The 224,899-nt window shown below is 42.5% G+C and overlaps 26 protein-coding genes across 54 annotated transcripts; 14 read left to right on the top strand and 12 right to left on the bottom strand.

Moving 5' to 3' along the window:
- The first annotated feature begins 2,102 nt into the window (after window positions 1-2,102).
- On the top strand, window positions 2,103-6,939 carry nptx2b (neuronal pentraxin IIb). 2 transcript variants are annotated; one of them, XM_034559037.1, is made up of 5 exons: window positions 2,103-2,540; window positions 3,916-4,135; window positions 4,598-4,842; window positions 4,937-5,116; window positions 6,709-6,939. In XM_034559037.1, the coding sequence occupies exons 1-5, from the start codon at window positions 2,103-2,105 to the stop codon at window positions 6,937-6,939; spliced, it is 1,314 nt and encodes a 437-aa protein (XP_034414928.1). The 2 variants fall into 2 exon arrangements, with proteins under 2 accessions (XP_034414928.1, XP_034414929.1); XM_034559038.1 differs by having other exon boundaries at window positions 3,922-4,135.
- A 4,082-nt stretch (window positions 6,940-11,021) lies between these two features.
- tmem130 (transmembrane protein 130) lies at window positions 11,022-13,970 on the bottom strand. Its single transcript, XM_034559292.1, is given in 8 exon segments — window positions 11,022-11,183; window positions 11,528-11,634; window positions 12,333-12,343; window positions 13,255-13,339; window positions 13,424-13,459; window positions 13,462-13,559; window positions 13,641-13,812; window positions 13,946-13,970. Coding segments are annotated over 8 exon segments (696 nt in total).
- Window positions 13,971-15,459: 1,489 nt separating this feature from the next.
- Window positions 15,460-37,596, top strand: baiap2l1a (BAR/IMD domain containing adaptor protein 2 like 1a). Of its 2 annotated transcripts, none has more exons than XM_034559061.1 (14): window positions 15,460-15,728; window positions 17,170-17,245; window positions 17,459-17,545; window positions 26,408-26,469; window positions 27,395-27,466; window positions 27,698-27,832; window positions 30,572-30,724; window positions 30,812-30,955; window positions 31,542-31,665; window positions 32,033-32,246; window positions 34,397-34,456; window positions 34,536-34,686; window positions 36,592-36,632; window positions 36,766-37,596. In XM_034559061.1, the coding sequence occupies exons 1-14, from the start codon at window positions 15,675-15,677 to the stop codon at window positions 36,836-36,838; spliced, it is 1,446 nt and encodes a 481-aa protein (XP_034414952.1). In that variant the 5' UTR covers window positions 15,460-15,674; the 3' UTR covers window positions 36,839-37,596. The 2 variants fall into 2 exon arrangements, with proteins under 2 accessions (XP_034414952.1, XP_034414953.1); XM_034559062.1 differs by having other exon boundaries at window positions 34,539-34,686.
- A 1,288-nt stretch (window positions 37,597-38,884) lies between these two features.
- tecpr1a (tectonin beta-propeller repeat containing 1a) lies at window positions 38,885-51,202 on the top strand. Its single transcript, XM_034558358.1, has 24 exons — window positions 38,885-39,032; window positions 40,546-40,785; window positions 41,376-41,558; window positions 41,645-41,767; window positions 41,864-41,983; window positions 42,322-42,496; window positions 42,593-42,693; window positions 42,819-42,920; window positions 43,084-43,232; window positions 43,917-44,524; window positions 44,846-44,991; window positions 45,106-45,261; window positions 45,538-45,687; window positions 45,930-46,087; window positions 46,205-46,435; window positions 46,909-47,005; window positions 47,301-47,380; window positions 47,508-47,564; window positions 47,767-47,941; window positions 48,141-48,276; window positions 48,451-48,543; window positions 48,640-48,746; window positions 49,181-49,300; window positions 49,567-51,202. Exons 2-24 carry the CDS (start codon window positions 40,561-40,563, stop codon window positions 49,699-49,701), a joined length of 3,627 nt encoding a protein of 1,208 aa, XP_034414249.1. The 5' UTR covers window positions 38,885-39,032; window positions 40,546-40,560; the 3' UTR covers window positions 49,702-51,202.
- On the bottom strand, window positions 51,172-53,434 carry bhlha15 (basic helix-loop-helix family, member a15). Its single transcript, XM_034558359.1, has 2 exons — window positions 53,243-53,434; window positions 51,172-52,519 (listed from the first exon to the last, which is right to left on the bottom strand). Exon 2 carries the CDS (start codon window positions 52,475-52,477, stop codon window positions 51,920-51,922), a length of 558 nt encoding a protein of 185 aa, XP_034414250.1. The 5' UTR covers window positions 52,478-52,519; window positions 53,243-53,434; the 3' UTR covers window positions 51,172-51,919.
- A 2,236-nt stretch (window positions 53,435-55,670) lies between these two features.
- LOC117748698 lies at window positions 55,671-59,785 on the bottom strand. 4 transcript variants are annotated; one of them, XM_034558706.1, is made up of 5 exons: window positions 59,423-59,785; window positions 59,177-59,276; window positions 57,372-58,047; window positions 57,157-57,226; window positions 55,671-56,439 (listed from the first exon to the last, which is right to left on the bottom strand). In XM_034558706.1, the coding sequence occupies exons 1-5, from the start codon at window positions 59,427-59,429 to the stop codon at window positions 56,273-56,275; spliced, it is 1,020 nt and encodes a 339-aa protein (XP_034414597.1). In that variant the 5' UTR covers window positions 59,430-59,785; the 3' UTR covers window positions 55,671-56,272. The 4 variants fall into 4 exon arrangements, with proteins under 4 accessions (XP_034414597.1, XP_034414595.1, XP_034414596.1 ...); XM_034558704.1 differs by having other exon boundaries at window positions 57,121-57,226; XM_034558705.1 differs by lacking the exon at window positions 57,157-57,226.
- Window positions 59,786-69,401: 9,616 nt separating this feature from the next.
- Window positions 69,402-70,979, top strand: LOC117749010 (parvalbumin, thymic-like). The gene is made up of 4 exons (XM_034559193.1): window positions 69,402-69,462; window positions 69,607-69,739; window positions 69,920-70,029; window positions 70,951-70,979. The coding sequence occupies exons 1-4, from the start codon at window positions 69,402-69,404 to the stop codon at window positions 70,977-70,979; spliced, it is 333 nt and encodes a 110-aa protein (XP_034415084.1).
- Window positions 70,980-75,133: 4,154 nt separating this feature from the next.
- On the top strand, window positions 75,134-76,225 carry pvalb3 (parvalbumin 3). The gene is made up of 4 exons (XM_034559194.1): window positions 75,134-75,194; window positions 75,544-75,676; window positions 75,971-76,080; window positions 76,200-76,225. The coding sequence occupies exons 1-4, from the start codon at window positions 75,134-75,136 to the stop codon at window positions 76,223-76,225; spliced, it is 330 nt and encodes a 109-aa protein (XP_034415085.1).
- Window positions 76,226-78,127: 1,902 nt separating this feature from the next.
- Window positions 78,128-81,194, top strand: pvalb9 (parvalbumin 9). Its single transcript, XM_034558555.1, has 5 exons — window positions 78,128-78,139; window positions 78,891-78,958; window positions 79,820-79,952; window positions 80,201-80,310; window positions 81,169-81,194. Exons 2-5 carry the CDS (start codon window positions 78,898-78,900, stop codon window positions 81,192-81,194), a joined length of 330 nt encoding a protein of 109 aa, XP_034414446.1. The 5' UTR covers window positions 78,128-78,139; window positions 78,891-78,897.
- Window positions 81,195-82,140: 946 nt separating this feature from the next.
- Window positions 82,141-90,381, top strand: ccz1 (CCZ1 homolog, vacuolar protein trafficking and biogenesis associated). 2 transcript variants are annotated; one of them, XM_034559119.1, is made up of 17 exons: window positions 82,141-82,331; window positions 83,322-83,399; window positions 83,503-83,599; window positions 83,721-83,818; window positions 84,177-84,270; window positions 84,408-84,488; window positions 84,578-84,625; window positions 84,799-84,882; window positions 85,872-86,047; window positions 86,536-86,617; window positions 86,969-87,030; window positions 87,682-87,793; window positions 88,073-88,106; window positions 88,283-88,400; window positions 89,115-89,273; window positions 89,883-90,010; window positions 90,135-90,381. In XM_034559119.1, exons 2-17 carry the CDS (start codon window positions 83,386-83,388, stop codon window positions 90,188-90,190), a joined length of 1,443 nt encoding a protein of 480 aa, XP_034415010.1. In that variant the 5' UTR covers window positions 82,141-82,331; window positions 83,322-83,385; the 3' UTR covers window positions 90,191-90,381. The 2 variants fall into 2 exon arrangements, with proteins under 2 accessions (XP_034415010.1, XP_034415011.1); XM_034559120.1 differs by lacking the exon at window positions 82,141-82,331 and adding an exon at window positions 82,349-82,575.
- Window positions 90,382-91,089: 708 nt separating this feature from the next.
- On the top strand, window positions 91,090-97,140 carry dlgap5 (discs, large (Drosophila) homolog-associated protein 5). Its single transcript, XM_034558160.1, has 19 exons — window positions 91,090-91,305; window positions 92,083-92,330; window positions 92,424-92,611; window positions 92,776-92,859; window positions 92,968-93,007; window positions 93,102-93,194; window positions 93,322-93,408; window positions 93,508-93,582; window positions 93,716-93,753; window positions 93,865-94,112; window positions 94,258-94,398; window positions 94,525-94,613; window positions 94,731-94,891; window positions 94,990-95,097; window positions 95,203-95,452; window positions 95,586-96,145; window positions 96,263-96,392; window positions 96,637-96,680; window positions 96,885-97,140. Exons 2-19 carry the CDS (start codon window positions 92,093-92,095, stop codon window positions 96,990-96,992), a joined length of 2,682 nt encoding a protein of 893 aa, XP_034414051.1. The 5' UTR covers window positions 91,090-91,305; window positions 92,083-92,092; the 3' UTR covers window positions 96,993-97,140.
- rsph10b (radial spoke head 10 homolog B) lies at window positions 97,098-102,744 on the bottom strand. Of its 5 annotated transcripts, none has more exons than XM_034558176.1 (19): window positions 102,541-102,657; window positions 102,389-102,464; window positions 102,075-102,143; window positions 101,744-101,917; window positions 101,587-101,672; window positions 101,387-101,507; window positions 101,094-101,270; window positions 100,815-100,920; window positions 100,646-100,737; window positions 100,348-100,537; window positions 100,112-100,220; window positions 99,680-99,759; window positions 99,298-99,440; window positions 98,944-99,048; window positions 98,700-98,813; window positions 98,415-98,489; window positions 98,095-98,185; window positions 97,727-97,938; window positions 97,098-97,259 (listed from the first exon to the last, which is right to left on the bottom strand). In XM_034558176.1, exons 1-19 carry the CDS (start codon window positions 102,585-102,587, stop codon window positions 97,128-97,130), a joined length of 2,199 nt encoding a protein of 732 aa, XP_034414067.1. In that variant the 5' UTR covers window positions 102,588-102,657; the 3' UTR covers window positions 97,098-97,127. The 5 variants fall into 5 exon arrangements, with proteins under 5 accessions (XP_034414067.1, XP_034414068.1, XP_034414070.1 ...); XM_034558177.1 differs by having other exon boundaries at window positions 97,100-97,259; window positions 98,415-98,474; XM_034558179.1 differs by having other exon boundaries at window positions 97,139-97,263; window positions 98,415-98,474; window positions 102,541-102,744.
- On the bottom strand, window positions 102,675-109,247 carry pms2 (PMS1 homolog 2, mismatch repair system component). Of its 14 annotated transcripts, none has more exons than XM_034558175.1 (16): window positions 109,137-109,247; window positions 108,266-108,327; window positions 107,853-107,992; window positions 107,566-107,652; window positions 107,376-107,478; window positions 107,106-107,289; window positions 106,297-106,464; window positions 105,936-106,033; window positions 105,736-105,835; window positions 105,507-105,591; window positions 105,271-105,423; window positions 104,337-105,153; window positions 104,084-104,251; window positions 103,894-103,994; window positions 103,597-103,766; window positions 102,675-103,262 (listed from the first exon to the last, which is right to left on the bottom strand). In XM_034558175.1, the coding sequence occupies exons 2-16, from the start codon at window positions 108,277-108,279 to the stop codon at window positions 103,119-103,121; spliced, it is 2,532 nt and encodes an 843-aa protein (XP_034414066.1). In that variant the 5' UTR covers window positions 108,280-108,327; window positions 109,137-109,247; the 3' UTR covers window positions 102,675-103,118. The 14 variants fall into 14 exon arrangements, 13 of the variants coding, with proteins under 13 accessions (XP_034414066.1, XP_034414058.1, XP_034414063.1 ...); XM_034558167.1 differs by having other exon boundaries at window positions 107,853-107,995; XM_034558172.1 differs by having other exon boundaries at window positions 108,266-108,357; window positions 109,137-109,234.
- eif2ak1 (eukaryotic translation initiation factor 2-alpha kinase 1) lies at window positions 108,935-117,122 on the top strand. 3 transcript variants are annotated; one of them, XM_034558181.1, is made up of 16 exons: window positions 108,935-108,974; window positions 109,139-109,312; window positions 110,546-110,713; window positions 110,844-110,980; window positions 111,160-111,203; window positions 111,307-111,406; window positions 111,521-111,601; window positions 111,685-111,778; window positions 111,921-111,969; window positions 112,299-112,680; window positions 112,836-112,944; window positions 113,063-113,169; window positions 115,801-115,915; window positions 116,018-116,100; window positions 116,270-116,503; window positions 116,812-117,122. In XM_034558181.1, exons 2-16 carry the CDS (start codon window positions 109,141-109,143, stop codon window positions 116,908-116,910), a joined length of 1,974 nt encoding a protein of 657 aa, XP_034414072.1. In that variant the 5' UTR covers window positions 108,935-108,974; window positions 109,139-109,140; the 3' UTR covers window positions 116,911-117,122. The 3 variants fall into 3 exon arrangements, with proteins under 3 accessions (XP_034414072.1, XP_034414073.1, XP_034414074.1); XM_034558182.1 differs by lacking the exon at window positions 108,935-108,974 and having other exon boundaries at window positions 109,121-109,312; window positions 116,021-116,100; XM_034558183.1 differs by lacking the exons at window positions 108,935-108,974; window positions 109,139-109,312 and adding an exon at window positions 110,047-110,321.
- On the bottom strand, window positions 113,139-115,805 carry LOC117748434 (ankyrin repeat domain-containing protein 61-like). Of its 3 annotated transcripts, XM_034558186.1 has the most exons (6): window positions 115,155-115,805; window positions 114,760-114,887; window positions 114,455-114,623; window positions 113,998-114,195; window positions 113,250-113,868; window positions 113,139-113,219 (listed from the first exon to the last, which is right to left on the bottom strand). In XM_034558186.1, exons 1-5 carry the CDS (start codon window positions 115,332-115,334, stop codon window positions 113,296-113,298), a joined length of 1,248 nt encoding a protein of 415 aa, XP_034414077.1. In that variant the 5' UTR covers window positions 115,335-115,805; the 3' UTR covers window positions 113,139-113,219; window positions 113,250-113,295. The 3 variants fall into 3 exon arrangements, with proteins under 3 accessions (XP_034414077.1, XP_034414078.1, XP_034414076.1); XM_034558187.1 differs by having other exon boundaries at window positions 113,163-113,868; window positions 114,760-114,854; XM_034558185.1 differs by having other exon boundaries at window positions 113,163-113,868.
- Window positions 117,123-117,632: 510 nt separating the features above from the next.
- usp42 (ubiquitin specific peptidase 42) lies at window positions 117,633-127,856 on the top strand. Of its 2 annotated transcripts, none has more exons than XM_034558158.1 (18): window positions 117,633-117,747; window positions 118,909-119,158; window positions 119,788-119,994; window positions 120,133-120,243; window positions 120,454-120,553; window positions 121,055-121,122; window positions 121,220-121,290; window positions 121,799-121,881; window positions 122,045-122,156; window positions 122,242-122,382; window positions 123,172-123,272; window positions 123,378-123,549; window positions 123,684-124,355; window positions 124,473-124,555; window positions 124,737-125,858; window positions 126,071-126,372; window positions 126,482-126,547; window positions 126,696-127,856. In XM_034558158.1, exons 2-17 carry the CDS (start codon window positions 118,918-118,920, stop codon window positions 126,541-126,543), a joined length of 3,648 nt encoding a protein of 1,215 aa, XP_034414049.1. In that variant the 5' UTR covers window positions 117,633-117,747; window positions 118,909-118,917; the 3' UTR covers window positions 126,544-126,547; window positions 126,696-127,856. The 2 variants fall into 2 exon arrangements, with proteins under 2 accessions (XP_034414049.1, XP_034414050.1); XM_034558159.1 differs by having other exon boundaries at window positions 126,074-126,372.
- Window positions 127,857-128,265: 409 nt separating this feature from the next.
- LOC117748435 (cytohesin-3) lies at window positions 128,266-154,597 on the bottom strand. Its single transcript, XM_034558188.1, has 13 exons — window positions 154,275-154,597; window positions 143,220-143,302; window positions 142,794-142,858; window positions 141,922-141,988; window positions 141,648-141,766; window positions 139,759-139,839; window positions 139,550-139,662; window positions 137,521-137,669; window positions 137,286-137,397; window positions 133,350-133,426; window positions 131,604-131,675; window positions 131,327-131,481; window positions 128,266-129,691 (listed from the first exon to the last, which is right to left on the bottom strand). The coding sequence occupies exons 1-13, from the start codon at window positions 154,291-154,293 to the stop codon at window positions 129,619-129,621; spliced, it is 1,185 nt and encodes a 394-aa protein (XP_034414079.1). The 5' UTR covers window positions 154,294-154,597; the 3' UTR covers window positions 128,266-129,618.
- A 6,719-nt stretch (window positions 154,598-161,316) lies between these two features.
- LOC117748690 (ras-related C3 botulinum toxin substrate 1-like) lies at window positions 161,317-165,930 on the top strand. The gene is made up of 6 exons (XM_034558686.1): window positions 161,317-161,666; window positions 162,356-162,427; window positions 162,580-162,697; window positions 163,222-163,284; window positions 163,852-164,011; window positions 164,450-165,930. Exons 1-6 carry the CDS (start codon window positions 161,632-161,634, stop codon window positions 164,578-164,580), a joined length of 579 nt encoding a protein of 192 aa, XP_034414577.1. The 5' UTR covers window positions 161,317-161,631; the 3' UTR covers window positions 164,581-165,930.
- Window positions 165,931-167,714: 1,784 nt separating this feature from the next.
- On the bottom strand, window positions 167,715-169,936 carry crym (crystallin, mu). Its single transcript, XM_034558983.1, has 8 exons — window positions 169,760-169,936; window positions 169,521-169,671; window positions 169,322-169,384; window positions 169,122-169,223; window positions 168,593-168,776; window positions 168,372-168,493; window positions 168,168-168,252; window positions 167,715-168,075 (listed from the first exon to the last, which is right to left on the bottom strand). The coding sequence occupies exons 1-8, from the start codon at window positions 169,924-169,926 to the stop codon at window positions 168,002-168,004; spliced, it is 948 nt and encodes a 315-aa protein (XP_034414874.1). The 5' UTR covers window positions 169,927-169,936; the 3' UTR covers window positions 167,715-168,001.
- A 1,096-nt stretch (window positions 169,937-171,032) lies between these two features.
- snu13b (SNU13 homolog, small nuclear ribonucleoprotein b (U4/U6.U5)) lies at window positions 171,033-172,593 on the bottom strand. The gene is made up of 3 exons (XM_034558936.1): window positions 172,386-172,593; window positions 172,079-172,199; window positions 171,033-171,516 (listed from the first exon to the last, which is right to left on the bottom strand). Exons 1-3 carry the CDS (start codon window positions 172,386-172,388, stop codon window positions 171,254-171,256), a joined length of 387 nt encoding a protein of 128 aa, XP_034414827.1. The 5' UTR covers window positions 172,389-172,593; the 3' UTR covers window positions 171,033-171,253.
- A 523-nt stretch (window positions 172,594-173,116) lies between these two features.
- LOC117748835 (cytochrome b-c1 complex subunit 2, mitochondrial) lies at window positions 173,117-178,715 on the top strand. The gene is made up of 14 exons (XM_034558935.1): window positions 173,117-173,250; window positions 174,013-174,099; window positions 174,358-174,507; window positions 174,601-174,665; window positions 174,752-174,808; window positions 175,073-175,197; window positions 176,203-176,300; window positions 176,391-176,448; window positions 176,541-176,636; window positions 176,728-176,927; window positions 177,041-177,121; window positions 177,227-177,303; window positions 178,085-178,238; window positions 178,377-178,715. The coding sequence occupies exons 1-14, from the start codon at window positions 173,218-173,220 to the stop codon at window positions 178,458-178,460; spliced, it is 1,365 nt and encodes a 454-aa protein (XP_034414826.1). The 5' UTR covers window positions 173,117-173,217; the 3' UTR covers window positions 178,461-178,715.
- A 487-nt stretch (window positions 178,716-179,202) lies between these two features.
- LOC117748699 (uncharacterized protein C16orf52 homolog B-like) lies at window positions 179,203-186,238 on the top strand. Its single transcript, XM_034558708.1, has 3 exons — window positions 179,203-180,004; window positions 183,832-184,044; window positions 184,927-186,238. The coding sequence occupies exons 1-3, from the start codon at window positions 179,899-179,901 to the stop codon at window positions 185,109-185,111; spliced, it is 504 nt and encodes a 167-aa protein (XP_034414599.1). The 5' UTR covers window positions 179,203-179,898; the 3' UTR covers window positions 185,112-186,238.
- Window positions 186,239-188,122: 1,884 nt separating this feature from the next.
- On the bottom strand, window positions 188,123-193,006 carry tmem235b (transmembrane protein 235b). Its single transcript, XM_034559293.1, has 5 exons — window positions 192,984-193,006; window positions 192,749-192,927; window positions 192,557-192,637; window positions 192,287-192,424; window positions 188,123-188,334 (listed from the first exon to the last, which is right to left on the bottom strand). Exons 1-5 carry the CDS (start codon window positions 193,004-193,006, stop codon window positions 188,123-188,125), a joined length of 633 nt encoding a protein of 210 aa, XP_034415184.1.
- Window positions 193,007-193,626: 620 nt separating this feature from the next.
- On the bottom strand, window positions 193,627-196,580 carry birc5a (baculoviral IAP repeat containing 5a). Its single transcript, XM_034558636.1, has 4 exons — window positions 196,398-196,580; window positions 195,300-195,409; window positions 194,048-194,165; window positions 193,627-193,862 (listed from the first exon to the last, which is right to left on the bottom strand). Exons 1-4 carry the CDS (start codon window positions 196,503-196,505, stop codon window positions 193,770-193,772), a joined length of 429 nt encoding a protein of 142 aa, XP_034414527.1. The 5' UTR covers window positions 196,506-196,580; the 3' UTR covers window positions 193,627-193,769.
- Window positions 196,581-196,871: 291 nt separating this feature from the next.
- On the top strand, window positions 196,872-200,805 carry faap100 (FA core complex associated protein 100). Its single transcript, XM_034559441.1, has 8 exons — window positions 196,872-197,261; window positions 197,357-197,475; window positions 197,602-198,497; window positions 198,636-198,780; window positions 198,862-199,774; window positions 199,859-199,981; window positions 200,303-200,389; window positions 200,472-200,805. The coding sequence occupies exons 1-8, from the start codon at window positions 197,106-197,108 to the stop codon at window positions 200,601-200,603; spliced, it is 2,571 nt and encodes an 856-aa protein (XP_034415332.1). The 5' UTR covers window positions 196,872-197,105; the 3' UTR covers window positions 200,604-200,805.
- Window positions 200,806-202,073: 1,268 nt separating this feature from the next.
- Window positions 202,074-211,273, bottom strand: fscn2b (fascin actin-bundling protein 2b, retinal). The gene is made up of 6 exons (XM_034558843.1): window positions 210,863-211,273; window positions 209,967-210,684; window positions 203,939-204,095; window positions 203,334-203,455; window positions 203,050-203,217; window positions 202,074-202,894 (listed from the first exon to the last, which is right to left on the bottom strand). The coding sequence occupies exons 1-6, from the start codon at window positions 210,953-210,955 to the stop codon at window positions 202,689-202,691; spliced, it is 1,464 nt and encodes a 487-aa protein (XP_034414734.1). The 5' UTR covers window positions 210,956-211,273; the 3' UTR covers window positions 202,074-202,688.
- Between the last annotated feature and the right edge of the window lie 13,626 nt (window positions 211,274-224,899).

Genomic DNA, 224,899 nt, shown 5'->3' on the forward strand with positions numbered 1-224,899 from the left:
TATTTGTCTTTGTCACCTGGTAAGCAGAAAAAAGGTGTGATGTCATTCTGCGTATAACCGAGGGAGAGTCTTCCACTGATGATCGTAATTGGTTTGCAGGCTTTGCAAAAGGAAGTAGAGCAAACTGAAGGTGTTGATGGTCAATCATCGCTGCCAGAACCAGGACATTCCATTCTTCTTTCTTTCTGTCTTTTGTGTGCTCATTCGTTCATTCATTCTTTCTTTAAATCACCCTAAATTGTGGTAAAAAACTCTCTATATGCAAACATCTCTTTCTCTCTCTCTCTCTCTCTCTCTCTCTCTCTCTCTCTCTCTCTCTCTATATATATATATATATATATATATATATATATATATATATAACATGTATGTACAATTGTGTGGTAATTGTGGTGTTGTACAACCTCAACAACTTTTTATGTAATCACTTGAATGACTGTGTTTTTATTGACGTCTTCATCTGATCGTTAATTCAGAGCAAATAAGAAGCCCTATGCGGCCGAGTTCTTCGCTGTTTTGAAACACCAAAACTTGAACAATGTGCAATCAGGGAATAAAACCAAACCTGAATGAAACTGCCTGATTTGGAGCATGGTTGGACGCCATGTTAAAAGCACAGTGGCACGTCTTCCAGTCTTTATTGACCTTTCACAGCCAGGTAACTGTTGCTAATTGTTTACCACCACATTCTGTTTCTTCACTCACCTGAATTAATAAGGATTTGTCATGTTTTTGACAGCTGGAAAGCTTTGTCCTCAAATGGTCTCGAAGCCCCTGAATCGTAATGCATAATGTACTATAGAATAGGTATTTGATTGCTGTGCTTACTGTTCTATATTGTATGAGAGTAAATATGACTTTGGTGATCTCATCCAATGATTGTGCTCTGTATTTATTGTTAATTTATGAACCAGACATTGCACTTCAGTCTCGGTGTATATTGTTAAAATTCTCATTCTTGCTAACAATCAACTAGATTAAGCAAAACCAAATGTATAGGTCTTATTGTATATCTTAATGGGGCTTAATGGGGGTTTGTAATCCATATTATCTGCAGTACTTTATTGTGGTTTAAACTCACATGCAGTCGTTCACGCCTCCTCTCGGCTGTGCATTCACACCTTTTTACTGACTAGCCGATTGTTTGATTAATCCAGAAATCTGTCAATGTTAAAGCTACAAACAATTAATATGTCAAGATATTTATGCTGGGCATTTTCTTTAGTTAATTGATTCATTGATTTATTTTCTATAGCAGAGGGGTTGACTCCCCCTCATAGCCACTTTCCTCACACGTGTTTTTCTTTAAAAGTGGCATGCATCACAGTGATATAAATAAAATGTGTCTCATACATCCCTAATATAGTTTATCCCCCATTAACAAATATAGACATATTGAGACAGTATTGATTTATCTTTAATAGTTTTAAAGTTGTAAATATAACAATTTCCATTCAGTTGCATTTTTTTCCACATAAACTAAACCATCATTCAATGTTGAATTAAACATCTGCAGCAATCAACTAAGGAGGGAACCAGAGAGCATCAGAATAAACAGAAGTGGGAGCAGATATGGGGACATGAAATGATACAACAACAACAACAACTCATCACGTCTTTCAACCCTGTTTGACTGTTGTGAGACAACAGCTCCTCGCAGCCTCCATTGCTTGATGAACATTCAATATAGATAAATGATTAAACGTTTTACCCAGCTGCTTGGTGACGTCAACCTACTACAACCAATCCAGAAGCTGCTCAGGACACCTTTTTGGTTTGTTGGTAATCCTCTTTCGTAAGAGGAGCTGTCCGATCAGCGCCGCACCGTGCGCTCTGTTTGCGCCAGGATTAGTTCCTTAGGAACTTTAAGTGGCCGCGACTTACAGACGCAGAGTCACCCATGATCGGATTTTCTGTTCGGGATTTTCTCCATTTTGCTGCTCGGGCATGGCGCTACTTTGTAGAACTAGTTATACGTGATGTTCAGGTGGACCCGATCAATTGTACGCACTAAAACTACAAAGGGGGTTTAGGGGTTAAGTGTTTAGGGTTTAGTGTTTGGCTTTTCCCTTTGATTTTCCTTCACGCTTAAAGCCGCCGGTATGTTGTCACTCTTGTGCGCACTGTTATGCGTTAGTGCGCGTGTCAGCGGTCAACTCAGCGGCCGGGAGGACGATGGAAAGCGATACATCTGCCGGGCTGTACCCCTCAGCGGCGATTCAAGTTGCCCTGTGACTTTGTTACCAGAGCTGAATGCCGGGAGCCAGGAAGAGGAGCTCAGGAATACCGTCATGCAGCTACGAGAGACAATTTTACAGCAGAAAGAAACAATTTCCAAACAGATAGGCACCATCAATGAGCTAACCACCAAGCTGTCCCTCTGCGCCTCAGCCACCGACGATAGGAAGTACGGCAAAGAGGGTTCCTGGGGCAAAGAAAAGCAAAATACAATGGGGGATGTTCCCAGAGATCCAAATGACACAATAGACAGTCTTGGAAAAACCATGCAAGGGCTCAAGGACCGACTGGAGAATTTGGAGGTAAGTCGGAACCAATTACGCAAGGCTACCCTCTGTGCCAAAGCCATGCGTAAAGGAACAGTTTGACTCTTGGAGCGCGCATTTATTGGATTACCACACTTTGTGGATTCCCTGAATCATTAAGGTGATCAAACAGAAGTTTCTGTGAGAAATACGTTGTCTAGATTGCCTGTTTTGAATTTCCTAAAATTGTGCGTGGCCTATTATACTACTACACTTGTCAGACTTACTGCAGTGCTTTAAAAAGAATGAACGCTATTTACCTCACAGTCTTAAAATGGCAACGTGTTATTGCCACTTGTGAGTTTTTACATAACAGTACAAATAAGCTCCTCTAATGACAGGATTGGAAAACTGACCAAAAACGTATACTGCCCTTAACCTGGTGAAGCCTGACACACAAATAATATTCAGAAAATTCGGATTTTTGGGGATATTGAAATGTTTATTAGACCTTTAGTCCAAAAATAAAATAAAATAAAAATGTTTGTATTTACATATATGACAGATTCTTTGTATCATATTTAATACATCAGGCATATTGATCAATTATTAATCACAATAATGTTTATTTTAGAAACAATTAAGAATAATGTTCATTGCTTTTGGAACATTTCTGTTGGTTTGGTTCGTATTTCTTCCCAAACAGAAGCTTTTTTACAACCTTTTTATTTCGCATTGTGGTTTATGTCCTTGTTCAGGCAAAGATGGACTTTACATCAAGAATCGAGCTGATGACATTTTCAACAGTGTTCCTTTTGCCATCTAAAAGTAAATAACAAACAAATGATTGTTTACTCTGAATTTCTTTTTTTAATTAGTCAATATAACAAAAGATTATGAGAGCCAAGGATGTTTTATTATCTATAAAGAACATATATTTCAACTCAATATATCTTATTATGACATTTCTACCTTTAATTAGTATAATTTAATGATCAAAACCATGTATTTGACATTGTGATATGGCATAACCCAGATTGCATAATGAAATCCGATGGCATAATTTCCGTGAATTATTTCTTTATATACCTGCTGTATCATATTTGATACCTATAAAATAAGGAACGATACATTAAGTAATCGAAAATCCACCAGATAGCAGAACACATGTATACGATTGTATGCAACAGGTCTCTCAGGAAAGTATTGCTCACATTAATGACGTAGAGGTCTCTGAAAGTCATGTAGCAAATATGATACAAATGGCGCTACAGGGTTAAACTATATTTGCAGGCTTGTCAACCAGTGATACAGAAGAATGGACTGATGGAGCAATGCAGTAACATCACTTGTTGTGGCGGGGGGGGGGTCTAACTGTCATTGATCAGCGTGTGCACTTCCTGCTCATGTTGACCTGTCCGTCCTTCCTCAGCAACAGCATCTGCGAGCCAACATATCCGGCGCCTCGTTCCCCAGTGAGCTGCGCGACCTGCTGCAGCGCCGGCTCAGGGAGCTGCAGAAGCAGCTCTTGAAGAAAGTCAGCAGCCTGGAGGAGGAGAAGAGCATACTGTCCAACGCCACAGCCGCCTACCGGCTGAAGACAGAGAGCACGCTCAGCGCCCTGGTGGACAGGATCAGTGAGCTGGAGAAAGGTAAGGGAAAACACTACTCATCATAACTGTACTGATAAAGTCAAGATTAAATATAGTTATGAGATGATCGGGTAGGTAAGGTGTACAATGTAGAGAGGATGAGTCAATGCGAAAATGGTACATGATGCGACACAGAAGGAAACATAAGAGTGTATAAAGAATGCTACCTATTGTACATCTACGACACTAATGGAGAGGAGGCAGAGGAAGGCACTCAGGGGAATACAAGAGCTGAAAGGGTCTGATGAATCAGAGACAAAAATTTACATTTTTATATATAAAAGGGCCTCTTTTTGAGGTTTTATGTCACGACAATCTGCTTATTAAACATAATGGGAAGTGATGCTTTTTCCAGGTTTCCATCCCAAGGCAGCAATTAACAGGTTGAAAAAAACAACTCATGGGACGCTTCACAACTCCACCTTCCTCCCCTATTCTCTCTCTCTCCATGTGTCATTCCAGGGGGAGGAGACTTCAAGTCCCCAGAGCTCTTTAAGCTGTCCCTTCCCCAGCGGACCAACTACCTGTACGGCCGCATCACCAAGAGCCTGCCAGAGATGTACGCTTTCACACTCTGCATGTGGATCAAGTCCAGCGCCAGTCCTGGCATAGGCACGCCTTTCTCTTACGGTGTACCGGAGCAAGCGAATGAGATTGTGCTGATCGAATGGGGCAATAACCCAATAGAGCTGCTCATCAATGACAAGGCGAGTAGTTTCTCATTTCCAGAAATCGTCTAAACCTTTATGGTTATATGATAAACTAAACCACGGCTAAGTACATTGTACTCCGAACCATTAGGTTGCCCAGTTGCCGTTGGAGGTACGTGATGGAAGGTGGCACCACATCTGCATCTCCTGGACCACACGGGACGGCCAATGGGACGCTTACCAAGATGGAGGGAAGCTGGGCACTGGCGACAACCTGGCAGCCTGGCACCCCATCAAACCCGGGGGGGTCATCATCCTTGGACAGGAGCAGGTGAGCAAGTGCAGTCGGACCCCATGAGTCTGACGCACGGCCGCATCTGTAGACTCACTCATCACTGTCGCTCCCTTGTTCTGATCAACGAAAGCAGAAGAGAACACGAACAATATAACATCAACTGGTGCAGCATTTTCCCCATTTTCACAAGTCAAACACTTCCAAGTGCAATGTCAAGCAGTTCTGCTAATAGCAATGCTATTTATGGAGCACCTTTGTACACCTGAAGCAGCAGTAATAAGCCGGTGGCAGGTTGTCATGACAAAACACAATATAGCGTTACTGTCACTGCCCACAAAGGCTGAGGTCTCCTTCTGGACCGATCTGTTCATTATTAAAAAATGTCATATTGAGATCCATCCGTCAGTTAAGTTTAGTGGAAATCTAATCAATTTGAGGACGGTTCTTATCAGAGGACATCTTTAAACTATAGGACTCAAAACAAAATGTGAAAGGCAGCAAATTCCATTTAATGTTGTTGATTTTTACATTTAGAAAGTCATTTATTTATTTAAATGAAATAAATAGGATTTTAGCCAGGCTCTTGGAAAAATAATGTTGTTCCACCACTTTGGTTCCCTTTGGAACAACTATTGGATGGATTACCAAGACATTTCTTACAGATATTTGTGTTCTCCAGAGGATGAACTCTTAACATAGACTGATTTAAAAAGAAAGTAATTTAGCACAAACAAAGAGCTAAATTAGAAGGCAACACAGTTGCTAAAATGATGTTATGAAGGGTAATTCAGTGAATACACAGTGGAATAATGAATTAATAGGGTGTACTGCAGTATTCAGTACTGTGTGGAATGGGATCACAGACCAGACAGACCGTTATGTGAACTACGGTGTGCCCTTTTCACAGCAGCCCTTTTGACATGTCAGCAGGGTAAACACAGGTGTAATTAATAACATTAATTATGGGCCCATTCTATGAAATGAGTCACAGTCATAACAGTTTCAAGTTTCAAGGTTATATTTGCCATTTTTGCCTAGACCAACAGTTCAGACACATTGTGCAGGGCTCTCAGAGTCAACAGTTTAGAAATAACACTAATAATAAGTACTAAAAATACAAAATATAGAAGAAAACACTATACACAAGGTGGTAGTATGTACAAGAACAAGAACAAGAAAGGTGCTAATATGTACAGTTTGGGATACAGTTTTAAATTACAGACAGTTTTAAATTATATGGTTTTAAGTAATAATATGTCACATATTGTGTAGTGTTGGGTTATTAAACATATAACGGTGAGCCGGCACGCAGAATCCATCGGCCCTGGCCCACCTAAATGTAACAGGGCCATAATAAGGTTATTAATTACACTGCTGTTTACCCTGCAGTGACATGTCAAATCTCAAGTAAAATCGTGGCAGATATTAACACACATTTTGCACCATTATAAACATTTGCATCATTGAACAGGACGAAGAATAAAACACTGATTGACCCTGAAAGTTGAATGACTAGTCCACACATAGTCCCACTGACTACTTTCTCAGCCTCAGTAAGATGAATGCCTTTGATTACATTATAGTTGATGCGTTTGCCATTTACATCCTGCTGTTTATGTCCCTCACAGGACGTGGTGGGCGGGCGCTTTGATGCTGGACAGGCCTTCGTGGGTGAGCTGAGTCAGGTGAACATTTGGGACCGTGTTCTGAAGCCGGTCGAGATCCAGTCCATGGCAAACTGCAGCGCTTACATCCCCGGAAATGTGATCTCCTGGCTAGCAACCAACGTTGAGGTTTTTGGGAGGGGAGCGTTCAAGCGGCCCTTGGAGATGTGTCAGGAGCGACTGCCGAATGCTTAAAACTCATCTGTCCGCCTCTCTTTAGATTAGCTGCTGTTTACATCCATTCAGCTTCTTTTTTTTTTTTAATCATCTGCTCTTGCTGAGAGGCAGTTTGTGGACTTTACTTTACACATTGATGTGTAGCAATGTTGCTCTGCTTCAGAGAGATATTTTGCGTGATCCAGGCGAGAGGTCATGTGGAGGGTTAACCCCATCGTTGACTGGTGGCCATTTCACATCAAGTTGCAATCAGAGAACTAAATCTATCGACATTTCTTTCTTTCCCGTGACGAAGGTACTTCAATCCTGCAATACACCCACCACCATGGTAAAAGGTCACCTCAGGCATCGGTGCTAAGACAGACATCCTCATCCCCACACACTCGCCCACACACCCCTCCCTCCTCACTCAAAAGCTTTGAAGTAATGAAAATCCACTCTAGTCCGGCACAGACGCACGCATGTTTTGCTACTACTACAAATACACAGACATTTTGCCGTTGACATGTGCGTGCAGTGGAAGTGAGAAAAGATTAAAGGTCTGTCTAGTGTTATGTCTATTGCTTAACTATTGCTTGAATAAGCTTAGAGCCAACATCAATCCCACCTCCGATCCTGACACCGTCAGTCCTTTTTAAGGAGAATGTAACTGGAAAAGTACAATGTGGCTCTTTATCCGTACAAGTGGGTAGTTGGAGCAGGTTTGCAATAGATTTAGTTGGATAACTTTGCATACATGAGTGATACCAGTGATACTTGTGAGTTTATCACCGTGCTTTTCTTTACTTGCCTTTTTCCATTTACAAACTTGTTTCAAATGGTGAATTGTGTTTGAAATATATTCATAGCTTCGACGTTGTGATATAACTTCAGTTCATGATTTTTTTATCATTGTTGCAGTGGATTGTCTAATCAAGCATTCAACAGAAAAAATGTAACGTATTAGATCAAAACTCTGTGAAATGTATTTTGAATGTGTAGTGTAATTGTAACTGTTTTTAGCACATGTATAAGGCGTTGCCCATATTTTCTTGTGGCCTTCTAATGGAGACCTAAGTGCCATTAAATGTGTTATGTGTTGAAAATGATTTGCTTTGCCAATAATAAAAATGTGGAAAATAAAGAAAATTCCTACTGCAAATTGAATTGATAAATGTCGGTTTTGTTTTATCTGTCAGCCATTACAGTGCACTTCCTGTTATCCATTTGACATATTAGTCATGGCAGAGCCACACCAGTTTAAAATCGTTGTGCCTCTTGGTAGCAGTAGCTATTGGTCAAGCTAGTAAGGCGACAAAGAATTGGCATGAGCTAGTAATCACTCAGGCTGAGCAGGATCTTGAGGCTCAGATGGTCTGGGTCAAGAACACAACAGGTGTCCTGGGTGGCATTAGCAATACTTAACAGATGAGAAAGGTTGAAAGGTCAGAGATGGTGTCACATACACACTTCCTCAGACAAAGCAGCTCTTTCCAACCACGCACTGCTTTGAAAACTATGGGAGGACTAAAACTGCACATGTATTTTGAAGGCCACAAAGTATAAGCTTCAATAAAATCCAGACTAATTAAATACTATTTCAGCTCTTTAAATGCTCAACCTGAGCAAAACAGAACAATTAGTGAGATAAAATGTGCAAAAAAAAAGAAAAGGTTTTATATGTGCTGGTCAAATGCACCTCTGTGATAAATAGTGTAAAGAAATTGTGACATTGGCCTGATTAAAAAAACAAAAAAGCATGACACTGTACGTGTCTGTGGAGACGAGGATCGGGTTTTGTTGTTGCATGCTTTACAATATGATCTTTGGTGATTAATTTGTTAAAATTCCCGGAGGACCTTCGTGTGGTCTGAAGACTCATTTTATGCCATTTGAATTGTAATGCTGTATTGAAAGGCACTTTTATGTTCCTCTCTTCACAACATCCCATTTTTCCGATGACAGAGGCTGAAAGGAAACAAAGCAATTACATAAAAGTCTATCCACCTATGTGGAATACATTCAATAATGGAGATGGGAAAAGAAGACATCCAAGGTCTGTCTGTGTCTGTTCATCCTTTATTAGCCTGTGTTTTATGTCTGATTTTACAACCTGAGATAAATGGATAGGAGCAATGTTGATTGGTCAGTTGTTGGATTATTTGTATCGTGCCAAAACATTTTAAGTTATGGAAAAATTATGAGAAACAAAGAGGCGTTATTAAGTAAATTACCTTGTACTATACACAAAAAAACTACCATGACAACCAGTGGAAAAGGTTTGACAAAAACAATTTATTTGACAACGATAGAAATAATGAAATGGAAAAGACAACCACAAGTTTACTCTATTAGCACCACCTAAACTGCACTAATCAATATGTCTATATTAACAATGTAGCCTTTGATCTGCTGAATGTGTAATTAGGCACCTGTTGGCTCACATGCTCTTCACGTCAGTTTATGGTTTTAAGCTTCAAATATTCCACTTAACTTTGGCTATTTGTTTGAAATCTGGGTCAAACATTTCTAATGAGAGAGCACTCAAATATGATCCTACCACATCGAAGGCTATTTTAATATTAACAACTACCCAGCAGCGATAGATGATGTAGCATATATTTGTTAGTTTCATTCTTTGTGAATAAAATGTTCTCACATGACACAGCTGTTCGTTAAATGTTCTTCTTCAGCGGTGTTTCAGCTCAAGGTCGATGGAAGTGAGGTATTCATCTTAGCACCGGCAGCTTCCCACAGCGCAACTGACAGCTGCCATTCATCAGGAGACTCACAATTAATGATGTTGTGACAACCCTACCAGAGGACGAGCAATCAATAAACACCAGCATGGGATGACTGACGTCAGTGCAGTTGGAAAGATTCAAGGATTTTATTCAACTCTTTCTCTTCTGACATGCTGAAGTTTTCTTATTCAATAATTAGCATGTTTTACAAGTTATGTTATGTTTCACTAAGTAGCTTGTGAAACATATGTAACATATGTATGCTATGTTTATAGCCATAAGGCTCAATCTTTGAATCTTTGAAAAAGTGTTGTGGTAAAGGGTCAACCTCTGGATATAATGTCATGAAATGTGCTTTTCTTCTAGCGCCACAAGCAGGTAAAACATATTATATTTCCAGTGAATTATCTTTATCTACTAATTGGATTGACACAAGCTGCTAGTATGACTGAACACTCTTACATTGTGTCTCAGATCCAGAGCATTTATTGCTAATGTTTTGTATATAGTAGGTTACATGTTCCTCAAGGCAGACAGTATGCATACTGAATACCTGCTATTTGTGAGTGGGCTGTTAATTCATACTATTCTCCCACAATGCAATGCACAATGGAAATGGAGGAAACAAATGTATATGAATTGTGGCTGAAACAGCTTCAACTTATTAAATAAGTATTAAGAATTGAAATAATCAATTACGCTTTCTTTTTTTGAAGTTCTTACGGCCGTACCTTGCAGTCGTTATGGGTTTGATTGGCATCTTTGTATCGCTTGCATCATCATTAGTATTAAATGGTGCAGTACGTTGATACTTATGTACGTTATATACTGTGACAAATCAAGTAGTGCATAGTGTAAATGTTAAAAAAATTAAAAGATGGCAGAGATCTGCTAATGCCAAATTGTATATTCAATATTTTATTTTGTAATAATTCGCACTGTGGAAAAAAATTTAATCTAAAAAAGGAAACATGTCTCCGGAAAGCAAAGCATCAATACATCAATGTGAGGAGGGAAAAACATAATGATATATTCACAGCATGATTCATCAAGCATTCATTGTTTAAACATGACCTGCAATTGCGCAATTAATTTATTATGAGTTAATTTGAATGTCAGCCAAAGGTCTGCGGCTCATTAATTGATCACCCTTTATAATACAGAATGTGCTTACAGAACATTTATGACTCAACAATTCACTAACACAGCTTAGCGCATAGTCTTAAACACATATAGGCCCTGCTTATGCAACTGTAATTAATAAAATGTGGTGTGCACAAATCATATTTAGTTAAATACATCTATAGCATAATCCAAGATGAGAATTGTCCCGTGTTGCCATAAATGTGCATGTTCTTCTGTCTCCATGAGCACAGACTAAAGGGAGCAGTGTGATGCTTGAGACCAGTATTGTGGCCCATACTGCAGGAGGAGTGGCTCCTTCTCTCCCCTCTCCACGTTGGAGAAGTTAAAAACAATTGCGCTTTGACCCTCAGAGTCTTGGTTCTTCAGGAATATAGCGTTGCGTGAAGTAGCAATCTGCAAAAAAAAATCAAATATGCCAAAACAAAAGTTGTAAAACATATGTCTGTTTCAAGGTATTAGATTAAACAGAGACATTCCTTGGAGTTGCTTTGCCACACACATGTATGAGTGAGCACAGATAGCCTCCTTGTGGTCAGAAACTGCAATCACTGAGGGTTTGGACTCTATTCATCAGAGTTAATGAAGACAAACACACACGCAGGGTTATTTACCCCTCAACATGATGAAGAATTGTTTGGCTGAAACCTAACCCAGCTGGGTAATAACGAGTTCTATTGAAATATAAAAGAATACTTTCCACAATGTTAATTGTCTTTGTGAGATGTTGCGTTCTGCACCTGAGATCTGTCGCGCTGACGAGGGCGGCAGGCGATGACCACGATGAAGGAGAAGGTGGCAACAAGAATGGCAGCACATGACAGGATGAAGATCAAGTGGGTTTTATCTGCAGTTCAAACAGAAGAAGAACAAAACTTTTAGAATCAAAGTCAGTGTGAAACAACACTTACACAATGTTTTAAGTTGATGGAGTTGCATTTGAAACTATAAAAATCAAGAAGTCTATATACAATGTTCATTCTGATATCAGAATGTTAATATAACGCGTAATTTTGTTACGCTGTTTTACATACAAGGTAATAAAGTGCAGAATATTTGTGAAGTACAGTTTGTCATGTACACATATTATATTGAAGGAGTATTCATGTTAAAGTCTCATCACAACAGCAGCAAATCAGTTGAACACAGCGGACACGTGCCGCTGTGCTCAACTGAAAAGGATTAAATTATGAATTATTTAGTACCTTTTAAAAACAATTAACATCATGCACGCACACAAATCCAATTGATGAATCATTGTGTCACTGATTTTGATTCATTCAAACTGCATCAACGGGGTGAGATCAGAGAGCTGCGCACATTATGACCTTAAAGTTGGTAATGGATTTATGTTTAGGTCAAAGTGTAAACAAATTAATACATTTATATAATAACAAAGATACTTAAAGATTATGAAAAATGGTATGGGTTTATTTGAAGATAATACGAATTTACAAATAAAATAACCCAGTTCACCAATCACCTGCTCAGTTGACAAGGGACACGGATGCATGAATAATTCCAATAAATGAAATAAATACATACAGATATTTGTACTGTAGGACGTTATGAATTAAAACAAATATACCAACTGGTTTATATCCTCTTCTCTCTGTTTTTGATTTATCATCAAAAACCTTTCGCAAGGTTCTCTCCATACAGGCTGATACTCAGAGTCAAATAGACGTTCCCATGTTAACAGTGACAGCTTGTTCTTATTCATATGAATGATGTCACTGTCAGACATTTCTCTTCTATCCTTGACAGTGTTAAATGTGGTCACTTCAAAGTGAAAGTACTGCATCATAGTTTGCAGAAGAGGAGTTGAAGTGTCCAGTCTCCAAGCTCACAGCATGACATCACGAGAGTTGAGTTTACAACATGAGAGCGGTTGAGGGGTCGCTACGGTTCAATGTCCGTCATGTGAGAGTGTAAATACGTGTTGGGGGAGGATGGATCGACAACTTCACAAATGCAGTTTCAGTAGAGTCAAGTGGATGAATGAGAAAAAAACATTACATAAAGTAGAGGCTCTGCCTTGTTGTGTAACTTTATGAAGATGCACTTTTGGCATTAACTAATAGATTGTGGAATTGTGTCATAACCCTGAATGGTCAAACTGTTTCCGAAGCCTATACACCCATATGGGAGGACTAAAGACACACACACACACACACACACACACACACACACACACACGGACACACACACACACACACACACACACACACACACACACACACATAGAGGAGAGAGGTGTCGTTGTATTTTACCTGCATTGGTCAAGCATATCAAAATAAAATAAAAATGGTAAGGGTAAACAGACAGGGTGATATGATATTCTTTTCCGTACTGATAATTATCATTGTAACTTGCATTCATCATATTGCATTAAAGATGTCACATGTCGACGGATAGCTCTAATTGCAATAAACATGAAATAAAAAATTAAAGAAACGCAGCTTACCTTCCATCAACATGAAAAGCCAAATTAGTGTCCTGAGACACCTTGAAATCTGAGGGCCCCTTCAGTTCGATGTTTTTAATGGCATCTACAAATTAATTTCAGTTATCATCTGATCGTTAAAGTTGATATTTTGTAAACCGCACATGAACTAAAACATAAAACTACAAACCGAGGACTTGGACATCCGTGGAGTGATTGGAGGTGAATATTTGGTCACATTCACTCCGACTTTCAGCCGCAGTGTGTAGTTCCCTGACTCAGCGTAATGATAGCGAACAACTGGCTCGGTCCCTTGGATCACCTGTCTGCATCAAACAAAGTAGTAAAAGAAAAAGAAAAGCATCCCACCTTTTTTTTATATTTCAAATATTAAAAAGTCCTCGTACCCGTTGCCTAAGTCCCACGTATAGGTGAACTTTGCCGTGCTGAAATTATTTTGGGGATCAAAGAGTTCAAACATGGTCTCAGTGGGAACATCTGAAGCCAGTTCCCCTGTGTCCCTCACATAGGTGGCATTTCCCTCCATCTGGTAGAAAACCAACTTCCCAGCAATGTTTTCTGTAACAAAACAAAAAAAGAAAGAAGAACACTCTTAGTTATGAAACCACAATGCCTGTAAGAAATTAGAATTGTGGGATGGCCTGCCCAAATCTGTCAAAGGTTGTGAGGTCTCTGCCACGCTCAGGCCGACCAGAGGAAGGAGCATCAAGATCCATGCAACATTTTCTCTGCAGGCATATATACATCCCACAGTTTAAAAAGAGATCAACCAATTAAAATGTGCTACATGTGAGGGATGTTAGATGTTACCTGTCTATAACTGCTGGTCCGCAGGAGGACCTCAAGTAGAAGTAAAGTCGATCCTGGATGCAGAGTGGCTGGACATGGGCGAGCAGAGGGGAATGTGGCTCCTCCTGACTGCCTGTGAGATTCAGAGCATGCCGTGAAGCTGTAAAGGCTTGAAATTGTCCCCATGCGTTTCAATCATGTGGCTCTGGAGCAACAATCAGCTTGACAGTGTGAAGGAGGCTCTGGCAGGGTCACATTTCTGTGAGAGATGTGGGGCATCTTTCTAAGACGTGGCCGTTTGAACAATAGTTTCATAAGGACAGTGGAGTATTGATATCCACATGGTGGCGCTAACAACTAAAGGTCCTCATAGTGACTGGGGACTGTTATTTAATGATGTCTAGATGAAATATGTATAATAGAAATACATTAACATGTCTTGTTGGCCTATATTCAGATTTAATTTGTAAAAGTCAGCATAATCTCCCTTTTTTTCTCTCTTATATATAACGAAAATAAAAGAATTGTATGTATACAATCATTCAAAATACACATAATAGATACAACTGATAGGTGACATTAAATGATTAGTTTTGTCCCCAAAGGACACATGTCTATACATTTGATTAATTGCATGTGAGCACTGCACTTATTGTTCACTCTTGTATGTAATATAAACAATACTTTACAATGAGAAGTGGGTTGTGTACCTTTACACCAATTATGATTTGTGTTGCCTTTAAGTCTCATCAAAAGCAGTCTGGTGATAATTCACTGATATTCAATTGATTGATTGGGGTATGTCAGTCATATTTTACAGTAAATGTCTTGTGACATGATACATCTTAATATCTCATCAGGTATTTTCAGAAGGAAACTGTATCCCACAGTAATAATATTACTACTTCCCACAGTTAGGGACTTTATAGATTTAATATGATAATGTCCAATGCTCTTTGAGTAAACAACTTAAAAGCAGTTTATGATGTTATTTAATCTGGTTCCATTTCGACTGTTCTTGCATCATTGATAATCCCATGGGAATAGGGGCAATTCTTCATGAGTAACTGCTTACATATCCCTGCTATGAATGTGTTGTAATGGAGTATTTCTGTATTGAAGCATCGCTGCTTTTATTTATAATATTACAATAAAGGATCTGACTTCCACCACTACATAGAGTATCCGACTGTACAGTACAGCGCCCCCCTTAGGCCAACTGGAGCATTGCATGTTGGCACCAGAACACAGTGACAAATGGAGTCACACCTTAAACATATTTTTACAACAGACATCCGGAGTCATACCTTTTTGGATTTCACCACGGGACAACTTCAATTCGTATACGTGTACCGTGACGTCACGGGGCACCTCCCTCGCGCCCCGCCCTCACGAGCCCTAAACTCACGGGGGAAGTCTGTCCGTGTCTCAGTCAGTGCGTCAGTCAGTGTGTCCTCCACCGGCCGCCGAGCGTCTCTCTGTCCACACGCGTGCAGCGAGGCTGCAGACAGGCAGCGGGACCAGCTGTGGGATTGATTATTCTGAGAGAACACCTGGATTACCAAACACCATCTGTATTTGTCTTATTTCTATACTTTTTCCGACTTTCTGGGCTTTAGAAACAAGCTGCCATGATGTCTCGGGCTCCAGATGATGTGAGCAAGCTGACTGAAAGTACATACAAGGTAAGTCTTTTGGGAAATAATTATATAACAATCGATAATGGATGGATAATATCTATTTATCTATTTTGTATTAGTTGGTTTATAATTAATTGTTGTTGCATTTTAACCCTGACTATAAGTCACGTATATAATAACAACACTATACATGCGTTAGAGACAGGTATAGTGTGAGCTTGTATTTTATTGGGACCGTTTTCTTCCCATTACCACCTCCCATTCTGTTGGAATCATCTGAAGCTCCCAGTTTACCTTTTTTCTATCTTATAACAGCTTGTAATGTCCAGCAACAAGAAGAAAAGTCAATATTGTGTTATCCAGCAATGCATGAAACACAGCAAACCAGCATGCAGTCATAGCCCACCTGTCTGTCTGACATGTGATGAGTGAGACACTCTCTCATCAATCAACCTGCTCTCGCTTGTCAATGGACATTAAGTGATTTGATCAAAAGTCCTTTAATCACGGGATTCATCTTGATTAGTCGGTTTAGCATAATCCAATCAAGTAAGCAGGTGAGAGTGTGACTGGGTGTGACTGGGTGTGACTGGGTGTGAGGTGCTGCTTTTTTTAAATGACCAAATGTCTTCAAAATCCAAACGAAGAAAGTTTTAACTCACGGTTAAAATGTTATTTTATGATTTGGGTTGAAGTTTAAATGTAATAGTATAATTATTGATTTATATATGAATATGTATTGCCCTGGCTGGATTAGCAATACAGAGTGTGTGTTTTGTCTGCGTGTGTGTGAGAGAGAAACCGAGAGCGAGAGCGAGAGAGAGAGAGAGAGAGAGAGAGAGAAAGAGAAAGAGAAAAGAAAGCAAGGAACCTGTTTCCCCTTTTCCCTCTCCTCCTCTGCTCGTTTTGTTTTTCTTCATGTAAAGTCATACCTACACTTCATTGTTCTATTGAGGGCGTGCCAGGGGAATAGAGACAGGGAGGTGAACAGCTCTTGATTGTTGAGGCATTTCAATGAGAGAGAGCGAGAGACGGGGGGCGGGGGGCGGAGGGGGGGGGGGGGGGGGGGGGGGGGGGGTGGGGGGGGGGGGTGTTGGGAGGGGAGAGTGATGAGGTTCATATACTGCAAATAGCTGACACTTTGTGTGGGACTTCGCTCTTAGAAGGGAGTTGTAAAGCATGTGTCAGGGGTCAAGTTAAAGATTGAAGGTTTTATTGTTCTGACATGGTAATATTAATAGAGCAACAGCGCAAACACTTGCTCTTGTTTTCATGTGTTTCTTTTCTCCTCCCACTCCCACAAAAATAGCCTCACGAAAAGTATTATTCTTGGCAGGTCTTTTAAAAAGAATATTAATAATTAGAGATGTTTGTGAGTAAGTGAATGAGAACATGAGTTATCAAACTGTGCGAAACTGTTTCTAGATCAGGAATAAAAGAGTTGTTTTTCTCTACAACCCCTCAATCTCTGCTCCTTTCCCCCCAGAATGTGATGGAGCAGTTCAACCCGGGCCTGAGGAATCTGGTCAACCTCGGGAAGAACTATGAGAAATCTGTCACAGGTAAACACAGCTTTCGCCCTCGAAATAGGATGCCACGTGATGACCTATAGGTCTCAATGCGAACTTTGAATTTGACCTCTGTGTACCTCAGTGTCAGCCGTATCTCTATGAATCAAAGAGTTTGGTTTGAGTAAAGTTTCACTCGAACACAAAATGGTCCAGCAGGTTTCTCAGCCGGTAACTAGATGATGTTTGTCTGTGTCTCCCATGCAGCGATGACTCTAGCTGGGAAGGCCTATTTTGATGCAGTCTCAAAGGTCGGAGAGACTGCTATCGTGTCTCCAGTCTCCAGAGAGCTTGGTGAGTCTAATGCAAGTCCAGTTTAAATCCACCTACAGTGAGTGGAATCTCAAGGGGGTCTGCCTGATATCCATATGCAAATGACTCTGTGGTGAAGCTGAAAAAGATAGTGATTCATCACGTTGTTTTTATCTTGAAAGATTTTGACATTTTGGAAAGCGTACGTATCCACTTTTTTACCGAGAGTTAGATGTGAAGAACGACGCCACTCTCATGTCGGTACGGTAAATATAAAGCTACAGCTAGCAGCCGGTCATCTTAGCTTAGCATCAATGGAACAGGGGGAAACCGCTCGCCTGAATCTCTTTGAATGTAACAAAATCCGCATACGGATGTGTGGTAATAAGGGAGGTTTAGAGGCGCTGGTCGGCACATTTTGTGACAGAGTCTGGCTTACTCCAGACATTATGCTAAGCTAAGCTAACTGACCGTAGCTCATATGTATTGTACAAACACAAGAGTGGTTTCAATCATCTCATCTTGGCAAGAAAGCGTATTTGTCAAAAAGTTGAACTGATTCCTTAAAGTCACCATGAAATGAAGAAAGTGACTTTTCACATCACCACCATATGCCATATTTTGCCTGCATTCAAGTCAATTATGCAAACATCTGGAAATAACATTGAAGGAACCCTTGTGGCACAGTAGCATTAGCATTTCATTACAGTCTGCTCTCACGCTAGCTCTGAGTGCTTCCTCGGTCTGTTCTCTGAAGCAGCCAAAAAGCCTGTACAGGTTGTTTTTCATCCACCATGAGACTCATCTCTAATTATTCTATTAGCGCTCAAATTATAAAATACTTTATCCAGGGGTTGTAAATTGGTGCTATTACGATTAAGTATTTATGTAGTAATATGCTGTATCACTCCTTAATGCAGGTGCTAATATATTGGACATGCAGAGAATCAGAGTAGGGCATTGAAAATTGATAAATAATGCTTCGTCATTCAGCTCGGGGTCTTTTAAAGAAAAATTGTCACCCCAGTGAATATTATGTATTGACTAAGTTTCTCTTTTTTTAGATGGCATTTGCATTGCTTCCAGTCATAAATAAAATTGTATGAAATGTCAGACTAGGTGAGGTGATTTTCAAAGAGACAAGATGAGGTTCGTGTGCCACGTTTGGTGAAAATGTAAAGGAATAAGGAAGTTCGAGAAACAAAGCAGCATAGCTGAACATTGGCGCAGTATCAGTGTCTGTAAATGAAACCGTGATGAAGAATACGTTCCATAATGCTAAAGTGACAGACCGGACACCCCAGAGTATAAGATACGATAAGATAACATAAAATAATCCTTTATTAGTCCCGCAGGGAACATTTACAGGATTATCACCTCTTGTCAGTCAGAAAGATTAGATTTGCAATTAGTGACATTAAAAAGAGCTTTCTTATTAACCATTAGTATACCAACAGGCCTCTTGGTACCAATTAGCAAAAGCATCGCCACACTCTGCAGTCAGGCAATAATTGTCAGGCCGCACCTGTTAACAATGCTTAATTAAAAAGTATATTCATGCTCCAAGGTTTGCCGTTGACATTTAGACTGCTTGCCAAAAACAACAAGGTGGAACAATTTCACAAATGCGATGCTAGATGCTCTGCCATCTTTACTTTTGAACATGTGGAAAGTTTTCAACTTTAACATTGATTGCAGCATTTGCACATGTGCATCTCCAGCATATTTGAGGAGAAGAATAACACTTTAAAAACAGACAAAACTGATAAAACGGGTTTATTTATAGTGAGGAACATTATTTAGCCACATTTATAAGTATCATTTAGTAGTAGTAGTATGGCTTTGAGTAAAAAGGTGCTTGAAAGTCTTGAACCCTCAGCTCGGCCTGGAATGGATGACGCTGAGGCGGTGGGGATTCTCTCACACATTGCAGCGAGCAGAGCAGCAAATACGCTGAACAAACAGAAAGACAAGAGGAGACTGTCTTCCCACCCCTGATCCTCCTCAACCCCTGTTCCCCCATCTGTCTCACCAAAACCCCAACGCCAGTCTTTACAGTCTATCTGTGGAGGCCAGGGGAGACTTATGCTGCATGAAAAGAGACAAACATCTACTTTTAAAAAGAATCATGTGCTGTATGTATAAATACAAAAGACACGAGACAGAGTTAAACAATGATAGATGTGTTAAAATGTACAGACTTCAAGAGAGGACAGCTCTTTCTTTACCTTCAGTCCTCGTAAATACTTCTACAGGATTTACGATTGTTTATAAGTGAATCTTTAATCATTCACTCTCTAACATCTCTGACAGCAGCATGCTTGATTTAGTCATAAAAGTCCAATAATGGAGCATCATTTATTTTAAACTGCACCACTGTCAACAATGAAAGAGCAAATACATTACTGTGTTGTTAAATCTCCACTGCAGACACCTGTAAGGCTTTTTTTTCTTTCTCTCAAGTGATCTCAGAGTTCAGTTTTGTTTCCCTCCAAATCCAGGCCAATAGTTTTGTTCGTTTGAAAAAAAGATTTGAACCTGAAAATTCAAGTTTTGATCTTGAACATTGAAAAATTCGTAGGCCAACAAAACTATTGGCTCCATACCTCTGTGAATAGTGTGATGTAAAAACAAGTTGCGGCACTGTGGTTGGCAGGCATTTGCAGAAAGTTAACTGAGGCTTTTACTTCATACCAAAGCTGCTGATTCTCTCCTTCAACTTTATGCTACAATGGAGGTGAAAGTGGACAAGTAAAGTAGTCACAACTGGCTGAAGACAATGAGTGAAAACCTATAACCTGTGCTGTTTGAGCTCCTTATGTATGACTTTAAAAACCCAATAGCACACTTCCTTTTAAAATAGTTACTTTATTAGAATTGCTTTATTATCCAAAAGTAAAACCAGGAAAGGGAAACCCTTAGATGAGATGTTCTCCCATGTCCATACTTCAAATAACCATCTTCCCTGCTCTTCCATCTCTGATTCTTTCATGGGCTGCTAACCCTACCAATTACCCCAAACATTTAAGAATTTTAAAGTAAGTAAGTACCTTTATTACCATGTTAAGAAATAATAACTATTGGTGGCTAATGTTAGGTAACTTATATTGCTGTGTAATGGTGGCTAAAATGTTGGATAAAATATAAATAAATAATGGGTACCATTTAGCATTGGACATACATTTGTTTTCTCCTAAGTAAAAGGAAGTAAACAGACAAATTCAATGTGCTATCAGTTCTTGAGGCCCCAGTTGCCACTGTTTGGCAAAGGTCATTTTAAAACTAGTTTCATATGTAAAATTATACATGATTATCGCTTGGCATCAGTAAATAGATTTTGTTGTTGTTGTCATTCATACATATATAATAATAATACAATGCCATGGCGGCTGGTTTGCCATATTTAAAAGCCATAGTTTTCAGTGGGTGTACAATTAGAAACTTCCTGTGCATGAGGCCATTCCACTCTGAAAAGCAGCAGGTATTCAGGGACTGAAAATGTTACAGGAGAAAGAATAGCAACATCCCCACCCCTTCCACCGTTTCTTCGTTTGTTGAGCCTCAGTCGAAATAGTTTTTTGAAATATTGAAGTAAGTACCCTGTCAGCATGAGAAAAATGGTAATGTCAGCCAAAGCAATTTTTTCTCCCCAGAGAACGAGGATTTAGAGCGGGGGGTAAAGCGCTGAGTGTTTCCTACCGATAGCTTCTGTAACAGGTTTTGGCTTTTGAGAGGAGCTATTTATTCTGTGGGGAGGTTGATTGTATAGATAAAAAGAGATTGGGACATTTCAAACATCTGGCTTAGAGCTATTTCATGGGACCGTTTTTGCTCTCTAGACACAACAAACAGTTTTGCCAGCATCATCAGTACATGATGGGCAATTTATCTTGTTTTAACATCACCAGAAACATCAGGGAACCCTAAATTGTTCCTAAAAGTCAGCGAAGGTACATGTCCCTTCATTTTTCTCCCTGAGTTATAGTTTGCAACATCTTGAGCAGACTCATTCGTCCTAGCTCCAAAAAACCTAACAGAGTTAGTCTAAGAACCTCTAATGCTTTCTTCCTGGCAGGAGCGGGTTCACTTCCGAATAATGCAGTTTGTATGTTAAATGTGCTTTTCTTCTAATTAATGAGATGCATAATTTCTGTGCATTTTGAACCAAATTGAATTCTCATTATCTCAGATGATGTCAGTCAAATTTTTACTCTTGAACAGCGGCAGGACAGCCGCGTCCTCCTAATTCCCTTCTTTATGCCAAGATAACGGTCTCTTGGCTCCAGCCGCAGAGGCCTACTTAGTATACAGACTTCAAAGTGGTATCGATCTTCTCATCTAACACTTGGCAGGAAAGTGAGGAAGTGAGTATTTCCCCAAAATGTTGAACTATTACTTTAAAACCTTTTTAAAAAGTGGTATCTGCTCTCCTGCTCATGATAGAAGTATGGGCAGCTGCTTAGGACAATTAGCTGGACCATATGGCATAAATGTATCTGTGCCACCAAAATATCCAGGTCAGTCACACAGACAGATGGTTTCCCCAAAACTGACTGTTGAAAACAAATGAAGGAGGGTGGAGGTTGTTTTGAAAGTCCACTCATGTTTCAGTAAGTTATGACTCCTCTCGTCACACTCTACAGGTCCCTAAGGATCCCAGATTGTAAGCACCCTCCCTCTGCATATTAAAATAAAGGGACTGGGAGTTTCCTCCAAGGGACCTCTAAAGAGAACGGAGACTCACTTACCGCTCAACAAACTATGATGGCGGAGCATCTAAAATCCAGTCACGCATTACTCCTTTCAAAAAAAATATCCCATGAGTCCCTGCTTCGCTTGCTTGGCACCTGAAGTCGTTTATCGGCTATTATAGATTTTGACCAGTATTTAGAGAAAATCACTGTCCATAAAACTTTATTCTTCGCATAAAGAACTTTCAACACATATTTGCCATTTTTAAAGTTATGAGGTTTGCCTTCAGCTTGTTGTACTATACTAAGTAAAGAGAGATTTATATTGATGCTCAAGGCTGCAGTTAGTTTTATGAGAGTGGGTTTCTTCAGGAGAGGGTTGACTCTTGCCTCCTTCAGAGAGTTAGGGAAGCCAGTTGAGAGGGAGGTGTTAATAAGATGGGTGAGAAAGGGAAGAAGGTCCGGAGCAATGGACTGGAGAATGTGAGACGGGATGGGGTCAAGGGGGCAGGTGGTTGGGCGGGCAGAGGTTACCAAGGTAAGAACTTGATTGGGAGACAGGGGGATAAAAGAGGAAAACGAAGGGGAAGAAGATGAAGTTACTGGAGGTGTAGTTATTGAAGATGGATTAGTAAATGAGGAGCGTATGTCATCTATCTTTTTTGTAAAGTAGTCAGAAGGGTGGAGGGAGGAGGGGGACAAGGGGGGTCAAGGAGGTTGGACAAATAGAGAAGAGTTTTTTGGGCTTAGAAAAAGAGGATTCGATTCTGGATTGGTAGAACAAGCTTTTGGCTGCAGAGACAGAGGCGGAGAAGGAGAGAAGAGATTGATAGGCGAGCAGGTGTTTGGATTTTCGCCATTTCCTTTCCGATGCTCGCATAGCGGCTCTCTCGGCACGCACCGAGTCGGACAACCACGGAGCCAGAGAGGATTTGCGGACCTTTCGAGTCGTAAGTAGACATCCTGAAATGCAGGAGATGCTCCGATCATTTAAAAAAACTAGGTGATTATTTGAAAAATAATTAGCCGATTATTCGATAATAATTGACAGATTAATCGTTAGTAATGGAATACGGTTGTGTAAGCAATGTCTAAGTAATGCAGCCTTTAGTTTGCATGTTGTTGACTAAACGTCCCACCTCAAGGTCCATTAATAAGCCTCTCCTGAGCTTTTGATCATATTACATGATCTTCATCAGCAGAGAGGGTTTGCCCAGTTTGTAGATACGTTCACATTTTTCTTTCCATGTTGGATTCAAAGTTGAGTTTTAGTTCATTGTCAAACTTGAAAACAGCATTTTACAAAACTATCACATCAGCTGATCTGAAGCTTTCAACATGATCGACCTTATGCAGTGTTTATTGGTTGTGGGTGGTTGTTTATACAGCGAATCCAGAGTCCAGCGTTTAACCACTGTCACATTCCCACTGGTTTCCACTACAGTGAATTCAACACTTAACAAAGTGACATCATGATGATAACAGGAAGGGAATAGCTCATCATGGGCAACCTCCGATAAGTGCCTCCCCACCTGCACCTGGAATGTGTGCAATTGAAATACCATTTGATCCTGAGTCATAAAGGAGGTGGCTGCATATTTTCCACGCACACACACGCACACACACACACGCGCGCGCGCACACAGACCACAATCACACACCGCAGATCTGCACGGACAAGCCCAGTGATGCATCTTGTGATAAAGTCGTTGCACAAGACCATGACCAATATAGGCGCTACCTAGTTCGGCACTAACTCAGACATTGCATGCACTCGGATAGAGGAAGAAACTCAAGGAAGGGAAAGATTTCCATAGAGTGGCGAAATAAAGGCGAGGTTGAGAAAAGGAGCCACCGGGTCAGCTACCAGTGTTTGCCCCGCCAACGTCATCTCGTGTTGTACAGCTTGATTATCTAACACCACATAGTCAGGAGTTGGCACCGGGCACTCCCCGGACATAAATGGCATCACCGGTTGAGAATGTCGAAATCTCTGCATCCCATCTACAGTCTTGTACAACAGGCATTCGATAGAGGTTGAAAAGATTCCATACAAATTGTATGTTACCTGCACCAGTGTTTAAATGACTAACTTAGCAAAATAAATGTCTTTTATTCATAGTTTTTAAAGCTTTTTTCAGTCTTCACTTTTACCTGCGGTTGACAGCACATCCGGATTATGAATGTTTTAACCCTAATGTTTATCTTCATGTCAGACAGGCTTAAAGCTCTGACTGCCAAACTACATGATTCAAAGTCATTTTTTGTTGTTGTAAGATACAGTATCTGAATCAGTATACACTGGCATGACACATTTGAGTAATAAAACAAGTGGAGGAGAGTCAGGCGTGTTCATAACTCAGTAAGCAATAAGTAATATCTGTGAATAGAGGATATTCTAGTTTTCCACAAGGATCTCTTATCAACCATTTACGCGTAAAAAAACATGTGCACATTGTGCAAATCGTCGACGCGAGATTAGATTGTCTTGGTACTTAAAATAGCCTGGAACAGATATGAGATTAGATAACATTAGAAAAAGCTTGAATCGCAGTTCAGCCCAGTAGATGCTAAAAACTTTGTGTAGCCAGGTACCTCTTTTAATTTTTTATTCACACTTTAGCTAGAAATAATTTTACACCTCAAATCTCACACTTTAATTCCACGGAGAGAAAGCAACCATCAGTTTTCTTACTTCTTCACAACATTGTACTTGTGCTCACTCTCGTATGACAGATTCACGATTCACCGTACACCTTGTTAAACCCAAAGGTGAAACCTGCAGGTGTACAACAACCTCTTTGAACCCCCTCCCGGCCTTTCTCAGCCTCCCCCTTCCACCTCTCGCAGTCCGTTGTTAGGTACAAACAGCCCCTGAGCCCGGCGCCACCCCTCCCTGTGGAAGCACAAAGGCAGCATTTACCAGTACATTCTGGTGACCTTCAGAGGGCAATGTTGTTTTAGCTGGACGCTGCCTGATCACGGGAGTACAGCTCTGTAGCCGTGGGTCATTACGTTTGTTTGCCCCGAGTGGAGTCGTGCAGGGAGGAATGTCAGGTGTTGGGTCCAATGTGTGTTTAGGTAGAGTGTGCCGACATGGGCAGCTTCTAAAGATTTTTACCTCAAAATCACAAAGTGAACCTGACACCTGTGCCTTCTTTACATTTTTCTGAAGGTGTTAAAAACCCTTTGCAGGTTGACCTTTCTCCTAGTGGTGACGCTATCACATATCTGGATATGTGATAGCGTCACCACTAGAAGAAAAATGATGATATTCATTTTGCAGGTTTCACCAGAAACGCGGTGTCCTATAGTAAACCTTGAGTCTAGATTTCACCCCATTGTGATAGAGGTAGCACTATAAACTGCTTAGCTACGATTGTCCACTTCTGTTTACAGTATTGACCCACTCCCATTGTCTTGTGTCATATGCCGCTCTATCTATGCTGTAGCCTGTCTGTGAATGGAGACTGTTCTGTATCTGACCGCACAATACCAGAACGCTTCATAGAGATTACTTATTGACAGCTGTTCAAATATTGAAAGGAGATAAGTCATCTGTAAAATGTGAGCTGAAAAGATGTACGGAAGGCCTGGTGAAAAAAGGCGTTGTTGGTTTATTATGCAAAGTATTCAGAAATGACATTTTCTCCTGAATCTGCATCGTGTTATGTATTCTTGTTTGTGTGTGGTGGATGTGTATGTGTGGTGTCTGGTTTACAAACGCTTGCTGTCACCTGCCTTCCTTCAAGGAATACTTATTGTTGAAACATGCACTTTCTTGCCGGGAGTAAGATGAGAGTATTGATACCCTCATTGATACTCATGTCTGTACAGTAAATATGAGGCTACCATCAACAGCCAGTTAGCTCAGTTTAGCACAAAGACTGGAAACAGGAGGCAACAGCTAGCCTGGCTCCGTCTCCACGAAACAAAACAACGCACCAGGCGACACCCCTTAAGCTCTCTAATTAACACATTAGCGCATATATAAAATGTGCAAATGTAACAAACCACATTGTGGTTTAACAATGAGTTATGTGTCGCTTTCTGCAGCAGTATCACTCACAACAAGAAAGCAAAAAAAAAACATTTCCCAAAACTCCTCTTGTCCCTGGTCAGAATACAAAAACATTGGGACCATACATTCAATGAGTTTCTCTTTCTTTGTATTGATATCTGATACTAAACAAATGTCCTGACGTATTTCTAGGTGTGGTTCTGATGGAGATCTCAGAGGCCCACAGGAAGGTCTACAATGAACTGGAAGAGAACGTGAGTAGCCTTAAAAAATAGTCCCCAACAAATGCACAGATTACTAATGTTTCAGTGGCATTTTGTAAAAAAATAGAAAGACTAACAGATTTTCATGGGATTTCATGGGATTTGTTGACAGTACGAAAAACGTAGAATGTGGCCAGCTCGGATTTTGAATGGAAAGCTCACCGCTCTTGTGCTTAGTCTGTCAACATAATGGATCCAAGACGAAGCCTTTCTTGTGCTGCAATTCTGTCATTTAAACAATTCTGTGCATTGGCAAGTCACCTGTTGAGCCTTTTAAGTCACCAAGTGTCTTTTTCCGAGGAGTACCCTGTGGCCACCAACACACAGCTTATCTTCACATAACAGACACAGATCTGCCATTTGATACACCTTTCTGGCCACCTAACCTCTTTAACCTTTTGTGCTCATTCTTAACCTTTTAGAGAGTTCTAATTGGTTCTAAGAGAGTTTGCCGTGAGTGGAAAACCCAACAGAATCCTTCCTGACTCGGGGTGAAATGACACAAATACCTGCTAGTGACAAGAAGTGAAAAGTTTGATTACGGCGACAACTGAAACACAACATTCAACACATTGTTGTCTGATTCCCTTTGGAAATAAGCACATGCTCTTACGTAGAAAAGCAAATGGTGTGCTGTGTGAAGGGCTCCCGTCTCTGCCCGTGTCAACCCTGGACTGATTGTTATATATCTGCGAGATGGCAAAGTTGTAAATCTTTAACCATAACAAGCTGATTAGACATCCCTGATGGTTGGAAACTAATCCTCTCAGAAACCCATTATCCTGCATTCCACCAGGTCACTCCCCTCTTATCGTCGCGTCTCCATTGAGCTGAACTGTACATTGAGTTTAGAACAGCGTGCATGGGGCATGAAGTGTGTCGCAAGTGTGTTGAGGTGTACGTTCTCTCTCTGCAGTTCAAGACGTTCCACAGGGAGATTATTATTGAGCTGGAGAAGAAGACAGACATGGATGTGAAATACATGAATGTAAGTGTAATCATATATACGTACGTGGCTTTTACCATCGCTATAGGATTCATAATGCAAACACATTTCATGAACACAGAGCTTAGATTTACCAATAAGACTTTCAAGGTTCTGTGAAGGTTCTGTGAATCGCAAGATTATTTTAGCTTCTTGGTTTCTGAGGAACATTTGTGTGATGAAAAGTGCAACCTGCTCACTTGTCTCATCTCTCTTTTGTCAAACGTCCTGTAGGCCACTTTCAAGCGCTACCAGTCGGAGCACAAGCTGAAGCAGGACTCCCTGGACCGCTCTCAGACAGACCTGAAGAAGCTCAGGAGGAAAAGCCAGGGAAAGCACTCATCCAAGTATGAGATCAGAGAGAACGAGGTGAGAGTGAAACCAAACCCAACGCCCCAACTTTTTTTCCTTCCCTTCAAAACAAAGCATGTCTGATACTTTGTGTGCCGTTGCATGCTCACGCTCTGATGCCCGAGAAAAGAATATGACACGTGTAGAATTCATGTGACGGGGTGGAGAGATGTGGCCGAGATAGTTGTCATCATAATCGCATACCAGTGCGAAGGAGAAAGTAGGAGGTGTGGGACTTTGTGGGACTGAAATTGCAGATTTTTGCTTTCCCGTTATACTTTAATTTCACGTCATTGATGACAGACATTGATACCGATACCTCTTAAAAAGCTTTTTTTTTCTGGATAGGACAAGGGAATAGGACCATCAAAGGTGCCACCACGCCTATAGCTGTTTGCAGATTCTCTGTTTCTGCACGCAGCAGAATGAGACCATTATGTCTCGCCACACTGCGTTCAAATATAGAAAACATTATGTTTTGATTGAAGGCCTACACAAATTTGCACAAACGCATGCATGAATGCTCACATGTATGCAGACACACAGTTCCAGACCACGCTGAGATCCACATTGTATTGGAGGCAGCAAGTTGGGATAATCGTTACCAAATGGTTCATTCCTTGAAACCAAAAATGTAGTTTGTCCTAAAATGCAACTGGATAGTTATATCATCCAACGACATGTTTTGTATGCCAAACAGAGCTGATGGGGCTCCAAGAGAAACTTTAGAGGCTCAATCAGTTTAGTATTTACACTTCTCTGCCCATGGAGGATTTGATTGAAGCTGAAGAGCAACACCCAAAACAGGTTCCTAACTAGCTAGTTAGCAAAAGCTAGCATGCTGACACACTAAACTAAGATGGCGATCGTGGTTACATTATACCGGGTTTTCATCAGCTCACATGTGATTGTAAGCATATTAGCATTCTGGCTTTAGAATTTAGCTCATAACAAACATAACATTTTTGTCTCAGTGGATGCTGACCTTTACATGACAAACATAATGGACCATAATTACACAACATACAATATGTTTAAATTCTCCAGAAAACAACTGTCATTCTAACCCATCAATAGGTAGAATTGTACCTTTAGCGGTGTACAATGCACAAGAAATGCAAAGTAAATATTTGCAAGCAGACAAACAGTCTGCAGTGTGGAATAATATAGTCTTTTGCATAACACAAAAACAAGTGTCGCTGCCAAGTGACGAGAAGCACACACACGCTTGGCCTTGAAGGTTTCGTCAGTGTTGACATCACCATTGCTCGAGTAGGTCTGTTGTGTGGTGTGCAGTGACCCTGAGTATATTGTGTATGCTTTCAAATGATTGGTGCACATTATCGGGTGTTTACCTCCTGCTGTCCGCTACCAACAAGCAATCTTAACACCTCAGACAGCAATTTGCTTTGTAAATCAATGCGGGGAGATGAAGTCGAGACAGCTAAGCCAGAGCAATAATTCCTGTCTGCCTCGTGTTTTAATTTATTGACTAGTTTCGTGTCCTCACTTTGATGATGGATGGTGTGTGGGCCGGGTTTGCTTCGACAGAATTGCTGAACAAAACTTTTGATTGAAAAATCAAGAAGTGATTGCAGATTGTGAACGTGCTGTGTCTTTCTTCCTCTGCTGTTAACATCAGAATCAGTCTCCTGTTGGTCTTTGCATGGCAAGTTTTAAAAGATACTCATACAGTAAGTCGTCCTATCTGGGATGCCTTCTCTCTCAGAAGTGTCTTTTTTCCCATTATCTGATTAAAGATGACACTACAAAGAAGACAAGGATCCTCCAAGCTTTCTTATAATCTGGTGGAGCCGGATGATGCCGCGTGGAGAGAGAAAGAGACCAGACAGTAGAGGAGGGTCTTTGACAGAGCCCTTAGAGACAGGCAACTTTAACCGTCACCATGACAACCTGGGAAAATGGGAGAGATACTGTAAAGGGAGTGGGTGTAGAATAAAATAGTGGGTTAAGAAGTAATTGTAAAGGACTTATATGTCTTTTATGAGGTCCAGTCGCATATCTGCACTGTGTTACTGGCAGAATCGTTCTCTGTGAGGAAGGTGTGTCTTTCAGCACAGTTTGAGCTAAGCACACAAGCATTAAGTTGCGACCACAGAGTTCACTTTTACTTAAGTATTTAAAGCAACACATTAACAATCCTAACCGCTTCCCTATGGGGGTTCACAGCTGTAGACTCTGGCCACTGAAAGATGGACATGTAGTAAAAAAAAAAAAGACTATATTAAAAAATATTTTCACGAAATTAATTGTAAATAAATTAAATACAAAAAAAGGAAATCAAAAACAAAATACATGGAAATTATGGGAAAAGAAAAGAAAAGATAAGATTTTTCTAATACATTTATTACTTTTATTTCCTTATAGTTTCTATTCATTTTCTTTTTGCATATTTTCTTTTTAATGACTCTTCCACTGTATTTAAAATTATATTCTTTATTTTTTTCTTTGTGTTTTCTTTTATCATTTACTTATTTGTGTGTTTCTATTTTTTCAATTCTATTTAGTTATTTTATTGTTATTATTTATTTTTTTCTATCTAACTGACGGGCCATTCTGCCTTCTTGTCAGACTGATGAAGCACTGAGAGAAACACCTTGCTCGGGTTTATTGTTTTGTTTATTGTCTTTGTGGTCACTCATACAAAATAGTAAACTACAATCTCTCACTTATTATATTGCTCACTTGAAACCTAACGTGTTATTAAACGTTGCTGTCCTATGCCCCTGTCTGCAGTATGTGGAGACCATTTCATCGCGCCAGATGGACATGCAGAAGTTTATCGCTCATGGCTGCAGAGAGGCCTTACTAGAAGAAAAGAGACGCTTCTGCTTCCTGGTGGACAAACATTGCATGTTCTCCTATCAAATTAGCAACTTCCATGAGAAAGTAAGCATAGACAGAGAGGGAATTCTACATAGTCAGACCCCTACATTAATGGACGGTTTGACATCTTTCTCTCTCTGGTGTTTCCAGGCCAAAGAGATGCTGGCTGTGCAGCTCCCCAGCTGGCAGGAAAAGTGCAGTGACATCATCGATGTGCCGGACACGGTGACCACCATGATAGAGGAGTTGTCCCCGACTCCACCGCAAATGCCTCTGTTTGAACATTACAACAGCGTGAGTATTATGGTCCTGTTTGGAATCGTGCTGAAATGGCATCAAAATGGCTACATTTCGTAACATCATATTATGAGCTGTATTCTCTTATCATGTGTTGCTTTTCATCCCTATCTTTAACACTCATCTTACTGTAAGATGCTTCAGATAAAAGCTGTGGAGTAAAATCATTCCAAATATTACATATGAATAAACCGTGTCGACAAGACTTGCCCGGAAGTGTTTTTTATCTTGTGTTGTTGCTTGTATTTTATCTTGCAAAGGTGCTGATATCTGTTGTATCCGATTGAGTCTGTTGTGTGTACAGTGGTTGGTTATCATTATCTGCCTATCAGCCGTGGGAAATCCTGCACATGCTCTTGATGCTCTTGTAAAGTCCCCTGATTGTTGTTTTGTGTGGATATTTATTGCCGCGTACGAGGGACACATTCAGTTTCAATACCGTACTGGCTGTTTAAAAATCCTTGCCTTGACACAGACTTTGCCTTGATCATTCAGGGGAAATACTTGTTATAATTTCATTATGGCTGTCTCCTATTTTGTCACATTTTGCATCTGCTAACTATATTCGTCTTCATCTACTCAGAACAACGTGGAGTCAGGGGTGCCTCCTCCAGCACCGCAACTGAAGGCCCAGATCAGTCCGCTAGCCAACATGTTCAACCCAGAGCCCAGGATTCCTTTCAGCCCCCCGTCAGACCACAACTCAGGTACTGATGGCTTCTCCGAAACACAAATATAAATATGCCTGTCCCTCACAAGTGACTGTGGCATCTCTCAGTCCTATTGTTATCAACCAGTCACGTGACATTGGTTTCCTCCTTTGAAGTTTTGTCAAACTCAGAGCAATGTTTTTGGGGAATGCACTCATGGTGGAGAGATGGATGAGTAAATGAATACAACCTATCTGTGTGGTAAACGGAAGCTTAGCTTAGTTTAGCTTAGCAAAGAGACTTGAAACAATTGGCCTCTATCTAAAGAGGTAACAACATCCTTTCTCAAAATGTCAAACTACTGCTTAAATGTAACATTGCTTTTAATTAATAACTGATATGATCCATCTTGAATCTCCTCCAGACCAGGGCAGTCTTGGAGAGGTCAGCCTGTCCCGGTCTACATCCCAGTCGTCCGGTCTCAATGTGGGCAGGAAGCCCAGAGTTAGGACCATCTTTCCCCACAAGGCAGGCAACAACCACACACTCCTCAGCTTCGACGAAGGCGACACCATCACCCTGCTCATCCAAGAGGAGAAGGACGGATGGTTGTACGGAGAGCTGGAGAAGACACAGCAGTATGTTTTCCACTAGTTTCATATTCAGGCATTTCTTACCATATAGCTGATACCAGAATGATAATGTGTGGAGCCAGACCTTTCTTTAGTGCTGACATAGAGCTGTGGAGATAGGTCTGGCTAGGCGAGACTAGAGATGTGTGCATGGCTAAATGACTCCTCGGCTCACGTTCTGGAAATATGAAAGATTTCACGTTTGTTTTGGTGGTCCTTTGTCTCAAGCTGCTCATTTGAGTTTGCCCATTTTTTCATCCATCTCAGTGTCTGCGTTTTTAAAGTCTCATGATTCCATGTTTTTCTTATTGTCAACAAACCCCATGAAAACAGCATATCGATGGCCAAAGTGCAAAACCTCCTATCTGCATAATGATCCAGGAAAAAAGGGGGGGATGTGCACTGTGTGTTTTCTTTGTATTCTTTTTTTTATTTATTATTATGTATTATGTACAAATAGCATTCTGCAGGAAAACAACAAGTTTTGTTTGAGTGCATTCTTCAGATAGGAGGTTTTGCTCTTCGGCCATCGATATACTCTATGGATGATCCTAATCAATAGTATTGCCCGTCTAGCCAAATGGCTGATACAGTTTATTCCTCTGTGCGAGAGACCACCATTGTTGTCCAAGATGACTCTTCATTACCATTAACACACACACTGTCGTTTATTTTGCTTTGATCCCACATACGCTGCTGTAAATACCATAAATACTCCATAATTCACCAAATGTGTAATAATCTGCCAGACAATCTGGGGAAGTCTGAAAGTACTGAAGTACTGTGACACAGACTACAACATTGTTGGTTTTGCTCTTTCCACGCGACTTGTTGTTGATAACAAAAATAATCAAATGATGAAGATGTCATCCTTTAATCTTAAATAGGATACAGGGCTTTTAAATCTTACATAACTTAAAATTAACGCAATCCGGAAATGTGGAATAGGAACTTTTAGTGAGAAATTCCTCCCAAACCTTTGGCACACCCACACAAGGAAATGTACTCATCAGCAGCACTGACGCACATTTTTCACATAACTTGAGTTAGCAGCACTTTGCTTGCTTTGTGTTAATATTTAGTTGTGCTAATACATCAATGCTTAGGTACACAGAGTATGTCAGGTATGTACCACAGGTATGTACCACAGTCGCTCTCTCTCACTCTCTTGCCCTTCCCAACAATAACGCCACACACACACGCACACATTGAACATCCGGGTGCAGAAACACACACATAGAGGCATCTGGTCGTGTATATTTTCCGAAATTATTTTCCATTTTTCCCTAATTTTCCCTCACCCTGGCACATGATGATGAGTGAAGGAAATGAATATGTCAAGCTAAAAAAAAAGCAATTAAGATGAAAATCGCCCCTCTGAGCAGCGGCTTCGACTCCATCTCACCTCCAGAAAGTGAAATGTTCTTCCCTGTGTCTCATTCTCCAATGCAAACACATACGTCGCCTGTTAGTTTTGTGTGTCTCGTTTACTCAAATCAGAAGCTTGGAAAATGTGTTTGTACAAGAAGAAATGCTTGTAAATATGTAGCACAAATCCATCGAGTAGCCTGTGTAATTACAGTCATCTTCAACTGCTCGCTAGATCAATTAGGACTCATAACACAGGCGAGTGGATTACATGGTGCTCCAAGAGCTTGTGACGACTATTTGAAACTAATTAACAAAAGCTTTATCTACGGCCTGTGTCTGTCTGTTTGTTGTAAAGAAGCCTTTGGAATTAAAGTGGATTTAATGCAGCCAGTGGTGGTTTGCAAAGACAAGGACATGTTGGGATAAATCACATGACATTCTGTCTCTTAGCAACAAATCCAGTGCATTGGTCTGTCTTTGCAATAAGCCATATTTTTCTCCCAACGAGACTTGGAGACAGCTTTCTGGGTCTTAGTGAACAAAAACTGTCTGCCTGACAAAGATTATATGTACATCTCATTCAAGTGTGTTGTCTGTAGCAACTAATCTGCTGTAAGTACACAGAATGGTGAAAGTCAATACCTCTCCCCCGTCTTATATTACACGGATTCCAGGAAGATAACAGTTAATGGATATCTAAGTAATCATTGAAGAATAGAGATTTTATATGACTGTTTAATTACAACTGTTTTATGACATTATGGTGTGTTTGTCTCCGTTGTTAGACGGGGCTGGTTTCCCTCATCTTACTGCAGACCTCATACCGAACCTGTGATATCCAACAGGTAAGAAAACATTCCGACATGGGGGGGAAGAGAATCAATGATTTGTTTTACAGCTGAACCTTTATGTCATGTGTGTTAGCAGCAATCTTAGCACGCCGGTGCGGAGTCCGAGTGTGGCCAGTCTTCAGGAGCAGGATGAGGAGGAGTCTGTGTTGCTGCCGCCAGCAGACTACAGCGACAGCACCCTTTCTAGCCCAGCGGCCCCTTCAATGCCCTCGCCACAGAATAAGGTCAATACCAGCACCTCAATAAGCATCTATTAACCACATGTCACCTGTTTGTGTGGATGTGATTAACTAGACATTATGTATTCCTTTAATCCACCATTCATCACTCTTACAAATGAGAATGGTAGTTGGTTTTAATCACGTGGAAGCTATAAGATGCAGAGGAGAGGAGAATATTGGATTTGGATTGGATTTATGTTCCCCAGGTGGCCTGAATATTACTTGAAATGAATGCTCATGTTGGTGCGTATCTGCTGGATTTGTAAATAGGCAAGTCCAACTGTTAGTCTGACTAATCGTGTCTTATCAACATCTCCTTGCTGCATAGTAAATGCCTCCACACCCTTAAGAGGGAGCACACTAAGATACACGCCTCAATTCCTATCACCAGTTCAAGGAAACATGTTATATTTATCGAGACAACTATTTCCCCAAAGGATGTGTGAGCCTTAAAGCTATTATGTATCCTCAAGTAACTGTATCGAGACATAAAAGACAAGTGCGAAACAGACAGGAGAGATGCTCCCAGACAGGTTTTGTTGAGGAATGGAGATGTTAGAGGAGAAGGAGAGTTACAAGGACAAGAGGGTATAGACAACTCATGTTTGTGCCTACACTGTGTCTGCTGATGGAGAATGAACTAGTAGCTGTCCAGCCAGCAGACAAGCCCAAGCACACTTCTTTCTCCTTCATCATCACCTTCCTCGCTGCTCTGACTGTACGCAATGTCCTTTGTATCTGCTGCCTCAGGCTTTTACTGTGAAATAAACCACAGTGAGGGATGGACCTTTCCAATAGAGATCACAGTGCTTTTTTATTTTTCCTTTGCTCATCTCATCCTCTAATGATTTAACATTTTGTAAAAACATAGCCCAGCATTTATAAGGCCACATACAAAAAAAAAAGAATCACAAAACGTGTGCAGAGGGCTGAAGGCTGGCTGCGCTCTTTAGGTTTGTTGTTGGGACTGTGGGTGAAAGGTGGACCTTAACAGAAAAAAAGAAAAAAAAACTCAAGTTGAAATGTGAATATGTTTGTCATATATTCCTCAATAATGAATATAAGAGGGGTTTTTTTAAGGCAGTGAGCAACCACGACAAGAGGGAGGTGCTTCCTGATAAATTTAGGAAATACAAGTCTAAATTGCTGAGGCAGCGTGTTCAGATGTCGTCTGCTCCCCAATGGAAGAGCAGGGTAATGCATGTTTCTTTCTGCAATTAGTAATGAATGCAATGCAACCATTCTTATAAGCTTCACAGACGTAAATGATAAAGATTTGCATCTGAAAAATAAAATAAAATCCATTAAGTTTACGACATTCAAGTTACCTCTCTTTATCAGCCCTCGTCATGCACAGTTAATGACGAATGATACAGAGTTACTTACCTGTTCTTATCTGTTCTAAAAATGAAAACAACATCGGACACTAATTAACAAACTGCTGTAGCTCCTCTATTAACGTAACGTTAAAAGCAAATATGCGCTGTAGTAGCCTCACAAAGGTCAGGGACAATGTTTATGTTCTTAATCGACCCCGCGCTCACTTGGCTCTGTGGAGGTTGAAATGATTATCATTGTCCTCGGGTGAGAGAAAAAGAGGAGTGTGTCGCTCGCCATGCAGCCTTTCTAGATTGTCGAGATTCCAAACTTGGTGAGGTCTGAAGTTAACATGTAGTTTAAGTACATGTCAAAGCTCCTCTGCACGGATCGTCATGGTTTGAGGTGGGGGGGCCCAACTGTTGATGAGAAATGTTAAGAAACCAGTCTGACAACACTGACTTTCTTCATAGCTAGAGGGAGGGTGTGGATATGTGGTGACTGTGGTGGTGCACGTTGAATGTTGTGTGTTATTCCTCTTCGTCCACTAGATCTTGAAGGGTCTTTTCTTCTGTGTTTCTTTGCCAACAGGTTTCTTTAGTCAATGGGAACGCACCGGCTTCCTTTCTAGGGTGAGTGACCTAACACAACTAATCAAAACTCACAGGTGTTGGCAATTAATCTTCGGTCCATGACCACATCGTGATGAATTTGAAGCCGTCATATCAGCGTGATGATTGTTTTCCCACATTTCTTTTCCTGCAGAGGAGGGAATCCATTTGCCACAATCAAGCTAAGACCGACAGTCACCAATGACAGATCAGCACCAAACGTCTAACACATAAGATGAGGATGTTCACCGCTGTCATGCCTTCAGGGGGAATCATTGCGACATTGGACCCCCTGCGACACACTTAATATTACCCCAACCCGTCATCTCACCAGCCTGCATGCTTGTCTCTCTCAGTCTGCTCTATTAAAGGAATCCATTGTTTCTTGGCACACGTGTGTTTGACTGTGCCAGCGTGTGTTTTACATGAGACACGACAGGGAAATATTGCAATCAACACATGAAGAAGCCGGAATTCAAATATTTTTGTAACGCAAATATTTTGCTTTCAACTAAGAATTCACCCCAAAAAGAAAATGTTCACTAAGTAAGCAATCAAGATCCTGCACAGGAATGGCAGGATCCACCACACATGATAACAACCTACTGCAGTGTATAGATCGGTAATTACTGAATGTAAATACTTTGAATTGGACCAAGATAAAGCTATTGGGGCTCATTGTGCATCTGATGGTCCCACAAATACCAATGGAGTTTCTACTGACATGCTAACAAGGAGATGAAACCTGAAAAGAGATGCTTAGACAGCGTCATAAGGGCTGCAGTCAAAGCAGTGTTTTCATAGAGAATGAAGAGATCCAGATGGACTTGATGCTGACAAGAAAGACCAGCATCCAGGCGGTCTGCCTGACATGCCAAAAATATAGTGTCATTTCTGTTTTTGTTATAATTATTTGTGTCTTTCTTTTCTTAAGAGGCATTATGATATACAAAGGTTGTGAGAAGGAAGGGAGAGTGACCGTGTTGGGAAAAAGGGTTTGTCATTTGAGTGACGGCAAAACAGTATGTCACTGTTTAAAATGAGAAGGCTATTTATATACACTTTGTATGCTATTTAAATAGAAGATATGTGTGGAGTAGTCCATTCTGTGATTAATTTAATATTATTTTGAATACGATAGCCACCGTGCTCATGATCCCAAGGTTATTTTAACATGACTGCTGTATTTTAAATGGGCAATGACGTTTTGACGAAGGGAACTTTTTTCACTCCTCATGGTCTCACTGTTGTTTAAAGTAGATTATGTGTACAATGGACAACATACAAATGTACCTTACTGGAAGACACATTGCATTGTATAAATAAAGTGGTTCATTGTTTTAAAGTATTAACTGTTTTGTAAAACATTTTCTTGCCATGTTTTTGCTTGACAGAATGTAAATGTATGATGAGGAACTGACCGATGAAACAGTTGATTGATCCTCGGAGATCCACTCGTGTGTGTAAGTGAAGCCATCGTAGTTATTGCCTTGTGCTTTCTTCAGAGTACCTTACTGTGTTGACCTGTGTCTTTTTTTTCTTAATAAAACAAGGTCAAGTAAAAGTTTGCATCATTAGCATTCAATTGCCTTTTTCTGTTATGATACGCGTATATTTTGTGGAAGACGTGGGTCAAAGCGATTACCTGTTTTTACTCTTTGATTTTTAGAAGCTTTGTTGAATATTATCAAACAAATTTCCATTCAAACATTTAATAAGCAGTTTAAATACTATGAGAGAAACTAAAGGAGAAGAGAGGTATGTTTTTGGCTTGTAACCCACAAGCCAAAAACATACCTTGCAAGATCACACCCATTAAGGACACAAAGGGAACTTGCAACATCATTACTCTACCAGACATTTAGTTCAGTTCATTTATTTACTTATGTGTTTTTGTTCTACCTTTCAAGCAGCCCCTGCCCCAATGACATAAAACCCTACCCATTGGAATTGGTTTGACCAAATCACAGCAGCATTGTGCACAGCTCCAGACCTAATCAGCTACACAAATAAAAACACCTGTATGGGAGTGCAGGGCTTTTAATCAATTAATTCATATTTTATAAGCTGATTGTATGTAAAATAAACGTCTTGTCAGAAAACTATAGTGGAGAATTGAGTACTGGAAATTGGAAATAGTCAATCAAAGTACAGGTACCCAAACAAATGTACTGTTATGAGTATATTCAGGTATATGGGTCATCAGCGCCCCCTGCTGGATGTGGAAGCTACAAACACCAGCTGCCAGGAAAAGAGCTAATAGGAACGAAGAAACAGCGACACTTCCGGTTTCACGTAGGAGAGAAATTATGATGCGAATATCAGAGAAACTCGTTATGCTTTAGACCGCTTTTCATTCATCAACACCCGCCGAATGAGCAGCGGGGACGTCGTGTGACTGCGTATGAGAGGAGGCTCAAGGTTGGTGTGTGTGAACTCTTCTTCATTTGCTGTTTCCAGAGAGCTTAGCCTGTAAGTCCGATCCAAGGGCGACTCGAAGCTTAAAGCTAGTTTTTATTGAACAGTTTATTTGGCTTGTTTTCAGCGTAGCTACATGTCAGTCCGCTGTCACACACCTGCGGTGACGTGCGGATAACGTGCAGCTTGTGCTGTTGTCAGTGCTAATATGCAGCTGCATATACCTTATTATACAGTAACAAGAAACCAAGAAATACACACATTGATGGTTATTTTTCTCCAGCGTCGCTGTGTCCTGACTTTCAGTTGATATATTCTGTGATATTATTATTATTATTATTATTATTATTATTATTATTATTATGAGCTGAATGTACAGTACTCAGACTGTAGGTGACAGAGGATACGCCTTTTAGCAGCAGCATCCCTGCCAGTCACGCAGTGTGTTGACATGGAGACCACTTGTTATAGCAAGCATTTAGCAAACCGTGCATAGTTTATTGACAATTACACGTTTGCCATGCAGGCTTTAAATGGTGTGGTGGCATTGACCCGGATGCAGAATAAACGGGTTCAGAAGAGGAGCAAAATGTGGTGTAAACAAAGAAAAGAACACCGAGAGCACCACGTGACCCCGATCGACGTGTACAGCTGTTCCAGAAGTACACTGGTTTAGAGCTCACTCTTTCACACACATGCTGCTGTATGTATGAATGTCTCGGTGGGAAACCAGGTGCACAGGTGTAACTGATCAGAGTCTTGCTGTCGTTCATGTTGGCTGGCTGACTGTTGCACAGTCACGGCTCACTGGCACACTTGACTAGAACACGGCCATCATTAGCGATGATATTTACAACACCTGTGCACTTCCTGCCACAATAAGTCAAAGTGAGTGCATGCATGTCCCAGGGAGTTGTTCTGTCTTGTGCCCGGCGAGACCTGTTATCGGAATGGGACCTTCATGGCTAAATAAAGGATACACAAGTCTCACGAATGACCCCTGGATTGCAGGGGTCATTCGTCTGTATGTGTTTATTTCTTCTCCTATCACATCGAATATTTGTGTAACACACTTCAAATGTATGTTGTTGTTTTTTCTAAATCTTATTTTATGACCACATCAAATCGTATGCTTTCATGGAATTCTCTTCGTCATAACATTTCAGCTGATAATTTATGTCTCTGTAGATCTCTGTATTCTTTAACCTTTCCAATTGGGTCAATTATAACAAGCAATGAAAACAACCTTGACATTTTTTTAGATTCTGGGCATGATCACAAAGATTTTCAAAGATACCATTTGTAAATGTACAAATATTCCCCTGACGTCTTGAATAGTTTCATTTGATATACTTTAATGATGCAGTTTCGGCTTGAATATTAATTCCTATTACCCACTGGAACAAACAGACACAGATTATATACTAGATGTTGTCATTCATTGAAAAGAAAACATGTTGTTACGTTTAAAGCCACAATATCTACATTCACCCACTCTCTCCTTCCTGTTCCCCAGGTTCCCGGTGCAACCATGCCCGTCTCTCTGCTGTGGGCGGTGGACGTGTACGGGCGGGTCTACAGCCTGTCCACGGCGGGGCAGGTGTGGGAGCAGTGCCGCGATGCCCAGATGGAGTTTAAGCGGGTGACGGCGGCTCAGCAGTGCTGCTGGGGCATCGCCTGTGACAACAACATCTATCTAAATATCCACGCTTCTGACCTGCCGGTCCGCTACCAGGAGGAGACCTACGAGAATCAAGTAAGTCTCTTCTGGAAGAACGGAAGCCAGGGTGTTTTTTTTCTCTCTCACTATGCCTTCGTATTTTTCTGTGGCTATCCTTTAATTCCTGCATCCACTATCTTGAGTACAAATGTGGAGTTCTTCCTCAAACTTGTGTTGTGTGTGACTGAGTGACTGAAAAAGCATGTGTAACATCCCCATACCGCAGTGTCCCACTTCCTCTCTTGCTAACTCCAGCACACACTGCCAGCTGTGTGTGTTCACGTGCACAGCTGGCAGTGTGTGCACGTTGAACAAGTTTTTAAGCAAAATGCCGCACACAATCAAAGTATACTGTACGTTGAATTTAAATGGCCGATTAAGTTCATGCTTCCTGCAAATGATTGGAAACGTTTTGGACCATCAGGATGTTGTCATACGACTGTGTACATTAGCTCAATAATGTACAGTGGCTGTTCACCACAAGTGCTCTTTATTTCTCAAACGCAGTAAAATTGGGAAAGAAGGCGCTTTGGTCGGATTGTGGGGGTGCAACCGGGGGAAAACAGCTACTCCTTCTGTCGCTTGTGTGTTCTCTAACACGACGTCTCTGTCTGTCATCTTGTCAGCGATGGAATCCTGTTGATGGTTTCTCGGAGCGCTTGTTGCCAAGCGATCGCTGGCAGTGGAGTGACGTCACGGGTCTGCAACACCAACCTCTGGACAACTTCCGGCTTCCCTCCATCAGCTGGGAGTGGGAGGGCGACTGGCACGCGGATGAAAACTTTGAAGGAGAGCCCACAGAGAAAGGGGTGAGTGTCCAGTTATTATTTTTGCTAGCATCTCCCTACTTCAGCATCAGTTTCTGTTTTATTGATTGAGGTGTTTGTATCTGCAGGGATGGACCTACAGCATGGATTTTCCTGCCACTTACACCAAAGACAAGAAGTGGAACTCCTGCGTCCGACGCAGACGATGGCTCCGCTACAGGAGATACAAAGCCATGGACACCTGGGCTAAGGTGGCTTATACCTTGTGTGTGTGTGTGTGTGTGTGTGTGTGTAAAGCTTTCTGTTTGTTCACCTGCGTCTCTCTTCCTGTGTGTGTGTTCTCACAGATCCCCCCACAGCAGACGATGCTTCCAGATCCTTTCAGCGACATCAGCTGTGGAGGTTGGGAGATCAGTGACGAGCCCAGTGGCCGACTGTCGCTGTGGGCTGTGTCTCTGCAGGGCAAAGTACAGTTGACACACACACACAATAACCATCAATCAATTATGTATTACACTCATAGCCGTATATATTTTAAACCGATCTAATGTAATTTGTTTATATAATCTCATGTATGTAAGCTTTTGTGTTATACACACAAACATACACATACCAAGGATGTATGTGTTTGTGTCTCAGTTTTGTTATTTTTTGACCTTGTGCCCAGAGCAAGATCACACACACACACATACACACACACAGTCTTGTTACGTCAGATAAATAACTGCATTTGCATTGCTTGATACATTTCTCTTTCACTGTCCTGCTATCCCTCTTGTTTATATGACCCTCCTTTGCTCTCCAGATGTGGTTCAGAGAGGGGATCAACCACCACAACCCCGAGGGCTCTTTGTGGGAGGAGGTGCCTCTCCCCGCGGAGGTGGTCCAGATCAGTTGTGGCCCGGGGGATCTGATCTGGGCGGTCCTGTGGGAGGGGCAGTTCATTGTCAGGGAGGGCATTAGCAGAGACTGCCCCAAAGGTACACAGGCTCCCCGGTGGGAGGACGATGGGGCTTGTGTGTGATTGTGATTGTGTTTATTGTCTGCATTGAGCATATCATTTCTTTGCACGTCAGGTACCTCCTGGGCGGTGGTCGACTCTCCCAGTCCTGATGTGGCAGCCACACATGTAGCCGTGGGAATGAACGTTGTTTGGGCTTTGACCAAGGACAACAAAGTAAGAACAATGTGTAATGAACATCATAACACAATTTTAATAAAATAGTTGAATACACTGTTTTCACTCTAACGGATGTGTGTTATGCTAAAGAGCGCTTTCTCCCTCCTATCCTGCTTTGCCAGGTGTGGTTCAGACGCGGTGTGAACTCCCACAACCCGTGTGGCTCCGGCTGGATCAACATGGTGGGAGAAATGATCATGCTCAACGTGGGACTCAACGATCAGGTGAATCTGAGCCACATGACATCACACCTTGCGTTAAACTGTAAGGAAGTAACAAATCAAGTGCCTTTGTGTCTGCTGGTTGCTTTAGCATTACCACGTGGCTTTTAGCGTGAAGTTATGGGACGTGGACATTTTTAAGTCCACCTATTGTTGTCGTGTGTAGGTGTTGGCTATCAGCTGTGAGGATCGGGCGGTGTACTTCCGACAAGGTGTGACCTCTAGCGAACTGAGCGGGAAAACCTGGAGGGCCATCAGCGTCCCTCGAGACGGAGACCGATCCCACTCCAGTGCCAGCGCAAGCAGCCTGCAAAGGTCTCAGTGGACACACACACACACACACACATGGATATAGACAGATTTCAGCTAGCACTTTAGGGAGTGGGCTGCTGATATAAGTAGAGCAAAGTTTACTATTTTCCAAGAGTCACAGTTTAATATCAAATCAAACATGTATCATTAAGTTAATATGATAATTTGCTATAAATACTGCTGAATTAACAGTTTAACTAATGTACTCCCATTTATATAATCAGGGGTCTGTAATCACTGGAAGATGCAGGACGCAGTTATAGTAGAAGACAGACCGGGCAGCAACCCCCGGGTCTTACCAGGACTAGAGTTAGGATTTAGGATATGCTTAAGAACGTGATTGACAGGTCGCTAGCACAGCATTGTCCAGTCTGGAAGTTGTCTGCATTTTCGTCCAAGAACTTTAACCCTTTCACGGTGTATAAGTTCATGAAAGTTAATTATACCATGTTGGTCTCCTAAAAACCTCCACCCGTTCGTGTCCCTTCTGGTTGCAAGAATACAAGAAGGTGATGGCCAAAATGGCGAACTTGAAGCTTCAAAACCGGAGTTCATAAACCCCTGGACTGACGCCACGCCCACTTATATACCATGTTACAGACATACGTTCCCAGTGCAGGCCATCATGTCAATATTTATGCAAAATCAAACTCATGCAGTTCCTCTTTCTCTCCCTCCATGCCACAGCGCTGGATGTTACTTCTGTGGTGAGGTGCGTGCTCAGTCAGTAGTGAGTGATGTGGAATCAGACACAGACAAAGGATCTCTAGATGGAGCCAGCCACCTCGTCGCCTCCATCTCCCCCATCAGCCCAGAGTCCTTTGTTGATGCCCCGACTGATCACTCTGAGGAACCTATAGACACGCCCAAAGCCCGCATCCCCAAAGTCACCAGCGACAGCTTCATCTCTGAACTCGTCTCTGACCGAGAACCAGGAAAGACCACAAGAGAGGACGGTCTTTCGGGTCCAGCTGTTCTGGAGGAGGAACCCATCCCGGGAGAAGAAGAGGTCGAAGCCCCCAGTGCTGGTGTAGCTATCTCCTCCAGCCAGTCCGGACGGCCTATTGACCCCCAGTGGAGTAACGTTGATCTGGAGGAGGCGCAGGGCCAGACCGGAGCAGTGGTGGACTCAGCTGACACATGCAGCTTGTCATCAGTGGCCACATACACTCTGGCCATAGAGGACCAGTATGGGGCCGATGAGCACCCTCTGTGGGCGTGGGTCAGTGGAGGTGGCTGCTCTGTGGACAGCCACTCCCAACTCAACTGGTTTAACTGCTCTATGAACGCTTCATGTGAGTTACATGAGATCAATATCTAGTAAATGATTAAGCTGTTAGACTCTACATTTTTTTCAGATTAATATTGAATCAGTGCTTTGAAGAATTGTGGCTTTTCTTGAGGTAAAAAAGAGATCTAATTACAAACAAACTACAACTCATGTACCGTAGTATGTTTTGATTTAACATCATTATGCAATAACATTCCTGAACACACAGAGAGAGGCTATTCATGTAACATCTGAGCTCCAAATTCAAGGCGAGCATTGATTTCATTTTATTTCATGTCTGCAGCACTGTTTTCATTTCTGGATTTTTCCTTGTTGTTCTTCCCAGCTTTGGTGCAGTCAGTCCAGTCCATGAGTCTTTCTGTCACGCCAGCCCAGACGGCAGCCTGGCGGAAACAAATCTTTGAGCAACTCAGTGAGAGGACCAAAAGAGAGATGGATAATTTCAGACATTATGAACAAGCCATAGAACAGGTACTCGCCATATATTAAGCAGACTAGACATGCCCAACAGCAGGATCTTCAGGATATTTATTATTCTTTCTTATTTCTGTCTTTATTTCTGTCTCTGGCTTTGTGTGCATGCAGTCTGTGTGGGTGAAGAAGGGAACCATGCAGTGGTGGAGAGACTGGAAGCCACACAAGTGGATCGATGTTCATTTTGCCCTGGAGCAGTTCTCAGGACCAGAGGGCAACAAGGACGGCATCCTCTTCATCTATTACAACTTTTATGAGGAGAAGAAGGTGGGCTTGGTGTTGTGTGGATTTGATCAATACAACTGGGGCAGTTTCATAAGCCTTCTCGAGGGAAATAGTTGTTTTGATAGTGTCAATGTCAGATTGTCACATTGACTGTATCTGTTAACAAAATGGAGACCTTTCACGATGGAATGAGTCATTTAAATGAATCAGTACTGCTGTTCCTTTCTTTAAATCTCTACTGCTTCTTCGTTTTCCCTCTATTTACTTTCTTTTTATCTCTCTTTCTTCTCTTCTTCCCTCCGCTGTCACTCTCTCCAGTACCTGCATGCCTTCATCAACGAGGTCACCATCCTGGTTCCTGTGCTAAATGACTCCAAACACTCTTTTGCCATCTACACCCCTGAGCGGACCAAACAGAGGTGGCCAATCCGATTGGCGGCAGCCACAGAGCTAGAGATGCACGACTGGGTACGTATGAATACTGCACAGCATTTCTGATCCCAGAAAACCAGAATGGTCCATACCAATCTTCTAGATGATCTAGATGCCCACATATGCACATGTATGCCTACCATTTCCTTTTGTATTGCCTTGTTTCTGTCTCTTCTAATCACTTTCTCTCTCGCTCTCTATCTTTCCTTCTCTCTCTCCCTTTCCGACCCGATCTGTCTGCCTCCCCCCCCCCCCCCCCCCCCGTTCCCGATTTCAAGCTGGCATTGTTGAGTGACTCATGCTGCAACTCCAGGGGGATCCAGGGTCCTCCCTCCAAACAGGCCGCCTGGTCCGTAACCTGTAAAGGAGACATCTTTGTCTGTGAGCCCTCTCCTAGTCTGGAGGCCATGCCTTACCCCACCCCCTGCGACCAGATGTAAGAATGAGAATCTCACGTGCAGGGGAACCATTTGTGTTGCTTTTATAATATTTACCATCTTGTTTTGTTATATTCATCACACAGCCTTTATGAAGCATGTATTCCTGTGTGCAGGTTCTGGCGGCAGGTTGGAGGCCACCTGCGTGTGGTGGAGTGCAACAGTGTTGGCATAGTGTGGGGCATCGGCTACGACCACACTGCCTGGGTCCACACCGGGGGCTACGGAGGAGGTTTCTCCCAGGGACTGGCCAGCAGCACAGATAACCTTTACACACAGGTGGATGTCAAGAGTGTCTACATCTATGAGAACCAGAGGTGGAACCCTGTCTCCGGCTACACCAACAGGTAGAGTGTTTGCTCTGGGCAGCGCTAAGAAGCGGGGAAGTTTGTACTTTCACCATTTATAAAATACATGTGCCTAGTTTTTATCAGTAGAAACTGGAACTGAAATTGTGTCTACACCAGGGAGTAAAAAACATTGCCACATTTAGGAACTGTGATGAAATTGCAGCCACTTTACTTTTTTTTTTTTTTTTTACAGTTTTCAATTTCACATGTTATAAAAATGGTATGTGGCTAATACTGTAATACATACTGGCACTATCTTAACTGTCACTGTAGTTTATTGAGTTTCAAGTTTGTAGATTAGCAGAGCAATATTATATTGCATTTTCTTTCTCCAAAAAGCTAAACCTTTCCCATAATGCTGTGATTTGACAAACAAATGCAGACAATATACAGCTAGTGCATGTTGTTTTGTATATTTTGATTTGAAATACAAAGTCACACATGACTCATTTAAAGTGTGTTTGTTTTAGAGGGCTCCCTACAGACCGCTACATGTGGAGTGATGCATCAGGACTACATGAGTGCACAAAAACAAATATGAAACCCCCCTCCCCTCAGTGGACATGGGTAAGCTACACACACCCACCCACACACACACTAGGACAGAGACTCTCAAAGTGGGGTCCGTGAAAAGTATTTGTTCATTTATATTCTTCGCTATCTAACAAATCTATACTCTCATGTTGTTTCACATAACTAACTACCTGGTATATTCTTGTGAGAGATCCTTGGCTCTACAAAGATTGAGAATCGCTGCACTAAATGCCCTGTGGTGATCTGAAACCTGTCCTGTGGTTCACAGATAGTTTGTAGCCAGAAATACTGTTCACAGTGTTTCTCTTCCCATATTTTCTGTTGACAGGTGTCTGAGTGGGCTATTGACTACAGTATCTCTGGGGGGACAGACAGAGAAGGCTGGCAATATGCAGCTGATTTTCCAGCGTAAGGTTTCATTTGCTATTCTTCAGTTTTTTTTGTTTTTTTTAAACTATGCTGCCCTCATATTTTACATTTTAATTTAAATTGTTCCTGCAATGTTCTCCTTCCTCTTCCCCAACTCTCCATGCAGGTCATATCATGGCTATAAAACGCTGAAGGACTTTGTGCGTCGCAGGCGATGGGCAAGGTACTATAAAAAGCAACGCTGTCGTGTATGTATTTGTACAGCAGGTTGACAGCGGTCTGAGAGCGGGTAGTGCACTCGACATTTGCAGCTTTTGTTTGTGTGTGTGTGTGTGTGTGTGTGTGTGTGGATTTTCTTTTTATAGTCAGGTGCTGGACACAATAAAGGGAGCCTTTGTGAGCATTGTGTGTTTCCTCCTGCACAGGAAGAGTAAACTGACCAGCACAGGACCCTGGCAAGAAATCCCTCCGATATCCCTGATTGATGTGACCATCCTGCCTTGTGCAGCTCAGAGCAGCGTGGACGTGGTTCCTCTGTGGGCGATCAGCAACAAAGGAGACGTGCTCTGCCGACTGGGAGTCACCACACTGACACCGGCTGTGAGTCACATTTAATGCACAAATTCAGACAAACAGGATTAACGCCCTTTGATGAGTCACCCATAAACATTCACTGCCATTGCTTTTTATGTCTGATTCTTGTTGCAAAGAGATCTCCAGTGCAGCTGCAACAAAAGACATTTTAAAAAGTACTTTAAGAGGAGTTAATTGTTCTAACGTCCTCTTGTTGCTCTCTCAGGGGTTCTCGTGGCTCCACGTGGGAACTGACCAGCCGTTCAAGTCCATCTCCGTCGGGGCTGCCAGCCAGGTTTGGGCCATCGCCAAGGACGGTTCTGCCTTTTACAGGGGGTCTGTCTCTCCACAGAGCCCAGCAGGTCCGCAGGAGAAACTGTCTGTCATTCATGCGTCTGTCCGGTTTACATCGAAAACATTACAATTTACTTAAAAATGAGCAGGGTTAAGGGGTGCAAAAATGTGTTGGCTTCTGATCCTGCAAACAAAGATGATTTTCACATATAGAGTATTATGTGTTCTGTCTCCCCCTGCAGGAGACTGTTGGTACCACATCCCCTCCCCGGGCAAACAGAAGTTGAAGCAGGTGTCGGTAGGGAGGACATCAGTTTACACTGTAGATGAAAATGGTAAAACGATTGCATTTGTATAAGCTTACCCTTATGCAAACATTGATTTCAATAAGTAGATACCTGATATTTATGTTTCTTGGATTTCCTGTCCAGGTAACCTGTGGTACCGCCACGGTGTGACCCCAAGCTACCCTCAGGGCTCCAGCTGGGAACACATCTCTAACAATGTACGCAAGGTCTCTGCAGGGCCTCTGGACCAGGTCAGTACCGGGACAACATCTCACTGTTAATCTCCTGTTGTTACTGTAAGACATAGATGTGGATGTGATAGCCATTATATTAGTTATATCAGCAGTCACAGACTTTTCTTTTTCTGATGCCACATCTGTTGGTTTGATATTCTATGTCGTATGAAGCATCACAGAAAGACTGTTGGCGACCATGAGCATGCTCTGGGCGGTTTATAGATATAAATACACATAATATTTGGGGGGCATTGAAGTTCAGATATGAATGTGAGTTGTCTTTTCAGTGTTTGGAACATCCTACAGGAAAGTATGCGGCTTTGATGCATGATTCATAATATATGTCTCAGAATTTATATTTTTCAAAATAGGGTGTCAACAGATGAATCCACCATAAAAATATTCTAAACAACCCTTTCCTGTTTTTGATGGTTGTTGTTGTGGGGTAGGTGTGGATCATAGCAGACAAGGTGCAGGGCAGCCAGAGTCTGAGCTGTGGAACAGTGTGCCATCGACTCGGGGTCCAACCTGTGGAGCCTAAAGGACAGTCGTGGGACTACGGTATTGGGGTGAGGCACCAAAGAAACTATACTGTATGACTGTGTTGTCCGGGTATTAAAAAGTCTTGAATCGAATTTGCAGAAATCTTAAATGTTGTATTTTATTGTTGTATTACTATTAGTATACAATGTTGTGTAGTAGATTGCAGGCTGATGGGGCTGCAGGAGGACATGTAACCCTTTTGTTGTGCTTAGAACCAGATAGTCAATATGTTTACTTGCAACAAACACAAATACTTGGAGGTGATTTCTTTCTCTCTCTTCCTGTCTTTTAGGGCGGATGGGACCACATCACAGTGAGAGGAAACTCCATGGAGCCGCCCCGTCTTCCCTCTCTCACAGCCCCAGCTCCTCCGAGCCCCCTGCCTGTCAGGAACATGGAGGTCAACGGCAACGCTGTGGGATGTTAGACACGCACGCACGCACACACACACACACACACACACACACAAGTACGTGTGTACCATGTACAGTACACACGTACTGTACATAGCCACCCTAAACCATATTACCTTTGTAGTAATATGCAGTTTGTCATCTGTAGTTCTTGTTTAAAAGTAACTTTTAACATTTCAGTAGCAGAAATGATAATCTTCAAGTCACAGAAAGTTGGGCCTTTTGGACTTTCAGAACAATCTTTAATGCTGAAGACAATTTATAGTCAACTGACCCAGATTTTTACTTTTTACTAAGCTGTTCGGGCTTTTCTGTCTCATTTGTTTTTGGTCAACGACATTGAACTTGATGGTCTTAATGCATTTATTTATTTATCAGGCTGCGATATTTCTGTTGGTTTATGTGTATTGAGTACCTCATGTATGGTCCAAATTAACATGTGGGCGTGATGTGAGGTTTCTTTTTTAAAAAGGGGAAGAAATGGTGTACATCAATTCCAGTTGCTTACAGGTCCTGATCACTCTGAAACATTGATAACAGGATATAGCAAGCAGGACGGCGTATGATCCAGGCGTCACAGGCCAGACGTGTGTGATATTAGACCACAGACTGAAGCAACTGTGTATCCCCCACTGGTTTCTAATCTCTCAGCTTCCTGAAAGGACTTGTGAAGCCGTAGTTTGGGTGTAATGCGTGCAACAATCAAGTGTTTGGAGCCAGAGAATCCAATTTAGAGCGGTGGAACCCGGGCTAGAAGCGAACTGAGTGTGAAAGGCTGTAAATCAAGGCAAGCAACCCAAAACATGCTTTTTTGTTTTATTGGTGCAACTGGGACCCTGACATCTTGCCGACTTGTAAACTTTTAAGTTTTTTTTTTTTGTGTTTTCTGGAGCCAGTATGTAGCATCTGTAACAAGACCTGCACTGGCTTAATTTACCTGTAGTGGTTGCAGCTTGCCTTGAACAAACAACGTATGTTTTATACGGAGTTAAATGTTATTTTCTAAAATATATATTTAATTGTTCTGTTGTCTTGGAGTATGTGCAATGGTTAACAATGTAAATAAGGGTGGATTACTTGTAAAAGTCTTGTTGTTGAACCTTCCTCTTTCTCAGGAGAATATTTGCATCTACTTCCTGATGGTAGTAGAATGATTAAGCAATTAGAGAAAAACCTTTAACACCCCCACACTATATTTTTGTTATCAGTCTGTAAGATATTAATATTATACAATAAGTATAGTAGATGCTGCAATGATGAAATACAGCCGTTCAGGCATCCTTTATGTTAATGGTCGGCTAAATTCCTCCATTTCTTAAATCTAAATATGATCCAGCCTTTGGAAATGTGGAAAGTGTACAGAGATCGGTCTCTTTTATCTGTGTATATCTAACATCATACTGTGTTACTGTAACACATTAGTGCTATTGACATTGTGGAGTACTTTTCTCAAGTGTTGTGCATGGTCAAAGTAACAGTCCTTGTCAATAAATAAATGTGTTTATTGATAATAACTCCCCAACTCCTGATCTTTTTCACCACCTGGAGACACGGAACATGAAAATAACACACACTTTAAATATCATCTTTGCCCTCCAGCTGTGGGTAAGAAGACGCGTGTTCTGAAATTGGTCGATTGTTCGTGCTTCAACATTTCAGTGTTCAGGCCTGCCACTTGTCTTTCTTTTCCCCCGTGATGTGACAGTTATGACTAGAGGCTATAGGCTCAGCAGGTTTCTCAACAGAAAACACACAGAAGATCACAAGATAACACAAAAGAGAACAAGTTTCTGCCCTGGCTCAAACCGTAGGCGATGAGAAATAAACAGACACAATGGTGAAAGATTAGCCCAGTGTACAATAACAATAACGTCTTCTCACTCTTCATAACCGACATCCATCTGCTTTTCACCGTCCAGTCTGCAGTCTTTTTGTCTGCTGGGTGAATCGTGCTCAAATCATTTCATACCTTGCATGAAGTTCTAGTCTAGACTCTCTCTGGCTATGGCCAAGCATGGGTTCAATGCCAGAGGTCCATGACCTGGAACAGCACCCATTTCCTGCAGAGAACCACCTCTGAGCAGATCCCAGAGCAGTGCACCGGAAGGAACTGGATATGGTTTGAGATGTGTCCCTAAAACTCACCCCACACACCCCTCTCTCTCTCTCTCTCTCTCGCTCCCTCTGCCTTGGAGACAGCCTCCTGGTCTCTGAACCACTTTGCAGCCACTGTTAGCTACGCTGGCTGAAGCTGTGCATGTTGGTGAGGTACTGGGTGAGATCATCCTCCCCATCGTCCTTCAGGTGCTTCTGGTAGCACTGGAGCAGCTTGGCAGCGCTGGCCTCCGACGGGACCCCGCCGGCAGGCAGGCAGTCCCCTGACATGTCCACGACGACGGTGGTTAAGGCTTTGATGTAATTCTTTGCCAGGGTGAGTGTCTCGATCTTGGACAGCTTCTTGTCTGTGTTGACATGGGGGATGGCCTCGCGCAGCGCCTGAAAGGCGTTGTTGAGTTTGTGCATGCGCGTGCGTTCCCTCTCGTTGCTCTCTAGTCGCCGGACGCTGCGTTCCTTGTTGCTGGAGCCGTGCTGCCTGCGCCTCCGGCCTCCACCTTTTTTCCGCTTGCCGTCCCCACCCCTCAGCGACCCCCTCCAGGAGCCACCGATCCGGACTGAGGCATCCGAGCCCTCCTGCTCACTGGAACCTGGTTCTGTGTCTGGTTCTAGTTCTGGCTCAGGGTCAGACCAGGTCCTCCTGGATGGTTTCACAGCCTTGCCTTTGGACTTCATCCTGTGGCCTCCTTCACTTTTCTCTCCGTGGCAGTGTCGTTCCTACAAAGTTAACAGTTGTAAGAAAAATATGGGAGTGTTAGAGAAAGGAAGTGAAACTTTGTGTTTCTGAAATGTGCAAAAGTGTCATTTTGACATGAAGTATTTTAATACAGTCTTCTCCCAGTAAGCAAGTAATCCCCAATTCCCGAATAAGCCTCTCTCCAAGTCAAACGGCCCAGCATCCTGTTGTATCTAATCAGCCTCTTGCAGTGTGAAAACTCCATGATGTTAGTCTGTTAATCTACGCCTCTCTTATCCCCACGGCCCTGCGATAATGCCCATTTCAAGGTTACACTCACAAAAACACAGGCCAGCCAGCACTCAGCTCCTTCACCTCCAATGCTCTTCGTTATACCCAGTAGATGTTTAGCTTAGAATTTGCTGTAGCTTCCGTTGAAGTGTCCACAAAAGCTATGAAAATTTCTCAACCATGTTATCAAATACGGTAATGTTATGAAACTGGTCAAACGTTTCAGATGAAGCTGTTTTACATAGATTAGTACACACAATATAAAGAGGAGAAGAAGAAGAAAAAAACTCCAGGATATTTCTCCATCAACATCCCTCTCTTTATTTCCCTTAACCAAGTATATCACCCACACGTGAGTGTTGTAACTGATATGAGACAGACAGGCAAAAGTCCGTTTCATTCCCTGTAGTAAATGAGAGCAGCAGCCATTAAAGTGAATTAAAGTGCTAAACTAAAACAAGTAAACACCTTACCTTGGGAGTAACTTTCCTCCTCCTCGATGTGTTTACAGAAAAATCGTCACCATGCAGCCGGTCATTCAACGCACCATCATATCAAGTAAAAGAGCAGAGAGAGCAGCAGAGTGTCGCCGTGCAGCAGACAAACACACGCACACACACACACGCAAACACACACACAGACAGACACGCGCACACACACACGCACACACACACACACACACACACACACACACACGCAGACACACACACACACGCGCAAATAACTGTCACATGCGAGCTACCTGTAACTGACTGATGTCCACGTCGCGCTGCTCAGCCAATCAGAGAGCGAGCCCACTCCCTCCAGCTCTGTGCGCAGTCCCAGGCTGCTGCACGATGTCACACAACTTCAATAAAAAACACTCCTAATTGTAAGAGAAAGAGAAAGGAACTCTATTTTTCTTTAGCATTTTGTTTGATCGACTCGGTGATGGAAAAAGTAATGTACTAGGACTAAGTGAAAAATAAAATTAAATACTTACTATAAGAATCCACTATACATGTAAAATTCTTGTATTACAAAATGTCAGCTCATTATTATTGATGCATTAGCACTTTAACGTTGTAGTCGGCCGAGGTATAGCTTATTTCAATAGTGGGTAGTTTAGTCTGTATCAATGCATCATATTTTATAATCTTATCAAAGATTTTGGTGTAACATCCATATAAACAGTTACATTTATTAAATAAATGTAGTAGTGTAAAGAGTAGAATATTTAACATGGAAATTAAGTGGAGTAGAAGTGTCGCGCAGCATAAAACGGAAATAAGGTGCAAGTGCCTCAAGTACTTGTTTTACTTACTTTTGTGATAATCAGCATAAACTTGAGTTTTTCCCTTCCAAATGTTATAATTATCAGAGCATCTTATTAGCACCCTTGTGTTACACCATAGTGTTACAAACTCCATTAAAAGACAATATAATTAGCATTATTACCGTTATATGGCACATATTGTATGGGGTTTAATAATAGTTAACAGAGTCAGAAGCGCTACATTTTGTTTTCTTGTCGACTCCTTTAACTCAAAGCAGTTAACATCATTTCCATTGTGGCTTATCAACATACTGCTTCATTTGAATACAGTCCTACAGACTACACCTTAATGTACAGAAGCAGAGCCAGGTCTCATTTAAACTTGGTCACATTGTTTACCTTTGAAAACTGTTTAAAAACACGTGGGTCCTGCACGGTGGTTTACGGAGCATAATACAGACCGGACTAAAGCCACCAAAACAAACAAGGAAAGGACACAAGTAATAGTATATATTTAGAATAGTTTGCATGTGTGAGGTAACTCCACCATGTCTGTTTGACCTACAGGCCCAAACACACCTGTTGGCAGTTTGGATTATTTGCCCTTTCCTGCTGTGATAGATAGTGGAGTGGTGTCATGGCAGTGAGACCTGCTGACTGACATTCACCTGTTTCACAGCATTGTTTATATGGTGCTAGGCTGAAATTAAACACATTTCAAGAAAAGTTGCTATACTTCTGCTCTCTGTCCCTCTCACTTTTTTTCGTTTGTTAATAGTTGAACATTTGCTATCATAGATTTAATAACAGTTCTTAAATGTTTCAGGAATGTATTTAAATATTCGAAACAAGGTTATAATGCGAATGCTAACAATGCTAATGTTAGTCTTCTTCCTTAGTATGTATGTCAGCTTTATGATTTCTAAATTTATGATCTACAAAAACATTCCTAAATGGTGCTCCTAAATTAATTCGGAACTTAACTAACTTAAATTCATACCAAATACCATGAAATCTAGGAGCCACGGTGAGGAACCACCTCCTTTAGTAAGCTTGCAGCTAGCAAGAGCCACCTAGCAAGAAAATGTAATATTAGCAACAGTAAGAAATGTTTCATGAATTAATTAAGGGGATTGTGGCACGTTAGCTTCAAGGAAAAGCTGTTACAGCTATTGTCAATATTAGCACATATTAACACTGATGTGAGAATATCACAAACATGTAACAACAACAACAATGTACAGGTGTGACGCTCCCAGCTCTAGAGCTGGTGGTGTCCTTGAACAGCTTGTGTGTGTGTGTGTGTGTGTGTGAGAAAATGAAGACTGGCCATGCCAGGTTCACTATTTCTTCAGGTACACTGTATCTAATCAACCAAACCGCGCTGATGCTGGCTCTGTGGAAACACTATCTGTTACTTTTAGTTTGTTCAGTTTCTGGCTCCATTGGCCTTAAGGCTTACACTGTTTATTCAGTCACAGCTGCTGATACATTCTGAGCTGAATACACTTCAGTAATGAAGCAAGCAAACAGGGCCTCCACAAGTATGCTCTATTTAAGCAAAACAAACTGTCTAAACAACATATACTCCTCGTATTCCAAGTTTAACCTGCAATTTGTTGAAAACAACTAATGATAAAATGTGATTCCAGACACAGATGACAATTTATTAAGTTGAATTTACTAGTATTGATAACATCTGTATGTTTATATTTTTACAGCTTAGGTCCAAGGACACAATCTGGCATGAAAAGCAGCTTCCAGACAGGTTTGCAAATGGTACCATCACTGTTATGCAACATATCACGGCCTTTGATCGTGTCATACCAACAACTGTGAAAGCTGAATGCCCTGCGTGGCTGTGATGTCATGAACGACAGGTGCTTTGAATCCATTTGGAGCAGAGAGAGAGAGAGAGAGAGAGGGAGAAAAAGCCATTAAAATCCGTGACTCATCATAAAAAAGGAGGGATGTGGGGAGATGAGTTAAAGGTGAAGAGGATGAGATCTGGTCGATTAGTCAGTTTTTCCATGAGGCCAAGGCTGGCTGTTTGAAAGAAAAACAAGTGTGGATGTCACAGTGGGCCATGGTGACAGTGGGGTGGCCTTTGGCTGACAGCAGACCATGTGGTGGAAAGGCTGCGTTTGACCGCCACTGTGTCATAAAAATCAGCACCTACATCTGAATGAGTGTGTATGTGTGCATGTGTGCGTGTGTGCATGTGTGCGTGTGTAAATAACACTTTATCTCACAGCTCAAGGTCTGACTCAGTGACATGGGTGAGGAACAGGCAGCTTTGGGACAGAAAGAAGCGCCGGGACAGAGCAGCGCTGTGTGTGTGTTGCTGAGAGTGTGTGACACACTGAAAATGGCAGTTCTTCTCCAAAGCTGAAAAGTCATCTTCCCACTCCAAGCCTGCAGGCAAAACACACAATTAGTGACAACAAAGTGCCAATACCCTGCAGCATCTGGGATCAGCAGGATTTACATACAGTGTTAACTTTTAGTGTCCCGCCCTGATCTTGTAACATTGTCAGAGGCATCTTATAGATTTAAGTAGTTAGTAACATAATTCAATGAAAGAAATCCACATTGTAACACCACAATAGATTTTTACCAAGATAACACCTTTATTTATCAGTAAATTACAAATGTATTCATTTTCAGAAAATATATAGTTCAATAAATGGTATACTATATTCAGTAAAAGTAAAAGTTGCAATAACACACTGTGGTCCCTGTTACAAGTTCAATTATTGTATCAATAAATCATTAATTTCTGAAATTATTTTTTAAGGAGCATTTTACTGTTGTTGCTGGTCGATGTGGAGCTAATTGAAACGATGTTAGACACTGTGGGATGGTTTAATCTATAAGGAGGCATCATATTTTATGAGCTCATCATATATATCATGCTTGTAAGAACTTGAGTTCTAAGGCAACTGGTCACTATAGCTGTGAGATCAATATTGTCCAGTAAAAAGTCACTTTTACTGACTATAAAGTGGTACAAGATGGAAATACTTTCAACCTAAATCAAACCTTTACTTGAGTAAATGCTATTTGTTGCTTTCCAATAGTGCAAAGTGGTCGCACATGCAAAATCACTGGTATCGTCTTTTAAAATAGTACCACTGTCTTCTAATGGGACATCTGGCAGAGAGGTGTCGGCCTCAGAGTGCAGCTCCAAGGTGGGACTCTCCTAAGAATAGTAACAGTGGGATTTAAACAGGAAACAAAAGAAGTGTCATAGCCTTGGTTTAGATTAATAGGGCGGCCAGTTAGTTTTTACCCTTCCAGTGCAAGACAAAGCCCAAAACCCACCAAGTGTAACAGGGAAACAGTACCTGATCAAACAGGTAGACCATGACGTCATCCTCGAAGGACACACTCTTCCTCTTTTTTCCTTTGGGGTCACTCCCAGACAACACTCCTGGATCGTAGCTGGGACAGGATTTCAGACGACTAAGGTTGTTAAAATTGTCTCTGATAGCAAGTTGATTCCCGTTAGCGTTGTTTGTGTTTGGACTGTTGGCAGCGCTCAAAGCATTGTTATCATCGATGTGCCAACCAGTAGACGTTCTACAATCCTCAGTGTAGCAAATGTCCCCAAAGCGTTGCAGCGGTAAGTCCTCATCACAGAAAATGATCAACCTGTCATGGCGATCCATTGTAACGCTGTCCGGCTGCAGGGTCACGATGTTTGAATTATTTTTTATCAAACTAAAAATGTCTCGCGCGTTGAAAACAACTCTTGTCCACGGGGCCTCCGGTGGACGCCCTGAGAGGGAAGAAGCTGCAGAAGAGAGCGTGGAGCGATGCGGCTCCTCTGGAAGACAACACCGGGGAGGGGTCGTGGAGGAAGGTGAAGGCCGCGCTGCAATGCCTGATCTGCAGTCAGCGTTTCCCCAGAACGGAGACGCTGCACTTCCCCTCTGATCAAGGATGCAGGTGATGACCTGCAGCTCTTCGTCGGCCTGGATCATCTCACCGGAGGATATCCGCGGCTGGAGCTCTTCATTCCTGTACGATACACAACTTGTATTATGGGCTATTTTAACTGGCTCTGTTCACCATCTCGCAACAAACAAGTTAAGGACATTTTTGGAGCATAACGAATAAAATATCAATTTTTGTGATATTGGCCACTGTTCCGACTGGTGAAAGGCCCTTTTCACCGAATACATTTTGAAATAAGTCACGGTAGGAATCGCACAGGTGTGAGTAATCAAATTAACGATAGCTGAATTAAATTTAGATCACTTGAAGAGAACAGGGCCGTAGTTACTGTTGTTAGTAACACCTGTGCTTTTCCTGCACAGGTGTGTCTGCTATGACAAAAGGCCTATGACAATATTGTTCTTACAAATAATGGCTGAGATCTGGGAGACTGTTCTTTTTTGCTAAGTGCAAAATTATCATACCCGATAGCAGTGACAGACAAAACTACAAAGATAAAGGTCCAGAAAGTCAATTACATGTTTTAAGAGACTGCTTAGTGTCTGGCCAAAAGGTACTTGGTTGTTGTTGGCTGGCACTTTGACCTGAGATTATAAATTAGACTTTGTCTAAAGATAATCTCCTTTTACAAACAAATAGAAATGGCAATTTCTTCTTTTCTCTCTTTTTGGATCCATTGAACTGATATTTTAAGAGGTCAACTGCAGTGCACAGGCAGCCCCACAGGATGTACTCAAACTGATACCTCAGCCTTTGTGAAACAGGGCCCACGTAATGCAAACACACACACACACACACACACACACACACACACATTATTTGGCCACTCATTCCTGAGCCTGAATAAATATCGGGGGGCCATCCATCCGCGTAGACAAAGGCAATAGGAAACTTTCACCGCTCTGCAGTCACCTAGCAACAGCTGGATGAGTGACTCACGAGAGGAAGTGAGGAGCTGACTCACAGCGGCTGTGACGTAAAGGATGTAAAAGGACACGCACACACACACACATGCATACACACTACTGTATGGTCTCACACACACGTATGCAGTAGGCCGTGAAGCCTGTAAACTGCCCTTTTTCAGGTCAATTAACGCCCCGCCGTGTAACAGGTGGAGGGGCTGAGGGGAAAAACAGATTACAATCACTTCCAAACAACCAATGCACAAACACGCACATCTAAATAATACCTTTTCTCCATTCCTTTGTCACTGCACCTCCTTTTGGAAATCCAATTCAAACCGTCCAACGATATCACCAACGTAGCTCCGTCCCTGAAGTATTTCAACTCTGTAAAAAAGAGAGAGGAACATGTCTATCAACTCATGTGCATTGCTCCAAAATCTTGCTGCATCATGACGTTGCAAAATGTGTTGCAACACGCTCAATCTCTCTGCGTCCAGCCACGCATGACACCGGCATATTTCTTTTCCTACCTTGCATTCTGCGAGCCCCACTCCTTCCCCCGGCTTTTAGTGCGGGGCAGACGCCTTATTCGGGGCGCCGAAAGAGGTTAAGCCAAACATATGGACAGGGAGAGAGAGAAGAGATAGAGGGATGCTCAGAAAAAGAGAGGAAGGGAGGGGGGGAAATAAGAGAAGTAGATCAGGGGACATATCTAGGGGTGAAAGAAGAGTGAAGGGAGAGGATATGAGGACAATGAAAGGACAAAGCGCTCACATATACAGTACACTCCCTGGAGGCTGCCGGCCTCTCTGCAGCAGCAAGATGGGGATCAATAGTGTATCCGGTCTAATGTAACACAACGGCCTGAATAAGGAGAGTAACAGCAGAGTGGATGTCACAGTGACACAGACAAGAGTTACTCTGCATGTTTCTTAATAATGTGGTAATGACATTGAGCAACGGTTATATTAATGTAATTACAAATTCATTAATTGAAGGGTTCCACTGGTTTGTTGTATCATGTTTCTAGTCAGGACATGTTCCACACATTTATAAAGTCATAACTGATTACTCCTCACCACTTATTGTGAAACGGTTCCATAATCCACAATACATGCTCCATTACAGTATAAACGGTCCATTTCTGATTTGTCATTGTATTGAATTCTCTGGAAACTATAGTTTTAATAACTCTCAATAGACAGATGAGTGTTTACAACCCATCTGACAATTATTTCGGCAATATGGATATCAGTGGTTCCCAAAGTTCTTAAGGAACCAAATTAATGGTTGTACAAATTAGATTATTTCTGTTTACGCCTAAGTTAAGTTAAAATGAATGATTTTGTCCCATTCATTTGCATCCCACCTTCAATATGATTAATATCATTTAGTTTTTAATGTGGGATTTATCATTTGGATAATTAAAGTAAAATTGATCATTGAGCATTTTTGGTTAATGGTGTGTACTAAACAGAACACAATATATTATTTAGCCTGAAAATAAAAGTTCTGAGAGTTCCAAGATGGTATATTGTACATTATTCATGTTCTCAATAGTTTCCCTTTAGTTGATGTTTTTGCTGAATTGTCTCACCAGATGCAACAGTGAGCATTAGCTCCCTCTAGCGGTATACAGTAGAACAGCAGGCATCTTTCATCAGCTCAAAGGCAGAGAAGATACTTCTGAGGCTTGTTCTCTGGCTACCAAAAACTAAACGTACCAGGTCATGACGATTTCAATATTTGGCTGATATAAATGAAAGTTTGAAGAATTAGTATGAAATAATTAATGAAATACTTGGCCCTATGTGCCCTTTTATCGACTAGTGTTACTGTCAATGATGCAGCTACAAGGTTTACTAATAGAAGCAGTTAGACAACTGCTCATGCAGCTCATTACTACTATATATTATTCCTACTACTATTATTCCTACTGCTTTTGTACATGCCCCTGTACCTCCGCTGCTGTGGCTCAGTTGTACTGTTGTAATCATCATCCTCAGTATCATCATATAACCTCCAAGCACCCACATTTATTAGGAAGTTCCCGCTGGTATGGTCTTCCCTTTGGCAACAAAATCACTGATGCTGGAGTTCTGCTTTACACACCCAGACAGCATCAGGATGTTGTTCCCAAGAGGCAACAGAGTCACCATTCAGTCCACCTCTGCTTCCCGAGAGCAGGAAATGACAGAGAAAAGAAGTGTGCTGACATAGAGATGGACAGATGGTGTTTCCATTCAGAATGATTGCATTTATCTTCTTCTCCTTCCGGCCTTCATTTTGCTTTTGGCCACCATCCCTCCCTCCGCCTTCCCGTCACTTCACTGTACAGTCGTCCTCTGGGGCATCCCATGGAAGACTATCAGGTCAGCTGGTGCACTCTCACAGTACAGTGTTTCAGTGTAGTCAACTCTTTTTTCACTGGGCTTTGCAGTACGTGTGAGGATGTGATACAGTCGCCAGAGCTGAAAGCCTTCTCCCTGGAACAAAGTGAGAACTTGTTTTCCGGCACATTCTATTTTCACATTGGAGGAATGATTGATGTGCGCTGTCTGAGTCGCTCATAATATGATATCTCATCAACTTCTGCACCCAAATGTCAGATGAGTGAATGGTACCTCTTTGGTTTCAGGCCTTCTGACGGACCGGGGGGCAAGCTGAGGAAGCCTGATGTATGTCGTATATTATCTGCTGTGGTTAATTTAAGCAGAAGAAAGCAGTCAATATCATTTAGCCACTGATGTATCTGCTCTTTCAGCCAGTGGTGGGCTAAAAGCGGGCTAATTTGGTTTGCAACCAGCCATTGTTCCAGCTGCCCAACTCTCTCATCATCACCCATCCCACAATGCCTTGCAGCATACAGGGAAACCTGAATCGGGGGCATCAACAGGTCACATACAATAAAGAACGTGTCTGTTTTGCCAATGAGGGTGAGAACAAACCAAAGCACCAAGGTGACACCTCAGCCTGAATTTTTACTTAATTGGTTTGGTCCTGCTATATCTCACTGCTCCGATTGAGCTGTAACTTGCAGGGTGAACACCAGGAGAACTGAGGAACTATCCGTTTACACTGCAAGAGCAGAATCATCATATCCCGCCGGCGAGTGACACCAAACAATCCGTGAGAGGAGGGTAATTGGAGATCTTTGGACTTATTCTGAGCATGCAGGATACACCAGGCCTGAGGCCTGAAGAGGAACACATGGAGCTGGAGTCACTGTACGCCTCCAATAGAACGGGGCACTGCAAAGCGCTGTATGGGAAAGTGAAACATCCAGTCAGAACGCTTGTAGTGCTGTTTGCAGCCTTTATTTGGACACAGCAGGGTCTTACAGCTGCAGAGGAGAGGGGTCGAGAGGGGTTGAAATGTGACATTAAAATAACAGCATACAGAATGGTAAACACATCACTGTTGTCTACATATTTGTTCAAGGCAATACAACTGTAATGCCCTCTCGAGGTAAATTTTTTTGGCAGCATTTATATCTTCAATGACAGAAGCTGGGATTTAACTCTATTTTGTTGCAGAGCAGCACTGGTTGTGCTGCATAGTGGGGAGCAGTGCCTTAAACGCCTTTAAAAAAACATTTCTCAACGTTTTCTCTCTTAGGCAGGAGATTATGAGGCCTTAAACGTGTCTGCTGACAGAGAGTCTTTAATATGATGACATAAACGTGTAATCCATCTCAGATCGCTGGCAGAGTATTTATGAGCCTCTGTTGACAGCAGTACACCTGCTCTTCCTCAGTCCAGACTTCGGAGCGCTGCCTGCCTGAACTAGCACCACTGCTGCCAAGGGCACTGCCATATTGGGAGAAGTGTGAGTGTGTGTGAGTGTAACGAGAGTAGGGGGTGTGTAAGTATGACAAAGTGTAGAGAGACTGAAGGGTCGAGAGCTGTGTGAGTGAGGAGGGTGGGTCTGTGTTGGTCCGTCGTTATTAATTTCCTGGTGCCATAAGAGCATGGATTGCATTTATTACTCCATCATTCACCATATGAAATCCATTTCATGACACAGGGAGAAATAAATATCTGAGTTGGCAAAACAAGACCCTGCTGAAAAGCAAAATGGAAGTGCTGCCATACAGAGATGCCCTCTGTGATGTTGGGTGTACAATGTGTTCAGTTAGGGAATGTCACTGCCTTGCACTGCAGTCATTAATAAGAACGACATGTGCATGCAGGATGATGAATGTGCACACTTTCAAGCTCTCATTTATATAGATTTATATTTCAGCTGTGACATGTTGAGTGTCAATAGTTATATTCAAATATATACATACAGTTAAATAGCACGAGAATATATTTGTTAATTAAGTGTTGCTGAACCTAAATTATTTATAAGACCCATTTTCTATTTTTTCCACAGTTTGCTTGTATTAAATAATACTAATTATGAATCTACATTTCTGAGTGTTGTTTTCCAGTTAACGAAAACCTTTTTTCTACAGCACAGGTCGTTGCAGTGTTCTACCACTACGGGGCAGTAGAGTGTCGCAGTTGGCCTAAGTGGGGGTATCGGGTTGAGGATATCTGGAGCAGACACACACACAAACTGAAACTCTTAGCAAAAGCAATGTCTTAAAAAACAAATATGCCCCATAATCAGACTTCAAATTTTTTCCTTTGCATTTTTTCCTTTTTTTACGATTATCCGATCACACCTGCACCCGTCCCGCTACCGGACAAGCACGAAGAGCAAGAAAGAGAACAGCTTTTAACATTAACCCGTTGCGTCAGCGTGGCGGTGGTGAAAGGCCTGTGCCTGTCTGTCACTTCACGTGGGCCCATTTCTGCTTCTGTGCTTTCAAAAGGTTGAGCAATATCTGCAACAGTGTATGTATGGAAACACGTACGTCACCCTGTAATCAAACCACAGTTAAGGGAGCAGGGAGCAAATGATATTTCAGCAATAACATAAAGTTAACACAGAGTCCACACACGCACACAAGGGAAGAGGTATTGGCTTGAAATGTCAGGACTGCTGACCTGTGGCCTCTCACACTCACATAGGCACACAAGCTAGAGCACAAGCAGGCTGGGACAGCTGTGGGACTCCTCGAGTGGTTTAAAGTGTTTATGGCGGAGCTGAGTTTGACCGCTCGTTGACAGAGCTCTCATTTACAGACACACACACACAATCCTGAGCAGATAAGAGCAGATCTGTTTCAGCGGCTAATCTTAAATGTGATGAGGTTTACAGAGGCCTGTGACATTGGAATATACATATCTTTATTTGGGAATCAGGTGCTGCCTGGGGGTATATCACACTACCTCACACTATAGGAACAAGAAACAGGACACTACCACAAACCCTTACTTTTAAATGGAGACTTATTTGGGCTGGTGGATCCCTTGTCCCCTGTCGTATGGAGAAAATGTTGGTCAGAAGGAATATATTTCAGGCTTCTGTGTCCCGTACATCCATCGTTCCAGCACACCTATAAATCAAGACCATGCCTCTCTCCCTGACACCACTATATTTGCTGAGACTTCAACCTCCCGTCTTCAGAGGGAGTCCCTAACTCCCCCCTCCTCAACCCCTACCCTGTCTTGTCCCAGAACATATCCTATCACTTGCATCCTAAGCTGGCTGGTATTCGTCGGGCCCTGATCCAGTTGCACAGCAACCACATTTAAGTCAAAAATGTAATGAGTCAGGATTGTCCCTTAGTTACAGCTCAAACAGTTAAGAAATAGAGCAGCCAGGACGCTGAAGTAAGAAAAGGCTGCACTTCTGTGCATTTGACAGGCATTTCATATGTTCAGTTATCTACCAGGCGGAGGAGGATCAACTTCCCTCCAGCTTTTGATAGACCAAGGCGACGCCAGATAATTGTGGCCTCCCACCAGCTCGGCAACATACACACAGGTCTTTTTCTTTGAAAGCTTTGACATTTAGGGAAATATATTTTTATTGGCAGGATTCAAAATATGAAGCTACGAGCTGGCTAATGTAGCGTTGCATTGTTTCTGGAAACAGAGGGAAACAGCTAGCAGTCTTCGAGCTAAGCTAAGCTCGCCAGTTCTTCTTCTTATGTATATATATAGATCATATCTGAATTGAAGAGGGACTTGTTGGATTATTGAACTCATATTGAAATGGTTCAGTCTAGATGCTTCGTTCTCATTGGCCTTTTCATGGTGTCCACACGTAACTGTCAATCAAATAAATCCTCAAAAAGCTACTCTTGTACTTTTAATTGCAGTTTAGCACAGATGATTATGCCGTATTTGAGTCATTTTTACACATTAAATAAAGGCCTTTATATTGACAGTAATTTCTAAATGTTTATTTAATGGTGAATTGATTAAAGATTGAAGTGATCGAAGATTTTGTCACAGGCCAATACTGGAGCAGAGGTTACCTGAGAGGCAACCGCATGCACACTGTTCATATATGCAGTACAGTACAGTGTACATACTCAAAATAAATGCATATACAGACCACCACTCTCACACATACAGTCTTGATTGATTCATGTCAAAACAGAGCAGTGCGGAGAGTTCCATGCATACAGACACTGGCACATTGAATGCCACAAACAACATCAACACAGATTAAAGATTGAGGCCAACACAGCGCGGAGAGATGAGACTGATAGTGAGGGTGGAGCTTAAAACGTGTGTGTTGGAGCAGTCTTGGCTGAATTTAAGAGTGTCACTGGCATGCCCACCACACAGCTGTAGATAGAAATAGAAGAGGCGGTAACTGAGCCCAGGAAAAAAGGAGGAGCAACCACTTTTCTCGGGGATGCATGTAAGAATGAACAAGTCTCTTTCTGAGAGGTCAAACGCTTCAGACGTTGCAGAGAGACTTAGAGATTTAGCTTAGCATGCAGCAGCATATTATATCCAACCTGATGACGTCATCATCCATCTGAATTAAGGTTTCTTACAGGGTACGTTGTTTCTACTGAATGGCATTAAACACAGTGACATTTGAAATCTGGTGTTCATTATTTAATGTATCTACACAGAGGAGGTTAAAGGTCAAACATCATGAATTTTCTCATGAATGTCTCATTAAAAAAAGGTTTTCCATAATGCAAAGATATATCTCAAGAATACAGCAACAACCACAATGACATAATCAAATAAAAATGTTTGCTGAGAAATATTCAGCTTGAGAAAAGCTGGATATTTTTCTGCAACATTTCCCATCCTCACTTTCCTCCTGTTTCTCTTCCCAACCATTTATTTTAGCATGCATTAGTTGTGACAAACGGACTAAATCAGTTGTGTATGTGAATAATAGCGGTAAAATGTAAGGCTCACTTGTGGACAGAAGGAGCCTTGGATCAAACAACCACACCTACAGTCATCCAGTTAACAACACCCTCAACTACCTGAGTTCATTACATTGTTGTAAAGACATGAACAAAAATGATGCAACACAGTCTGCAAAAGTCCCCTAAAGTGTAATGGAGTGAGGGAGAAGGACAAAAAGGGTAAAGATACTGATGGTTAGTGTGTTTTTTTTACAGTGAATAACTCGCTGTTGTTAAACAAACTTTGTAGTCGATCTATTTTAGCTTTTACCGCAATGATCTATGATATAGTAAAAGATTACGTGATAATTTCCGATAAAATGTTGATTGATGCTACAGGGGAGAAAGCAGCCAAATACCACATGACAAATCCCTAAATATGTCTGTGTGTGTGAGTGAATTCATACATCCTGTCAAAGTGTCCTTGGGCAACACACTGGATGTCTACCAGCTCACTCAATCATGTTGCTATAGATACAAAGACTTGGACAAACCAATTCATTGCAAAACAAGAATGTATTCAATACTGTCTAGTTTTTTCATGTGCATAAAATGCAACCTACTATATATTCTTATAATACTTACCTCTCTTGGTTTCCAGGTGCGGATTGTCCCATCACTCACTAATTTCCAACACAAATGGAATAAAACAGGACACTTTGTATGTCAGGCATGTAAAAGTAAAAAATTCCAGGTCCTGCAGGATTTCGACATGTACACTCAATGGATTTATCTTCCTCAAATTAAGCCCAGTAGCGCATTAGGTTGCTCCCTGTCTGCTTTGCTCACATAGGACAAGACTTCTCTTCAGGGGCAAGACACCAAGAAAAGAAAAGTTTTCTATCAGCGCAAAATATTTGTACTGTGGTCTTCCCTGTTCATGGTTCTCCTACTCCTCACAGCTGCCAACGCACTGGACAGTCACCCCAATCCCTATCCATCTCTCTGTGTCTGTCTTTTCCTCTCTGTCCCATCCCCCCTCTTCCTCCTCTCATCCAACGCTCCATCACGCAGGAAGCCTGGTCTTCCTGAAAACAAGCATCGGAGCGTGGAAAGGGACAAGGCTGAGGGGGGCAGGTACGTGAAGGGGAGCAGAGGATGTTTTTGTCGTTCCTCTGCCCCTCTGGTTGCTGCAGGCCTCAAAGTAGTCCATCCTGAGGAAACCAGGCTCACGTCACTCTCAGACCCTGGGCCAACAGGGCTGCCTGTTACGGCCGGATTGACGCAGTAGATGGAGAGCTCCAGCAGCCCCTCACACATGGGAGCCATAAAGACATATGTGGATTAAAACTTAGGAAAACACTGCTTTTCAAATCCTGATGGCATTAGCAAGCAGGAAATGAGTGCATTCAGTTACACAAAAGGGGTCAAATGTGGTGAGGAGGGTTTTGTGTTTTGCCAGAAGAAAAGTCTACAACATTGCCAGCCAACCACCCTCCATTTCCAATATTTAATAGTTGCAAACTGCCAAACCACCTGCAAGTGTGGGAATTCTTCAGCAGGAGATTTTACGGAGACTCCATTGTTATTGTTAAATCAAAAAATGTACCTATACCACTTGTGTTTGCTGTGTTTCAGTATCAAACCCTGGCTGTGAACGTCAAAAATATAAAAGAAAAAATATGGCTTCTTGTCTTGCACGGCACATAACTCAACAATATACTGTCACCATCAGGTAATACTTGTTGTGTCCAAGTTTGGTGTTTTTTAGGTTTTAATTTCAACCGGTGTTCAGCAGGATGAGACATGTCAACAACCCCAAATGCAGCTAGATAAACTGACTCAACATGGATTTATTTAAACCTCCCCCCAATGGTCAGATAATAACTTTAATTCAATTAAAACATCCCTATTTTAGCTTTATTCGACCAGTTATTTGAACAAATGTCATTTAACTTGTGAAATATCTGGTCAGACTTAGTCCTATAGCATAAATGTTTGCTGAGTAGAGAGTTATGCATCTCTAAGTTGAAAAAGGTAGCGTCAGGTGGCTAACTGACGAAGCCAACACTAGCTTGCTACTACAGGAAGTGTAAAATATGGTTGACACATCTGTCTCTTGTTCAAAAGCCATTTAAAGACCCGTCAGTGAAACAGAAGTGAGAGCAGCTTTAGCTATTTAAGGGGTGTAGTTACAAGAAGGACTGAAATACATCAAATCCTTCGCATTTGATCGGACTGCACAAAAGTTTGTGTTAGAATATAGATGGTTGGACATCATGATATCATTTGCATAAGCACACGTCATATTTTGAATAGGTGTGTCACAATATGACTGGGGATGTGATCTAAAAGGGTTAAAAAGACAAAACAAATAACATAACACACCTCAAATTACAAATTACAAAACCTTTTGCGAATAGCGTTTGACTAAAGGACCTAAATACACTAGCTAGCTTAATATAATCCAAACTAAATGAGTGATACAAACTCTAAAACACACAGTTTTTTATATATCATTAGAATTCAGAAAAATTTCATTTCTGGGAGGTATGCTGAAGCTTGTGACTTCTAGATACAAGTTATGTAATATTAATGTACAAAGCTAATAGTTATGCACATTAATATAAATTCACCCAAATGAAGTGTGTGAGTGTGCCTGTCACGATATGTCTTTAGCATGTTTAGCATCTTTTTAGATGAACACCCACTCGTTTGAGAACTCATATGCTAAAAGTAGCTTATGGGAACAAGGTGACTGTGAGTGGAGACATCTCCACGGAGCGCAGCCTGAAAGTGACAGAGGCCGTAATTACAGGATGTTTACAGCCTGCAGAAATACTGCCAGCGATGTCCACAAGCAAGAGGCGAGGAAATGCAAGCTAGCCAGATTCCCCCCAGATGCACCAAATGTAACCTTATTGACTGAGACCTTTGTTTATCGACAGATATTAGGTTTCTTCAGGTGGGTTTAAAACCACGATGACCTCCGACCCCTAGAGAGACCTTGACAACACAGTTGTGCTATGGCAAGATTCTCCATATTTCACCCTCCCTTTCACACACACAAACACACACACACACACACACACGCACAAAGTGTTTGCTGAAGTGGTCAGCTGCAGATGACAGCGAACAGAAGGACACTGGTGGTTTCTGACACAGGGTTTCAGGAGGGAGGGGGGGGGGGTTAAAAACCTATTCATTGTAACCTGTATTTTCTTACTGCTCGCCAGTGGTCCCATATTGCACCAGGCTGCCACATCCAACACAACAGGTTCTCCACCACCATGGCTATCACCGACTTTCTCGCAGCCTCGGACATCACATTGGCTATTAACGCTTGTAAAGGTGAGGAGATGGTTGTGGGATCTTTGTCAAAGGACGTAAGGCCTTTGTTTTTGCAGTTCACTGTAGTTTATTGAAACCTCAAAGTAACGTCATCGTTTTAAATGCTGAGATCTAATCAAGTTTCATCTGTTATTTGACTTTTAGTGAAGGATTCCTTCAGCCCGAAGACGTTTTTCAAGACAGTGGGTTTGTCCAAGAAAACTCCAACAGAGGTTGAGAGCGTCTTTACGATTTTGGACCAGGACAAAAGTGGCTTCATCGAACAGGATGAGTTACAGTTGAGTTTTATACACAGAAAAATATACTATATATGCTATTTCATCTATCTATTCATGAGTCGAGCTGTATCTCAACCAGACGGTTGGTAGTTTTTCTGCAAATGAAACACATTTAATGTTTCTTTCCATTTTGTTCCCTTGTGTTCTGGCACCTTTCCTGCTTCATCCCTTATGATCAGACTGTTCCTGCAGAACTTCTCCAAAGGAGCGAGGCAACTGACTACAACTGAGACCAGAGGTTTCATGCTGGAGGGAGACGCGGACGGAGACGGGAAGATCGGCTGGGAAGGTAAGAAGGTCTGAGCACTTAACCGTAGATGGCGTGAGGAAGAGGAGCACTCCCGTTCTTACTCACTGAGAGGGGACAGAGACACCGTTATCAAACCTCTACGAATCGCATGAGTTCAAGCTCCTTGTTGAGAGTGAAGAATACGACACAATAAAGTGTAGGAGTAACCTCCGAGAGCAATCTGAGTGATCACATGATTTTTCATATTTATGCTAAGAGCAAAAATAGCCAATCAGATACAAGGATTCACCCTGCATCTACCATATTGTTCATTGTTTTTCTTTTAAATCATTGTGTTTTAATCTGATTCATGTTATGCAGCCAAAATATATAAAACAAGTGGCAATTAAATTGGGAATAATAATATTATACAGAAAATCAATTGAAGAAATAATACAGAAACAGAAACAAAATACAACAAAGTTTGTTTTCAACCCTTATTTAAAAACTGGAGGAAAAATGGTGCAACATCCTATTAAATGCACACAAAAAATAATAATAATAAACTGCTAAAAACTGCCCTATTGTTAATTATACATGTTGTGTATTCATCATGACCAAAAGTAATGTATCACTCCAAAACATGTCTCAGAAGGTTGGTACTATTTCTGTACTGCAAGAAAAGTTTTTTACTTTTATCTTATCTGTGAGCACTTGCATCAATCAGCAAAATAGTTTAAAAATAAAAAATAAAAAGCTGAATTTAAGAACTCTTTTGCCCCTCTGGTGTTTTTGACTGTGTTGCTAGGCAGCTTGAGTGCAGCTCCAACAATCACCTCATACAAAGTGTCACTGCCAAACACTTCAGTCTGCTCGGTGTTTGTCGTCGTTGGAGTTTCACGAAATGAGAAGATGACTATTGCCCGGTGAATGTGAAAGAGCAAATATTTTAAAATGTCTTCTGTCTTTTCTTCTTTTCAGAGTTTTCTGCGCTGGTCAAGTCTGCATAAAACAACCGTGATCCATATGATTTGTTGTATGGAGATAATCTCAGCGGCGGACCTTTTTTCTACAGCTGCAGTAAATTACACAGACTCATCCAGGAATCTTATGTGTTGAGAGCAATAAGTTGTAGTTTTAATGGAAAGTAACCTAATAAAGTCACTAGAAACCTGAAATCTTGCGTCTCTGTGTCTTTCCCTGCCAGAAAAGAGACGTTACAGTGTGTTTCTTCACCCTCGCAGACATGAATGAGCCTGTCATGTGCCTCGTGTGATGATGTTATATTGAGCACTGGGAGATGTCCACGGGGGGCTCGGAGGCTTCGGTTTCTCTAATTAACAGCCCTGTGCAAATTAAGTGTTTGTCATTCTGGCAACCTTAATTTGACACCTTAGATGGGGTTATTTGGTATGAATTATGTGTTTACACATAGACAACATGAACTCAACAAATCAACTGTTTTCTTTGAAATAGTTCAAAGTATGACAATTGAAAGATGATTTTGATATTTATCAACACAACCAAACTAATTATTTGCTTTGCTTTTGCTGACTTAATATACATGTTAACAAGCTCATTGTGGCCATAAAACAGTCTATAATGTATTTCCTCCGAATAATTTGACTGTGAAAATGATTAATTATTTAGCTAATTTATTGTAAGTATTTAAGAGTAGCAATACATCAATGTGACATACTTCATTACATGCATAAGTACTGCATTCAAATGTATTCTTAAGTAAGAGTGTAGAAGTATTAGCAACAAAAAGTACTGAAAGTAATAAAGTAAAACATTATGCAGAATAGCTCCTGTCAGTGTATCTTATTTGGTCATTATGATCTATTGTAGTTCGTTAAGATAGAAGTAATTTTGACTGCTTTCTGCAGCTATCAAATACACACATATATATGTATAATTTATAATACTACAAAAGAAAATGTGGAAATACTCAAATCAAGGCCAGTAAAATGGTGGTACAGTAAGTAGAGATGGGGGGAAATACCACAACATATTACACGTTGGGCTCAACTACTCTAGCCCAGAAATGTGGAGGGGGGGGGGGGGGGGGCACAGGCGGGACACAGCTGGTATAGAGGCCCCTGCAGAGAAGCAGCTCTGTGATGGGAGGACTGGTGTGTGCTGGTCTAAGGAGTGCTTGCAGTGAGAAACTCTGGGACAGGATAGAGTTTCTGTGCAGGACTTCTGTCAGCGAGGCACATTTATTCGCCACTTTCTCTCAGATGGCAGAGAATATAGGTCACTTCTATTTCTGCAGCTGCATAAGGGCTCCTGTTCTCAGGTGGAGCCTGAGAGAAACATAGTTCAATAAAAAGGGCACAAATAAATATCTGCTGCAGCTTCGAGCAATAGTCATATCATGTGATTTCTCAGTACTGCAGGTGGGGGAAGTTTAGGCTGAGCTTTCTAAATACTTAACTTTTTCTTTTTCAAATGCACATTTCAAATGTAAAGTTTGGGATAGGAAGGTGTGTGTGTGCAGACAACCATGGCCTTGCTTGATGGGTTTCATCCACACTGTGAGATATTTGTAATTTAAACCTGATATTGAAGAAGGGCAGGACTAGGTCCAGTATCTATGGCTGAGTCGCTTGAGGTGAGAGACCTCGCTTGACCACAGACAATGTTAAAAGCCAAAAATGAGTTTTACTGAACTTTTAAGAAGATTTGGACTTTTTTCTGCCTGCTGAAACGTCACACACCCGAAGCTACTGAAGCTACTGAAGTGAATCAGTCAACACACCAAAAGAGATCCGACTTTGTAGAACTACATCTGGAGTTAAAATAAGAATAAATGACAGAAGCTCAACCCATAGATTGTCTGGATAATTAATATATAATATAGGTTTGATGATGATTTAGACAGGCAATTGAAATCTGCTGATAGTTCAATATTAGCTTTAGGCTCAGGATCATCTCAACACTGCCACCTGATGTATGATGGGTACACAACAACCTGCACCTGTCATGAGAGCAAATATGGGCATGGAAAGACCCCCTTGTACCGGTTCACTAATGTCATTGTCTGGTGCTGTGTGAGAACTCTGCGTCATTACGCAACCACACGGCAGTTTAACACTGAAGTGTTGAGATGATGATGATGATGATGATGATGATGATGATGGTGGTGATGATGATGACGATGATGATGACAATGACGATATCAGCTTTTACGGTTTCCTAAAATATCACCACAAATAATGTCATCGCCACAAGGAGAAATGGTCTGAATGGGTGTAAGAGCTCCAAAAATAAAACCTGGCAGATGGTCCATGTCCAGTAGATTCTGGTGATATGTGCTGTTGAATTAAAGCATTTAAGTGGATCACTTGCCATCTTATCAAACCCCTCCTCCTCCCCTCTTTGGCCCTCTGATAAAGACTGGCGGAACATTTATAAAAATGCATTTAACTTTGCAGGAAGACCAAATAGCTACATGGTGTCACTTCCTGCCGCTCTGATTGAGTCTGGTGTCCACAAATGCTCCACTACATTGAGCCAAATGCAATAACAGAGAAACCTTAGTTATTGGACATATTCCTCTTGCGATCTTTGTATAAAACAAAACATATAAAGTCTTTAACGAGCCATATGATTTTTAGATTTTTAGACACCACAGAACCATCGCCTGTGATGATCAATCACAACCACCAGACTTTTCTGATAATAACTAGCATGGCAGCAAAGTCAATTCAGGCATTTTACGCGCAATTATGAACATGACTCGTTATCACCAAATCTGTTCAGTTCAGAGGCTCATGTCGGTATTTTATTGTGATAGGCGACTGTGGCGTAAAGCTGTAGGGTGGCTTGTGCTTTGCTATAGGGTGCATAATAAGAAACAACTTCAATGTTTTTGCATACATAATTTCTTTATTAAAGGATCCAATAGCGACATATACTTAAGATGAGAGCTGTCATTTAAAAGGGGCTTACACAATAGATATTTGACAAACATCCCAACCATCATAATAAAATTGAATTCGAAAAGTCCCATTGAAAAGTTTAATAAACACCTTTACATTACTCATGAAAAGTGTTGGATACGTCGTTAAATATGCTGATATTAAGGCACAGAGGTTCATAACAGGAACAACTTCATTAATCAACATACCTGTCCATACAATAAGTAGCTGCAATAACTCACTCTACAAACCTGCTTGATCTGCCTGATTATTTGATTAAACAATAAAAGAGTTTAGCTCGTTCTTCACTACATGGTGCTCTGCATGGTGATCACAACTACGTGGCCACAGGGTACGTTTCACCCAAATCAGCACCGTATATTATTAGCCCTATGCAATATCAAGCACTTTTGCATAGGCCCACACAGCCTACCATTTAAGCATCTTCATTTATGTGCATATAAATAGAACAGCTCTGTCTACTAGACAAATTTTTCGACCGACTGCTTCGACTGCTTTGCACACAGTGTCTATTACATAGCCTATGCATCATATTTCGGCCGGGTGAAGGTATATAAGCCTGCGAGAGCGGCTGAGGGGTTCACTGCAGTGAGCAAATTCAACCTGAGAGAATCCACTCTAGCTTTTGGAGATAACCCCCCAAGGTGAGTTGCACTGAGGAGCTGCAAACCTTTAGGAAAGAAATCTACTGCCTGACTCAGAGAGTGTTTCAGGGCTTCAACTTCATGCAATGGGATGTAAATCGAGGAAAGGGCCGCACAGGGCCAGATTCTGAACATCAGAGGCTCAGAGTTGGGCTTTGGACTAACTATGGAACCAAATGGGGGAAAAAAACAATTTGCCAACCAACAGCTGCAAAGGATATTTGATCTTTTGCCTTGGAGGGCTTGGTTTTGGGAAACTTGGACTACCTTTTCATTTGATCATTTGTGCCTTGTCTTTTGGGGCTGCCAGAGAGGAATACTCACAGAGAGGAACTGTAACATATATTGCATGACATAATGAAGATTACAGTAGATCCTTAACTCTGAACGCTGAATCATGACCTAAAGTGCAGTGAGGGAACATAACATGCTTTATAAAAATCCAAGTAAAACTGCTTAATCCTGTCTGATTTGCTACCGCTGAACTGCTGAACTGCTGAACTGCTGAACTGCTGAACTGCTGAACTGATGACTTGTTCTCTGCTCTCCTCCCTCAGTTAAAAAAAAATAAAAATGGCATTAGCAGCATCCCTCAACGCGGCTGACATCACTGCAGCCCTTGCAGCCTGCCAAGGTAAACCCCATCACACAGCATGCAGCATTGCAGTGTAGGAGAGCCTAGATGATACATCCACACTTTATTTCCACCTGTGTTGTCTTACTCACTTGTAGCTGAATGTCCTACTGCAGAATTAAGTTGTTCATATCACAATACAAGATTACACAGAATTCGTTGCTGCATTTAACATTTAAGTAAAAATTAACATTTAAAGTCCTTTAATCCCCATCATGGGGTTGGATCAATAGTACAGTGAGCAAGCAGAATTTGACTTTAATGCAATTTCTGCCTCTTTTGGCAAAACACACTTCCTGTTTGCTATATCCACACTGTCTGACGTGATCCCTCCTCTGTCTCCTCACAGCTGCAGACTCTTTCAAGCACAAGGACTTCTTTGGTAAGGTTGGCCTGTCCGCCAAGAGCGCCGATGACATCAAGAATGCCTTCAAAGTCATTGACCAGGACAAGAGTGGATTCATTGAGGAGGAGGAGCTGAAGTAAGCACCATCTCTAAGATGTCACTTCTTTGCCAGCAGATAACAGAACAGACTTGAAATGTTGGGGATCAAATTAAAATAATTTCATGGTCAAATGTTAAATTATTCAGAACTAAATACAATGAGAAGAATACAGTGAGTAAGCAGCTTTGGATATTTTCTGAAAGATGACCTCGACAGAACTCTGAATTCAATTAATTCCTGATCTGGCAGAATACATAATTACAGGTTATTCCTGATCTCCAGGCCTTTGTACTGTAATACTCAGCGGTTCCCTCTGCTCTTCCTCCCCAGGCTGTTCCTGCAGAACTTCTCCGCCTCTGCCAGAGCTCTGACCGACGGTGAGACCAAAGCCTTCCTCAAGGCTGGTGACGTTGATGGTGACGGCATGATCGGCATGGATGGTGAGAAAACAAGAAGAACTTTCTCTGGAATTAGAACCAGATCTAATATATATTTGAAGCCCTCCAGACATCTTGAAACGACACTCAAAGTTCTCTCTCTCTCTTTCTTCGCCCTGCAGAGTTCGCCGCCATGGTCAAGAGCTAAATGAAGAACTGACCCACATCTTACTACACTACTCTAAAGGAACATCTTGAGCCAAGACATACGCCTCCTCTCTTCTTCTCCTCATCCCTCTCACTCTCTCTCTTCAACTCTCCACACCAGTTTTATACATTTGACCTTTCCCCTCCCCCGGACCGTAAACGAACTGCTCCCCCCTACCCTCTCTCTCTCTTTCCCTCTCTGGCAATGCTCACCCCTTTGCTGTCCACGATGAAAGTACCTGACTCAGTGTACAGCCTGGTTGACTTTCTCTCTCTCTATATCTCTCTCTCTCTCTCTTCTGTCCTTGTTTTACTATGTGAGCTTTGCTTACTGTGAGATCAGTGATGATGCACTTTTATGGGAAACGGACAGACGATGAGAAAACAATAAAGGTTCTTTTTCAATAAGTTTGACCCTGGTCTTCAATATGGTTGTGATTCAGTAGATCCAAGTAACACAACAAGTAGTTTTGGTCTTAAAACCGCCACTGGCTCCTGAAGTTTTTACACAAGATGATTTACATTATACATCTGGGAGCAAGAAACACATTTCTCGAAGCACCAAGTTTCAAACTATTTCTTCTCACGAAATCTTAAGTTTAATCTTTATGAAAAAGCCGCTGAGGCCACAACTGGTAGTACCAGTGGTAGGGATGATAAATGATAAATATTTAGCTGAAATGCTAATCGAATGTAACAGCAGCACAAGTGGGGGGAATTCAGAAAGTCACAGGCGAACTAAGTATTGTGCATTATATTACCAAAAGTTGTCTAACATTAGCCACCACAGACTACTGGTCATACCAGACCAAGTAAGGCGGTAGCAGCAAAACCCCTGACTGTGCTCATACATACAGTGAGATGAGATACAATCCCCTGGCATGTGGCGCTCATTCTAAAGATGGCTCTGCACTGAGAGGAAGCAGCCACAAGGTGGTGTCTCTGGGCTGTCAGTAATGTTGTTTTCTGAGCTTTACGTGCGTTTACATACTTTACATTCACACCCATTCATTCCCTGATGGGAGGGGCTGAGGTTCCACCTGCACATCAGCAATAACTAACATTCCCTGCTCACCGTTGAGCCAAGGTCGCCCCATATGATGAGATTTATTCCCTTGGTTCTCGTTACAAATAAAAGCATCCCTCCCGTCCCCTGCTAATGCCATTAGTGCTGACTGGATTCACAGGAGACGCTGCTGTGTCAGGTGGTTTGAAAGGCTTCCCTTTGCAGACAACAACCTCATCAGTGTAAGGTTGCCAGTTGTCATGGTGACCAGGTACACACCTTATAAACCGTAAGAAAAAAATAATAAGCATTACACTCTGCATAAGCCTAAGGCCACAGACAGAAAACGATAAGAATAAACTGAAATCAATTAAATAATAAATCATATTCAGACAGTGTTATTGACACCGCTTGTGTCATTTGAGGATAACACTGAGTCATAAGATGATGTAAGACTCCCTGCTCTCATCTGAATGTACCAGATTATTCACTCAAACCAAAGAGAGAAAAGAGCTTGATTAAATTTGAGATATTTAAGCTTCCCCATATGCACCTGCAGAGAGAAAGAGAGGAGGGTGGGGTGGAGATGGGGAAAGGGAAAGGGAAAGGGAGGGAGATACATTTAGGAAAGAGTTGATCGGACAAGTTTATGACAGCGAGGGAGAGGAGGAAGGCGATAGCAGTCAGTGGATAGCAGATATAAACAGTGCAAGATAATTGGCAGGTGAGGAACACGAGAAGGAGGCGGCTGGCCGCAGAAACATTTGATCCGCCGCCAGGTTGGAAACTCAAGCATCCTTCAGTGTATATAAGACTGAGCCAGCTGTCAGCGGGCACTACAAAGCCTTATTACCCATCTGCTGCTGCTGCTTTGGACCTGGAGTCGGAGAGGAAACCCAGCCAACAGCGGTGAGTCCCACAGATGCACGGGGGGGGGAAACAGGTGTTTGGCCAGGTGTGCTGCCCGCCATGCTATGCGGTGCTATAGCAGTGGAACCATAACCTGTCCTATTTTATTTTTCCTTTTAGCACGTTTGAGACACGTTCAACCTGGTCGGAAATTCTTTGTGAGCCGAGTAACAGAAGCTGAGCAATTGATGAATTTTCATGAACTATTTGGTCAATAATAGGATGTGTTTTCGGCTCACTAAGCATATGTGATTGATATGAATTATTCATATAAAATGATAAACATATATACAACACTATAGGAATGAATAAAAACACAATTTAAGTGATGTATTTTCATTTTTACTCAAGCAAAGCAAGTCTGATTTTCAGAGCAGGGGAACCTTTTCTGATGCTAGATTAATATCTGTATTCATCTATTCATGGAGAAAGTGTTTGTCTTTTGAGGAGAAGGGGACCAAATATTAACAACACTGTCGAGGCTTCTGCATTTATTTATATTTTAAATAAAAGAAAGTAAGAAAATAGCTATTAACTAATAAATAGTTATTGAGAGGCCTGGGGAAATCCAACCAGGATGCTGCTTTTTTTTTTAAATTGACAAATAGGTTTTATTCTGAAAACTTGAGCATATTTGCCAAACAATCATGAGTGTTTTGATGGGATCATAATATTAACCTAGATACAAGAAGTTAAAACAGCATGACACAAATAATAATACAAATAATTTTTTTTTTCTTTAAATGTACAGGACCAACATGTCACTCACCTCCATTCTCTCAGCTGAGGCCATTGAAAACGCTGTCAAGGACTGTCAAGGTAGCATCTCCACACACACACACACACACACACATCACTCACACACACAGAAAGAGAGCAAGAGAGACATGGCATGCCCAAGCCATGTTTGAAACTAAGTTATTTTTTATTAAATGCCAGCAGGCAAATAATGTAGAATACACGACTCATGGACAACATTGCAACACCTTCACAGGATTAATAGCTTTGCCTCTGACTAAATAAATAATCCGCAATTAATCAACCAATTGATAATCTGAGTTGCATTGAGTCAATCTCGGACATTCAAAACACAAAATCTTCTCTATGGCTGCATTGTTTTCAATATTCTACAGTATCCTTTCCACTAGATGTATATCCAGCTTTATACATTTTAAAATGTTTTTAATCATCTTGTCGGTTTTAGCAGAGGCATGTGCCTACTGGATTTAAAAGATAAAAAACTGTGGTGGAAAATCTTCCACCTGGACAGCAGCCACATGCAGTTTTAATCTCATGTGTTTAATCAGCTCCCAACCTGACTTTTTGAAAAATGCACTTTTTGAAAAATACACTTTTTTAAAAATGCACGTTTGAAAAATGCACTTTTAAAAAATGCACGTTTGAAAAATGCACTTTTGAAAAATGCACTTTTTGAAAAATGAACTTTTGAAAAATGATGAATTATTATATTACAGTTGTAATGTTATTTGTATTGTTATTGTTAAAAGAGCTAAGATGCTCAATAGGACACAGAATATGTGCTGGGAGGTCAACCAGATCATAACCCCAAACTGGTAAATATGTTGTGGAGGTCCTCATGCTCACTGCATGAATGTGTGTATGTGTGTACGTGTGTGTGTGTGTGTGTGTGTGTGTGTGTGTGTGTGTGTGTGTTTCCAGCTCCGGACTCATTCTGCTACAAAAAGTTCTTCCAGTTGTGTGGCCTGTCCTCAAAGAGCCCCCAGGAAATCAAAGTTGTCTTCAAGATCCTCGATGAGGACAACAGCGGCTACATCGAGGAGTCTGAGCTCAAGTGTGTGAGACAATGACAGGATGTATAATATAACCATTCCTTGTGAGACATGATATATCTAAAATGTCCTGCATCTACACCAGTATCCTGATACTGATGCTGTAAATATATTTGTACCTTGACGTACTGGTAACACAGTACTGTGTGTGTGTATGTATGTGTGTATGTGTGTGTGTGTGTGTGTGTGTGTGTGTGTGTGTGTGTGTGTGTGTGTGTGTGTGTGTGTGTGTGTGCGTATGTATTTCTAGGCACTTCCTGCGTCAGTTTGTCCCCGGGGCTCGGACACTGACCGAGGCAGAAACCAAGAGTTTCATATCAGCGGCTGATGATGACAGTGACGGCAGAATTGGAGCAGAGGGTCGGTATTGAATTTCTCACGTTGTGTTTGTACAAACTCATGATGTAGGCAGAAATTATCTCATTGGTTGGTCTAAATCAAGTCCAACAACCACAATCTGTGTCAACAGAGAATATATAGCTATTTTAATTCATACTCAGGTTTATACCTTGATGATTTCCTACCATCTGCTTTTAAAAAACCTCCAGCAATCCAATGTGGGAACATTGAAATAATAAGCATGCTCACTCAATTTTGAAACGTTTAATGCTATTGCAATTAATGGTTTTCTCCGCAAACATTGTTGTACTTGTGGCCACTGAGGTTTAACTCAGTTCAAGCAGTTTAAATGTTTAGCTATTTGCTCCTGATGCTCAAACAAAGTTTGTATTGAATATCATCTCTGTGCCCTTCCTCTGGCTTCTTTATTGCAGTAAACAAAGGACTGGCTATACAAAATAACAGGCACACGTTGACAAATGATTTGCATTAGCATTGCTCTTCATGTACAGTTGGTGCTTTGCTTTAATGCTGATTTAATCTTCAGTAGCCAATGCAAATGACACAGTTGATAAAAGCAACATAAAAGAGCAACAACTTAAACATTTTGAGTGTAGAGGTTCAGTTGAATCCATCTTTTGAGTTCAGAGTTAAAATCATAAAACATATGCTTATTTGCAGCAGAGAGTACTTGAAATGGTACAGTATCTTGAGGATCTGTGTGTAACATGCTTCTCCCAGTTGTTACCTATTGTCCAGTTACCAGCAATATTAGGATAAAGAATTTGGACAATCCAAAAACTGTTGACCACCACCTTCAGTAAATTCTTATTTTTGCAGATGATTCACACACAATTTAATATGCTTCTCTTCCTCTAGAATTCCAGACTATGGTCCTGTCCTGAGTTTTGGAGATGATAAGAGCTCAAGTCTTCAGGTCTTCAGTCTCTCCCCACCTCACGAGTCTTCTGATCCCAGCTTCCATTCCCTTGTGATTTATTTTGTTTTCTACTAAATGCTGTGCGTGCTAATTGCCTTTAAATCACCGTTAGTCCATTTAAACACAGCAGGCTTTTAATGTCTCTTTCCTGCGGGTAGTTCTATGTTTCCTTTTCTGTGTTCACCCCACATCTGTCAAGGAATGAGATGAATAAACATGTGGAAACACAGATCACGTCTTTGTACTTATTTCTTCTGAGATTAATTATTTTGGGTAAACAAATGTTCTAAAAAACATTCCTTATTCCATGTATGTGCAACAATAATGCATGAATGTACACAAATGCTCCCGGATTCATCAAGAGCATAACAAAACATTCCCATTTTTTTTATTCCCATCATGCAATATTTGATCAAATATAATATAATAATTATGATGTATGATATATTTAAATATAAAGTTGAAAATAAATCACAGTTGTGAACACACAATCGTCACTTCATTGAACACAGACAAGAGAAGATGTAGTCTAAAGACAACATGTGTGCAGACTCTTGTTGGTTGAAACGTAGCACATGATTAAATATGGTGTATTATTCATAGATCATCTACTAACATGTTTACAGTTTAGTAATTTAGTAAATGTAGTTTAGTAAATGGGGTTGATGAGAACGTGTTTGTGTCGGTATGGGGGAAATTGCTCTCTTAATTGAAGTTACTAGTGTCATTATATTCGCCAGTGAGGAATAAATCCTCTTTACAAAATGTATCTGTACCTACACAAACCTGACACGAGACACAGCTTTAAATATGGCATCAACCCACATCATTGCACATTCAAAAGTAAATGTAATATCCCTGAAGTTACTCAACTTCCCCGAATGGAGTAGGAACCTTAATTTGGCTTGGAATCGATTGTCCACGAACAGTTGAACATGTGACACCGCGCTGTCAAAAGCAGGAAGTAAAACATGTAAAGTGTTATGCTGCTGCATCTCCATGGACATCTCTTCTCATTGATCTCATTTCCTCATTGCGTGTTCGTTATTGACGCCCTGTGTGACCACGAGCAGCTGGCTGTGTCGGGTTCGTGCTCTGTGAGGTGAGTGCTGCCGTCGCGTTGTTCTTCTCCCGTCGCGGGTCACAACTCCCCAGCTAGCAGAGGCAGCTAGCCGGCTAACTAGCTGCTGTTGGTGGCTGTGCTGCTTAACTACCAGAGCCCACAGTTACCCGCGGGGTTAATTCATTTCGCCATCATTTTTTTTTTAAACAGCGAGAGTGTGAAGACATTGAGTACCCTCTCTGGGTGTTAACGGCAGCTCGGCTCGCAGAGACTTCTCTACCCAGTGAGTTGTGTTGCTGAAGTTACAGTAAAATAAGTGCGCATGACTGTGACGAAATGTAATACGAGTAGCCGACGAACGTGTTCTTGTAAACAGAAGTGAAAGGCATCGTTATCCGTGACTAATTATTCAACGACTGTACCGAAGGAGAAACTAACCTACTGAACTTGTTCCTCTTCTGAAGTCATCTCACGGCTTCTAGCTGACGTGAAGGTTTTAACGTCAGAACATGGTTGACTTCGTAGGATCGTTGTGGTTATCTTGACACGTATTGTTGGTTCAGCAAAAACAGAGAGATTATGCATTACAACACGAAAGCCCTGCAATAATAACTCTCATACCTTCAGGAAGGTTGTTACATTTTTAGTTTAGCATTCAAATGTATGTCAACTTTTTGAGCCATAGTTTGTGATGCAAACGTTTATAATGATCAGTGCATCCCAAGTCGAAGTGGCTGTGGAACCGACAATTGTTGGTGGTTTGATCTCCGTCTCCAGCTGTTAGCATGTTGAAGTCTCCTTGATCAAGACACTGGCTGCTCCTGACTTACTTAGGATGTGTTAAAGGCAGAGTATGACTGAATGTATATGACAACGGTAATACTGTTGTTGTGTTTTTATCCCTGGTATAAATGTCTTCTGTATTTTGACCTGTGTGTGTGTGTGTGTGCCTGTGTACCTGTGTACCTGGGATTGAGAAGTTAATGATTATTATCTCCACAATGTGATTTACTTGTCTTCATTCTGCAGGCACACGGCATGCTAACCCAACTGTCTTTGGAGCAAAGGAAATCCAGTGACAAGCAACACACTAATGCTGATGATAAGGTAAAGCGGACATGTTTGTGTTGATGCAAGGCATGATATCTAGAGTTATTTGAGCTTTTAACTGTGCATCTGTTTGTCAACTTTCTCTTTGTGTCGGATACAGTCCCAGAATGGCCTCAGGAATGCAAGAGAAACAGTACACACCATCCCTGCTCAATTTCTTCGTTTACAACCCCACATTTGGGCAAAAGGAAGGCGAGGTGAGGATGATTCCCAGACGAAGATATGCTTATTAGATGTTTGACAACTGAATCCGTTTATTCTGGTAATTTGGAAAAACATTTTGATGGTGTAATTGCTAATTCAATATGTGTTTTTTAGGAGGAGAAGAAGATCTTGTTTTACCACCCAAGTGATGTGGAGAAGAATGAGAAGATCAGAAATGTGGGCCTTTGTGAGGCCATTGTTCAGTTCACAAGGTAAATAGTTCAGTACTGTACATTCAACTGAAGCAGAGTAGAGCTACAGCAGCTTTTCCCTAACATGTTACTGCCTCGTGGATTTTGATGTTTATTTAGCTTTATGGCATCTTGGAGATAAAAAGGTGTCTCACATTAATTGCATGGCTTAGTTTGATTATCTGTGTTAAAGCAAACGGAAAGGAAAGTTCCATTTCTTTGAACCTGAGGTATAACAGAATAGGGAAATGTTGCAATAAGTGGCCCGACATGCACTGATGCATATCTAATACCTTCTGTAAAAGCACAAAATGAGGCGCTAATATTCTTGTTTGAGAGTGTCTCCTTTGTTTCCACGGTCATGTCTATTGTCTTTCAGGACTTTCTGTCCAACAAAACCAGCAAAATCCCTGCACACACAGAAGAACCGTCAGTTCTTCTTTGAGCCCGAGGACAATTTCTGGATAGTCATGGTATCTTAAATGCTTACATGTACATTACTTGTTCAGTATTTACTCTGTTTGTCAAGAGACTTTGTTGACGTTCTTTGGAATGTAATTTAGCTAATCCATTTTTATCTGCCGCTTTTTATTTCAAATTCGTTCTTCAGGTTGTTCGAAACCCAATGATTGAGAAACCTAACAAAGATGGTAAACCTCCCACAGTAGAATATCAGGAAGAGGAAATAATTGTGAGTACTGAGAGATACTTATCAACATCTGTATTTCTTTCATTGAACATCATTGGTTTAAAGTTTGACGTGCCCTCTTGACTCTGCAGGACACTGTGTATGGTGCAGTGGTAAAGCAATGCTACAGCATGTACAAGGTGAGGTTCAGTATGGTTTAAAACCTGTTTTACAACTTTGTTCTTGTGCATCGTTGTCTTCTTCTCAAAGCCATATAATAACACCCCTAGAGTATTCAGACTACCAATTTAAAGCCTCTCGATAATGCCAAAAGGATCCTCTCCTAACACTGATTACTTTCCTCGTGCTGCAGCTCTTCAATGGTACGTTTGGTAGACAGATGGAAGCCGGCGGAGTGGAGCTGCTCATACAGAAGCTTGAAAAGTTCTTCTACAGGGTAAACATTTTTTAAATTTTTTTTATCATTTTGTTTTTCTTTACATATGTATGTATGTTGACCTTGCTTTCACAGCATGATTCATTTAAATGTATGTGCACATAGTCATTAATAATACTACAAATCAACTCTATTTGTACAACACCTTTCATACAACAAATGAAGTAGAAGAAGAAAATAAAGACGGGGAAAATGAAACGCACTTGATACAATAAGATGAAATAGAATGCATAACATAAGATCAAAAATAAAACCCACTGAATGTTAATAATGCTATTAAAATCAGTACCCAAAGGAGTCACGTATTCAACAATAAACACTGCAGCAGCAGTACCTTGTTCTTTTCTTTCCTAAAGTATTTTGCTTACCACAGTGTTATAAAGTAAAAGTCAGTTGAACCTCTAAGTCAGTGTCTTCAAAAGGGCTCCGCTGATTGTTTCTTTGTAAAAGCTGACTTGGGAAAGCTGTTGAAGAGATGCTTGCTCTCATGGCCTATTTTCTGATGATTATCTGTCCTCATTAGCTGCCTTCGCCTCATTTTTAATTAAGGAACGCCCATCTTAAGTTAACCCAGGCTTCCCTCTTCACCTTAATAATAATAATAATAATAATGCATTTAATTTATATAGCGCTTTTCATAGTACTCAAAGACACTTCACATAATTAAAACATCCTAAAAGCTAAAAATAAATAAATAAGAATAGCTAAAATACAGGTAAAACAAATAAAACACCTTGGTTACCTTGTAACCCAAAGACGGAGAGAAAGAGAGAGGCTGTGGTGTGGGTGTCAGAGGTTGAATGTCAGGATAATGTCAGCGTCTCCACAGAGCATCAGTCAGAGAGTTTCTTATTCCTCTGTCTTTATTGCACTGTAAGAAAGCCCGTTATAGGTGGATAAACTAACCCCTTTGTTCTTTCCTTCTCCTGTGTCTCTGGGGTGGCGCCCGTTATTTTTCGACGTGTCTGTGCACCCGCGTGTGTTTCCAGTATCTGCAGACTCTCCACTTGCAGTCCTGCGACTTGCTCGACGTATTCGGAGGCATCAGCTTCTTCCCACTGGACAAGATGACCTACCTGAAGATCCAGTCCTTCGTCAACAGAGTGGAGGAGAGCCTAAGTCTCATCAAATACACAGCCTTCCTGTATAACGACCAGCTTATATGGTACAGACTGAACACTTGTTAAAACTGTGTGTGCGCGCACGCTTGTCTTTGAAATCCACCCGTGGATGTGTTAATGTTGGGCACAAACTTGTACAACCCTGCACATATTTGCAACCACGTAAAACCATGTACAATTCCTGGTCGGATATCTTCAAACTCAAACGGATCAATGTGCTGGATAAGCGCTATTGTTCTGGAGTAATGTCTGGAGCATAATTACAGCCAGGAGACACTTGCCAATGAAAAAAAGAAGATAATTACTGTACACAGCCACGTGTGTGTGTGTGTGTGTGTGTGTGTGTGTGTGTGTGTGTGTGTGTGTGTGTGTGTGTGTGTGTGTGTGTGTGTGTGTGTGTGTGTGTGTGTGTGTGTGTGTGTGTGTGTGTGTGTGTGTGTGTGTGTGTGTGTGTGTGTGTGTGTGTGTGTGTGTGTGTGTGTGTGTGTGTGTGTGTGTGTGTGGTATAATGCTGCTGTTGTTGGGTCTGCAGGAGCGGACTGGAACAAGATGATATGAGGATCCTGTACAAGTACCTGACCACCTCGCTGTTCCCCAGACACTCTGAACCAGAGGTGAGGACAGATAAAGTGAATAGCTTAAAGTACGGGAGACAAATTGAGGTCAAAATGAAAGAAACAAAGGAGCACGGGATGTTTTTGTAGGACGGAGAAAATAGGCTCACTGCTCTGTACCCGCTTCTAGAAAACCATTGCAAAGCACATCTCTTGACAAGACATGACCACCTTGGCAATGATGATTCTCCTTGATGAAAGAATGTGACTGTAATGTGATCAATATGTTTTTTTTATTTTTATATCTATGATCCAGACTGACCTGAATATGAACTCTGAATGTTACTTTCAAAGCTATGCCCCTCATATTCACTCTCACATATTCTTCCTCCTACTTTTTGTCTTTTTAAGCTGGCTGGCAGGGACTCTCCTCTGAGGCCGGAGGTTGCAGGGAATCTGTTGCACTATGGGAGGTAAGTCGCTGGTCCCATATGGCTGTACCTGTGAACCCACTTCCTCTTCAGAGGGTAGGATAAAAATACAACAGAATCCATTTCTGTTTAAATGCCTCTCGATGTGGTCAGTGGAATAATGTTATTCATGCCCGTCAAAAAGCATGTGGATTTTTTCGTGTTTATGTGTAATGATGCGTGCCATCATCACACATGGTGCGTGTCATCAAACACTGACTGTAATGAGCTTTCTTTGCAATCCAGCAAATTGTTTAAAGAGGTCACACCCTCGACTAACACTTGTGTAAGCAAGAGAGCAGGCGGTAAATTATTTCTGCCGCTTCAGGGTTAAAATCCACTTTTTTATTGAGTTTCAGTACACATTATATAAAAAGAGAAGGTTTTATTGTCTGCCAAAACTTGCGTCTGCATAATCCTTGGAAGTAATTAGTTTCTCAAGCTTTAAAGCAGAGGAGCAAGTAACAACACGTAGTCATGTCTTCCAATGTAAATGGTCCCACTTAATATGAAGTGGCATACTTGGAAACCCGTGCATCAACGGCACAACAATAAAGTCCTTGTTCTGTTTGTGGTCTTACTTTTTGAATCAGTCATGAAGAAGTGAGGGGTCAATATTCTTGAATATTAACCCAGGCCCTCGGTCCTCTCCAGGTTTTTGACGGGTCCGACTAATCTCAAAGATCCAGAGGCCAAATTCCGATTTCCAAAAATATTTGTCAGCACAGAGGACGGCTACGAGGAGCTGCATCTGATTGTATATAAGGTAAGGAACAGTAAATGTGATCGGCCATGTCATGACAGACTTCAGCCTTGATCATTCAGACACATAGAGGAGTTTTAATGTTTTAAAGTAGGGGGGGGGATGTTGTTATTCATTTTCTAGAATGTTTTTTTATAATCTGTGATTTTTATTCCTCTGCTCTATCAAATGATATGGATTTTTGGGGATTAGACAGCTACATGTTTTTAAATGATGGAGTACGTCCCACGTTGCACCTCATCACATTAATGTAATTTCTAACCGGTGTGACCTTGATTCCAGGCGATGAGCGCGGCAGCTTGTTTCATGATCAGTGGTGAGTGTGCACCGTCGCCCACCTGCTGTCCTTACAGTAAAGGATGCCGTTAACATTTCACTTCACGCGCCATTTTACTGCTCATTTAAAAGCTGAAATATGAATTGTATTTAATTTCTTTTTTCAGCTCCTGTCCCAACATGTCTGACTTTCTTCTCTCCTCCCTCTCTGTTCAGCGTCTGTGGAGCTGACGAGGGACTTCTGCGAACAGCTCGACGGCTTGGTGGGCCCTCAGCTTACTTTGCTGGCGTCTGACATATGTGAACAGTTCACAGTTAACCGCAGGATATCAGGGTCAGTTAAGAATCCACCTCCCTCCTTAACTTCTTCCAGACTGAAGGTTCAGGGCACAGATCAGGATCATCTTGTCCGATTAAAACATTTATTGACACAATTTATTGCAGGAGCAAGTTGTTTGTCATCGGTTTACAGTCAACCCTTTGTATTTACTCTGAAACTAATACCATTTGATATTGTCAGGACACTATTTAAAGGTATCTCTGCCCACTGTCCTTTAACCCCAGCAGTTAGATTCAGATACGTCTTTGCCTGTAATCCAATACTGGACTCCCTGACCCGGCAAGTTGATGTGCTCCATTTTAAATCACCCTAGTGAAAAATCCACTGAATAAATAATGCCCTCCCAAATTCCTCCGCTGGCATTGAGGTCTGTGTCTCGTTTTGGCCTGGTGTAACTGTAAATAATTAGAGGCAGCATAGAATCTGTTGGAATAAATACGCACACTTTTCCCGAGATGCAATCGCAGTACCGTTGTGTCCTCGGCTCACTTTAACGTGGGTGGAGTGAGCCGCTTTATTTAAAAGCACAACTTGCCATTTATTGGATCTCATCCAAAGGGATTTGGCTTACTGTGTCATTTATTAATGTGTGTTTTCCCCCCAAGACACCCACCGGGTAAAACAACTTTCAACGGTTGTGTGCGCCCAGAAGTGGCTGACGGTGCTTTTTAACAAATGCGTCTATTGTGTTATTTTGTGTCCATTCAGTCCAGAGAAGGAGCCCCAGTTTAAATTCATCTACTTCAACCACATGAACCTGGCGGAGAAGAGCACCATCCACATGAGGAAGACTGCCAGTGTTTGCCTCACCTCTGTTCACCCTGACCTCATGAAGATCCTGGGAGACATCAACTGTGACTTTGCCAGGTACAGCAGAGAACATTGGCTTTGTTAAACTGTTTATTTTGGTTTTAGAGAATGCCTCCAGACATTTGTTGAACATTGCTTACAGTGGCTAACCAAAAATCATAATTGGCCATGCATAAACTTCCACTCTCTTCAGCTGTGCAGAGTTTTCAGATTTCACAAACCCAGGAAAGAAAATGTGTTTAAACTACAAACTTTCTCCTGGATATCGGCACATGTAATACTCCTGGTATCTTATTAAACTGTCTCCGTTTTGAAGCAGTTATGAGATTATAGTCCCATTTTCAGTCTGAGGGACAGAGGCATCGACATTCATAGCATTTATCCCGGTATCACTATCGTCACCACAAGCATATTGAAATGGAAGTCATGTTGTGTGTTTCTAATAGGAAATTAAATGTTTTTGTATTTTAACTAAGAACATGTGTCGTTTCCGACACATACCATACGAAATGTTAAATTATATGATTTCTTTTTTTTTTAATGGATTTTTATGGTTGTGTAGGTATTTAATCTGAGAAGAGCAGTTGCCCTGAAATACCAAGAACCTGCTGTAAATGTGGTAGTTGCCTATTTGATGGTGCTTTGTTAACGCTATCGTGCTCCCAGGGTTGATGAGGATGAAGAAATCATCGTAAAGGCAATGACAGACTACTGGGTAGTCGGCAAGAAGTCAGACCAGAGAGAACTGTACGTGATCCTGAATCAGAAGAACGCCAACCTGATCGAAGTAAACGGTATGTCTCCACCACCTGGCGATGAGTGGATCTGTGTCATTACCGGCCACCACAATAGACAATCTGCCTTGATACTTAATCTCTTCTTTACCCGTAATGCCCTTTTGTCTTTTCTCCTCTGCAGAGGAAGTTAAGAGGCTTTGTGCGACGCAGTTCAACAACATTTTCTTTTTGGACTGATAGAGCTGTCAGACGGAGACTGTTTCACCACACTAAACACTGTCAGTGTTGCAGGGTATCATGACAGCATCAGCGTAATGCAATAATTGCATTGTAAAATAAAATAAAAATTCAAAGCTTTCTAACCATGTTTGTTTTTAATTTAACTGATAAAATTGTAACTTTCTTTTGTAATTAAATGTACATCCAGATTTTCGCTGTACGTGTACTTTATTTTCTTTCATTTTCTTTGTACATACATTTGTAGATTTTGTTGACTGTTAATTTAGATATCTTTCAAAACAAAATGTTTTTTTTTAATGGACATGCCAATGTCTAAAATTAATTTATAAACTGACATGCACAGAACAGTTTACTCCAGGTTCCTTTGAAGATCAGTCTTAGTTTTATAATAAGATGTCACGTCAAAAGTATTGTGGTTTGCAAACAATTGTGCTATCTTTAAATAAATTAAGGAGTAATTTTACTTGGTGTAAGATAGTTTTTTGTTGTTGTTGTTGTTGTTGACTTGCTCAAAAGGTAAAGCCTTGAGACAGCCTTCCAAATAGCAGCATCAGAGATAATTTATTAAACAGTTGGACAGCATCCATTTACTTACACAATTCGTAAGGCTGCTTTTGTTGTGGGATTCTTTTGAAGGAATTGTGCTTTTATAGCAATAATTTCTGCATCTAAAATAGGTCAACAGGATTTATTATTGGAACATGCCAGGGATCATAGATATTAACTGTATCAGGGCCCCGATTACATAATTGTGTGGGAGCTCAGTATTTTGAGAAGGCAGAACGAGCAAACCGTGTTTAAATGAAACGGTTTCATTTTCCTTTCACACTCCAGACCAGTGGATGTCATCAACTCATCAAATGGTTACCACAGTATCTGAAGAAGAAGAAGAAGAAGAAGAAGAAGGAGACCAATCAGTGTTCGCCGATCCAGTCGATTTGCAGCCAATCAGCGTCGCCTTAGCTGGATTTCAAAAAGTCACCCGCCATGATTGTTTTGTATTTCAGGCTGGACCAGCTTCACTAAGGTAGTCAGGTTTTTCTTTCTGGACAACCAGCATAGGAAGTTATTTTTATTTTTTAATAAAAACAATTTCTGGGGGAGAGAACAAGGTAAGATATGCGACCGTATATATTATCTAAGAAGACCGTTGAGCTGCTGAACCAGTAACGTGAGCTTAGCTCGACGCTCTTCGTGGTCATGAATCTTTCTCACGGGGACGTCAGTTGAGCCCTTTAGCCGATGTTGGTGGCTAACGTGTTCACGTTACGTTACACACGCACTCGCTCACTTATTAAAGTGTTCACGGACTTTGTCGTTAACGACGACTGACGTTAATCACACGGGCTTTGATCAACATTAACATTATTTAATGTAACCCTTGCTTTAAGTTAACGCCGGGTAGATATCGTTGTGTTATTGTGTAACGTTACATTGTCTTTCTACAGTGTTTTTCTCATATAGCGTTACACGAAAGGTACAACGCATCTTTGTGTTTATGTCTGCTGTGTAATCGTTAATCAAAGTGCTAAAACAAAAACAGAAAACAATTGAATAACGTTATAGTTATTATTGGCCACTTGTTTCAGCTCAATCCTGATGGGCATGATTTGACACTATCTTTATGACTTCTGTTAACTTGTAACTCAATTGAGTTAAGCCCATACTTTTGTATTTTTCTTGTCATATCCGGTTGAGTTGCTGACCACAGTTCAAAACTGATGACAATATGTCTCGCCTTCCAACAGTCTGATTCCTCTCGTTTTGATACATTTTCAGTTCATATCTTTTTGCCAGATGCATAACTACTAGCACAGCTATTATGATGCGCCATTGTACCTCTAATAACTATAATGCACCATCTTCTGCCCCTCTCCTCTTTACTCCAGATACCTTAACATGGATTCTCAATTTGCTCACCTGCGCCAGCGGGACACCAGTGTGTCAATGCTGAGAGTTAAAATGTCCCGCAGGAGGTCTCAGTCCCAGAAGGAAAACCGAGAACGGGTCGTGAACACGCGCAGGCAGCTGTCCGAGCTCCCAGAGCTGGAAGTGTCTTCCCTTGATGCCTCCATTGCTCAGGCCAACATGTCAACCATTCAGGAGAAGACGTTGAACAAAGCCAAATCTGCTAAAGGTATGTCTGCAATTTACATCAAAGCTACAACTAAAACCTAATAACATGTTCACAATGAGGCACCCACAGCAATAATATTGTTTTTCTTTACAGATGTGGCTCTAGAAGAAAGGTTGAAACAGCTTGGGCGCTGGAAAGAGCGTAAGGCTCTTGAGAAAGAGAAGGAGAAGAGACAGAGGGAGCTGAAAGGGGTTTTCAAGACGGGCATGTACCACCCAAAAGACACCCTTATCATTCCCTCTCTGCCCGAAGTCCCAGGATTCTTAACCAGAGCAAAGGAGGTGAGGGGGGACTCATCAATATACAAGTTTACACTCTTTACTGTAAATATCTACCTAACCACTCCTTTTAGATGCAAGGAATTATAACAGAGGTATGACTCTTTGGCATTTATAATCATGAATGTTTTTAAGTGATCAACATGTAGTTTTTGCTTGTCTTTCAGACTAAAGTGAACATGGCTTCATCCCAGAGTGCCAGAGTCACTCGTTCTATGAAACAACAGCAGCAGCAGCAGCAGATTGAGAGGGTAATACTAAGATACCGTTCACATTATGTTCTCATACTAACTTCCATAAAAGTAACATCTAATTGCTTTTTTCTCTTTCTTTTTTTTCTTTTAACAACATTTCTACAGCCACTGAAGATGCAGGTTTCATATACTGTGGCAAAAAAAAGTAAATAAATCCCATGTCCCTTTATTTCAAATGACGCATGCCGTCTTCTGGGACCTGGTGTACTTTAGATATTGACCTCTTACCTCTCCCATAGCTCAGCCTGCTGGGGACAGATCAACCAGGAGCCGGGTCGCTCCTGTCAAGCTTGCACCCGCGCCGTCCGTTTCCAAGATTCAAGTTTCTGCAGGTAAGTAATAAGAATAAAAATCCTCACACATAACTGCAACCTTCAGGCCGGCTGTTTGTTTCCTGCCCATCCTGTGCCCTGATTTGCATCTCAATCTGTGTCTCTGTGTCATGCCGTCCTACTTAAGTGGCGCCTGTCGTACGATCTTCGAGGACCAGAGCAGCCAACAGGCCTCCTGTTCCAGCAGCACCTGTGATGAAAGACAAACCGAAGGGTACGCCTGCAGATACGCACTGTGCCAGGTTTTTACAGTTTTTACTATTGTTTGACAAGACTTCTATTAATAATATTAAATTCCTCTTCTCACCCTCAGATGTAAGAACCACCAGAAGCAGAGCGGTTGTCAACCATGTGGCCCCCTTTTCCCACAGAGAAAAGAACGGTCAAGGTATCATGAAATATTAATAAAGAGCCATCCAATTTAAGAAACTGTGGATCAGTTTAACTTTTCCCACGTGACTAATTGCTTTTAACATCTTACACCATTGTATGGCCGTCTCTCCTTTTCTTTTAATATGCAGCAACTTTCAACAACCTTGTTGAGCCTGTTGTGGTCGAGGTGAGCATTTCTTTGAGTTTTACACACGGTGTGTTAAATCTGCAACCAGATTTTTAACCAGTAAATCTTTACTTAATAGGGTAATTAGTTGGCTGTTTTTGTGTTGTGTAGGAGGTTGAGATGCAGAAGACAGAGGAAAAACCATGTCCCCCCAGCCCGGCACCCTGCCCTGAAGAGGAAAACATGGTGGTGGACCAAGTCCCGACCGACTCTGTCCCTCTTGTGGATCCCGTTGAAGCGCCATCTTCTTTATCTTCTTTTGCTCCAAATGGTTTTATATTCCAGGCTCCCACTGGTTTATCGTCCTTCAAGTTCGATCCTCTCACTCCTCGCTCAGCAGACGCCTTCCTTTCACCGAGGTCTGTCTGTTTTCCCGTTTGTAGTTTCTATTGATATATTTTAAAGTCCAATTATTAAACGGCAAGGTACCAGAGATCTTTGTTTGCCCTTGATCATTTCTATGGCTTCCTATCTCAATGCCATGCTGTTGCTCTTCCTACCTAGCATGAGTCTTCCAGAGGTCCCCGCCTTCAACATTGAGCCTGAGGCTGAGCCTTGCTGCTCTCGTCCCTGCACAGCTCCCACAATGGCCCCCCCAACTCCAGGCAGCCCTCTGGAATCAAAACACGATGTACCATACTTCAGGTAACATCCCTTTTTTTATTTTTTATATATAAATCTTCCTCGTCGTCTACCGTTCAGATTTTTTCCAATTACTTTTCAGTTGATTCAACGTTTTTACATAATTTCTTCTTTTTTTATGTTGTTTAGATCGGTAATTGTCAATGAGACCGAAAGACTGACGACTCTGTGTGTCAACTGGGAGCCTAACGTGGAGGATGAGTCTATCCCAGAAGAGAGTGAGTGTCATGCTGAATATGTGACTATTTTGTGGTGTCCCTAATTGGAAGAAATGAGATTGTTCCCCAACTGAATGGTTGTAATTTAAAAGTTTTCTTTTCCCCATGTCGGTTCAGTGAGAGACCGTATGCGTACAGCAGTGGGCCAAGCGAGGCTGTTGATGAAGGAGCGCTTCAAACAGTTCAGCGGTCTGGTGGACGACTGTGAGCTGGGCCGGGGGGAGAAGATCACCACCTGCACTGACCTGCAGGGATTCTGGGACATGGTGTATTACCAGGTGAGTGTCCGCGAGAGAGGGACGCCACATAGTTTCAGACCCCAGACGCATAAGGAGAAAGATTATTATATCTGCTGTGTGCTTGTGCCATTTTTCAGGTAGAGGATGTCCACAAAAAGTTTGGCGCACTTAAAGAAGCAGAGAGCCGAGGCTGGGTGGAGGAGCACAAGCCGCAGCTGCCACCACGACAGAGGAAAGTAGTGAAGGTAAAGACCATTTCTAATAAAACATTTTTTTTTAAAGATTAGTGTGTTTGTTTGCTCTATTTGGGAGCAAAACATAACAAGATGTCTGAACTGTGCTTTTGACAGAAACCATCAGCTGCACCTGCCAAGCCAACAGGAACCAAAGGGGCAGCCAAGTCTCGCCTGGCTGCTGTGAAAGCGGCCATGAAAGCCAAACAGCAGGCGGCTGAGGCAGAGAAAGCGGCAAAAGACGCTGGCAGTGATGCAGACAACCCCAGCCCGAACGCTGAGGAACCACAGTCCCCACAGGAGCCCCAACCGACGGTGGTCTTTGACGGAGGCTTCTTCCAGGTGGAGAGCCCAGGCAGAGCATCGGGTGAGAGAAAAATGGCTAATTGCTAGAGCCCTTGCTTTTTGTGCCATCAGCCATTTGCTTATGTTCTTTTTTTTTCCCCCGCTGGACTAATAATAATAATAATGATGATGTCATGTTGTCGCGTCGTCTGTAGGTTTGATGCAGAGATCCAGCCGCCTGAGTGCTGCTGTGCTGCCTCAGGCCTCTCCCTGCTCCAACTACCTCTCACCTAGAAGAGTCACTCAGCGATCCCTTGCCATGGCGCAGACCCCCCTTCACAGCATCACCTCTCCCGCTCAGCCCGTCCACACTCCTGCCCGGTTCCGTCTTCCCCTCGACCAAACCCCAGCACAAGCGCCAAAGTCTCAACGTGGCACTCCTCAGTCGTCCCCGACCAGAAAGGACACTGTAAACGTCTCCCTTTGTTTCTCGCCTGTCAAGGAAGCTCCTGAATTGTGCACGCCCGCATCCGTGCATTCACTTCCAACCATTAATGTGGTGGTGGAGGAGCGAGGCGAACCAGATGAAGCCGTTGATGTTGACCTGACGCTCTCTCCGTGCAAAACCGCCCCCGAGCCCGCATCACCCCCGAGTTTCACGTTGTCACCATGTGTGACGCCCAGCCAGCCTCCCCTCTCCTCCCCTCCTGCTGTGCAAGGTCTTCTGGAGGCCCAAGAGTCTGTGTGTCTCACACCGGACAACTCTGCTGTTGAGGTAAACGCATATATAGTTCTCCTTATTTATTCAAAACGGACTCTAGGATACCAGTTATTAAAATATATGATTCAAACTGTTTTTTGTTTTTTTTGCTATGCAATTTTGTTCTTTCAGGAAATTCCTGAGTTGGACTTTGAGCGTTACCTCCAGCCGTCACAGGGATGCAGCCTGTCCCCCATGGTGGATGTAGAGATGGAGAGTCCTAGAGGTCAGACAGAGGACCTGCTTACTCTGGAAGAACCAGGTAGGGTTTAGCGCTCTTTATTGTTTGGAGATTATAAAACTAGGATTGTTACTAAGTTGTTCAGAGTGCCCATGATGATGATGATGTTTTTTACCTTCATGCTACAACTTTCAGAGAAACTGTTATGATCACTTGGTTCTAAGGGAATACCACCCTGGGCTTTCTTCTGGCATAGGCTTGTTTTTAAATTGCACATTCTACTTTCTTCACTCACTGTCGTGCTCACTTTTCACTGTCACCACAGCACATCCAGCGGTGCGTTCAGCTTTACATCTTCAGTCACCACAGGTTAAAGTTTTTCCTTTTTAATTTTTTTATTGTCTTTATTTCAAATATCTGTCTGTCTGTCTTTTTTTTTTTTTTTTTTTTTTTTCTTTTTAAAGAATAAAAGAAAATCCACATTGAACTTTATCACTTCTGTATCTTTTTTTTATTTCTGTCGTATGATTGCTGAAAATAGTCTTACTATATTTTTCTTTGTGTATTTTTCAGTCCCAGACAGCCCAGTCTGCCATGCTTCTCTTCACCCCGGACCTGAAGGACCGGATACGCCAGTCTGTCTGTCCGAGTGACCTAATGGTCTTCACACCTCCACTCTGATGCGCAGCCTAGAGATTATCTTATGTGTTTTAACTTGTTTCATATATTCACAACCTTTTTGTTTTTCATAAAAAAATTATATATATTGTTTTTAGATGACTGGAAAATAGTTTTGTCTTACAATTAAAGTTTTAGTTACAACAAAGTATTGAACAGTGGTCTTTTATTTACATCCAAAGCACAAATCAGCAGTACATTCAATGCGCTTTGTTGGGTTTGTCTGCCGCATCTCGTGTCCTCCATCAGCCTCCTAACACCCCGCCCCCTCTACCTGAAACACATTACAGTGCAACACTGAGCATTAAACACGTCTTCGGCACAATAACGTGAGCAAAGTTGTGTGACGTTGTTTTGGTGGAGACGGTCCAAGAGGCAGAGATGATACTGGAATAGAAGCTTCGAGGAGGGAAAGTGATGCGGTTCCATCTAGTGGCTGCATGGATGCATTTGTTTGGTTTAAATTTCTCAAAGCAACTCCTGAAACTGGCTTGTTTGTCAAACTCATGTTCAACCCCTCAAATCGAGTCAAACACACCAGATTATTTTTACACATGAAAACCCACAACGCATACTCACAACGCATACTGTAATGAATTGTTTGTCCATTTAAAACTCATTTTGTGGAGAAAACACTGCTGTTGAAACTGGTTAAATCTCAAATTATACATTGATTACAAAATACTATCACCTGACGTAAATAAATACATTTTAGCTGGGAGCTAGAAATGTTCTACCTGGCTCTTTGTTGGGCCTTTTGCCAGAGCAATACGTCTCTGGGCTTCATGGCGGAGCTTCTCCATTTTTCTGGACACCAACTGGTTATGTTCAAAAGCCGGGAAGAAAAACTGGTTGAAGAATAGATGGATCATCTGGTTCCAGAGCTCCACGTCACAGTCTATGGCCTCAATTCCTCTGGTTAGCATGCCGTTTCCTTCACTTCTTTGCTCTAGAGGAAACATGATATATTAAATGTAGTCACCGCAATGAATTTAATGTCCTGGTCACTTTCTGAACATGGCATTTAGAAGAGTGCTGAAGTCCTTTTCCCATCTACAATTTATACATAGACATTAATGAGAAAATTAAATCTAACACAACCAACCTGCAGTGTGCGGTTTCTCAGTGACTTCAGTCTCGACATCTTGTTGACTCCCCACGTCCTCAGCGGTGGATGATTCTGCTGTATCACTTGTCTGTAATAAGATGCAAATACAATTATGTTATTTAGGATTTCAGCCAAGTCACATAGCCCAGCTTCCAGCACATTTCATTAATAACAAGCGTCTTTCACATCTTTTCACATATACAGTAGGTGGATGTGTGACTTCTAATACAGACACTCATAACTCGTGATGCCAAATCAGTGCATAGGTGAAGCACTAATTGCACTAAAATTTCTTTTTTTCGCATGTTGTAACCCACCTCCACTGACTTGGAACTGGAGATTTCAGGAGCGATGGGAGAATTCACTGTAGCTGCCACCTGGATGGAAAGAAACTGTAGAAAGTAAAAAATGTTGTTGTTCTCTTGTGCAGGAGTCCCAGCTTTACTTTATAGTTTTATCTATATCTGTGATTGCAACAACAACTAAATCACAGTATGCTAGAACAACCACACTCTTCACATCCAGTGAGTAACGGGGGCAGAGGTCAAGAGAGGCTCGAAAAAGGATCTGACCCACTGGGAAGGGCTGTTTGTGTAAATCACCTCAGGTGCATCTCTCCTGGGCGGGGACTGGCCCCCCACCAGGCCTTCAGAAACCTGCTGACACTTCAACTCAGCAGAGCCCAGAAGAACCTCAAAAAACTCCAGGAATGTAATCTGAAGAGAGACAACAACACAAGTGATACAAAGAGGGAGAGGAAGACACACAAAAAAGGGTAAGTGGATGATAACCGATTTGTCTGAAAAATAATGAGTGAGTCAACTGGCGTAAACACTACAGGCCGACCTCCAGATCCAGACAGGCAGACGGGTTGCTGGGGTCACAGCTTTCTGCAGCGATGACCTGCAGTAATCTCGCTGTGGTAAAGTTAGTGTCCAGCAGATGGAGATCCTGGCAGGGGTTACAATAAACGAATCACCACTGTGTCTAAATAAAATGTACTGAATGCTGTTTCTATCATCATCATTCTATCATGTAGATTAAATTCTTTGATCTAGTAACTCAAAATTGAGCTGCCCTCTTGGGTTTGTTGTAGTACACAACATAAACTTCCTCCATTTCTTATGTTAAGTGGGGGAAAAAAACATATATTTTAGGAAGAAGCTAATTTCATGATAATCTGATAATAGACTGTTGCACCTTGAACATCCACAGCAGGTGTCGGCAGGTCATGCTCTGGTCCGGGATTACATTGATTTTGCAGTAAACCTGATAAACTTCCCAGCACTTCTTCAAGTAACTCACAGCCACCACAGCACGGTCTGGCTGCCTAAACAGGAAGCCTGCATCAACACAGACACAGTTAATGGACTTTTACTGCATAATATAGAGCGAAACAAGGGTTTTGAATACTGCAGTTTCTGTGGCTGATAACTCATATAAAACATCCAAAAACACAGACGAGGAACCTGAAAACTGATGATGCCCTGACAGACAGACTATTTTTTTCTTTTGCTATAATAAATCCATTTTCCCTGTCAACGAATGTGGACATGAGCCTATAATATTATACTGTTAGCACCTTTTACATTCTTAGAACCAGGAAGGATGTTGTATGTCATCAGTTTAGAAAAGCAGTCTGCCAGAAGGTTGCTTTGTGACCTGTGAAAAGAAGAGATGTTTCTCAAAATCAGTGACCAAGGATAAAAAAAAAAAAAAAGTATATATTTAAAATTGTGACCCTTTTCTTTCCGGGGTAATTATTCTGTGTCCCTATGAGAGAAAACCTAGCAACTGTTTCGCCACTGGTTTTCCTCGTCGGCGTGTCAACATGCTCACAATGCTAACATGTTGATGTGCCCATGTTCACCACCCTCGTTTCGCATGTCCGTTTGTAAATCAACACAAAACACAAAGTACATCTGAGTCTGATGGGAATTTCATTAGTTTTGCAGGAATTTAGTCCTGAACCAAAGTACTGGACTCATTCATTCTGTGAGAAGTCATTCCTTACACCATGTCCTTATGGTATATGTGGTAGGCCACGATCACTAGACAGCTGAGGAGTCTATGCGGGAGCATGGAGCTGAAAGGAGAGTGGATCTCTGCTGGTGGAGCATCCTCTGAGACACAAAGTCAAAACATTATGCACTCAAATACTGTAATTATGATGCTATCACTATATCAATGTCCTGTCATGTATATGTAAGATGGATTAAGTATGTAGGAGAGATTGTTGGTCCTTCTCACCTCTGAGGAAATGCTCCACCTGCGTCAGAGTGATGCCGTGATGGTGGATGTTACAGTCTTTGAGCAGGCGCCAGAACTGCAGGCGGGACAGCAGGAAGGTGTTATCTGGGGAGTGGGTGTGGCCGAGTCTGCTGTAGAAACTATAGACAGACCTCAGTTTTTTCGCTCCACTCAGCACCACAAACTCCACCTGTTGATACACGAGCCAGAGTGTCAGGGCAGGAACTTGTGTGAAAATGAGGACAGGGGGGGGGGAGATCAAATGTTGACACAGTTGCAGTGGGAAGCAGGACCTGACCTGTTTAAGTTCAGTGCCGCGCTCTGTCTCTGGGATTTTCTCCAGAAGACATTCAATGTTCAGAGCCATGTCTGTTCTTAAGATATGTGTACCTGTAACGAGACACAACGCGGTTTATTATCACCTCGATGGGAGGCTGAACATGTTGAATGCACTGTAGGTGACTTACCAGGCAGAGCAGTGGGGGCTTTGTTGCCATTCGGGTTGTGTGTCATCATCTGGTCGTCCACAAATTCTCCTTCAAAAACATGCCCATCCTCAAAAGTGAATTTTGCCTATGAACCATATAGTAAAGTCACTTTTACAAATTCTTATAACATTTTAAAGCATTAAAACAAGTATTTGCAACTTCGAAGCAAGAGCTCAAATCTCTTTTACCCGGAATTGAACTGAATTCAGGGACAAATGTGTATTGACTGTGAGAGGCAATTCTGTATTATTGATCAACCTTGCCATGCTTGTTATTCCATCTCCATTCTTCTTCATAGATCGCACCATTAGCGTAGTATAAGGTTCCCTGCCCGTGCCTCTGACCCTGAACGAAATCCCCTGTGTAGTGATTACTCTGGGAATATCGAGATCCATGCGCTCGCCTCATGACCCACACATGTGTGCCTCGTCCATGCTGCCGGAGAAGGGGGCAACAACATAAACAGGTTTACGTTTTAATGGGGATGAAAAGCTATTTTCCTTGAATTTGTGCAATATGGATGCGTTGGTGTCAGTGGTGTGCTCTCATACTTGGACTCCATTCTGCCACATCCCAGCATACTGCTGTCCCAGTTTTAGCCACCTCATCGTGCCCTTTCCATGTCTCAGGTTGTTCTTCCACTCACCCGAGTAAATGTTTCCAGAGGGGTAGCTGTTGAGACACCGGTGTCATCTTTGGGCAGTTCAAATACCACTCAGGCTACAGATTAGACGATGTACTCCATACATACCGTCTTACTCCCCATCCCTCTCTGTTGTTGCTCACCCAATCGCCTTTGTACCAAGAGGTTTTATCCTGGTTATAATACACTGTGCCCTAACACAAAGAGAACCAATTACACACACAAAATAAAAGGACTATACCGGATGTGAATTGGTGGATCATACCTTTCCATGCCTCTTGCCCTGATCCCACTGCCCTGTGTATGACACACCATTTAATGCACATTTGTAAGTTCCAGTCCCATGTCGTGTACTATTGTCCACTTCCCCCTCATAGGAGCTGCCATCTGGCCAGGTGTAGGTGCCCTTGCCCATGGGCATGTTGCACACAAATTCTCCCTGATGGATTAGATTTTTTTTTTTTTAAACGTATATATCTTGTATACAGGACACATGTTTAGGATGTTTTTGTACACGTGGGCTGTTGTGAAGCACTTTGCTTAAGAAACATAAGATTTAAGTTCATTGCAGTGAATGTATCATTATTGTACCCTACCTCATATTTCAATCTGTCTGCTCCTATGAAGACACCACGTCCATCCATAAGTCCCTTGGAAAACCTCCCCTTCAGAAAAACAAAGTAGTGACTATTTTTATGTATCCTTATGGAAATAGGAGCATTGAACACAGTTCTGGTGCATCTTCAGCCAGATTATTTAGTTTAATAACTTTTCGTTCGGTTCATACACATTCTTAATTTAGGTGAATGGACAATTAACTTACTAAATGCTCAGCATTCGGCTTAAGAATGCATTTGCTGTATAGTTTAATATATTGTCTTTAAAAGTGTGCCATTATTTCCAATAGTACCTTGTAAATATGACCTCCTTCAAAACAAGCAACCCCTTCTCCATGAAACTGGTCTTCACAGGTTTCCCCTTCATAACTGTCAATGAGACACCACATTATTGTGTATATATATAGCTATATATATATGTGTGTGTGTGTGTGTGTAACGTTACCTCTGTACGATTAAAACTACACGTAGAGGATTCATGAACGTCGTCATTCTCGCGCTGCTCGTCCTGTCGTTCGGGTTGGTTCACTTTTAAACTCGCACGACGGCCCACCAACTTTATTTATTGTTTATTGTTTTTTATTGTAGTTTTCTTCTTTCCCCCCGCACCTTTTCATTTTGTGCCGTTTGTGTATCTCCCGCTGAAGATAGGGGCATCTCCGTGGTAACGGTAAAGCAGGGCAACCAACTACGGCAGCCGTTATCAGTCAAAAAGGATCAGACAGTGACGTCAACATGTCTTACTACCAAAACACTACCACTGATTTAACAATATAGATTCCAGTGGGACATATCAGGTGTATTCACCCCATTCATTGGCTGTTAAAATATAAAAATATATATATTGTGTGATGCAATATACAAATAAGAAGGAAAGCATAACAGATATTAAAAACATAATAAACTATCAATAACCAGCATTTGAACCACATACAAATACAGTATCTATGATTTGAACCCTTCTGTTGATCAGGGCAACATTACAGTTATATAAAACTAACAAAGTGAGATTCTCCCACATGGTCAGTCTTGTGAGATGATGTCCAGGTTGGCCAGGTGCCTCATGGTGGGTCTGCCGTGAGGACAGTTCCATGGATGGTTAATCTCCCCCATGTGAATCAGGAGCTTCTTCATCTCACCGACACTCAGAGCAGTGCCAATCATCACCTGCAGATGGATGTAACATAGTACTGCTATTAAATGTATCTACAACAAAACAGTTGGTCTTATTGAAGATATTTTAAAAAGTACCATCACAGAGTTTTTAAATGTGGGTATATATATATATATATATATATATATATACATACACACACATATATACAGTAAATATACATACACACACAGATATATATATATATACAGTATATTACATTAGAACACAATACCATAACTCTAATTAAAATTAAAGTACATATGATTCTTATATAAAGCCAAAACCTGGTCTGTGTAAATATCTGAAAATACTAAAGTATCTGGTTTATAATCAGTTTGCACTCACAGATTTTCGACACGCTCGGGATGCAAACATCTGCCTGACGCGAGACGGTCGACACATGACCCCTGGGCTGTCACTCAACATGAAGATCAGCTCTTCAATGTCGGCTGGGCCAAATGTCCAGTTTTTACTGGTGGGCAAAGATACCAGCTTAACTCTCTCCATTACCTGAGCTGCAGTCACAATAAAAACAACAACTTTTGGTTGAGTACGTGTAATCATCAAATTGGGAACGAATGGTTTTGAATGTGAGATAAAATCATGATCAATCGCTCGTATTTAACAGTTAAATGTTCATACCGTCCTCATTGACAAGAAATTCAAAGCCATTCTTCCTGAAAATCTCGATGTTCTCTAGGAGTACGTTTTCACTGACGGCAGTGAGGTGAAGCTTCTGAGGGCTGCAAACATAGAGAAACAACAACCGATCAGTAAAGGGGTCATTGGAATCAACACAAGGCAAACTTCATCCACCGAGTCAGATCCTCACATGATGAGTTTCTGTCCTTGGAGCACAGTGTGCTGCTGCAGCATCTCAAAGTTGTATTTCTCATCTGAGGCATGTTGGTCTATCATGAAGATGTCACAGTTGAGTTTGGTGATAATGAAGCCCAGGTTAAACTGGCCGATGATCTCCATCTCTTTGAACATGTCTTTACTGTAAGGGTTAAAAGAAATACAATGTAATCTCCTTTAATATTGGCACGTTCAGCCGTAGTTATTGATAAAGAGTAAAATCCCACCTGATCTCTTTCTTGAGCTCTTCCTCTGCACTCTGGTTTTCTCCGGGGTTGATTTTGGCCCTGAATCGTCGATAGCGCAGATCATCATCGGCCCTCTGTTTCTGCAGGTCCTGGAGCCTCTTCACCTTCCCCGCCAGCTCTTGTAAAGAGAACTGGAGGAGCACCGTCCTCTTCTGTAGGCAGACTGGAGCATCCACTGTGTTGGACATGTGTTCAGCTGGGCAACGCGGCTTCTCTGTCCTGGCCCTCTTGGCATCCGGGCTCACAGCGCGGTCCTCGTTGGGTGTGCGTGGCTCAGTCTGTTCCTCTGGGTGCTCAGGAACAGCGGGACCATTCTCTGACGTTTCCCCCAATGTTTCTTTTTTTACACCGTCAGTCACTTCGGGGGAACCGACCTCCAGGCCAGAACACTGAATATCCGGTGTTGCGTCACTATCTGACAAGGCGCTGTCTTTTTCGGAGTCTGTACCACTGCATAATCTCCTTCCGTACCTGAACCCATCTAGCGCCGACTGTCCCACTGTGGAGCGTTTAGTTTGATCGCTTACGGGTTTCAAAGGAGATGATGGAGAAGGTTTGACAGGGTCCTTAAAAAAAGACTGTAGTGTTTTCTGTGTTGGGCCACTGTTGGCAACTTTTGCCACACTCGACTTGTTTCCAGAATTGGAGCTGTGATGACTTGAAAAGGCAGCTTTTAGGCCGGCCAGGTTTAGGGACGACTTTGAGCTCCGGGATACTGGTTCCATGTCCTCTGCAGGTTCTGGCACGTTCTCATTGGATGGGACAGCAGGACAGATTTCGGACGCAGACTTTGTGTCTAGAGACAGGTGACAGACAAACAGTCGAAATCAAAGCACTGGAGAATCTCTCAATTATTTGACTTTCAACATAAACATCTTATATACTGATATGCAGGCTAAATGTCTGTGCTTACTGGTTCTGTGTATGGGTGTATAGTTCAGGCTGATCTTATTGACTCCATCCTCATACATGTTGATGAGAGAGGTCTTTAGAATAGCCAGCAAGAGTTTCTCCTCCTGCAGGAAGATCTGTCGTTTGTCTGGGGTTACGTTCACGTCCACACACTCTGAAATAACACCACAGGAACGCTCATGTGGTACATACAGGAAGTCAGCAGTTTCAGAAATAACTTTTCAGCAATTTTCTTACCGTAGGCGACAGCTATGTTCAAGGCGACAAATGGATATTGATGTCTGTTATACATGTGATACACTTCGTTCACAAGTTTGGTCACCTGCAAATTGGGGGAAAGTTGTAATAATATAGAACATGTCTTCATAGGAGAAGTTATCATGTTTTGAAAAGTACTGTTCAACACCATTTTAAATGTTTGTACTGCTTATAAATGATGACATGGGGAGATTTAAACTTGAATTACCTTAAGAGGATCACAGGGCCGGTTGTTAATGAAAAAGAACTGCCTGTCAGTGGCACTTCTCCCAACACCGTGGTCTCCTCGTGACACAAACCCTGTCATGCTGTTAAAACAGAGATTTTAATGAGAGAAACTGCCTGTTTCATCTTTTTTGCAGAGAAGGCGTACACAAAACGGATTGTACATGCAATGGTGTCACTCACTAAAACAGCTCCTGAGGTAGATCTGCATCTTTGAGTCCATATTCTTCAATAACATGTTCTGCAGGAGACACTTGCTGAAAAGGCAGCAGACTCTGTAGCTACAGAACACACAAGAAAAAATGAAATATTTAGCCAATATGAGCAATTTCTTGTTGGATCTTTTACTTCAACTAAGGGTTTTGGAAATTCTTAAATTCTTCTGACTCATTAAACAAACTCAACAATGAACATGAAGATTGAAGAAGAGTATTATTTATTTCTAATTAGCGTCTTAGAGAGCAGCAATATGGTCAAACTGACACGTTCTGCAGGTTGCAAATAAACAGCGTACTCAAGAAAAGTGTGAAACCCATATTCCAACCTGTTTTGGTCCAAATATCGCCCCGATGTTGTCTCTCATACTCTGGCTGCCACTGGTGCTGAGGACTGTGCTGCGCTTTCCCTGCCCGTTTTGGTTGGAGCAGGTGATGCGCACTCCTGTCGAGACGACGCAGTAGGACTGCAGGACGTGTATCATTTTGGCATACTCCTGAAAAAACAATGAAATATTGGGGATTATAGATGGATGACAGAGCAGGTACTTTAATTAACCACTGACTGGCTCAAAACTAAGAAATTCAAAGACACACAATGAAACATGTGATATTACAGTTCTCTCGCTGTTTCTGTGTTTACAGCGTCACATTTCTGCAGACAATTTTCATTTTCATGTTGATTAATCTGCTTTTCCTATCCACAGGGCCTTCACTGGGTTCAATTCGTGGACAATCAACTTGCCATGTATCGAAACTGGTTTGAAATAAAGTGGACGATCCATCACAGTGAACATTTAAATTGTGTTAGAATTGAGATACAATACATTTGAAAGTATGGATTCAAAAGTATTTTAGGTGTTGTGTTTGTGTGCTGCTCAGAAAATCAGAAATCCAGGGCTTTGTGCTGCCCTTAGTTTACTGTCACCAATAAAACAGCTTCATTTACAACCTATATTGTCAGAAAATCAAGCCTTGAAAAACAATGAGGCAAAATGCGCATTGTAAAAAGTATGGGGTGAATTTAGTTGTTGTCACACTGAGGCTGAAATGTTCAACATCGGAGTTTCCATGCATAAATGTATGTGACTCGTGCTCCCATCGACAAAAGCAGGCGAAACCATAAGAAACGACTGACCTTCTTAATATTGCGTTGGAACTCCTTGTGTCGGACAGGCAGGGTGTAGAAGAGCTGCTGCAGGCTGACTGTGGTGCCTTGCTGCCGGGGATGGGGAGACTGCTGCACTAGGTGGCCTTTGTGGTCAAACACCAGCTTGGTCCCCACCTGGCTGGACTCGTGGCATGTCACCACACTAAGGACACTGAAGCAGGGGGTCGGAGGGAGTTTTAGATGACGAGGTGAAATAGGTGTATGCAGCAAATCAATGAGGCTGGTAAAGTGTGTTACCTCAGAGCACACAAAGAGCTGAGGGCTTCCCCTCTGAAGCCAAATGTTTCCACACGGATGAGATCGGAGAAATCCTTCAGCTTTGACGTGTGATGCTTCAATGCTGCGGAACAGGAGAAGCGTTTACTCAACCACAAAGATTAGGCAGACTTTAACTAACACGGGCGCGACAGACAACACTGACACTTACTCAGTCCTTCAAAATTGGCCTCTTCTACCCCTTTGCCATTGTCTGACACTTCCACCAGTTCAGTGCCACACTCCTTCAGCCTGACATCTGGAACATGCAACAGAAACACGATGTTCAATATCTCCTATTGTACTGGACTGCAAAAGATGAACACTGTGTAATGTTGACAAAGACAGCATTCACAAATCCAGCTTCCTGCTGGTGGGCAATCGAAATTCAATCGGAAAACTCCAGTCCTATGTTTGACAGATATAAGAATGTACGATATGGCATGCATCAATCCTCACCAACGTTAGTAGCCCCTGCATCAATGCTGTTTTCCACCAGCTCCTTGACTGCAGTGGACAGAGTCAGTACCACCTGTCCTGAGCAGATTTGATGCACTGAGTGCTTGTCTATGGCCTTGATGGCTCCTGCAGGTTCAGAGCTGCTGAGGAACAAAAACAGTGCTCAGTGACAAATGACTTGTAGCTGAAATGTATACTGTTGCAACATATTTATACATGAACAGCATACAATAATGAAAAGATCAAAGATGTTATAAGCTCAGTGTGTTAACAAATCTGCGGTTGACACCTGAAGACTGTGGGAATGTCAGGTGACCTCACTATGAACTGTCAATACTAGATAGGGAGTTGGCTGCGATGCCGAATCTGAAATGCGAAATAACGTTGAGTAAATACGTTGGTAACTAACTTACCAAGCTTCAGACATCTTCAAGCTTCAGGAAGAATTCATTCAAATGATGAAATGTGACTTAATCTGAAACAAAGAAACAGGAAGAAACGCCGACTGCAATGGTGTCACTGTTACATCATCAATGCAAATGTATCTGCTTTGTTTTCATTAACTGATCAAATGTGTGCAAAGGCCTCACGACTGCAGGTCGTAAACACAAAGTGAAGTTGTACCGCGCGTACTGCACAGACTGTCGCGAGCTTCACACGTGCGCAAAACTGCGCATGTTGACGATTAAAAACCAATAAGATATAAATGTTGCGCGGGTAAAACAGCAACTTCACAAAAATATACGAGTGATAACGGTATTAAAAACATATATATATATAGCTGTACATAAATAAGTATTATTAAAATAGTTACCTAACACTTTCTCGTATTTCATCACCTAACTAAATCACCGGAATCTGTGACCGAGCAAGATGTTAGGGAGCGTCTGCATTTACCTCATATAGCAAACACAGAATAATGTGCTTTATTGTTGCTGCAGTGTTCTCGGTATTTTGAAGATGTAGTATTACAATTAGAATATAAAATAACACTTGCAATTATTTTGTACTGCAATCCTGTGGAAGGAAATATTTATTCATGTCCGTGAATATGTATGTAACGTACATTGTCAGACGGTCCCTACCCGGTTGAATCATGGCCGTCTACTGACGGAATAGTCGGTATGGGATTTAGGAGAGACACATTTTCGTTACACGATGTACACGCCGGGGGACGGGCGGTGCTAACGAGTAGTTGGAAGATACGTGCCGAGTCATGTGAATTTGGCAGCGGTTAAAAAAAAAAAAGTACTTAATTTTGTCACGTTTAAATCGTTCACATACAGAAATGTCCAGTTCAACGTCCAACATCGGACTCCTGAGGTCAGAGGAAAGTTCTGGAGGCGGCAGTGACCTCCTGGTCGTCCGCAGCCTTAAAGCCAGCAAGAGACACGGGCTGGAGAGTCACGTTAGCCTGTTAAGTTTCGCTAGCGAAGAGGACGATGAAGTCCACTTTGACAGTAAGCAGCGTTTCCTCCTGTGCTTCATGTTGCTGCCCAACGATTAACCGATGCGTATCGAGTTGGCTCTGGGGACGGTTATCCTACACTATGATGTAATGGCCACAATAAAACGTCAGATCAATAATAGTTTAAGACTTTCTTGCTTTTATAAACAGGCAGGGGCGAAGTTGAGGCATAACAGGCCACGTGACCATCGGGACTCTGAGGCCCCTCCCTGCCTGTTAAATGCAGCCATGTTATGTGTGAAGTGTGAAGTTTGTGGAGCCACAAACCAAAGTTATGATATTCTCTCAGACTTTGGAAAGCTCCCTTCAGTGCCATAGAATACTGTACACCGCTGTATTCACAGGCCAAGGAGTACTGTGGGGCGACTATGGGTCAGTGGTTAGCATGCCCGAATTTCAATCAAGGGGGTGGCAGATCAATCCCTGTCCTAGTCGATGTGTCCTTGAGCAAGACACTTAACCCTGCATTGCTCCCCGTATCTGTGTCTACGGTGTATAATGTAAAGTGTCTTTGAGTATCTTGAAAAGCACTATATAAATTAAATGGAAAAAATGGATTATTACTCTCTATGACAAGTAAATGTACCTTCACGTATAAAGATTGTTGAAATTCCTCTTTATCCATAATCCTATATACACTTGCAGTTGTCAAAAAACATTTGCTTTGGGTCTAGTGACGTCATTGGGGTGTAAGATGAAGAAATTATGGCCAAATGAAACGTCTTTTCCTTCCCAGCCATAGTTTACAATCAGTGAGTGAGTACAGTAGGTGGAGGAGGCTGGCGTCTGCTGGTCCAGGCAGATAAGCATTACTGCTGTGCACGCGCCCCTCTTTATGTACAAACAAAAAGAGGAAATAGTTTTTGCATTGGAGGTGAACAGTATAATCATTAGTACAGCTTTGAGTGCTTAATATGGGAGCACAACTGTTTTTATACAGAACAAAATGGACCTAGGGGACAGAAACATTGTTGAAATGATAGCAAAAATAATTGAAGAAGGTAAGACTACAGACAGGACATATTGTGGTTTTATGTTTATTTCATTTTAGCGTGAGTTCAACAAAGTCAAATAAAATCTATACTGTTGTTTATATTTCGAAGAACAGAACCGGACATAGTATTATGTTGAAGCAGTTCATTCTTTCTTCTTTATTTATTTATTATTTACCACTGTTTCCTCTTTCTCTCTTCTTCTTTTTTTTCTCAAAATGTTGTCCGCTCAGCTTCCGACACAGATAATAACCGTGAGGGGTTAATGGCTGGTAAACATTACCCGTCCATCCAAGAGTTTGCCTCAGCAATCCCCAACCACCTTCTCCTGGGGTCTCTACTGGAGCACCTGTGCTTCGTCTACGAGAGCAACCCAACGCGCTCACGTACGCTGTTTAAAAGTATGTACCGAGATGTTGGACTTGGAATTGACAGTCAGTTTTTATTTATTATTATTATTATAAATGACTATCTTGATGTTTACTTGTACCAAATTAATTTACAAATATTTGTTGTTGTTTCCGCTGTCAGTCATTGGCCAGCGTTTAGCTGCCATGAACCTCCTCTCTCCTTTGGCCATAAGTGATGAGTTCAGCACCGTCAGACTGCAGCACAACCGGGCCTTCACTGAGCTGCTCCATGCTGCCAGCTCCTCGCTGTATCCACAGGTAACTGGACCACTGGGGGCCTTTGTAGCAGTAGATATGTTGTCAGTTTAGGACTACAGCGATTATGTATAGTGGGTATTTGTATTTGGTATAACAGGATCAACGGTACAGTCTTGTGTGGATTGTTAACGTGTCCACAGTGTGGGTAGTGTGTTTATCCTCTTCTTCTCATTTTGCAGGGCCAGCAAGTTGCCGGCACAAATGTGCACACGCCTGCTGTGAGGTAGGCTGTGCGTTGAGTAGTTTGTAATGTTGAGTTGCTTCAATGGAATATTAATATGTTATCAAGTATTGTGAAAGAGATGTTTGTCTTTGCCTTCCCGCAGACCAAAGGAGGGGCTGTTTCAAGCACAGACATCCCGCTATCTTAGTGAATTTGAAGAATTATTCAGACTCGGAAAAGGATCTTATGGAAATGTTTTTAAGGTATCACACTGTGTTCTACTCCATGCTATTTTGTTCTAACAAACTCCTCCAAAGAAGAAATTGAGTTAAGTTTATCAACACAATCATCTTCTTTTTTATTTCTTCACCTTGAAGGTTATGAACAAATTGGACGGACAGTATTATGCTGTGAAGAAAATTCTCATCAGAAAAGTCTCAAAGGATGACTGCATGAAGGTAGGTCATCAGTGTTTTTTTCATATATTTACAAATTCAGAGATATCATTTCCTAATAATTTGATTATTTTGTCTGGCTCTAGGTCCTCAGGGAAGTCAAAATGTTATCCAGCCTGCTGCATGTAAACGTGGTGGGCTATCACACTGCGTGGATGGAGCATGTTCAGCCTGCCGCATGTGAGTACTTCTGTTCTGGGACAAGTCTCTTGGGCTGAAATAAGTGTTCTTACTATTACTTCTTACTAAGTTTGAGAACAATAATAGTGAATGTTCCTTTTATCATAGGAGAGGTTTCATGTAAAATACATCTCTGTTGCAGATCCTAAGTCTCTCCTGCCTGCACTGGAGTCACCTGAACAACAAGACAGGTGGGGTTCTGTGTCTATTTACTATTTTCTGTCATTGCATAATTCAATTGATTGACAGATAATCAGCATATAAATGTATGTTAGAATTAATCCTAAATTGAAGCCTGTTTTTCCTTGTGATTAACAATTTGGAATAATTACGGCCTTTGATTCTGTGAGGTAGAAATTATTCTTGGCAGAAAACTTTTTGATAAGCAGTGTAGCAGAATTAATCAAATACATATTTCAAACAGTATTTACAGGATTCATCTTGGGGCATGTAGATGCAGCAATAATAGTCATTATACTGTCCAACAACACTAAATTGATCTTGGCTCTTTCAATCGCAGTTTTGATGAGAGCTCTGACGACATCAGCAACAGCTCCTCCATAGTTTTTCAAAGCCTCAGTCAAGCACCAACAGACTCAAGTGCCAATGTACTCCCGAGAGAGGCCGAGCCCTTCAGAACTGTGGTTCCAACCCAAGAGAAGGGCCAAGTGGTGTGTGCCAAGACGATGCGCCGGATTCCCACCAACTACGTCCCCTGTGTGTTCCTGGGACAGGGTGGTCCCCCAAAGACCTCCAAATGTCCTGCCATGGGGTGGGACAGCTCAGCACTGTTAGAAGAGGAGTCAAGCAGGAGTAGCATCGAACCGAACAAAAACTCCTGCATCGACAAGGACTTTCAGCCGCGGGCCGGCAAAAAACGAACAACAAAGCCTTCTAAAGAGGTCGGCACTTAAAGAGGCGTTCAGTGATCAGACACATTACAAACAAAGATGGTTTTATAGCGTAGTGGAAGTTAATTGATTTGATTTGTTTTCACAACTTGTTATACATTTTCTCACAGTGAAAACATGCACGTTTGTTTGCTCTGTATCTGCAGGTTCAGTTCCACCTGATGCTCTACATCCAGATGCAGGTGTGCGAGCGCTCACTGAAGGACTGGATCTCTGAGAGGAACAGCAAGCCCAGAGAAGAACACACCCCAAGATGTAATTGTTTAAAACATGCACGACTTTACAAAATGACGTTGTTCCATTACACATCGGAGATAAAATTACATTAAATACACTTTTGCAGCAAAAGAATGTATACTTTGGTTTTTTTCAGGTCCCTATGGATGTGTTGACAGCGAACACACACTCAACCTGCTGAGAGGGATTCTTGAAGGAGTCGAGTACATTCACTCCAGGGGAATCATGCACAGAGACCTGAAGGTAAGGTGCTTTGATAGATATTATTTGATCAGCATATGTTTGAGGTTGTCTCTTATAGTTCGCAGTGACACACAGGCGTCAACTAACGTCAAACAAGTCGTTTGAAATGGTCTTGGTCACCATCTGTCACAAAGGAAATGTTTTTTTTTCCCAGTAGTTGAACACAAAGTCATATAGCTTATCAGGCAGAAGTGTTTTCAACTCTTCGCTCTTGCCTTGGACATATTTTAGATAAATATCCCTCTTGCAGATATCCTGAAGCCTCCTCGGCTGCTCAGTGAGTTTCAGCAGCTGGTCTCTCTGTTTAAAGAAACATGGTTGCATCAAGGTAGAGGGCAGGTGGCCGCTCTGGTTGTAGACACTGAGCGGGGAGGTCAGACTGAGGAGTTTAACCAGCAGCAGGTTGTTCCTTACATTACTTATGTGGTTCAGGAACAGGAACAGACAGTTCTCCCCTGCTTTGCTCAGCCTTTTGATGTTGGCTCCATACCTGAGCAGCACGTCCACCAGCTCCTTGTTGCCCATGCGGCATGCCTCCTGTAAAGGCGTCAATCCAGCCTTGTTCACCGCGTTGGCCTCGGCCTCCTGCTCGAGGAGCTCAGAGATGCAGCTCATGTCGTCCTCCAAGGTTTTAGTGTTCTTCATGGAGATTGCCACAGCAGCTAGGTGCAAAGGAGTGTTCCCAGAGGGCTTCACCGCCTTTAACATAGTCAAGAATGTATTGAATTTATTGGAGGACAGATGTAGAACCTAATGCTCATATTTTAACAGGCTTAAAAACACAGAAACAACAGTAAAAGGGGAATCGCTGGGTGTCACAATACGAACCATGTTCATGTCTGCTCCCTCCTCGATCAAGCTGGCCATGATGTCCTTATGCAGGATCCCGGCAGCCATATGCAGGGGGGTCATCCCACTACTGTCCACAGCATTAACATCAGCACCAAAGCTGGCCAGAATTGGGATTGCAGACAGAGCCATGTAGCGTACTGATAGGTGGAGAGCTGTCTGGTGACTCCCCTCAACCTAGAGAGCCAGCACAAGAAACACACCTTTGGCAAAACCATAGAAATAGGACACGAGCGTTTACAAAAAGACATGTTTGCATTCTTGGGGATCTTTTTTTCTTAATTATCTGTCGCGATTTACTTTAAACATTACTGACTGATTTCTCTTGACTTTTTTTTCTTGTTTTTCTACTCTGCCTGTTGAATTGTGCAGATAGAAGCTTAATTTATTACAAAAAAAGGCTAAACATTGATTTTCTACATTAAAAACGTTTCACCTTTGCATTGGCGTTAATGCCGTGCTCAAAGAGGAGCCGCAGACAGGCCTCTGCCTGCCTCCGCTTCCCAGTCACAGCAGTCTGGAACTTAGAGCTTGGTTTTGTAGTCGGCAGGATGCTCGGCCAACCGGCTATCACCAAGTGCAGAGGGGTTTGACCAAACCGGTCCCTGTGACAGAGACGGTTTATTTGAACAACTCCAGCCAAGAAAAACAACCTCATGTCAGACTGTAGTATAGATAGGCGGGATTTTAGGTGTTCGTTTGTGTGTCTATATCCTTGTCAAGGTGTGTGATGGTCCTGACCTCATTTCTGGGTCTTCTCCTGTTGACAGCAGGCTCTGCATGCTTTTTACTCTTCCGTAAGTGGCAGCCAGATGAAGGGGAAGTATAGCAAGGCCCTGAGGCAAGGCAAGATGAGACAAACTGGAGAACTAGAAAATACAAATATGCTGCAGTCTAATACTGAAAGACCGTTTTCTCTTTTTTTACTTTTAATTTCATAAATCGGAGCATAAACATTCGACAATTCATAGTATTCACTGAGCTGTCTATTTGTGTCATCATTTGTATATAACTTGGTGATATTATTTTATATAAGATGTGTTTTTTTCTGTCCATGTGATAGTGTCACAATTACATTCAACATGTTTTAGTTCTCACAAGCAATTTAAAAGAAATGATCACATTGTTGCATTTACCTTCCACAAAACGTTTCCGGGTACACCGCCTATCTCGATAAGAAAGTTGCTCCCATGCTTTTTTGACATGTCTTCTATCCGTCCCAAGTCTTGATTCATAATTGCAGTATAAAATTCATTATCGGGAAACTTGACAATGTTACTGCTCCTGTCCTCACATTCCTCGCTCTCCTCCAACATGACCAGGCATCGCAGCTTCACTTCTGTCTATGTCAAGTCTTTCAGGAAGTGTGTGGTGGTAGAAAGCTGGTTATTCTAGTCCATCACATGATTTCAACATGTCAGTTGGTGAATAAGTTTGATTTATTCCTGTCACAACTGATAACTTTGTGTTGCGTGCAGAGCCAATAATGGCTAATTCATAGGTGTGTCCATGCTTGTGGCACTTCAGTATTTTACTTTGAGGAAAGCAGGGAAATGATTACCTTGCAAAAGCTTAAAATGCAACAATTCATGTTCCATATTTACAGATTTCAGCTAAGTGGTTTATGTGATATGAAGCAGCTGGATGTTTCAGAATCGCCTCTCTCAACGACAAAGGCTTCTAACAGCGCTGACATTGTTTATCCACTTCCAAAAACCTTGGAAATCTTTACACCCACTGACATATGACATAAAACTAATTGTAATGTGTTTTTCTCCACAGCCCAGGAACATTTTCCTTCATGGAAACGACTGCCATGTTCGAATTGGGGACTTTGGTTTGGCCTGCAGGGATATAATAATGGATGGCCATAAAAGCCCCGCAGCTCCCAGCAGTGGTAATACTGCACCTCTTAGCTTGTTATATTTTCATGACAGTGCCTCACAGCATTACAGTAGATGGCGCCATGTGCTTTAAAGTCTCATCTCTGCTGAATTAGCAGATTCCTCACATACTACCGGTGTTGGCACATTTGTGTATGCTGCTCCAGAACAACTGAAGGGCTGCCATTATGATTCAAAGGTAAACATATTAATAGTAGGACAACTACATTAATATAAATTCAGTATACATAATTTTTCATGAAACATGACACATGTTTATCAACGTCGTAATTTTATCATTATTCTTTATCACGATCATCTCTCTGACATTTTTAACAACTCTACTTGGGATGTTGTTGCTCTCCCAGTCAGACATGTACAGCATCGGAGTGCTGGCTCTCGAGCTATTTCAGCCCTTTGGGACCGAGATGGAACGCGTCCGGACCCTCGGGGACCTGAGAGAGGGGAAAGTCTCAAACTCGTTCTGCCAAAGATGGCCAGTCCTGACGAAGTTCATCATGAACCTGACGAATAAGGAACCCAGTGTTCGTCCCACAGCTAGCCAGCTTCTACAGAGTGAACTCCTCTGCAGTAAAGACATAGTATGTTGGGATAAATGGATACATTTGAGTTCTTCAAAAATGTTTTAGCCGCCTGATGACTTTTGTGCCATAAAAAAAATATATATATTATTAATTATTTTTAAATTTCTGATCTAAAATCTTCAAAGTGTGTAACTGTGGAAACGAATGTCAGTTTCAGGATTACTTGTAACCTTTTGTTATTCTGCATGTGTGGCTTTGCTGCATGTGTCTCCAGAGTGCTTGCTGTTGGCTCCAACATGGCTTATAACGCATCTGAAGTACGGTTCCTGGCAACCAATTTTAACCTTCTTTTTTTCCCTCTCCAGGTTATCCATAGTTTACAGAGAAGGGTCGAAGAGCAGGAGGGAGAGATCATGCAGCTGAGGAGACAGATCAGTCGGCTTCAGAGCTCAGAAGTCAGTTAATTTCTCTGAGTCTGACTAGACCCAAGCCTTAAAGGGTCTCAGCCCTCCACAGACTGTCACAACTTGCTCGACTATGTTTTGGTGACTTGGTACAAGTGGTAGAGCGTGTGTGTGTGTGTGTGTGTTAGCGTTTGAATGTGTCTTGTACACCGGTATGTAAGGGTGCAATTATTTATCTTTATTCAGATGTTAAATAAAACCTAATCCTGCTACATCTTTTTGGATTTATGAGAAGCAATATGTGATTATTGATTATCCAAGCAATATTTGATTATTGATTATTTGAGATGTTACTTTGAAAAGTAGAACACTAATAACTAATTGGGAAAAGTGATCAATTTATGGAGATACGGTTTGATGTTTATTTCTGTGCATGGATATTTAAACAGATGTTGTTGTTCTCTTGCCTGTACATGTGGTCGATGGTGGTTGTAAGGTTAAATTACTGGTCACAGGGAAGGGACTGTTTCATTTTGAGAACTTTAAGTGGAAATACTATTTATTTTTAAATTAGCATTTCCGCATTGATATAACAAGATGTTCTGTCAAGAAATTATTCTTAAACCACTAATAGTATATAAATATGTCTGTAAAGCACCCAATGTTGGTTGTACATTATGTACACAAAGGTCAGAGGAGTGTTCATGCGACGGATCTTCCCGAAACACGTTCCTCTCAGAAAAACTGCTGTTTCAACCAATCAGAGACCTCGTTTCATCGAAGGAACCCGGATGTACCCGTGGGGCAATTAGCTACGTCATTGTTCACCGCCGGACACCCGCTGGAAATAAGGAATGGATTTACAACCACTATTAACGTATTCATAACAGATTCCAGGTGAGTGCGTTGTTGATTTTACGATCGGAGTGGCACTTGAACTGTTGCAGCAGTAGTATTCTCGTGGGCCTGAACCGCTGAGATGTGTTGTAGTAGCCTTACACCGGTTCTCTGTCATGTCGGAGAGAGCAGCGCAGTGAGCACACACAGCCGCCGGTGTCGAGCCCCTCCTTTCTCGGCTCAATACACGTCCAGTATGCGGTCCCACGCAGTATTTATCAAATGTATTTTGAAGTGGGAACATAAAACTGCACTTTGACGTGTGCAGCACACGGTTACGTTATTCCCCGCCATGTCAGTCCGCTTCCATCGTATCGAGCTAACCTAGCTAGCTAGCTAGCACCACTAGCATCAATATTGCCGCACGAGCGCCGCCACCGCACGCAGCTAGCGCCGTTCGGTGGCTAACGGTGGTTACGTTCGCCGTTTCCATGGTGTTCGTGACTTCTAGAGCCTCTGTCTCTTCGTCGGTTATTCTGTTCCCTGAGAAACGCGAGCTTTTAATCGGTGCTCCTTCTCGGCGGGCGGACGGAGGTTTAATGCGTGTGTTGGTGAGGTTTAGCGATGCTGCGTGTCAAAGGCCTAGCAGCCGTCTGCGAGCCAACGCGAGCCAGTCTGCCGGGGTAAGTGGGAGGGGACAGCTGTTGTAAACGTGCTTCCGACTCGGATGTCGTTCACTGGGTCACTTTTTCAAAAGTTGGTCCATTTTGAACAGATTCAAAACAGAAGTTAATATCCGGCCACTGTTTTCTGACGTTTGTTTTAAATGAAACATTGCAACGTCCCTATAATTTACTATCGCGTGTGTGTGTGTCTGTCTGAGAGATTTAACTCTCCTTACTTCAGACTGCCTTCACTGATTTATGTTATATCACAAAATCTGTAATTGTGTCTGTCTAAACAAGATTGGTGTGAAATTGGCTAATTCAAATATTGCAATGTATTTATTTGACTGCACTTGAATGATTTGTGATAAATAGTCTTTTTAATGGCTATTGCATTGATTGGTTGTAATGTTATCCAATTTAGTTATGGGCAACACACGTCAATATGTCTACATGTAAAGTAACATCGGAAATGAAAAACACAAAACCTTGAACTTGATTTGTTTCTTCAGCAGCCATGAAGTTGTGTACATCTATGTGTTTGCCCTTCATACAGCAATGAACAATGACCATAGTTGACAGATCTTCAGAAAAGTCTGACCACGAGTCAGTCGGGTGTAAGCGATCTCCCTTCACCAGTGGAGACGTGGGGATGGACGGTAGCTGTTCCAGCAGCTGGGCGATGGGTCCCACCGTGCCCAGCGACTCTCCACGGCTGAAGGCTGCAGGAGGCTGCCTGGGCCCAACGCCTGGAGCTGCAGTCTACAACAGCACACCCTCCTCTGTGGACCGGTCCAAGGAGCAAGGTAGGAACTGGGCTTTTATTAGCTGTGTATTTTATGCAAGTTTATTGTAAGCTGGTTTGAAACTATACACCTTACTTTTATTTATCCCTTGCATGGAAATTTCCCCTGAGTTTTATGAATTTGATACGCATACCAATAGTCAATATTTTCCTACCCATATTGGATATGCGGATCAAGACGTACATAAATGATACCAAGCTTACTTGGTATCATTTATTTATTTACTATTTGCTACTGTGGCACAACGGTTTTGTATGGGTATTGTGTTGCTGCTTCCACTCTACTTTCACTCATCCAGTTACAGAACCAAGCCAGTTTCGAAGTATGATCAGTCTTTTGAGCAGTTGTTTGTTTAACTTAAAGAGCAGTAGCCTGACTAGTTTCGCAGAAACAAAAGAGAAAATCTTCTTGTCTTTTTTCCTTTAGCTTGTTTTACACTCATACTCTGTAGTCATGATCACGTGATATAACTCCTAATACTGACAGATGTGCGGTCCAGAAGCTTCCTTTTCCAATGTGCCAGTATGTACTTGCATAGAGTACGTAACAGACAGATGCTTGTTTATGTCCTGGACCTGGTAAAGTCATTGAATTTAACTTTAATAATAATGTTGGCTCTGTGTGTACAGTGATGAGCAGTGGTGATGGCATTGACTCGCCCCAGAAGGTCCTCTTTCCTCCAGAGCGGCTCAACCTAAAGTGGACTCAGGTTCACCGCATTGGGGCAGGCCTGCAGAACATGGGGAACACCTGCTTTCTCAACTCAGCCCTGCAGTGTCTCACCTACACACCTCCATTTGCCAACTATCTGCTGACACGGGAACACTCCAAAACATGTAAGTTATTGTTTCATGATGCTTCTTTGGACCAAATAAGTTATCTAATTGTACAGTCATGCAGTAATTATCACGTCAATGTTGGTGCAATGTTGTATTCTTACTTATCAATGTTTTGTCCATCTGTTGCTGCCGCAGGTCATGAGCCGGGTTTCTGTATGATGTGCACAATGCAAAACCACATCATTCAGGTCTTTGCAAACTCTGGAAATGTCATTAAGCCCATTGGTGTGCTCAATGAGCTCAAAAGTAAGTGATTGTCTGTTGAGTAAAACACTACAACTGTGATCTTTGACAAAATGTTTACCTAAAATGCATGACAGGAGGCGCTGTGTAGCCGTTTACATTTTTAATTTGGAGGGAAAATTTCTTGGGGGTGGGGGGAGTTATAGTGTGCTGTTAAAATAGTGTGATATCATATTCTTACATATTTCATTGTTTGGGGTTTTTCTCTCACAGGGATTGCAAAGCACTTCCGCTATGGAAGCCAGGAGGATGCCCATGAGTTCCTGCGGTACACAGTGGATGCTATGCAAAAGTCCTGCTTACCTGGAGCCAAGTACGTTTCATACACCCCCAACACTGTAAACAGCTTAGGATAATTTTTATTATTTTTTTTGTTATCAATATAGGCCACCAAATACTGTATTCTGACATTGAATAATACACAGAGGCTAAATCTAGCATAAAAGCTATACACTATTAAAGTATTCATGTTTTTCTAGTAAAATGTGTAGAGCCCTTGCCAAGTAGGTTATGGACACATGCATGTTTAATAGATACCATGGACTGGCCATTGTGGCTCTCAGGGGACAGAGAGATTTTAGTAACCTGAAGTATCGAGTCAACTCTTATTCTGTAATAACAGGTGGCCTCGTCTAATTACTCTTGCTCTAATTCTTCCCTCTCTTGCTCTTTTGGCTGCAATATGTTGTGACCTGACACAACAAATGTGTTCTCCGCTCCAGTACAACCTGAACATATTTTTGTTTGTTGGATTTATAAGGCAACCAGTCAGTTATGTCATTGTTTTTCATCCTCATATTTATCTTTGTGACAGATTGGACAGGCAAACGCAGGCAACCACTTACATTCATCAAGTGTTTGGCGGGTACCTAAGGTCCAGAGGTACGTGAGAAGTGTTTTTTGATTTGAAGTCCCTTTTTATTTTCTTTCTCAGCTTTCCTTGACTAATAAATAAACACTGTTGTTTTTTCTTTTTCAGTTAAATGTTTAAACTGCAAAGCAGTCTCTGATACATTTGACCCTTTTCTAGATATAACTCTGGAAATTAAGGTAAAGAAAAAATCTCATGTGGATCTGATATGCCTCTTTTTTCTATTTTACTGCATACCAATTAGTCCTGTCACGATCACCACTATAGTTGGACGATATATTGTCCCAGGAATAATTTTTAAAACTATTACTGTCATTTTAAGACGATTGTATGTGACTAGTACACCCTTTCAAAGACCAATTCACTTTTAATTCTTGGAACTTTTAATACTGGAATTGTAATGTGAACAAATATTCTAAACAAAAATAATTTAATTGAACTACTCAACCAAAACAATAAATAAAATTGACTCTTGGGCTCTGTTAACAAAAAATCACGATGTTTGTGCAATGCGGGCAAACGGTTAATGCCGAGGTCAGCAACACTTGTCAAGTTCATGTCCATGAAGCTTATGCTCAGTCAATAACATAATTATCGTGACAGGCATACTAACAAACCAATTCATTTATTTTTTATTTTCCACCGATCTTAAGAACTGAACCAAAACCCATTTTTATCTCCATGCAGACAACTCCTAGTGTCTCCAAGGCTCTGGAGCAGTTTGTTAAGCCAGAGCAGCTGGATGGAGAAAATGCCTACAAATGCACCAAGTAAGTTGTTTTACAGACTAAAGGAATTTAGAAAGCATGACAAGAAAGAATTTAGAAAGCATGACAAGAAAGAATTTAGAAAGCATGACAAGAAAGAATTTAGAAAGCATGACAAGAAAGAGTCTGTTTGACAGCTAACGGACTGAACATTACTTTTTCTCAGGTGTAAAAAAATGGTCACGGCCTCGAAGAGATTTACCATCCACCGCAGTTCAAATGTGCTCACCTTCTCACTCAAACGCTTTGCAAACTTTAGTGGAGGCAAAATCACAAAGGTACCATGACATGTGTGGACTATCATATCAAGAACGTGACATAATAGGAACAATTTAAATTAATCAACTGTCGTTTGGTCATCAGGATGTAAAATATCCAGAGTTCCTGGACTTGCGGCCCTTTATGTCTCAGTCTCAAGGAGAGCCCCAGGTCTACGGGCTGTACGCTGTGCTGGTCCACTCTGGATTCAGCTGCCATGCTGGACACTACTTCTGCTATATTAAGGTACTGGCACTGCTATAGACCTCTGTTCTAATCTATCAGGGCGCTGTTGTTGCCAAGTACACATGCACACATTTGTCTCTCCAGCAGTCTATCAACAACTCGCCATAACAGTTTAATGAAGAGATCCTACAACAACTCTTAATCTTGGTCTGAAGTCTTGACGGGTCGAATTTTGTGTGCATACAAGTAAGATAAGATAAGATAAGATATTACTTTATTCATCCCCTGGGGGAAATTTCTTGAAGCAGCAGCAGACATGTTTACATATATACAATAAAATAGGGCAGGACATATTACATTAAATAATTTAAATAATAAAGGAAATTAAAATGTTAAAATAGAAATAAAAGCAGTGTATCTAAAGTATAAAGTGAAAGCAGTGCAAGGTTTATTGATGTTCATTTGAGGGGGATCTGGCCAGAGGTGATTTATTATACACTCTTATTGCAGTTGACAGGAACGTTCTCCTGTATCAGGAACGTTCTCCTGTATCTGTCCTTGTGACAGCGGAGGTGAAGCAGTCTGTTGGAGAACGTGCTCCGCTGTCCCTGCAGTAGGTGGTGGAGAGGGTGGTCCGGGTTATCCAATATGGACAATAGTTTATACACAATATCATTATTCTATTACATTTCTATGTTTACACATTTATCCACGATTATATTTGTTCTTGACAGTCAAAAGTTCTCAACTGTTATTGTATTCAACACTTTAAATTGAAGATGTGTAGCAGTGATGATTCTGTTTAGCAAATGTGTTAAAGCCTGCCAACTCTGCTGTGGTGTTTCCCAGGCAAGCAATGGGCAGTGGTATCAGATGAACGACTCCTCTGTGTCCGTCAGTGACATCAGGTCTGTCCTCAACCAGCAGGCCTACGTCCTTTTCTACATCAAGTAAGTAAACCATCATTTTGATTGTCTCTAAAGCTTTTAATATGAAGCCTCCAACTCGTTTTTAAAGTTTCTCATCGCTAATGTCTCTTTCATGTGTGTCACTAGGTCCAGTGATGGGAAGAAAGCAGGGGACTACAGCCACATGAGCCATAACCCAAGCATCCCTGGTCAGTCGTCTCCACGACCGGTGGTGATACCACGCATCAACACCACCGTCCACCACAACAACAACAACATTGGCTTCATAGGTCCACAGCTGCCACCACACATGACCAAGGTACTACAGACTTGCTAACATTTAAATACTGGTGATCAGTCATATATTTGAATGTTATCCATTTAAGATGTTTATTCAGTGTTTGACCTAGACACTCAAAACATAACCTGGTGTACTTTCTGTTTCCTCCTCAGCGCAATCTCCACGTTAATGGGAATGGATCTCTAAGGGACTATCCCAACAACTCCAAGCCCAGCACCAGCAGCAGTGTTGTGGAAAAACCTAGCCATGGACTGGCTTCTTCCTCTTCTTCCATCTCCCACTCCATCAGTCGACCCACGATGATCCCAGACCACGACAAGCGGCAGAAGCTTTCCTTCTTCATTGGACAAGGCAAACCGAACCGTCCGTCCTCCTCCTGCTCTTACAGCCAGCCGCCCTCTGCCAGCAGCTGCTCCTCCTCCTCCAGCTCCAGCTCTTTATCCTCCTCACAGTCTACCTCAGACGTTCGCTTTGTTCCACGTCAGCTTAACCACGGTAACGGCATGTCTCGCAGTAACGGGGATCACCACACGGGAGGGAATGGAGCGTCGTTCTTGGTGCCGTACGGCCAAGAGTCTTCAGAGGAATCGGACCAGGAGAACTGTGGCACTTTGGAGAAGGGCTTTTTGGCCAAGTCTCACTTTAATGGAAACAAGAGAACGGGAGAAATCTTTGATCATTCTACTCAAGCCACCAACGGACAGTCAGGAGTGCACCACAATGGTAATGGATTAAATGGACCAACCAACGGTATCTCTGAACCCAGTCAAAACGGGCACCATTATGAACACCACAAAGTGAACGGACACAACACCCCCGATAAAGTAAATGATATGCTTTGTTTGCTATCTTTTCATTGTATATTAATAACCTAGTGAACAGTAGTTTTATGTCTAAATTGCTATATTATAAATGAAACATGGCTTGTTTTTGCTGCGTAGGTCTCTGGCAGTAATCATGGAAGTTCATCCTCTGTGACTACTGTTGCTGCTAATGGACTAGACAGTGACCAAAGTCAAACAAGGTAAGATTAGCCCTCTGACACTGAGCTGGAAAAGTTATTACTCTGTTCAACACAAATTAAACAGATACACAATCTGTTTGATTTGATCACATCTTCACAGTATACACAGACATTGAACCCCAAAACTATAATACAAAGCAATATTTAAATGCTTCATATTTTGTTTTGTTTGTTTCTACAGCAAAGAGGCACATAGTTCCGCCTCGTCCCAGGCCAGTTCTTCTCAGAGCATCCACCCTGCTGCCAGTGAAAGCCAGAACCTCTCCGCTCCTGACACAAGGGCTAAGGATGTGTCTGAACCGCTCCCTCAGCATACAGCATCCTCCACTGTCAGCTCTCCACCCTCAGCTGCTGCTACAAAGACCCATTCTGTCTCATCGAAAGAATCTGCTTCCTCTTCTGCTCGGCATTGTAACCCTACTGCCTTATCCATCCCGCCAGACTGCTCCCAAAACATCAATGGGGCCTCTGCAGCTCCAGAGAAAGTTAGCAGAGGTGGGGAGGAAGCCAGAGATGCACCACAGACCAGTGATCTGTCAGCAGAAACTGAAGGACGCACAGATTCTAAGGAGCAAGACCAGTCTAAGCCCAGTTCTAGAGGCAATGAAGTACACACATACCCAGACAGGGAGAGAGACAGACTGCACTCTGACTGCAGCAGAGAAAAAGAGCGACACTACAGGGACAGGAGTCAGGAGCGAGAAAGTGGTGGTGATCGGCATCGTCACAGACGGGACTCCAGAGATCCCCACCACCATCAGCGCCCGTACAAGGATCGTTTTCCTCCTCACAATCGTTCCTTCAGGGACTGGGAGCCTGAGCATCGCTGGGAGCGGACCCTCCACCACCCTAGGGAGCGTGATCGTGACAGGTGCTCTAACCATTACCACCACTATCACAACCGCCGCTACAGAGATGACTGGGACCGTGAGCGGAGGGGACACGGCTATCCCTACAGCGAGAAGTCTCATGGCCGAGGGAGGTGGCAGCCAGACACTCGAGAATCCCGGGTGATGAAGGACAAGAGCAATGGCAGGGAGAGGGACTATTATCCGTCAAAAGAGGATAATTCCTCGCCTGCCACAGAGCCGGAGACCTCCACAAAGTCCAAGGGCTCGTCCCCTCAGGCTCGTCTCTCCTCGTCTGAGTCAGCTCTAAAAGGGGAGGATCAGAATCACAAAAGGACGACTGACCCTCTGAGCAAGCAGAGGGATGACAGCTCTGAGGCCCGCCGCTCTCGAAAACACAAAAAGAGCAAGAAAAAGAAGAAGTCAAAGGATAAAGACCGGCACCGTGAGAGCGGGTGAGTAACACCATCTTTGCCTCCTTGCTTCGTGGCACTTTGTGCAAATTAGTTTTGGATAGTGTATATTTGCCATTTTGATATTCTTTAGATTCGTTTGAGCTGTAGCCATACATTGTTTGTCTTTATCCGTTGACAAAGCCTGACTCAGTCTGTTTTGGCTTTAGTCTAGAATGGGGAATCATCACGGTGTGTTTTCTGTCTTCCCCTAGAAGCTCCGAAGTGGATTCAGACGGAGCCAATGAAACAAAAAAGAAGAAGAAAAAGAGGAGACAGCGGGACAGCGAGCAGCCGAGCCCAGGAGCAGGGCGGAGCCACAAGAGCAGAAGCAGCGAGAAGGAAAGCCGCAAGCGACGCTATGACGACGTCAAGGAGGCGAAACGTGACAATGCTTCTTTGCCAGAGAAGCGAAGGTGCTCCGACTACGCTGATGGCAGCAGAGAACATCTACCCTCCTCCAACCACACCTCACCCACAAACGGTTCAACTCACCACCATCTCAACGGATACAAAGGTATTAAAGTGTTTTCACATCCAAAGTCATCCTCAAAAATAACCAACATGCGATAATAATGCTGCCGCTGCAGACCATGTCAATTAAAAGTGTTGATCCTGTTTTGCAGGAAATGGTTATGGCCAAATCAATGGTGACTCCCATGGATTCTCCAGTGGCTTGAAACACTGACTCTGTGAGTGGGCACCCTTTTAATGATTACCACAGTATGCTCTACCACAATCAATGCTGGTAAACAGTCGGAACTCTTATCATAGGTGCAAATATTTATGCTCCTCGCTATGCAAACAGATTGTATGGAGGCCTCTTCTTTCTCATTTCAGACGCATCAACACCATTTTAGCAACAGCAGAGGAATGACAGCTAAGACTTTCTTTTGACGTGGTGCTTCTTCCTTGGGAGCATATTGTATTTTTACCACAACAAAAGTGTTTTAACTGTTCAGAAATCTTTTTTTAAGGCAGATTTATTTGCCGTAATTCTTCTAACTATTGGAAGGAGGGAAAAAAACGGTCACCCGATGAAAAATATTAATATATACTTGTATGAACACAAACAAATCCTGGAGCTTAAACATGTCAACTGCTGCTCAGTGGATCTCAGGACTTGTTCACATCCATCGCGGATATCCACCTGCTTCATGAGAGTGGAACTAAAGGGAAACGTGTTGCCGAGGAGACGAAGGTACCGGCTGCAGGTTTAAGATGTCACCATATCTACACAGCTGCAATGTCTGAGTTTCTTTTTTTTCAATCCCACTGGGAGAGGACACACTTATGGAGGGAGATGTTAATGAATGAGACAGAGGAGCGCAGTGGAGGCTTCGCTGACTGACCCGCCACATTCTGGACAGACTTGAGGACATTTCCCAGCTTTTAATTTGGTTTATATTGTTGCTCTGAAGCCTAAGATTCACCCTGTAATTTTTTTTAAACTTTTTTCACAGATAGTTTTTTTTTTTCTCTGGATCATGCCTCTCATTCTTTTTTTAATTTTATTTTTAAACATTTAAAAACAAAAACAAAAAGCATCGATGTGTTATCATGGCTGTGGACCATTTGTGTTTGCTTTTTAATGAAAAATACAGTTTGTGTCTTCTAGCGTCATAAAAATACTGTGAATTTAATTTTCAACTGTACTATCAGTTACTTTTATATGTAAAAATCCTGTATCAGGGTTATCAGTAGATGTTTTGCTTTGTTTTTAAAAACATTCATGTTCAATTTGACCATATTTTCTGGACAAAAGTTGGGAATGAGTATGGCTTTCCTTTCCCCCCAAATTTAGACAGTAGTTGAACAACTGCTGTTATACCTTTTTTAGTTTAGCATGTCAGAATTTATACATTGTATAAGGTAAAAAGCCTTAAAATACATTTGTTAATGTCAGAAATTGTAAATTGTTTTTCGTCTTTGACTTTGTTTACAAGCTGTGTTGAAATGAATGAAACATGTTGATTGAGATGACTGACGAGTTGTCAGGGATTTTTGAAAAGCTCCTGTCTGCCTTTTGTATAATATATTAGGAATAGACCGATTGTATCCGAGCTTCTTGTTGATCAAACTTTCCACAATAGTTAAATTATGATGTAGATACATTGGGTGTGGCTTGAAACCAATCGATGGCACTCTTCTCACGTGTGTGTGTGTGTGTGTGTGTATACACACACACACACACACACACACACACACACACACACACACACACACACACACACACACACACACACACACACACACACACACACACACACACACACACACTTCTAGCTATTGGCAAATGGCTCAGCTGGCTATATTTTACACTGTTTCCATGTTTGTAATAACCAAAGACCTGATATGTTTAGGGAGTGGAGCTCTTTTTACTGAATTCACATGCACACGCACACAACTGTTTTCTGATCAGCATGTCATTTTATTCAAAGTATTCAGGAGCAGTTTTCCCAAACTAAGATCATGTCATGTTTAAATCTCACAACTCCTACTAATGAAATATTAGGCCGCCTTGTTCTTGATCTGTTTGGGGAAAGCAGTCCTCAGATTCCAGTCAGCATTCACAAGTTGTGAAAAGTATCCAGCATCTCTTTTGTTTAAACCTTTTCAAGGGTGTGTTACACCCGCCTATCTTCTATATACTCTCTTGTCCAATTTAGCATAGTGAGTTTGTATTTCATAAAACTTCATGTATTCTCTGATCTTCAGTAATAACGGTGTGAGGAGGGTTCACTGCTCTGCAAAAAAAAAAAGAAGCTCCTCAAAGTCCCTCTTCCACTATTGTAAAGCTGTTAAACTAAAAAGGTGAACGGGTATCGGCTACGGCCCTTATGATTTACATGCTACATAAACACAACAAAGAAGGGAGAAAAGAAAACAGTATGTACAATATATTCTATACATGCATCATGTAAATTGGGGGCTGCGTCTTTTTTTGTTAAACAAATCAAGAAAAATAAATACAAAAGAAACTTGAACACAGAGGTGGATCTTCAATACATAAAATGACCGTTTACAGAATCAATATTGGATGTTTATAGCTTTTTAAAACTGCTCACACAAAAGGTTCATTACACTCGATATATGTGAAGTATTCCTCAACTTGCATCAATTGTGTTGCCTTCAAAGAGGAAATGAGGGCGTTCAATGAAGTTTGAGTGTAGAAGAAATCTGCGGTTGCATATACAGATACAGTCACTTGAGAGCTTAAAATCAGACCAGCTGATTTATGAGATTGAGGCTTTCTGTAGTTCCAGGATACTACAACTTATGTTGTTGACAGAAGGACATTTCGGTTGAAGACAAACTGTTGACAAGCAGGTCTGGATGAAGGATGCCATATGAGGAGGAGGAGGAATATTCAGGATTCAAATCCTCCCGTAGATTTAGCTCCTTGTTTGTCCAGCAGAGGGCAATCTCGTCACAGCCACACGTCGCAAAGATTTGCCACGATTCCAGTCACAGGCTCATTCGTTTGTCCATTTGTTTTATTTTCTAGTTGTTTTTTTGCACCCCAAAAAACGAACATCAGTGTCCAGGGCCAAGAACTGAGGCGCTTGACGATCTTCGGGTGGAAATGAACTAGAAGAACTCCCAACCTGTGTCTGCTGCTCATCCTCCAGACCGGAAAAACAAAAAGGAGAGGGGCTTCACGGCCCCCCCCCCCCGAGACGCAACGCACACATGCACATGCTGGGACTCTGCTGGTCACAGGCGCGGTGGCGATGCGGGTGTGGTCGAAGGCGCACGCTCATCATTTCTTGTTGGCTATCCTCCGCTTCCTGGTGGCCAGCATGTCGTAGAAGGGATCCCTGCTGATGCTTGCTCTGCAGAAAGAGGAGAGGAAGGAACAGATCACTGATCCACCGCTCACGCCAAACCTATCAGAACATGTCATACGCCGTGTCGACTGTTTTTCAACATTGTGAACAAGATGTGTTTTTATTACCGGGGAAATATGTTACCATAGAGAGGAGACAAACAAACACACATGATCAAGTCGTGATGTTTTGAACATTCAGAAAGTATTTTGGGACGAGGTCCAGTATTTTCTCATACTAACTTGTCCTTGATCTGTTTTGTGTCCGTCAGTCATCGTAACCAAAGCCCGTCCCGTCTAGTGTCTGTATTGTTTACTGGAGAGAAACCTGCATGCTTTAATTCTAAGTGATCAACACCGAAGCCTGGCTTGTACTGTGATTTGTTCCACCTTTAACACACTAAGCAACAACATGTGGCCAACTAGTCAATTTAAAGGGCTCCAGAGGAGGAATCTGTCTATTAAAATGTACCTAGGCAAGTCCAATTATTCTTGATAAGTGTGACGGATCTCTGGCTTTACAAACAGTTGCCTATTGACACAACCAACAGACATGAAGCAGCATGGTGATTCTTTGGAGTCGTGTTTCTGTAAGTCACTGATATTCACTCTGCTTCTTGCTCTGCTTTGGTCCGCACCAACTCCCCTGAGGGAAATGTCCGGCTCTTCAACTGCAAAATGTTCCACTTTGTTCACCAGCTAGTTGCTTTGTCATCTTTTTATTGGGCAAAGTGACTGGAATGGTTCCATAGTTTTCCCTGCTCCGTGTGTGTGCGTGTGTGTGTGTGTGTGCGTGTGTTTGTGTGTGCTTGAGTGTGTGTGTGTGTGTACAGCAGCACAGCTCTGGACACTGCTGGTTCACACTTGTGCTTTTGCACTAATCTCCTGACTAAATCTCCCAAACAGAGAAAAGGACCACCTTTGACCTCTTTCCAATCTCCTTAACTGTGAACTTAATTTAAGGAGCCTCACTCCGAACAAGATTTCCAGTAACTTAGCCAAAAGAACCTTCACTTCCATTTAATGGATACACATTTGCCAATGCTAAGTGTATTTTTCAATGTAATTAGAACATGGACACATTGAGTAATATGATTTCTGCTGTGGTATTGATCACATTGTCTAGTTTAGCTGAAGCTGAGTGGATGATAACCTGCGAGCTGATCAATTACCCATCGGGCCCATTTTACTGCTGCACCTCCACTCTTCTTTCTGGTTAACCAGGCAGTATTTCTACATGACCAATCAGGTGTAAGGGCTGCAAAACCACCTCTGGGAGTGTGCAGAGTGTGTGTGTGTGTGTGTGTGTGTGAGAGTGAGTGTGTGTGTGTGTGTCTGAAGAGCTCCAATCAAAGGGAAGCAAGCTTATCCAGCAGAGCAGAAATCACCTCTGAGTGTTATCTGTGTAGAAGTGTGAGAAACAGAGTCACATTTAGTCACCAGCGTGTATGTGTGTGTGTATTTGTGCTGGTCTGCACATTTCTGATTAAGCTCACATCTCTGTGTGTGTGTGCGTGTGTGTGTGTGTGTGTTGCTTTCTCACAGTCAAGGTCAGACATGAGAGTCCCACAAGGGAGCAGCCCGGCGTTGGCTAAGTGCCCTCTCAGTGTAAATGGATCCACACAAACACAGCGTCTCTTACTTGATGGATTTGATCCACTCCTCCTTCTCCTCCGGCGTGGGGGCCGATATCCTGTACACCACGTGGTTGCCCTCGACAACTCGCCCGTCCGCCTCCGTCTTGCAGGCCTTGATCACCTGACCTTTGTGGCCGGGGTTGTAGAGCTCGAAGCAGTTCTGGGGAAACAGGAGGCAACCAATTGATATGCATCTTTTTCATTTACAAAGTTTATGATCTCTGTACCAATTTAAATTTAGATTCAGAGGGACAAGACGGTGTCTGAATTTCAGGTTCTTACAGGTTTCCGGGGCTCGTCCACCTCTCTGATGCTGAGGTTTTCCAGAGGAATAATCCCACGAGGCTCTTTATCCTGGAAACACACACGTAATGAAGGAAGGATCCCGCCCAAATGAAATCACTCACTCAAAAGTCTTTGAAGAAACAGAATTAATTCTGCTTCCTTGTATCCGTAGAATGGATCATTGTCCAATCAGACTGAGCCCACTGTATTCATTGTTGCTAGTGGGGTTTTTCTCAATGAAATGCACATGTTCCATAAATCTTGTCAACAAAAAAACCTGCTTCTTCAGTGGAAGATCTTTAAGGTCTTTAACTTAACTTCACATTACATGTGTTACAGATACACACGATGACTATTCATCAAGCAAGGAGCCAAACTTCTCATGTCACAAAGTTTACGCAGTAAAAAAGTCAGGCGACATGCGGCGCCTTTAAATTCCCACCGAAGCAAAGCTAAGTATTGTAACCATTATCTCTACATAATGAGCCTGCCGCCATCAAAGTAGAAAATCAAGGTGGTGGTAAAAGCACGCTTGAAGTTTTTATTCGTCCTGGTCACGTAGGGGCCAGCACCCGAGGGAAGCATAACCCTATACTCTCTACATCCGCCATCTTCCACCCTGCAGCGACTGCTTTTGTGTCTGCGGGGCCAGATGTGTGTGGGGGGGGGGGGGGGGGGGGGGGGGGGGGGAGACCTTGAGGAACAGCCTTGTGTCCTGCTTGTCATCTTCCTACTAATGAGGGGGGCACAGCAGGGGGAGGAAATGCCCTGGGACGGCTGCTCACAGCTGGCTGTGTGTGTACCCCCACTGAAGTGTGTGTGTGCGTGGAGGGATTGGTGTTTGGGGAAGGGGGTGCTCTCAGAAATGGGGGTGAAGCGTCGACAGCCAGCGGCTCAGGGGAGGCACTTGGCTTGCGGCTTAGCGGTGCCAGATGTGCACTGTAGACTTTGCAGATGTTTCCTATGATGCCTCGTGTCAATTTCTGGAGTGAGGTTCATTTAGGTCAAAGGGGATGTGCATTTGTTAAAGTGCAGAGCTGGAAGGAAAATACCTCTCTCTGTCTGTGTGTGTGTGTGTGTGTGTGTGTGTGTGTGTGTGTGTGTGTGTGTGTGTGTGTGCGCGTGTGTGTGTGTGTGGGTGTGTGTGGGTGTGTGTGCGCGTGTGTGCGCGTGTGTGGGTGTGTGTGTGTGTGTGACTTTGTGAGAGATTACATGTGTGCCCTTTATTCTTTACATTTTGACTTACAGTTTAACTTAACCAGACTATAATATTATATTCATTCACACTTTATTAGTTGTCTCACACACTAAACTGTCAATATTAGATTTAATGTTTAAAAATGTTAAACTGTGTTACTTTCTTGCAGAGAGTTAGATGGATACTACTCATTTCTGTCTGCCAAATAGGAAACAACAGCCTGCAGTTATCATAACCAAGAAGCCCGGGTATGTACCCAAAAGAAAGGACCAACCCCAAAGTGTAAAAACGGGCATCTATGTGGTGGCACGTTTCCTGTCATCTCACGGTCGTCACCCTGAGTTGACCCGGTCACGAGTGGATACTCCGGAGAGTCACCACCCCCGGGGGCCAAGGAATAGTCAAACACATCTCCTCATCTAACTCTCTGCATGTTCCTTTAAGATTCACTCTGATCAAATAGGTTTGATTTTCTTCATTTTTGTGTAATAATGCATTCTGGTCAACAACAGAAGAACCCACATTGAGTCAACCGGCCTACTTACGGTTGTGTATTCAAAGTAATAGAGGCAGTTGTCGGTCAGGATGAACCACCGTCTCTTCCACGTCTTCACCCGGCCGCCTGCGGACGAGAAAAGGTGACGTTTGAGTTCCAACTTAAGAGGCGACAGCGTTTGTGCATGTAAAGGTTAACCTGCAGGAGACCACAGCTCCACGTGCCACATCTGGTTCGGATCATCGGCATTATTAGGCTCAATCAGAGCCCCCCCCCCCCTCCCAGTCTCAAGAGATGGATGCCTGAGGGCTCTGCAGGGCTTGTTCAACACTGTTTGCTTCCAGGAGACAGACACAGACACAGACACAGACACACCCACACACACACACACACACACACACACGCACACACACACACATACACAATGACCTAAGAAAAGCCTGCTTTCAAAACAAACTGTAATGATCATTGTAGCGAACGTTTGAATTTGGAATATGTAAATAAAAGCCAAACCTTCTCTTTATGATACAATTCAACATCTGACTGTAGCAATAATATAAGGATAACTCCTTAGAAGAGACACAGACACACTCTCCATCTGCCTCAGATAAAAGAAGATTATTGGGATTATTGGATTTTCTGGTAATTACATCATCAGTGATGCAATTTACCTATGTAATCCAAAATATGTGTCTGATGTCAATGTGTGCCCCATAATAACATGTTTGCTGACTTAGCAGAATGAGCACAAAGCAGCCGTTACTGATGTAATCAATATGTAATGTTCTCTTGACCCAGATTTCACTCAAATCCAAAATCTGTAGTGTATTATTAATGAAAAATGTTTACTTTCAGATGCACTCGCTGCATTTAACTCATTAAAATGTAATGAGGATTTAAAATGTGGTCTACTATTGTCGGGTTAATACAAAATAGTCTGGAGAGCTATTCATCCCATTTAGCTGTATGTTTAACTTCATCCTGAAAACCTGACATTCATCTTGAACTCCCGTGTTTGGATCCTCATAAAGCTGATTCATCACTCACTTGTTTGTTTATGGACACTCCAGAGAGGGAGTGACAGGGAGTTAAAGGTTGTGCATCTCTCAATTTCATATTTTGAATTGTTGAACAGGATAAAAAAGGTTTCTCACTAGGGTAATTCAGTCAACAGCTCATTTGTTTAAAGTCCTGGCATTGCTTTGACATCAGATTGTTCACTTCACTTCAAATCAATGTGGAGGAAAGGATATCTTTTATATCTTTATATCTTTATAAATATACGTTTAAATAACTTTATTTCACGACATGCTGTTCACACGTGATGATGATGGATTCAGGCATAGCAGCACGCTGAGTCCTGGATAATAATGACGTGTAATGAGATCTCAAGGAGCTCCGCAGCCTCATAGGAGTGCAGCAATACATCATATTGAACAGCCTAACAGGCCACCCGAGTGCTTCATTCAAACAAAAACAGAACAAAAATCTCCTATAAAGCAGCGACTCCGCTGATGGAGCTGAAATTAGCGTGGAATTCACTAAAGGGGGAAAACAGGGCCTAAAATGATGTGACAAGTGCAGCTGATGGGATAATGAGCAAATGAGAAAGGGGGGGGGGTCTGTACAGGAAGAGAAGGAGCAGCAGCGTGGGGTACTGGGGCCTGTGGGACAGGAACAGAGTGAGAAGAATGACACTAGGCGAGGGTGTCCTTTATTTCACTGCATGACCAGCCACACAGCGCAGACTCAAGCAGCCCATTCATTCCCTGAAGCCGAGCGTGTGTGTGTTCTGGCAGAAGCTGCACGGCGGCTGGATGACGCGTAGGGCCGCCTCGAATGGTTCAAAGCGCAAGGCGACCGCTCGACTCTGGGTGCTTGTTTTCAGGCAAACGTCATTTATGTCTGAGCAACGCACGCGAGAGTTAATCTGGGAGGCGGGCATCAAAGCGTGCAGCAGTTTGATTTAGTCGTTTGGGTGACTTGCTAATGTCTTCAGGGGTAATTGGAGTTTTCACGCTCGGGCCCGTAAGCGAAACGTGAAGCTGACGTCACAGCCAGCTGCTCGGTTAGCTGAGCATATCGCAGAGATTGGGAACGCACGGCAGTGGTATCAATCTTATGTCCTCTAACTCTCAGCAAAAATGCATGAAGATAAAGCACGCTTCTCAAAAGGTGTGCACTATTCCTTTCAACAAGTGTAATTCAATTCAATTCAGAGTTGAACATGAAAGTGGAAGCACCAGTGTAAACGTGTCCACTGTCTGCAGCGCAACTACAGTGAATACGGTAGGTCAGTTAAATAAAGCAATCTGGATTTTAATTTTCACATCTAAATAAGGGGTATACAACTTGAATTAATATGGATTTCTTTCAAACTTGACTGATGACTTTACACTTTTTTTTAATGGCACATGTTAGTGAAAAGATGAATAATAATAATAATAATAATAATAATAAAGGGAATGTGCACTGGGGTTTTATGATGCAGACAGTTATATTTCATGCTGAGACATCTTGAGATAAACAGAAGCGTTTTTACGTGCACACCATCTGAGACGAGCCCTCTGCGTCATCCAGAGCCACAAGAGGAATGCAGCCAATCCTCATGCAGAATTAGAGAGGTCACTGACCTCCAACTCGCCTTTGAATGAGATAACCCGGCGCCTCACAATGATGTTCTTATTAGCCCAATTACAACTCTGACATAATTAAATGAGGCAGCAGGCATGTTCAGGGGGCCCGGTGTGCTAAGGAGATAATGGCAGCCAATGCCGGTGTGAGGGCACTCTGTGATGAACCGGGAGGAAGGAGGAAGGAGTGTTACCTACCTCCTAATACAGATTGTTAAGAAGGGACAGCCATCACAGAACAGAATGAGAGAACAGAACAAAAGGTGAAAGTGTGAGAGGTTAGAGAGAAAAGGAGAGTGGAACCAAAAACAGAAGGATTTTTTTTTTTTTTTTTTTGAAAGACACAACAAGCACAAACGTCATCACAATGCCAGTAATCAGAACAAGGAGCATGCTTTAGGTGAGAGGAGAGACGATACGAGACAAAACCAAGAGGAGAGGTCACGAGATGAAGGACGAGGGAAGAAAAGACACTTGGCGGGTCCCTTCACTAGTTGCAACCTTATCAAGTGCCGTCATGAAGGTCGACGGTTTTCCGTCAAACATTAAGCTGCACAAGCAGAAATTATGATTAGTTTTTAATATTAATTTACATATTTATTTCTTGGGAAGAGTCGACTCAACTTTGTGAGCTAGCTCATTAGCCAGGGGCCTGAGTTAGTAGTGTATTCACACTGGAAAACACACTCAGAATATCATTTAAAATGCCAACATGTGTCACTAAATATTTGAATTTGGCGTTGATGTCCAGTTTTGTCCACCTGTGTTAGAGCGAAGGGCTCACAACTAAAAGCGAGCTAAAAGGTCTACAGCCACGCTAGTGGCTTTGCGACGCTGGACTTGGGTGGTGTGACACCTCTATTAATATACTTCTCCATTTTGGACTCAAGTTGTCCGTTTACGATCGGCGCAAACTTGTGTATTAAAGTTCACCTATACTGAACTCGCAAATCTAAGCACATTTTAGGAGTAGTGAAATAATTGTACATAATATTACCAAATGCTGGTGTGGCCGGGACCTTTAATCCTTAGAAAACACGATTACAAATATTAAATACTATATATGTGTATAGGTTAAATTGGTATCTGTCTGCATAACGGGGAAAACTGGAACTTAATGTTTAATTCTGCTGGAATTGTCAAATTTGGAGTTAAGTAACTTTGGCTATTTCCAGCCATTGTGCCCAAGAGCTGTCAACCTCCAACACGGCTGCCTGGAGGCTCATCGTAAACAAGACACGTACAAACAAACTACTCTCATCACCAGGGAAATAAAGGATACACATACCGATGCTTACAAATGGTAGGATCGACACAATCAAAGTCACTCTTTTGACTCTTAATGCACATACCGAGCTTCAAGAGCCATCCTTCTCTGTCGGGGTTGAAGAACGTGTGCGTCAGATCGTTCCCGTCATCTTCGGGGATTTTGAAGGGCTCGTTTTTGATGCTGTCGTAAAGGTTCTGCAGACAGGTGAGGGAAAGTATGAATCAAAAAGGTGAAGGGTAAGGGTAATACCTCACTTGTAAGGAGTCGTCGTGAGTCCCTTGCACAGACGAACCAATGCGTTACGGACACATTCTCACCCTGAGAAGCTCCTCTGGCAGATCTCCTCCTTCGTTGATGCCTCTGTTCATGGAGATGAAGCGTTCCACGGGCGGCTTGTCTCTGACGTTGGGGTTGTGGAGGCTGGTGTTCAGCATGATGATAGCAAACGACAGCACGTAGCAGGTATCTGAGAGCAACCAAAAGGGAATCATATAGATCAAAAATACACAACAGGTAATTCATGTCTTTTTATTGTCCTAATATTTGTATTATTTACTTTGTGTAGTTAGACAACCAAATTGTCTTTAGCGTGCGTGGTGTGACATGTTCAGCTTTCAGTACATATAAGAGGATGTCATCAATATAGAGTGATATTTTTAGCTTGTTTCCGTTTCTTCTTCCACATTTTGTTATGTTATAGATAAGCAAGGGGTTTAGAAAGTGAGTCCTAATTCCTCTAAATGTAGATTTTTGTTGTTGTTATTCCTTTAAAATAATTGTCTGTGTGGCTGTTAGGAACAGGCAAAGACCGACTGCATCACTTTTCTTCGTACTGCGTTTGTATTTGAGAGCGAGGTGTAAATGGGATCAAAAGTAAGAGTGGGAGGCTTGTGTCTCTGCTGTGAGTTAACGTGCAGACACACACGGGCCAGTGGCTGCCTTCAAATGAATCATTCATCCCTCGCTGTCTGCCTCCTCTCACTGACACACTTTGGTTCCGGCTGCCATGCGCCGTCTATTGTCTGCCCACTAACAAAATACTCAATAAAAGAAGAGGAGCTTTGCACACAGTGTGCAATACTGTGAGAGGAATGTCGGTGTAGAAAAAAACTCAATGTGCATGATGAAACACAGAGAAGGAGAGAGAGATGGGCTGCTCATTCCACTGGGGATCAAAGATCGCTGGTTTATTTTATGATTTGATGAGCTCAGTGTTTGGTTGCTGCTTCATTCATGGACCTGAGCTGCTGTTCTGCCCTGCACCCACAACTGTCTCACACACACACACACACACACACACATGCAGAGATCGTCATAATGTCGCTGTCTAGAAACCCCCATATCTCTAAAAAGTCACAAAAATGCCTTCTGCGTAGTTCAACCACCCTACATTATTACATTTTATTTAGTAGCATTTAAATGAGCTAACCCCATACCTGAGCATGCACCCTCAACAATACACAATACGTTGCTCTAAAACCTCTTTAATTATTTACTGACTGTTGTAGTTGTAGGCGTTGTTTATCACAAGACTATGTATCACTCAGCCCGATTCAGTTATCCTAAATAATGGATGTTCCTTGTTTGTTGCTGGTTGTTTACTCTGAACTCATCTTCTGCAGTGAATCCCGTGATCTGTAGTTACTGAAATCGGGTTAATCCTCATTGAGCTTTAGTTACAGAAACTCTGTCCTAGTGATTGAAATGCATCACAAAATACAGGCCATCGCTCAATGCGTCCTCCACCCTCGGGCAGGATCTCTGTTGGCACATTACACTAAATTGCTTATCAGTGCATTGAATTTGTCCACCATAATGGAAAGTGGAAAGATTGGCTCAATTCATTAAAAATAATCGGAAGTTACGATTTGCTTAAAAATCTGCACGGAGTCGGCTGAAACATCAACACAATTAAGGGTGATTGAAAACTACGCAGCAAGAAACCAGAGAGGTCGAAACAGTTAGCTAAAAGTAATGGATTAAATGGCCACTATAGATAGCTAGATTAATGGCAATGGAATAGCTAAAGTAATGGATCAATTACGGATATTTCTATAAGTAACTTGTATTAATTAATTTGCTTAAAATAATAGATGAATTGCTTAAAAATCGGGTAAAATTAAACTTGACCAAACCGACCTAAACACTAACTGTTCGATTGCATGAAAAAACATATTGCAACAATATTAAACTTATATAACCAACATTGTCAAATCAACATCATTCAAATGAAGACATTTGCAGCATGACAGGTTGTGTGTAGGAAGGGGCTCTGGAGCTCCTTTGACTGGCCTCTCGAGGTACGTCTGACAGAAAAGGTTGAGGACCACTAGCTTCGTGTCTGACCTGTCGACTGGAAGACTCCGGGGTTGCACTGGCAGTACCGCGAGGCAAACGCCTCCATCATGCGGTCGATCTTCTGGGCTTCACCTGGCAAACGGAAACTCCACAGGAACTGGCTACGATTGGAGGGAGAGGAGGGGATTTAATGTCACAGGGATGTCAACGTGCACACGGCATGCTCAATATTTTGGTCAATCAAAAATGATGCTGACCGGAGTGCTTGGACGAGATTGAGATCCGCAAACTCATGCAGCTCCACAAAAGCCTGCAGCACCTTGAGGTTGAAGTCATCCCTGGTGGGAAAAAGAATACATGTGAGAAAATCGGATTTCCAATATCATTCTGTCTCTCAGCAATTCCTTTTTTTGTTTCAAAGAGCAAGAAGACAATCCAGAGAAGATGTAAGATAACTCTCAACACAATGTGAACCCAGAAGACAGGGCGGGGGGAAACACATTTCCTCCGTGAAAGCATTTCTCGACCTGAATTCCTGTTTCTCAGCATTCCTGTCATGTTTGTGCCCTTATTCATACCGGGTGCTGAGCGTGTGGTCTGGAAGCAATTTAAACAGCTGGCCGATGCCGAGTATTTCTCCACTCTGATGAAAAACAGCTTAAACCAAACCCACACAGGCTCTTTTGGTCAGAATGTTGTTTGGCCATTTGTGGGACCGGTCGGCTGCGGTCACAGCTTCTCTGATCATGTTTGTTGTACATCAGGGGCCATGATACTGATCCCGTATCGTCTTTGTGGTGTGGAATGTTCAAAAGTAGATTTTCCAGCATTTTGGGTTTATTTGCAGAAAGACATTGCGGAGAGGCTGAGAAAGGTACAGAAAGTATTGGCTAACGGGACACAAACGCCCAACTTGTTTCGCAATAACTGTTATTATTTGGCCGATGACCTGGGGGCTTTCTTCTTCTTGTACCCTATACTGGAATATGCAGCCAAATAATGCATCCTGTCCTATGAGGGTTATATATGAGGTTTATTGCTTTAGGTGCATATATTACAAAGAAATGTGAACGTGGCCTGCTGTTCGTAAAAAATGTAATTGCATATATACAATGTCTGTCAGTGTGATTGCAATGAGTGTATTGTATGTAACAAACAAAGCTGAATTATACAGGAACAATAACAACAAAATCTCTGGTTGTATAATTTAGGAGTCAATCACCCACATCCATCTCCCACGATCTATTCTCCTGCTTGCTGATTTTCTCCTTCTTCCCTCCTTTTCGCGTGTGCTTCCCTCCTGTTTTCCCCTCTCTTCATCTCCCTCTTCACTCAGCATGTAATGATAGGTTTCTGCTCCCTGCATAAGCTCAATTAGTGATAATTACTGAGCGTACAGCCTCAGCCTGTGTTTAGTGTGATTTGCACCGGGTAGGTGGCCTCTTTGATGATCCTCCATGTATAAAGCCTATTGCCAACAAGAAGAGTCCCCAGAGTCCCCCCCCCCCCCCCTAACCCCCCCGCCAACTTTCATCTTCATTCCCAATGTGTGTGTGTGTGTGTGTTTCATTGCTTCTGCTACTGTCTGTTCATAGGTCTACTGCTGCAAAATCAGCACCTGTACTGAGGTAGGATAATACAGAGTGTAGTCGAGTTCACACAGTGCTGCATTTATCCAGGATCCTTTTGAAATTAATATCAATTTTGTAAAAATATGCTTGTTTGTTTTTTTACCTTTTTCTGTTTCTTGTTATACTCTCTCTCTCTCTCTCTCTCTCTCTCGCTCTATGCCCTCTCGCACCTCCCTCTTCCAGTTTTTTGTGTTTATTGTATTTTGTACTACACCATCTAATCTCACCCTCAGATGACACCATTTATCTCCCTGGCTGCAGGACTTCCCTTCTTCTTCTTCATCATCCAGCAGTCTGGTCTGAGGTACGAGGAGCTGGATGGATCTTTTATTACCAGTTATAAGTCCACATGGGTGGACTATGACAAGACACCCACGCTGACTCAAAGATTCATGTTGGAGGGGGTCAATCATGCTCTCTATCAATCAGTCCATAATGTCTTTCTCTAATCCCAAGGGGAGCATAAATCTCATGTGAGGACTTTCTCCTGCAGCCTGATTGATGCTCCGTCTTACCGCTCGCCCAAGTAATCCCCGATGACGGTCTTGTTGAGGCCCTCGCCTTTGTAGAGGAACTGGGCGATGTCTTCAGGGGTGTGCTGGAGGAGGTCGTTCTCCAGCAGGAACTGGATTCCCTGGAAACGAAAAAGGAGAAAAACAGGATGGTTGTTTGTCTCAATTGATGATGGAACATGACAGGGCTGAGAATGGATCGCTCTTCAGACCAGAACTAAATATTTTACTTTCAAGGCTACAGAGACAGCGGAGGCTGTTACAGGACGCACGGTACCTTCTTTGGGTCCATGTTGAACTTCTTCCTGCCCATGGCGATCTGTTTGTTTCTCTGGGTTGTTTTACTAGAACACAGACACATTTAATTAGGGTTACTGGCACGTATTAACCCTCAACAACACTGAGAATAACAGATTGTCAAGTACCTGAACGTCAAAACACGGCAATATACGTTATTTAAAGTCCCAACAGAGAATTTTATTTCCTGCCACATCTGTTCCCATTAAACGTGTGTGCACATAATCTGAAATAACATATGCACAGAGACACATGCACATACGGTACGCTGTTCAGTGACTCATTATTTGTTTCATGCAGCTGTTGGTTTGACACTTTCTAGTCAATAAATCCACATTTGATCTACACAAACAACCAGGTAGCTATATGGCAACCTAATACTTCTATGATATACAGTTATGTCCTTCCAAACCTATGTCTAGGTCACTTTACATGTTGTAATCCAACTGCCTTTGACGTCTCATGCAACCATGCAAATCTCTCTTTGAAACAGCCTTTAGACTATTATGTACAGAAACTGTAAGGCGCACTACTACCTTTCAAAGAATAACAACATCCACTGAAAATAACACTGAACTAAACTTATAAATAATATATCCAATATATGTGAAGACTAATGCGTTGGCCCTGGTGTCATAATGTTTCTAGTTAAATGAATGTACAAGGTACACCAACAATCTAATGCAATGCAATACATCAGCTCTAAATTATGCCACTAAGAAGTTTATAATGTTCAGTTTTTGTCTCAATAAGTTGAATTTAAAGTGCTTGAAAATACTTGATAAATACTCTGTTACTGATACAGTATATTAGAGATGTACACATCACATGCACAAACGACAACTTGCTTACCTTTCTCCAACACACGTCAGCTGCTCAATCTCCGTCATGACCTCCGCTATCTCAAACTTCAACCTCTGAGAGAAAAGAAAGAGACGGTTGGTTTCTTTGTTTAAATTAAAACTGTAAAAAAAAAAGTGTCAAGGCATGGACAGGCAGAGGATGTACTTCAGGTCTATTTACATTATGTACAGCATGCAAATAGACCTGCAGCGCCGCAGTCGATAGGCAAAACGCATTAACAGGTCAGAATAACTAACTCACAAGTCATGTCCTCCTATTTTGGATTCCAGTTTCACATTAAAATGAGGCGCTATCAATACAGTACATGACAATTATCAGAAACAACACAACAGCTTCAATGCACGGCTTTAACGAACAGAGGCCTCAGCTACTGAGAACATATTGTATATTAAACTCATATCTGCAAACACACACCTCAATATCATCGAGCAGCTCTCTCTTCCTGCGTCGGATGTTTGAAAGCTCATCGCTCTCCTCCAGGGACAGATCCTCAGGAACTGAAACATGTGATGGAGAAAAAAACACAGCAGACCTTAACCCTCATATGTACCCACAGAAATCAGAAGTGAATCAAATCTAGTAACTACAAGTTCATAAGCAGTTCACAACCACAGATGGAGAATCAAAAAGGATTCAACCTCCTCATGCGGTTAAGTGACAGAGCTGCTGCTGCGGCATTGACTGTTTCAGCTTGTTCAGCAGAAGCAACACATATCAAGAGCCTGCATGTTCATCTTAATTAACTAGAGAAAGAGAGAAGGCCCTTAATTATTCCACTTGAACGTGTTTTGCCCTCCACTTGGCTCAGGGGGGAATTCTATTAATAAAACCAATCCAGATTAAGTTTTCTTTTATCAAAAGTGAATTTGCTAATTTAGCACGGCCTGCGACCTTGATGAGGGTTTCACCGCTCCAGGCAAAAAGAAGGGTCGATAACTCGCTTTCTGTTCAACGTTTCCTTCCCCCTCTTCTTCACTTTGTCTTTCTGTCTAAATCTCGTTCCTCTTTCCTTTTTTTTCCAATTCTCCCCCACGCACATTTTATTAAAAAAAAATGTTTCATCCCTCTGCAGCACAAAGATCCTCTGCAATCTCGCTTCATTAAGACAGCTTAGAGGCAGAAAAACGCAAATCTCTCAATGGGAAAATGGCACGTCTTCTATCACAGCCGCAGCTTTGTGCCTTCATGTTGCTACAGGAGAGATAACAAAAAGATATATCATTTGTTATTTCCCCTCGCAGGCAGGAAACGGCGCCAATTAAAGGAAAACAAGGTCACTGGACTGAAGAGCCTACTTTTAATTTAACAGCTTGTTAAAGAGTTGGGTTCAGGGGAGCTTAGCATTGTTATAGACAGTATTCACAGTAACACTGAGACGAAAGGTGCTTCCTAACTTAGTTGTGTAATCCTGAAGCACCGTGATGAGGGTTAGGTAAACAGCTGAGGGATTTCCCTTTGTGGGCCATGTTTTTAAAATCGACAAGACGAGGGGGGAAAAATGCACAAGGACTGAGAGTACGATAATAAAGATGTTAATTAGCGCTGCTGACCTCCAGCTATACCTCACAGCACGTATATGCAATACAACTGTGAGCGCTCTGAATGTGGCTTCAAAGCCAATTAGTGCGCTCAAAAAGTTGTGTGGCTGTTTTACACAATTCTTTAATCTTCTACTTGAGGAGGGCTTTCTGCATCTGTCCATTTGTCCTCCAGAATATCTCAAACAAAGCAGAAGCTAACCGGTCGGTGAAAGATGCATTGCTGCGCTCTGTTTTAAAGGGGAAATGTTTGAAGGAATAGTTCCACAATATGGGAAATACTTATATAAATACTAATATAAATCTTGCAGTGTGTAGATAAGAAGTAACATAATTCCCATTCCCTGTAATAGCATTCCCATCAGCCTCAGATATACGTTGTTCAGTGCTAATCTTAGTATGCTAACATGCTAAACTAAAATGGTGGACATGGTAATCATCAGCTGCTACACTTCACCATGTTAACTTTTAGCTCACAACACTAATGTTTGTCTTTATGATCGTTAACTTAACAAAACATTATTTTAATTTTATTTTTACAATTGCTCGGACAAAATAAACAATATGAATATGTTAATTTGCGACGGGCATTATATGTTTTCAAGTAGACTAAAGCAGTCGCTAATAATCTGCAGATTAGTCAATATAATGGAAAAAACACATTAGGAGCCATAGTATTAAATATCCATTTGTATGTATATTTGTATGTATATTTGTATGTATACGTATGTTGCTAAGAGGAAGATGACAGCTCCTTGTTTTCCATTTGCCTGAGGCCGTGCATTAGCTAATGGACATTTCTACTGGCTGTAACTATGTGCATGATTACAATCTTGATTCATTTCAGATCTAATAAAAAGCAGAGTATGCTCCCTTTAATAAAAGCCTTGCACCATTAATGGCAGAGTATTGTCATTATCCTCAAATCCATGACTCGCTTACTGTATTACATACTGTAATATATGTCTTTTCCAGCCACACATTTGATAATAGAAGGGATTATAAAGCCAGTGCTAGGGTTTCTGTTCCATTAGATAATCTTGTTTAGTGCTGGGGGAGCTCTTCTACAGAGGTGGTCCACCAATTACATTATTAACCCCCCCCCCCCCCCCCCCCCCCTCCTGTGACCCTCTTATGACTCATTCAGGAAACAAATTTAGTGTCTTTAGCAAGCAGAGAGGTCATCATAGAGCTGGTCTTTACCTCCACATCAGCTCAAACCAAACACAACCACGCTTGAATATTAATCCACTAAAATCGTTTATTGTGTGAGTTGCTTCATATAATCAATAAACCTTGGGAGGGTCAGATCGTCCAATAGTGGGCTAGCTGTATTTGGCGGGGTGCTCATTTTAACTACTTAAAGCTCAACTGAAAATACATCTGCTATATGGAAGCTCAGAAATCCACTGCATGGAGTGGTGGGTTGAGAGGGTCCAAAGGGTTTAAACACCAACACGTGTGCCACAGAACAAGAGGCTCCAATCATTTCCCCCCCCCCCTGAAAACCAAATCCCTCAAAATCTACTTTCAGGAGTAAATCCCCTGCTGCTCTTCACACCCAAAACTAACAACTGTCCCCGGCCACCCACTGAAACCAGAGGCTTTGATGGCATTTAAACTAATGCAGGGATACTTTGACACGCACAAGCCCACACCAGTCTGCATCAACCCTCCGTTTTATAAACTTTCACCACATGTTGGTCACATATTAATATGCTTCAGCCCTTTGTTAGAGTGGACAGACAGAGAGGGGAAATAAATCAGATGTAAAAGGCCTTTAGAAGCGATAACCAGTATTCATACCAGTGCCGAGGTACTTTGAGCACATGGAGCTCAGAGTGAAAATCCCACGCTCACTTAACGCTGACTCATTCGAGTGAGAGAGGATTTGTCGAGATCTACTTTAGACTAGCGACTTTAACGGCTGTAATGTCTTTTAAAGTGGATGAGCTTTAAAAAAACGATAACCCTGTTACTCCAGTTGGCCGAGCAGCACAATGGGACACATGCAAGGAAGCAGGAAGGCACCAGCCGCCCCAAATCCCTCTAACTGTGGACGAAGACATGCTCTGTATTAAAGCATGGGTCAAAAAGAGACAGACAGACAGACATGTGCGTAGAACCACAAGTGCGCACACACACACACACTATAGCCAGCTGGCACTAATCCCACACATTCGCCTCCGTGAGCCCAACACAAGTCTGTCACAGCGGAGGTGTGATGTACAGTACAACAGAATGTACACAGATGTTGCCGTCAACCAGCCTCTGCGTGGCTCTGCCTTTAACCTGCTTCGCCTCAGTGATGAAATGATGTGACAGAATATGCGGCCGCACACAGTCTGGCGTCGCTGTCTGCAGAGGCACTTTGGCTCTAAGCCACAAAGCAGGAATGCTGGGATGTCAGCACAAAGGCCAACGTGAGGAGGTGAAGGAGGTCATGATACAGACGGTGAAAGGTCGTGCACACAGGAGTCTACGTGCATGTGCGAAAGAGCATGCCACCATGCTGCCACGTAGCAATAGTGATGTGAAACGTGACAAAAACAAGAAAACATTATTCAACCATTTGTGACTGGTAAATTATTTGTGTTTTAGTTGTTTCATGGGAACTGTAGTTTTTTTTAATAACATTTTGTTTGAGGAAAACAACTAAATCCATTTCTTATATTTTAGTCTGCGTTAAAATCTTTCACCTGCAAGACTCTTAACTTCATAGGTTGCTCTCTTTTCTATGTTTGTTCAGCCATGATGGCTGTTGCTCCTCTGTTGCTCCTCATGATAAACTAAGGTTCTTCTTAATGTTTCTTTTCCTTCAAACAGATGTCGCTGCTGAAAATGCAAAGAATTATTATTTTCAATAATGTGTAATCTGCTGATTCTTTTTCTCAATTAATCCCTTGATTGCTTGGACCATTGAATGCCAGAGTCCGAAACCTGATATATATATATATGATAAAGAAATGCAGCAAATCCGTACTACTGAGAAGTGGAATCTATGTTTAGCATGTTTGCTTGAAAGAATTGTGTAAATTATGTTATGTTGATGAGGTTCTTTTGATTAAGCAGATAAACTGACCGTTTTGAGAGAAAGAACAAAAGAAAGGACAGACCTAAAATACAGAAATCAATTAAAACAACAACGTGTTTGTGTTTGCTGAATGTCCTTCCCAAGTAGGACATTAAACATTTTATTTCATACGCCGATAACTTCCTTTCAAATTGTATGAGAACATAGATTTGTGTTGAAATCATGCGTTAGTCCACTGTGTTGTAGCCTGTTCAGTAATAATTCAGTAACAACAGCATTGGCGTGAGGGGAGAGATTTGGGGAGCTAATATGGCTTCTAGTGTTTAACTACATCTGGGGTCACAAGGAGAATCTGGGGCTCGGGGAGCTGAAGAGCCCTCACGCTGATTGCTCTGCTTAATCTGCAGTTTCGGGTAGGGGGACCTCCTGCTGCGGGTGCATTTGTGCGAGTGTGTGATTGCATAGGAGGTGGTCTGCACACGATGTCCTCCTTATAATCACACATCTGCTCAGCATCAGCACTACGTCAATATTTGATTCGATGAACACCGAATCCGAGGGGGCTTCCACGGCCATATGCTGGCGGCCAAAGTAACCGTAATCTGATCATTTGATCGGCCTGAGAACGGATTAGATGGACGCTGTTTCTTCTGGCGTTCGGGCAGGATGAGGGACGTTCACAGGCTGAGTCCGTGGCTCCCTGTTTATTCACTGCAATAGATGATCAGCCAGGTTCTAGGCAGATTTCTAAGGGAAGGTGTAGAAATTTAGTCGATAAAACCTAAGGTAATATAGTTATCTTAGTCTATAAAACTGAGTGAATGCTGGTAGCCTCTGTACTGAATGGAGTCCACGTTACTACCCATCACAACTCTACAGCTGCTATGTTTAAGCATTCCCTCGTCTTTGTTACTGAAACATTCACACTCACAAGCAAAGGATGGAAGACCTGGATGTGACAATCATTTTTGAAAGGCATATTTGAGGGATCATTTCCTGACTGACACCGCTGTGGCTTCCTGCGGGCATCAGGTGATTGACAGGAGGCAGAATGAACGAATGCTTTATCTGACGTGAACACGCTCACCTCCATTATTGCGAAAAGATATCCATCTTGGGAGGCAATTTTGAAATCTATACGGGTGCTTTTCCTCCTGCACACGGTGAATGAGAGGGAGTACGTTTTTGAAATCTCTGATGTTGCTGACAATGTGCAGACACCAGCGGGGAGGGTGGGGACCTGGATGATTGGCACTGACTTGGAACCTTTCAGTGCGCGGCTCTGTGGACCAGGACGTGGAGCTCTGTGTCGGCTTGGAGGTCCAGGATGTTCCTGTGATGTTTGTGCGCCTGCCTGCAAAAACACTGACTTTAGCAGACGACCCTAGTCCCATTCACAATGATACCAGAGCAACCTTTGATCGTAACCCCAGAAACCACACGCAAAGTTCAAATGACCCGTCTCTCTCGGTTCCCTACTGTTCCTTATAGATGGATCCCGTTAAATATCGACCTGTCCCGCGGCTACGTGTGTTGGATCAAAGACAGCTCGGGCCTCAAGTTGAAATAGAACATGAGGGAACATATACAATATACACTTTATCGTGAGAAGAAGAAGAAAAGTGCAGGAAATGAAATGAAAGAGGGCCAGGACATGTTATTAAGGTGACAACGAGCTGGGCGTTGGTGTGGTTCACCATTTCTATTGAGCCAGAAGCCAAGAAACACACGCCTACCCTCCAGACTCTCCCTCTGAACACCCCTCCCTCATCCTTTCTGGATGGTCAGCTGGACCCTGTTTTCTCCTTCGCAGTACATCTCTACTGCCATTAATGTCTGTGTTCTCCTCCCAGACTCCCGCTCATTCAATTTGCCATTTCTTTTGTCTCCCATCTGCTCTCTGTCTTGCGCTTAAAGAGCTTCCCCTCTCGACAGCTCCGAGCAATAACTCCTGGCAAGACATACCTCTTATCACAACAGCCCAAATGTCTTGTATTCCGAGCACACACACACACACACACACGGTGATGGGAACATGTCAGGAAGCCTCCTCAGTCTCTCTCTCCTAATCAGGTCCATATGTAGTCTTCTCTCTCAACACTTAAGTAGTGCAGTTTGTTACAAGCTCCGGCTCGATCCGTGCACGTCACGCGCCAGCACTGTCTGTGTTTGTGTATTTGTCTGGTTGCATGTGGTATACTGTACTGTATGTTTAATCGTCTAATGTTGTACCACAAAACCCATAATCTTGGCAGTCAAAATGAATTTCTGTTCTCTCCAAATCTCCCCGTAAGCCCTGAAACAACACAGCCTGCCGGGTCAATCAAAGGGATTGTAAAGAGTAAATTTTAGCACTTTTTTCTGGCATCTATGTCGACACGTTTTTCCTAAAACATTGCAGACATTCATTTCAGGCTACTGGGGTGTTACAGGAAATTTGGAAAATGGTGAATTCAATCCAGCTCCATGTTTTTATACACAAAGGGATAATTATTTGGTGAATAAAACTGATGTGAGGTATGGAAGGAATTCACATAAAAGCAAATGCTTTTTAAAAGGATGTATAGCTTAAGATACATCTATGTATCACCATGCAGTGTTGGCGGTATTTGTTCTGATCAATTATTTGACAGTTTGGGAAATATATACGTGTTCATTAAATGGAGCCAGACTAGTCTTTATAGAAAGCTAAGCTATCGTCACTTCGCTTTAGCTTCATTTTAAGCGGAAAGACATAAAAGTGATCTTCTCGTCTGAATGTCGTCAAAAATGTAATCCACTTGTTCCACAAAAAGTTGAACGATCGTTTTATCTATGGATTATGGATGTAGAGACAACTGTGGAATTGATTTTTGTCGTAACTAGCTAAAAATATCGTAGTCTGTGTCTCAGCTCTTGTACGACGATTAATATTGGAGAGTAAAATACTCAACATTAAAAATGCTAAATCACATGACACATGGAAGGAAGGGGTTTCTGTGATGCATTTACTTTTCATTCTTGAAAAGGTGATTTGAGCTGCGACTAATGATGAATGTGTGATTATTTTATTCATGCATCTCCAAGGAGACGTTAGGTAGAAGAGACGTTTAGATGTTGAGAGACACAGATGTCTGAACACTGTTCTTCTGCCATCCAGCCCTTCAGCAACAACCACACACAATAAGCCAGCCAGACTCCCCGGGCGAATTACAGCTAGTGACTGTCTGATGTCCTCCCACACACACACACTCTCCCACAGCCACAACAAAGGCCGTGCCCTAATCACACAAACTTCCCCTTCTTACCAGCTAATCCTTCTCAGAACTACAGCACATAGGCGCCAAGAAATCACACATACAGAGTGTTGATTCAGGTTTCCCTAAAAAAAAAAAGCCACCATAGCTTTGGTTTCATGCCTGCAGGGTGAATGTGATGGGAAATAATTGCATACAGTCAGATGTCCGGCAAGTTTGAGACGGTTGCAAAAAATGCAGAGAAGGAAGGCGACGATTTTTCTTTCCACTTCTTTGCCAATCAGAAAGTCTGAGGCGTGCTACTGCACACAGACGCTGCGATGTGTGCACCATTAAAAAAGACCCCTACAGACAAAACAGCAAGCACTGCAGTCAGATACGATTTGTTATTTCAGCGCATACTCGCACATTCGGTCCAAAGAGAATAGAAGAATTGAAGGAAAGGCCTTTCCCATTCAACTTTTCCCACGGTCAGATAGAGAGACGAGTGTTGATTGACACGGCGGGGTTATCACGACACTCACACAGGAAATATGGTCAAGGAAACCCCATTAACAAACATTTCAGCACATTTGGTGGCGCCTTAACCCACAAACACAACACACGTTCTGCTACGGAGCCTCAGTCGTTACAGACGTCTTTATTTAGGTGTACGGCTTTTCCTTTTTTTTTTTTAAAGATGAATTCTATTTATTTCGGCGTTTTAATACCCCAAACTCCCAAAACAGACGTTTAGTCAGCCCTTATTAATCCCTTGACCGCAGCATAACAACACTGCTATAAAGAAGAGAAAATACAAGAGAGCCAAGAGTTAAAATGCATGGCCTCCATCCAGCCGTTTGTGCACCGCTTTCCAGACAATTTCTGCTTCTGTGTTCTTTCCACTTCTCCCTCCAGCTATACGATGATGCTTGAAATAGACAAGTGAGTAATACGAAACACTTCGAAATTTCGAGCCTGTTGCTGATTTTCATCCATTTTGAGGCCAGGCTCTGTCTGCTCCGTGGCATGTTAGCGGAGCGGAGAGCGCCAACTCTGATTAGCGAGCGCTGTAAACATGTCCTAATGGGTTCCATGCTACAGCCGAGTACCGCGAATAAACACAGTGCTCTCCGGTTATAGTTTAATTCATTGTGTAGGTGAGTTTAGCTGAGAAACACATGCGCGCGGGTCTGTCTTCCCTTTGATGCAACACCCCCGTCATTCCACCAAAGATGTCCCTCACTGCAACGACAGGCTTTCCTTTAGTCTGCAAAAGGCCGGCTCAGGACCTTCACCACCCCTTCCTCAGTGCGGTGCCCTGGTTAATCAGTTACTCTCAAAATGCAGCTCCCCACACGCTGTTTCACCCTTGTGAGGAGGTGGCTTGAGGGAGCCTTAGCTGTTCATAAAACATGTATTAATCCTAAAGAGTATCACAGCATCTGTTTACTCTTTGGTTTACAAATCATAGCCCCAACTTCAAGCCTATTTCTGGTCATTTTCTGGGAATCCGCTGAATTGAATTGGCTCTCCATGTACGGTGTAACTGTGACTTCAGCAGCTGGAGGTGACTGGTGGGGACAAATGTAGCGCTCCTGTGCTCAAGTGCTCATGCTATGATACCAGAGTGTACCACGGTGTGCATGTGAACAATGTTAAGTGATGTGTGCGAGAGGGTGCGAGAGGCAGCGAGGGTGTGAGTGAGCGAACAAGGACTCCTAATTACTTGGACGACGTTCGTGGTAAATTATTTTAATAACGCTCTCACATGCTGGACACGATCCCTCTGGGCTTGTGTCGTATGTTTCCAGTTTGATCACAGACAGCGAGCCTCTGGCCTCTCTGACATCCTGTCACATGTTTCAGTGACCGGTGTCTCTTTCTTTGACTGGCCTCCTCTTTGGCGGCTGGAACATGTGATTAATTCGTTTTTGGGGGGAAGTTTACGCTCTATGTCTATAGCATGCTTTGAATCACTAAGAGGATACAGATCAAATCCTACACCGGGATTTCAGAGAGATATTGCTTCCTACAAGCCTCTGAAACAGCATTTAGACCATTGTGAAAACCTCTCCTTTGAAACACACACAAAGTGTCCACAATACGAAGGGTTCTCCTCCTCTGGATCATTAATATGAATTACTTTCCTGGTAGTTTGGCCCAGATTTTGATTATTCGTGTGTACAATTTGTGCCCAAAGTTGGCACTAAAGGAAATATCAGGGGGTCACCAATTTTCCTCTGGAGGCCATGAATATACAGCCGTGTTTATGCAATTTACCCAAAATACAATTCAAATGTAGCATATATAATAATATAAAAAGGCATGAAGAGTATGATTATAGGCAGAGAGGAATAGTTACTATGTCTGCACAAGTCTAACTAAAATTGGCCAAACTGGGTCATCCCCACTTCCACTCATATTTAATGCAAAGCTTATTGGTTTAGGTACAACTGTTCAGACCTGAGCATAATGTGGGGGAAGGGGAGGTGGAAGTCCAGATGAGGGTCTCTCCTCTATCGTGCTAATCTCTCACAGTTTAACTGACTGACTGTTATCAGTGTACAGCCATTTGTTTACACTGCATTGCCTTCAGCCCACAAGGCGGTTTGGATTATCTGCTCAGAAGCATCCTGCATGCGTGTTTCAGCACACATATCATATAATAACTGATATGGGGGTCCGAGCTGCAGCCGAGCATGTGAGCAGTAATCCTGGTTAGACATGCAGCTGCACGGGCTCAATTCATTCAGACTTACAGTATCACAACACCACACAGTCAGTGGCACCAAGTACTCTTCTACGACTGCTTCAACAGTCACTGTTGGGTATAGCTCACTGTGACTTTAGTGTACTTCCCCTATAGTTTCTGTATGCAACTTAATAATTGCAGTCCCTTATTGTCCTTAAAAGGGCACTTCTTCAACTAATATGCATGTTTTCTACACCAAATAGTGCATTCAAAGTGTTTTCTGCTACAGCTCTTATATTCCATACTATATGTTGCACAATTCTCAGCTTTTGCAGTAACCTAATCATAATGCGGTACCACAATATGACTCAAAGATCACAACTGGGACTTATTTTTCTTTATGTTCTCTGTTTTTGTCAAAGGATGTAGATCCTGCTCGGTCTTTCCTCCATATGGAAGGCTGCCAGTCATATCTTATCAATTTCCAACCAGTTGAGAGGCTTCAAACAGCGCAATGAGATAGTGAGAGCAACTTCAAAGCCTTACAGCCAGACATCAAACAGATGGAAAAGGTGCATGCATGATCAAATTGCCTGTTTATTTTTGGTGTGTGTGTGGTTTTTTTTTTTTTTTTTTACCATGACATTTTCTGTACAGGAGACTCTTTCTCACCGGCAAACCAACTGAGCCGCACTGCATGTATGAGAAATGCTCCTTTATTAATATCAGGTCTTAAACCATGATATTCTACCGTTGTTGATTTTCTGGGCAGGTTTGCAGGAGAGAAAAAAACACAACATCCTGGTTCTGCTGATACCTCCATGCATCTCCGTACATCCGTGTCCCCTCCTTACACACACACACACACACACACGCACGCACGCACACACACACACACGCACGCACACAGCCATGCCGTCCATCCATCCCTGCACACGGGCTGGGGAGAGGAGACCAATGTGTGACAGCATAATAAAACATTTTTACCGTGGTTGTCCTCGTCCATATTGACCGCGCGGTCCGGCAGGAAGGTGTGTATTTAGAGGGGTTTTAACGGGCTTTTCCCCTTCGCTTTCCCCGCTGACAGTCCGTCCAACGAGCCGGTGTGTTCACAGACAGATGAAATGGAGTGGACCGGTGCGAAGATGTCAACTGAGAGAATAGTACAAAAGGTGAGGGAGCCGCAGTCCGGGTTTAAATTACAGGCAGGTCCTCAATTGTTGACGCGGTATTTCAGAGGTGTCTGACGGCGGTGTGAGAGAGCTTCTCCCTCTCTGCTCTGCTCCATCCTCAGCTGTCTGCGTTCACACGAGCTGCGGCGACGTCATCAAGCCCCGCCCCTGCTAAATGCACCCCCTCGCTACACACTTTACACTTCACACACGCACACGCACACACACACATGCACACTGGGAGCTGGGAACATAAAGGATGATGCTTTATTAATAGGGGACACATATAAAGGAACTTAAGAGAAATTAAGATTGGTGTGGGACTTCTATAGTTCTCTCCATCATTTAACAATTAATTGCTGAATCCAGTTTCATCAAAGTCCAATAGGGCATGTTGTCGGTAAACATGTTGTAAATGAATCCCGAGTTTTATCATATTATCTCATCAATTCATTTGGAAGTTGAAAGTGTTCATTATTACGCTATTTATTATAAATCGATTTGACAGGGCACCCGGGTGCATTTGGCCTTTTTCACCCTTATTTGATTTGGATAATTGGGTTGACTGGGGTTTTATTCACAGCTTGGCTCTTTGTCCGGCTCAAATTAGTTTTGTTCTAGTAATGCAATGTTGGAGTCTGTGTGTAAAATTGCATTATGATTGGTATGATGGACAAATGTACACTGAGTAGAACCAGGGTTTCTTCACCCTTTAAATCCTTTTAAAAGTCACTTCACGTCTTCACTAGATGTTTAAAACAATGCACTGTATATTTTCTTTATACCATCTCATAGAGATACAAAGTTTCATCCAATATAAGTATCTGACAAAACAATGCACCACAAGATCCGTGAGTCGCTGGTCTGGAGCTTTCTATCGTATCACACAGTCAGACTGAGGACAAGAATCAGCATTACTCTACTTATGACACACACAACTCTCTCCGGGTTGTTCTGAAGTAGATCCATCTGCAACTTCGAGACTCTCTACAAAACACAAAGACTTCCAGCCAGCGTGTAGTTTCTCTTTAAGGTCAGAGGACAGGCTCTGTGAGTTCAGTCAGGGGTTAAACTCCTTAATCAATGATGTGAAGATAAACTGATAAGCACAAGAAACATGTCAGGGGTACCGTTGCTTTTATTGCAGATCAAATGTATATCTGCTTTATCTCTCCCTTTGTTTAACATTCATGATTTACAGTGAAGTATTTCTTATGATTTGCTTATTTTTTTCTTCATACATGTGGTGAACAAACATCTCTAACAATCTGTCAACAGTGCTTCTCTGACTCTGACCTCATACCTCCGCCCCACTTTCCTTATTGGCGATGATGCAGGCATGAGGACAGGACACCTCTGAAGGCTGGTGGCCAAATAAATGGCTTCCTGTCTGTCCCTGCCCATGTGAGCTCATGCCTCGCTGAGGCTTTTCCAGGGAAGATCCCAGCCACACCAGCAGGGATGGACTGCGGGGATGAGGGCAGGACCCAGTTTGACGTCCAGCGTCCAGGAAGGGAGTTGTGCTGAGGACTTATTGTGCAGCAATACAGGCAGACAATGGAAGAAAGTAACAGTCAAGGAAGTCATGTGATCAGCCCTCCCACACACACATTTCCAATAAGTGCACATTTGGAATAAAACACCTGACATGTAACTAAAGTTTAGTATTTTTATTAATGGTATATCTTTGATCAAAACAAGGAACAAGTAACCACTTTTGTTTATTTCATCAGCCTGTCATGGTCAAATCCTCAAATGGCCAAAGCTCAAAGGGTCGACACCCTTAAGTATCGGTTAGTTCAGTCTCAAAAAAGAGTGTCAGTCTTGTGATCTGATCACATGTTACTGACACAAAAGCGGTCCTGGGTCATAAAGATGATTGTACTTTCCTGCATTTCCATATATCTTGCTGAAATGTTCTATCATAAATGGATAACAGCGTGCTGTGAAACTAATCATCCTTTCTCTCCGAAAATAGAAAATGAATGGTTTCATATGTCGTCGTCGCCCCCCCCCCCCCTTCAAAAGCTCCAGGCATGAACAAATACTGGATGCACAGCGTTGGCAGTTAAGTTACAAGTAATTTGTAGCATGATCCCATAAATTCCTCCTCACAGGACCGCCTGCAGCCAGGAGCCAGACAGAGTTCCTGGGTTTCATCTTTACTGAGAAACTTGTTGACTCTTTTTTGTTGACATTTCTGCCCGTGTATCTCCCTGACGTGCTCACAACAAGTAAAGGGGGATTGTGTGGGGGAAGAGAAGGACGTCAGTTTTTGGAATAATCCTGTGTTAAGTGCAGACGTCCGGACCAGTGCAGGAAGGGGCTCTGTTTCCAGTTTTAGTGGAACCAAAAGGGGCGGAGCCCAGCAAGAACTCTCTCCATGCTACAATTCAATTAGCTCCCACTAATCAGTTAATTCATCTGCTGTTCACAATGCACCCAGTGATAAGGAACATTTGGAAGTGAAGCATTTGTCTCACAAATGAACAAAGACATATACTGCCACAAACATAATAGAACAGAAGTCAGAGTCAGCCTCTGCTCTCTGCTTCGCTCAGCCTCTTTGATTCATTTTTGACCCATGACCTTTGAGTCAATATGACGTAATGCATGCATTGCGCGCCGATCACCGGCGATCGATTCTGCGCAGAACTGGCTCATCTCGAACAAGCCTATAATTTCACGGCAACGTAGTTGAGGCAGGCCCTCCGCCTTTTTTGTTAAACTGTCATTCATGATACCACGCCGAGCAAAACTATTGGCCTGGATTTGGCTCCATACTCGGCCCTCCAGGCACGCGGTGACATATGTAGAGAAATAACATGCTTATGTTTATCTGGACTGTGTTCAGCAGTCAGCAACACTCGTAAGTCACTGAGGAGAGTCAACTGACAGTAGTGATCGTGCACAACAACGTCACGCTTCTGTATATAATACAATGTTTATTGTTGCATGAATAAATACTCAAATCTGATACTCATTTGTGTTTTGTCAGGCTTCTGAGGAACTCCTGAAGCTTGTGAACAAACATCTGTTCCACACACATTCACTGCCAATGCAAACACACAAGTAATGTGACATACGTCCTCTCTCACAGTGGCTGAAAGAAGGAAGCAGGCGATGTCGGTAATGAACGGAGAAAAAGAGAAACGCACACACAAAATGAGAGGGAGGACAAAAGGAAACGCGTCGGCCATCTTTCCAACTGGGAGCAAAATGCTGCCATTTGACAGGAAACTTCTCATCACATCCACGACAGCAGCATGTGACGCACCTCACATCGGTAATAGATTTGATTGAATGTGTATGAAGAAATGACTCATGGTTGAATGTCATCAGCTTAGCGAAATGATGGGACCGGACACTAGTGATCACACGGGAGAAGTCCCCTTTCACCTGAGGGCTAAAGCGTTGCATATGTCACTGCTAATGCACAGAGAGCACTCCTTCAAAGGTTTATTTCCAAGGAAGTTTAATATCTGCTGCCACTGGCTGACAAACAGGCTGCACATATGCTGCCTGAAACCAATCCGAGGCAAACTGTGAACCCGTCTGTCCCGGCTCATCATGCAGTGCTGGAGGCTTGCAAACCGCAACTAGAGGCACTCATAGCTTTAAAAACAATAATAATAAAAATGTCCAACGCTGAGACATTTCCACATGGGATTTGTTGTGTTGTGCAGCTGTACATGCAGCTTCAGCATTTATGAGTGTTTATGTGCAGCGTGCGGTTGAGTCTGATTGAAAGACTTCATGGGTGGCAACACGTTATTCTATGATGCAGCTGTTTTAAACTCTACTGTCAGACCTGCAGTGCCTTAATAAGACTCGCCTCCACTGATAAGTCCTCTGAAAATCAATCAGATGCTGAATGATTCATAAAGCTAGTTATGGATCTTGTTACTGCAGCGTATAGGCTTAAATTGATCATGTGGGAACTGGAGATAACAGCAGCACAAATGCCAAAGCCCGGTGCTTCCATCTGCTTTATGCGCTCAGTTCAGCTGAAATGATGAAATGTAAGGAATAACGTGTGGATACTTTAATCCTTCAGCTTGCACTCCATTAGCAATGTTGACTTTCTCCACATTGTGTGATAGCAGACTTCCCGTGGACTCTGTTGTGAGTGCTGCTGTCATTACGGAGCACATTCTGCCATTTAAGTGCCGATTGCCTGCAGACAGTCAATTTGACTCTCATGCAAATGCGAGCACCATGACAGGGGTCATTAAATCTTGGTGATTATTTAGAGAGCTAATGGTTAAACATAATGATCCGATTAAAATGACTTTCAAAACTGCATTCTGGAGGAAGGTGCATGCGGACTGAGGGCGGCAGGGAAGCAGGAGGAGAGCTGAGCGTGACAGTGCACAATAAAAGCCTCAGCAACAAAGTTCTCTTTAATAATGGTTCCGGCTTGTTGAACCCTCGAGTGGGAAGCTCCTGCACTGAACTTTCCTCCCAAACCAGACTAGCTGCTTGCAGTCTTTATGATAAACTAAACTAACCAGCTTGAATGTAAGGTCGTTTAATAACACAAAACATGCTACATATTTGGATTATGTTGTGTTGAAAGAGAGTTAAAGTAATATTTCTTATGTTGGGTTGTAGTGGATTTTATATATATTTGCACATGTAGATAAGAGAAGTTTATGTTTTAAATTAATACATAAAGAAAGATATGATAATTAATTTGGGATATTATGAGGAATATTCTGGAGGAATGTATTATGAAACATAAGAGAGGATCACTGTTTTATTATTCTGTTTTAATGACAAATGTAATGATTAACTGTATGATGCATGAGAATGAATGAATGTTTTATTGTTTAGACAATAGTTAAAATGGATGCCGATTGAAACCTAATGTGTTGCTTTTATTCTGAAGGCAGGATAGTGGGTTTTATTCTGAAGGGGAACTTCCTGTCCTTGACCGGAAGTGTGAGCTTTGACCTCGCCAGCTTATTAATTGGCTTAGCGAACAGAACTGTGGCATCCTTTGAACTGACCAATGGAACTAACCTTTAGGTGTGAATTCATTTGCATGACCAGACTAACGACTGAGCATTTGTTCTGGGGGGACATGGTTCTACTGGTCTGGAGACTCGAGACAGCCCCGGTCTGGTGCTCCCTGGGAGCTGCAGTCCGTCTGTGGAGAGTTTCTCCTTTCTGGCCCCACGATCGTGAACGCTACATGAGTATTATCTTTGCCATTAAATATTGTTAAACTTTAACTCATTGAATCCTGAATTTCCTGCGGCCACGGGACCCGGAGCTTTGAACACAAATCTTACACTTCCTATAAAAGTGGTCTGACAAGAAGCCCTTCATGAGCTCGGAAGCGGCCGAATTATCTGTGTTAGGTTAACGGGTCAAAAGATCTGCCGAATTTAGAGTTAGTCAGTCGAAAAAACATGGAAAATAATAACTACATGACAGACATTTTGAACTGAAAGGAGGATCTAGTCTAAATTGGATGTATTGGGTATAGTTTGCTGCTAATTTGGATGCAACCATTGCATGCAGTTCTTTTTGAACAACCTTTTTGAAAAGTCCAGGGTCCGTGGAACTCATTCAAGACATACTCATTTCTAAAATATGCAGTTTTTTTTTAGATGTGTGGATGCCTCCGAACAGATTTCTTCTTTAATGTATTTTCTCCGTTTGACATCCCGAGGTCCCACAGTGTGACTCCACTGTGTTTCACAGCCTCCCTGATGTGCCAGCGACAGGCCTGTTTATCCCCCATTAATCTCTCTCCTCTGCTTTTACCCCCCCCCCCCCCCCCCCCCCACTGGTGACGTTTATCCTATTAATGTGTTGTTTGCTGGGAAAATCCCCCAATAACATAATCCAGAGTCAAGGTTACTAATGTATTGGTGTGTGTGTGTGTGTTTGTGTGTGCTACCACTGTGATTGGTTGCCATGGAGTCAGTGATTAATGGATGGTGATATAAAACCATTATAAAGATGATACATGATACTTTAGGCATGAGAGAAACTGTAAAGAGAGATATAGAGAGTGTGTGTGTGTGTTTTGTGGCATTAAAAATGTGAATATTATCATATATTGTAGTAAACTTGTATTTGATCATTTGATCATGTGTTTACGTAAAATCTTCATTTGCATATAAACCAATAACTTTTGCTTTCAGATACATGTAGCAAAAATGCATTATTTCCCTCTGATGAAATAGTGGAGTTTAAGCATAATGGGAGCATATTTGATAAAGTCGAATTACCTTAAAGTTGCACAATTCGTCTTTTTATTTATTCAACGCATTAAGTATCTGAGATCCAGTTCTTTTCTACACCAAAAAAATCATTTGAATTTGAGATCAAATGATATATCTTTAAAAAACTGCTGCATTAAGATGAACAGAAACTGTATGTAAAGGTCACATGGGCCAATAAAGTAGGTGCTTTGTTTTGTAGTTCTGATATGTTCTTAAATAGCTGTCACATTAAACCAGTGGTGCAAATAACATGTATTTATTTATATTGTATTTTTGTACTTTCTGCTTCGACATTTCAGAGGAAACCGTTATAGATTATAGATCTACATGACACTAGTAGTTTCTATAGATAATAAATTAGCTCCACCTCGACCAGCTGCAACATAAAAAATCTTCATACACATATATGCATAATTAATTATCATCCAACTAGCTATAGTGAGGGCTATTCTTATTGCATTTCATCTTTGCAATCTCCACTCATGAAAGAGGATAATATTTCTCCCATCCCCGTATCTAACAAACTAGATGTAGTTGCGTTACCGACACTAGACTTCGTTATTTAACTCGTGTCATGCTCCTTGTGACCAGTAGATGGCGGTGTTTGAACGTCCTGCTCGGACCGGATATGACTCGCAGGGATCTGGGAGCAGCAGCCTCCAAACTGTGGGCGTTTTTCCCCTTCCTTTTCCCTGGGTGTTGCCTGCTGGAAGTTCCACCGGGTGTTGCAGAGAAGGACAGACAAGCCGGATAGTTTCCGTAACGACAACATTCCTCAACTTTTCCGGACTGCAGTCGAGGCCCTCACACTTTGTTCGCGTTTCCGTCGACGTCGTTAGCGAGCTGAGCCGACTGGGATCGAGCTGCTGTAACGTCGGCTGGGTTGAGAGAGAGAGAGACAGAGAGAAAGAGAGAGAGAGAGAGAGGCATCCGATGCAGGCCATTAAGTGTGTGGTGGTGGGGGACGGGTACGTTAAACCATCTTTTTTATTTAATTCACCCCTCTGAACTCTAAAGAAATGTCCCAGTTTCAATCGCACAGTAACCTTTGCAAGCTAACCGCTGTGTGTCGTTGACCCGGGTCCCAACAGTTGTCGGGCGGCTAACGAGCCTCGGATAACATGGCAACCCGAGCGGCAGCTGTTGTTGTGCCCGCGCCCCGGGTCAGCTGGTCGGGCGGGCTGATCCACGCGCTCGGGCCGCGGTGCCATGGCGACGGTCACCGTTAGCCGCTCGATAACTCGTCCAGTAGAACAAAGTTATTGGATTGTTCACCATTGAGTTTATCTTGACATGTTTGACTTTTTTTCTTTTCTTTTTTTTTAAAGCTTTGATGGTTTACTAACTTTGTCTTCACTTCTGATGTGCTGTTATCCCCGTGGGCACATCTTGTAACTGCTTAAGTAAATCCAAGACAGTAAACACCCAGTCCTAATATACAATTACAATTGTCAAGGGGAAAACAACTAAAGAAAAATTCAAGTCAGGCAACACAGGTTAGCCCAGGCTTTCCTGACTTGCCAAGACAGGTTAAATATACAAATTTACTATAAATCTTACTTGCTCTTCATCTTAATTTCACTGAAGAATATACCGTAATGTGACCAACAAGTGGGTTTTCTTTTTCAATCTTTGCTCCTCTCCTTTCTCATCCCAGGGCTGTGGGTAAAACATGCCTGCTCATCAGCTACACAACCAATGCCTTCCCTGGAGAGTACATCCCCACAGTGTAAGTAACACACACGGATGCACCTCTTTCATGAACAGCTGTGAGGTGGTCAGAAATGTATGGTACGAGATGGAACTTTATTTATCTCGGGGTAGATTGTTAAAACACGCTGTGCTTGATTTGGAAGCTAATCTGCAACTCCCTTCCTGCAGCTTTGACAACTACTCTGCCAATGTGATGGTTGATGGGAAACCAGTAAACCTGGGCCTCTGGGATACAGCGGGACAGGAAGACTACGACCGGCTCAGGCCTCTGTCCTACCCTCAGACGGTATGTATATGCATTCATGCATTTAGTAACAACCGCTTGTCTCAGACCGCTGCCGTGCACAGACTAGTATCAGCCAGACAATGTGAGCATGAACACTGCTTTCACTTTACCAGCATTGATTTGCAGTTATTCACTGGCCTGTAATGCTTAATGCAGACTCTTTGCACTCAGCAGAGTAGAGCCCTGTATCCATAGTACCTATACACTGTCTGGAGGAAGTGAAAGGGAGCCATTGTTTGCCCTCTTTGTCCGGACAACAAACTGGCCTCTGTGCTTACGACTCACAGGGAGCTGACAGTGGGAGTTAATGTGTATTTAACCAACAGAGTCCAGATTTGTCTCTTTTTGTGAATCCCCATGTCTGAACGTTTTGAGTCTATTAAGTCCATATTGTACGCTATCCGCTTATTTTCAGCATCACACTGTTAATTCATTTTTAATGTTAAGATTCTTGTACCAGTTTTAACAGATTGATTCTGTTTTTAATGCTGTATTTATGTTTTTTTTCCTTCATTTTCTCTCAGGATGTGTTCCTGATTTGCTTTTCACTCGTCAGTCCAGCCTCCTTTGAAAACGTCCGTGCCAAGGTGAGAACAACCTGCTCTTTATCCCTGCAGTTTGTCACGGCTGTCAATAATCGCAATATACGGTTAGCAGTTTTCCATTAAAACTCATGGTCAGATATCTGCATGTGTGTAGGAATAAGAAAGACACATCTGGGATTTCAGCCTTTAGATGATTACCATTTTTGACAACTCTAAAACAAACTTTAGAAACTTGATTTGAGATCTCAGAGTAATGCTTGAGTTTAAAAAAAATGGTAAATTCAGATTTGCTTTTGGAGCATTGTATTTCTTCATGAAAAATGTTTTTTTCTCATGTTAAAACTACTTTGAAGGTAATATTTGAACAGAAGTGGATTATTTGGAGTTTAATAGATAAAGTAACCGGAATAAATGCCAGACGTTGTAACAGCAGGACTGAAAATTGTTCAGTGTTTCCTCCTCTCGCTCCCATGTTCCCCAAAGGTCACACCATGTTGATTTGTTTCCCAAAGAAATCTCTTTTTTTTAATTGTCAATTTACTCACATTTCACGTTATCACTGTCCACCTGCATCCTGCAACCTATGACGCTGTCCCCATCTCTCCCCAGTGGTTCCCTGAGGTGAGACACCACTGCCCCAACACGCCCATCATCCTGGTGGGCACCAAGCTGGACCTGAGAGACGACAAGGACACTATCGAAAAACTCAAGGAGAAGAAACTCTCCCCCATCACCTACCCTCAGGGCTTGGCCATGGCTAAAGAAATAAGTCAGTTCATACACTGATGAAAATGTTTAAATGATCTTGCGGTCACTGCTGTTTATATAAAATCTGAATTTAATTTCCTTATATTTGAATACATTACATTTGTTGCATTTGACAAATGGTTGCAACATGTTCTCCGGGACTTAACGATGTTGAACATAATGTTCCTAAAGGCACTATTTTCTTTTTATATACTGATGAATTATGGTTTAAAAACATTTTTGTTGTTAAACCAATTTTAAATACATTTTCTGTTGGCATTTATTGGACATGCCTGTGTGGAGAGACTTTTTGGGGATTTTACTTTGTACAATAATATTGGTAAATTGACAGAACACCTGCTCAGCTTACTCAAGCCATAAAATATCAACTGTATGTACGACCTGGTTTGTTGACTTTTTCCTCTGCTTTTCTCCAACTCTCCTCTCCGATGCCTTCCAGCTTCAGTAAAGTACCTGGAGTGCTCCGCTTTGACGCAGCGCGGCCTTAAGACGGTGTTTGACGAAGCCATCAGAGCGGTGCTGTGCCCCCCACCCACCAAGGAGAGGAGGAGGAAGTGCAGAATATTCTAAGGGACCACGGGGAAAAGAAAATACGGTTGCAGTAAGAACTCGCCTACTCAGAGGGAAGAAGATGATGGCTGGGTTCCCCAAATATCTATTCACCCCTTGTGTCCTTGCTTACATAGAAGCTCCGGTAGTTCACACTTCCATCTGAAAAACGTCACAGATTGAAGCAGTGCTGAAGGTCTCGTTTCTGTTTACTTGCGTCTGTTTAGTTTTTTCAGTTTGACGGGAATGAAGTGACTTTGTTAAGGCCTTAGGGAATGTGAGGGTGGGGGATTAGTTCTGGGATCTGGGGTTGATTTAAGGAGAAAGAGGGAGGATTTTACAAAAAACTAAGAAATCCATTATGTCATTTTTCGATGACATCATTTTTCTATGAAACACTACTCAAATGGAATATTATCATGAAAATTATTGCAGATTTAACTCTTTTTAAAAAAATTAAAAGGAGGAGGTTCCTGCACTGCACTCTTTCCCCCTACACACTTAAGAGATTCCTGCTGCCTTGATGACATTTTACTTTGAGAAAAATACTTGTTTAGAAGTTTTGTTGTCCTTTTTTTCATCGTCATGCCAGCTCCGTTTTGTTTACATGCGTCATCTGACTAGACTGAGGTGTTTCCAAAATCCAGTCAATGGCCATCACTTTGTAGTCACTCCATTAATACTAAAATTACTCCTTTTTTTCATTTAGTTTTAACGTGTACAAGATGACATCATGCACTCATTCAGAAACAGTTTCACCCTCAGATGACTTATTACAATGGTTGTAGCAGCTGCTAAGTTAAGTAATAATTACAATAATTAACAAGCATTTAAAACACAGTCTCTGCTAGATAATTAACAGTTAATTATCTTGTTTTGTTCCTAAAAGATGTCTAGATGAATTCATTGATCTCTTCTTGCTCTGTGTTAAGTCAACACACACAGTATTTTATGAATGACTGTCGGGCATGTGAAGGTGCAGCTAGTGTTGTTGTGCAGGTTCATTCTCAATCTATCTGTAAAGATTATATCATCATTTCAAGTCCCTACTAAGTTCTCGCTGATTTTGGCCATCCCTATTCCTGTGTTTTAGGAGTTAGTGTATTTACGCTTGAATGTTGCAACAGATTTTATTGTTTTTGTTATACAATATGAGCATTATGAACTATTCAGCAAATACATTTTATTTTGTAATGAGCAATGATCAAATTGCATGGGTGCCCTGGGGAATCACTGTAAAATCTGGACTCCTTTTTTATCAGTGTTTCAATGGTGCGGTGGAAGTGCACACTTGGATTTACTTTGTTGCTAAATGCAGTTTAATTTACGGATTGTAATATGTTTTTTTTTTTTTTAAGCAAATAAATTCATCAAAAATGCTTTGTTGACTAATTACGTCTATAACTTACCCGAAAAATGCTTGTTGTCTTTATCATTCTCGGCATTAAGTCAGACACATTCCCAGTGGGTGTTGGCCTTTGCCAGTGCTGCCCTTTATCACTGGTCCTGTTCGAGATTTTCACAGGCAGGATATTTAGGCGCAGCCGTGGGGGTGGAGAACGTCAGGTTCGGGGGTCTCGGGATCGCCTCTGTGCTGTTTGCAGGCGATGTGGTCCTGCTGGTCTCCTTGGACCGTGACCTCCAGCATTCACTGGCGTTTTGCGGCCAAGTGTGAAGAGGTGGGAATGAGAGTCAGTACCTCCAAATCTGAGACCATGGTGCTCTACTGGAAATGGATGGATTGCTCCCTCCAGCTGGGTCCCAGTGCCTACCCCAAGCGAAGGACTTCAAGTATCTCGGGGTCTTGTTCAGGCTGCAGCAGTAAAACAGGCGCTGCACCGGACCGTCTTGGTGACGAGGGAGCTGAGCCAGAAGGCAAGGCTGTCAATTTACTGGTCGGTCACCTATCCTAAAGAACGAGGTCTCGGATACAAGCGGCCTAAATGAGTTTCCTCCCTACAGTGGCTGGGCTCAGCATTAGAGAGAGGGTAAGGAGCTCGGACATCAGGAGGGAACTTGGAGTTGAGCCGCTACTCCTTTGTGTCGAAAGGAGTCAGCTGAGGTGGTTCGGGCATCTAATTCGGATGTCTCCTGCACGCCTCCCATTAGAGGTTTTCCAGGCACGTCCAACTGGGAGGAGACCCTGGGGAAGACCCAGGACACGCTGGAGGGATTATATCTCCCTGCTGGCCTGGGAACGCCTCGTCATCCCCCAGAAAGAGCTAGCGAATGTTGCGGGTGAGAGGGAAGCCTGGCTCAGCCTGCTGGGTCTGCTGCCACTGCGACCCGACCCCGGACTAAGCGGCTGAAAATGGATGGACTTTAGCCATGCTAGCATCATGGCTCTCAGATGACAATGTGGGTTGGGCCACCACGTCCTCTAGCGCCACCTGCAGGCCATTTTGATATTTGTATCGTCATTGACCAGAGTGTTGAACAATCAGTTCTGTATGACAGCTTAACATCAGCATGTTCTTCCTGTCAGTGAGCATTTTATCGTGCCAGCATGGAGAACATGGGAAATATCACATTAGCAAACTGACATTAGCTTTTAGCTCAACGCATCACTATGCCATTTCATATGGCAGTCTATTGCGTTAACAAAACACTTTAATATCGCCACCTTCTTTTGGCGTCAAAATGAAAATGCAACCTGTCAGTTCTCATATCAAGACGAGTCTACAGTGAGGACGTCACTTCTTTTTAGTGACAAAGAACAGTTCTGTTCTTCTTGATTAAGTTCCCTTCTCCCTCAGATAATGTCCATATGTCCATATTACAGTAGAGCCGTTGCCATGCGGCGGCAGAAGAGCTAATGCTAGTTAGCTCTGGGAAAGGTTAGTAGCTTTGCAACCAACCTTAGCTAACGCTTTTCTGCTGCCTACTCACTATAATGCTAGTGACCACAGCGATGGCAGAATGATTAGTAAACACGAGCATTTCCACCCCTCACCAACCCAACGCTCCTTCAAAATATAACGTGAGGCCACTCGCCCAGGAAGACCCGTTTCAGGGCTGTTAGCCTCTCCGGGTCGGGCGACTGCCGGGTGGCGTGTTCGTGTGTATCAGGCGGGAAGAAATTCTCACATCAGGTAAATATTTAATTAAATATTAGACGGCTTTCCCATTTTCACTTTAATGTGGTCATATAACACTGATACGAGTATGTGAAAATGTAAATTAGATGATATTATATAATATAACATACATACATACTTCGAAAACTATAATGATATTGTGGAATTATATAACATTTTTAAGTTTACATTATCAGTGTAATAAAGTCCCCTATGGCTTTTTTATCAGGATAGGTAATCTGAAGTAAAATCAATTTGGACTGAACTATATTATTTCTTGTCCTGTCTTATATTGCCTCGATCTTGATTAGCTGGTCGGCTATGAATGTCAAACAAAGAGGTCAGGTCAGGATTGACACGACACCTCATGGTAAACCGGCTTTGGCTTTCCATTGGTGGAAAACCAGCTGAGCAGACACCGCATCTTCAACTCCCAATCCTGTTGTAAATAAACAAAACAAGACTTGATGTACTGAATTGTAGAAAAGTACTTTCCATATAATATGAACTGGGCAAATGTCAAGTACTTACCAAGAGATTTGAACACGGTTGTCTTCTCTCTGTGTGCAGGTTTTGTCCCATTAATAACATCTCCAAGCTCAGCAAACACTTCAGCCTAAAACAAGAGATCTACAATCATATTGTTTTACTCTCCACACATTCTGCAAAGGGAGCCAACAACAAACACTTTAGCTATCTTATTGGGGCAGTTAGAAAGCACAATGACAGACTGACCCCAGAGAGGATGACGTCACCGGACTCTGTCATTGCTCCGTCCCTGCTGTCACTGTACACCACCGCCTCCTTCATCAACACTTCGTCCAGCTCTCGCCAGTTTGGCCTGCAAGCTCCCACCGCTGCTCGGCAACGGGAGACAAACGCGGTGGGAAATGCTGATCTATAAATCTCCCTTATTTCCTCTTTCATTTTGTTTCCGGGTTATCATTTGTTCTCACCGGCCACATGGGCTCCTGGTTTGACCCACCGACCAAAGAGCACCGGCTCTGTACTGCTGGTTACCGTCACTATGGCATCTGCTCCCCTCACCGCCTCCTCCGCTGAGACGCATGCCGTCACCGGACCACTGGCGGAGCGGCAAAACCTCTCCACTCCCTGTCTTGTACGGCTCCAGACACGCACCTGTTGTGATGATGCAGGGTACGGTGTCTATCAAACAATTATAGATCTAATTTCAACAGTATTCAATTAGTTGTCAATATTGTTATTAATAAACTTAAATAAAATATGTTTAATAGGATAGCTAGAGTGCACTTATATATTGCCATTCAGTATTGGTATTGGTACCAGACTTATATAACGGGGTCGTGATCAGAGGCTCCAGAAAGTCACTGCAACTGGCCAAGAAATAGTCCGGCAAATAAAACCGTAAAAAACCCAACCTGTTGTTTTTAAACAGATTAATCAAATAAGATATATCATCTTGAGACTTGCTATTCATATCTATTCACAAGATATTGTAATTACCTCTTTAAATTGAAACATTTCTGTGAAGACATTGTAATGAGCTATGGCCTGTTTGCCAGTCCCCAAGATGGCCAAGACATCTGCTCCAGGGCACATCAGCAGCTGTGGGGCAAAAAAAATAACACAGCAGGACAACAACAAAATTAGAGCATCGCAAGATTTAAAAAACAGGCAGTAGTAGTTGGGAAAATTGGAAGTACCTTAGCGGAGATGGCTGAGACCACAGCAGTCCTCATTTTTGTGATATCCTCTCCATCAATGACCTGCAGGTTGGAAACATGTTAAACTGACCCGTGGGACCTAAAAGTTGACAGTGTTTTTTTTTTAATACTATGTAACTAGAGCCAGCATATTGTAGCTTCTTCAGAGTCATTTATGTATGCATTAGTTTGTACTCACAGCCTTTACATTCCCAAACTCTGGGTCCAACAGCATCACTGTGGCTGTTGCTGCTGGCAGAGTTGAGCCGGCCTCCCTGTTGTAGAAACACACGAGCTTTGTGGACAGGACCCCGTCGTTCTCCATGTATGTGGGCATTAATCCTAGAAAGCTGTAACAGTGAAGGAGTGTCATCCAACAATAGCAACAGTGTGTCATTGTTTTATGGCTGCAGTTGAAGTGCAGGGCAGACTTTATACCCGTGATGTTTCTGCAGGGGAAGTATGCTGCGCACAGGCTGGATCACCTCGGCGCTGTCTCGTCTGGAGAATTTGCCCAAAGCCTCCTCCAGACGGGGGACCAGATCTCTGCAATGCAACAGACGCTGCACTTCTTGCTTCCATATGACAACAGGAGGTGCAGCCATGACTTCTGCGTCCCGGAGAAAAGTGTGAACTTTACCCGCAAAAGGAGGCGTACGCGGGAGGCTTGTGTCAACGCTGCGTCACCGCACATGCGCAGTAGATCGCTACTTGTAGTATATGACGCGTGGACAGGTGAGAGCGGACAGCCCGACATAGTACCGACCTATTTAAGACCTCAAAACATGCAGGAAAGTAGCTGTCGAGCATAGTAACAATTTAATTCATAAATAAGAGATCAAACGTGTTTTGTTTATATTGACTGGTATTACATATCGATGTGGAATAAGTAGAGTAGGTCCTTTACCTGAGTAAAAGTAGCAATTCTCCAATGGAAAAGTACTTCAAGTAAAAGTAGATGTAAGCTAAATGTATACAATTATTAAAAGTAGGCCTGGTACTAGGTATGCAGATGTTACACATATAATAAATATGTACATTTACTATGCTTAAGTACACTTTTTAGGGAGGCCTTCTCTACTCAATTATTTCCATTTCCATCCACTTCAAACCACTACTTATATTTCAATGGCAAATATTGTACTTAACCCTCAACTGCTATAGTTACTACTTTGCAAATTGTAGATGTGGCCCCTTTGCTAAAAATAATAAACCTGGTTGTGTGTCTACTTTCAGGTAATGAGAGTTGCTCCACTAAAGAGATTCCCTTCTACACATCTCAGACAGGTTTATTTAATAACTGTGTGGAATACTTCACAAGCAATATTTCAAACAGCATTTTACAAGAATAAAGAATATTGCTAACCTTTTGGAGGTGGCGTAACCTCTAGCTTTGTTTGGCTTAACTACCTGACGGACAGTAAACTACTGCTTATAGTGATGCATCAGTATTAGCAATGTTGTCATAATATGTCACATGGGTAATTTTTCTGCAGAATACTATAACTAGATTTGACCGATGTATAAATGTACTTAGAGTGGGCCTAATATTCAAACAATGATCACTTTTATTATTAACCATGTAGCATTTCAATCTAGTAGCTGATCAAATATCAATTCTAATATAAATAACAAACACGAGACACTTCTGAGGTGGTTTAGCATCAACTACCCAATCTGAATGAAAATATGAAACTTTGAAACCACTAGGTTTAAATAAAAAAGTATTTTATTATGAATCAGCTGATGCCTTAGCAAACAGATACATTGAACTGGACACACTGTCCTAGGAAGTAAAAAAAGAAAGACATCCATATTATCTCAGCATGCATTGGAACTTTTTTCTTTTTTAAATCAAAACAGAAGCTTTACTTCAATCTGGAATTTGTCTTTTCCTTTTTTCAAGGAGACGGTGTCACAGTGCAACAGAAATCAGACAAGCAGTCTCTCAATAGCCAACTGAACAGACTGAATCTGCGGTTTGAGCTGAGACCCCTCCTTTATGGTCACCGAGGTAGCTATGACAGGGCGAGAGACCCCACAGGCCCGGCCCAGGGCCTGCTTGGAGCGGACAAACACATACGGGACATTCTTGTCCTCACAAAGCAGTGGCAGGTGGAGGATGATCTCCAGGGGTTCAGCATCAGCAGCCATCACAATAAATTCAGAAATGCCTCTGTTCAAAGTTTTAGTGGCTGGGGAAGAAGTAGAACAAAGTTAGTACAAAATGTACACGTTATCACTTTTACTTAAGTTTACACTTAAATAACTGTTTTGGCAGCCATACCCATGTAGCCTACTGGTTTGAAAATTGAGTCGGCAGACTTCTTTTTTTTGTTTAATCAATAAAAAGTAGTGCAAAAAGCTATCACAACCATACATAACCCTAAGTGATGTCCTTAAATTCATTGTTTAATCCGACCAACAGTTACAAATATTTACAGAAAACCTCTTTTTAGAAGTAGCATCATCAAATAATGCATACCGATTATGAGACTAAAAAAGTTGATTCATTTTAAATTAATTTGATAAATTCTTACAGTGAAATTGCTTTACCAGGTCAGGGTCTTTTAAACGCACAGATGTGACACACTTTAAAACGTGTTTATGCCTCCTACATGAAACCACCACGCTTCACACACGCTTCTGACCTCATTACTCTGCACGTTGTGGGTAAACACATAATCTTGTGGCCTTTATGAACTCAATAACCAACGTTAAGTTCACATTCTAGATTCGAGACTTGAGTCTTCTCACCTTCATTAGCCCCCTTTCTCAGCTGCTTGTAGTTTGATGCTTGCTGCACCAGGTCCAAGATAGTCTTTGATAGCGTGGCGTCGGCCAGCGGGTAGGCCTTCGGGTTGACTTGTGCTTCAGTCTGGTCAAAGTACACAAAACAATACCAGCACGTGAACAAAGGGAAAGCGGCACAAAGAGTAGACAAACACGAGGATGTTACGAGTTACCGTCCAGCTCTGCAGCCTGACTTAGTTACCTTTGCTAACGACAGCTAATAGTTAGCTAGTCCGTTAGCGTGTTAGTTCATTCTGAATGCAACACTCACCATTGTTAAAGAGTTGTTTTTCTAGTATTCCGGCCCTCTCGGCGAAATGCTTCACGGAGGACTATTTTCTTTAACCTGCGTTAAAAAAAAGGGCAACAAGACACGAGGTATGTTTTCTGTAAGTAATATTTTGTGGTGCTACGAACTCTCTCAGCTCTGTTGCATGCAGTCAGTCCCAAACGTTCACCCCACGTGTGGAATAACACGCATGCGCACTGGCAACACCCGCTGAAAATGGCAGGAAATACTTTTTTTTTCTGGATGGGTGGTAAATTAACTTAATAATGCGATAAAATGTTACACTGTGTCTTACAGGTAAATCTAGTTCGTACCAATAATACAACAAATACTAAATAACAATATACACATTCTGATACTGGAAATCCCATAAATGTGTCAATAATATAGAAACAGTAATATTATAGCAGTAACAATAACAACATGAATTCAGATTGGTGTAAGATAGCATGGTCTTGCTGCTCACATTATTTTTGTAAAACAAAACAAGAGTCTCTTTGTTGGTGAATGTTGTTTTGTTAAACAGCATCAATGCATTCCTAAAATAAAGTAAAATCAGTATTAAGATGGGGAATATCTTGCCACAATCTCTCGGTACAATGCCCAAACAAATGAGGCAAAAAATGTGGGTTGTGCGGTCCAGAAACGTCTTTCTTTCTTGTTCGTTGTCGCGTCTCTCTCTCTGTTCATCTCCGGGACACCAGAGGGCGCACGCGGTACTTTTGCGAGCAGGGAACGCGCTAGGGATTGTGGGTAGGGCACTTTCACGTCAGCCATATTGCTCCGTCGTCCTGTCTGAAGGAGAGAGAGGGAGATGAAGGGGATTCGGGGAATAAGTCAGCTCTCGGTAAGGACCCCGGTAACGTATCCCTTATCCTTGCGTGTCGGGACGTCGTTAGCCGTTCGGGTTGCGTGGTTACCCGAGGGGGGTCAACAGACAGGGTCGTGTCCGGTCAAGGTGTGATGATGAGCAGACGAGGAAGCAGCTCGCCGTGACCCCTTTGCTCAACCAGCACCGACCCGGCTGATAACGTTACATAATAAACAGACATTTATATGTACCGTTAAACCCAATTCACTCCACTCGGGGTCTGAGAAGAGCGAGCTAACTTTAGCGCTCGTGCTGATTGGAATCCTAATATACATCTAAAACGACTTGTGACTCGTTTTATAGTTGCTGTCAAAAGTCTGACATCATGTTTTGGCTTAAAAGACCACAGCGTCCATTTAGAAGTTGTTATTGAGCTTAAAACATGATCTTAATCAGCGGATGGATTTAGACTTTTTGTCTCAGAGCTCCTTGGTGTGCTTGTTCATCCATATTGGCTTGAATGGTTAAAAACTCATCTGCTGTAGAAGATCATGCGAAAGCTCCAGAAGAAGATGATAAATAGATTTGGTGGGGAGATTATTTTTGTCTCAAGGCAGCAGTGAAACTGATTTATCAATATTTATTTTGTGAAACAGCATGTTGTGTTTTCGTCATGGCAAGACAATAAAACGGGACTGCTCCCATCATGTCACAATCGTACACGCCTCTGATTCCCTCTCTCGCACGGCAACACATTTGTTGTAACATCCCGCCTTCCCATGTTCTTTATTTTTCCAGACGAGGCTTTACGCGGCCCAGGCTGCCCGTAAGGTGGAGTTCACTGGGGCCGCCGAGCACGCTAAGTTTCAGCCGCAGGATGTGCAGGTCAGTGGTTGTTGACTTGTGTTTCTTCTCCGCAGAGACGGTTCCATGTATGTCGGTGATGAGGACGGGTGGGCTCTGTCCAGACGGGATGTTTTTTGGTCTTAGAATGATGAGACAAGTTGTTTTTTGTAGAAAAAGACACACTTTGCTTATGTCTTCATGTCGGACCCTTTAACATTTTTGTCCGACGTGTTTGAACCTAACCTCGATCTCTTGTCCATGTAATGGAAATGACATATCTATGTGTGTCCTGTCCAGGTGACTAGACTGCCCAGTGGACTGGTGATCGCCTCCCTGGAGAACTACTCCCCGGCCTCTAAGATCGGAGTGTTTGTCAAGGCCGGTTGTCGGTATGAGACCCCTGACAACCAGGGGGTCACCCACCTCCTCCGGTTGGCGTCCAACCTGGTATGATGCTGCACAGCCTGCGACAGTTTCAATAGTATTATTTATACTGAACGTCTTAGCTTTGGTGTTGACTTGCATTTTCTGCCTTTCCAGACAACAAAAGGAGCTTCATCTTTCAAGATATGCCGGGGTGTCGAGGCCGTGGGAGGCAACCTGAGGTCAGTGACCTCTTAGAAAGGTCGTAGCAAACTATGTTCTTTCACGATCAGTATTCTTATCTGGATATCTGCATGTTTCTCCGCAGTGTGACTTCATCCAGAGAGAACATGATCTACACCGTTGACTGCTTGAGAGATGACATGTGAGTCTGTGACTAAAACACACACACACACACACACGCGTCAGAGATAATGTCCCATGTTTGTAGATATGTTTTGAGGGTCTTTTGAGAACAGAAAGAAAGTTAACACTTTTTTAGTCTGAGCGGGAATTAATTTGAATTACATGAGACTGAGCCTAATGGGAGATCAGTCTTTTACACCAAGTAATTGAGAAACAATGTACTTTCTTTTTTATGGGGAGGGTATCCCTAACGCATTTTCTCCCTTTTCATTGCTCGTTGCAGTGACACCGTGATGGAGTATTTGATCAACGTGACAACCGCCCCAGAGTTCCGGGCATGGGAGGTGTCCGAACTTACGCCCAGAGTAAAGATGGACAAGGCCCAAGCTGCACACAGCACTCAGATAGGTGGGCCTTTACTGCCGTTGCACACACAGACTTTAGTCCCTTTTCCACCGCTGCAACTTTCCCCAGGGACTGGAAACCTTTCGAGGAACGGCGTTCTGACCGCTAAATTCTGACTAGAGCAATTTTTATTTTTTTAAATGCATAATCTTTGCTACGTTTTACACCTTGCCACCACTCTGCTACTCCAGGGTTTTAAAACCCAGGGGGTGGTACTTTCTGAAGATGCAGGTAGTTTTGGGTGGGATTTGCAGGGATGACGTCAAACATAGCATGCTTCAATTCGTGTACCGCTTCATTCTTAAACGAGGAACAACTCTAGTATTGATTTTAGCATTTTATTCTTTGCTTGATAACATTAAAAGTTAAGTATGACTTTGCTGGCCCCTTCCCGACTCATTGTGACTATAGATTGACTCTAGAAACGCAGACAACAACGGGTTGAAGGAACCCCTAAGTTTATTGAATACTAGTCCTGGGACTAAAATTGTCAATTGTCATTTTTTTTTTTTCGCCTGCAGTAATCTGATTTTGGACCTCATCCGAAATATTTTTAGATTTGTTTGTCCACATTGATTGATCAAATAACTACATACTTGTATTCCCATCTGCCTGCTGCAGAGCCAGACTAATGACCGAAGATGCCTCTTTGATGCTTGATCATACTTGTTGGTTGTACATTTAATTTCTGATTACTGCCACAAATAAAGCTGCACTCCTTGACCTTGTCACGGCTATTAGTGACAGAAAAGCTGCTGGAGCATTCAGAATCTCGGGCATGAGGTTTTTTTAAAATCAAATGTTTGGTGGAAATCTTCAACTAAAGTCTGGTAATTCCCACAAAAATCTATTTTTCACTTTAGTGACAAAAGCGGATGACATTTTAAAGCGGTGCACTAAATTCAATCACTGTATCTTGGAAGTCTCCACCATACAGGCATGATTTATCAATGGAGAAAACTTAAAGATTAGAATATTGCATTGTGGTCATGCCTCTGTCTTTTCCAGATGTGATTGAAAGTCTGCATGAAGCTGCCTACAAGAATGCTCTCTGTAACTCCCTGTACTGTCCTAACCACATGGTTGGCAACATCCAGTCTGGGCATGTAAGTATTTTTCAAATGTTATTTTTATAAAGACATATGGTGTTAATATACCCATTTAAATCCTTCTAATGTTTTGTATTCTTTCACCAGCTGCATCAGTTTGTCCAGAACAATTTCACAAGCTCAAGAATGGCTCTTGTTGGACTTGGTAAGGATCATTATATATGTGTATAGATATTTCTTTGTGAGTAATATACCCACTTTTTTTCATTAAGCGTAAGATGTTTGTCTTACCTTCAGGTGTGGACCACACGATGCTGACGCAAGTTGGGGAGCAATTCCTCAACATCCGCAGCGGGGCCGGCACCACAGGGGCCGAGGCTCAGTATCGCGGAGGTGAGCTGAACCGCCATCCAACAAATATAACTGCCAGCTCACAGCCTTCAACTTTTCAAGAGAATGCAACACCCTGAATTCCTCTCTCCAGGTGAGATTCGACTGCCCAGCATCAGCAGTCTGCTCCACTCAGCGGTGGTGAGCGAGTCGGCAGCAGCGGGCACCGGCGAGGCGATGGCTTTCAGTGTGCTGCAGCATCTACTGGGAGCTGGCCTGCATGTCAAGAGGGGCACATGCGCCTCCAGCAAACTGGTCCAGGGTGTTGCTAAGGCAACTGCTGACCCCTTTGATGTGAGTGATTGTCATGTTTTTAATATAAACTTATTAAACGGTTCATACGTCGGGGCCTTGACTGGTTAAAATCATAATGTCAACATTTCTCCCCATTTTTCCTTTTTGAACAGGTCAGCGCTTTCAACTCCAGCTACTCTGACTCTGGTCTGTTTGGACTCTACACCATTTCCCAGCCTGCAGCTGCCGGTGATGTGAGTATCCAAAAGTCACGACAAGAGTCTGTTCAACAAAGTAGCTGCAACACTGGCAACAGGAAGGTGTCTTGGTGTAATATCTGTCCTCCTCCGTCTCTCCAGGTGATTAAGGCCGCTCTTGCTGAGGTGAAGGCTGTTGCTGATGGTGGAGTCACAGCCGCCGACCTCACTCGGGCCAAGTAAGCCATTCAGACAGACAGAGACGCTACTTCAATATCTAGCCTCTAAATTATGATTTAAGAAGTCAGTTTTTACATTTCTATTCCAGTTTACAATACACACCACTGAAATCGGCCTAATGGTAAAAAAGATTCCATGGATGTGATGAAGCTATGCGAGCACTACTTTTAAGTAATTTCGGGTTACTACCTCCAGAACATGACCGAATGTGATTAAGCATGCAGTATATTTCAATGAGCAGTAAAAGGAATAGTTTGACATATCAAACTTTGTGCCTGTAACTTTTGAAACTGTACGTCTAAGAAACAAAATTGTTTCTGTTTATTTTGCTGCTCCTCTTACAAATTTTGAGCAATCGTCACCAAATTTAGGACAGAACATCTCTGTGCTGGAAAAGGTACATTTTTTTCAGATTTTGGATCTTAGTTTTGATGACAGTTTTACTAGAACTGGCCCTCCAAAGTTTGCTTAAACACTTTGGGCATCGCTTGTATCACGAAACAAATGTATCTCCTGATAGCTTTGTGCTATGGCTACCACATTTGGTGATCATGGAGAATGTGGTGCCATTTGGCCAGTAGGTGGCGCAGTTATATCTAACTATAAGGAAGGAATTGTCTGTCTGTGTATTATGGGCTTTCATCCAGTCAACTTGGCAGGTGCAAGCAGCGGTAAACTGGACTAATTAAAACATATAATTTCACTCCGTCAAGTCAAAAGTTTTCCTCCTCGTTTGCGTTATTGCAGCTTCTGATGAGCTCGTCTCTGTTTGCTCTGCAGAGCCCAGCTGAAGGGGCAGTTCCTGATGTCACTGGAGACTTCGGAGGGTTTGCTGGAGACCATAGGCACTCAGGCTCTGGCCGAGGGATCCTACTGCTCCGCTGAGGAAGTCTCCAAAAACATTGACAACGTCTCCTTGACGGATGTCTCCAACGTAAGACGATGCTCGGTTATTAAGATGGGACCTAGTCATATAATTCACATTAGTTAGATCACAATTTTAAGAGTTTAATTTACATGTGTTTTTGTCGTTCCTAATAGTGCTCTTAACTTTCTTTCTGTTTATTTGCAGGCTGCCAAGAAATTTGTGACTGGCAAGAAGACGATGGCATCCAGCGGCAACCTCATAAAAACACCCTTCGTGGATGAGATCTAAAGCCCCTCCATCGCTACCTCGTACTGTAGGCAGCAGACGTTGTTTCCTCTACATCTTGACGGAAAAAAACAAGTGGTCAAAATGATGTTGTTCTGAGTGATATAATGTCATGACACCACTGGGTATTTATAGGTGCTGTAACCGTATCTTTTCAGTTGATGCTGCTCTGTTGCATCACAATATCGTGCTCTGCTCATCTGTCCACATTAACTGTATAGCTAATGTAAAAATAATGAATAAATTCTATCTACCTGACAGAGTTGTAAAGTGTTTTTGAAAGTACAATATCCAATATGAGTTTCATCTTGACAGTGGAAACAAACATTTCACAAAAACAATCCTGACTCCACTTGTTTGCTTGTTCTTGAGCTTCTGATACAATCGGACTAAATGGGAATGATCATGTGCTCCAAATAATGTAACCTTTAAACAACTACAGTTCTATTGTAATTGGGCTACAATAATCTGCTGATGAAAACCGTGTCATACAATCGAAAGCTCCAGCGCGAGTTTTTAAAAAAAATTTAGTTTCACAACTTTGGAGACTTTGGAGCCCCGAGAGAAGCAAAAGTGCCACTTTGTAGATGTGACTCCACGAGTGTGTGTGTGCGTGTGGTGGGTGGGGGGGGGGGGGGGGGTTAAACTGGCGGAATGTGCCCCCAGATGTGTTGGGAAACCATTTGAATCGGTCAGCCCTACATAACATGATGATGCAAACAGTACCAGGAGCGCGAGGAGCAATCTTCAGATTCTCTCGCGAGATTTGCCCACCACAGACGCGGAGATGCAGCGAGCTGCCTGCGTCTCAGTTCTGATCGCGCAGCGAGGACCGCGCCGTCCGGCTGGAAACACACCGAGAAGGTCTCTAAATAGATGAACCGACGAGTCCTCCGCGTGCAGAAAAGCGCTTTTATTTTGAGCATGGCCGTCGTTTCCCGTCCGTGTGCATCCAGAGGAAAGAAACCGCTTCCATAATAATAAAGGGGGGGGGGGGGGTGCGGGGGGCTCCATGCAGACTCAGGAAACAAGTCGACCGCCTGCGTGAGTCCCGTTTCACTGCCGGGGATTTAATCCGCGATTATTGCAAAGTCACCCGGGATGTGGAGGAGCATCCGGAGCGCAGTGATCCGTGAGCTCGGGCAGTGACTCTCCTCCGGGGCCGAAGAAGGGCCAGTCGGTCCGGTCAGGCTCGGCTGTTGGGGGGGGGGGGGACTAAATGAAAGGGGGTCCTGCTTATGGATCAAACACAATGTGCAGACCGATCGTGGATCAAGCCGACCCCTTCACCATCCACGCAAGTTCCCTAAAGATGGCTGGCTTTAGGTTACTGACTTCCACATGTTCCGCCTCCCTTTAGGGGAGAAAGAGAGAGAGAGAGAGAGAGAGAGAGAGAAAAAGAGAGGCACACACGCACTGACCTCCACCTGGGGCCACCGACATGGATAAACTCACCGTGATATCTGGATGCCTCTTCCTCACTGCAGACATCTTCGCCATCGCCAGCATCGTTAACCCGGACTGGATCAGCACCGGAGAGTCAGCCGGTAGGTTGCTGTTGCACTTCACCGTTATGTGTGGTCAGTTCACTGGAAAATGGAGCTCGAAGTGGAAAATGGTGTAGGGCAAAAAAAAAAAAGTCTGTGTCAGTGCACATGTCCGAGTGTTTTCAGCCCAAAAGCAACAGTTGTAAACAGACATTGATACGGTTGTCAATGGAAGGTGGTACTCGCCATGTTTGGCTTGTGACCCCTTCAAAACAATCAGTCATCACAGGTTATAGCAGATAACGGGTTTATATTCCTTCATTTGGTGGCTGCCCAGATTTATCTCGGGGACCCCTTTTTAAAAAAAAATATTGGACAAAGATGTTACAAAGTAGTGAATGTGTGGCAATGACACAAAAAGGAAAAGGTAATTATCTGAATTGTTTCTTGAATTCAGCAAAGGTCAAACAAAATGTAACCAAAGTCTGACAGTTTGAATCCGAAAGTAACAACCAGTGTCACCCTCCTTTCTGTAGTATTTTATGTTCAAACGCCCCAAACCTTCTTACAAGATCATCTGCACTCATCTTTCAACGTAAAACAGGGAGTGTGACACCCACAACTTTAGAGCTTTTTTTCCAGGAGCCACTCATACTGTAAATATATGCTGAGTCGTCATACTGCACTGGACTTTAAAGGCCGTAAAAACTCATTTTCTCAATCAGCCATTTAGTTCACACACGAAAAAACACAATATGTATGCCAACTGTTTAACAGTTTGGTGAACGTATACTTTGGTGTGTAAAATAGGTGGAGTTCCCCTTTAACTTTGAACAAATCTTAACTGAGGATAATTTACGTCACTTTACTTTGATTGTTTCGTACCTCAATGGATATTTCCCGTTAGAGTGCATGCTTAAGATTTGCTTAAAACACATTGAGCACCACTAAGGACAAATGATTGTGTCTGACTGGATCATTCTGATTTACATCGACTTCAACAGCTGTTAGTTATGAGCTGTATGATCAGGATCATTTGAAGGGAGCCACATTTCCTTGATTGTACACTCAATCCTGGATTTAAGCGTTGGAACGCGTGCGTTTACCAAATCCTACTGCAATCGAGTAATATTCAGATGCAAAGTCCAAAAGCTAAACATTGACTAAAACTGATGTAACACACACACCACAGTATATGCACAGCTGAGGAGCTTCTCCTCCATCCTAATGCCACAGTGGAGCAGAGAGATACACACGCACGTAACCACATGTGCCGAGTGGTTATTACAGGATTTCATTTGTTGTAAAGAAATACTGACTACCGCAGCAAGTTGAGTACATAACAAGCAGTTTTTTGTTGCATAATTAAACGAGTAACCCCGCACCAAATCTCTGGTTCTCAATCGTCACGGTACAAAATGGGCTGTTGTTGAGACCAGATCACACGCTGCTGGTTTTACCTCCCATTAAAGTAAATAAACAATGGTGTGAAATGACTGTACTTACTGTTCCAAAAGCTTTTTGTTCTTGCCTAATTAGCCAAATAGCAATAACCTGAAGGCATGAAGTGTTGTTGGAGAATGAAGATGTGGGACCTTTAATTAGGCCTCCGCGGTGAGTAATTCTTCCCACCTGGAGAATTAAACGTCCTCGGGCTCAGTCATGACGTATTTTACTCTCAGTGCTTGGTGTATACATGGTTAAAAAAAAAAAGAAATCTAAATTTCTTTTCTCAGACCCTCTCTTTTCCCAGCTCTGCTATTCAGTTGGCTCTTGATTTTTAAACATCCAGAAGTAAAGTTATAAAATAAAGTTATAATAATGATAATATAGCGAGCCCGAGCTCACCATGAACATGCATGTTTCATAACTTCTTAACAGTTATCATGATCATCAAGAATCACATCTCATCCTTTTTAAAGAAGTATTGGACTGATTAATAACATAAGGTTTTAAAATGAGGTTATTTCCTGTGTAATACACAAGTAATACCAAGATAAGCATGTACAGTTTTTGTGGCACGTGTAATGCAAAATGCCTAATTTACTGCTTTCACTTTTTCTTATGCTGGCTCTCATTCACACTAATTGATTTATTTATTATGGCTCTCAATCTCATTTTCCTTTAAAACAAAAGCCACTTTCCACAACGGCATGAGGCAAAAACACATTGAGGTTGGACTTAGTTGTTTTTTTGCGATGAAGTCCAGTATGCAGGGGAATTGTTGCACTATTTACCCTGCGGTATGAAAGGATGTGTTGAAATGGAAGAGGATATCCTGTGTATAAAGGGGATAGGTCAGCCGGCAGAAGGATGTGGTCCAGGCCTGATGTTCCCTTCATCCGGGTCCTGGAATCATCCCCCAGCACTTTGTTCAGGAACTGAAGCCATTTCCACGATAAATATTTAAAGGGCTGATGGATATGGGAGTCGCATCATGAGCATGAATACAATCTGTTGTTTGTATTATTGTGTGCTCGTGTTTCATATATTTAACACATTATTTACAGTTAAATGTAAATTGAAGGGTCTTAATGGCTTTTAAGTACCGGGCGTTATTCAAAAGCAGCTTATTTCTCTCTTAATTAAATGTTGTTCCAGTGCTTCTCCGTGTTTGTCCTGCACTCTTTGTGACATTTTGCCATCGTGACAATTATATTAATTCTCCAGTCGCTGGGTTTAAATTCCCGTGAATAAATCCATAATGTGTTTAGAGCTCCTCGTCCCTTTGTGTCTGCTTGGCAGGCACTAACCGCCTGCTGAGGACAACAAGAAAGTAAAAGGAAGGCGGTAAAAGAATAAATGAAGCTGTGGGAGGATTCAACTGAGCATTTATGTGCTGTATGTTGTTCCATGCAGTGTTTGTGTGTGTGTGTGTGTGTGTGTGTGTGTGTGTGTGTGTGTGTGTGAAAGAAAGAGACAGGAGGTCTCTGATGCTGGGTCTCTGATGTCTTCATTTCGTACACCTCACCGTTTCCCTCTCATGTCAGGACCCCGCCGTCTGTATGGCATCATTCATGAAGCCCTGGGGGGGTCACCGCACACTGCCCATCAGGAGGTTCCCATGCCAACGTTCACTGTGGGGACTCAGAGGGACTCCTGGGAGGTTGCCATGTCTTATAGCCAGAGTCAATATTTAAACACACAGTGCTGGGGAGTCACTATTCACGTGTTGCATATTAAAATGCTGGTGATTACGAAAGGGTCACGTCCGATTATATACTTTTCAATAACAAGCTTAATCTGTAGAATATAACATTTACTCTGTTGATCTGATCCAATTTAATATATAGATGTTATATGGATGAGGTTTTAATAAAAGTGTTACAGTCGTCCGTCCGGTTGTGAGGTTTAATTTCACCGCATGGTTGAACTTCATTAGTTTCACACTTTAGAAAAGTAAGCAAAAAGTAGTCAAGTGTACTAAGTTTCAGTACTTTGATGAAGTAATTAAATATGTGCATTACTTATTATATTCTTGAACAGGGTAACTGTAACCCTTAACGCTGTGAACACATTATGGTATATGTTGCTGTGCATTAGGCTGCGATATGAAGCACACTCATCAAAATGCTATGACTTTTCATTTAGTGGATTTAATGTGCAGTAGACTTCAGAGTATAATTTTAACGAGTCAAGAATAATGATGTGCAAACAACGTGAAGCAGTGATGAACCATCACAGAATATTAACAACATCTGCTTTAAAGCAAGTTTCAGCTCACTGATTAGCGGCTGGTCCACAACTTCCGTGTTTCGGTTCAGTCTCACAGCTTTAAGCGTCCCACAAAAGGTTGAAAGACTAAATAAAGATTTGTTTTCAGGGTTTTGGGTCCTAACATTTTGATACATGTCTCTCACCGTGCCCGTTTCTCCGTCTCCATCCAGGCTCTCTGACCGTGGGTCTGGTCCGGCAGTGCCAGACCATCCACGGCCGAGACCGGACCTGCATCCCCCCGCAGCTGCCCCCGGAGTGGATCACCACGCTCTTCTTCATCATCCTGGGCATCATCGCCCTCACCGTCACCTGCGGCCTGCTGGTGATGTCACGCTGGCGCCGCGAGGCCGCTCGATACGCCCGCTGGATCGCCTTCACAGGAAGTGGGTGTTCACCGCTCGTCCTCCTCCATCACGGCCACCTGTCTCTGGATCGACAGTGTCACATTTCACGTGTCATAATAATCATATTGATGCAACTCCGCGTCCACGCAAGTTCGCAAGCCGCATCATACGTGCAGACGGAAAATATTTTCTCTGACGAACAGGAAAATTAAAGTTGAGAGCAAAAACATACGCGGTCTCAAATGTTCTGCATCAGAAGACTGATGATCTTTTTCCCTTTTTTTTTTTTAGCAAACATAATTTGCTCTGTCCAGTTTGCAGCTGTTACATAAACAGGATTTATGAATATTGTCACAAAGTTGCTTTATTATCCCAATAAAACCTTTTTAGCTCTGAAGCGCCACATCGGGGTCAGAAATGATCTGCAGGTGGAGGCGAAACTGCCCATTATAGTTTATGAAATGTCTGTGGAAGTAAAAGATGCTACTTAAGAATCTCCTGTGAAATAAATGGGGCTTACCTCGACATCAGCGTTTCAGGGAAAGCTTTTAGTCGGGTAATTATGAGCATCTTGACAAAGTGACTCCAGACCAGCTGGTTTCTATTTTTAAAGGAAAGAGACACAGCAGGAGCCGCACTTCACTTTGCTCTAAATATGGAAAAATAGGGAGCAGGTTCCCACTGGAGGCCGTATTAATAACACACTTTCAAAGTGGCAAAGAAGTGGTTTGGGGTTGATAAAAAATAAGTAAGATGTGCGTCCACAGCCATGTCAGATGAACTCCATTACTCCTGGATCAACTCCACCGTTTAATGTAAAATGAGTTAAAACTTTTGCGTTGAGCCATTTTAAACCCATGAAGTGCAGATTTTGAAGTGTGCAGTATTCTGTTTAATCTCCTTTCTGTCCCTCTGTCACAGTGGTCCTGTTCTGCATGGCTGCTCTCATCTTCCCCATCGGCTTCTACATCAAAGAGGTTGGAGGACAGCCATACAAGCTCCCCAACAACACGGTGGTGGGCTCCTCCTACGTGCTCTTTGTTCTGTCCATATTCTTCACCATTGTTGGACTGCTGTTTGCCGGGAAGGTCTGCCTGCCCGGCTGACTCCTCCTTCTTTTTTTGGTATCTTTGGAGAAACACCACAATTGGAGGCGAGTTTTGTTAGAAGTGACTCTTCCGCGGCCGTCAGTGTCGGACGTACTGTTGACAAGTAGAACTAAACCGAGAAGCTCCCGCGTATGTGTTCCCTCTGGTTGAATTGTCGCGGGGAGCCGAAAATCACCGCGTTCCAGAGACTGAGCAGGAGCAGAGAGCTCGGAAATGGCCTCCATCATTGTCCGTCCTGAATGATGACTGTAAGGTGGTAACAGAAAGGAGCATAGTAAAAAAATAAATAATATACATATATAACATGATGGAAATGGATTCAAACATCCGGACTTTCAAGGGAGCCCTGTGGTATTATCCGTCATCTTAAGACGTAATGACAGGTCGGATGCACATGGACTGATGTGTCGGGCCCCAGAGCGCCCAACGCACCAAATATGGGCCAGTTACCTCCACGATGGAGGCTCTTCCTGACCACAACGTGGAATACACACAATGCAGTTCTACTTTGGAGGCACATCTTATTTATTTGTTTCATTGTTCAGTTATGTCTTTTTGTTCAGGCAAATCGTATTAAAAGGCCCAATGTATCCCCGTCTTTCCCCTGCCTTTAATATGTGTGGTGGATCACTTTGCCTTAAAAGAAGCTGTTAACCTAAAACACAACAACTATGATGCGGTTTAGTTAGTGGCTAGAAGAAAGGATTTAGCGTAGAAATATTAGAACTGGAACATAAGACGTGATAATTATGGGAGCAAGTTGGAGCCGGTCTCGAGGACGTTGTTGAGCGTCACCTCCAACGTTATGGGTCAGCAGGTCAAACGTCGTGTCTGTTACAGCTTTGTTACTCTGAATGAGGATGAATGTGTCATTCGTGGGTTTGAGCATTTCCTGTTGTTTAAACACTGTATCAAGAAATGACCGATTCACGACTTATCTTTTCTTTTCTTTTTTATATTGTGGAGACGCTGAAGCCGACTTCATTTCTGTTTGAATGAACAGACAGCCAGTCTGTGGTATCTTCTGGAAACACTGTGATGTACTGGAAAGAGCATGGAAGATCTCATCTCATTAAAAAATGACTCCGATTGTCTCGTCAATTTAACATTTTCCTTTAGGAGACCGTGCTACTGTAATTATTTACCATTTTGAATCGGTTTACAGAGAGAGGTGAGATAAGCTAGCAGCTGTGAAGAGGCTCAAGGGGTCAAAGTTGGTTCATCACAGAAAAATATGCAATCCATCCATCCATTTTCAATACCACTTATCCTCATTAGGGTCGCAGGGGCGCTGGAGCGCTGGAGCCTATCCCAGCTGACATAGGGCGAAGGCAGGGGACACCCTGGACAGGCCGCCAGTCCATCGAGGGCACATGTAGGGACATACAACCATTCACTCTCACATTCACACCTATGGGACATTTAGAGATCAATTAACCTGCAGCATGTCTTTGGACTGTGGGAGGAAGCCGGAGAGCCCGGAGAGAACCCACGCTGCCACGGGGAGAACATGCAAACTCCACACAGAAGCACCGCTCCGACCGGGAATCGAACCCGCGGCCCTCTTGCTGTGAGGCGACAGTGCTAGCCACTACACCACCGTGCAGCCCAAAAATATGCAATTTCTTTCCTAATTCAAGTTGACTATATTGGAATGTCAACATATCGCTGCTGTTTTATAAAAAAAAAAAAAAAGGAAGGATTTTCTCTAACATTTTCATGCCACAGCTCATGTAATAAAGTCAAATATCTCAAGATTAGAGGTTTCAAAAAAGAAGGCTTGCTTGCTTTTTTTTTGTCAGTCTTAGATCAGATCAATTAATCTGACGGCCCAAATACATCTTTTCTGCATTGAAGCAGCGCTTGGAGAGCAGAATCTCACATTTTTCATCCTTTGTGTGGATGCACAGGATGTTTAGATTGCCATAGAAACGTGGTGATGTGCCTTTTTTTGTTTTTGTGAAGAGATTCAGCCAGCTAATAGGCGACAGCAGCAGGAATCCAGTGTTCCCACTCTGCTCCCTGCTGCTGCCAAAAAGTGAAGAAACACAAACTGCCTTTGACGTTGGAACCAAATCTCGTAGTCACAAGTGTTGCTATTTTAACCCTTGAAATACTTTGGTCTAAAATTATCTATCCGGGATTTTTGTGAGCAAATGTTGCAGTTCTCCAGGCAACAAACACAGTGGGAGGAGAAAGAGACTTTGGTTGGCACCAAAAAGGGAGTAGCAGCTTTCATCCTCGCTGTGGAACAGATTTAGGTACCCAACAATGCAAAAGCAAAAGGAAATACATTTCACCAAATGTTTTGGGACATGAGATCAGATTAATGGCGAAAAGAAAAGAAGAAACGTGTTGAGAAGTAAAAACACTGCATGACACAGACAAGGCATGTATTGAAGGAACGGGCGAACAGTTCTCAGAGAACTGATGTTGCAGTAATGTGACATGTTTACGCTGTATGTGGAACATATTTATGACACATTTTCAGTAGAAAAACATGTAACTAACATGTTACGATGTAAACAACACTTTTACTTATGGTGTTCCAACACTGCAAGTTAAAAAGCAACAAAAACAATGTATAACAAATAATCTGCGTTAAAAATATAGACAATACCGAATGTTGTGAGAATGAAAATGTATCAATAGATTCAAAGTATCATGAAATAATTTTAAAGTGTGAGTTTTTAGTTTGGCACACAACATTTCTATATGACAATAAACATGGTCAAGAGCACTGATGGTGGCTTTAAGGAGTCACTTCAATTCTAACCACAAGAGGGAGCCATTAGTCGCAGTAGTCCACCACTTCACTATACTAGATGGGAATCACCAGACTGCCAATCTGAAGCAGTTTAAAGACATTAAACGTGTTAGCAACTCTTTATATTTTACATTCATAAAAGCGTCCAGATATTGTTTGTAACCGTGCTCTAAGGCGGGTCCACATGCAGCTCAGCACATCCTCCATCCTGAACCTGTTGGATCTGCTGTGGAGGCTGCTGTCAGGTTGTCAGCTTGGCCATTCGTGCAGCCACGAGCAGCAAGACGCCGGTGAGGAGCTCCAGGCCGTAAGAGAGACAGGCCAGACCCAGAGACCAGCCGAAGGAGGTGTGAATATAGGCCAGACCCTCCGGCCCCACCACCCTCTCCGTCTCAGCCAGGGCTTGGTACGAGTAGATGATGTAGAGACTCACGCCACACAGGGTCAGCAGACCTGCAGTGCACAATTTAAAATGAGTGTTTTACTCATTTCTTTGGCCATCTGTTCAATCGAAAAACATTTTAGATATATTCATGTTTTCATCAACTGACACCCGAGTCATCCTGCTCCAGCAATTATAAAGCAGAAATCCGTTCCAGTCGAAGTTGCCTGCTGGGAGGTCATCGATAAAACCACCAATAACATCCATTAGCTTCCCAAAAGCTTATATTGTGAGAGACAGGGAACACACTGACGTATGTTGTCTGCTTACACAATAGTCATCAGAGACGACTGAGGCGCACACAAACCCACACAGTCCTCACAAGTTTCACAGTGTTGCTATTGGAAACGCTTTCAAATTGTGACGGCTTGCAACTGGTTTTAAGGGGATGCGAGTGGAGCACAGAGGCTACCAATGCCGGGACTAATAATTGTTTTATTACAATCACACCCCGAGGTGCCATGAGCTCAGAGAATGAGGAGGAGGCCGCAGCTGAAGTCTCATTTTTATGCAGAGAGACACATACGGAGACACATATTGAACACGCACAACGGAGTGCTGTTACCGATCAAACAAAACGTATATTAATATAGCGACAAGATGTTATCGGCAATCATTTGGATGCTCGGGAAATTGTTTAAACCATTCTTTGAGCAGGAATAAAATAAGATGAACTTTCACTTGTAGAGTCGAAATGTGAAGATTTTGCTGCTTTTTAAAAATCTGTGAAATGAAGTCAAATAACTTCTGGGGTTTGGACTGTTTGTAGCCCAACAAACAGGTAACATGTCAGCTTGGGCTCGAGATGGAGAGATGTATATCCGTCTACTTGGGTCCAGACAACATATCTCGACAACTATTGGATGGATCGCATAGAAATGTTAAGCAGACATTCATGGTCCCCAGAAGATGAAGCCTCATCTGGCCTTTCTAACTATTGGATGTCTCGCCACACAATTTGATGCATTTCATCCTTCATATTCCTCATGGGACCAAAATCTTTCTGTGATTTCCATAACTTGTTCTTTAGTTTGTCCAATAATAATATTTTTGATCAATACCTGCTAAACTAATGACAGTCCCACGTATTGTCCGACTGGTCTCAGCTACACGATAATAATAACGACGACGTATCTGTATACTTCTGTTATATACACTTTTATACACTTTAAGTGTGGATCGGTTGTTAACATGGAAGCACTTTGTGGATTTTCTCCTTTCAGAGGAAACCTTCCTCAGAATGTCAATTACCCTGAAAGTGAACCAGAAGGGAAGCAGGTGAAGGGCACTGCAGGGAACCCAGACACCCATTAGGCTTTTTAATGGTTGGTGAGGAAAGAAGTTGCATCATTAGTACAAAGACGGAACAAAGCATGAACAGGGAGGTATAATACTATAAATATATACTGTGTGTATATATATATATATATATATATATATATATATATATATATATATATATATATATATACAGTATATGTGTGTGTGTGTGTCATGCAATAAGGCATGAAGTCGCTCCCACTGTCACAGCTAACACACATCTTCTGTTTGTTTCGTGGGTTTATTTACACAACACACGGTGACTGAGGAAGCACAGGTGTTCAACTTAAATCAATGAATACTCGCCACAGAATGTTTTGAAATATGATTTTAAGGGAACAACAAACAGGGCAAAGACACATTTGGGGGACAACAAATGAAGGAATGCCTCTAGCTTGGAGGCTATTTTAAAACTCAGAGAGTCAAAAGGTTCACAAGAGAACTCAACTCGATCTAATTCAAGCCGTTATTCCACACATCGCCATGCGCTGCTTATTAAAGGGAGAACATAAGGCGTCTTTTAGAGCAAGTGTTCCTCCATCACAAGGTCCTCTTGATAGAGGTCATAAGGCGTTGGAAGAGATGTTCAGGATGTGCACACCAATAACTTCATTACTGCAAATACCCAGATTAATATAATAGTGCTGACATGGTTAAGTGTAATCTAACTCTCCCAATAACCCACATTCATAAAATCAGTAAAATAACGACCCAGTGGGTGTCGTTAGGCAGCTTAAAAGGAAACTGAAGGTTGGAAGTTGTGACTCGAACACCAGATAAAAAATGCCCAAAAAACAAGTATCGCTTGTAACCAGAGACGGGCCGATATAGGATTGTATTGCTGATTGCAATAATAATAATAATAATAATAATAATAATACAAATGTTAAACTCACAATTAGTTAGATCGTGGTGAATCTCCATGATAAGGATATTCATTTTTTTTTAGCTAGCTGTTATATTCTTTAAATAGATCTTTTATGTATGTTATAGTATTTAATTCATAGCTCTTTAATACTAGTTGGTTAGTAGTTAATTTTAGCTTTATTAGAAGGCTTTATTTGAGTGAAAGTTTACTGGGACAGGATTGTTATAATAGCATGTAATTGATTCCAAACATATTACACATTTTAAAATATATTTGTTGTTTGATTTTGCACATGGACATTATTGATAGATGCACAACAGTTAAAAATAAATTTCATTTAATGTGTTATTTTGTCACATCGTGACAAGCATCAAAAAATAGAATGTGATAATGATTTTGAGCCCCGTCATTGATATAAAACTTCTCAAAGACACATAAATAAATATATAGTATATATCTTGTCTGTTTAGTTGCACTGCTTATATTCTATATCCTGCCTGAACCACCATGTGCAGGTTTCAGAAGGACATATCGAGTGTTATTGAAGACGATATGAAATGAAAAACAGAATGTGTGAGAGACGCAAATTTGGGAAGCAATCGTTTCCGAAGCTAATTTACTTCCCTGATGTGCCTCCCCACAGTCCAATAAAAGCTCTCATAACCCATCAGACAGTACAGGATGGAACAGATGCAACACACACACACACACACACACCTTCCCCTTCATGCATACTTAACCAATATGGCCGGATCTAACAGCCAATCAGTCTTCGTGGTAATAAACGTCGGCCCCTTTGGCCACAGGAGGTCAATAACTATGAGCGAGGTCAACTTCAGCCCTGCACATAAAGTGTTCTCGTCTGCACAAATTAACCACATGGCCTCGCTTTACTGCCACACGTCAGCCGTATAAATTGCACCTTTCTAGTGTTCCACTTCCCTCTGTAATATAATCAGTGCATTAAATGTTGTATGAGTGGAGAGTCCGACCGTAAATCACAGCCACATTGATTGTGACCATTTTCTAAGCTGAACCATAAAACTCTATCTGTCCCGTGCTCTTTTACTCTGGCGTATGATCATCCTGCTTCTGTGTTTATTGGAGGGGGCGAGCGCAGAGAAATGTCGATGCAGTGCCCAACGTACTGTACACACGTTTGTAGTCTGAAGCTAGTCCATAAACACTAGAGAGACAGTTCAATATATTATTAAACTGACATGTTGCAGTCTCTCATCAGATGAAACTAACTCAAAAAAGACTCACAAAGGAGCCTGGCTGTTATGTATGTCACTATCTATTAATAACTCTCTTACAATGACTTCATTATTTGACTTAAATGTCTTTGTGTCAGACCATTTCTGAGTATCTTGTTCCTCACAGCAGGTGTGTCACAACAATTGAGTCCTTTATACCACCTCTTAATGGCTCCAGTTAACACTGGGGTAAAAGGGCATCTCTCTTGCACTTAGTGATATTATTTTTATACATGTCATTTTGATTAGCCTCTTTTCATAAGTTACGACCGCAATTGAATCTTAAATGTGACACAAGCAGTAACCAGTAGTGGTCCATACTATGTCGATGGGAACTCTGGAAGCTCTTTGAAGTATTGCCACTGGTAATGGTAGTAATGAGAGCCACTGGGCGTTATGGGTTTTGTTTTAATGAATTGCTCTTGAATAGTTACTAAACATATCTTGGAGGCTCCACCGGCCCACTAGAAATGAAGATGGAGAGCATGACCCGAGAGAAGGAACTGGACCTCAGCTTACTGCAGATGAAGAAGTAGCAGGCCGTGCGGGTGAGGAGGACCGGGCTCCGAGCCATGGAGCTGACCAAGCCACAGATCCCACCAAACAGCAACAGGACCAGGCTGAAGGGAAGCACCACCACTATTGCACGGTGCATGCCTGTGTACACACACACACACACACACACACACACACACACACACACACACACACAGATGGATTATGGATCTTCAGTAGAGTTATGTCTTGACAAGGACACTTGATTGGCAGAGTGTGTTGAGAGAGACTCACTCAGCATGTGCAGCTCGATCTCAGAGTACCTGGAGGAGTCCGCTGTGAAAGAGTCAATAGCGTCCGTGTTCATCTTCCCATCTGGAGGTCACAATCAAAAGCACCCACGTGAAGTACATATCCCCGTTTTGGTTATTAAATAGACCACTGACATTTACATCCTTATGAGAGTTAAGGAAAACGAGCCTCTACCTTCGTGGATGCTCCAGAGTCCCGAGTGGGAGCTCAAGTCCTCGAAGTCGCTCATATTCAAAGGATTCATCTCGATGATGTACCAATATTCGGTGCCGAGGGAAGTCGCCAAAAAAGCGAAACTCAGAATGCCGCAGACGCCGGCTGCGATCACCAGAGCGCCGAAAGTGAGCTTCATCACGAGCAGTCGGCGCGGGACTCACCTCTCTGGAGGGGCTGCTAGTGCTGCTCCGGTCCTTCAAACGTGGACGCGCTCATTACGAGATGCGCAGTACAGACAGACAATGTTATGGTGTGGAGGTCATCTGAAGAGGAGACGTTCATTACAATCTAAAGGGTGGAGGTGGAGGTCATCTTATCCCGGACTGAATGCATGACAGGGCTGCACCACTCGGAGCGGCGGCAGCTTCGGTCTGGGAGGGAGGAGGATATTCGGGAGGCGTTTATGCAAAAGGGAGGATGCAATAACACAGACATGCTGGATGCAATAACACAGACATGCTGGATGCAATAACACAGACATGCTGGATACAATAACACAGACATGCTGGATGCAATAACACAGACATGCTGGATGCAACAACACAGACATGCAGAATGCAACAACAGACATGCAGGCAGCTGAGCTTTAACCAAAAGAGTCAGAATGAGGATCATATATTTGAACATTTTAACAGTTGGTGAATGAGCGCCACTGGACAGATCAAGTCAAGATTACCGCCTCCAAAGATTCATAGTAAAAATAAAGCCAGACATTTTGAGTGAATGGGTTGTGCAGCTTTTCTTTTGCCAGTTTAATATATTTTCAGATTCACCTAGATTATAGACATTAGTACATTTCCCCAACTGAATCCCACCCCTCAAATAACGAATACGGGTAACTAGAAAGAACAGGTTTAATGAGTAAAAACAGACAGCATGACAAGAGGACATGTTAAAAGATGAAAACATAAAGGAAACATGGAAATATGTTCAGTGAGAAACAGTCAGCCAGCCATCAATCTCTCATTCATCTGCGTCGTCAGTCTTCGCCCATGACCGTCTTGATGATATCTGCTTTTCTCAATTTGGCTGCCTCTTCAAACTTCGTGACAGGCTCGTTACAAAGTTTGATCTGCAGGTGGAGGAAATGAAATCTGGATGAGACATAATGTTCTCACAGGAAACTCGCAACTTTTCACAATTAATTCTCGTTGAAGAAAAAACTAAAGATAAAAGAACGGTTTGTAAAAGTATGTTGGCAGTCAATTTGTTAAATTATGTACATCAGTCATTTGAAATGTTTCCCGAACAACGTACAATGATCAACTTCTGCCTCTCCTTCTGCAGTTTGAGTAATTCCTCCACAGTCAGATCTTCTACTTTCTTCTTCAGGGCGATGAATTGGCAGGATGGAGAATGAGATGCGTGCTCCTTCCTACCAACAAGAAAAGTGGAAGAGTGAGGGGGACACACACATTAATACAGTATGTAATGTCAAGGACCATTTGCAAAATGTGCACACACACACACACATGGAAGGAATGGACATTATCACACACACTGTAATTGTACAACATCATCCATAGGCAATATTTAAAGGAATATGGATGTGGGAAACACCTGTATACAATGTTTCAGTAAAGTCTACTGGGGTTGTGATTTAATCTCTATTCAGAAAATAAATGCCATTTATTTTCTGAATAGCTCTGTAACTTGTGGAGACAGCTGGTATAACACAATTATACACATTATATATTGTTAAGTCCACCAACAGTGATTTTACAGTAATGGGGCCATTTCAAGGACCAGGAACATAAATTAAATATTTACAGAGTTACAAAGAGTTCAGATAGTTGATGCCTGAAGTGCCGAACAATGCAAATTTATGGAACACAAGAAGGAAGAAAGTCTTGTGAATTATAAATATCATATATAAGTGTACATTTAAACTGGAAACAGATCAAGGGTCCAAAGTAAACTCTCTCGCACACCAGATGGAGGACATTTAAAAAAGGACATATGCTTTGCAACATGTTAAATTACAGCATGTTGAGAGCTTTTTGTCAATTGTAAAGTACTTATGTCCATTACTTCTATCACCGCATTTACAACAGTGAGATTACCAAGCAGGCCTAAAAAAAATGTAATTAAAAAAAGATGCTATTAAAATGAAATTAAGCAATCCAGTATTTTTGCCAGTTGACCCAGAACAAGAAAGAAAGGGTGACATTTAATTTCCTTTGACCACTCTTTGTTATAAACACACTCACGTAAGCCCCCTAACTTTATGGAAGTGCAATACAAAATCACAAGAGTGCCACTTTAATCATATGCATAGACTGATCAAATTATTTTCCTTACAAACTACTTTATTATTCTGCAATATGGTTTTATAATTTTCTTGTGCCATTGCCTACCATGAGCTATTTGTCTTTCTACTCCGCTGAGTCACATTTTACATTTAGAAAAATAAGATGAACTTATATTAATAAAGAAAGGAAGCTGCATAAATATCCTGTCCTTTTGCTGGCATTTCTGATTCATGAGCATAATGATGCAATTATCTTACTGTGGGTCATCCTCTGGCTCCCAGCCCTCCAGCTCTTTGAGGCAGAAGAAACACATAGCGACATCTGGGCTGTTCCCTGAAGGGGTGTGAATGAAGCCAGCTTTGGCCATCTAGAGAAACAAATAAACAGACAGACCACATGAAAACACACACACACACACACACACACACACACACACACACACACACACACACACACACACACACACACACACACACACACACACACACACACACACACACACACACACACACACACACACACACACACACACACACACACACACACACACACACACACACACACACACACACACACACAGAGAGAGAGAGAGAGAGATATGTTTTTGTAGCTGTATGTGCAGCTACAAATGATGAGCTGATAGACAGAAAATTAATCAACAACCACTCAATTGTTCAATCAAGATTTGTATTACTAAGCAAGAATGTCCTAAACTGAAACAGGATAACCATTGATCCACAGGAAATGTATTAAATAAACCATTAATTCAATAACCATTTTGATAATTGATAAATCAGTTCAGTCATTTTCCAAGCAGTTCTATTGTGCATTTAATATGTTTGAGTCTTCTACTGTCCGTCAGAAGATTCACTTCAAGGATAATTTGGGTATACTTGGGGATCATTTGGCTTTGGGTATATGTGATGGTCATTTCTACCATTTTATAGATGAAATGATTAATGAACACATCAATCCATAATGACAATAATGGATTGGACTGGCCTCCAACATGTGGGTCGTGGTTCCAACGTTTCAGATGTGATGAATTGCTGCTCGTTTCAGCTTCGTGTGATTGCAAAGTGAGAATGTTTGGGTGGAGGAACTGAACGAGCCCTTTGACGGAGACACACTGAGCTCTGGGAAACGGTGTTTGGTAGGTTTTCTGACGTTAGCTGCATTAACTAAAACCAGCGCGATCTCAGGTAACGCCATTCAAGCTCCTAGGTATGCAACCAACCCCAGGCAGGGTTACAACGTATTAAAATACGAGGTGTCTTACTTTAGCTCGAGCTAACTATGTGTCGCGTTAGCTACGAGGCCCCGTGTTGTCAAAACCGTGTGAAACGTCCACTCACGTTCTCCGGCGTACACGAGCAGCCTTCGTCAAACGGCCAGCCCTCGAAGGTCTTCAGTCTGTTCTCATAAACATACATTTTTATATCGTCTTCGTTTAACAGCTCCATTGTACGCAGCGCCAACACACGTCAGTGGTTTTACCAACTGAAGCTAAACGGTGTTTTCAAATTTTGGCAAATATTCAGATCGACTCTTTTGATTGGCTGATGAAAACCACGTGAACTCGTATATTCTTCTTCGTGGATTTGAACCCTTTCATGAAAATGCACCGGTCCGCCACCCGGTGTCCACTCAACTTTTACAATAAACTTTTTACTGGCGCTGAAACCACACAAAAAGGACAAATCTACACTTTTTTTAAATCAAATTATTTTTCTAAGAAGGTAGAAGACATTTCCTTTATGTACCCTTCTTCTCTGCTTCCAGAAAGAAGAATAAAAACACCAAACCCACATGCACCGCCTGGCATCATGGGTAATGTAGTTATTGGCTGTTATTGGTCTAAACCGCGTCGCGCGGAATTTTGTGAGGGCGTCCTGTCAACAACCGGTCCAGGAGTAGCTGGTCCAGTCTTGTCCACATGTTTTGTCTCACTACCTCTCACTAACAGGGTGCTCAACGTCACATACGCAGACTAGTCCGTCGTCTTCTTCTTCTTCTTCTTCTTCTTCTTCTTCTTCTTCTTCTTCTTCTTCGGTGCTCTGGCTATGGAAGGACGGTGTGCGGTTGAGACTTGGGCAGAGTTTGGCTTTTCAGGGTCGTCATGCACACCGAGGCTCAAGTTTGGCTTTGGTACAGATGTGTTCCTCTGCACTGGCCACGACCAGGTCTATGTCTTCAGTTCCCAGGAAAGAAAACTCACGGTAATATAACTCTGAGTGCACACTGATCAGGCATCCCAAGTCAACTGCATGTTTACATGTTCTGTGTTTGACTGAAATAACTTGTATTATTGCAGGCTGTCATCGAGTGTCCTGGACCCGTTACTGACCTAGTTGAGAGTCATGACAAGAAGTTCCTCTATGTGGCCTGTAGAAGTGGAGTTTATTGCGTCGGCTCACAATTTCTGTCATCCAGGTATGAGCCCTCGTGTAGGTGGTCGAAAAATGTGTTCCTAAAGTGCATATGTAGTCCAAACCCATGAATAATTGCCCATTTGTACATCAAATTGGTTATGTGTAATGTGACCTTTCACCTCTGCAGTGCTCAAAGCTCCCCGGCGGATGCATCCTCCAGTCCAGCTGAACTGAAAATGTCCACTGAGTTTCTTGCTGTTGCAGAAGAAGGAGTGTTATCGCTGCTCCTGGTCGGCTCTGTCCTCCTCACTCTTTCTCAGAGAGACACGTCCTGGATTTTGACTCAGTACAGATCCTCAAACTTTGAGATGCTCCGTTCATTCAGTCGACCACTTGTCTCAGCAGTTGTGCACAGTGACACTGGGGGAACGACGGGGATGAGAAGGAGGCCGCTGCTGATTTGTGTCCATTCTAGTGCCGTTGCAGCGCCGCCATCTCCCCCGTCCACTTCTTCATTGGAAGCAACTGTAAGTGTCGGCCACTTGTGCCTCGAGCCGGTCCTCTTCAAACTTCTGTTTGGGATTGACGCCGCCCTCACCAAGTCACCAGTCATCCTTTGTGGCCTGCCAGACGGGTGCCTGTGTTTTCTTCCTTTGCGTCCCCCAGCAACGCGGCTCAAAGTCCTTCACAGCCTTGAGCAGCCAGTCGTATTTGTCGGAGCATCTCGTGTCATGGAAGCTGGTCCAGGACATGCACAGTGTTTGGTGGCAGTGGGTGAACAAGGGAGAGTGGTGTTGATCAAATCAGACAAGGGAGGTTCAGAGGGAGGGGGCAACAGAGCAGTTCTTATTGAGGGGTGTGTACAGGGGCCTGTGATGTGTGGCTGTGTGGATACAAAGCGTCTGTATTACAGCACTGGGTCCGACCTGCTGGTGCTGGATCTATCGGAGGTCTCATCTGAGAGAGACGGCAATGAAGGGGATGTAGAGACATCCAGTATGGCAGCCGCTGCCCTCCAGAGCCCCACCAGTTTGAATGTGTGCAGAGTCGTCGCCTTGGCTGAGCCTACATGCAACACTGCAGGTAAGCAGGCCGAGCTTACATGCTGTTACATGTTGCATCACGGTATGCATCACGTCGACAGCAGGTCGTGATCCTCCTTTCCATTTAACTCTTGACAGTAAACTGTTTATTTTGTTCTTAATTGCTTTTACATCCAAGGGGAAGTTCAGCTGCTGGGACTGTCTGTTAGAGGGCAGCTCCAGAGGATTATCTTACCTGTGGGAAGAGAGGATGCAAGATTGCCCAAGGGGGGGGGCCGCAGTGTCAGGGACCTCCTGTCTGCTATCGGGGACGTCTGTGAAAGGTATGCCCAACACAGTCGACTTTGTAGTAGTTAATATTATGTTTCTGTTTATCAATGTGATTCTTCTTGCTTTCCTTTTAGAGCATCAGTGCTGAAAACTGCCATAAAATCCCAAAACCAAATTCTGAGGCACCTGAATCAGGTGCTTAACATCAGCTTCCTGCTGATGGCCGGCACAAATACCAAAGAGCATCTTCCCAGCCAGGAGAAGCCAATCAGATGTCGCGCCACGGCCAGTTGGAGCAGATTACTTCAAAGAGACTCCCTGAACCTGACATGTGTCCTGGATAATTCAAGTCCTTATGTTTTGGAGCGAGGCTGGACTCTGAGCATCGCTGTATTCCCTCTGTCCTGTCCTCCCGGTGCAGGAACAGACAGCTCCTCCACAAATTTCTCATTCCCGTTCCACAATCTCCTTCCAGGTGAGACGTTCGAAGTATCGCTGCCCCTAGCAGCTGCAGGTGAAACATCCTTCCCCGTGACAGTGAGCTGCTCACTCGTCTTCTCACTCACCGGTCTCCTGGGCGAGGAGGCCGAAAACCTCCCCGGCCCGCGGAGTAGTTGCGTCAGTCTGCCCTTGAGCACGCTGACAGTGGATTGGCTGCACGCCCTGCAGGTGTGCGCTCCCATCGGCACCCATAGGAAGGCCACGTCTCAATCCTACAACGCGACAGACGCCATCCAAGCTTGTTTAAGATCACGGCGGATTAGCAGTGGAAGAGGGGAGACCGAGCGAGAGCAGCATTCAGCGAGTGTTCGGGTGTCGTCAGAGTTGCTGAGCGACACACTAATGTTGAAAGGCTCAGATTTGGACGCTCAGGGGCGCTCAAAGTCGGCTCCTCAGAATGTGGGCCTCTCTCTGCTGGAGTGGCTGTTGTCTGACGCTCCTGGAGGTGTCACAGCGGGACGCCAAGGAGACCAGATTGCCCTCGGCGGCTCAGTGGTCCGTGCGCACGATCCAAACGGACACGCAGTCAAACTGACCGCTAAAGAGGTAAAGAACGACCCAGCGGCGGATTGATAAAGGTTTATTCATCCGGTATTGTTTCAATGAAAGAGTTGCTGCTTTGGTCTGCAGGTAAATGTAATGGAGGAGAGCACGGGGAAGGAGGAGCCCCTGAGCACGGTGGAGGTTCAGGTGGAGAGCTCTTCTATGGCAGCAGTGTGTGGACTGCATCACGCTCTGCTGCGCCGGATTCAGGTACAAACACACATTTTCAGAGAAACAGTAACACATTTTTTTTTATATATACTTCGCACCGACATGCTTATTTTGTTTCAGGAGGATCTAGCCGGTAACTGAAAACTGATTATGGAAAGACTAATTGATACAATCAAACATGTTAGTTATGACATGCCATTTTGGATCGTATGAGAGGGAAAGCTAAATAATTCCCTGACACAATCACAATGATTAGACTGGAGCTTTAACTAGACAGCACAAAAACCTCCGACTGTCCTAGATTGATCCCGGTTCAGATACATTGTTCAGATACATTGTTCGCTCTGTTTCTTTACACAGACTATGTTGCAGACGGCCCCTGAGAGGGCTGCTTCCACAAAGAGGATCCAGAGTTTAGAGTTAAGACGGGCACTGCAGCGGGCCGAGGTAAGACCTCTATGTACTTCATTTGTGTCTGTGGTTAATGTTTCAATATAAATGACCGCGGTGGTATTTCTTTGTCAATCAGCGCCTGTTGCAGCAGATCCGGCAAAGTCGAATCTCAGGGGCCTTCGGTGTGGGCGTGTCAACGGGGCAGATGACCCAATCACTTCTCGCCGTTTACCAAGAACTCAGAGAAAACCCTCTCCTTATAATTTAACGCTGTCTTTTCTTTTCATCTGCCCTCTGCCTTTTCCAATGTTACGTAACCCGTCTTCGCAGCCGATGCATGAGAAATAACATCGATAAATGTGCTTTTTCATCACTGTCAACGACTGTTACCAAGTAATATTTTGTACAAACCATTACATTCAACTCAAGGTGACTGTCAAGCTCAGGTGGAATAAAAATATCTGCAATTACAGTCTAAATGGGTAAACTCTGTGCTGCAGCTGGTTGAAGGTCGCAGTTTCACAATATCCAAAAGTGTCAGACATGTAGGTGTTGCATTGACACATGACATGATGTCTTGTCTAATAGTGGTTCTTGAACAATTGCACACATTTCCAGAAGAATGTCAGATTGCAGTGGATCAATGAAAAAAAAGTAAGTCAATACAGTTGAATGAAGCTTGTAATCATCCTAAAATATCCTAATATCAACTGAAATAAAGTCAAGTCTGGATTCTGGACTAGACAAGACCGGAGGGATCAGTGATTTAAAAAACAATTGTACATTGTAAACCATCTTAATACGTCTTCCACCATTGGACTGTGTGCTGTTAGTCCACTGAGACTATATTTATGGATGGAAGACTCAACGGGCCCTCTGGCTTTCACCGACGAAATGTCACTCAAAGAGACTCAAAAAGACCACAAAGATTTGTACGACTACAAAGAGACACAAAAAGACTGCGAGATGCAAAACAACTGAAATGAGATTCACTGAGACTGGAAAGGGGGGAAACAACCACAAATAGACACAAAACAACAACAAAGAGACGCAAAAAATGGGGAAAACAATCCCAGACAAAGAATTACGACAAAAAGATCAAAAACAATGATAAAGTAAGAACTATCACAAAGAGACACAAAACCACAGGGAGAAGCATAACGACTGCAAAGAGTCCCCGAGTATGGATATGTTTGGTGAGCAGGTCAACCAAAGAGCAATCTTTCCTTCTCAGACTATTATTTGATGTTTTTTTCATTGTCGCAAGCCTTTAAAAAAAGTTTAGTGTGTTGTATTATTGACATCTAGGACACCTGCACACCTGTAGTTCAGTTAATTTGGTCAGGACGAAGGTTAAAAATGATACCGTCTTGTATTTTAGTCCTGGTCCAGTTCACGTTCACGCTGGCTTTTTACCAACAACATGAGGAGGAAACCAGTATTTATACATTAATGTAATTTGCCCATGTGGGTCTTTGTAGCGATGATCTTGTCAGTGTGCAGAACTGTCCGATGAAGACAAAGACTATTTAAAATTCATATTATACATACTTTTTTTTGTTATGCTATAACACAAACTGCACCCAATTCCTATAATCCTGGTAGAAATGTGACATTGCTAAAAGAAAACATAACCAGTCGTACAAGTGTATATATTTTTTTAATTATTTATGTTCATAAAAGACAGAAGAAATGTAGAAAAACAAAACAGAGAGACAAATGCAAAATCCACCTCCTACCAGTGGCTTCCTATTAATAATGCTATACCATAAACATGAGTGTTGGTTACAGTCTAGAAACCCACTCGTTCTTCTCTCCTAAGGAACATCCTCAGACATGCTCATCACTTCTAAAAAGGTGACCTTACTTGTAATGGTGACCATGTCCGTCTCAAGTGGCACCTGAGACTGGAGGAGTGTCATCATCACACACCTGTATTACCACTTTGTTGCCTTGCCGTCACTCGCGTAATAGCTGTCACGAGTGGTAGAAGAGGAGAAAGATGATGCCAAGAAAAGATGGGGTTTGCATCTGAGGGGTTCAAGGACATTGAGGGATCTACACGTCATTATTGAAGAAAAAAAACCACAAAAAACTTGAATGCTCATTCACACTAACTTTCTGCTGTTCACTCGAGACTTATCTTGGTATACCGTCAGTTCGTCTCGCACTTTCTTCTGTCGTATGAAGCAATTATCTGCTGTGACCTCTTTGTGACAAGGAGGTGAAGAAAAGTGGGATGAAGTCAGGACAGGCTGTAACTGGTCTCTGATGAGTGGCTGTCTTTCACCTCCAGATAAAAAACATCCGTTGTGATGAGAGGAGTCAGCGTTCCGACTAATACTGGCTTGTGCTAATACTCCCACAGGGCCGAGCTGCTCAGGCCGAGTCCATCTCCCTTCAGCGTGCCTCCCTGGTCTCCACGCAGGTATCTGCCCTTCTTGTCACGGATGGCGAGGCGACCGTGCTCCAGGAGCTCCAGGGTGAAATCCTCAGGGGCCTCGCCGTCCGAGCACACCAGTCCGGCGCCGTTCACGTACCAGAAGCGACCGTCCACGCCTGCAATGTTTGAACACACAACGAGTGGAGCAGCATCAGCAGTGTGTCAGTGAGGTTCTTCTCGTGGCTGAAACACAGATATGTTTGAGAGAAGGGAGCAAAGCAAGAAGAAGCAAGGGGTTAAATCCATCTTGTTTGAGCGGGTACACCCTGACCTTTGATGTGGTACGCCCCATTACTGAATTGCAGGGTGAAAATGTCGTAGACCGATCTGCTGCCGTCCAGCAAGTTGGAGTTCTTGTGGTGGCAGATGAATCCATTCTCTCCTCTCAGGATCAGCATGGGTCGGTTGATCAGCTTCAAAGTGAGCTGTTCGTCCTCGCCTGACCAAAAGGTGACGGGCAAATCCCGAAGACACACGAGAGGGAACACAAGGGAAGAATGAGTGAGGAGGACCATTAATGGAGAGCTGGATAGAGAACAACACCTGGAATATTACCTATGGAGTCACTGACAGCCAGTAGTTGGCCATTCTTCTTGGTGCAGATGTATTTTCCATTGTTAGCCTTTAGTGCCACCTTGTGGCCAAGCCACTCCACTGAAAACATGGTGTTTGCTGACCTGCAGGTGGGCGTCACGCGGGATAAAATTAGTCTTTCTTTGCTTTTAGGTGCTTGTGGAAATATTGTGATACATACAAAGTAAAGCAGGTCTTCTGGAAATCTAATTTACCAAAATAGGTTTAGGGGGTTGAGATCATGTACTCAAACCAGTGACATATCATTATGAATGTTAGTTATGAGAATGGGTTGGTGACAGTGTAGCATTATTCCTTAAATACATATCTGCCATTGTGTCTTGAAATTCCCTATCAATTGTAGAAAGCATTCTTTTACATTTATACCTTGAGAACTCAGGTCAAAGTTCATGTGGAATAGTGGAAGGCTGCATGTGATAAAAAGGGGACATTTACGCTGCGAGGTAATCATTGAACAGTTTGTTTTCTAGGCCCATATATGTAATATAAAATATAGAACTGACACATGCAAATTGATCATGCCTACACTTTTACTCTGCACAAGTTACATGAGAGCATTCACTCACACTTCAGAGGCTGTAATCTGGATGCCTCCGTGGGCCACCAGATCCCAGTAGTTCCCTTGGCTAGTGCGCAACGTACACTTTCTGGTTTCCTTGTCGATCTCCATCTGAAACGTCTCCATGTCCGTCTCATCTTCCTGATTGGCCGCAAGGCTTACTCCTGGGAGGGCACAGCACGCATGCCATGTCATTAATACTTCAACATTAAAACTTGAGGACTATTTAGTGTCTGGAGGAATCCATCCATTCATCTTCTCATAATGGTCACTTTCCATTTCAGTCATTTCTCCTTTGGATTGCAGTGTTGTATATTGCAAATATGCAATTGCTGCTGGAACTTAAGGCAGCATCAACATTTGTGTTCACAAAAATACATGTGATTGTACTGAGTAAGTGTAATTATTTTATAAAATAAACACATTTCTCTACAGACCTCTTTTTTTCCTTTTTGGATTCAAAGTGCAAGTCGAAAACCAACATTGTCATTTGGGAAAACAGCAACATGGCAGCTTGCTCATGAGGCTGTATTGTCATGTTTAGTTTGGCCCAGCATGAAAGAGTTGGTAATCACATTTGATCCTGGGATGTCGGGTTATTTTTAAGCGATTCCGTCTTAAACTGTAGCCTTGATCTGATGAGCCAAGGATAAACTTTCCTGAGGGTAAACACATTTTCACTGATTGACGTTCTGGATGCATTAACACACAGAATATATATGTGATGAGAATAAATGTGCCCGTGCAGGAGAATCTTCCAGAGACGAGCTAAATGTGTAGAATGCACGCTTTTATAATAAAATGTAAAAGCAGTGCAGAGATAACAGTTGTATTCTGCATGAATGACACTGACTACTTCACAACCAAACAGAAAACACACCTTTGATTGCCAAACACTTTATAGAAACCACTCACAAACCAATTATTTATCATTTCCATTGTTCACACGTCGAAGAGTATTGGTGTCAAACAATGAGAAACACAACACAGGGACGTCACTCCCAGTCGGCTTTGAGTGGTGGTTTGGTTTCCCGCGTCAAAAGGCAGCTTCACTATCAACCGCTTCTCTTTTTCAGAAGTCCTTTGTGACATTAAAACGACCCACTGTTATATTTTAACTATCAACATTGTCATGAATGTTGGCAGAAAAAAGACAATTGCTAGCCACCACCAAGAGACAGATTGCAGAGTGCCAAATCCCAAATTAGATTAAATGATATGCATTTCCTTAATCCTTTAACAGCACTCGTGTGTGCTCATCAGACCCCCTGTCAGCTCTCTCTGCTCCCCTCTCTGGTCCCCCTTCTCTACCTTCCTCCCTTCCCCCATCTCTCCCTCCTTACCGCTGACCCCCTATGCCTCCCACAACCTCCCACCATCACCCCACCTCCGGCCCTGCCTATCTGCCCTCTTCACAGCGGGGGTCTGATGTAATCAGCTTTCAAGTGCTACCCGTCCAATCCCTCAATCCCCTCAATAAAAGAATAAAGGAAAAACTGGAAAATACCAGAGGATTTTATGGTCCACACTTAGCGGGATGCACAGATAATTACCACCCCCTCTCAACCCCCGAGCTAACGGTGCCATGAAGGATCAAGCATATGGAAAACATGCATGAAAAAATAAGGTACTGCATTAACTGGCTATGTTGAAGGACCCAAAGTATAATCATGTATACAGGGGACTTTTATTTAATCAATAAGAACCAAATTATATTTGACAACAGTGCCTTAAATAATGTAATAAAAATAAAGACGGGAACCACTTGAAAAAGGTTGTTTTTTGAGCACGGTTCATGTCAGGTGTGAAAACCTAATGTATAGAAAGTACCAGAAGTGGACTGCTATTTAATGCAAGTAGCAGTCGGCAAGTAGTTTGGAAAGGGAAGGCCTTTTTTCCAACGCCGGCAGTCTCCTCCTCTGCGTAATGCAAGGGTGCTCGAGTACCGAACAGCATCACTAATATGAAAGCCGAGCGGAGAGGGAGCGGAGAGGGGGGCAATCGTACCTCATAGAGACCTCGGTAGTGAGCATCGCACTAGTTCCCACCCAAAAAAAAAATGGGCCAATGGGATTTTCACATTGGAGTTTGGATTATTGCAGAAGATGTGGGAAATATACAAGTTCATGATACTTATGCATTTTGTCCAGCAAGATCATCTTCACAAATGAACAGCACCATTCTGATTTATTTTGGCAAAAAGCTAACGTTAAGCTATAAACAAACTACACCCTCGGTTGCATGAGCACAATGTTTTACTGACGCATTTTAAATAGTAGAAAAAAATGACTGCATAATTTAAGCTTGGGTTAACCACAGATCATATTTCAGGCAACAAACAAAAATTGACAATTGGAAAAATGCTGAATAATTTCCGGGTTTTAGGACTCACTGTATATGAAAACGCTCTGTTAGAGACAAGAGTGAGGTCCACTCAGGTTTCTCCTATATTTCATGGGGATGTGCTCTTAAGGCATCACAAGTGACACATCTGAGCTCACTCTGATGCGCCGCATCAAGTGGTTCGAGGCTACTGATGGATGCATGCATACAAATCACATCTGCATAATCCAGCGTAGATGCACATTTATTGAAAAAACTTTCTTCATATTTCTTCATAAATGTTTTATACTACTTTTACTGTGTTAAGATTCTTTTGAGGGTGTTTGGCTTTAATTTGATATCTGACTGGAGATACAGACTGGAGGGTGGAGAAAGGGGATGACATGCGACAAAGATGTCATGGTTACTGAGCTGCCGGGACGCTTTAATCACATTTTATTCACACCCGATAAACTAGGTATCATGAGTTCTTACAACTGGTGAATTATCATTGATCTTAAGTGCATTTGAAGCATACATTTCTGCCCCTCTACTTCGCACCTATGCCTGGGGGCACATCACTTTCATTCTCTCTCATTCCGACTCAATGTCATGCTTTGTCTACCTATTCCGTGTGTCCATTTCACACTAATTCAACCCAAAAATGATCCTCCGACAGGGCTCAGCTGGGACCTCGCAGACACTATTTGAAAGATGAGAAGAGAGGGCACAGAGGAAGGAGAGGAGGATGGAGGAAGAGGAAGAAACAGAGAATGGGGGAAAAAGAGATTAGATACGACGAAATCCAAGCCAGCAATCTGAGGATATCAATTGTAGTGTTGATGACCATCTTTGACACAGCAGTTGGTAAAGCATACAAAATAAGGTGTTGTCATCATAGCCGCGATCGCTGATTAACTATGCACAGTACGCTCCTAATCAGTACACTTGTTGCTGCATCTACAAAAGTACACACACAAACGCACACACATTTTGGATCAGACCCCAGATCCAGCTCCACTTTCTGGCGTTGTCCTACCTGCAGGCTGCAAGTGGAGCAGGCCTAACTAATCCATCAGCAATAGCTGGCTCTGACATCTATTATTAATGGTAAGCTGCCGCCACTATCCCCCTGTCCCTTATTTTTGGTCATTCTCCCAATCCTTTATCCTGCACAACTGCATCTTCTGTTCTTTCTTTATTTCAGTGCACTCGTTTTCTCCGTGTGTGCACGTGTTCATGCGTGTTCATGAAAAGTGTATCTCTTTGGACAATCTTTTCTTTTTCCCTTTTAGCGTACAGCGAACCACAGGGAGATGATGAGAGACATGATGGCAGATCCACATGACAAGCTAAGGCACACACACACACACACACACACACACACACACACACACACACACACACACACACACAGTGCAAGCGATAAAGATAAAGAACAACTTCAGACTAAATGTTTCTGCATGCCATTGCTTTCCTTTCACAATGTTCCATCTGAATTCAGCTGTAGCTCATAACAGGTGACCCTCTTTAAATACTAACCCATTTACCGCTTTGATACTCGCTTTAAAATAGATGTAACTCCTCTGTGCTAAATGGAGCCGAAACAATGGTGCTAATATATGTGTAAAGACACAGGTGACATAAGGTAGGATAAAGAGCCCACCTGTCTCCTATTGTCCTCAAATCCTTTGAGAGTTGCATCTTCGATTCTCTGCTTTACCATTTTCTCTTCATCTCCTTAATCATCGCATGGAACCGAAAGGTAGAAGGTAACAATGGTATTTTTTAAGTACAAAAACAATTGGAGGAACGAGCATCTAGCATGCTTCTGTCCCTCTTTTAGTCCAACTTAACAATTGAACCTTCCACCTAATATGAGGGTTTATTTCCTTGATTTACAGCAGCACATCAGCACTGACTGACGTGCTGGGGGTAACCGGGTTAGATTAGCGGGTTAGAGCGGGACTCAGAGGGGCATAAGCTTTGGCCCCAGGTGAGAAGCAGCTTGGGTTTCTGAAAGCAGACCCCCCCCCCCCCCCCCCCCCCCCCCCCCTGCCTTCCAGGAACAGGGGCCAGCTTCATCAATAATTCAACGCACCTCAACTCACCACTCGCCGCAGCAGGATGGTGTGGTTGTGTGCGGGGGCGAGTGTGTGAGGAAGATAAAGCTTTTGTTTGTGCAGAACAAGTGTAGGAAGAGAGAGCGAGGAAAAGGAAGAGAGAGACAGTAACAGAAAAAATGTGAGCATGCTGCAAGTATTTCTGTCTGTGCATACGCTCGTACATGATGCTGCTCTGGATACCACATCTTTCCTTCCCTTCCCGTCGACCAATCAGTTTACAGTGCTCCCAGTCGTTTGGTTTCTGCCTGAAGCTCCAACTGCTACCCAGGAACAATGAGCGGGGAGAGATTCAGTTACTGCACCCAGGACTGAAGCAATTTGACCCTGCAGACAAGAATCTGCAGCCAGTGGATGGGTGTCATGGCCAAGTATGCTGACAAGCACGGTTGGTGTATGCTAATCCACCCCAAATCCACTTTCAAATCAGACCAGCAAACCATTTATAATGTCAGCAACTGAACACTTGTCCAAGTGAGCGGCTCTGGTTAGATGAAACCCGATCGTCACAATTATAGTTTTTCTAGTATTTACACTGATCAAAGAAATTCAAACCTTGTTTTTGTGGAAAAAAACCCATCAACTTTGAAGCCAATGTGGAGCAGGTGTAATCTAGTGTGGTGTTGTGGCTGCATGCTGATCAAATAACGCACTCCAGCAGCCCTGTCACAAGACTGCAGAGTAAATACATAATACAGTATCAACAGAGCAGCACTATACAGCATATAGGTTACAAGCAGCTGTTTCAGTAAGCCCAAAAGGGAAGAGCTTAGAGCGTAAAACACCGTTACCCAACAAAGCCAGGAGATACATTTGAGAGGGAATGAAAGGGGATTTTTGAAAAGAATATCATTTATGATTGATTATTTGGCAAAACCTTTTCTATTAGAATTGCTTCATTCAAAAACAAGTATCCACCCTTTTAGGAATACAACACCTTCTCTGACAAAACTCATTGCAAATTGTCGTTGTAAAATCTATTCCCGTAATTATTCCCGACATAGTTGCACAGTAAATCTGTCACGACTGTAAGACCCAATACTGACAGTGGACTAACTGAAATCAATTGCAGCCCGAAAACGAATGACGTATTTGTCTCAGGTCTCCCAGATGAGGCTGATAGTCTCCCATATCAGCTTCATCTATTTTGTTTTCCTGGAAAGATGCCACTATTCAATGGGATGTGATGCATGTTGATGTGCAGACTCCACTACCCATAATTACCATGCATCTCTTATCAGTTGTCAATCAGTAGAGAGTGGCCTATTCCCTTAACCATGCAGATTAACCATGCCTACAAGTTACTTCCTATAAATTGTAAGCTCAGTTTCCTGGGGGCGTATCAGTGCACATACTGTGTATAGGTTAGTAGGAGTAACTGTCCTAGCTGTAGTATTTGTTGCAACTCTGCTTTGTTATGTATGTGCAGGTCACTGTTTGTCAGCAAAAGGCTCATGTGACCTACCTTAGTGGCACATAAGGTCAGACCTTGTAAGACTTTAGGAAACCTACAAAGCCTACAAACCTGTAAATGCATGCAAGGCCTCAAGGCAAACATCTCCTGCTGATGTGTGTCTGTGTTTTCCTTACCCTGTCTTATGGAGACATATCGCCCGTTGACGGCCATCAGAACCACCTGTGGGTGGCTCTCCTCTAGGTCAAACAGTTCATCTTTGCCCGGCTTGGAGCACCGTCCAGACCTGAGGGTGCCAGTAGGCCCCATGGGACACAAATACTTCCCCTCACAGTCTTTAAAGGCCAGCTTCCCACACTTCAGCTCCAGCGTGTACGCTGTGGCCCGGCTACTCTGCATCAAGAGCTTCCCATCATTGCTGAGGAAGCGGCTGTCGCAGGTCTTAAGGCAGTACTTCCCATCCAGGTAGACAAGTGTCAGGAGCGCTGCCACACCCCAGGGAATGTTCATATCCACAGCGATTTCCCCGTCCTCCATGGAGAGGTGGGCGTAACGCTTGCGGGCCACAGACAGCAGGTTGGCCTGCGGGTGCAGAGCCAGGTGCACTGCCCACAGCTCGGCATCTGTGATTACCTGGGCAAAGCAGGACAGGTAGTCCCGAGAGCCACCAAAGAAGCGGAGGTGCTGCTCAGACTGCAGGGCCCAACGACCATCTGATTGAGCCACGATGAGAAATCGGCAGTCAGAATTTTGTCCATCAGCCTCACAGGTGACTTTGCCGTCCTTGTCCGAGGCCAGGTAGCGTCCCAGGTGGCTACGCAAGTAGACCACCTGGGAGTCCTGCTCTAGGGTCCATATCTGCTTCTTCTTCAAGCTCGGAGCTGACGCATTCACCTGAGAGATAAGCAAATGTTCCAACATAGAAGCATGAAGGCATTTCATCCTTAGTCTTATATTTGTTGTATAATATATACCAGTTCATGTCTGAATAAATAAAAAATACCTGCACAGACACCAAAGATCATGGGAATATGTTACAATTATTCTTTCATACTGGAGGACATGCTTGTACCTTGAAGCCAAAGGCCTCAGCAGTGAGGTAGCGACCCTCATGGTTGATTAGACCAAACTGCAACTTCAAGGGGCGGTTCCCGTTAGCAGGCATCTTCACCTGTGGATTCAGGGAAAGGAGAACAAGGGGCGAGACCAGTTAGGGAAAAAGGATAGGTCAATAGACCCGACCTGGGATGCTGAAGCGAGGGCTATACCTTAAAAAAGTTGTTTAAAGAGGTGAGGAATACGGGAGGGGATGAAGTCATGGAGAATGATGAAATGAGAAAGTCTTAAAGACAGGAAATCAATTCATTAAGGTACAGTATAAAAAGCTCTCCAGAGACCACAAATTCCTTCCCCCGCCCATGGCTTCATTATACATGTTCCTGCTCCAGCCTCTTAATTTACTTACTGTGGTTTTGTGGCTTCCCCTCTGCAGTTTTTGCGGCTCTAATTCCAGCTCCCAGATTTAAGAGGCTACTTTTGCCAAGCGTCCTCTTGTAATTCTTTCTCTCTCCTCTCTTTTTCTCACCGGCTCTCGCGTCTTGTTGATCGGCTCTGCCCACCACCACGAACTCCGCTCGCCCTAATCAGGCAGCAAAGACTTGAGTCGAGCTCGATCTGTCTTTAGTCAACCTCTATTTTTCTGTGGACTCATTTTGTTCTGGACTGCCCCCCCCCCCCCCCCCCCCCCCCCCCCACCCCCGCTCTCTCGTGTGGAACAGTGCTCTCTCGTCCAGCCTCACGCTTGCTTGACTTGTTATTCACCCTGAAGGTTCAATCACCTTGTCCCACCTCACTAGACTCCCTTTGTTTTTGTTTTTTTATTTTGCCCCTCCTTTGGTTCCTTTGCCGACTATCTTGGGATCACGTCGAAACCACTGACCTTCTCCTTCACCTTCCTTGAAGTCCAGGATCCCCGTTTGTCAGACAAAAGTTTGATCAATGAAGAAGAACATCCTTAGCGGTCCTGCAAATGTTATGGTAGTGCATTGAAGGACTCCTTCACTCTTCCCCTAAACATAAGCCGTCCATCACAGCTGAACTCAGCAACAAAGGGTGCTCGCCTCTGTAGTCTTAAGCCTCTCTCTGTCGCTCTTTCCTCCCATCCTCTCCTCTCTCTCTCTCTCTCTCTCTCTCTCTCTCTCTCTCTCTCTCTCTCTCTCTCTCTCTCTCTCTCTCTATGCCTTTCTCTAACCCGCCATGTGTATAATCCTGCCTTTCTCTGCGCTTTATTCTGAGCTCTGCACTTCGCCTCTTTCTGTGACACATAAAGACAGGTAAGTAGAGACAATGCACACACACACACACACACACACACACACGCACACACACATGCACACACAGCACCGGGTAACCAGAGCCCTCCCCGTGCCTCTGGGGTAGTTGCCTGAGTGCGGCTCCCCTTACTTGCCTATGCTGGGGGTTAAGTTACACTCCTTCTCTGATTGCGAGCTCTCTGGGTCATTCCTAATGGGAAATGTGTCTGAGAGGCCGAGGGAGTCGCAGTCTACAGCCACATTTTAGGAGACAAGAAAAAGGAAAGGACGGTGGCTGTTGTAAAGGAAATAATAATAAGCTAATCAACATATGGGGTTTTAAATGACTGTGTGTGTGTGTGTGTGTGTGTGTGTGTGAGTAATCAACCTTGCCAATCAGCCTATTATAAGTCTTCTTTGCCAAGTAAACAGACGTGTCTGTTCCTGAATCCATTTAATCCTCAAACCAATCATCCCAACCTAGCTAATCTACTGGCACAACCCCTCCCCACTTCCAACACACACACACACACACACACACACACACACACACACACACACACTCCCCCCTTCTGCTTGTCAATGGCTATAAACATACATATAGACTCAATGACCCACAGCAACATGCGTGTAACCCCCCCCCCCCCCCCCCCTACACACACACAAAGGTTAGAGTAGGGTCCAAGGGTTCATGGTAAACACCCCCCACCCAAAGATTTACTTCTCCTGACCCAGACTTGAACTGCTGCGCTTCACGCAAAATGTGATACACAATGTGTGTCACACACACATACACACAAACTTTTACACACGCACACACAAACACAGATACTGAAGAACATGAGTGCTGTAACTGAGTGTGTGAACTCTAAGCAGATGGTCATCCCACATTTCTGAGATGTTGCTTGGGATCAGTTTCCCTAAATGTTGCTGTTTTCTGATTCTTTCATCCGTATGCAATTATAGAGCAAAAGCTCTGTAGACACGATAAGAGGACGGGAGCAGACCACCGGCTTTGCAAAAGAAAAGGGATTTCAAAATCATCCATCCCAATGTTTCAATATCATGAACATGATCCCTTTTACCCACACAATATCTAAAGAGGAACCTTACAAATGGTTCAACATGTCCTTGCGACTCCTTAATTATATAATAATAATTCTAGTTTGACTAGTTGCTGAAATGCAGTCGGCACTGGGTAATTTCGGTTCTACTTGTCTAATTGTAATTAATTATAACTTTTTTTAATGACCAACAGCTTTATTTCTTTGAGAATTTTGAAGGCCTACAGATGATTAAAGCTGACACTGTCACGTGTACGTGTGTCATATCTTTTTAATTATGGCCATATGATAAAAAAAAGGTGCTCATTAAAATGTTGACAAGTAGCTCTGAGTATCATAAGATGAAGATATTATTGGATTGCGCTGTAGACAGGAGGTCCAGCACAGTCCGACATGAAGCCTGCAAACCCATTTTTTCAAGAGTGCCTTGTCTTTTAACATCTATATTCAATTGACTTGAAATGTGCCATTCAAACTAAGACTAGGCTACTTCATGTTGTCAATCAGGAAATATGAAAAACACTCTCGTCCGCCTGTCTGATCATAATGATGTGGATGAATCACATCACTACACAAACGTTCACTGTGCTTCTCGGACAAGATGCCTGTCCTCCTCCTGAGAGGAGGAGCTGCATCGTGCATGCAACGTGTAGCAACGCTGATGTCTTTAAAATAACATAAATAATTTGGAAATCAGATCCTCACATTCCCCATGCCTGAAATCCTCATTGGGGAAACCAACACATTCCTTTCCTCCCTTTCTTATCTAATATACAAATACACACACACACACACACGCACACGCACACACACACACACACACACACACACACACACACACACAGACAGACAGAAGACACACTGCACAGAGTTGGAGAAAAACGGAGGCAGGAGGAGCAGATGGCCACACATAAAAATAAATAAAAAGGCATATACTGTTATTGTTATCAGTCTATTATTTTCATTACCATCACTATTATCACTATTACTGTACTTCCTCCTCATATGTGCCCTATCCTACGCATCATTAGCTCGCTCTCTGCGGCCCCCGGGGGCTGCATCATCGTCTGCTGTTGTGCCGGCACTCCTGCTGCCGTCGGCACGGTGACGCCTGTCGATAGCCAACCAGATGTTTTTTCTTTTCTTTTCTTTTTTTCCTCCACCCGTTATTCCAGGCTGTGCAAGGTTCACCGTGGCAACCGTGGAATGGTGCTTTAGAAGCCATTACAGTGGTCCTCTGATGACACTCAAATAGCTATCATTACACCTCCTCCAAGGAGATACAGGGGGGCGGAGGGGGGGGGGGGGGGGGGGGGGGGGGGGGGGGGGGGGGGGGGGGGGGGGAGATGAGGCAAGGGAAAGAAGAGGGAAGGATGGATGGGTGAAGGCTAGGATGAGAGGAAAAGAGGTGAGGAGAATGCGAGGAAGAGAGGAAAGTATACGGGGCAACAGCTGAAAGGAGACCAGTTGGAGACGGGTTAAGGGTGTAGGGAGACGGAGGGAGAATCGGCAAATTACACAGGCAGACAGGGATGGGAAACCACGTTAAAGACATAGAAGGTGCATGGAAGAAGGGACGAGGAAGGGAGGGACTGAGGGAGAGAATGGGGAATTCAAAATGACCGTTCTGAGTTAACAGCCTCCAGCCTTTTTCTACCCTATTAAGTTCTATTCTGCCATTACTTGGGACTATGGGGGGCTGCCTCATACCCCACAGTGCCCCCCTACACTTACAGACACCACCTCCCTACACACCACAAACACACACTCCCTACCACACTCTTCCTCCAGTCATTCTCTTCCCCCCTTTTTTCCACTTTAAGTCATTTTCTCCCGTCCTCTCTCTTGTCTTCAGTTCAATTCCAGAGGTTGTGAACTGAATGAAAGAGAGATCACCTGGATCAATCTTTGAGTCCATTGGCTGTCCTTGTTGTTTTTGCAAAAAGCAAGCCAAAACAGCCTGTAAGGGTTTTGTTCACTTCCCTTCCTCTATTCCATGAATCAGGAATCTGTTTCAGAGTGAAAAGGGTTTGCATATAAACTTAAATCCTAGGATTGGGAGGTCCTGACACTCGCCCACTTAAATGGCGCTTACTTGTCTTATTTTTTCCATAAGAAAAATAAAGGAAATTACTTTTTCTCTTTTCTTGCAATTATATGTTTGTTTTTTTACATGCATGGGGGTATGAATAAATGAAAATGTGTTTGAGGATGCTACCCACTAGAGCTTCAGTGTAATCACCGGCTGAAATATCAATGATAAAAACAAATCATGTTTCAAACACAGTCCTGCTCCCAGCATGATGGTTATAAAGGGTTTTTACCTGTGAAACCTGTCCTGTATCCATCAACTTTTTCTTACAACCTTCATCCTCCCAACTTTTACATTTTGTGTCTTTTGATGAAAATGTGAAGCGTCTTCCATCGAAACTAATGTAATATAACTATTACCATCAGAACTTCAGTGAGAAAACAAATGTTTTAATCACTTCTACTTTTTTATTATCTCTGCTTTTCATTGCATATTGAAACATCCCCACACACACTTGAACTGGCACGCTCACGTTTCTAAATTCCCAAAGCCACCACTGAGAGGCGGTGTCAGCCTTCTGGCTCCTTTATGAGAACCGTGCCTATATATTTTTTGGAGGGTAAAAAAAGAGAGAAGATTGATGCTTGGTTTGTCAGTGTTGGTGCCTGTGTGACTGCATAGCGTAGGAGGGAATGACTTGCTATTTAAAATGGCTGCTTTTAATGTCGCCTTTTTTGGAGGGGGGGGGAGAACTTTGCTGAAACTGAAAGGCGTCAACAACACGTGCAGCGTTATCAACTGTAAAACATCAGTGCAATTAAAACGAGAGGAGGAGGGGGACTATTTCCCCATGTTTCAATCATTTCAAGTCACTGTACCGGAGTCTGTTTCTCTGCCATGTAATGCAGGCTGTACATGGTATAACAGGAGCAGGTTTGACCCACACTTTTAGAGCCTGCATCTGTGAATGTGGGTTATACCTCACTGCCAAGCATGCATTTATCATGTGCTTTTAATCCCATTGGTTTTCTTCCATGCTGATTTGATTATGATCAGGGCAACGCGCACGCTTGAAAAGGCTGCAGCGCTGCTCTGGTCGCCCCATGTGCTCCGCTACAGTTCAGTATATTACCCTCGCTTTTCTTTAAATGTGTCTGAAACGAGGCTTTGAAAGAGTCCGGATTAACTGATGTATCGCGTTTCTAAAAACAAACCGCCTCTGAATCATTCATTAATTCACATTTGGCTATTACAGTGCGGGTTCCTGTTTTATGGGTAGAGCAGCGCCGTCCTGTGTGGTAGGAAAGAGTTAATAACAAAGGGCTAAACGTGATGAGTGAGGGGACGCTGTGAAACACAGCGAGCCAATCCGCATCAAGATTAACACCTTGCGCGTTCGTGATTGGTCTAAAGGACGGTCATTGTTGTGTGGAACTCTGGACCCACGTGGGGGCAGGAACCCTAATTTGAGCTTTCATTGGCGCAGACCCGACACTCAAGACCCGCCTATATTGATCTCACACGTTATTGGCCGAACTGCTACAATCAACCCCTCCCCCCCACCGTTACTTGCCTTGTTTTTTGGTCCGGGAGAAAAGGAAATATCCCTCTCGCGAGCTCAATGGGCTTGCGCGGGCAGCCGCGCCGCCGCCGTCGTCGCTTCACATCTATCAGGAGGCGCGTGAACTCAGATCTGACATTTCCCCTTAACGGCCCGAAAATACGAAATAACAGATTACTAGATATTATATTTAACTATTAAACTAGATATTATATTTAACTATTAAACTAGATATTATATTTAACTCAGCGTCGCCGCGCGCGGAGTTTCCCGTTATTTCATTTTACTGCCACTTGTCCCGAGACGTTTGCTCAGCCCGTCTTTGTTTCTTCATTGTCTCTTCCTCTGCGTGTGTACTCTGTGCACACACGCACACACACGCACACAAACACAGACCAACACACTTACTTGTCCATGTTCATATGTGCAGTTTTGCAGTGACAGGACCATTAACCTTTAATGAATTAATTATATTACGAAAGATTAACAGGCAAGGGAGCTTAATCAAATTTGGTGTGAGAGTACAGCCTCTGGTCTTTATCTATGTATCTATCTATCTACCCACCGATATCTGAGCTTATTTTAACTATTATATTAGTCTGCACCACTAAAACGTATGCCAGTGTTATTAAAGGACTTATTAATATGTGAATTTGTAGTCTACATTGATGAGAGTCCGTGTCAATGTTGAACATGTTCAGTTTGGTGAAATCGGGACAAAAAGAAGAAGCTCAGTGAGTGGTAAAGGGAAGGCATTGAAGACATGCACAATGTAATAGTTGAATAAGAAAAAAGTTAATTCTCAGTGGCAGAAACGCAGTGTTTGTTCCTTAGAGAAACACATGTGCCGTCGGTGCACTGCCAAAACCTTTTTTTTAATGCTAATAAAATAATGGTTCTTATAGCTTGTTCAGATTTTAGTACAATCAGCTTTGAATATTGCAATATTTAATGTATTATTTTTTTTATTTAGAAAAGCCTTCATGGTTTTTCTAAATAAAGTCTTGAGGCTTTGTAAATTAAGCCTCCTAGCAGCGAGCCAGAACTTTAACTCTCCACTTTATTGCTCTTTTAGGCTCATTTATCTTTCATTACCAGATACAACGCTACATTCACTCTTTTTTCTTTTTTTTTTAGCTCTTTGTGGGTCTTTACAATGGTGTCCATCATCTCCTGAGATAAATATGTAGGTCTAATTATGTAGCCATTTTTTTTAAAGCTAAATGTCTGCTGTCTGGTTAGGGCAGGTAATGTAGGTTTATCAGAGCGTCGCTGCTTCTCTGCCCACAGTCAAGATGTTGTCAGCAAAACCAAAAACAAATGAGCTACGAGCAGCTAAAAAGCCTGTAAGAGTCGCAGAGTTGGGACGTTTTTATTTCTGACTTTAGCATTGATTGACTCATTTCACGAGTCATATCGCCAGTGTTCATGTCAAAATAACAACTATTGATGGTTTTAACGATCAAGAACAAATCAGAGGCGGATAAATCCCCAAAATAAGACTTATTTTTAACACCATTTAAATGTTCAAACCGCTTTTTACAACATCCTGAACCCGAGTAATTTGGTAACAAATGCACATTTGATTTGAGCTACTTCGTGAGCCTCACAGTGACTGTTCTTGGGATTTCTGGCTCCAGAACATCCCTCGGCCTTCCTCTTCCTCTTGAATTGTTGAATAATGCGGCTAAATTCGGCTCCGATTGAGTCTCCCGTCCATTCCGGTCACCTCAGAATCGAGAACAGTCAGCTTTTTTCTCGCCTCATCCGATGCCGGAGCCGTGCTGCGGATTTAGCTTGCCTCTGATCCGGCAGCAGCAGGCACGGCGGCCCTCGCTGTGTCACGGCTGCAGGAGGGGAGCTGGGGCCAGCGGGGAAGGGGGACACCCCCTGTGTGCGCTCGGCAATTGTTGTCGTGGCGATGGTGGCCGTAGCGGTGGTTGCCAGGGAGATGGTGGTTGCTTGTCTGACCCGTCCCCCTCGTGCTGTCACCAGCATTATTGATGCACGCCGCTGCTTGGCATTGTGGGAGTGCGGGAGGGAGGGCGGAGAGGACAACGGTTAATGAGTTCAGGAGGAACAGGGACTCTCCCTGCTCTCTCCTTCCTTCCTCTGTTTCCTCATCACCTTTCTCGCTCTCCTGCTCCCTTCCCCTCTCTGCACCCTTAACCCCACCCTTCATTTCTCATGGGTGTCTGTCTTGTGCGAGTGTGCATTAAGAATGTGGGTCTCTCATGATCCATCATGGCAAAATGCACTTTCCTTCTCACACACACACACACACACACACACACGCACACACACACACACACACACGGCATACAGACGGTGCACTCACAAAAACATGTTCTCCCACACCTTTTTTCAAACAGCGTAACTGACTCATCCACAACAACTCCTTTCCCACTCACTTAGATACACACTCACTCACGCACACACACACACACACACACACACACACACACACACACACACGCACACACACTCACGCACACACACGCACACACACACACGCTGCCCTGCTGTTATGCCTGAAGGTAGGAGAGCTAGCAAGATTAATAATGACCCCTGACTCCCCATAGACAGACCCAAATATACAGTTTGGAGAGAGAGAGAGAAAGAGCGAGGGCAAAGAGAATGAGGGGAAGAACAAGGTGAGGCCATGTGGTGACTAAAAATACAGTCAAGACACAAAGAGAGAGAGAAAATGATGCTCATGATTATAAGAATCTGTTGACTGCTGGTGGGAACATACATGCTTTGAGGCACTTGAACGAATAGTCCGTCTTGTCTCGTTAAAAGTGTGTCATCAATCTGTTTTTGTGTTGATTTTGGCAGACAACTTTACAATAATCCTAAAATGTAATTTAAGTGTCCCTCAGCTGAAAATGTCAGTTGAGACGCAGATAGTTTTTTCACACGTAACCAGTGTTTTCCACTATAGGCTTAGTGTGAACGCAGCCTGAAGAGAGCCACGGCCAGAGTTTTTCCTTTGACAGTGTGTTAGTACCTCACTTTCATTCGCTGAAGCAATTCGCTAAAGAGTTTTTTCAGCTGTCTCCCTTTCTCTCTCCGGGTCACACACACACACGCATGCAAGCATGCATCATGCGTGTGTGTGTGTGTGCGTGTGTGTCTTTGTGTGTGTGTGTATAGACGCACAAAAACACTGACAGATACCAGTGGAAATATGAAGACAATTACACACAGAGCGTTAGCCACACACACATACACACACACACACACACACACACACACACACACACACACTCACAGAAGCACCGACATGGATTAATGTGTTTGGCTCAACTATTTCATTTATTACTGTCGGAGGCCTTTTGTGATGAGGACATTTTTCAGGTTGCTAACCATTATTCCCTCTATGCCCGAGGCTCATCAAAGGACTGTGTGTGTATGTGTGTGTGTGTGTGTGTGTGTGTGTGTTTGTGTCAGTGTAAGATTTACCCAGCCTCATAGTTATGGTTATGGTCTCACCAAGTAGTCAGATGTGTTCTTTTTATTCTTCAGGGGATTCAAATTGCCATTTCTGACTGTACTTAATGCTCCCTCTCCATTTGTCAACACATGCCTTAGCAGCTCGAAGGCCTGTTTGTTTTGCCATGAGAGAATTTCTTTATTCTGCACCTCTTTCATACCTTGAAATATTGCTGAGTGTGCTGTATCCATCAACATACCAAAAGTGTGTCAGGGAGGGTGGTGAAGACGTGGATAGAGAGAGACCATGTCACTCGTCTCTGTCCTGATGTTCTTCTCTCTTTCCCCCCCCAGTGCATTAAAATGTGTTTACACAGTACTCGGATCAACTACAGCACAAATTACATGCACATAGAGATATAAACTCAAACCAGATGGCATTGCTTCTGCTCTGAATAATGGTTGGTATTTGGTTCCGTTTTCATGGGCCTGACTCTGCCATCGCCTCAAGAGTAAATTAATTCATTGGTTTATTCTTGGTTTTCTTTGTTTGCTGAGGAACATTTGTTTTCTGGCCAGTGGGCTAATGTGTGACTGTAATGCAATAATTAATTGAAATCATTCTGGCAGTAGGCCTTGTGAAAGGCAAGAAGTCATCATCATCTGTAGCATGCCTTCCACCTCCACATCATCACGCCGTTCACCGCAAAAATGTGTGTTTGGCCAAAGTGATCTCATGCGAAGGCGTGCGAATAGCACGCCACCTTTAAGGACGTCTGTGTGTCTTGATGCACATTTTAAGCGTTCCACATGTCAGTCAATGCCCCACTGTTAATATTGTGAAACAGCTTTTTTCGTGGTCATGTTATGAAAAACATCTTGGTTGTACTGATGTTGTTTATCTACAAAAACAGCTCAACGTCATTACAGAAAACACGTTACAAATGTCACTAACGTAACTGACAAAACTTTTGGTTTCACACAGGACATTAACACCAAACTCCTTAATGATAGTCCTGCGTTTGTTTGACCCAATCCACCTCACATCCCATAAGTAGTCTTTTTATATTACGTCACTAGCTCTGAGCGTAGCGTTTTCATTCGAATGGGTATAAATTGCAGTCAACACAGATTAAATTGGGTTAAATTACCAGAACGGCATCGTGGTAGCACACAAAATGTGACGTGTTATTCAAACACCATTTGATGAGACCAGGCTGGATTAAAGTGTAACGTTGTTGGTGTATAGAGAGCTAGCAGAGTGTGGCTAGTTAGCAAGGGCGCCAGAATAGCTGATTAGCTCAGGGAGTCGATCAAAATGGAGATTTCCACACATTAACTTTATTCTCCAGCACTTAACAACAACAACAACACAATGTCAGGTCTCTATGGCACTATAGTCACTAGTCACATGTGAGCAGTGGAACACATCGCACCAAAGGAGGCACTACCTTGTGTCACTACCGTGTGCACTACCTTGTGTCACTACACATTACACATTACAGTAATACCACAACTCTGGCTGTTGCTTCAGGTACTAAAGTACTACAAGTGTTGAACTGAACTGGTTGAACCAGCAACAGACTGTACATACTACTAAACTGATGTCACAGTTATGAATGGTGATGCATTCATTTACTGCTGTACGTTTACTTAACGTCCATTTAGATATATTTGAGATTCTGCAAAACAAGACGTATTCTCATGATTTTAGTCTACCTGCTTCTTGAACACTGAAAAAAACCCTGAAAATCACAGCTGTTGTACTGTTGCTGTCGTGTTCCCCAGTTTAACTAGATGTATTTCTATGGGTTGAGAAAGTAAGCCTGTGGTCAGTCTTAATAATAAGTAGTCATACATAATTGTAAAAATATCCAATAATGATTTTCTGAAAAGTTGTCATCTTGGTCATAAAATAGTGCTCTATCAGGATGTGGTTCTTATGAGCAACATTTGTCCAACACATACTAAAGAAGAAAAAATAGTCTTTCATGTATTTATTTAATGGATGAAAAGGGGCAAGAGTTAAAGTGTTTTCGAGGCAAAGCTCAGTCACAGATAGACAAACATGTACTGTAATGGGAATGCTTCTAACATTTGTAGAAATACAAACTCTGGCCCCTGATTTTAATCAACCTCCTAAACTTTCGGTGACACAGGGTTAACTAAAGCTGTACAGTGTGAAAGCCGGTATTCAGGCTGCCATTCACAAACAGCCTATTGCCAAGACCAATGCACAAAGATGGAGTTGGTGTGAGAGGACCAGAAAACCCTGAGCACAAACAATATGATCTAATGAGCTGCCTTCATGGTTCTCTTACAGGTGTTATGAGAGTCAGCTGGGTCAAATGGCTTTATAACAGTTGAGAAATATGAAGCATCGTTTCCCCATTTTCCAAGTTGATGATGTTTGCATGCACACTGAGAAATCCAGAATGGAGTCAAACACCTTCTATCAGTTCAGTGCAGAAATCCATCTCAGTCATCTCTCAAAGAACAGGAGGCTTTTTTATCTTATCAAAACACACACCGTTCAGGCCTCGTGTAACAGCACTGGAAGCAGGATTGGGAGGGAAATCATACAAATTGAATATCCGGTATAGCCAGTAAGCAGTAGTGCTCCTGCCATGCAAATCCTGGACACCACAAGCTTGGATTTTGAACCAAAAATATATAGGACAATTTAAAATATTTATTGTCTCTCAATCAAATGCATTTTTCTCTACTTTAGTGCAAAAAGTATAATTATTTTTTTTGTTTACCTAAATAATCTAAATTGAGTTCCAGGTCTCTACACCAGTTTAACAGACATGTAATTTTTTTTTTTTTTACCATTACATTTTACACATGACTTAGTGTAAAAGTTGTTCATTTAAATATCGGGGTAAAACACACTGCACGTTAAAATTCATTAAAGTGCATTATATTTGAGTTGCGATTAATAGGAAGAAGCAATATAGCGTTTTGTTCAGAGGTTAGAGTAAAAATAACTAGAACACAGGAGGGGTTGGGATCCACAATAATTCAACATTATTGTTTTTTGTATCTATTGCATGAGAGTAATTCTCCCATTAGGGTTATCAAACCTAACATGCGTAATGTATGCAATAATGTCCATTGTGCATAATCTCAGTCATATCTATTGGCATATCTGATAAATTTTGCAAACACTGTCCGTGACTGTTTCAGCTCTCTGGTAGCAGCCAAGATATTCAGGACTTGTTTTGTGTCTGAATGCTGGGTATTCAGACTTCACAGCAGATGACAAATGTAACAACAGAAAAGACTCCAATAGACTTGATTATTCTGCACCAAAGGTAGTCTAACCAACACGTTTCCGTCTCAAACCAGGGTTTTAAAACAACCTCCATCCACAGCATCTTTACAAAATGATTTCTGTCTATACAAACAAGCCTGAAAACAAATATCACATGACGATTCACGTACACTTGGCATGCGGGGGCAGGAAGTAGATTGGTTGCTATATAGTTACAGAAAATACGACAGAGTATTATAGTACTGTTAAATAATAAAAGGTTAGCTTGATACTTAAGATCTTTCTATACATACTCAGAAACTGACACATTTTGTAGAATATATTTTTCAAAATTTTGATCTATCTTTCTCAAAATTATTTTAAATTGAACACTTAGAAAGTAGATTATGGCTTTCCTCTCGGTTCAGTTGTTGTCTGTTTTCATACTTGTAGCTCTGCTGGTGGCTGAATTCCCTGTAGTGCATTTGGTTATTTATAGTTTCTTTGTGAATATCACAATAGTTGTGCACAACAACAAAAAAGCATTAATAAGATAAGAAAAGTCCTTAATTTTGTCTCCTTCGCCCTCCTCAAAGCCACAAATCATAACTTCAGACGTCCGCTTCAAGAGGCAATAACGCCACTGGACACGCCACTCGCTAATCGCTCCAATAACAGCATGCTTCCTCCGCATGGAGGCCGTATAGTAGCGTTATAAAATAAGGGAATTTAACTGCACAACAGCTGCTAGTATAGACAACAATATCAGCATCGCCTGTAATCAGTTATCCATATTGAAAGTAGAAAACACGTGTGTCTACGTCATAGTTTTCACAAGTCTTCAAACTTACCCGGCATCGGTAGCGTTTCTAAACGCCTTTTTCTTTGGTGCTCTAAAACTCCGGAGTAGTGCGGACATAAACGTAGAGGTAGATAGACGGTCAGGCGGTAATGCTGACTTGTGTCCCCACCTGCGCTGGAAATATAAACTCCAACCCGGGCTACATCTGGTACAAGGACAGACTGCAATTAAATGGCAGCAGAGCAAAGACCACCTTCCTGTCTTTGGACCCAAACAGTAATGAGAATACGAGCAGTTATGTCTGCGCCATGATTGGCTACAAAGACCTCCACTTGTCTGCTGTTAATCTCACAGTCCAGAGAAGACCCATAAACACTGTGGTGCCTGGAATCGTTGAAGGTGGGTCAAAGAATGACGGCATAGCGACTCAGACACATGGCTTCGATGCAGAAAACTCCACAGACCGAACCGTCAACAATTACCAGCCACCCAAAGGTAAAAGCATGTTTGCGGTGTTTGCATCGGTTGGGCAGTTGCAACAATAGTGACCGTAGCTACTAGTCCTCAAACTAAAGAAGAAGAAGAAGAAGAAGAAGAGGAGGAGGAGGAGGAGAATATGTGCTGGTTCAGTCCCTGGGTCTCCAAAC

Source organism: Cyclopterus lumpus, chromosome 19, assembly GCF_009769545.1.
Source record: "Cyclopterus lumpus isolate fCycLum1 chromosome 19, fCycLum1.pri, whole genome shotgun sequence".
Taxonomy (NCBI): Eukaryota; Metazoa; Chordata; class Actinopteri; order Perciformes; family Cyclopteridae; genus Cyclopterus; species Cyclopterus lumpus.

What these genes read in the sequence shown, in the direction of transcription:
- LOC117748698 (XM_034558704.1), bottom strand. An exon ending in GACAAAGGAATGGAGAAAAG is followed by an intron (nt 58,048 to 59,176) that starts GTATTATTTAGA and finishes TGTATCGTACAG; the next exon opens with GAATGAAGAGCTCCAGCCGC. An exon ending in TGGTCTACCTGTTTGATCAG is followed by an intron (nt 57,227 to 57,371) that starts GTACTGTTTCCC and finishes TACTATTCTTAG; the next exon opens with GAGAGTCCCACCTTGGAGCT.
- pvalb9 (XM_034558555.1), top strand. Translation starts at nt 78,898, where the DNA reads ATGTCACTCACCTCCATTCTCTCAGCTGAGGCCATTGAAAACGCTGTC. An exon ending in CGCTGTCAAGGACTGTCAAG is followed by an intron (nt 78,959 to 79,819) that starts GTAGCATCTCCA and finishes GTGTGTTTCCAG; the next exon opens with CTCCGGACTCATTCTGCTAC. An exon ending in CGGCAGAATTGGAGCAGAGG is followed by an intron (nt 80,311 to 81,168) that starts GTCGGTATTGAA and finishes CTCTTCCTCTAG; the next exon opens with AATTCCAGACTATGGTCCTG.
- pvalb3 (XM_034559194.1), top strand. Translation starts at nt 75,134, where the DNA reads ATGGCATTAGCAGCATCCCTCAACGCGGCTGACATCACTGCAGCCCTT. An exon ending in AGCCCTTGCAGCCTGCCAAG is followed by an intron (nt 75,195 to 75,543) that starts GTAAACCCCATC and finishes GTCTCCTCACAG; the next exon opens with CTGCAGACTCTTTCAAGCAC. An exon ending in ATTGAGGAGGAGGAGCTGAA is followed by an intron (nt 75,677 to 75,970) that starts GTAAGCACCATC and finishes CTTCCTCCCCAG; the next exon opens with GCTGTTCCTGCAGAACTTCT.
- LOC117749010 (XM_034559193.1), top strand. Translation starts at nt 69,402, where the DNA reads ATGGCTATCACCGACTTTCTCGCAGCCTCGGACATCACATTGGCTATT. An exon ending in GGCTATTAACGCTTGTAAAG is followed by an intron (nt 69,463 to 69,606) that starts GTGAGGAGATGG and finishes TTTGACTTTTAG; the next exon opens with TGAAGGATTCCTTCAGCCCG. An exon ending in ATCGAACAGGATGAGTTACA is followed by an intron (nt 69,740 to 69,919) that starts GTTGAGTTTTAT and finishes CCTTATGATCAG; the next exon opens with ACTGTTCCTGCAGAACTTCT.
- tecpr1a (XM_034558358.1), top strand. Translation starts at nt 40,561, where the DNA reads ATGCCCGTCTCTCTGCTGTGGGCGGTGGACGTGTACGGGCGGGTCTAC. An exon ending in TAGCAGAGACTGCCCCAAAG is followed by an intron (nt 42,497 to 42,592) that starts GTACACAGGCTC and finishes TTTGCACGTCAG; the next exon opens with GTACCTCCTGGGCGGTGGTC. An exon ending in CTGCTCTATGAACGCTTCAT is followed by an intron (nt 44,525 to 44,845) that starts GTGAGTTACATG and finishes TGTTCTTCCCAG; the next exon opens with CTTTGGTGCAGTCAGTCCAG.
- usp42 (XM_034558158.1), top strand. Translation starts at nt 118,918, where the DNA reads ATGACCATAGTTGACAGATCTTCAGAAAAGTCTGACCACGAGTCAGTC. An exon ending in AGTGACCAAAGTCAAACAAG is followed by an intron (nt 124,556 to 124,736) that starts GTAAGATTAGCC and finishes TTGTTTCTACAG; the next exon opens with CAAAGAGGCACATAGTTCCG. An exon ending in GACCGGCACCGTGAGAGCGG is followed by an intron (nt 125,859 to 126,070) that starts GTGAGTAACACC and finishes GTCTTCCCCTAG; the next exon opens with AAGCTCCGAAGTGGATTCAG.
- pms2 (XM_034558167.1), bottom strand. An exon ending in CGATATTTGGACCAAAACAG is followed by an intron (nt 106,034 to 106,296) that starts GTTGGAATATGG and finishes TGTGTTCTGTAG; the next exon opens with CTACAGAGTCTGCTGCCTTT. An exon ending in TACACCCATACACAGAACCA is followed by an intron (nt 105,154 to 105,270) that starts GTAAGCACAGAC and finishes ACCTGTCTCTAG; the next exon opens with ACACAAAGTCTGCGTCCGAA.
- baiap2l1a (XM_034559061.1), top strand. Translation starts at nt 15,675, where the DNA reads ATGATGTCTCGGGCTCCAGATGATGTGAGCAAGCTGACTGAAAGTACA. An exon ending in TCCAGTCTCCAGAGAGCTTG is followed by an intron (nt 17,546 to 26,407) that starts GTGAGTCTAATG and finishes ACGTATTTCTAG; the next exon opens with GTGTGGTTCTGATGGAGATC. An exon ending in TGTTTGAACATTACAACAGC is followed by an intron (nt 30,956 to 31,541) that starts GTGAGTATTATG and finishes TCATCTACTCAG; the next exon opens with AACAACGTGGAGTCAGGGGT.
- nptx2b (XM_034559037.1), top strand. Translation starts at nt 2,103, where the DNA reads ATGTTGTCACTCTTGTGCGCACTGTTATGCGTTAGTGCGCGTGTCAGC. An exon ending in GATCAGTGAGCTGGAGAAAG is followed by an intron (nt 4,136 to 4,597) that starts GTAAGGGAAAAC and finishes GTGTCATTCCAG; the next exon opens with GGGGAGGAGACTTCAAGTCC. An exon ending in AGCTGCTCATCAATGACAAG is followed by an intron (nt 4,843 to 4,936) that starts GCGAGTAGTTTC and finishes CCGAACCATTAG; the next exon opens with GTTGCCCAGTTGCCGTTGGA.
- birc5a (XM_034558636.1), bottom strand. Translation starts at nt 196,505, where the DNA reads ATGGAGCTGTTAAACGAAGACGATATAAAAATGTATGTTTATGAGAAC. An exon ending in GAGCCAGAGGATGACCCACA is followed by an intron (nt 194,166 to 195,299) that starts GTAAGATAATTG and finishes TCTTGTTGGTAG; the next exon opens with GAAGGAGCACGCATCTCATT. An exon ending in AGAGGCAGAAGTTGATCATT is followed by an intron (nt 193,863 to 194,047) that starts GTACGTTGTTCG and finishes CTCCACCTGCAG; the next exon opens with ATCAAACTTTGTAACGAGCC.
- fscn2b (XM_034558843.1), bottom strand. Translation starts at nt 210,955, where the DNA reads ATGCCTGCTAACGGGAACCGCCCCTTGAAGTTGCAGTTTGGTCTAATC. An exon ending in ATATGTCTCCATAAGACAGG is followed by an intron (nt 204,096 to 209,966) that starts GTAAGGAAAACA and finishes GTGCCCTCCCAG; the next exon opens with GAGTAAGCCTTGCGGCCAAT. An exon ending in TGGGGCGTACCACATCAAAG is followed by an intron (nt 202,895 to 203,049) that starts GTCAGGGTGTAC and finishes CAAACATTGCAG; the next exon opens with GCGTGGACGGTCGCTTCTGG.
- LOC117748699 (XM_034558708.1), top strand. Translation starts at nt 179,899, where the DNA reads ATGGATAAACTCACCGTGATATCTGGATGCCTCTTCCTCACTGCAGAC. An exon ending in CAGCACCGGAGAGTCAGCCG is followed by an intron (nt 180,005 to 183,831) that starts GTAGGTTGCTGT and finishes GTCTCCATCCAG; the next exon opens with GCTCTCTGACCGTGGGTCTG. An exon ending in CTGGATCGCCTTCACAGGAA is followed by an intron (nt 184,045 to 184,926) that starts GTGGGTGTTCAC and finishes CCTCTGTCACAG; the next exon opens with TGGTCCTGTTCTGCATGGCT.
- LOC117748434 (XM_034558186.1), bottom strand. Translation starts at nt 115,334, where the DNA reads ATGTTGGAGGAGAGCGAGGAATGTGAGGACAGGAGCAGTAACATTGTC. An exon ending in CCGGAAACGTTTTGTGGAAG is followed by an intron (nt 114,888 to 115,154) that starts GTAAATGCAACA and finishes TGTATTTTCTAG; the next exon opens with TTCTCCAGTTTGTCTCATCT. An exon ending in AGGGAGCAGACATGAACATG is followed by an intron (nt 113,869 to 113,997) that starts GTTCGTATTGTG and finishes ACTATGTTAAAG; the next exon opens with GCGGTGAAGCCCTCTGGGAA.
- ccz1 (XM_034559119.1), top strand. An exon ending in AATCTGTTGCACTATGGGAG is followed by an intron (nt 87,031 to 87,681) that starts GTAAGTCGCTGG and finishes GGTCCTCTCCAG; the next exon opens with GTTTTTGACGGGTCCGACTA. An exon ending in ATCAACTGTGACTTTGCCAG is followed by an intron (nt 89,274 to 89,882) that starts GTACAGCAGAGA and finishes TCGTGCTCCCAG; the next exon opens with GGTTGATGAGGATGAAGAAA.
- dlgap5 (XM_034558160.1), top strand. Translation starts at nt 92,093, where the DNA reads ATGGATTCTCAATTTGCTCACCTGCGCCAGCGGGACACCAGTGTGTCA. An exon ending in TCTTAACCAGAGCAAAGGAG is followed by an intron (nt 92,612 to 92,775) that starts GTGAGGGGGGAC and finishes CTTGTCTTTCAG; the next exon opens with ACTAAAGTGAACATGGCTTC. An exon ending in AGCAGCAGCAGATTGAGAGG is followed by an intron (nt 92,860 to 92,967) that starts GTAATACTAAGA and finishes ACATTTCTACAG; the next exon opens with CCACTGAAGATGCAGGTTTC.
- tmem235b (XM_034559293.1), bottom strand. Translation starts at nt 193,006, where the DNA reads ATGAGCGCGTCCACGTTTGAAGG. An exon ending in ACTCTGGAGCATCCACGAAG is followed by an intron (nt 192,638 to 192,748) that starts GTAGAGGCTCGT and finishes TGTGACCTCCAG; the next exon opens with ATGGGAAGATGAACACGGAC. An exon ending in GATCGAGCTGCACATGCTGA is followed by an intron (nt 192,425 to 192,556) that starts GTGAGTCTCTCT and finishes GTGTGTACACAG; the next exon opens with GCATGCACCGTGCAATAGTG.
- crym (XM_034558983.1), bottom strand. Translation starts at nt 169,926, where the DNA reads ATGGCTGCACCTCCTGTTGTCATATGGAAGCAAGAAGTGCAGCGTCTG. An exon ending in GTGACGTCATCCTCTCTGGG is followed by an intron (nt 168,253 to 168,371) that starts GTCAGTCTGTCA and finishes CTCTTGTTTTAG; the next exon opens with GCTGAAGTGTTTGCTGAGCT. An exon ending in AACCGTGTTCAAATCTCTTG is followed by an intron (nt 168,076 to 168,167) that starts GTAAGTACTTGA and finishes TATTTACAACAG; the next exon opens with GATTGGGAGTTGAAGATGCG.
- LOC117748690 (XM_034558686.1), top strand. Translation starts at nt 161,632, where the DNA reads ATGCAGGCCATTAAGTGTGTGGTGGTGGGGGACGG. An exon ending in GGAGAGTACATCCCCACAGT is followed by an intron (nt 162,428 to 162,579) that starts GTAAGTAACACA and finishes CCCTTCCTGCAG; the next exon opens with CTTTGACAACTACTCTGCCA. An exon ending in TTGAAAACGTCCGTGCCAAG is followed by an intron (nt 163,285 to 163,851) that starts GTGAGAACAACC and finishes ATCTCTCCCCAG; the next exon opens with TGGTTCCCTGAGGTGAGACA.
- rsph10b (XM_034558176.1), bottom strand. Translation starts at nt 102,587, where the DNA reads ATGACGACGTTCATGAATCCTCTACGTGTAGTTTTAATCGTACAGAG. An exon ending in GTAGTTTTAATCGTACAGAG is followed by an intron (nt 102,465 to 102,540) that starts GTAACGTTACAC and finishes TCTCATTGACAG; the next exon opens with TTATGAAGGGGAAACCTGTG. An exon ending in AAGGCCCAACAAAGAGCCAG is followed by an intron (nt 97,260 to 97,726) that starts GTAGAACATTTC and finishes TGTTTCAGGTAG; the next exon opens with AGGGGGCGGGGTGTTAGGAG.
- faap100 (XM_034559441.1), top strand. Translation starts at nt 197,106, where the DNA reads ATGGAAGGACGGTGTGCGGTTGAGACTTGGGCAGAGTTTGGCTTTTCA. An exon ending in TCACAATTTCTGTCATCCAG is followed by an intron (nt 197,476 to 197,601) that starts GTATGAGCCCTC and finishes TCACCTCTGCAG; the next exon opens with TGCTCAAAGCTCCCCGGCGG. An exon ending in GCCTACATGCAACACTGCAG is followed by an intron (nt 198,498 to 198,635) that starts GTAAGCAGGCCG and finishes TTTACATCCAAG; the next exon opens with GGGAAGTTCAGCTGCTGGGA.
- LOC117748835 (XM_034558935.1), top strand. Translation starts at nt 173,218, where the DNA reads ATGAAGGGGATTCGGGGAATAAGTCAGCTCTCG. An exon ending in TTCAGCCGCAGGATGTGCAG is followed by an intron (nt 174,100 to 174,357) that starts GTCAGTGGTTGT and finishes TGTCCTGTCCAG; the next exon opens with GTGACTAGACTGCCCAGTGG. An exon ending in AGCCTGCAGCTGCCGGTGAT is followed by an intron (nt 177,122 to 177,226) that starts GTGAGTATCCAA and finishes CCGTCTCTCCAG; the next exon opens with GTGATTAAGGCCGCTCTTGC.
- LOC117748435 (XM_034558188.1), bottom strand. An exon ending in TGCCAGAGGAGCTTCTCAGG is followed by an intron (nt 137,398 to 137,520) that starts GTGAGAATGTGT and finishes ACCTGTCTGCAG; the next exon opens with AACCTTTACGACAGCATCAA. An exon ending in ATTACTTTGAATACACAACC is followed by an intron (nt 131,676 to 133,349) that starts GTAAGTAGGCCG and finishes GTGTGTTTCCAG; the next exon opens with GATAAAGAGCCTCGTGGGAT.
- eif2ak1 (XM_034558181.1), top strand. Translation starts at nt 109,141, where the DNA reads ATGTCCAGTTCAACGTCCAACATCGGACTCCTGAGGTCAGAGGAAAGT. An exon ending in CAACAAAGCCTTCTAAAGAG is followed by an intron (nt 112,681 to 112,835) that starts GTCGGCACTTAA and finishes CTGTATCTGCAG; the next exon opens with GTTCAGTTCCACCTGATGCT. An exon ending in TCATGCACAGAGACCTGAAG is followed by an intron (nt 113,170 to 115,800) that starts GTAAGGTGCTTT and finishes TTTTCTCCACAG; the next exon opens with CCCAGGAACATTTTCCTTCA.
- snu13b (XM_034558936.1), bottom strand. An exon ending in GAGAAAGGGGGCTAATGAAG is followed by an intron (nt 171,517 to 172,078) that starts GTGAGAAGACTC and finishes CTTCTTCCCCAG; the next exon opens with CCACTAAAACTTTGAACAGA.
- bhlha15 (XM_034558359.1), bottom strand. Translation starts at nt 52,477, where the DNA reads ATGAAGTCCAAAGGCAAGGCTGTGAAACCATCCAGGAGGACCTGGTCT.